The following is a 288,358-nucleotide window of genomic DNA, read 5'->3' as shown; positions in this document are numbered from 1 at the left end:
AACACTAGCAATTAAGCTGTTACTAGTTTTTATCTTAAAAATATTAATCAAAAAGTTCTTATTCAGATAATTTGAAAAATATTTTATACTCTTTCTTGGAGATTAAGACTGTTTATTAACATTGGGAGAGTCTCTTCAGTCTGAAATCATTTCTCAAAAAATTAATTAGACCTGAAAATATTATTAAAACCTGTTTTCCACAGAATACCTAATTACTCATGTATCACAGTCTTGAGAGATGGCCTGGGAAGTGTCACAATTAATAATGCTTTAAAAAATATTATTGTACCTTTAAGTCCAGTACCTTTCATGATACTCACAGGTATATGATAGTGATCAAGAAATACTTTTGAGTGACTAAATGAGTGCTTGACATTTTACATATGTATATGATATATATATAATTATTTAATCTCTATATTTTATTATTTTAGAATTTACTAAGCACACCAAACCACAGATCACACACACAGAATGAAACACTGAGGTAACTATTTTCATAATTCAAGCATCTCATGAAATATCCATGAATAACAATTTTAGCATACACTTTCTCTTAGTTTGCGTTATTTTGAAATTTTTCCTAATTTACTTTGAATATATGGACTCTGTTTAGGCATATATTTTGCTGTTATATTTATTGTACTTTTAATTTGTTATTGAAAATACTGTTTGAGTGCTAGCTTTCATAAATATTGTAATTGGCACTACACAGACTGATTGCCTTATCAGTGAATTTTTATATGTTTTAGTATGTATGTATGCTGCAATTTGCATTCTGGTTGCAGCAAAGGAGAAAAGGCAAAAGACGTAGTTTTACACAACATTTAACAAGACTATGTTTCATTACAGAAGCAGAGGAACTGACCTCTGGTGTTAGGTTCTCTGAGGAATACTAAAAGTAAGAGAAATGCATTAATATTAAAGCCATTTATACAATTTTCAGACAGTTACAAAAGGTCTAAATACCTTGTTCTTTCTTTGCTGAAGGAGCGGAATGGTAGATTTGTGACCTTCGTTATTTACAACAAAAAGATTCCTTATTCTAAAACCTACTGAATTTACCAAAAAGTCATGAACTTGTACTAACCGAATCCAAGACATTTGGAAGTAAATTAATAAGCCATAATTTGATAATGGAATATTTTATTTAGAAGAAATAGTCTCATGTAGAAGAAAATTTTAGAAATAGAGTTAAATAGAAGTGGATGCCGTTCAATAAAATTTTTTTCTTTTTCTACTTTATATTCAGTACATATCTTAGAACTTATGATCTGTATTGATGTGACAAGTTATATATTAGAAGTATGTTTAAGCAGTAGAATAAATCAATTTGAGGTAGGAAATATACTCAAGATTTAAAGTCTACTTTTCTCTAACAACAGAAATATGTTTAAACCACTTCATAAACACATTTTGGTCATTCTCAACTTGCACTGAAATATTTTAGGAGGGCACTAGGGCAATTCAGTTGATTTCAGATGTAACATGTTGACTTTTACATCACCAAGGCACATATTCACAGAATGATGTAATCATCTGGAAGTATTCCTTTAATAAAGAATTTAGGCTGTGGCAGGACATACTAATGTTTTATACTCAGGCATGATTGATTCATCTACTGATTATGCTTCCCCTAAAATTCAGTGTATGTATGTGTCTGTACATTTTGCATATGTTCTACATTACTTTTCAAGAATGTTTGCATTATTTCTGAAACTTCTGTAATGTCCACATTTTTCCATGTAGTATTTACACCATAGATAGAACAAATGTATATTTAATTTTGTATACAAATGTAAATTCAAAGGAACTAATTTTGAATAGAAAACTAATTTTGAGTGACAAATGAATTTAGAGATTATACACTTAAAAGATATGTGATGAAACTTTAATAACTTTCTGAAGTATTAACCTTAAAAACATTTTTAAAAGATATTGAGTTAAAATTTTATTGATTACTTCCCATGGATATTTGAACATGCTAAAGGATAATCAAAAAAAAATACCAACTCATTATTTCAAAAAGATAAAATCAAACTTCTGAGAGAAACAAAAAAGAAAATATCTAATTTTAATAGAATGTACAGCTAATTTAGTAATCGCAGTCTTCATAATTTATAAACCAAAAGAAATATTTTATTCCTAGCTTTAGAACATACTCTAAGGAACTTGTTATTTAACCAACTAAGGAGGTAAAAGAAAAAATAAAAGTTTATCATATTCAGTAAAATTTAGAAGGATTTTGAGAAACAGGTCAATTTGTTTCAAGACAGTTCACAAATATCCAAAATAAAGGTATCTAGAAAAATGAATATGGTTTATGAAAATTAAAAAAGAAAGGTTAAGGTGGGTGATGGTTCCAGTAGAAAACAAAACAAAAGAAAACAAATGGTATGTAGTGTGATTGAGGAGCAAAAGTAGTAGCTTGGCTACAGCAGCATGCACCTGGGTGAAGAAAATGCAATAGAAATATTTCCACAAACCATAATTCTACAAAAAATCTAGGTTAATCAAGTTAACTCACAGGGAAACTTTTCTGGTGCTTTTGAGCCAATGATTCACCAGTCCTCTCCACTGAAGTGATCTACCTGGACCATTCTATTAGAGATACACAATGGTCCAAAATTCTCTTCCCTACCCTAAATGTACCCTGTCCCCATCAAGACAACATAATCTGCTTATCTCTCATTCCCCTATTCTGGAATTATCTTTATCTCCTAACACACACTAGTAGCTCAATGTGTTAAGCCTGATGGCATTGTTAAACTTAACTGTAGTTAAAAATAATAATTATAATAATATTCTAGAAATACAGTACCTTAAACCAAAATAGAAAGACAAATATTATGGAAATTGTTGGCAAATTGAGAAAAAAATTGTTGGCAAATTGAGAATTAGTAGGAATAAAAGGATCTTTTAAAATTTTTTTCTAGGTTCCAAACCCACCCTCAAATACTCAGCTTAATGAGATTTTTTTGTGATTTTTAATAGTACTATAATCTGCAGTGATCAACCATTAAGACAGTAGCCTTTTGATCAGAACACTCTTCTGAATGTTAAAGTGGATATTCTTTTAAAGCTTTTAAAATAATTTTATTAGATTAATTTGGACTTATAGTTTATTAGATTCATGAACTCTATATACCTTCAGTGTTTCTCAGTGCTTAATAATATTTACTCTATTTGTTAATCCTGACTTCTTAGAGTTTATAAAATGTGTTAGAATTTTTTTTTATTAATTGGACAGGATAATGAAATTGTAACTCAAAGAACATCAAATTCTCAGAATTGTGAAAAATGTCAGTGTATATTGAAGTTGATAATGTGTTAATAGAGACGTGTTGTTAAGTTTTTAAAACTCTCTCACTGTTAGTGTTTACTCCTGAATTTGGGTGAATTATTTTCTCTCTGCTAACACTGTAACACCTTGTCCAAGTCTCGAAAAGTCTTATATTCCTGGGGTGTAGGGAAAATATGAGACTATATTCACCACATTTTGGCAGCATATTCAGGAAAAACTAAAAGTATAATTACTTTCAAAGATATTTATTTTGTTTTATAAAAAGAAATCAAAATGATCCTTCATTTAGGATATCCACTGAGGACAGAGCAAAGTGTTCTTAGTTTATTATAATTATTCTACGGAAAATTTAGTTTTCCCTTAAGAAATCCATGAGAAGAGGCACTTTGCTCAAAATGGCTGAATCATACTTCTTAGGACGCTGTCCCAAGAAGCAGATGCTTTCCATCTTCATCTGCAGCTGAAGTGTTATCATTAATACCTTTACCAACCACACGCTGTAAATTACAAGCATGCTCCATTTAGTTCCTTTTTTGAATAGGTATTTCAGTTTTAAGAAAGTGATTCTACATGATTGTTAACTTTACTTCAGCTCCCTGGGACCATTCTCCTTTGCACACGTGTGACTATTTTCCCTGAAACTAAGTGAAGTGTAGCTGTGAATATCAGTAAATAAATGGGATATTGTTAATGTAGGTAGATGAATAGATATGTAAATGGTTTGCTAAAATATTTTTAAAGTGTTATTTAGGAAGAACATTATTCACCATCCAAAGTCATTTTCTCCCTTAGGTTATTTGACCACCCCTGGGATTAGTATTGGAGTAGTCTTAGAGCTCGGTTTTTATTATAATCTTGAAGCTTAAGTCTCACTGAGTACAAAGTGTATTTGTTCAATAAAAGCATAAGACTATTACAATCAGTTAACAAAACTCTCCAGCATGCATATGGTTACTAAAGTAGTAGGAAGACATTATTCACCTGCATAGGTTCATTTGATCAAATGTTTCTAAGGCCTTCTTAATAAAATGTGTGTATATTCATATCAGTTCCTCTAGATACTGCCTAAGGCAAAGAACTGCAAACTTAATTTATTCTCCTTAAAAAGAAGAAGAAAGTTATAACTATAATCAGGCTATGAACTAATTGAAGCTCCCAGATGACAATGTAGCACAAGATTTTGTATTTCTACTTTATGAAGAAGTCTTTATTATCAAATAGAGAAAGCACAAATAAAATAAACTACAATTTAAATTCATATGCATATAATTATAATTTTTGGACAAAAAGGATATTTTTTGCATTTAAATTTTATTTTCCTGAAATTTGCCTTTGTTTTGGAGTAAAGGGAAAGATAAACTGAACAATATAATTAAAATGATAAACTTTTCAAGTACTCAGAACAGTTGAAGAAGGATTATGTAATACAGAGTCTTAAAGGGAATGGTTGTAACAAACAAATAAAAATGACCTATAATTACCCTATGAAATTATATTAGTAAAGTTATGGGGAAGAATAAATTAATATTTTACTTTAAAAATCTATATGCTTAAATATCATTAGATGATCTCTTAGAAAACAAAACACGGGGGTCAAATCTTCATGGACAAACACAATTTTTTATCAGTATTATCCAGTGTCTCCTTATACTGCTACTTAATTTGTATAGGTGGGTAGAATTTTATGATAATACTATTTTAAACTTCTGAAACTCTGGCTTACCTACGCAATTGGGGAAAAAGTTTCTTGAAATTAGTCTTGGTAAAGATTTTTCGATTTGATACCAAGATTGTAAGCAACGAAAGTATAAATAAACAAATGGGACTATATCAAATTAAAAAGTTTCTGCACAGCAAAAAACCCCATACAATTCCCCTTATACACTAATATTTCTCCTTCTGTAGCTGTATGAAAAGCAAATCTTTGAAACAGTAGATAAATTGTTATAAAACACCAGAGAGAGAGAGAAGAAAAAAAATACTATATCTTTTAACTAAGAAAAGCCAATACTCAGGTAAATGACTATATCAGGATTTCAGCTGCATGTTAGTCCATAGAGTTGTCCAGATCCTAAATTAATTCATAAAATAAAATATTGATTAATTGTTGGTCATTCCTCATAAGCATAGCTGTTGATATGTGTCAGGTTATTTGCTTTTTTAAATTTTATTAAAATTATGTAAAATTACTTTTTTTCCAGGAAAGAAGAGAAAGATTAAATTATCCATTCTGTTTTTTGTTTTTTAAACACTTTTGGGTCTTCCCCTTGGAAACTATAGAAATATTCCCTTAGAATAAAATAGTATATTTGTATTTCAAAAAAAAAAAAAAAAGCAACCTATGGAACCAGGGAAACTATCTTTCTCATAAGGGATTAAAATTCAAAATATATAATGAACTCATAACACTCAATAGCAAAAAAACAAAACAAGACAAAAAATATTTTAAAACATCCAATTTAAAGGTGGGCAAAGGACTTGAATAAGTATTTTTTTCCCAAAGAAGACGTAACAAATGATGAACAATTACAATAAAAGATGCTTGATATCACTAACCGTCAGGGAAATGCAAATCAAAACAACTATGAGATATCACCTTATATCTGTTAGAATGGCCAATATTAAAAAGACAAGAAACAACAAATTATGGTGAATCTGTGAAAGAAACAAGGGAATCCTTCTGCACTGCTGATAGGAATGTAAATTGGTGTAGCCACTATGGAAAATATTTCAGCCATGAAAAAGAAAGGAATTCGGTCTTTTGCAACATCATGCACAGATCCTGAAGGTATTATGCTCAGTGAAAAAAGTTAAGAGAAAGCTATGTAGTGTGTATCTTCACTTATATGCATAAGCTAAAATAGCTGAACTCAGAATGGTGTCTGTCAGGGGCTGGATGTGGGGAAAATGGGGAGATGTTTGTCAAATGGCACAATCTTCCAGCCATAAGAAAAATGACTATAATAACAGAGCTGTATTATATACATGAAAGTTGTCAGGATAGTAAATCTTTAATGTTATTACTACATACTCAAAAAAAGATGATTAAGTGAGGAAATGGAGGTGTTAACTAATCTTATTGTAGTAATCATTTCACAGTATATACATTGCACACCTTAATACCTATGCTAATGCCAGTATTATCTCAAAGCTGGAGAAAAAAAAGAAATGCAAAACAAAACCAAAAACCCCGGGAGAACCACCATTGGGTTATTTCTTGGTTCTTGAGGTCCCTAGCCAATCTGCCTTCTCTCCACCTTTCAGAGTCTTCTTATGTTTGTTTTACACATTAAATTGAAACTGTCATTATTTGTAAATGACATTATACTATACACAGAAAATCCTAAAGATGCCACCAAAAAACTAGTAGAGTTTATCAATAAATTTGTGAAAGTTGCAGGATATCAAATTAATATATGGAAATCTATTGCATTTCTATACACTAATGAAAAACTATCAGAAAGAGAAATTAAGGAAGCAGTCACATTTACAAGCACATCAAAATGAATAAAATACCTAGGAATAGACCTACCTTAAGAGTTAAAAGACCTGTACTTGGAAAACTATAAGACATTAATGAAAGTAATTGAAGACAATACAGATGAGATGATATACCATGTTTACAGATTGGAAGAATTTAATATTGTGACCTACAGGTGACCTACAGATTCAATGCAATCCCCATCAAAATATCAATGGTATTTTTCACAGAACTAGAACAAATAATTTTAAAATTTGTGTGGAAACACAAAAGACCCTGAAATAGCCAAAAAAAAATCTTGAGAAAGAAGAACAGAGCTGGAAGTATATCATGCCCCTGACTTGAGACTACAAAACCAAAGTAATCAAATGGCATGGTACTGACACAAAAGCAGATACACAGAACAAAGGAACAAAACAGAGAGCTCAGAAAGAAACCCATGCTTTTATGGTCAATTAATCTATGACAAAGGTGGCCAGAATATACAATGGAAAAAACACAGTCACTTCAATAAGTGGTTCTGGGAAAACTAGACAGCTACTTGTAAAATTTCAAATTCTTGAAGCATCAAGTGATCCTAAAGTTTATCATATGTGACTGACCTCGTCACTTCATCACCATCCACAAGGAAGAGAAGAGATAGTGCAGGAGAAAAGTAGCCTATAACGCTTACACATTTATCCAGTAGCTTTAGAATTCAATTCAGTTTACCAAATTTGTCTAGCTCCCCGATTTACCAGACTCCTTGTTAAGCATGGTCAACTACAGTGTGAAAAAAAAAGTCATAGTGTTTACTCTAAAATGATTAACATTTAGTAAGTGATACATTTTTAAAAATAAGAGGTAGATTTAAGCAAGTCCTAAAATTAGGAGTGGAGAAGGCATAAAACCAATAGTTATAAATTCCTTGCTCTATGTCAAATGGCATTTTACATAAGTTAAGGATAAATTAAAAGAGAGCTCTTAGCTGATAATGTGAGAGTGGTGGGTCAGGAAAGGACAATATAGAGGAGATATTTGAAAAGGCAGATACATGAGTATGAACAGATTAAACAGATGTATGTAAATAATAAAATCTATGGCATGCTCAAAAGAGTAAATTATTTACCTTTAGCAAAATGTTCTTATAAAGAAGTGCCAGATAAAGCTAGACAGGTAGATACAAACCATACCAAGAAAGGTGAGTATCAGGGAGGACCTTAAATTAACACTATTTGGGCTCTACCACAGGTTTTTGAGGATTGAGATTTGGAAAATACACTGTGGCACTCTGCAGAATAGAGTGGGGCAGGGAAGGAAAGGAGTTGGAGACGTTTCATAAAGCGTTTATAGCCACAATCTAGGGAAGTTTTTAGCAGGACTAAGACTAAAGAAAGGGAAACAACAGAGAAGAGGAATTCCTGTTGATTTTTTTTTTTCTCAAAGTGTACATATGTTTTTGTCCTTAACATAGTAAAATGATAGCTGATTTTTTTTTTTTTTTTGATGTGAGCGGGACAATGAAAATGGATATCTTGGCAACTGACCTTTCTACATTAAATGCACATGTTGCATGGTCTTTGGCAATCCTCCAAATATCATCATGTCAGGAAGAAATAAATTATATGCCAAAAATGAGTCTCAGGTTGTGCTATAGAAATTATCACATGGCCTTTCCCCTCACTGTATAAGACTTGTTTTCCCAATGGGATAATTTAAGAGCAACCCTGTACAAGAGCAATTTATTGAAAAAAGAGTGATTGCCTCATGATCCGTGATACCATGCTCCACCTGGGCCTGGCTAGTTCTTTAATGCACAGCTGCCTGAGCATCTGCCACAACGTCGCTAGTGCTTACTGTCCCCTGTGTTTCTTGACTATCTTCAGAAAGGAACTCAGCATAAAATCAAAGGTCTTTCTAACATTCCCAATTTAGATAAACTGAAAATTTGATAGTTTAATTCCAAAACTCCTTTGGCCTGTTTTATCCCAGAATTTTTATTACAAGAACCATCCTACTACTTGGACCGATGATGTTGATGCAAATACTTGATGGATTAGTAATATTTTAAGGACTTACTAGCATTTTATTATTTTTGGTTCCTAATAATCATATTAAGATTTTATCATAGCCCCAAGAACTTCTCTTTCTGAATGCTTAAATGACTATTTTTCTTTGTTTTGCCTCCAGATATTCAAATTGTCATAGTACTTTCTGGTGATTATGGTTCACTTTGGTTTTTTGCCTCTCCTAGTCTTATGGCTTGATATTTTTCTCCATGTGACTTTAGCTTTCCAGCCTGTGCAACTAAATGACCATTATTGTACTTTTGATGAATTCAGTTAATTGTTTAGAGGAAATAAAACTGATTAATTAATTCACAATTAGGCTTTATCATCCTTAAACCTAAGAAGAACACTAGTTGAGTCAGACTCAGTTTTGATAATGTTTTAAAGCAAAGTAAGGCATTCCAAAATGGTGGTGGGGCCATATACCAGTAAATACGTGATTATAAACACATTCTAGATTACTGACAAATCACTAAGCCTATCAATCTGAGACAACATAAAAACCAGTGTTGTACATGAGTGGTCCTCAAGCTAACTCAGTGTCTCTCAACCTTTTCTGTTTTTTTCATTTCATTCTGTAAGGGAGAATTTTAAATTTTAACCTAGTAAACCCCCTAAGAAATGTTAGTACCACAGATATATTGTACATCTGATATGTGTTGTATGAATGTCTGTACTTATACATAAACGAGTCATATCACTTTTACTCCTAAAATTAATTTTTCTCCCTATGGCGGTATTTCCTAGAATCCGAATTCATGCTTTAATTTAACCTCACAATATGATATGATGTGAAGTCATATCTCCAAATCAAGAGATAAGACAGTCAGAGAGCTCTGTTAAAGCTTGTATATGTGGGCTGTGGGAAGTGCAACAGTTACTCAGGTGAGAGAGGCAGATGGTACTGTGAGAACTATCAGGCCATGACACTGACCTTATCAATTCTAGGAAGACAATTTAAAAATCAACAAAATTAATGCCAGTATAAATCTTATTGGACTATAGAACACATAAGTAATTTTCTATCAGAACATCTCTGTAGCTTTTTTTAAAAAAAACTTTTAATTAAGGAAAATCCTGAGGCATCTCTGGGCATACTAATCAAATTATTTATTTCAGCAAGCAGAAAATAATAGTCTATGAAATTAAGGGCACAATCTGTAAACATGAAAATATATGATTTATTACTTTGGACTTTATTGTGCAGGGGATAAGTGGAGATCAGATCCTAGCAAAGTATAATTTCAGTGTCTTGAATAAAGACTGGGAAATGCTGACTGAGACAGAGCCTGGAAAGCCAACTTGGCCAGAATCCACTAATATTCGTTTGTTTTGCCTTTACATTTACCAGCAGGGATTGATTTGGGAAATCCTTATATACTTAGCCAGAGTCTGCCAATATCTAAAGAGATACTCTCTCAAACCTAGAGTTTCACTAAGGATTGAGGAAGGCAATGCCACTCTGAGGAGAAAAAAAAAAAAAGCGATACTGAGTTAAAAGAACATTGTGCAAGAAAACGCAGAAGAATCATGCTTTTCAGTTAAGAGGAGATTCTCAATTTTTAAAGTATATTTTAATCATTTTCTCTCTCTTAATTTAGTTTGATAATGACAATATGTTCTTATTAATGAAAAGTCATTGAATAGCTAAACATTAGTTGTTTCTTATTAAGAAATTTAAGATGTTAGCTCAGAAGTTGCTCAGATGTTGCCATCTGGGAATTAAAGTGTTTCAGTGTATAATTAGAAAGTGTATTACTTCATCAAAAAGAAAGCAAAAACCTATATGCCAGTCTTTATTTAATCAGAAGGGAAGTGGGCCAAATAGTATTATTCTGCATTTTTCTCACTATAAGAAAGAAACATTGTGAGCATTAAATATGTAATAAATAAACATATTAATTTCCATTTACTTTGAGTGTCTGAATGATAATCTAATGAAAGAACATAACTAGTTTATCAGAACATTTTGAGATTTTTTTAATTGCATGGGTAATCATTGATATATCTCATATTTTTCTGATAATTACTTGCAGTATATTCTTTAATTTAATGTATATTTCTTCTTATGTCTTATAAAAGTTTGAAATATAAAGTCTGAAACACTCAAATAATGAGTTACTACAGAAACCTAAATATTAACATAAAAGGATAGGATTACATGTAATTGAATAATACAAATTTAGCTTTATGCTTTTTAGAAAAAATGGAAAAAGCAGTATCTAAAATTAAAAGATATAACAATTAGACACTGAATAACATATAATACTTTCTTTTAAAGCTATAATTAACTTCAATTTTTTTAGAATTTAAAATAATAACACCTAGTAAGTAACATTTTCAGAATTGATTATCAAGATTTTCTTTAATCTAATAATGTCATTAGTCAACAAGATTTAAAAGAATGAATAAATATGTGACTATTTTGTGATAGAAATTCTTGTATTTCTTATATATTCATATATGTATATGCATATATTCTAATTAAAGGGTAGACAATTGCTGGTGTAATAAATTTTACTTGCATCCAGAGAGAGAAATTAAATTAATATTAGTGGCAGTGTAATCTAAGAGTCTCTTACCAATCTCTAAACTTCATATGAACTATCATAAACTTGGTAAGTTCAGGTGGTGAGACTGAGCAATATATATATGTAAATGGATCAAAAGATAGATATACAGATATCTATAGATAGATGTACTGATCTATCAATTCAATAGATAGATAGATAGATGATAGGTTGATAGATAAGGATTAACAGGGAAAGCAGAAGTAATTAGCCAAGAAGGTAGAAAATCAATTTTCTAGAAATGTCTGTTGTTATTCATTGAAGAGCTTTAAATATGTTTTCCTCTCTGGGGATGGTGATCTATTCAACCTCAACCCACTATATATCTTTGGCCTATAACTCCATCATTCATTCCAGAATCTTCCCTTGCTTTTCCTCCCGCAGAACTTCAATCTAATTTACTTCTTTTTGTAAAGAAAGAACTGCTCATGCATTTATATCAAGACATTTATTAAATGAAGTTTCTGACTGTGGTATTAGACTAAGTCAATGACTTGTCCTAAGAACAAAGAGGTCTCCATTGATAAAGAGAAGGCTTTTGTTATGTGCTTAATAGTCTGAGAGTCAGAGGTAACAGAAGGTGAACGGAAGCATAAATCCTTAGTTTGCTTTAGTGAGGATGAAGAACATTAAGGTTTTCAGAAAAATACTTTTTGCAGAATTACCAGCTATATAAATGTCAGGTGTACTGGATCTATATTAGGTTTGTGTGTTTGTTTATGTTTTAACTACATACGATTGCTTAAATTCAATAGTCAAGCATACAAAATACGATTCTGAATTAAAGGAAATTAATTGTTTAATGCCATTTAACATGTGATGTAGGCATGCAATTTGCTATGTAGAGACTTAAAACTGAAATTTAAAATAGTAATATATACAAAATATGATGAAAGCTATATGATACAAGATAAAATAGATGACTTGGGGGTAACAAATATTTTACAAAATTAAATGCATAATATCAAAATTATCAAATTTGAATGAAACTCCAAGGTAAGAATTTCATTAAAGATTATCTGATCTCTAGGTTTAATATTCCATTTTCCTCCTTTCTGTTGTTCCATTTATACCCTAGCATTTAGTACGATTGTACATGAAATGTGCACAGTAATTTTTAGACCGTCTGTTATTGGTATCTGTTTTGTTTCTTTTTATTTTTTTTAAATTATAATAACTGCCATGAATTCTGAAATGGAGTATTCTTCTGGCCTTCTGGTTAAGATCATTCATACATCTGCTCCCAGGAAATTTGAAGTGAATATGGCATAGAATGAGCTCTGTGATCTACTATGGCTCATTTATTTCTAACTGTTATGACTAGAAGTGTGTCTAAAGTCTTGGTGACATAAAAACGTTCTAAAGATAGTCCTTGATTTGAATGTGCAATATTAATAACACTCCTCTTTCCACATGACCTACCAGGAAAAATTAAACCTCTTCCTTTTTTCTTTTCACAGTCTTAAATCATTGATACTTGTGGTGTTTTGCCTCTTCCCACATCTTCCATCAATTATAAATGCTAGCAAAAATGCACCTTTTATGTTTTTAAGGCTGGGCACATTCTTTGAAATAAGTCATTTCTCTTGGGGATTTGGTAGGTCCCCGTGGCATTTTCCTTTTGCCTTAGCAAAAAGAGGATAGGTTCTAAAGGCGAAGGATTTGGATGTTAACACTTTGTTCCTTACTAAGGACCTGTATAAATAGAGAAATACAGTAACTAAATTATGATAATTCTGATAAATAGATTCATCAGTTTTTGATAAGTAAGGCATATATTTTTGCAAGTGATTTAATTAGGTATAGTGTTAAATTCCTTGATTTGGAAATGAATAACATGTGACAAGACAGTTTGCCTTTTCAGAGTCCCAAACCACTATCACAATTGAAATGCTGTCATATACTAAAAATAAATTGTAGTTTAATGGTGGAAGTGCGGGTGCACAGAATATGGACTCTTCTCTGTTTTTCTTTTGTTTGTTTTGTTTTCATCTGTCAGACATGCTCTGTGCACTGCAGAACTGGAATTTGGTGATGACTGTAGACTAATCCAGGATGTTAATATACACTCCCATTGTTTAGCAGTAAAGTGCAGTTTCACAGCAAAGTGGATGACATACTAAATAACGTAGTTTCAGTTTTGAAACATACATGCCACTTCTATGCTGGAAGCAATAATGTCAACAGTTGAGGTTCCTGAAGGTGTTTTTCTTCCAGACCTTCAACTGCTCCAACTTATTTAGTTGTCTCTATAATAATCAAACCACTCTCTACCTCCAAAGATGTTCATATTTTTAAATATCAATTTTGCATTACTCAACTTAGAAAAAAGTTGAGCATAAAATAACTACATAGGCAAAGAGTTACCAGTCCTATAAAAATGCTTCAAATGGATTAAAAACAATTTGTGCATAACACAACTTATTCATTAGACACACACTTTCAACTGTGAGTTCCTCTTTAAAAAAAATATATATCCTGGTACTAGGTGAGGGTTTTGAGACAAAGTGAGGGTCTTGAGACTAATGAAACTCTTTGGATTCTGATTTCATCATCTGTAATATCATATTCAGCACCTATGTTTCATGGCTTTGGTGGATATTAATTGAAATTTAAAAGTGAATGCCTACCTTAAAAACAAAGCACTCTATCATATGTCATTTTGAGTCTCACATCTGCTCTCATGTTATCCCTGTATTTTATCAATTTTATTGGGTATATGATTTACATACAACTAAACGCACATGATAAGTGTGTAAGGTTCAAATTTTGACAAATTAACTCCAACCTATATCAAGACATGGAACATTTTCTTCACCCTCCAAAATTCTCTGTTTCCCTTTGCAGCCAACTTTTTCTTCACTCCAGGAAAGTACTGATCTGATTTCTATCACCTACATTAATTTTTGCTGCTTCTACAACTCTGGATACATGGTGTGACAGTATGTGCATTTTGTTTCCTGTGCAGGAGTTTCTTTTCATCACCATAAACTTTTCGATAGTCTTCCATGTTGTCTGATCAGTAGTCTGTTGGTTTTCATTGCTAAATAATATTTCCATCGTTTATTTATTTTCTTTCTTTATTGATGAATCATGTTGAATATTATTTCCATATGTGTTTTTGGTCATTTCTGTGTATCTCTTTTGTCAGATATCTGTTCTAGTTTTTGACTATTTTTCTTGGATTGTCTTTCCTCTTATTATTGAATTACTAGAATTCTTTATATATTCTGGATACAAGTTATTTGATAGATATTTTTATGCAAACACTTTCTCCCAGCTCCTTGCCCTTTTGTTTTTTTCAATTATATTTTGAAGAGTAAAACTCTTAGTATTCATGAAGTCCAATTTTACCACAATATTCCACAATATTAGCTCTTAAAGATATATGGGGTTTTTTTTGTGTGTGTGTTTGTGTGTATGTGTACTGTATGAGAAGTAATTTATTTCTTGTGAAGATAAACTATGTATTTTTTAAAAAATTAGAACCTCAGGTTTAGTGTTTATATTTAGGAACATACGTTGGTATGTGCCTTGAATTATGGACAAGTTGTATTATTTTAAAAGATTTTCTTAATGGCTTACTGAAGAGAAAATTATTTCTCTCATGAATTACTTTTGTAGAAAATTAAATAATATTTTTGTGTGTGCATATGTGTATTTTTTCTATTTCTGTACTCTATACTTTTCCATTGATTTATGTCATTTTCTTAAACCAATACTACGCTTTTTTAATGAATTATTGTTTTGGAATCAGGTTGTTTAAGTCCTTCAAGTTTACTCTTCCGCCTCTTCCTCTCTTCCCCTTTGACTCATCCTCCCTCCCACCCTAGTGTCTCTAGATCTTTTGCATTACAATATAAATTTTAGAAACATCTCATCAGTTGGGATTTTGGAAATGGATTCTGGCGACTCCGTAGATAAATTTGAGGGACATCTTAAACATATTTTCCTATATTAACATGGCATATGTCCACTTTTATTTAAATATTTATTTTTTCCCCTAGCTTATTTTGTAATTTTCTGTGTAGAAGTCTTACAAATTTTTTCTTAAATGTAATTTCATATATTTCTTGATATTGATGCTATACTAAATGGTATTTTTAAAATATTTGCCATATTTTGGTTATTATTTTTATTGACAGTATAATGTCTTGCCCTTATTAATTCTAGTAGATTTTATGGGTAGATTCTACATTATTTATTGGCAAAAAAATTCTGCAAATAGAGACTTTTTTCATTGCCCCTTCTAACTTTTATGCCTTTTTTTTTTATTACATATTACATTGTCTAGGAATCTAGTATAATAGTGATAAAAAATGGTGATGTTGATCATCCTTGAATTATGGCTGTTTTCAAAAACAAAGCAATTAGTCTTTGGCCATTAACTATGATGTTAGCTGTAGGAGTTTATTAGATGCTCTTCACAGGGTTGAGAAAGATTAACTCTGTGTTTGTTGAACGTTTTTATGATAAATGTGTGGCATATTTATTCAAATATCTTTTTACTTTTTCTCTTGAGATAATTGTGTGCTTTCTGTTCTTTTTTTCCTGTTAATGTGGTGAATTTTATTGATTTTTGATTGTTGAAGGAAACTTTCATTTGGGGATAAATTTTTCTGGTAATAATAGATTATTCTTTTTATATAGTACTGACTTCAATTTACTAATATTTTGTTAAATATATTTGCATATATACTCTAGGAGGATAAATGATTTTTCCTTAAGTATCTTTGTTAGTTTATTGTATCAATGTTACACTGGCCTCATAAGGTAAATTGAGTAATGTTCCCTTTACTGAAATAGTTTATCTAAATTAGTATAATTACTTTCTTAGAAATTTTACAGAATTCATTAATGTAAACATCTGGGCCTGATATTTGTCATATGTATTTTGATTATAAATTCGAACATAATTTACTATTAATTGAATAGTAAATAGCTCTTCATATTTTTCTGATCTGGGTAAGTTTTGGTAGATTATTTCAAAGTACTGTCTGTCAGATTCATTGGCATGAATTTTTTTAATGCTTCATTTTAACATTTAATTTCTGATTGATTTGAAGTCATATACAATCTTTGTTCTTAGTATTTATAATATTTTTTCATTTGTAGATAATCTTATTTGGGCTTAACAATTTTATTAATTTGTCCTAAAAAATTGACTCTGTCTTTCCTAATTTTCCATGTTTAGTGTATCTTTTAAATTTCTTTACGTTTGATATTTATTATTTTTCCTATTTCCTTAAAAATAAATATTATTTTTGATCTTCTCAGGGTAGTATGTCTTTTTCTCTGTATGCTTTCAATTTTGCTCTGTATATTAGCATTCCAGCAATTTGACAGTGATGGCCTTAGGTCTTGATTTTCCCCTCTGAATTAGTGTTTTTAAACTTCTTAGATCTATAAGTCACTGTTTTTCAACGAATTTGGGAAATTTTCCCTCACAGGGTCTTCAAAAAATGTTTCTCTCATTCTCAATATTTTCTCCTTCTGAATATTTGACCATTTCTTGTTTTTTTCAGAGATGCCTCATGTTTTGTGCATTTCATTTAGTTTTTTCTTTCTGTTCCTTATACTAAATATTTTCTGTTGATTTCTCATCAAGTTTACTGACTCCTGCTATTTTCAATTCTATATTAAATCTAACCAGATAATTTTTCATTTTAGTTATTGTAGCTTTGAATTCTAGAATTTCCATTTGGTTTATTTTCTTATAGTTTTTTTTTCTCTACTTAAATTTCCAAAATGTTCACTTGTGATCATGTTATTCTTTATTTGAACACAAAGACCTTTAGTTCTTTGAATATAATATAGCTACCTTAAAATATTTTGGCTAGAGCCAATACGTGAACTGTTTTGGAGTTTATTTTTTTTTCTATTGTCAATGTTCTACTTCTTGACGAGGAATCCTATTTTCCTATTTCTTTGCTCATTTGGTAATTTTTGCTACTAATTATTGTTCATGATTTGTTATGGAGATTGGGGTCTGGTAGTTTCTTCTGAAAAATGCATATTCTTCTTCTAGTAAGTAGTTTAATTACTGGCTGATCAGCTTGAATTTTTGTAGGCTTTGTTTTACATTTTTTATAGATGGTCCAAGATGTTACACAAGCCCCCCAGCCTCCAAACTCTATCATCTCCTATATGTTCTGTTGTTTATTTTAAGATTTGATAGGATAAGTCTAGAGAAAGACTTACTAGAGTGTGATCCTTGATTTTAATGTGAGACATTCCTAGTGTCTCAGCTGGATTCTAAGGGTGTTAATGACCCGTTAGCTTTGTATATACACTACGGATGGACTGGAGTTCCACTGTTTCCCACACTACTTGATTTCTAGTACTTCTATACAGTTTTCACATCTATAGTAGCCACTCTCTGATAAGCCGTTTGTAATCTCCCTTGCATATGCATAGTCCAGTCCGCAAGGCAAACGTCAAAACAGAGATATGGGGACCCCCTCCATATACCTCTTTCTTCTCTGGAGCCCTGACTCACGAGTTCCAACTGATTTAGCTGCACTTAACTCAGATCCCTGCCATCTCCACTTCAAAACAGAGCCATCCTTTGATTGGATGTTTACCATCTATTGCACAAACAGGAAATTACACCCAGACCTACAGCCAAGACCATCTGGAGCTCATTAACTGAGTCATTTATGCACATTTATGCATATATTATGCACACATGAACACATACACATACATTAAAAGACAGTAAAGTACCTCACGCATGTATTTAATGAAAGCAATATTCTCTTTAGCAGCAGAATTCTAGGCCAGGGGATCCCTTGAGATTTGTTATATTCCCCAGAATAATGATACCTAAAACATTATTTTTTTTTATAATATTTACTGTTTTCTATGTGTTATAAATATTGACACATAATTTTCAAGCAATCTTATGGTGTAAATGTATTTGACCCACAATAACATTGATGGAATGGATATTCAAAGTTTAAGAAATTTGCCCAAAATCACAGCCAAAAAGCAATTGCATGATACCAAAATCAAGTTCCTTTCATTACTGATGCCTTTCTACCCCTTTATCTAGATATAAAATTCCAGTATGGTAGGTGTAGAGTCACTAAATATTTCCTAACACAAAATAAATAGTTTACTATAAGATAGAATTATGAACATAATTTTTTTTTGATTATAATATGATCTTTCTCTTCACATCAGAAAGTAATAGAAAATGCAATCTCCTCTACCTGGAATGGAGCAATTAAAAGCATCCCAAACTACCTTTCTCTTTGAAGCTAAAAAAAATCAGCTGATTTTACTCTTTGACAGTCAAACATGGTCTTTTTGTGGAGGAAAATCCCTGTTTCCAAAAACACGAGGATTCCTGAAAGCAATTTCTAAAGATTTCTGAATGAACATGATATTTATTTTTTCTCCTATAGTATCATTAACTCTGGTTTATTTTAGCAACACTAGAACTTAGACAGGCAACACTAGAACTTAGACAGGCATTTTCATACACATCTCTCATTAGAATTCCTTCCTCAGGTATGTAATTGCATGGGATAGCAGATTGAGGAAATATGATTTTGATATTAAAAACCAATCCCAAATTTGTATAAACATGCAGTAAAATATTTGGCATAGGAATGGTAAACATTAATCTTCTAAAATATTATGGCTTTATTTTTATTTTGACTCAGCTGTCTAAAGTTGGGTACAAAATAGGCTATAATGTTTTTAAATTGATTAACATGTAAAACTAACACAAGAAACTTATTGATTATTTGAGCATTATTAGAATATTCATTAAAATGTAAGAAGACTGTTTAAAAAGTCATAAGATAATTAGATAAATTTGAACACTCACTGGATATAGGTTGATTGAAAATTTGGCTCAATTTAAGTAATTTGGATAAGGAGTGGATGGAGATAAAGATGAAACATGAGGTAATTGCTGATCTGGGTTATAGACTCATTGCTGTTTATTATAGTATTCTTTTTTGTGTATTTGTTATTTTCAGTAATAAAAAGTTATCAAATTGTTACATGATAGCTTTTATTTCTCTCTACAGCCCCTTTTGCTAAAACCCAGGAGATAAAGTCTTATTAAGAAATTAATATGGAGGTTTAAGTAAGATACAGATAAGAGTGGGTAGGATAAATAGTATTGTGAGGATAATTGTAGCTAAGCACAGATATATCAGGTATATTCTAATAAGTAAGACCAAACAGAGGAAAATAGAACAAAAAAATAACAATTTAAAGAAACTGGATGAAAGGAGAGAAATGAATTCAAATAGGCATAAACCAACATGTTAATGGTCTGGAGTAGAACACAGAACATTTTTCTAAATTCCTGTGGAGACCATTTGGTTGCATCTCAAAATCATGAAATCCAGACTGATGGGATCGTATTCTCACTAAGGCAGGTTGCAGGTGGCAGAGCAGGTAGAATTAGTTTGTTCTTCATAAGCTTATATTTGGACAGAGTAGGGGGTAAAAATAAAGCTTCCTGTTGGAGTGGGCTTTTATCCATTTTATGACAATCTCTATTAAAGTGCATCTCTTTCTCTCAGTTACTCTGTGTACCATCACTCCCTGTATCCTTGGCATTTGTTTTCCAAATATCCTCTCCCCATTGAATATTTATATTTTGACTTTTTCTTGTTTTTGTACCTTTTACCAAAAATGACTTTGATTATCTTTACTTAATCGCTTTCTCTTAAAATGCTTATTTTTAACCACATGGGATGGCTAGATATTATTTGTCAGTGATAATTTTTACATCTCATTCCATTTGCTATATTCATATTTTTATACTATATAACTTTTTCCTTTAGAAAGGCAAATGTACTTGGTAATGCTTTTCTTTTTGTGAACCGCTGCCAAGTCCCATGGGTTCAAGGTTGAATTATTCAGGGGACTAAAGAACAATGTGGAAAATCATTCCTCATTGTGTCAGACAAATAGTGCTTTTATCAGTCAATTTTGCAAAACATGATTAGAATTAAACAAAATTTGTAGTTTTAGAATTAATTTTCCTTACTGAATTACACAATGTAAACACTTGCTGATACTGTGCATATACTTTTTTTTTCTGTAGGTTTTGTGAAAAACAAAGTTAGCAATAAGTATGGTCTTTTATTATTTGAGTGGACTTTCATTTTCATATTAGTATATTCTGACACATAGTTTTAGCATGTACTTATAAGCTCTTGGTATTTTAAACTGTATTTAAATATTAAAGCATCAGATTTATATCAAACTGTTCATGTTCATTCATTTTTCTTAACTGAGTATGTTGAACTTTAGTTTCCCTGAAACCTAACTGTTGGATCAGAGAGAATGAACATGTTCAACAACTAAGGAAAACCATGTTAGAATTGGTACTGAACTTAAAAAACTTTGCAAGTTCAAGTGTATTTAATAGAGTCAACTATTTCTCCCTTTGTTGACTTAAAATTTATGTCAAGCCTAACAGACAAAAATCTGTTGAAACTAGGAAAGAATGAGCTCAAAATTTGACTCAAGAATTTTTTTTGCTTGTCTGTGTACTCTTAATTTTGTAATTTATGAAATAACTTTGAGCAAGACCTTCGGGGATAGCCTATAATTAAGAACTCAGTCATTGAGGAAAATTCAGGGTCTGTATCTTATTTTCCACTTATCAGTGTTTGACTTTGGATTATTTTCCTAACCTCTTTTAATTTCAATGATTGCATCTGCAATATACAAATAATTATAGTGCATAACATGAGATGCAAGTTTTTGATGAAAATATACATGAAAATCCATCAAAACTGTATCTGATAGAATGTGAGCAAATGGTACTTGCAGGTAATTATTATCATATCATGTATATTGATACTCTAAAAACTTTATGGTATTCATTAAAATTCTATGTTTAGTTTTTTTGATACTACAGCTATACTTTTACAGACAGAATTTTCCATAAGCTATCACCTAAATGATTGTGTAGCTCCTATGGAACATTCACACACACACACACACACACACACACACACGCACATGCACACACACACACCATGGCAGTTCTACTAGCAAAAATTTTAGAGAATTATAAAATAAAATTTTTTTTCAAAGCTATTTAACTCTATTTTGGTATTCTCACTTGTGAAGGTCTCCTCTGCTTCCAGAGTGGAAAATTCTTGGACAGATGACAACACAGGAAAAATAATCCTTTCCACTGCACTTAAAATATAATTCTCTGAGAGGTATAAAAACATAAAAATAAAAAACCAAAAATTTTAGAACAGTATGGAAGGTTTCAATACCTACTGATGGTAAAAATAATATATTCTTATTAATCAACAAGAGAAATAAACATTGACTTTAGGGATGAAATACTCACAGTATACCTTTTCTCAAATTCTGAGAATAACTTCTCATTAGAATCTTTAGGTGAAGAAAACCTCAAAAGTTCTCTGAAATAATTTAAATTTCAACATTAAATTTGAAACTTTTAATAACCATATTACCTTTCATTACTTTTTCTTTTTTTTCCAATTTTTACCCTTCTAATATAGATATGGAAATATCTCTGTGGATCATTGAGTAGTATTATTTGCTGTTGGTGAATGTAGAATAAAATAAACAATCAGTCTATCAATTTTTTGGTGAAGAACCAATGGAAAAAATTAAAAGTAGGAAAATATTTTCTTGGATGGGTCTAAGACCAGGGATCTTGACATTTAGTAGACAGTGGTATATTTTATTTTGTTGTTAAAAAAGTTATAAAATAAAATGAAACTGTGTTTATAAAGCCCCTCAGAAAGATATCCTATGATTTATATACTTACCTCTTGTTAGATAAGGCAAAGGGATTCAAGTCACAAGGGAAAAAAAACTTGAAAATTTTAATCAGTTATTGTAATTTATTGTTCAGTCTTCTATTTACAGGTGTACAACTGTGAACAAGTAAATTTAGGTAGCTAAAGGATAATTATTTATGATTTGTGTTATTTGATTAGAATATTTCTGATATGAAAACTAATGGGAGCAAAAAACTCCCAATGGAGATGTTTCTCTTTTTGGTAGTGGAAAAAGGAACTAGAGACAAGATAGTCAAATATGAATGTGTCTGCTTTCGGTGAATGAAAGGGAAGGAGAGAGAAAGACAGAGAGCATTCATTAAGAAAACATTTGCTATGTGTCTACATGACATGGTAGTCTAACAGAGCAGTGATAATGGTCAGAGGTATTCAAATAATGTAAGAATTGAAAAAAATTGAAACATAAATTGGAAAACCAATACTATACATGTGCATTTGTGAGTTTTATGTAAATAGTTCATGCTTATAAGTACTCTTTGTACAATAACAGATAAAGAACATCCTGAGATGACTGCTTCAACCGATGGTAAGTAAACAAACAGCCCTTTAGGAAGTTTTTATTGAGACAAAAGTGAGGTTTTCTCTAATTACCTACTTCACAAGCATATTGGTCAGAAATGTTCATACACTAGAAATCTACAGATAATTTTAATTAATTTTCTTTGAAATAGAAAATTGTCATCATATAGTATACCTATGTAACTGAACTCTAGTACTTTTCTTATGCTTCAAAACTTTATTAAAACATGTAAAAAGGAAATACGGAATTAAGATGTAATTATCTTTCTTTTTGCAGTATCCTGTTGAGAATCAGATGAAAAATCATCTTACATACTCATTTCTCTATCAGTACAAAATATCATCTATTACAAACATTAACAATTCATTCATTAGTCATAACAGCAGTGTTCTCATTTGAAGTGATCAATTACTAATGGTTTTAAAATTCAGAAGCTCTGGGCTTCCTGTAATTATTAAGAAAATGATTGCATCCTGATGAAACAATAAACTTAGTATGCCATCCCAAGGAATAATGTTTCTACAGTAACTTGCTATTTAAATACTAATAACATGATAACAGGAAATATTTAAATATTGTCATATAAGTATTCCTAAGCATTTCTGCATAAACATTTACTGACATATACCTTAAATAAGCCTTAACTTAAGAATTCTGTATCAATAAAAACATCAAGATTTCAAAGCAAACACATACATTTGGGTAAGATAGGCATTTTAATTGCCTTAGAAAGAAATGAAAAATAGAATTTGCACATTTTTATTTCACTTTTTGGGAATTTTTTAATTAAAGCATATTATATTTGGAAAAATCTTTATTTTTCATTTTTTCTTATATTCAACATGTAGAAAATAGCATAGTAATCTTATTTAGGACAGGCTATACTTTGCTTCTCTTTGTCCTTATGAGAGTATCAAAGATAACGTTATACAAACATGCTTAAGTGATCCTTGTACAATTGAACACATTTTCATTCAGTGAACATTTTTTGGGAGGAGACAATACATAGAACACTGAAGAAATAGAAATGAAAGACATAGCCCAGTCTCTCCAGAACTGCCAGCTAGTCAACATTTGGAGTTCAGAGATTTACTTTGATGCCACATAATTTTAAACCATGAAACTTTGAGGATCATTTCATTTCTAAGCCCAGGGTTACTTTTTCAATATTCTGTCTCAGTTGTCTGCTTCCCCCCCCCCCCCATTATAAATTCTTAGCCAATTTATTTGAAATCTTGGTTTCAGCTACCGTCTGTTTTAAGATGCCTCTCCACTCTTCCAATTTTACTTTCTCTAAAATTAGGTAATAAACATGGATGAAGTAAGCACAGTGCCTGAGGCATAATTTGTTAGTTCCCTTTTCCTATTCCCTCTACCAAAAGAGTTTCTCTCTGAAACATCAGCATTGTCTAATTCTTTAACACTAAACATTTTATATTTTATCCACTTAAGATATTTGACTTAAGATGGTTCCCTAATAATATTGCTGCTTACTCGGAGGAAAAATAATTCTACATAGAGAGATTAATGCATCCTTGGGAAAAACTGGTTAGTTATTCAAGATTTGGTGTTGCTTTAAGATGGCATATTTAGAAACTTCTGGGCACATCTCAATGTATCATTATCAAATTTCAAACTAGGTATTATCTTCAATGAATGTTTGTCAAACTTGTGTTAAACAATGTTGTTTTCTAGTGATATGATAACAAAGTTTTGGATTATAGAAAATAATTCAAGTAACTTTGCTTTAAAGTTAGTTACATGAGGGTTTTACAACTTAAATTTGAAGCATAAATAATGTATCAGGCAAAGAAAGTGGACAATAGAGAAATATTCTTGATTTGTTCTTTGCAGATGACATATTAATGCAACCTCACAAGAATGTGTGGGTTGGAGATCATCAAGGCATCATAGATGGAAAAGAACCAAGTGTCATTAAAAGTTAATAGTTTCTCCAAGATCACACAGCTAGTGAATATCATACTTTGAATGAAAAATCAGGTCTGCCTGATTCTATGTAAGAAACCAGTGCTAAGAGAACAGAGATAAAAGGTCTAAACATTCTGTCTGCTTGTGTTTTGGGTTTTATTATGGGAACTTTTTCACCAGTGCCATGATAAGCACCTGAATATCCTGATCCTTATTCATGGGGATGGTATAAGGAAAAAGGAGAGAGATCAAACAAGTAGGTATGCTGTTATAATAACAAATCCTCCTGTTCCAAAGACATAATTTGTGTGTATACCTTATCAAAGCAAATGAAACTACTAACTCTGAGACTTTTCATGGAGACCTTTTCTTTCCACCTGGCCAACTCGTTCTCGGAATTTACCTTTGTTCTCAAGTTTTATTTGAGAAATTTATTCAGGAAAGTGTTTAGATCAGATGAGGATGCTGCTTTTCTTTCAGAATTATGATGGTTATAATGTCAAACGCATCCTAAACTTAAAAAAATAAAAGTCAAATGGAATATTTTCTAATTGCATTTTTTAGTTAGGGAAATTTTTAAGGGTATTACAACATTCTCATTGTAAGAGATTTTGTCTAAATGACAGTGGATTTTTATTAATCTTATTTTACATGAAATTTGTTTCCAACCGTTTCCCAAAACTGTAATTTGCTTTTCTGTATATGAGACACTCAGTTACTTGATGCATGATCTTATTGAAGCTAAGACTGAATGTTTAATACACATGAGTCAGTTGACATTATAGAGAATATATCCTTGGCTAGATGGAGCACTTCTAATTCTGCTTAATGATTAACTTTAAGAAGGACTAGATTAAAACAGTAGTTGAAGGTCCATCTTCTTTGGGAACGATAACTCAAAACACAGGTTGACTTGATAGTGAAGGAGTAGCAAAATATTCACAAAGAGTTGCTTACTTTAATGTTACGCAAAGTGGGATTTTCAGTAATTGACTTTCTCACAATGAATCCAGAGCAAGAGTGAAAAGAATGTTTAAAAATGTTCAATGAATTAGGAATCTAATTCTATAAACCCGGAAAAGTAAAGCATAATCTTGTTTTTTACCTGTCAGTTTTAATATCAGAGGATGCTTCAGCTGGACCCTTCTTTCCTTCTAAAGTTTCAGAATATTTTTAAGAGAAAGCTTTTGTGATAATCAAAGTATAAGGTAGCCTTTTGCACATAAATAAGATTTCCAATGTGACACATTTTCCTAAACAGATGGGCACTATTCCAAGTGCATCCATACATTCTTGCAAACTTGCACTTTTAAATCAGATGTTCTTTTGTATATTAAAGTAGTTTCAGTAGGAAGTATTATTTCCACAGCTGCACTTTGTGATATAATGTAGCTTGTTGAAAGGTATATGGGAAAACTACTCGCTTTTCTAAACCTTACTTTTGACTTTAGATTGTGATTAATAATTCCTACCACAAGTAATTATTTTCAGATTTAAGTAGATAGTATGTGTGAAATTATCTAAACTGATACTCAGAATGCAGTGGGCACATAATAAATATTATCTGATTATTTATTTATAATACTAAACCATTAGAAAATTATATTATTTGAAAAATAACACTTTATGTATTTTGTCAGAATATAGTAAACAAAAGCCCATTAGTAAAGTGATGTTGGAATCATATGTTATCACAAATATCACAAAATAGTTTTATATTCAATAATAAACCAAATGAGTGAATGAATATATCCGTAGTATTTACTCTATTTTACAGTATCTTAATGCTGAACAATCTATTTTCGAGTAATCTGTTTTTTAGTGTCTAAGAAGTTGCCTAACACATTTGATAGCTATTCTTCAGATTATTTATCAGGAAAGAAAGATTATCATCTTATTCTACTTTGCATTTGCTTCATTAAATTTAGTGAAACTCCAATTTAGTAATCATTTTTTGATGAACTGAGAAAGTTAGAATCCTCTCTTCCTACTCTTAAAGGGAAAAGATTAGAACCTGGGAAATTAAAACTCAAGAAACACAATATATATTTAAAACTTGTAAGAATCAATAGAAGTATCATTTGCACACAACATAAATTATGTTTTCCAAGACAAGTAAAATATTCAATAGGAAAAAATTTTGATTAAATGCTTATATGGAAAGTTTAGAAATAAGACTACCTCTACAAAGATCACTACATAGCTGTTTACAAATAACAAAATAATTATCTGTCATGTCCCCTTCTTTTAGCCCAGGGTTAACTATATTGGGAATATCTAATAAATCATAATGTATTATTTACTATGATATCATATATTATATTTTAATATGACATGTCAGTCATTATTTATTTATAGGAATGCTTCCCACAGCTTTTGTAAGAATCCAAAGGAAGCCTAATTTCTTTTTAAACAATTAAACTGACCAAATAGGTAAAGGGACACCTCTGCAATGAACAAATATAACTTACGTGAGTGTCCGACTAATAAACCCACAACTTGAGTATTTTTGTAAATTATGTTTCAGTTGTAATTAATTATATTATATTCATCATAACTTTCTAAAATTATAGTACTTAAAACATTTGAAGTTATTAATGCAAATTTTCTGAATCCCATTCTAAAAGTTAAGTTTTTTGAAGAGAGACACATTTGTTTTTTCTTTATATTGCCTGTACCTGCTCAGTGTCCTACACTTAATAAATGTTGAGTGAATGAGTGGACTGAATAAATAAGTTAAAACTTGCTCACAATTTTATGTATTGCTACTTTGGAATACCATAACAATTATTTTTAAAACAAAAAAGAAAACCTCCAAAGTATTTTTTAGTTCATTCTATTGATTTAGCGTGGAATTTTCAGTATTGCAAGGTTGATACCCTGACTACAGATAACTATTCTATGAACTCCCTGCAAATCCACTTTTTTTTTTTTTGCGCAAGATTATTCTAGAGTAATTATCAACACAGGAAAACTTTTAAATCAGTTCAGAAGCATTTCATTTGAGCTTTCTTTATATATTTCCAATCTGAAAAGCTTTAATAGATTTTTTTTTATTTCTTAGAGCAGCAAATATCAAATATTTAGCATAGAGTACACAATTAATCCCCTAATGATGACAAGTAGGATAGGACGTCTGTATAATGGAAACACTTATAGATTATAAGAGTGGAAATCTGCCTCTATGGAATAATTTTAGCACATAAATACTTTGGTCACATTCACTAGCATAGAAATTGAATTAAATTAAGAGTTGACATTTCACAGGATTGCAAAAATCACACACGTAGATAAAAAAAAAATAGCTTCAAAATTACCTGATGGGGAAAAATACAAATAATTCCATTGAGAGAAAGAGCTGAGAATTTTCATAAGCTCATATAAAGAAGCAATGAGCAGTGGTTGTTCCAAGTAAGGTGTATCTTCTTATGTCTGTGGACACTTGAAAACCATATATATTCTGCTGTTTCTTTATGCAGTGTTCTATAAAAGTCAATTAGAACCTGTTGATAGATGGTACTGTTCAGTTCTCTAACCTTGAATCTGTGGGTTTCTATCTTTTGCCAATTTGGGAATTTTTAGCCTTTATTTCAAGTATCTTTTTTCAGCCTTGACCATTTTCTTTTCTCCTGGGATTCAGATGATATAAATATCACAACATTTTTATAATATCCTATTCCTGAGGCTCTATGCAATTTAATTTTTTTCAGTTTATTTTCAAAGAAGTAACTTCTCTTGTTCTGTCTTCAAAGTTCATTGATTCTTCTGTCCTTTCCATTTTAATGTTAATGTACTGAAAAAGTGACCACTCGTTTTTATCTTGATATATATTTAAGTAACAAATATTCAAATTCTTAAGTACAAGGGGCTAAACCTGTAGTGGCTTATGTTGGTGGTAGCTTCCCTGCAGTCACTGAGGAAAGCTGGGAAGGAAGCTGACTTGTCTCATAAAATATCTTCTTCTGTTATTCTTCTCCCTTCCCTTGCCTTGCTCACTTGCCATAGGAAATATCCTCATTCCTTTAATCATGGTAAAAGTATTATGTTATCTACGCTCGAGTGGAAAACTAGTATTTCCACAGTGTGATGTTTTAGATCTTATCTTAATTCATTAAGAATATAATGGCACTGAGTTTAGGCCTCACTTGGCATAGGTTAACTAAGAAAAGCAGGTACATAAAGATGTCATTAATTATATTTACCAAATAAATATGGTTATTATAAATACAAACACACACACTCACACACACATTTCAAGAATAATTAAAGATAATTTTTTCCACACATAACAATTTGTTTTAGAACTAGAACAAAGATAAAATGTTACATTTAAATCTGGTGATCACCTATGTTAATTACCATAAATTTGACAAATTAATATAACCTGTTAGTAGATCAAATATGGAAATATACATATATTCACTAAGATTGCTTTTCTTTCTAAATTTTATTATAGTTATAATCTAAAATAGTTTATGCATTTTCCACAGAAGTCCAACTTTAAATGATACAAACATTTGAGGAAGTAGACTTCATGAATTTTTTTCTTTGATTTACCTGGAATAGATGATCAAAAGTACTTCAATTCAAACTTTCCAAATATCTCTTCTAATGTCTGACATTTCAATTCAATTTACACTGTATTTAAAATCTAAAATTTGTAAAGGGTGCAAATATTAGATCTGTTCAATCTCTGTGTCTAAGCCCTTATCACAGGTATTTTACAACAAATCTTATGAAAGAATAAAGCAGACAACAGGTGGGAAGCAATGTATAGTTGCTACCTGTGAACAGCAGAGGTGTTTCTCTAACATTTGTATGTTGACTTACCATTAATAGTTTGGGATGCTTTGTATTTCACAAAAATTCTGAAGGTGTTTTTTAATCAGATGTTGGATTTCAGAAATTAAAAATATTATTTCAAGTTGATCATTTTAAAATATGCTATATAATTGAACTCAGATGCCAATGAATATATTTTGGAGGGAAAAGATCTTTTCACTTTTTTCTACACAATGAGAGGAGAATCCTCCTAAGCTTTATGGTCAGTTCCCTTCAGTCATCAGATTATGACATTGATGGATTGTATTAAATTGCCAGTCTGCAGATATATAGACTATAGCAAACTGAATCTGAACTTACTGTAAAAGACAAACTCCTTACCTTTGCAATGTTGCCACCTCACACTGTCCTACAAACCATCATCAGCCAGTGTTAGAAATGATTAAGTTGTTTTGATTCTTCTCTCTCTCTTTTTAAAATCAACTTTCAAAAGTCATGGATTTCAGAAATAATCTCCTGAGAAATTATATACAAATAATTGAAACTCACCATGTATGAAAATTTAATGACAAAACTTAAACATTTATGTCCAGTTGCTAGACCTCAAATAGTTGAAGACTAATAATACTGTAATGGGCTATAATATGGCTTCTACAATTTGAGGTGTGTAATTCTATTTTTAAAATATTTAATGAAAGTAAAATTGTTCTGCTAATAATTAAACCTAAAGTATCAAAGTGAAGCAAGAGCTTTTAAGATTGTTGTATAAATTGTTTAGATAAAAAACACTTAAGTAAGCACTCTTACCACTTGCCTCATTGCCACTCTAACTCAAAACATTTTCTGTTTAATTATCCAGGAAAAAATCACATTAATGTAGAAAATAATTTTAATTCTGTTTGTTCCTTTTATAAACATTTTCCCAAATTTTGAAATTAAACAATTTACTGAGTCTTCTCCATTTATAAAAGATATTTATGATGTCACAAAACATGCCAAAATATAATTATTTAGCAAGATATAAAAATAAGCTCTGTAATGATGTTAAGAATGCAAATCAAATCATTAAAAAGTCCACAAATGATAAATGCTGCAGAGGATGTGGAGAAAAGGGAACCCAGCTACACTGTTCATAGGAATGTAATTTGGTGTAGCAACTATGAAAAACATATATAAAGAGTCCTTAAAAAAACTAAAAATAGTTTCCATATAATCCAGCAATCCCACTCCTGGACATACATCCCAAGAAAACTCTTAATTCAAAAGATACATGCACCCCAACATTCATAGCAGCACTATCTACAATAGCCAAGACATGGAAGCAAACTAAATCCAACAGATGATTGGATAAAGAATTTGTGAGATACACACACACACACACACACACACACACACACACACACTGGTATATTACTCAGCCTTTAAAAAGAATGAAATAATTCCATTTGCAGCAACATGGATAGACCTAGAGATTATCAGAAGTGAAATAAGTCAGACAGAGAAAGACAAATATTATATGATATCACTTATATGTGGAATCTACAAAAATGGTACAAATGAACTTATTTACAAGAAGAAATAGAATCACAGACATAGAAAATAAAGTTACCAAAGGGGAAGTGGAGGAAGAATAAATTAGGCGTTTGGCATTAGCAGATACAAATTACTATATATAAAATGGATAAACAAGGTCCTACTGCATAGCACAAGGGACTATATTCAACATCTTGTAGTAACCCATAATGAAAAAGAATATGAAAAAGAATGTATGTATGTGTAACTAAATCACTATGCTGTATGCCAAAAGCTAACACAACATTGTAAATCAACTACACTTAAATAAAAGCGTTTAAAATTTTTAAAAATGCAAATTAAGTTTAGAAAGCTAATTCCAAAGGGTCAAAATTACATAAATCATGAGAGATTATGAGACTGGATTTCTATAAGTATAAATCTATAACAGCTATAAATTACCCTAATTACACACCCTGTTTTTTTTTTTCGATAAATACATTCAACAAATTTATTCTTCTAAATATTGCTTTAATAGAAATAACCTACTTTTCTTTTTAAAAAGTGTTTGTGCATATCAGTTACAACCATCTTTGCTAATATTGTAATAATCAGTTTTGAAGTTTATTTATTTATTTATTTAAACATTTTTATTGATTTATAATCATTTTACAATGTTGTGTCAAATTCCAGTGTAGAGCACAATTTTTCAGTTATACATGAACATATATATAAATTCATTGTCACATTTTTTTCTCTGTGAGCTACCATAAGATCTTGTATATATTTCCCTGTATATACTGTGTACAGTATAATCTTGTTCATCTATTCTACAATTTTTCGAAGTTTATTTTTTATGCCAGCAGACAACTGCCAAGAGCAACATCATATGTGAAAACTATAATAAGCATAAAATGTATTCACTTTCTATCAACTATACCAGTTCAGCTTACAGAAATTTTATTCTTTCAACAAAGACCGCTTTTCCTTTTGTTTTATAACTTATTTAATTTTGTCCAAGATGGTTTTTACAATTCTCCTTTATAGGACCAATGACCTTCTAATATATTTAATAAGAAAACAATATTTTGCTTCCCTACTCTCATTCACCGCACTTTCAGGAACCTCACTTCCTTAGTATGGTTGAGTTCTGATTTTAGTATTTCACAGTGGGCTTTTGAAAACTAATTATATGTAGACAGTTTTATTTTATTTCTTGTATTATTTTTGCAAAATGCTTAACCAAGTAACCCTTGCTCGTTTTCTGTTGTTCCAAGTCATTATGTCAGACGCTTTTTAAAAGTTAACATTACCTGAGAATATTAAACATTTTATACTTTTTTGATAGTCCATCTAATAATGCCTTAAATTTCATGTATTGTATAATATGTTCCATCCTTTAGAAAGATATTGAAAATATGTGTCAAAACTGATTATATCTAAACAAATACAAGCCCTCCTAAATAGGCCCAACTGTGGCAGAGAAAATGAGATTTTCAGTGCACAATGATGGCTAGTGAGACAGCCATTTCCATGAGACAAATGTCCTATTTACCTACTTTTGTAACAGATTTATTGAGATATAATTTACATACCATAATAGTCACTCAATGTGCTCAACAAAATGTCCTTTGCTGTAATCCTAGAGTTGTGCAACATTACTGTATCAATTTTAGAATATTTTCCTCACCCCCCAAATAAATCACATATTCTTTCACTGTCACATCCAATTCACCATTCCCCTCAGTGCTAGGTGACTCCCAATCTACTTTTTATCTGTATTGATTTGTCTATTCTGGACATTTCATATAAATATAATTATATTATATATAGTCACTTCGCTTAGCATAATGTTTTCAAGGTCCATCCATGTTGTAGCATGTATCAGTACTGCAATTTATTTTATGACTGACTATTGCTCCACTTACTGACATACCACATTTTGTTTATTCATCAGTGGATGGACATTTGATTATATCTAACTCTTGGCTATTATGAACAATATTGCTATGAATTTTCATGTATGATTTTGTGTTGACATACATTCATTTATCCAGGTTACATACTTAGGAGTGGAATTACTGATTTAAACAGGAACATTTTCAACACTTTAAGTTTCTGCCAGACTGTTTTCCAAAGTGCCTGAACCATTTTACAGTCTTACCTGCAGTATATGATGGTTCTGATATTTCCACATTCTTGTCCATACTTATTATAATCTACACTTTTTATAATAGCTGTCCTAGTGGGTATGAAATGATATTTCATTGTGGTTTTGTTTGCATTTCCTTGATGACTAATGATGCCGAGCATCTTATCATATGCTTAATGTCACTTGCATATCTCTTTGTAGAGATGCCAGTTCGGTTCCTTTGCCCATTTCTTGATTAGGTTATTTGCCTTTTTATTATTGAGTTGTAAGTATTCATTATATATACTAGCTGCCAGTCCATTATAAGCTATATGATTTGAAAATATTTTCTCCTATTTCATGTGTTTTTTTAATACATAAATGTAATAATATCTTTTCAGTCACAAATATTTTTGATTGTGATGAGGTAATTTTTTTGATTGCTTCTGCTTTTGATGTAAGACCACACTGCTAAATCTAAAGTCACCCTTGTGTTTCTTGTAGCACTTTTATAATTTTAGTTCTAATAACTGTCCTCAAATCTGTTTTAGTTATTTTTATATATTTTGTGAGATAGGCATCCATCTTCATTCTTTTGTGTGTGGCTATCCGGCTGTCCTAGCACCATTTGTTAAAGTAATTTCCTCCGACAATTATATTGGCACTCTTCTTACAATTCAATTGACCTTATTCAAGTGTTTTTTTTCCTGGATCCTTAATTCTGTTCCATTGACCTGTATGTTTATCCTTATCCTAGTGCCACATGCTTTGATTACTGTTGATTTGTGGTAACTTTTGGAATCAGAATGTGTGTCATATAACTTTCTTTTTCTTGAAGGTTGTTTTCATTTTTCTGGGTCCCTTGAGTAAGTTCATAGGATTTTTAGGATCAGCTTGTCAATTTCTATAAAGGAACCATCTGGGAAAATGATAGAGTTTGCATTGAATTTGTAGATAAATTTAGGAGTTACTGTCATGTTGGTAAGTTTAGTATTATATCTTCCAATTTATAAACATGTTATAGATTTCCTTTAAGTAGGTCTCCTTTAATTTACATCAATAATGTCTCACAGTTTTACATCAATAATGTCTTACAGTTTTCAAAGTATAAATTTTATACTTCTTTCCTTAAATTTAATTCTTATTCTTTTTGATACTATTGGAATTATTTTCTTAATTTCATTTTTTGTATATCTTTATGAAAGTGATTAATTTTTGTATATTGCTCTTGGATGTGCTTAATATGTGCTTAATGGTGTCACATACATTTCTCTGAGCTTTGCTTTTTTTTCATTTTTTCCTCTCTAATCTTCAGATTGTATAATCTCTATTGTATTGATCTTTCTTCAATTTTGCTAATTTTTATTTTTATTGATCCCCTCTGGTGTACTTTTTATTTCAGTTATTATAATTCTTAACTCTAGATTTTTATTTGCTTCCTTTTTAAACAGTTTCTGTCTCTTCCTTTATTTTCTCTGTTTGATGAGATACTGTCTTCATAGCTTCATTCACTTCTTTAACCATGGTTTCCTTTATTCTTTGGAAATATTATTAATGGCTGCTAAGTATTACTTAATCTCTGTGTGTTAAATCTGACATCTGGTTGATCTCCTTGCTTCTTGCTACTGCCTGTTTTCTCCCCTCTCTATGGGTCATATTTTCTTGATTCTTTGCATAATATTTTTTTGAAAACTGAACATTTCATTTAATATATTGTAACAATTCTTGATACCACCCATACTGTAGTTTTTGTTGGTTTCTTTATTTGTTTAGTGACTGGCTGGAGTATTTTAATGAAGTCCATTTTCCCTGTAGTGCAGAGACCCTGACATTGTCCTTCAGGGTGCAGCCTTGGCATTTGCACAGGCAGGTGTGGGAGCCCATGATTGGGTTAACAAATTGCAACAGACCCCAGCTGCTTCTGGGCTGGTGGTCTGCTTTAACATATCTATAAGAATGTATATTATTCCCCTCTCCCCATGACTTCCTTAAAGGTAAACTGTAGGCCCCCAAAGAAATGAGTCTTGGGCTGGAATGATAAACAAGTTGTAAAAAGCTGCAGACTCAGAGGTGAAAAGGCTGGTTAGCCAATGACTGGTAAGACCCCTAAAGGGGGGCCACCTGAGTCCAAGAAAAATGTTAAATCAGCTACTTCTCAAGGGTTTTGCCCTGATAAGCTGTAAGGCTCACTGATGTCAATACAAATATGACTTGCTAAAACCTAGAGGGCCTTCTGACCTTGAGCCAGACTCTACAATCTAAATCCCACCCTGTCTTTCCCTAAATTCCTGCATTCCATCTCACAATGGTCAATGATTTCTCCTTTGACTGTAGACAATAAATGTGGGAGCAATTGAGAGGTTCGGGGAGTTGGCTCCTGACTCCCTCTCGCTCTCTTGACTTTTTCCACAGAGTCTTGAGTAATTCATTCCGTTTCAGTGGGACTTCTGCTGGCCAGAACCCACGACTGGTGACGAACACACAGGCAGGTGGTATGGCAGTGGCTTACTAGTGTTCTCTTTGTCTCTTTTTTTCTGACCATATACAACTCTACTGTAAAGCTCTACTAATTGTTTGCTTATTACTGTATTGTTTTCAGCAATGACCCAGAGGATAAATTGTCCCACAGACTGATTCAATTAAATTTGAGCTTCTTTGCAGTGTTAGTTTAGGAATTCAGTGTTTGAAGTTTATTTTGGCCCTACGAGAACTCTTCTTGGTTGTCTGTTTCGGGTTCTTTCTGGTAAAATATATTGGCCTCTTCTTTAACTGATGTATATCTCTAATAAAGCTGCGGTCTTCTTGTAACTGCTTTGTTATTTTTGAGAGCACCCTTAGAATTGAAGTTCACCATACTCTCTTTCAATGAAAGTTCCTTCAGGAAGGGCTTTGAATCTTTATATTTTATAACTTGTCTCTACCCTGAAAAAAAAAATCCTTCAGCCATGTTTCCAGAGGTGGGGTTGGGGATAGTGGCACATTTCTCCCCAAATGACTTTTCTGTCTTAGAAACTGAGTACTAGGCTGGTGGAGGGAGCCTCTGATCTTCTTGGCTTGTGTCCCCTAATCTGGAAATTCCACCCTATGAATAAGCCAGGGAGAAGGCAATTAGGACCCCAGTATTTTCAATATCTTGTGATAGTAGTACATCCTCTGCACCCTCAACTTAGCTGCGACTCCAAGAATTACCCGCTGAACAAGATACTGGGACAGAGAATGGAGAGGTAGGGGTGACAGGATGCAAATTGCCCATATCCAGCCTCTCCCGGGAATATATCATATTCTATGACTAGGAGTTTCGGGCATAAGGAACTCTGTGTTCTTGGCTGCACAAACCTGGAGTTAATTTGTCTTATACTGATCTGGGAGGGAGGAAGGGGATCATGATTCAAATGTCTCAGATTATCACTGTTCTTACCAAGTTTGAATACATGTTTCTTCACTTGCTGTATGCCCTTAAAAACATTTCCAGAGATTTTAAATTGTTTTATTTTTCCACTTTCAGCAGTTTCTGTGAAGACTAGTTCCACAAAGCTCCTTGAATAGTGTTTTTCACCTGTACCTACTTCTACATCAGTGATGATGATAATAATTATATAATAATAATTATTAAATAATAATTGTGGCATTATATTATTAATAGCTGTAACACTAATAATTATTATTATATGAAGAATGAACATCACAACATATTTTTTAAAAAAGAAAAGATATTTTCCCAAGATAATTAAGCATTTGATAAAACATATTTAATGGCTGAGAGTAAGTTGTGCGTTTTCAGTAAGCTGGAAGGATCTCTGATATTGTACTATTCCACCTTCCATACATATATGTGTGTATTTGGGTTTCTCTCCCCCAGAATTTGGAGTTTCTTGAGGATATGACTGCTCATTAATCTTTGTGTTGTCTGACACATATCACATAGCCCACATACAGGCTTTTAATATACTAGTTGATTATTTGGTAAATGACAACTCCCTTGCTAGATATTTGGAAATATACCTACACTTTGTTTTGTGTAACCACAGACTATTGTTCTTTGACAGAGTGCAAAATAATTTGGATAGGAAGTCAAGAGTCTTCGTTGGTTCATTGTTAGTTGGAGGTACAGTAAACCTACTACTTACTTTAAAATCCCTTCATCTGCTTTTCTTGAATCAAGGTTTATGTAACTATCCTGATAGTCTGATAATAATTGGAGCTAAACTGAAAATAGCAATAATTTTTTAACCTTTTTACAAGTTCCAAAGGAACCTGTCTCTTGGATCAAGTTTCTTGGAATTACCATTTAATAACTTAAATAAAATAGCAATAATGTAATTGAAAAACTGGTAACCTAGTGGATCTAATGAAAAATTGTTCTAGACTGTAGAGTTAAGTTTATCCAAGAGAGGATTTTAGTAGAACACAGGAATCACCAATCCAATGCCGTGCATAGAAGGAGTTTAACAAATGCTTATTTGTATGAGTATACTTCATGCAGGTTATAAATACTTTTAAAAAGGATCATTCTTCCTTTCTTTTTGTGAAAATCTGGGAATAGTTGGTAGTTTGATGTTCTCAAAACATGTTAATTGTCTCCAAAAATCTGTAAGATAGTAAAGTATTAGTAAGGTAAAAATCTCTAATTTTAGTATAAAAATGAGGATAAGTCCCAGGTGGGAGATTTTAATTAAAGCAGTCTTCTGTCAAGATAACTAATAGTTTTTGCTCTTTTATATACACAAGTATAAGTCTAAATTTTTAAGGGTGCTGTTTAAATTATTATACAGCATGTTAATGCTTGAAGTTATTTATTCAATAATTTTTGTCATTATTTAGAATGATTTCTCTTGCTCAGTTACATATATTTTGAGTAAAAAATAGCAAAAACTTTCTATATCCTCTAGACATAAACTATATCCTTTATCACATTATTGTATTTATAACATTATTGTACTAAATGAGTGATAAAATATGAAACTTATTTACAAATTGCATTTACTTTAAACTTACATATAAGTACAAGTATTTCTTTTGCTCTGTATATTTGTGTGTGTGTATTCAGAGTTGCCTCCTTATAAGAATCACTGTGAAACTGTAAAGCAAACAAACAGGTTAAAGAGCATATACACCTAAATGCCAGCTATAAAACATATACTTACAAAGTCATGCATTAGTTTTCCAACTTACTGAGCTATTATCCCTACCCCTAAATTATCACAGAATTAAATACGTTTATATTAGAATAATTTTTCTTCTTTAAATTAAGCATGAATATTTAAAAAATACATGTACTATCCAGGAGACATATGCACACCTGATGTGCTTTTTAGAGAACTTCAGTTAAATAAGTTAAGGGTCATGCATCTTAAAAAAATTTTTTTTCTACTTATATTTTTAAAGTGGAACTATAGAATTATAGCTTAACTTTTCCTAATGTGCTTGAATGAAAGGATAGACTAAATAGTGCTCTATTCTTTGGATATTGCTTTTTTTAATGAAATAAACATAAAAAATATGAGATTTTTTTTCTCCCCCTTACTTTATTTAAACTTTTTTATAACATTTTTTATTGATTTATAATCATTTTACAATGTTGTGTCAAATTCCAGTGTAGAGCACAATTTTTCAGTTATACATGAACATATATATATATATCCATTGTCACATTTTTTTCTCTGTGAGCTACCGTAAGATCTTGTATATATTTCCCTGTGCTATACACTATAATCTTGTTTTTCTGTTCTACAATTTTGAAATCCTAGTCCATCCCTTCCCACCCTCTGCCCCCTTGGCAACCATAGGTTTGTATTCTATGTCTATTTTGTATTTATGCTTTGTTTCTGTTTTGTTTTGTTTTAGATTCCACTTATGAGCAATCTAATATGGTATTTTTCTTTCTCCTTCTGACTTACTTCGCTTAGAATGACATTCTCCAGGGACATCCATGTTGCTGCAAATGGCATTATGTTGTCGGTTTTTATGGCTGAGTAGTATTCCATTGTATAAATATACCACTTCTTCTTTATCCAGTCATCTGTTGATGGACATTTAGGCTGTCTCCATGTCTTGGCTATTGTAAATAGTGCTGCTATGAACATTGGGGTGCAGGTGTCATCCTGAAGTAGGGTTCCTTCTGGATATAAGCCCAGGAACAGGATTCCTGGGTTATACGGTAAGTCTATTCCTAGTCTTTTGAGGACTCTGCATACTGTTTTCCACAGTGGCTGCACCAAATTACATTCCCATCAGCAGTGTAGGAGGGTTCCCCTTTCTCCACAGCCTCTCCAGCATTTGTCGTTTGTGGATTTTTGAATGATGGCCATTCTGACTGGTATGAGGTGATACCTCACTGTAGTTTTGATTTGCATTTCTCTGATAATTAGTGATATTGAGTATTTTTTCATGTGCCTATTGATCATTTGTATGTCTTCCTTGGAGAATTGCTTGTTTAGGTCTTTTGCCCATTTTTGGATTGGATTGTTTGGTTGTTTCGTATTAATTCGTATGAGGTGCTTATATATTCTGGAGATCAAGCCTTTGTCGAAAAAAATACGAGATTTTAATGTAGGCCACAGATAAGCAAGTAAGCATGATCCACTTCTGGAGAAGGATTTCATACTGAAATTCTGAAAATACATGTCTTCTTTCCTAACTAGGTTGAACATACGTGATACATATTCAGGATACCCAATGAAATCTCAGTTTACATCTATTGTTCCAACATAATATTAAATCTCTCCATTTTGTTATTTAAAAAGTCCTAATTTGGATGTTAATTTACATAGTTACTTAACCATACATTTACTGGAAATTTTGACATTCTTTCATTAGGTATTCTTTTAGGTTAGATATAAAAAGGTCTCTACTTCAAAATCTTCCCCTGGGAGGATCAAAATGTTAACCTCAATTAACTAATACTAATTATTATTCACTATTTTTTTAATATTTTATCCAGTTTACTTACCATTAAGATATGCTGGTTTTAAAACTGTATATTTGTGCCATAACATTTAAATAATCTTAATAAAGTAAAATTTAAATACAATAAAATTAATGTATGGGGGAATTTGATATTATGATTTTCTACAGTAATATAATCTCCAAGGCAACCAACATGTGGAACAATTTCATCATCTACGTTTCTATCATGCCACTTTGTCAACCCAGCCTCTGATTTCCAGCCCCAGCCAAACACTGGTCTGTTTCTTATAACTAGAGTTCTTCCTTTTCTAGCATTTCTTATAAATATTTGATTTCTTTCATTTAGCATGCATTTGAGACTCATCCATGTTGTTGTGTGTCTGACTACTGTATTCATTTTTACTGTTGAATAATATTTTGTAATTTGTACTGAACCACTGTTCCTACCAACAGTAGGTAGGAGACGCATCTTGCTTCACAACCTCAACAGCACTTGGTATTGCCAGGCATTTAACTTTAGTCATATTTGTGGACGTGTAATGGTGTTAACTTGCATTTTGCTGATGTCAAGTACAGTTGAGTCTCTTTTCATCTGCTGATTTATGACTTATTTTCATTTATGAAGTCTGTGTTCAAGTACATTGCCAATTTGTGTTGAATTTTCTGCCATCTTATTAATGGACTGTAAAAGTTCTTTATATATTTCGAATGCAAACTTTTGATATTTTTATATTTTGGAAATGACTTTTCCTGGTTTTAAGTATCCCTTTTCAGTTTCTTAAATGTCTTTTGAAGAGGAAATATTTATGTCTTTTATAAAATTACTTTCATAGATATTTTCATAGATCATTTTTTTGTGTGTCCATTAAAACAAAACTAGCCTAATGTCACTAAAATTTTTACCCATTATCTTCTTAAAATTAATGAATTTATTTCTTTTGTTTAGGTCTATAATAAAATTGAAGTTAATTTTTATACATAATGTGGATTTAAAAAATTGTGGTACATTTATTTCCATAGAAATGCCTCGTTTATATAGTACTGGTTTTTTGAAAATTAGATCTCATTCCCATTGAATTACTGTGGAACTTTTGTGAAATTAAATTGCTAGTATGAATATGCTACTATCTGTGGACTCTGTTCTGCTCTGATGATTCATGTCTATTTTCACATCATAATGTAGTCACAAAACCAGGTAGCATAAGTTCTCCAGATTTGTTCTTCTTCAACATTTTTTCTTATCTTTTGTCTTCTCACACACATTTTAAAATCAGTTGGCCAAATTCTTTATACAGCTTGCTAGGATTGTGATTAAGACTGCATACATTTGAAAATTCATTTATGAAAAATTGTGACCTTAAAAATATGGAATCTTGAACATGAAACATCTCTTCATTCAGTTAGGCTTTATTTAATTTCCTTTAATATTATAGTACATGTGCAAGTCAGTGATATTAGTAAATCATTATAGAGCTGTGCAGTTGCCATCACACTCAGTTACAGAACATTTTTCTCATCTGAGATACTTCTTTTGTGTCTGTTTGCAGCTATTTCTTAGTCTCACCTTCCATTTCCAGGCAACCACTCATCTGCTTTCCATCTCTATAGATTTGCATTTCTGGACATTTAATGTGAAAAGCATCATAAAATATATATTCTTTATGTCTGACTTTCTTCACTTAGCATAATGTTTTTGAGATTCACCTATGTTATATCATAAAACATACATTTTAGCTTTTAAATTTTAATAATATTCCACTTTTCCCTATTTTTGTATGTTCATTCAACAATGGAGATATATTTAGATTGTTTCAGTTTGGGGCTATTATGAATAATGCTGCTATGCACTTTCACAAACATATGTGGTTTCATTTCTCTTGGAAAGAGTCCTAAGACTGCAAATACTGAATCGTATAACAAGTTTAAGTTTAACTTTAAAGAAATGACCAAATGCCAAATTGGCTGCACTGTTCACATTCCCACTGGCAGTATCTGATTCCAGTTTCTCCACTTCCTTACCAATACACTTTATTGTCAGTATTTTGTCTATATTAAGTGCCTATTCTTGTATATGTGTGGTGCACTTTATTGTGACTTTTATTTATGTTTCTCTAATAACTAACGGAATTTAATATCTTTTCATGTCTGCATCTTGTTTGGTGAAATATCTATTCAGTTTTTTTTCTTATTATATATTTGGGTTATTATTGAGTTATAAGTGTTGTTTGTAAACTCAGGAGAAGTCCTTTAAAAATACATTCTTTTCAAGCATTTTCTCTCAATCTGTAGCTTACTTTTTTCATTTTTATTAATGGCATCATTTGAAGCACACGTTTTAAAGTTTTCATAAAATCCAAATTTTATATTTTTACTCTTCATAAAATTTATTTTTGATGTATCTAAAAACTTTTTGCACAAACAGCTCCTGAATATTTGCTCCTGAAATTTTATAGTTTTAGCTTTTACAGTAGTTTATGTGATTCATTTTGAGCAAACTTTTGTGTATAGTGAGAAAAGTGTCTTTAAGTTAATTGTTATGGATGTGAAAATCATTCAACAATTATTTGTTGAAAATAGTATTCTTACCCTATTTTGTCTTGGCATCTTCATAAAAAATCTACATTTGAAGACTCTGAATGCTCTTCCATTTAATATATATATATCTACTTTGTTGCAACACCCATTATCTTATTATAGCTATATAGTTTGTTCTGATTTGGGGTAGTGCAAGTCCTTTAAGTCTTTTTAAAAACCATTTTACTATTCTATCTTTGTGTTTCCATATAAATTTTAGAATTTTTCTTTATTTATACAAAAAAAAGTCTTTGAGATAAAATTTTGACCCAATTGGGAGAGATTCGTTGTCTTGATGATACTGACTTTTTAATCCATGAACCTGAAATATCTCTATTTATTTATGTCTTTAGTTTATCTTAGCAAAGTTTTCTAATTTCTGTTATATAGTAATTGCATTTCTACTGTAAATTTATCTTTAAGAATTGTGTACTTTTTGATGCTACTGCAAATTAAATTGCTTTTAAACTTCTATTTTTAAATTGTTCATTGTGAGTATATTTAAGTATAATTGATTTTTATACAATCAGTTAGCATCCTGAAAGCTTACTATATTAAGTGATTTTTTAAAAAATCCTATTTATATTTATAGATATCAGTTTTATTGTAATTTACTCGGAGTATTTTACCATACAATAATATTATCTGAAAATAAATACAGCTTTAACTCTTTTTTTCTAATAGGTGTACTTTTTATTTCTTTCTATTACCATGTCAAATTTGTGGGCTCATATTATTCCTTTATTATCCTTTTAGTTTCCATTAGATCTGTAGTGATGTCCCTGCTTTGATTTCTGATCTTATTGTGGCATTTTTTATAATTTATAATTAACCTGACTAGAGGCTTTTTGATTTTCTTCATCTTTTCAAAGACTCAGCTTTTGGTTTCATTGATTTGCTCTATTAATTTTCTTTACTTCGATTTCTTTGATTTCTGCACTAATTCTAATTTATTTTATTCTGCTTACTTGGGATTTAATTTGCACTTTTTTCCTAGTTTTTCTAAAGTAGAACTTAGATTATTGATTTTAGATCTCTCTTTCTAATATATGCATTCATTGCTATCAGTTTTCCTCTAAGCACTATTTTACTTTATCCCACAAATGTTGATAAGTTGTGTTTATATTTTTATTTCCAAAAATCTTTTAATTTCTCTTGAGACTTTTAGAGTCATTCCACTGTGGTCTGAAACTAGACACTGTATAATTTTTATTCTTTTAAATTTGTTTAAATGTGTTTTATGGCCCAGAATGCAGTCTAAGTGAATTTTCTATGTGAGTTTGAGAAGAAATATGTATTCTTCTGTTTTTTAATGAAGTAGTCTACAGATGGCAACTGTATGTGGTTGATTGATTGTATTTTGAGTTCAACTATGTCCTTATTGATTCTGGCCTGTCTGATCTGTCCATTTCTGACACAGATTTGCTGATACTGTCAACTTTGATAGTGGATTCGTCTATTTCTTTTTGCAGTTCTATTGGTTTTTCCCTTAAAATTTTTGATGCTCTACTGATAGGGACATATCCTTCAAGGATTGCTTTGTCTTCTTAGACAAAAACAAGAAAATTGGACAATAAGTGGACTGAATATATTTTTAAAACCTTATATTTCCCCTTTGGTGGTAGTAACTGAAGTTTCACTTGAAGAGAATTAACTTAGCCAAGACTATGTAGGGTAAGTAAAGTAAGACAATTCCCAAATTGTGGTCCTTAGACTAGACTGAGAAATATTTATTGATATTCTATGTAAAAAAAAGTTTTTGCAGACAACTATGGTCAGGATGCACAAATATGTAACCCTTGTCATTCAATGCCTTCTTCCTTAAATCATAACATACTAACATAGTAAAAGTTGCAAGAAGTCCTGCAGTAATAAAGAATATGTAACTGTTAATTATATCTCAGAGAAGCTGGAAAAAGGAAGAATATACAACTCTATTCAATTGTTTGCCAAAGCAGAACATATATATAGGTACTTTTTTAGCAGGCTTCTTACATATCAAGAAATTCAGAGGTGCAGTTCAATCTATGAATATACTAATGAACATAAAAAATTTAATCAGCTAACCTACATGCAGACAATTATTCAATTCACCTGCTAGTAAGTTTTTAAAATCTATATTTATTAATATTATCTTGAATGTTCACATAAATTGGCTAGAGCTGTGTAGATCCTTATTCTTTATTTATAGCAAACAATGACTACTGGTTTCCTGTTCTCCAGTCCGTATATGTGAGGTGATGCAATAGGAGGCAAATGTTATGCTTCACACATGGAGTCTGTATTGTCAGTTAGGAACCCTGAATAAAATGATCTGGGCACTTATTTACATGCTGTATCACTCCTATCCAGAAACAGTCTCCTTGGAAATATAATGGAAAAGATACTGGCTCCTTACTCTAGCTCCATGTAATATAAATAAATCTCTCCATTGCAAAGATAAATAAGTTCATTGTCTCCAGATTTACAACCCTGAATGTCTTCAAGGTCCCAGGTTTCAGCCTACCTTGAAATGTAAATCCACAACTCAGGAGATGAATCTCTCTGGAGCTCTATCTAATTAGTCATAAATTACCTTTCAAGACATGGTTTTTGCCCAGGCCTCAAGTTTCAGTAAAACTTGTTCAGAATGTCCTACCAGTGCAGAAACAGAAACTATCTTCCCTACTTTGTCACACCCACAGTGCAGTAGTTAAAGCAACTCAGATTAAAATAAGAATAATGTTTTCTTTCAATATAAGTACACCTAAACAGTAATTTAGTCAATGTTAGTAACTCAGTATAATTTGTAGTGTTATTATCTTAGTCTTTACAAATATGAGAGCATCATGGTAACAATGATTATGTATACCTAATATCAAAATATATTGTTATGAAAAATATTTGAACTTATAACTGATCCTCCCTGGCAACAAAATGTTTTGGTGTCAATACTGATCTTTAGCAAATGTATCTGACTGTGAGAATCCTACTTTTAGAGATAGAGTAAGGAAATCCTTAACCTTAAAAGTAGGCTAGTGGATCTTTATCAAAATTAAACTTCACGAAAAAAACTAGTTAAAAACAGAATATACCCCTTCATATGCAATATTCTATGGCATATGTTCATTTGATTATAAAAGAAATCAAGTTCTATCTAACTATTTAAACAAATATATGTAGTAATATGTATATCCATTTATGTGATATGACATGAATCTTGAGGTTATTTTCTATATATACATAGCTGTAAATGACAGATGGATATCAGAAGTTGATCTCAAGTTTAAAAGCACTATCAAATCCCCCATTTTATTACAACAATAAAGTCTGTGTTTATATACTAAGACAGGCATATCACTTACTTTTCCATACAGTTTATTGATACATGCTCATGAAAATAGCTAATATACAATATTCAAAATTTTATTAGGCTTCAATATCCCAGAATCAGAAGATCACTATCTGAAAATAAAAATCAACATTTATTCTTAAAAAGTGTAGTCATTAAATTAGTTTCAACTTTTACTCTGTGTATACTGCAATTAATATTTCTAAAAAAGTAAAGACACTTTCTTGGTGAATTTTATTTTTATTCATTCATTCATGATTTTTTTAATGTGTACTAGTAAACATCCAATAAAAGTGTAATGATACAATGAGTAATGTAATACACACCGAAGTACTCACCTCACAGCCAGCACCGTGAGTGCTCTTTCCTGATTCCATCCCCAGGGGTACCACTATCTTACACTGGGTGTTTATCACTCTTATGTGTTTCTCTAAAATTTTACTACAGATATATGTATTGCAAAGCAATATATATATTTGCCTTTTATAACTTTAAATATATGGAAGTAAACTGTATTTTTGGTAACTTGCATTTTTGCTAATCCATTCGATGTAGGGATACGCCACAATTTATTTTTTCTGTTATTGGAAATTTATATTGTCTCTATTTTTTAAAAAATAACCATGTTGCTATAAAATATTCTTTTTCATGCCTCTTTATATATGTTGTTTCTGCTGAATCTCACTCTGGGACCTAGTTGCCTTATATATTTGGTTATCTTTAAATGTTTTCTCTCCATCCTTTTCAAAAATGTATCTATGTGAATTTGAAATCTGGGATAATGGTCCCTCATCCAAGGGAAGAGAGGGTTTGAATATGCTTCTCTTAAGTTCGTGGAAACAGTGCCAGGGCTGGAATACTTTAAAGTAAATTGTTCACTTGGTGTTATTTGGATCTCTTAGGTGTGATAAATCGGGGTTGAAATTAGCGCAGTAACACATCATTCTCCTTGCTCCACACAAACTCAACTTTTGTAACAGCATACTGGAGTGAGGGGGCATTTTTACCTCCACATCTCTCTACTCTGAAATCTTTTTCTCCCTTGAAGGTACAATTATCATGAAAAGGACCCTTTAGTAGTCTTTCTAGTTTATACATATCCACAACTTTGTTTTTGTTGTACTTGTTACAAAAAACTGTTAAAACCTAAATTCAAATTGTCAGAATAGGAAGCTGCCTTCAGGGAAAAAAAGAAGGCTTTAGATCTCTGCTAATCACTCTGAATTCTTTTGAATCTAAATTTCCATACTATTTATTTATTTGATCACTTTTTCATTCTTTTAAATGTATTTTAAAAAGGTTTTTTCTGACTTTCCAGCAATATGATTGCTCCAAATTACATAGAGTAGTACAGACAGCATATCCAATGTGATCATATTTATCATCTCTTTTAATACTTTCTACTTATGGTACTTTTTATCTTCTTTAAAATTTAACAGTATCTAATGTAAGTCAGTATATTTATGCTCTTACCGAATATTATGGCCTTAGATATGCTGATTCCAGTCACTGCCTTCCAACTTACATCTTATTTTGTGCACTATACTGTATGTGTGATCTTCCAAATTAGATACAATTATACATAATCAACGTTTATTTAGGTTTAACCCGATACTTCTCATTTTCCCAGTTTATTATTCCTTCTTACGTCTGAAATCTTCATTTTGGGTTTATTGTCCCTTTTCCTGAAGCACATCATTTAGCAGTTCCCTCGATGAGGGTGAATTTGTAGTAAAATCTTCCAGCTTTTGAAAAATTCTATTTCATTTCATTTGTGAAAGATATTTTAATTACATATAAGGTATTTGGCATAATTATATCCTCAAGACAATCCTAAAATATCATTTTATTGTCTTCTGACATCCAATATTGACATTAAGAATCAGCTGTTGGTTAAATTGTAAGTTGACATATGTAAGCTTACTTTCTCTCAGCCTACTCTTTGTTGTTTTTCAGTTCTAATACTTGTCTAACTGTGGATTTCTTATAGTAGTCTCCTTGAGATTTGTTTTGATTTCTGTATCTGATAGTCCTGTCTTTTTTTCAAATCTGAAACCCACTCAGTTTTTATCTCTTCGAAAATAGTTTTTCCTCTATTTGTCTATTGCCTACTTCTGAATCACTTATTAGAAAGGTATGCTTCCTTTTCTTTCTTTCTCCATTGTACTTATCCTCCATCTGTCATTTTCTGTGTATCCTTGTCACCCGAAGACATTACACTGAAGATGTAGTATATGGATGCTTTTAAAAATATCTCCAAGTACCTTTCATTGGAGGCCAAATATTCTAATTTGACTTTTAAAAACATGCATAGCATGTCCATAGATGTACATGCTAAGTAGACACAGGCTCTAGAAATCACTCAGAAGTCGTATAAATTATCCTTCACATCTTCACTGTTTGTTTCTTTCTATACCATTTTATTCGGGTTTTATTGCCATCATTTATTTTATTAGCATCTTTTTCTTGATGAACAGGTATGGGTTTTTTCCCTAACATTGGATTCAACTGAAAATAAAGATCTTCTGACAGTTATTACAATGTCGTATTCACCAAGGTAGTGAATAGGTGACATCTTACTTCCTGAGCCCTCCTCTATTCTTTACCCAGACATTTGCATAAGAAAGGGAAGATTAGAGAAAATCTAGCACAAGGTTTTAAAATATGTTTATTAAATAAATGGATAAATAAATGGTTATAATAAACTAAATACATGAAGAACAAAACTTTTAATGAGTTGCAGAATATAGTGTTATCCAAATTTCAAGTTCCTGGCCCTCCCGCTAGAGGTAAATGTAGGTCCATTCTTAAATGTGCACTCATACATACACATCTTCATACACACAAATATACACACATATAGACAGAAAAAAATCCCATCTCAATAGCATCTTTGTTTACCACAATGTTTATGCTTAATAAGTATAAGTATAAATATAGTCAGTGTTCTAGCATGTGAAATGATTTTTACACCATAACTTTGAAGGATAAGTCATGTGTGTAAGATGGATGATGGAAAATCTCTAAAGAGTTACTGTCTCTGACTTGAAATATATTAAAACAAAAGAAAATAGTAAAAGCTAAAAGGTTTTCTTAAAAAAATATTTGGTATAATAATATTCCACTGCTAATTTCTGTTCAGTTAAAGGTAGAATTCTTCTATGGAATATTTACCATAAGTTTAATTAATCCTTGGCACAGAAATTAGAGCTGAACCATAGCTAATAACTGGCACTGCAAAGAAATTATGAGTCGTAGACAAAAGGCATAGTCCATGTATATTGATTTAAAGTCTACAAAGTTACTAATTCAGTCTATTAAAAAAATCACTACCACCTTTGTACACCAAAGTTCAAAAAATATTTTTGGTGGGAATACTGTGTAATATGAGAATTTCATTGTTTGCACAACAGGAAATTTAATCAGTGAGCTTATTTTACTGGGCTTGGTGTAACTTCTGAAGCTAGGAATAAAACCCAAAGTGTAATATTGGAAATGTATCATTTCATTATGTAAATCTCTGATAATGTGGAGCAATGATAGTGTTATCATTACTGTCAAATTAGATTTTAATAATATGGGCTTATTTTAGGAGTTATGGATTAAGTGATATTTAGGTTATATGTAAGATTGTATTAACAACTGAAACAATAAATGTATCATTGTAATTGATATTGATGAAAAATGACAGAATCAATTTTTTTCAAATATTGCTTATGAATTTTTGGTAATATTTTTATTATTCACTTCCCATCTTAGTTTAGTATAATGAATAAAATATGCCTTTATTGATCAACAAGCACATATGCAGTGTTTTGGATTTTAATTCTGCATCTAGACAATCATTTTGTGTCACTGTATTTTAGCTGTAGGTAGATAATACTGTTTTTAATGTGGACTAGAGTACAGTGTATTGTTAAGAAAATTATTGAGCCTGTGAAGTCTCACTTTTAACATACAGAATTTACACAGATTGCCTCTTCATCAGTGGGATATAAACGGTCCAACAAGAAATGCTCTCAGGCCAAGTATAATTTTCTTCTATTTCTGGCCTAAATATACCCATTCTTGATATCATCTTTTTCTATACAGCAAACATCTACCAAACTCCTTTTGGGCTTTCTCACAAGATTGAGATAGCTAGATCATTAATTTATTGGTCTTTGCTCTTTACTTCATTTTTGCATGGATTTTCTCAGCATATTATCATTAACCTTAATAGAATTCATTCTTTACATGGGGCCTGCTTAATCCAGTCTCAGCCAGCTGTCTGTTCCACTAGGAGTTGTGTTCTGGCCTCACCTCTTCATACGAATTAAACAGTACAGCTTTCTTATGTTGTGTATTGCCTCCAATGCCACGAATAAAGTTGTTTATTTAACATAGTTTATTTTTAACTATTAACTTCTTCAAGAAAATATATTTCCCTTCTGAACAGTATTACCAAAGACAAAACATATTTTTTCCAGATGGTGTATTTAATTTAGGTTTCTGGTCTTGGGCAATTCACTAATTCTCTTTGCCTTTAGTTTACTTACTATAAACTGAGGGGTTGGGTGAGAGTCCTTCAATAATGTCATTAATCAAATTTAGAAGTAGTGTGTAAGACTCTTCAATTGGGCAATTAAGGATCTGGAGTTAGAACATCTATGGTTAATATTTCCCTTTCAAAGTTTTCATTGATTAGGTATGGTTACAACCCTTAGACATTTAATTTTCAAATTTAGGTGTTTCCAAAATTTCCTTACCAACAAATTTAATTATTTTAATGTATTAAAGAGACAAATTAACAGAAGATCTTGGAATACTGGAAAAGCATACACATGTACATATACACACAAAGTGGCTTTACCAATGACTCAACTCTGAAAGAAGTATTCCAAATAGATTTTATATATTTAACATGCAACACTTTTAGTAATATCACAAACATTGCAGAAGCTATAAGATATATTACCTTCTGGCGTGTCTTTCTTAAAGGCAGATTATTATATAATAATGAGAAAACCTAATGATATGTTACTATCTGAAGTATCTCAGTAAGTATTAGATGGAATGGATCATTCTAATCCTGAACTTTTTGTCCTGGAATCTATGAATGTAGTAATATATTAAGAAAAATGCATTATATTAAAGAATATCATTATACAAATAGACTTATGCATAAAAATAGAATCATCAAGTAAATCTATAGACATACAAACAATAGAATCACTCAATAAATATAAAATTGTTTATCATACCACTATTTTAAATATTTTATCTAATTAATATGTAGGCTGATATATTAGCCAGAACCCTGGTCCAGTGGTTCCCTGCTAGACACTTCCTGTCTTTGTGATTTTGGATTATTTAACCTATTTTAGTTTTCAAAATTCCTAATTGCCTAATGGAAGTAATAACTGCATCAATCCCCTGGCTTGATGTAAATATTAAATAATTGAAAGTATGTAAAGTTTTCTGGCAATTAGTAAATGTTAAATATATTTTAGCTAGCCTCATACATATATTTTGTAAGCTTTCCTCTTTGAAATGTAGACTCATGTGGATGATGTTTAACATGACGTTTCATAATTGTAGCTATGAATAATAATTTAGAAATATTAAACTTCTGACAGAACTCTAATTTGAGAAGTATAATCAGCCACTTCTCATTCTATTTTATTCTTTTTTAAAAATATTAATACTCAGGATTATGTGCAAAATATACTTTTTATATGAGAATTGTTAGTAGTACTTATCACTATATACAGAAATTGAACGAGAAAGTAGTCAACATAGTTGTAATGCAAGTCCCTCAATGGATGTACAAGTTTCATATGTTGCATTCAAAGGAGATATGCTCTTCAAAATTTACCTGGTTTTATAAATTTGCAACACTCATTAGAGATAACAGAAAACATGAACTTGCTTAAAGATTGTACTTATAGCATTTGTAGAAATTTTTTTTCTTTCTTTCCCTTCCTCTTTCCTCTTCCCATCCTTCCAAGGTAATGAAAACTTTTCTCTAAACCTTAATATCTTACTGCGATGCTTCTTCTGTGGTCAATAAATGCAGCTCTAATATATGATTTTTATACATACAAATAATTAATATAAATATGAACCTCAGTTATTTAATCTATCTTTACTTAGACTGTTTCCCTTTGTTGTTGTTATGGTAGTGGTTGTTTTTAAGAACTAAGTGTTTGTAAGAACAAATGTTTATAGCAACTGTTGTAAGGAAGTATTTTCTTAACTGTCATGTAAAGGTTGCAAACATATTTCTTACCTTGCTCTTTGTCTATTTATGTCATATAGAAATGCTGTAGTTTTTATTAACATGACTGTATGAATCTATTTTTTATTTCTGATTTATTTTACCATGACTTAAGTTTATTCTACATACCCATTGTGTATCACAGTGTTTATCAAATATACAAAGTATTGAGATTAGACATTGAGACATAAGGTAGAAATGTGATTAAGACCATAAAATTCCTCATGAACAGAAGTATAGAAAACATATGTACATACAGTTTAATTAAAATTGACACTAGGAATCATTCTACAGGAAGACTCATATTTCTTTACATGCATCCCATTCTGTTAGCATATATGAGTTGTTTGAAGCCTAGCCAAATTTTTCTTTGCCTGTGTGCAGAGCAAGAATGGGCGTGGATGACGGTATCAAGAGAGTTAAGTGTTATTCTATAAACAATTTACACAATATAAATATTGTAATTACTGATTTTGCTTGTTACTGCCTATGTTTAATATTATATTTACATTTTTGTGTATGCATTTATCTGTGTCAGTGTATCAGAGAGGAAGTCTGTGTCAGACCACTTATAAAGAAAAAAATATAAAACACAATTACTTGTATACTATTAAATTTAGAATTAGCAAATTATTGCTGTTAGTGTCTTGAAAGTCACAGTTTAAATACTCAGTATTGAAAGCCAAAAACATAGATTTATATTACACAAATAGAATACAAATCATATTATACAGAAAATAAGTTTGTTTGCAATTATAAAAATCAGTGTATGTGAGTTATATATTACAAAAATTGAACACCTATAATTTTTAGAAAATACCTGCTTTCTGTATTAAGTTCTACAAATGAAGTAGATATGAATATATTTAAAATAAAACAGAATCATTATACAAATAAGTCAAAACAAGTTGCTTTGAAAGGATCATTGTTTCTTTAAAAATGCAGCTTGGAAAAGCAATTACATTTTCTAGACTTAAAATACTTTTACTTGGCCCACCAAACTTGTGCTTTATGACTACATTTAAGCTGCCATAAAATTCATCCCCCTTAAGTATATACAAGTTACTTTTTTGTCCTGTTTTTAAGTAATTTTATATTTTTATGATTAAATGTAATGTTTCAATGTAAAACAAAAAACTAAAAATGCATAAAATACAAAATGTACAGCATCATGGATTACATAAACTTATTACCACAACCCACTCAAGTTAAGAGATACACACAAATACTGGTAAATCAGAGGTTCACCCTTTACCTTTTCTTAATGAATAGCATTTCTTTTTTTCAAAGGTCATAACTACTTTTACTGTTACATAGATGACAATCATTTTCTTTTCCTTATCTTAACTAGCTACTTGGTGCCAAAGATATGTAGATCTTTTAATATTGTCAATCCACAGCTGTTTGAACCAGTGCATACAAAAACCTTGGATATGGAACCTGTGGATGAAAAGAAACAACTATATATCTAACTCTAAATGACATTTTTATATAGAAAATACCAAAGATTTCACTCACATACACAAACTATGAGAGTTAATAAGTTTAACAAAATTAAAGAGTACAAGATCAACACATAAAAGTCAGGTGTACACCAGCAATAAGCAATCAAAAAGGAAGTTTAAGAAAACCAATTAAATTTAGAATAGCATCCAAAAGAATAAAATGCACAATAAAGATAACTAAGGAAGTGAAAGATTTGTACATTGATACCTATATAACAATGTTGAAATAAATTAAAGAATACCTAAATAAATAGAATGACATCCCATATTTATGAACTAGAAGACTTAATGTTAATATGGTAATACTCTCCAAAACAGATTCAATGCAATCCCTATGAAAATCCCAGTGGCTTTCTTATAGAAATAGAAAGTACCCTGAATTGCAAAATAAACTTGAAAAAGAGAAAGAAAGTTGAAGGAATCATTTTCAAATTTCAAAACTTACTACAGAGCTATAGTAATCAAAACAGTGTGGTTCTAGTATTAAGATGGACATATAGATCAATGGAATAGAATCAGTGTCCAGAAATAAATCTGTACATCTATGGCCGACTGATTTTTGACAAGGTTGTCAAGAGCATTTAAGGAGGAAAGAATAATCTCTTCAACAGGTGGTTCTGGGACAAAGTGTATATCCATATGCAGAAGAATAAAATTTGACCCCTACTTAAAACTTTATATAAAAAGTAACTCTAAATGGATTAATGACTTAAATATAAAAGCTAAAGCTATAAATATCTTAGAAAACATAGGGATAAATCATGACTTTGAATTTGGTAACATATTTTTAAATATGATAACATGTTACTCGTGTAGCAGGGATAAGAACAGAAAAACAGAAAGAATAGAAAAGTTGGATTTCATAATTATTAATTTTTTCTATATTAAAGAGCATTATCAAAAGATTGCAAATGCACCCTACAGCATGGGAGAAAATATTTGCAGATGATATATTTGATAAGGCTCTAGTATATATATATATGTGTGTGTTTGTGTGTGTATATGTGTATATATATGTAAATTATAATTCAACAACAAAAATACAAAACAAATTGAAAATGGTCATAAGACATTGCTCTTTAGACATTGCTCTAAAAATGCACAAATTATCAACAAGCACATGAAATTATTCTCAACATAATTATTTGCTAGGGATGTGAAAATCAAAGCCATTTTAAAGATATAACTTCACAGTCAGTGATAAGCAAACAAACAAAAAACAAATATGGAGAATAGCAAGTATCAGCAAGGATGTGGGTAAATAATAACCATCATACATTGCTAGCAGAAATGTAAAATGGTTCAGCCACTGAGGAAAACAGTTCAGCAGTTCCTTAGAAAGTAAAAAAAAAAAAAACTATAGGGATAACATATGACCCAGTAATCCTACTCACACAGGTACTCCAACAAATGCTTATACCTAAATGTTCATAGCAGTACTATACACAGTAGCCAAAAGGTGGAAACAACCCAAATTTCCATCAATGGATGAATGGGTAAACAAATTATGTGATATATATATTATTCAGTTATAAAGAGAAGAATATCCTTGTTATATTTAACAAATTCACACATGGTAATAACTTGTTTATTGTATTTACCTATAAAATGTACTAAGAATTATACTGGTTATGAAATCAGGGCACCTGAGTATCATGGGCCCTCACATTCTCCTCTTGCTTTCAATTTCCTTATTGTGTACCTTCAGTTTCTTCTCTAGTATTAAGTTCCAGTTTTCATGCCCTCCCACCTTGCCTTTGCTCTATCTTAAGATTCTCTCTCCTACTGACTCCACCTTCTAACTTTCAACTCCCATGTCCCCACTGAAGTGTCCCCTCTACTCCCAAGTCTGATCCGTCTTTCTCAGACCATCTTAGTCAACATTTTCTACCCATACACACCCCCATTTTGGGGACAGATAGCCAAGTCTCTATGTCATAATACTTCTTTCTTTTTTGAATCAGAAAACACTTCCCTTCAAGCACCAGTAACGTGGGATGGAGAAAAGCAAAAACTTCACAGACATTTTCAAAACTTCAATTAACCCTTGAACAACATGGTTTTGAACTGTGCAGGGATTTTTTCCAATAAATATAGTAGTGCTACATGATCTAAGGTTGGTTGAATTTGTGGATGTGGAACTATGATATAGAAGGCCCACTATGGAACTGGAGTATCCCTGGATTTTGGTAGCTTTCAGGGGTCTTGGAACCAATTCCCCACAGTATCTGCAGGATGACTGTGTAAAGAAATCCCATCCAATGCAAACTGTTAAATTGCCACAGACCCTATATAGGCTAAACACAATGTTTGTAAAGGAAATTAATCATTTCCAAAATTAATCATTCAGAAAACTAGTGTTCAGCCAAACTTTTCAGCTTGCTTTTGAAAATATCAAATTTCTTGGAAGTTAAGATAATCTTATGAAACACATAGAAGACAGATTGTGTTTGGCAAGCAGCATGAAAGCTGTTGATCATGGCCACTGAAAAGAATGAGATTTAAATTTTTGCAGACACAAACACACAAAGATCCATGAGTAGTTAAAGTTAAGTAATGAAAGTAAGGTTAATGAATTAAAGGAAAAATTGAAAACTAAATCCCAGAGATGGCTCGTTTAAAAACAATAATAAACAACTATAAAATAAATTTAGCTGATCTGTTCAACAAAGTTAAAAATAAGTAAATGACAAACTATGCATGAGAATAAGGACAAAACAATAAGTACAAAGTAAGTAAAATAATGTATGTGGTTGATTTTTCTCAACTTCTTGGAAATTATTTTAAAGTCTTTGATGAAAATATTTTAACAAAGGTTAAATCATCAAACAGATACCCAGAAATAAAACAATTTTAAAGTGAAGTTATACAAAAGGAAACAAAAGTATTGAGTTACTTTTCCGCATTAAAGCACTAGCTATTTTCACAGATGTATTCGATGATACAGTTGTGTGAGTAGTAATCCCAATGATATTTAAACTCTTTCAGATGATTTAAAAGGACAGATTATACCTAAATTTGAAATAATCGGCATAATAGTTATAAGAAGTCTTTACAAAAATAACACAGAGAAAACTACAGGCCAGATCATTTTAGAACTGGTGCAAAATATTGTCTATAAAATTATCTCTAGCTATAAAGACTTAAAATATTTAAATCTGATCAAGTGAAGTTTATGCCAAGAATGGAAAATTATCCAAAATTGGAAAATATTTTAGTATAATTAAAGTAATAAGTCAGTGGGGGAAAATGTGATTGTTCACATAGACTTAACAAATTATGGAATCCAATTCCTTAATTTTTTTTTATAAAAATAAAGCAGAAACTGAAAGGTACTTTATTTACTTAAGGGAAAAATATAGAAAAGGTGGAAACTTGTCATATATGTATCCTCTAAACAAAATATACTGTTTTTTTTCTTTTTTCCAACTCTTCAGTCTTAAGTATAATTATAAGGTTTAAGACAGTATTACTGATATTTAAAAATGTACAATTTGTAATTAGTAAGTCTATTATTTCTGTCTCCATTTTCTGTCAGTGTTTCCCTATTTGTATTGACTGATGTCATATTAAATGTAGGAATTCATTTAAATGCCAATGGCACTGACTGAAGAATCCATCTTCATACATGCTCTGGAGAACACAGAGGCAGAATGTTCCAAATAAGTGCATTGTGAATATAACTCATTTTTATTATATTATTTTAAACTGTTTATTAAGATATGAAGTATGAATAAATGACCCTTTTCTAGTTCATTGATCATATAAACCAATATAAATCATTAGTTTCACTCATTTGGTACATATTTATCTAGCATCTGCAGAGCAGTTTTGTCCTTATTGGAGCTTTTATTCTAGTAAGAAGGCATGGAAAGTTAATTGTTATTTTTAGATGAGATGATCTGGGAAGGTGTTGGAGGAGGTAACAGAGAGGACTTGACTATGGGTTAACCCAAGAGTTGGACCCAAGCAACTGAAGGCTCCTCACCCTCTCCCCTAACTTTGGAATGTACATTCTGCCCAACATTTCCACACTAGGAGCTGTTTCAAGGAGATGGCCCTAAGAAAGTAAGATGGTGTTGAGGCCACCTAGACAGTATACATGACTGAGCCCAGTTAAAGCCTCTGTATAAACTCTTAAGATTCTGGTGGGTAGGTGCAGAGATCTACTCATCTTTTGGTCACCAAAGACAAACCTTTTACATGTGCATTTCCTTTGAAAGAATATGAGTTAAATCTTGTTCCAGACTATATGTACAGTTTCTACTTCATTCCTTTAGTTAGTTTTACAATTATCCATTGCACAAGTGAAACATACTCTATTTTAACTATTTCATATTGATAATATTTTGGAATTTCCCCAATTTTTATTAAAATATTTGGCAATAAATAATTTCATATTTGAACCTATATTTATATCTGTAACATCAACTGTGTACATGAATCTACAATGATATCTATATCATTGTTATCAATATTGATATATCTTATACTATTTCTGTAGAACAGTTTTCTATAAGGAAGAATGCCAGCTAAGTAGCCAAATTTATTTTAAGCCACTACGTTATTTTTGGTGGTCGGGGAGGATTGGTAATTAGGTTTATTTGTTTATTTTTTATTTATTTATTTATTTTAACCCTTAGCACTCTTTTTATTTCATGAATTTATTTAACATATATTATGGTTTTTTTTAACATTTTTTATTGATTTATAATCATTTTACAATGTTGTGTCAAATTCCAGTGTTCAGCACAATTTTTCAGTTATTCATGGACATATACACACTCATTGTCACATTTTTTTCTCTGTGAGTTATCATAACATTTTGTGTATATTTCCCTGTGCTATACAGTGTAGTCTATTCTACAATTTTGAAATCCCAGTCTATCCCTTCCCACCCTCCACCCCCCTGGTAACCACAAGTCTGTATTCTCTGTCTGTGAGTCTATTTCTGTCCTTTATTTATGCTTTGTTTTTGTTTGTTTGTTTGCTTTTAGATTCCACATATGAGCGATCTCATATGGTATTTTTCTTTCTCTTTCTGGCTTACTTCACTTAGAATGACATTCTCCAGGAGCATCCATGTTGCTGCAAATGGCATTATGTTGTCGGTTTTTATGGCTGAGTAGTATTCCATTGTATAAATATACCACCTCTTCTTTATCCAGTCACCTGTTGATGGACATTTAGGCTGTTTCCATGTTTTGGCTATTGTAAATAGTGCTGCTATGAACATTGGGGTGCAGGTGTCATCCTGAAGTAGATTTCCTTCTGGATACAAGCCCAGGAGTGGGATTCCTGGGTCATATGGTAAGTCTATTCCTAGTCTTTTGAGGAATCTCCACACTGTTTTCCATAGTGGCTGCACCAAACTGCATTCCCACCAGCAGTGTAGGAGGGTTCCCCTTTCTCCACAGCCTCTCCAGCATTTGTCATTTGTGGATTTTTGAATGACGGCCATTCTGACTGGTGTGAGGTGATACCTCATTGTAGTTTTGATTTGCATTTCTCTGATAATTAGTGATATTGAGCATTTTTTCATGTGCTTTTTGATCATTTGTATGTCTTCCTTGCAGAATTGCTTGTTTAGGTCTTCTGCCCATTTTTGGATTGGGTTGTTTATTTTTTTCTTATTGAGTCGTATGAGCTGCTTATATATTCTGGAGATCAAGCCTTTGTCGGTTTCACTTGCAAAAATTTTCTCCCATTCCGTAGGTTTTCTTCTTGTTTTATTTCTGGTTTCCTTTGCTGTGCAGAAGCTTGTAAGTTTCATTAGGTCCCATTTGTTTATTCTTGCTTTTATTTCTTCTAGGAGAAAATTTTTGACATGTATGTCAGATAATGTTTTGCCTATGTTTTCCTCTAGGAGGTTTATTGTATCTTGTCTTATGTTTAAGTCTTTGATCCATTTTGAGTTGATTTTTGTATATGGTGTAAGGGAGTGTTCTAGCTTCATTGTTTTACATGCTTCTGTCCAGTTTTCCCAACACCATTTGCTGAAGAGACCATATATTATGTTATATATGTCTCTTTTTTAAACATTTTTTATTGATTTTTAATCATTTTACAATGTTGTATCAAATTCCAGTGTTCAGCACAATTTTCAGTCATTCATGGACATATACACACTCATCACATTTTTTTATTTGTGAGTTATCATAACATTTTGTGTATATTTCCCTGTGATATACAGTGTAATCTTGTTTATCTATTCTACAATTTTGAAATCCCAGTCTATTTGTTTATTTTTTAATGGTGGTACTGGGATTAAACCCAGGACCTTGTGCATGCTGAACACATGCTCTAACACTGCACTATACCCTCCCCAAATTATTTTAATATGTAAGTATTATTCATAAGTTACTTATTAAAATATTACAGGTAATCATACTAACACCAAAGCACTTGAGATTTCACCACTCTTCATAGATTCATAATTAATACATGCTTTAGTATTATTTTATTTTTGAAAGTCTTATAAGTGAGAAATAATGTTTTTTAAATTTCTATTTGATTATTCATAATTCTGTGCATATTAGAACATTTTATATTTTGAAATTGTTCATATTATTTACTCATTTACATTTTAGACTATTTTTACAGTTATTATTAGAAAATAAAATATTAACCTTTGATTATATCTGTTATAAACATTTCCTTTCAGTTTCCTTTAAGAATTTTGTTTGCTTATGTTGTCATTTCATTGTAGAACCTTAAATTTTTAAATTAAGTTCACTCTAGAAGTTGGGAAACACAATAGACATAAAAAAATCACTAAAATTATATTTAAGGAGGCAATGATAACACAACATGCTACTGTTACACACAGACACAAATGATATATTTAAAGAATAAGAAAACCTTAATGAACACTTAGAATTAATATTCATTCTATCTTAATGTATTCTCTCATGCAACATACCAGGGTGTGAATTTTAATCTTGAAACTTACTAGGCATCAGAACTTTGGTAAATTATTTTGCATCTCAACTTTTGTTTCTACATTTTCAACAAGGTGGTAGCCCCAATCTCAAGAGAAAAGAAGACAGTAAATAACCAAAAACGTTAGCAGTGTTTATTCTGTAAAGGTAAACATAGAGAATTCAAACACTCTGTGTAAGATTCATGACCAGATTAAAAAAAAATACAATGGAATGAAAAAAATCCTGTTAACAAAATTAACATACATACATACATACAGAAAATGAACTGTCCATAAGAAGTAGTCAATATAAAAAGTCTACCCTCCATAGGGAGGTAAAACATAAATACATAAGTAAATATACTATGCTCCTTTTTAGGAATACCAGGTATTACTAAGAAACCTATATTTAACAAATTGAATGCAATTTAAACCAAAATATTAGTAAAAATCAAAATACTTAACAATTTGAGAAATATATAAATTTCTTGAAGAGAATAACTAAAAGAGTAGAACTTCAAAATAAAGTTTTGAAGTTGGAGAAACTGAAAAGATACATGGCTTGGCTATATTTGTTTTATATGTAACAAACATTTAAAAGTAAAAGAGGAGAAAATAATTGTTATTCAGCTGTCCCAAGAAAGTCTTAGGAAATAGAGAAATTCAACAATATTAAAAGACAGTAGAATCAAAATAAATTGAAATGAATATTTTTAAAAAGAAAAATCAACAGAAGAAGTAACATAATAACAGATCAAATACGCTAGAGAAAAGATAAGCATGAGCAAGAATCTTCAAGAGTAAGAAGGGTAAAATTAAGTTTAAAAGTGAGAAAACATATTTCTGTATGAATTTTAAATAATATGCTTCTAATCCATGTCCTATCATTGAATCATTATAATGTGTATAAATAGTTCTTGTTCTTTTGCCAATCCCCATAGTCTGGCTGGTCAACTTTCTATTCTTTTGAATTATTTGGGAACATTCATCACATTAGTTCCATTTATCTCCATTTAATTTCACTGTATGCAAATCTGTATTCACATTGATAAAATGAGCAATAATCAGAGGAGAAAAGCAATTGAGGAAAACAAAGGTATTCAGTGTGGAAATACACATAATATTTCAGAAAAAGTATATTATTCACAAGCCTAATAAGTTAGAATTATGATGAATGAAAATATCAAAATTTTACAATCATTGAAAAATGTCACACTTATAAATTCACTTAGTTTTTGAAGATATATATTGTTATACTCAAAATACCTGATTGTTTTGGACTATCTTTTCTAAGACATTTTTGCACAAGCAAATAGTTACCTAAATAAATATTTTTCACAAGTACAACTAATCTCTTCATAAGTGATGTTTCATTCCATTTGTAGCAGTTTGGAGAAATTATTTTTCTCCTTATTCCCAAAACATAACACAGTTTCTGGTACCAGGTAGGCACTAAATAAATACTTGTTAAGTTAATCAATATTTTGATCAAAATTAGATAATTGATTCCTATAGAGGCTTACAGAGTGCCAAGGAATGAGCAGATTACACTACCTCACTCAATATTTCTTCCCATATATGAATATCTAAACTAAGGTTAGTCAAATTTCTTCTCCATTTAGATAGTCTCATAAAAAATTGAAGCCAACTGTACCAATATTGGTGAGTATTGTTGGTTTTCTTAGATAGTGAGGCAACGTGATTCACATATTCCTCATGTGTTTCAAACTTTCCAATCAGTACTAGGTAGTAAAAGAAAATTTTATTAGAATATTTATTTATTTATTAATGTTTACTGAAGTATACTCAGTTTACAATGTTGTGCCAATTTCAGGTGTACAGCATAACTGTTCAGTCATACATATACATACATGTATTCATTTTCATATTCTTTTTCATCATAGGTTACTACAAGATATTGAATATAAACTCATTGGCTGAGATGAGAACTGATCTAAAGGCTGCAAAGCAGACTAGATAATGTAGAGGAATGAATTAGTGACCTAGAAGACAGGGCAACAGAAAGCGACAGGGCAACAGAAAGCACTCAATCAGAACAGCTGTGGGATAAACAAAAACAAATGGAAATAGCATAAGGGACCTATGGGAAAATATAAAGCATGCCAATCTTCACATAATAGGGGTCCAAGAAGGGGAAGAAAGATCAAAGGGGATTGAAAAGGTATTGGAAGAAATCATGACTGAAAACTTCCCAAACTTAAAGAAGGAATCAGATACCCAAGTTCAGGAAGCTCAGAGGATCCCAAACAGGAAGAAACCAAACAGACCCACACCAAGACATATCATAATCAAGATGGCCAGAGTCAAGGATAAAGAAATGATCCTAAAGGCAGCAAGAGAAAAGCAAAGAGTTAGTTACAAGGGAACCACCATAAGGCTCTCAGCTGATTTCTCTACACAAACACTAGAGGCCAGAAGGGAGTCGCAAGATATATTCAAAGTCTTGAATGAAAAAAAGATGCAGCCTAGGATACTTTATCCAGCAAGGCTATCCTTTAGGATAGAAGGAGAGATAAAGAATTTCACAGACAAGAAAAAGCTGCAGGAGTTTAGCAACACTAAACCCATGCTGAAAGAAATATTGACAGATCTACCCTAAATAGAAAAGCAGCAGGATGCTACAGAAATGAGAAACTCACAACAGGAAAGGTGATAACTCATGAATTACAAATAAAATAAACACGAAATTATAAAAGAAGACATACAAATCACTGAGAGTGGGAGATGGAGGCAGGAAAATATAGAATTTTTTTTTCTTTTTTAAATTTTTTGTTCTCGGTAGGATGGGTTTGAGATCATGTTACTATCAGTTTAATAAAAACAGTTATAGTTATGGGCTAATAGACTTACAAAAAAGGGTAACCACAAGCCAAAAACTTACAAGGGAGTCACAAAAACTAAATAAAATCCATGATAATACAAAGGAAAATTACCAAACCACAAAAGGAAGAAGAAAGGAAGAAAGAGGAAATACCAAATCAACTGCAAAAATAAGTTCAAAATGGCAATAAACACACATCTGTCATTAATTACTGTAAATGTTAATAGACTAAATGCTCCAGTCGAAAGACATAGAGTGGCAGACAGGATAAGAAAGCAAGAACCTTCAATATGCTGCATACAAGAGACCCACTTTAGGGAAAAGGACACATATAGATTGAGAGTGAAAGGATGGAAAAGGATATTCCATGCAAATGGAAAAGCCAAAAAAGCAGCTGTTGCAGTACTGATTTCAGACAGAATAGACGTTAAAACAAAGGCCATAAAGAAAGATAAAGAAGGACATTTTAATGATTAGAGGAGTAATACTGATGAGGATATTACACTTGTTAATATATATGCACCCAATATAGGAGCACCTAAATACATGAAACAATTACTAACAGAGATAAAGGGGGATATTGATGGGAATGCAGTCATAGTTGGAGATTTTAACACCGCATTAACATCACTAGACAGATCTTCCAGATGGAAAATAAATAAGGCAAAAGAGAAATTAAATAATACAATAGAAAAATTAGATTTGGTGAATATTTTCAGAGCTTTACACCCCCCATAAATAGGATATACATTCTTTTCAAGTGCACGTGGAACATTTTCTAGGATTGATCATGTACTTGGACACAAAAGAAACCTCAGCAATTTTAAGAAGACAGAAATTATCTCAAGCATCTTTACTGACCACAATGCCATGAAACTAGAAATCAACAACAGAGAAGCAAAGGAGAAAAAAAGGAAAGCATGGAGATTGAACAACATGCTATTAAAAAACCAATGGGTCAATGAGGAAATCAAAGCTGAAATTAAAAAATACCTTGAGACAAATGAAAATGAAAGCACAACCACACAAAATTTATGGGACACAGCAAAGGCAGTGCTAAGAGGGAAGGTTATAGTGATACAGGCCTTCCTCAAAAAAGAACAATCCCAAATAAACAATTTAACCCACCAACTAAAAGAACTAGAAAAAAAAGAACCAAAAAAACCCCCAAAAGGCAGCAGAAGGAAGGAAATTATAAAGATTAGGGAGGAAATAAATAAAATAGAGATTTAAAAAAAAAATAGAAAAATCAATCAAACCAAAAGCTGGTTTTTTGAAAAAGTAAATAAAATCGACAAACCTCTGGCCAAATTCACAAATCAAAAAGAGAGAGCACAAATTAGCAAAATAAGAAAGGAAAATGAAGAAATTACAACAAATAAAATAGAAATATAGAATATCGTATGAGAATATTATGAAAAACTATATGGAACCAAACTGGATAACCTAGAGGAGGTGGACAAGTTTCTGGAAACATACTGTCCACCAAGACTGAATCAAGAAGAAACTGACCACTTTAACAAACCTATCACTAGAAATGAAACAGAAATAGGGATTAAAAGCCTCCCTACAAATAAAAGTCCAGGACTGGATGGCTTCACCGTGGAATTCTACCAAACATACAAAGAAGAACTCATAGCAGTCCTTCTCAGACTCTTCCAGAAGATTGAAAAGGAGGGAATACTCCCAAGCTCATTCTATGAAGCCACCATCACCCTGATACCAAAACCAGACAAAGACACTAGCAAAAAAGAGAATTATAGGCCAATATCACTGATGAACACAGATGCCAAAATCCTCACCAAAATATTAGCAAATAGAATCCAACAACACATAAAGAAGATTATACATCATGACCAAGTGGGGTTTATCCCAGGGACACAAGGGTGGTTCAACATATGCAAATCAATCAGTGTAATACATCACAACAACAAGAGAAAGGACAAAAACCACATGATCATCTCAATAGATGCAGAAAAAGCATTTGATAAAATTCACCCATTTATGATTAAAACTCTCACCAAAGTGGGTATAGAGGGAACATATCTCAACATAATAAAAGCTATATATGACAAACCTACAGCCAGGATAGTACTCAATGGTGAAAAACTCAAAAGCTTCCCACTAAAATCTGGGACAAGACAAGGATGCCCACTATCACCACTCCTATTCAACATAGTCTTGGAAGTCCTAGCCACAGCAATCAGGCAAGAGAGAGAAATAAAAGGGATCCAAATTGGAAAAGAAGTAAAAGTGTCACTATATGCTGACGACATGTTACTATATATAGAAAACCCTAAAAGGTCCACACAAAAACTACTAGAGCTGATCGAAGAGTTCAGCAAGGTAGCAGGTTACAAGATAAACGTTCAAAAATCAGTTGCATTTCTTTACACTAACAATGAATCAACAGAAAAAGAAAGGAAAGAAACAATCCCCTTTAAAATAGCACCCAAAGTAAAAAAATACCTAGGAATAAATCTAACCAAGGAGGTGAAAGAATTATACACAGAAAACTATAAACCATTGATGAAGGAAATTAAAGAAGACTTTAAAAAATGGGAAGATAGCCCATGCTCTTGGATTGGAAGAATCAATATTGTTAAACTGGTCACACTGCCCAAGGCAATCTACAGATTTAATGCAATCCCTATCAAATTACCCAGGACATATTCCACAGAACTGGAACAAATCATAATAAAATTTATATGGAACCATCAAAGACCTAGAATTGCCAAAGCATCACTGAAGAGAAAGAAAGAGGCTGGAGTAATAACCCTCCCAGACTTCAGACAATACTATAGCGCTACAGTCATCAAGACAGCTTGTTATTGGTACAAAAACAGACATATAAATCAATAGTACTGAATAGAGAGCCCAGAAATGAACCCACAAACTTTTGGTCAACTAATCTTCGACAAAGGAGGCAAAAATATACAATGGAACAAAGACAGTCTCTTCAGCAAATGGTGTTGGGAAAACTGGACAGCAGCTTGTAAAGCAATGAAGCTAGAACACTCCCTTACACCATACACAAAAGTAAACTCAAAATGGATCAAAGACTTAAACATAAGACAAGATACAATAAACCTTCTAGAAGAAAATATAGGCAAAACATTATCTGACATTCATCTCAAAAATGTTCTCCTAGAACAGTCTACTCAAGCAATAGAAATAAAAGCAAGAATAAACAAATGGGACCTAATAAAACTTACAAGCTTCTGCACAGCAAAGGAAACCATAAGTAAAACAAAAATATAACCTACGGAATGGGAGAAAATTTTTGCAGATGAAACCGACAAAGGCTTGATCTCCAGAATATATAAGTAGCTCATACGACTTAATAAGAAAGAAAGAAACAACCCAATCCAAAAATGGGTTAAAGACCTAAACAAGCAATTCTCCAAGGGAGACATACAAATGATCAATAGGCACATGAAAAAATGCTCAATATCACTAATTGTCAGAGAAATGCAAATCAAAACTACAATGAGGTATCACCTCACACCAGTCAGAATGGCCATCATTCAAAAATCCACAAATGACAAATGCTGGAGAGGCTGTGGAGAAAGGGGAACCCTCCTACACTGCTGGTGAGAATGCAGTTTGGTGCAGCCATTGTGGAAAACAGTGTGGAGATTCCTCAAAAGACTAGGAATAGACTTACCATATGACCTAGGAATCCTGCTCCTGGGCATATATCCAGAAGGAACCCTACTTCAAAATGACACCTGCACCCCTCACAGCAGCGCTATTTACAATAGCCAAGGCATGGAAACAGCCTAAATGTCCATCAACAGATGACTGGGTAAAGAAGTGGTATATTTATACAATGGAATGCTACTCAGCCATAAAAACTGACAACAAAACGCCATTTGCAGTAACATGGATGTCCCTGGATAATGTCATTCCAAGTGAAGTAAGCCAGAAAGAGAAAGAAAAATGCCGTATGAGATTGCTCATATGTGGAATCTAAAAAAAAAACAAAAAACAAAAACAAGCAAACAAAGCATAAATACAAAACAGAACTAGACTCATAGACATAGAATACAAACTTGTAGTTGCCAAGGGGGCGGAGGGTGGGAAAGGATAGACTAGGATTTCAAAATTGTAGAATAGATAAACAAGATTATACTGTATAGCACAGGGAAATATACACAAGATCTTATGATAGCTCACAGAGAAAAAATGTGACAGTGAATATATATATGTATATGTTCATCTATAACTGAAAAATTGTGCTCTACACTGGAATTTGACACAACATTGTAAAATGATTATAAATCAATAAAAAATGTTAAAAAAAAAAGATATTGAATATAGTTCCCTGTGCTATACAGTGTAAACTTGTTTACCTATTTTGTATGTAGTAGTTAGTATCTGCAAATCTTGAATTCCTAATTTATCCCTTCTCACCCTGTTCCTCTACTGGTAACCATAAGTTTGTTTTCTATGTCTGTAAGTCTTTCTGTTTGTAAATGAGTTCACCTATCTTTTTTTTTTTTAGATTCCACTTACAAGTGATATGGTATAGAACTTTCTGTATAGCCTTAACAACAAAAAAGACTTACTTGCCATTATATTATTGTAGAGTAGAGAAGTTGGAATACAAAATATAAATAAATTTATTTTTCTTTATTATTGTCAGTAAGAGGCAAAGATTAAAACTGTAATTTATCCAAGGAGTCAAAAAAGTTTGAACTCTTTCAAATTGTTTTCATTTTTCCATAGATCGAGTAATAACTTTGCTACATTGATGGAAAAAAGCTTAACTTAAACAGCAGCAACTGTAATGTATTTCTTATTTGAAGTTCTATTTGCAGTACTCAACAGAACTTCACATTTGGCTGAAAAAGCACATGCCATCATTCAACTAGAGTGCTGTACAACTTCTGGCAGGCAAAAAAAAGGCATTATTACTATCATCATCATCACCATTGTGGAAAAGGGCACTTAGCCTCCCTCTAGGAATTCTAAAATGGTTACAGTCCAGCTTGTATGAATTGTGTTACACATTAGAAAAAAAAGAGTAAATGAAAGGGTGAAAAGTAGCTCTTATGTTTTATTATCTGGAATTTGGACTATAAAGAGACCTGAATTATTGGTGTAAAATTATGGGAAAATAAAACGTCACAATGTGCAGTTACTTACACTCGATTTACTTATGTGTCAAGTCATAAATCTGTTCTTTAGGTAGATTCCTCACTATTGAAATAAGTGTTTAATTTTAATGTTTATGTTTTTTGCTTGTGCTGGTGCTTTAGTACAATCTCACAATACTCAAAGATATTTTTGACGTGGTCAAATCATATCATTTTATATATGTGGCAAATTTCACTACTTGTCAATATATTCAGGCTGAAATTTTCAAAACCCAGCATTTAAAAGACATACATAAGCTGTATATTTGAGCCCCCTTGTTGACACTTAGCTAATACCCATTTTCTTGCCTAAGTGCCTACCAAAGTGAAATAATTGTGCATTGAGGTGCCAACTACGGTGTCTGAGTTGAAAAAATGGCGTCGATTTTGGAGAATGTTAAATATTTTATATAGTTGTCTTCTGCATTTGTCAAACTGCAGCAGTCGTTACAGAGAATGGAGAATGGAGAGAAGACCTTGATCTAGGCATTTATTTGGTTATGCCAGAACCTTAGCTAGAATGCAGTATCTAGTGTGATGTGTGTTATATGGACCTCTGGTGTATGTGTTTTTAAATAGCCTATCTCCTTAGAACCCAGTTAGTTTTCACATAGTTTCTAGACTGTTAATGCTTTTCTCCGGCAGCATTATTCCAGAAATGTTTGAAGCATTTTCAAGCAATGCACTGAATAGAGTGCTTAACGACTGACTAGATATTTATGGCAGGTAGAGAAGAACAATGCAAACTGAAATGTTTTACTTCCACTGCAAAGAATACTTGCTCTAGGTGAATGGTGTACAAATTCAGCAAAGAAGTATTTCTACCTGATACTCTAAAAAGCTCCACAGGGACATTTTAAAGAGAGGAAAACAAGTGAAAATATCTTTTGCTCCAGGGAAGGATTTAGTTGCCTGAAAACTACCAAGGTAGTGCTTAAAATATACATAATTTTTTTCTTTTAACTGAATAAAATGAGTATTTTTTTTATTGAGCAAAGCATTTATGACACCCTTCTGATAGAAATTAGTCAAGTCTGAGACCAACTATTTGAAACTTATATGGAAGAATTTGAGAAGAAAAGTAGAGGCCAAGAAAAAAAACCCACCTTGGTTCAGTTAGAAAAAAGATAAGTGGAAAAATGTTAGCAGACAAAAGAGAAGGGATAGGGTGAGATATGAGATAATTCTGTGTCTGTGTGTCTGTGGGTCTGTCTATGCATATTTGTTAGAAGGGAAGTACAACTACTAACATTTGCTAAGCTGCCCTTGTGGATTTCTTTTTTAATAACAATCCTGCTTTCAGTGTGAGATAAACATCTTATTCTAGATATATTCTTTAATATTTAAAGAGTTTCTCACAGGAAGTAAAATATTGCTATACCTCGACTAATGTCCAATTTGTTCATTATTAAACAATTAACATTGATCTCATTAATCACATACTATTTAATATAATAAAAAATTATGAATTGGACAAATTAGATTTCCCCCAATCTTAAAAATGTTGATTTACTTAATCAAAAAATACTTCTGAATATTTGATGACAATTTCAATTTTATTAAATTACAATTTTCATGTTTTGAACACCTTAAACAGCAACATAAAACAACACAATGATTATAATTACAATCAATATTTTTACATGAGATCTATTATAAAGATACAAATGCTCAGGATTTAAAGTTTCTTCAAGAAATTTTATTTTTTTTCTATTTATGTTGTATTTCAAACACAATTTTATTACATTTTCTAACTTTTTTTTTCCCCTGCTCTTTTACGAGAGTTATCATTAACATTATGTAAATGATGAAATTGGAAAGACAGCCGAAAATCTGTGGCCAGGACTAGAGAATTTGATAAACAAACTGTTACCAGTTCTAATCAAGTAATTTTTGCCAAGGAAAGGACTTGTTACCAACTCTTTTGACGAGGCTCCCAACAAGGATCCTTCTGCCAAGTGTCCCTCATGCCAACAGAAGGACACCAAGTTCGGTTTGGAAGCAAAAGAGTTTTTTTCCTCTAACACAGAAGGGAGAGGCGTCAGCTCGGCCTCGAGCGTCCGTGCTCTCCCCGACAGGCCAAGGGCGGGGCTGCTTTACAGGGTTCTCCACCGGGGCGCGGAGGGCGGGGCGGAGTCCTCGTGGTGCCGCGCAGCCTCGCTGCGCAGGCGCGCTGCTCACGGCGCCTCAGGCTGCGGCGCCAGGTGCAGCTTGTCTGCGCACCTCACGCCGCCGCCATCTTGAGTGGCGGTGCGCTGAGCGCTTTTGCAGCGGGCTCTGCAGTTTGGCGTTTCAGCTCAGCCGTTCTACGTGGGACCGCCAGTCTAACTCGTTAGGTGCAAGGCCTCTGCACACAGGCCCTACAGACAAGTGGAGCTAAACCACGGACAAAAGAGGGGCGGAGACCTTATGGCCTTGATTCCATCTTATTTTTCTGGGGAACCTCGGTGGGGTTTGCCGGTGATGGACTCCTTGTTAAGGTTAGACATTGCCTGGCTTGTGGAGCTGTTCAAATTGTTCACCTTACACACTGGGACTGTGACTGCTGGATTGTATGGTAAGTCTGTGTTTAACTTTACAAGAAACTGCAAAGTGTCTTCTAAAGTGACGGTATCTAACATTCCCGCTAGTGGCTGGTGAGAGCTGTTGCTCTGCATCCTCACTGATACTGTTGTTTGTTGGGAGTTTAGACCTTCTGTTAGGTTAGGTGTGTAGTGGTATCACATTAATGTTTTAATTTGCATTTAAGAATTTTTCTTGGGAAGGCAGCCAGATTTCTTATTTACTCTTCTTTCATTCTTAATTTGGCTTCATTTCTAGCTACTTCTAGGAGAGTTTGTGAACTGCCTAACTCACAGTTTTGTTAGAACAAGAAGGTTCACGTAATGAATTAATTATATTCACTGGAAGAATTCCTCACTGCAAATATATTATTTGATTGGTTCGTGATTTATATGCTTATAATTCTTCTCTCCTTACTAGGTATAAATTCTGTGAAGACAGAGACATTAGTTGTCAATCACAGAGATGTTAAATAAAAGAAGTTGAATTTGAACTCCAGCAGTCTGACTCCAGGGCCTGTGTCCTTAACTGGTAAGTTACATTGCCTCATAATTTTTGTTTACAATATAATTTTATTTTAATAAAATTGTCTTCAGTGTTCATTGTAGAAAGGACAGCATGGAGAGCTTTTGCATGTATTTGTTCATGTAATACTTGCAATAGAATTAAGTAAGTATATTATCCCATTGTACAGATGAGGGGAATGTTTGTTTCAATTAAGTTAATGGGTAATTAGTATCAGAATTGAAACCCAAGGCTGCCCGACTCAAAAGTCCTTCATTCTCTCCTTCCTTTCTCTTTTTCCTTCTTCCTTTCTTTCCTCCCATCCGCGTTCCTTTCCTCTTACCTTTCTTCTTTCCTTACTGCTTACTCTCCTTTATTTCCTCCCCCTCCTCCTTCTTTGCTTCCTTCTTTCCTTAGTTTTGAAACATTTATTGTGATTTACTGAGCTCTAATAACTACGTATTCAAGACACTCTGGGTAAAATAATGAACAAAAGCAGTATAGTTTATGTTCTATTGAAATGCATATTCTAGTGAGGGATGAAAAAAATGTAAGTAAACAAATGAGATATTACACAATTTGGTAAATACTATGAAAGAATCTAAATTAATGACTAAAATAGAGAATGACAGAGCCATGGGATCTCACTTGTGTAAAAAGAGGCTTCTCTGAGGAAATGATGTTTTAGCTGAAATGTAAAGACTGGGAAGGATCTGACTCTGAAAACGTTGTAGCTAAACAGCATTTCAGACACAAAAGCAGCTTGTGAAAACACCGTGATTTGAGAAACAGTTTCTTTGAGTTTACCGAAGACTATCATGTATGGAAGTTAGTTAGCAACAGTGAATGGGTACAAAATAAAGTTAGAATTAATTTAAATCTTGAAATTTTATTAGTAAGTAACTGTTTTCAATCATCCCCACTGCCACTTCTGGCCAAGTACAGTTTGCTCAGAACTTCTCACTATTACTTAAATGTATCTTTCAAAAGAAGGTTCGCTGTCTTTGCAAATGCTATCCCTCTGCCTATGTTTCTCTTATATTTCTTCCTCTTGGAAAAACACTGAAGGCCCTTTTTTCTCTTTTAAAGATTTTCCCTATGTTTCTCCAAACAAATTTAATTGTTTTCTCTTCTAAATAGCCTTATACTTTTATTGTGGAATTTACCACATTTTAATTCAAATAATCCATTTATAGCTGTGTGTCTCTCCACTAAGCTATCAGATCTTCTGAAGCAATGATCTCTTCTTATTCATTGTGTACTCCATTAAAAAATATCAGATTTATTGTGTTTTAATTTACATAGAGTAAATGTCAGACTTTTTAGTTTATAGTTTTATGATTTTTGACAAAAAATGCAATGACAACATTGCAACCATAATCATAACATAGGATTATTTTCATAAACCAAAAAGTCCCCTTAAGCCCTTTGCATTGAAACCCCTCTGTTATTCCATTCCCTTGCAGTTAGTGATTTGTTCTCTTCTCTGTAGTTTTGCTTGCTCCAAATGTCATATACATAGGATTATACAGCATAAATGTCCTGATTCTGCTTCTTTTACATACCATAATGCTTTCAAATTGCAACTATTTGGTTGTGTGTGTCAGTAGCACATCTGTTTATGTTGCTGAGTAGTATTCTATAATATGGATGAACTAGGGTCTGTTTACATATTTACAAGTTGCAAGACATACAGGTTTTTTCAGGTCTGGAGGTCTTAAATAAAGCTGCTATAAATATTCATGTACTATTGTTTTAGTGGACATATCTTTTCATTCATCTGTGACAAATATGTAAGATATCTGAGACTCCTGGGTCATGTATTTAGGGCATATTTAAATTTATAAGAAACTGCCAAATGGTTTTCCTAAGTACCTACACTGTTTTTCAATATTAATGTATGAGAGTTTATGTTTTCCTCAATTGGTATTGTCAAATTGCCTTTATTTTTTCCCTTCCAGTCATTCTATTAGGTGTGTCATGGTAGCTCATTCTGGTATCTATGTATGAAAATCATCATTTAAAAATACTATTACTAAATTTTGAGTTTTTATACATACAGAATGTAAGTACTTTATCTGACAAACATTTTGAAAATACTTTTTATTTGTGCCTTTTCCGTTAATTTTTTATAGTTACTTTCGAAATTTAGAAGTTTCTATTTCGAAGTCCAGTTTGTGAATGTTTTAATTTTGCCTAACCCAAAGTCACAATGAATCTCGCCAGTGTTTTCTTATAGACTGCAAATATTTGAGGTTTTATATTTTGGTCTATGATTGACTTTTAGTTTAGGTTTTTTTTTGAGGAGGGGGTGGGTAGCAGAATGTATACATTTGAGGTTCATTTGATTGTATATGATATCCAGTTATTCCATTATCATTACCTGACTAAAATGAGTTGTTTGGCACATTTGTATCAGATCAGTTGAACATATACGTAAGAGTCTATAGGTCCACAATGTATAATTCAAGTCTATTCATTCATATTGTATTGATAATGCTAGCTTTATTTAGGTCTTGAATTAAGATGGTATTGAGTCTTCTACCTTTGTTTTTTCTACTCTATTTACTTTTCCACATAATATAATAAGTTTTTGAATTCCATTTAAAAAGAACTTGCTGGGAATGTAATTTGCTTATGATGAATCTATGAACTCTAATCCCCATAACAAATCCCTATTTAATATCACTCTGATGGGACTTTAATTTATAAAAATAGTAACAGTAAAGTGGCCGTAGCCATGCTGTGCCCGAGTTGAGGGTATAGTAGGTCTTCTCTAAATCATATTACTGGACATGCAGGAGTAATGATCTCTTTAAGAGAAATTTAAATACTAATGTTAGAGGAAAAGGGCATACATGCTGAGCAGAAAAAAAAATCAATTGATAAATTCCTCATTACAGATAAAGAAAATTTTATATTAGTTTTTCAAAAGTAGAGATTTTTAATTCCCTTTGTATACATTACTTTTAATTTAGAATAATTAAAAACCTATGAATGCATTAGTGGGTAAGTATAGTTTGGAGAGGAGAGAATTATATTAGTCAACATCACAATATTATAAACTTAAGATATTTTTATTTTAAAAAATCAGCTTTTTTCTTGTTTTAAAGGCAACCTGCAATGTTTTTCATGCAGTCTAACATCATTACTGGTGATTTGTTTCTTAAGTTAATAAAAATGCACTCTCTGGGTAGGTTCAGATTCATGTCATGTATAAATAAATGCTTTTAGCTCTTTCCTTTCATGTCATCATATTTATGTACCTTCATCAGTCTGTGGCACTTTGTGCTTATTTAGTTTTCTTAAGTGGCCTTTAATTAACAAATGGCTTGACATCTCTTCTGTAAAAGTGAGATTTAAGCTATATTTTTAATGAATTTATGCTCAAAAATGGCACTTCACAGGGGAATATTATAAACCTGTTATTATTTGATACAATGATTGATGAGTCTCTAAATAGACTTTTGAAAATTACCAGTGCATATTTTCATGATCAGAAAGGATAATAATAGGACACTCTGAGAAGCAGAATAATTAGAATAAAAGAACATAATGATGCAATGTGATGTTAGAAGGAGATCATGTGTTGCTCAAAAATAGAATTAAAATGTTTTGTCTAAACAAATCAGTATCAGTTGCGTTTATGAGGAAGAGATTCATATAGTGTGTAATTGTTATCTAGACTATTCTCTGCTTGTTTGAAGAAAAAGAAATTGGCACTTTATAGACAAGGGCATTTATGAAGAGAACTTCTTTTTGCCCTGTACAAATCTGTTGTAGTAGCTGGACCTGTCTTTTATCACCCCCAGAAAACAGGCTTCAGAAACAAATTAGTTCAATCTCCTGGTCCTTGGAACAAAATATTTCTCTGAAATTTCAAGAATTGTAGCTATTACAACAGTAGGTTCCTGGAATTTGGGGAGCAAAACATCTGGATGGTGGGGTGACTTTTAAATTACCCTGCAAATACAAAATTTCCTGTTGTAAATATATTTAATTTTGTTTCTCTATGCCTTGATTTTTTTATATTCTTATCTTTAAAATGGTTTTATTAATCCTGATAGTTTTGCAAATTTAGTTGTAGGGCTAGAAAAAAGTTACCAAAGAAATTAATTAATATATTTTATTAAATAAACTAGATGATTTACCATCATAAAGGCAGAGCTCAAATTACAAATAAACAAAAAAAAGAAGAGAATAATGAGGGAATTTAGGAACAAAAAATATATAAGATATATAGAAAAAAATGATATAAATGGTAATTTCCATATTAGTAACTGCTTTAAATACAAATGGGATATCAAAGGGCAAAATTGACTGAAATGGGTAAAAATAATCTTGATCGAGTTAAAAGCTCCCTAAAGAGACTTGCTTTAGATGTAAAGACACAAATAGAAAGAAACTGAATGAATGGAAAAAGATATTCCATGTGAATAGTAACTAAAAGTGACCTGGGATGGATATACTAGTATTAGTCAAAATAGACTCTAAGTTGAAATAGTTACCAAAAACTAGAGGATTATTATATATTTCTAGAAGAGCAAATCCATAAAGATAAACAATTCTAGACATGTACTCACTCAACAAAAGACCACCAAAATATGTGAAGCAGAATGTGACAGGATTAAAAGGAAAAATGGACAGTTCTAAAATAATAATTGGAGACTACAATATCTCAATTTCAATAATGGACTGAACAAGCTAACTGAAAATCAATAAGGAAATAGAAGACATGAGCAATACTACCAAGTAACTTAGTCCTACCAGGCAAATACATAATACTCTAACAACAGGATACATATATTTCTTAATTATACATAAAATATTCTCTAGGATAGGTCATATGTTATCACACACACACACACACACACAAATGAAATGAAACTAAAAATCTATCACAGCAAAAACATAGGAAAAATTCACAAATATGTAAATGATAAGCAATATACTTGTAAATAACCAATGTATCAAGGCAGGAATCAAAAGAGAAATTAGAAAATATTATGAAATAATGAAAATAAAACATATGCTAAATCTTATGGGACATAGCAAAAGAAGAGCTTAGTGAGAAATTTGTAACTATAAATACCAACATTAAAAGAAAATAAATGTCTCAAATCACCGACCTAATTTTACACCTTAAGGATCTAGAAAAAGGGTGAAAGTAAAACCAAAGCCTATAGAAAAAAGGAAATAATAAAGTTAAAGTGGAGATAATTAAAATAGAGACTAGAACAATAGAGCCAATCAGCAAATGTTGGTTCTCTGAAAGGGTCAAGAATATATTTTTGGCTAGATTGACCAAAGAGAGAGAGTGAAGACTTAAATCCCTAAAATTGAAAATGAATGTATAAATTTACTACCAATTTTCAGAAGTGAAAATGATTATAAGAGAATATTAGGAACAGCTGTTCACCAACAACTTAGATATCTTAGAGGAAACAGAAAAATATAGGAAGACTCAAACTACCAGAAGTGACTCAAGAAGAAGTAGAAAATGTGAACAGTCCTATAAGCAATTGAATCAGTATTCAAAATTCCCAGCAGAGATAATTCCAAATTTCAGGAGTATGTGGTTTCATTAATAAGTTTTTTCAAACATTTAAGGAGAATTTATACCAGTATTTCTCATTTTCAATAAATAGAAGAAGTCAGCATTACTCTGATACCAAAGCCAGACAAAGATCACCAAAACAAAAGTTACAGACCAATATCCTTTATGAATATAGAAACAAAATTCCTCAGGATAATACTAGAAAAGTGAATCTAGCAGCATATTAGAAGGATTGTACAACATGACCAAATGGAATTTATCCGAGGAATATAAGAGTGATTCAACATAAGAAACACTTAAAAAATAAAAAATTACCTACCCCCACCAAAAAATTAAAAAAAATTTAAAAAGAATAAAATACTTAGGAACAAGTTTAACCAAGAAACAGCAAAATTTGTACACTGAATGTACAATATGTTTCTGAAAGATATTTAAGAAAAATATAATAAATGAAAAGGTATCCCATATTCAAGTTTTGGAGAACTTACATTTTAAGAGTGCAGTTTTACCCAAATTGATCTACAATTTAATACAATCCATATCAAAATCTCAACTTTTTTTTCAGAAATAAAAAAAGCTGACCCTCAAATTCACAAAATTTAAAAGGACTTCAAATAGCCAAAAGCTCTTGAAAAAAAGAACAAAGTTGGAAGATTCACAAACCTGATTCCTAAAGTTATTATAAAGCTACATTAATCAAAACGATGTGGCACTGATATAAGGAGAGACATACAGAACAATGGAGTAGAATCAAGAATACAGAAATAAATTCCTATGTCTACAGGCAATTCATTTTTGACAGAGATAACACTATTCAATGGGAAAAGAGTAGACTCTAATAAATAGTATTGGAAAAACTGGACATCCACTTGCTAAAGAATGAAGAGGGACCCTGTCTCAGATCATCTACAAAATTAACTAAAAAAGAATCAATGATCTAAATATAAAAGATAAATCTCAAAGACTTAGAGTAAAACATAGGGATAAGTCTATGTAACCTTGGATTCACCAGCATTATTAGATATAACACCAAGAACAAAAACACAAAAGAGAAAATAGCTAAATTAGACTTCATCAAAATTAAAAATATTCATCAGTGGACACTATCAAGAGAGATAGAAGACAACCCACAGAAAGAGAGAAAATATTTACAGATAATATAATTGATCAGATTCTAGTATCCAGAATATATGAAGAACCCTTACAATTCAACAACAGCAAAAAAACGACAGCAATAAATGGGTAAAGAGCTTGTAAAGACCTTTCTTCAAAAAAGGCAAACAAATGGCCAACAAATATATGAGAAGATACTAAATATCATTAGTCATTAGGATAATGCATATCAAAGCCACAATGAAATATTACTTCATACCTACTAGAATAGCTATAGCTTAAAACAAAACAAAAAAAGTAAGATGTGTTTGTGAACATGTGGAATGATTGGAACTCTCATACATTGTTAATAAGAATGTAAAATGTTGCAGCCACTCTAGAAAGTTTAATTTCTCAATAAATGAAACATAGAATTACATTTAACCTGGAAATTTTCCTTTTAGTGTATACTTCAAAGAATTGAAAACTTTTGATTCTACATTTTACAAGAATATACATAGCTACACTATTCACAGTAGCCAAAGGGTAGAAACAACATAAATATTAATCAACTGACAAATGGATAAACAAAATGTACTATAAGAAGTATATAATAGAGTATTACTCAGTTACCTGCTACAACATGATGAATCCTGAAATCATTATGCTAAGTAAAAGAAACTAAACATTAAAGATCACATGTTGTATATTCTGTTTGTATGAAATTTGCATAAAAGTTAAATTCATAAAGACAGAGAGCATATTAGTAGTTGCCAGGGGGTAGGGATAGGGAGGACTGGAGAGTGACTAATTAATGGTTGTGGGTTTTCTATTTGGTGTGATGAAAATGTTTTGAAACTAAGAACTATAGTAATTTTGCATTACCCTTCCTAATAAAAACAAATCTGACAGGGTTTCTCACTTGTAATAATCCTCTTTTCTCAAAACTTACATTAAACTGCATGTTCTTTATCATACAAACCATATTATTTTTAACAGATTTTTTTTAATTTATCTTCTAGCACCTTGTGAACTTACTTGTTTTTTAAAATTTTAATTTAGCTGGAGATTTAGTAACACCATTTTTTTCATTCATTTTATTAGTTAATTGATTTCAACTATTCTAACTACACATTCCTTACTTTGTTAACCTTTGGCACATGTAATTTATTTTCTTAAATATAATCTGTGAATTCTCATCATAATTCCTTAATACTGAATTATATTTAAATATGGTTATTGGGATAAACTATACATTTTAAATATTACATATTCTGATTCATCAGTTTTAAAACTCTGAATTGTAAATCAGTGAAAATTAATATTGTTCCAAAGGCACACAGAGTGGTAAATGATAAAAAAGAGACATTTTGTTTTATGAAGTCCTTAAGTATATTACTCACATGGATAAAGACATAAACGATTTAAGAAAATTGTCACAGATGGAAAGCAGAATATTCTTTAATATTAACATGCAGTGCTTTTTACATTTCTCTGAGAACATACTCACTTACCATATCAATTAATGTATTTGCTGCCTTTGAAATATATTTAGATATATGATACTATCAATCTGGGAGAGCACTCAGTGAACAGCTGAATCTACCTTCTCACATTACTACGTCATAAGGGTGGAAAACGCTATAGTGTAATTTGTTTGAAGCACTTATTATGATGATGATGTAGTCAAGAAATAACAGTTGATTACCAAGATAGAGGCTGATCTTAAGCTAGTAAACAATGGTGTGTCTCTCTTTCCTGAGGAACTGTGTGATTTATGTAGCTAGGAAAACATGTTATTTTTCATTACCACGACAGCCTCATGATCTGTATTCTATTCACTTATGGAGAATAGAAAAATCTTCCTATATTTTCCTATATAACATTTTCTTTATTGTCTATTATTTAAAATAAAAGTTTAAGCTAGTAAGAGAGTACAGGGGTTGATTTTTTCCCACCCAAGCTATTTGAAAAGATAATATATAAATGTATATTGTTTCTTCTACTCCTACATAGAGTAAGTACTTGGCCATTTAAATTACCATTTTAAGATTGCTGTCCTAATGAATAATTGTTCAACCAACTGTCCTTCAAAACATGTGCTCATACAAGATTTATACCTGATATATTTTCAAATATATATATTTGAAAAACATGACTCCTTTAGTTGTTGGAAACCTAACCCAAATTAACTTATGTTAAAAAATAGCCATCAACATTTTAAATGATTTATTTTCAATATACCATGGAAGAATAAAGGTTGATACTATTGTTTTCAAGCAAAAGTGGATCCAGGGCTTCAGAGTGATTATGAGAACCACCATTGTTGTTCCCTCTTCCAGCTCTTCTTTTGTTTTATTAGCCTCATTCTTTAACAGTACACAAATAACCTGTGAGTTAAAAAAACCAAAAAACCAAAAACAACTACCTGATCAGTGAACAAAAACCAGGTTCATGCTCTTTCAATAGCATTATCCCAGAGTCCAGAAGTTTCTTCTCATTGATTTTAGCACAAAATTATTTTGGAAGGAGTTGTTTCACATCTTTTGTTTAGTTCACCCTACAGTACTGCATTTTGAAGGTAGGAGGAAGCTGATGGGCTGAGGACTGTTACGTGAAGGAGGGGTAAGGGTAAAATTTTTTTGAAAGGTAATTTTTACTCTACATAAAAATTAATATTATAACAATACGCACACAAACACACTTAGATGAAGAGTCCTATTTTCTATTTTTTATCTCATACAAGATAAGCTAGTGTACGTATAGCCAAAAATCCCTAAGAGAATTGAGAAAAGGAAATACGTATGTGGACCATAATTTGATATGCACTGAACTTGCATATCCGTTCTCCGTGCAAAAATGTACATCAGTTAGTGAGGTTTAAGAATCATTTTTTAAATAATTATTTATTACAGTAGTACCACAGAAACCAATGAGCATATCAGTGCATAAAAACACCCTTTATTTCATTCGTTAAAATCATAGAACTTTGAAACTAGGGAAGAATTTTCAGATCATTTAGCCCAAACTACTTCAGATAAAGAGGAGAGCATTGATTCTTAGTCAGGTTAAATGATTGTCCAAAATCACACAAGTGATTCCAAACAGTCACAGAACTAACACCCTCTTAGATTCTTTATTTAGAAAGCTGCCGTCAAGACTTGGAAGTGTAAAAATTATAATTTTCCCTAACAAGGAAATAATGCTGGTTTAAGGAACCAGGGACAGTACTTCAATGTACACGTTTCAGGCATGAATAAATGTAGGTTGTTCTCTGTTAGCTATTGTCTCTCTCTTCATGCAAGTTCCTTTGTGTTCCAATCTTTGCCCCAGAACTCTGCCAAAGGAGTAGCCAATCATTAACAAGTAAGAAAAAAATCCTCCTACTGGTCAAAAGGCAGGATGAGGAAATCAGGTAAATATTGCAGGCATCAAACCCAAGTACAGATTAAAAACCGAGTAACATTGATGTGGTTCAGAGATGTGCAGAATGATATGTCTGTTCTTCAAATAAAAGTTTTATCCAGCATCATGCTTTTCAACAATCTCCCAATTGACTAGCAAAATGGTATAAACTATTTGTTTCCTTTGTTTCTCATTCTAACCCTAATCATGTAAACATTTTAAAATTCTGAAGAAAAATGAAAGATAGTCACATAGGTTAAGTAAAAACAAACAATAAAGTACAATTCTAATGATTTTCCTCATATATTCTAGAGAAATTTTAAAAAATAATTGTCCTGTTTTAAAAGTAGTGCATTCACCTCTTCCTATACTCTAAATACTGTCACTTTTGTCTTTACCATAATGTAACCACTAATCAGGCACATACATGTAGGATGAATAACACATTAAAGAGAAAAATATCAATTTAATGTGGATATCATACTGATGAATTGAAAGTAATATTAACATTACTAAAATAACAGCATTGATTACATGCTTGCTGAAACAGGTTTTATATTAAAAGCGCTCACAGGGATTATTTCATTTAATTGTCATAATGTCTTTTACAAATAACATAGTCATTAACAGGCAGAAGCAAGATTTGAACGGGATTGTTTAATTCAAGACCCTAAATTATTTAGCCATTACACTATAATTTACATTAAAAAAATGGGTTCTATAGGGAAAAATCATTGAATTTCTTAAGAAACAAATTAATAGAAAAACATGTAAAAATTAAAATAAATATATAACCAAGTACAGCATTCATAGTGTATTCTACTCTAAGTGCATGGATGCAAATATATTTGATTACACTATGCATCAAAATTATAGCAGTCAACTTTAGAGTCAAAAGAACATGGTAAATAAATAAGAAAGGGTACATATTAAATTAGGTCTAGTGATTTATCTGGACAAAATTTAAGATTACCAGAGACAATATTGTTGATAAAATTCATAACATAAAATATATTACTGTTTGTAATCTTATTGTGGTGAAAATTGATATGTAATATAAAGAGAATTTGGAATTTGGGATTAAGAAATTGTGTAATAATTTCCTGCAAAACCTAAAGATAATGAGTCCCCTGGATATGGTTTCAGAAAACAGTCATTCAAAATTAATTGAAAAGTCAAAGATTTAATAGGAATAAATTACAGCTTATAAATTCCTTTTATATTAAATTGATATCACATTAAAATCAGAGCAAGATATTTGGCCAGATTTCATGTAAAGTTACAAGCCTTTTAATATATTATATTATACCTGCTACTTTAAAATTATATAGGATAAAACTTCAATCTCAGATATATATATTGCTTAAACTTGATTCAAAGAGGATATTTAATTATTTTATTTTATTTTTACTTAGAGAGCCTAAAGGATATATTTATATACAAACTATGGTAATGTTTTATTTTGATAAAGCGTTATTTGTTCCCCATACCCTGTCTTATTTCTATCAGTCACACACCAAAGGCCACTACTATCATTAAGTTTTCTCTTTATTTTCAACTTATTTAAGATGTTTTATTACAAATATGTCATTTTTAGTTGCTTATCTTTTTAATTTACACATGTATAACATACTTTTTATAGAACTCCATGCCAGAGCATTCACTGTATTTTTCTCATTACAATGCAACAGTATATGTAAAAACACTCTGGTCAGATCTTATTTAGGTATAACATAGTCTTTACTATTCGAACTAGAGAGATAATTATGTTTGTTTTTGTATCTCATTGTATATGGTTATGACTAACTTCCAGTGCCATCAGGAAAGAGTTGATATTTTAAGGTAAGAGCCATTTGGAACTTTGCATCCTTGCTTGATAAAATGTTCCTGGAAAATATCCAAACTTCATCTTTCCTCTCAGAATACACCTTATGTGATTTTTAAGATCAAAATGCCTAGTACTAATTTGTCTAACAAAAAGAAAGATGTATAGATTTAAAATTACTATTATTGAAATGCAGCTTAGACTGTATCCTGTATATATGAATACAGTGTAAAAAAATAATAGATTTATGAAAGGACATTTGAATGCATAATAAAGAATAATTATCTCTGTGCTTTTGTTACTAAAAATGGAGCTCCACATACATGCTAGAAAATGTCCCCAAGAAGCATGTAAAATACAATTAGCATGCCAAATTGCAGACATATTGAGATATCTACAATTAAGAATTCCACATTTTCTGATTGAGGCAATGAAGTAGTATATGATTACCACCATTAAGAGTATATAGGACTAGAAAAAAAAAAGTGTAAAGAAAACTAGAAGCTTTTTGAATTAAAAGATTAGCAGGACAATTTTGGTGAAGTTAAAAGAATAAAACATTCATTTAAATATACCAAAACATCAAAATGTCTTAAGAGAAATAACCTAGAGAAATTTCTCAGGCTCAACAGAAGAAATTGGAAACAATAATAAAATTATGAGATCCAAAGTTCAAACTACTTTCCACTTACTCATTTCAACATTCTGACTTACGAGAAATTTAATAACCAGGAACAGTAAGTCATTCCAGTCTGTCAGAATGATCTCTATTAGTTGCATACATTGAAACCCAAGAAGTGATGAAAGTGTCTAAAATACATGTGAAGCACTTTAAATGAAGATAAATAAATAAATAAGTATTAGAAATACTGGTGCTAGAGATATAATTACATGAAAATTTTGGTTTGTGTGCTTTTAAAGAAACCTTTAATTAATTTGAGTGACCAGCCTAATCAGTTTTTTTATTTCTCAGTAAAGTGCTTCTAAAGTTTGAAAGCAGAGAAATAGTAAGCAAAGGACTTCAGAATTTGTTTTAGGGGGAATAGGTCATATATACTATTGATTCTAAAATTAACTTATTTTTTAGTATTTGGCTGTCTTATTCCAGTTTATGTTCTCTTTAATGTAATTTTATGTTTTCAATTATCTCATTCTTGGGACAGATTTCTATGTTTCTTTACAATTCCTTCTCATTCTTGTGATTGCAAAGACTAAATCGTATCTACGTTCTCATGTGACTCTTTTTAAGCTTAGAAACTGGAGGTGAGTTTTGATTTCTTTCCCCACACAATCTCCAAAATCCAGACTGTTACAAAATCTCAGTCCATCCATCCAATGTCCCTGAAACCAACATCCTTCCTTTGATTTCCACTCTCCTAGATTAGGTCTTCATTAACACTTGCCTAAAGGTCTGGAAGGCTGCCCAAATAGTCTCCCAGGTTTCAGTTTCCTCCATTATATGCAGGAAAGGTGATCCATCTTCTCTGAATCAGCTCTGTTTATATTACACCCTGCTAACCAAGCTCCATATTTTCCTTTATATGGTTATTAGTATGTATTTATCATCCTCTGCAATTTAACCAAAACCTACTTTACCAAATGTATTCCATTCCATATCTTGAAAACCCAGTCTATATTTCAGACACTCAGCATTCCTGCAACTAACTTTGTACTTTTCTATATCCATGCCCAAGTTGTTTTCCCCACAAAGAATTTTCCTTAATTTGGAGGGTTGTATATCCTCTCTCTCTCTCAAGATTAAATACTATCTCAATCATGATGTCTTTTAAAATCCTATGTCAGAATTAATCTCCCTTACCTTACAGCTATCACTTATTTGTACCATGTACTTCAGGTATTTATGTTTGTTTCTTTCATTCTGTCATGAATTAGTTGAAGACATAAGCCTGCTCATTCTTCTCTGAAATCCTACTTCCTTCTGACTTGGTAAAGTACAACATGTATTAAGCAAATGTCCTTTGTGTGAATTCATAAGTTAACATTAGTTAGTTGGTACTTAAATTACCAACTTAGGATGGAATATAAATAAATTTCTATTAACTTTCATCAAAGATTAATTTTCATAGAGCAATCCAACTCAAGCTCAAATATTAATGATACTAACCTACACAGCCAATATTTTTAAATAGTCTCTGCCTTTCCTTTAAAAAAAAAAGACATTAGCTTTAAAAAATAAAGTTATTAAAATGGAAAATGTATATTGATAAAAAGCCTTGCTTTTTTGTAATTCTACCATTAATTAACCAGTTTTTACTTCTAAAAGGATTATGTAGACATGTCTTTATATTCCTGTGCACATGCACATTTAAAAGATAATTTAGCCTATATTGCTAATAATTTCCTTATGATACATTATAGCTATTTAGTAGCTACTTTGTAATGTTGAGTTATCAACATTTACGGAACCAAGACTCTATTTGGACATTAAAGTGATTTGCAATTTTATTATTATTAGTTTTAAAAATTTAATTTTTTTTGTTTATGTTTTGGGGAGAGGTAATTAAGTTTTATTTATTTTCTTATTTATTTTAATGGAGGTACTGGGGATTGAATCCAGGACCTTGTACATGCTAAACATGTGCTCTACCACTGAGCTACAGCCTCCTCCACTGATTTGCAATTTTAAAAGCCTTATTACAAATAAGGTAGCCATGGAAAACTGTGCAAACTGAGATACTTTTGAAAATAAAAATGATGTATATTAATAATTTACTTATAAACAATATTGTAATAAATAACCATGTGAATGTATTTGTGAGGTAAACCACATCTGTTTTTATTGTGCCTTTCTAAAGTTTGAATTGCTGTGTCAGAATATAAACATTTTTTAAGTCTTTAAACTGCATGTCTTTCAAAAGGCATGTCAGCATGATATGTTCTGCCACCAAGAATAAAAGTAAATATTCCCTGTACTCTCAAAAGCTGGGGGTAGTTTTCTACAATGTTATGAGTTTAACAAAAGGGATCATGTCACAATGTAAATTTGATTTTCATTTCTTTGAATACTAGTGAGGTAGAACATCCTTTCACATACTGTCTTGGACACTTATATTTCCTCTTCTGTACATTTTTAAAAGCCTATCAAATTCATGTTTTTTATGTTTGATTTCTTTTGTTTTACGGATGAGTTCTGGCTACATGAATGCTTGAAGACAATTGAGAACTACAATAGATTTCACAAACTAAGGTTATTTGAGATTTGTCTTCAACGTTGTCTGAGGTTGGAAATTTAAAAAAAATCAAAGTAATACTTAAAATACAATATTTAATAACTTCCTGATGATATAATGATAGGATAATTAAGGATTTTGAGATAAATATAGTATAATAGGGAAATTTATTTTTAATTTATTGTTATAATCATATAGTTTAAATAAAAATAATAAGTATATTAGCAAAAGATCTTCTGTACATATGCATGATCAGATTGATTCATTCGGTATTTTGTATGTCAGAATACATACTGATAGAATTTTCAGTCTAGTTAGAGTGGCTGCATTTGTAAAGAACATTGGTTGATTTACCCTGTAATTTGTTCTTTATTATATTTTTTGTAAAAACGTGAGTCAGGAAGTCATCTGCTTTCTGATAAACAAGAATAGAAAAGAAATGTCAATTTTGTGAATATGAATAAGTACCAAGCTGTTCCCTAAAGGACAATTGAATTATTATTAAAAATTGTTTGTTGACAGAATGAAATGAATAGATTGTACTCTGACCAAAGAATCATTTTAATCTAAGAAATTGAGCTCAGTTATTGATAGGAATATCTGTGAGGATACAATCAAACTGAGAAACTAATTAATTATAATTTCTCATTATATCAGTGACTAAACTCTGAAGTTTATTCTGTCTCATGTATGATATGAAAGTCAAAGGTGAATCATTTAATTATAATTAGATTTTTGAATGTTTACATTTTTAAATATTTGACCTAAATATTATTTGGAGACTAACAGTTTATCTCAAACTAATCTTTTTCTCTATAATTAGAATAACATTGAGATTCTATGGTCAGATCAAGTTAGTTACACCAGTTTTTTTTTTTTTAAATGCAGCTGAATTACTGTGAAAATTATTGTGATAACTACTAATCACCTGGGGACAGATATATCGATACATATCAAGTTAACCATATAATTATTCTAGATAAATATGTAATGGAGAGGAGCTGTTTGAATATATTTTTAAGTTAAACCATCCTGATTATGTAGATTTGTACCTGAGCCTTTGCAAAAAATGCAAAAAAAAGGGCAAATTTAAACATTTCTCAAATTGTTTGTGGTTGATGAGCATGTTCCATAATATTCTGAGAATAATGGAAAAACTATTGTCCTGTGATGTAACTTTTGTTCAACATTGCTTTTGCTATAAAGTGCCTTGCTGTCATGGACAGTAAAACCAAACTTGATATCCAGGACTGTAGCTTTATCAGAGATAATCAATCAGTCAATTTAAATACGATTCTCTGAATTCAATTAGGCATAGTTGACAAAATTATGTTAAAATATACACATCACTTCTAAGGACATATTACAGTGAGGCTGTTCTTAGTCCTCCTATTTCAAAATATTATCACATGTATGTGCTGTAAATTCAGTAATTTAAAGATAAAACTGCTGTTTGTTTTAATTATTCTACATAAAGTATTTAGAAAACATCAAATTTTTTTCTTTCTGTGGATGTCTACTTCATTTTTCTAATGTAATCTGTAAATCTACATAGATACTTTTTCTCTTATTCTCAGGATATATTTTAGAATACGTAATCTTAATTATCTTTCTAACATTTTTAGTTATAAGAACAATCAGATGTCTTATGGATCATCTGTTGGTTACTCAGCTGTTTCAGTATCATGTATGATAAAAATTTTAGATGGAATCTTAAGTTTCTTGTAATACAACAAAGGGTAAACACACACATTAGAAAGTTTGATTCAGAAACATTTTGGATAAGTTGATAGATAATATGTTTTGAAGTAAAGATGATATAAACATAAAGACAAAATATTGTTTCGTGTTTAAAATACTGAGATGTGTGCATGTCGTATCTTCTGATCAAAAGATGATCAACATCCTCAATGGCATATGAGTTTCAAATTTCAAATAAGAAGCCACACTAGCCAGAATAATAGTTATTTTAAATAATAGTTATTTTAATTAAATTTCAGAATGTTATGTTTTACCCATGGTTTTGTTCTCTAATAAATTGGATATATTCACTCATCTGTTATTCACCACATTGTTTTGACCAACTAATATAGGCCAGGCTCTTTTTTAACTACGGGGGACAGATCAGTGTACAAAATAGAAGGATCATACCTGTTCTTATGGCATTTTATTACAGAGTGATAATGTTGCAGTAATAAAAATATGCAGAGGTATAATGTCAGAGTAAGAAAAAAAAAACAAAAACAAAAGCCCTCAATTATATTAAAAGCCACAAAAGAATAGCGACAAGCTAGTTCTCAGTTAGAGGCTCTCTGCTGATAAAGGACCATTAATAATAACAAGAATGGGAAGGAATTTCGAGCAGGTCATTTGCCTCACTGGTTTCAGATACTTTTCTTACCCTTTCTTGATTCCACTGTGTATAACAAGGAGACTGATCTCTGCAGATTCCAACTGGGACCAGCAAAAAGAAAACATTGGTGGGGGACTGGGAGGTGGAAGAAGAGAAAATGAAGTGTATTCTCTTTGTCTCTGGTATCTCCAGCAGTTGCTCTGTTCTCTGTGGCTCTTGCTGCCAATGAGTACCCATTCCTATAGAGTTCCACCTCTCTCTCTAAGCAACGCCTCATATGGCTGTGGTTTCTTAGTCCTCAAAAGGTCCAGGGTTCTTGGGTAGGTTCCATGTCTTTCTCTCATTGTTCCTTTAGCCCTATGATCAGTTGCTTTGTCTCCTTGCCAGCTTTGCAGAGATCTGACCACTCTGTCTTGTGACACCTCACCAATTTCTTATATTAATGCTCTTACTTTAAAATCCTAGACTATTTTTTTTGTTTTGGGGGGAATAAATCTAAATTTATATTGGTTAAAATATGGATACCTCTGAAAACCTGAAGAATAAAATTGATTCTTATTACTTAAATGGTGATTAAGGAGGAATGTCCTGCAGGCTAAACTCCTCCCCATTCTCTGGGGATTGAGTTTACATGCAGGCAGTTTCTCCTCTGCTTCTTCATGGTATCTTAACCTGGGCAGGTGGGTTGATGTCCAGAGGCCTTGGTTTATCATCACGTATTATTCAGTGGTGGACTGAAAAAAATGCACAATGTGAGAGTGACGACGTGGAGATGGGGTTTATTTGACATTTCTGGTTTGTGAAGTGTGTGACTGTGCCATGCAGAATTCCAGTTTTATGTGGATAGGAAACAGAGTTAAATGTTAAAGATTTACAGGTGTTTTATTAGAAATTTTAAAGGGGACCAGTGTTTTCTCCTTTGAAACTGACAGTCTTAGACCTATTTCTACAACAAATGCAAAGCCCAGAACTTACAGAAGAAAAAACACAAATCTGGTAATTTGAAGAGAATACCAGTGGGAGCCATCCAGTAACTCAGAACATTAAACAAAATTGTGACATATGTTTAGAAAATGTGCCATTTAAAAATAAGTTATATTTACCAGAAAAAAAAATATAAAAATCATTCTTCATTTTGCCCAGTGTTAGAATTTTAATGTTTTGCTTTATTTTGTTTTAAAAATGTAAGAAAGAATTGCTAATTTCTTTTGAAATGCCTTTGATTATAGTAAAGGTTACTGGACTTGCCTCCATAGAATGCTACTCGCATCACAATAACCCTGTGTAAATAGGTTAGTGAAATTTTCATTAAATGAGACCTTGTGCTAGAAATCCAAAGAACCTCTTTCAGACAGAGACACTATTTTATATAACTGTAAAAGTATAATGAAAAACTTAAAGTGAAACATGAAGATATATTATAAATGGAAATATAATTCAATTATAATTCTGTAGGTTTTCTATGGTACAAATTCTGTCTGGTCCCTCTTATTTATTGACTATTCATACTATTGGCATCTAGTATATTTTTCAGTTTTTGACAAAAAGCATAAATGGAAAGATGAATGAGGTACTAGGTAAGTGAGTCCAAAATAAACTGTATTTTATGTGGCTCATGCTCTATGTTTATCACATTTAAAGCTAGGAGTAGGACAGGCAATCAGCATGAGTATTTTTTTAAATTTTAATTTCCCAGTGGATTTTTTTTTTTTGCTTTTTAGAACTAAACTGCTTTCTTATTTTAGCAGTAGTATAGATTCTAATCATATATTTTCAATAATTAACTACAAATTGAAATATTAAATCAATGAGAATATTGAAATATGGAACTAAACATTGTATTCACCAAAGTGTGACAGGAAATAAAGGGAGTTAATCAGGATGAAGGATCACGGTTTTCAGTCAAGTAGGAAATAGGTAATTGTTTTCTCAGTAAAGGTATAGTACTCAAAATTCACTGACCCATGTATGAGTGATGGAAATTCAAATGAAAGGTACTTTGGCAACATCTAGGGATATTACATAGTTACATTTTTTTTTAGTGGTCTGCCTTCTAAAAATCAATTCCAGAGACAGGTTCTTAAAACATGGTAAGCTATTAATTGTAGTGCTGTTAATAATAACCAAAATACAAAGTGACCCAGAATTTTCACAGTAAGGGGCTAGTCAACAAAAGATGATACATTTTTAAGAATGGGTGCTATAAAAAGAAATGAGAGATATCTTTTACATATTACTTTGTTTTTGGTTTTCATCGGGGAGTAATTTTGCCCACTCCTATGACATGTCTGAAACCATTTTTGATCGTTAGAACTTAGGGTTCCTGCTGACATCTAGTTGGTAGAGGCCAAGAATGCTATTAATCATCCAACAATGCATAGGGCAGTCCCTAAAAACAAGGAATTATCCAGCTCCTAATCTCAGTAGTGCCGAGGTTGAAAACTCTTTCTCCATGGTATCCACACCAGGATAAAACTTTTAAGTGAGAAATACTATGGTGGAGAATAACGTGAATAGTATGTTATCACACACAAAAATGCACGCTTTTAAAACTTAAAAAAATTGAGGACAATTTATAAGTTAAAAAAAAATGAAAACTTGGAAGGAAGGAATAGGATGGAGAACAAGGATAAAGATATAATCCTTTGAATAGTACTTTATTTCATTTTTGCATAAAAAGATCAATTACCGAAAAATTGAAATAAAAAATTCAAGATTAAATGATTGTATGAAATGTTAGATTTTGCTTATAAGAAATAATCTAGAAAGAGTATGTCTGATAGATTGGAAGAAAATAGAGAAACTACTGGATACCTTAATCAATGAGATTTTATTATTTTGTCTTATTGTTGTTTTTATAAAGTTTGAATCCACATGAAGGAGTTACAGACACAGAGCTTGATGCCATTAAGTGCAACGAAGAATTTGATAGAACTAAGGTTCAGAGAACAAAGGAGGGACTAGAATTAAGAAAGAAAGTAACCTTAGAAAGGGAAGAGGAGGAAGTAGGCTTACCCCTCATGTTAGATTGGAGACAAAGGATAAAGACAGAAAGGCACTTGGAGGTGAAGAGGCTGTCAGATGAACCTGATGTTTTAGGTAATATATTGAGGGTGAGGAAATGAGGATTAGATTGTGAATTTGAGAAATGTGAAGTTTGTGTGGATCCAGGGATATTTAGTGAATTAGAAAAAAATTTCAGTTTCTAAATATTTTTGACATAAATGATAAGGAAATCTGAATAGTATCACTTTTTCTGGCAGCCGATGTAGAGCATCTACTTAAATAAACTGTATAGAAGAGAGAGAGAGATGTAAGAAGACATTAAATTGCCTTTTCCCCGCTATGCCAATTGTTTTTAATATCAGCCTCTCCCTACTCCTTTCTATTTGTTTAGCAAACATTTTATCCAATATATATTTATATGAAACAGAAACTCAAGAGCATATGAGTGTATCAAATATATATTTATATATAGTACAATTATATAGCAATCCTGAAATATTCTATCTATTTCTAGGTGACAAAAATGAGCATGTATTATAGCATTTATATAAGTATTTCTCATAAATAACAAAATCACAAAAGTCCATAGTAACTCCTCCCTTTTTTTGAGTTCTCTTTATCGGTTAAGGTGCAGATTAATAGGAATAACTGAGTATTTGAAAAATTTCCCAGAAAGTTATTTACCAAAGTAAGATGTTCAGTTCAAGCTTAAATAAATTATTTTTGATTGTTGTCTTTGTTCATCACATTCTGATGACAATGCTTGCAAAAAAATCCACTGACTTAAAAGTTGTAATTTTGTCACTAGATCACTAGATGGTATACAGTTTAAGGAAATCTGAATTAGGAAATGTGTGCAACAATGACTTTATTATCCAATATTAATACTAACTTTATTCATTAAATTATATTATTTCCCCTCAAATAAATATTATTCAATTACTCCCCCAATAAAATATTACTACAGAATATTTTTAACAAAGATTATAAAATCTTCCTATTGTTATATAGTCAAATAATGTTTTTTTCAGATTTTTAATTAAATATTAAAACATCATTTTGGTTTATAATTTGTTGTATATTATCAGATATACTTTGGTATATAATTAATAAAAATGCTATCTGCTAGGATACCTCTAAAAGCATGAATTTTAGATTCGCTAGTTCTTCAAATACTACAAGATATAATTAATATTTAAAACTGATGTCCAATTTGATATTATACTTTTAATCATAAGCATTCTCCAGGCTAAATCATTTCAGATTATCATAAGAAGAGTCCTGACCTTTCCTCACTTACTAACTGAACTATGTTGATTAATGTTTTAAGCCTACAAAAACATTAAGAAAACTGGACAATCAAGAATATCTGGGGATATCAAAAAGGAAAAAGTTATATAATTGAATAGTTGTGAAATTTATTAAATATATTACAGACTATAAACATGAAATGGATTAGTTCAGCTAAGCGTTAAAGCAATTTTCACAATCTCTTTATAGAGTTAGAACATTTCTCTTCTTATTCAAGACCCATTGTGCATATGTGAGCTGTTTATATGGATACTTTTTCATGGTAAAATTGTAGAAAATGTCTTTGATATGCAGAAAAAATTATTTGAGGCTTAATTATCTAGGAGAATGGAAATTGAAATGATAATACTAATTTGAAAGTAAATAATTTAAGAAGAATACCTGGGGTTAGTATTAATCCTCAAATTGATTTTTAAAAATTTGTTCTCATTCATCAACATAAACTTGTGTGGACTTCTGATTTCAGCCAAGATGGAGTGGTCACAGTCTTTCCATTTCCACTCTCTTCCAACTAACAAAATGAAATAAAAGTCCTGAGTATAACACAACAAATGTGTTAAAACTACATAGAACTAAATACACACACATATGTTTCATACTGATGAAATCTGAATAGGTAGATGGATTGTATCAATGTCAGTTTCTTGCTTGTGGTATTTTACTGTACTTACTCAAGATGTTACATTGGGAGATACTGGGTAAAGGATATATGTTATTTCTCTTGCAATCTCATTTCCTACAAGAGCATGTGAATCCACAATTTTTGCTAAAACAAACAAACCAAAGATGTGTGCTGGATTATACATTTTATTTTATTGGTTTAAAATTATATATTTTCTTTATTTATTATTTTACTTTTTTAACATTTTTAATTGAGTTATAGTCAGTTTTTAATATAGTCAATTTCCAGTGTAGAGCACAATTTTTCAGTTATACATGAACATACATATATCCATTGTCATATTCTTTTTTGCTGTGAGCTACCACAAGATCTTGTATATATTTCCCTGGGCTATAAAGTACAATCTTGTTTATCTATTCTACATATGCCTGTTTGTATCTACAAATTTCGAACTCCCAATCTGTCCCTTCCCACCCCCTGCACCCTTGGCAACCACAAGTTTGTATTCTATGTCTGTGAGTCTGTTTCTGTTTTGTATTTATGTTCTTTTTTTTTTTTTTAGATTCCACATATGAGCAATCTCATATGGTATTTTTCTTTCTCTTTCTGACTTACTTCACTTAGAATGACATTCTCCAGGGACATCCATGTTGCTGCAAATGACGTTATGTTGTCATTTTTATGGCTGAATAGTATTCCTTTGTATAAATATACCACATCTTCTTTATCCAGTCATCTGTCGATGGACATTTAGGCGGTTTTCATGTCTTGGCTATTGTAAGTAGTGCCGCTATGAATATTGGGGTGCAAGTGTCTTTTTGAAGTAGGGTTCCCTCTGGATATATGCCCAGGAGCAGGATTCCTGGGTCATATGATAAGTCTGTTCCTAGCATTTTCAAAACTACAGTGAAGTATCACCTCACACCAGCCAGAATGGCCATAAGTCAAAAGTCCACAAATGACAAATGCTGGAGAGGCTGTGGAGAAAAGGGAACCCTCCTACACTGCTGGTGGGAATGCAGGTTGGTGCAGCCACTGTGGAAAACAGTATGGAGAGTCCTCAAAAGACTATATGTTTTCTTCTTTAGCTTTAAACATGGTATCTAGCATTTTCCAACTTTTAAATAACTTTCTACTATTCTACTTACCTCTTTTGTAAAATTAGGTAATAGTAATATATTTAGAGTAGTATCTTGCAAAAAAATAAAACTGTTAGTAATTATTGTGTATCTGTATGCCAAGCATTATAGCTTGGTGTTGGTTTTACAGAACTTTAATATTTTATATTTTGTATTACCACCATTCAGAGTAATGCCTAATGTATAATAGATATTCAGTATGTTGGCATAGAAAACAAAGGTATGAGTGAAAAACATGCTATTTCTTTTTTTTCTTTTTTGGGGTCCTCTAGTGTAAATCCTTAGAGCCTTTGATTTAACTACCTTTTGGGTTCTGACTTTCTGCTAAATTACAATATATATTTTTGTTGTGTTGTTGAGTATTATTTACTGCACTTATTTTTAGACCCACACTTAGAATTGTAGCATTTTATACACACTTGTATATACCTGTACAGCTGTATCTTTAATATCAACTTATGAATTAAATCCTGCTGTGTTTTTTTCTTAATATGTAATACTTGATAGTCATAAGATTAAACAGTGACTTCTGAATTCTTTGTTGTTAAAGTGCATCTAAATTTACATATCAACTCATTTGAGCATCTAATGAATGTCAGGTGATTTAAAAAAATGTGTTTAGTTGTCCCAACATTTCTTTAAGATAAATATTGCTATTCCCTGGCAATTGAGAAATATGATGTAGAGAGCAGTAAAGTAATTGTGGTGCAATTTCCATATTAAAGAGAGACAGAAGCTGGATTAAAGCACTGATGTGCTAGTAAATGTTGAACAACCAGCTGTCTGGAATGGGAGTGGAGAATTGCTAGGAAAGATCCCTGAGTTTATAACTGACTTCCCTGCTACAGATACTCTCATCATGGACAATTCCAAGGTACCTTGCTGAACACAGAGATGGGAAGAAATGTGAATAATTAGATCTCACAAATTGATACAAGCTAGCTCTAGCACACCAATGAATCAGACCTGCTTCTTTAACTTTACACGTTGCACACAATTTTACCATGCCTAATTCAGCATCCTTAATTTTACTTACCTAATCCTAATAAGTCCAGTCTTGCCCAATTCATGATGCTAAAAATGTACATTAAAGGAGAAAAATAATGATTTTACTCTACTGGCAAGAATTTCTTCTTCTTATTTAGGGATGAAATGAATGAATGAAACTGCCTGCAATATTTATACCATGTCATATTCATTTGAATGATTCACTGTTAAATGAAATGAAACTGGATATCTATCTATCTATCCATGTGGCTGCACATACATACATGTATTTACTCCTGTGACTGTATAGTAGGGGAAATCTCTATAAATACGTTTCTGTGGAAGCAGAATACATACTTGGGAATTATGCCAAAGATACCTTTAACATCTTCACTTGAAAACAGTGGCAGTGCACTTAAAATTACCTCATTAGTTTATTTTTCACACTTTTCTTCAGTAATGTTTTCCAGTACTAGATAAACCTTTGATAAGAACTATGAATATGTTAATAAAATATTTAGTAAATCAGTAATAATGCTTTTATACGATTAGTTATTGCCACCATTGACAGTAATTTTCTGTTAATTTCATATTTAATTCAGCTTATGATTATTTTTGTAGTTGATTTTTTGCCCTGAGAAAAATGCTTCCAAACATCTTGCTAACATTTTAGCTGAAATTTTGAGGAAAATAAGTTAATGCAACTGTTTCTAGCTCTATCCAAACATCTTGCTCTCTACAAATGTGTGATTTAATTGTTCTGTCACTGAGGACTTTTTGTTTCTTGTATAAAAACAGTGAGAAGTTTGGGAAATTATTTTTGTTTTAAATTCTTTAGTACTGGAAAAATAAAAGCTGTTAGCCAATTGTTCTCAGTTGTTTAATCCCAAAGTTTTCCAGGTGATTCTTGGAGTCCAGATATTCCTGTGGTTCCTTGGAGGGTGGAGAGACTCACCACATGATGAATTCTTGCTTTATTAATTTTTAAATACATGTGAGTCCACTTGGATATAAATTTGGGTTGCTGACATATAAGTAGTTTAGAGAGTCAAGTGAAACTTTTCAATTTCATACTCCTTTTTATTTCATACTTAATTTCCAACATGAAGCTGATTAAATATATTTTCTTTATAAAGAAAACAGACCACTCTAGGGTTCCAAGCAAGCATCAGTGAAAACAAAGGCATCAATGTTTTCCATTAGTCAATCTTAGTGTAGTAACTTAAATTCTACCTCTTTGTAAATAGTTCTATAAAAGTTTGTTACCTATTAAGTTGTCTTCTTTTAAAATGATTGCTAAGGGCTATATATAAAAGACATAAAACCAATGGAATATTTATTTTTATTGAACATAATCTCAGCTAAATAATTAGCCAGTTGTTTCTAGGTTTTATTCCAGACTCTTCAAACAAAGTTGGATACTTCTTTTATGACATTTAAAAAATTACAAATAGTTATAAGTATTTGTGTATAAGATTGCAGTTTTGCTTGAGGAGGCATTAATAATTTTTTTTCAACTAAGGAAGCTTTTTTGGAGTAGGGTCATGTTCCATGCCCATAACTCAACTGTAGTTTGCTGTCAACATTGTATGAAAAGAAAGAGAAAGAAAGATGAAGTAAAAAGTAAATGTGGCAAAGTTGTGAATCTGGGTGAAGAATTCTTGGGGCTCCATCATACTATATTTGTAACTTTCCCACTTTTAATTTTTTTCAAACTACAATTCCCTTCAAAATGGAATAGAGAAATGGTATTACAGTATGCTCATGCTGTTTGTTTGGCCCTAGCTCTAGCCTTTGTGATGTGTTGATAGTTTGTTAAGGTTAGACATGAGGGCCATGGGCAAAACTAGAGATATGCGGACATAGCTGATCCAGCAATTCATTGAGACAGTTCAGAGGACGAGTTTCTGGATCAGGACATATAAGTAATTTATGTTTAAAATGTGAGATAAATTGGGGAATTAATAATGAATTGACAAGAGATGATGAATCCAGGCAAATCTTGTTGTTAAGTAGACCAGAAGGAACTAGGCTCTTCTCAGAGCAAGGAGGAACTACTGGAAGGAAACCAGGAGCTCAGGAGCTCTGAATTTCAGTCATTGCACTATCCCTGTGCCTAGTTGCAATTTTGTTACTTAAGGATATCTTTTTAGAATGCGAGGGCTATTAACTTCTCTAAACATCAGTTTCCAACTTTAGTTAAATAAGAATAGCAATACCTAGTTAAATGAATTCTCGGAGGATTAAATGAAACAATTAATATATGCCCAGGACCTACCAGAGTCTGTGTGCTCCTAAAATAGTATGTCACATTGAGATACTGTCTACAATTCTCAGCATTGCACATTGGAAAACCCCAGTGGGTCTTATTTTTCTAAATGCAGTAAGTGTAAGACACTTTCATAAGGATGTTTTATATTTTAGCATCTAAACTATTATTTTATGTTGTCTAAATTTGTGTTTCTTGTTTCTGTTTTTGGAATAGTTCAGAAGCAAAATCATGGAGTTTAGAAATAAGTCAAATGTTTATGGACGATTTAGGGGAAATCATTATGTCTCTAACCTTTAAATGTCTATTTTTCAATATGAAATGACAGACGAATGATCTATCAGCATATGCTCAAGGACTTTCATTTTTATAATATCACATTTTAAAAATACTTTGCATATTCATATTCAGATATTAATATATCTTGAATATATTAACTTTTCTCCTAAGCTTATAGTACTAAATGGTTTCCAAATCAGAAAATAAAAAGTAACCACTAATAATAATCTATATTCTACAAAGGAGACAGTAGGACTTATTTTTAATCAATATTTTATTATATCATTAATTCATGTTTTCCTTCTAGATTATATTATATTAAAAATAGTATGTTTACAAAATTTTTCTGCTTTCTTCTGTCTGATTATTAAGATTAGAGTCACCACTGTTTGAGTCTCCAGTTTGAGATGCTCCTCTAAACATTTCTCTACATCGGGATAACTAGGAATAGAAGACAGTAGAAGAAATAAAAATGCAGTAACAATACATTTTATGGTTTTATAATTGTACTTATTTTCTCATAAATTTGTTATGAATATAATTATTTAAAACAAGTCAACTTAAATCTGACTCTTCAGGTCCCAATGTGAGTTTAATATTCACATGAAAAATACTGATGATTGACTCTCCCCAGGTGAGGGCATTTACGCATTCTGACTTTATTATATGATAACTATACCCATTTTTTTTTCCTTTTTTTCATCAGAGAGGAATGATTTTGCAGAAATAGATTTAGTTCTATGGTAATTCAGATTTCTAGTAGTTTATAACTACCATCTGCTTCGATGGCCGTATTTCATGCACTGAAAAATATGTATACCAAATAGACTTGGTTTAGTTTACTATCTCTAATGTCAGAAAGGAACACCTATCTGAATAGAAGGGGTATTTGCCCAGTATGTTGTAGGGTTGAACAGCTATACAAAGTGAGGCAAACAAAACTCATGTTTCAATTAATCATGCAATTTTATCAAATATGTGCCTAACTTACTGGACTAATTGAAATAAACTGATAATGTAAGAAATGTTACTATTTCCTTTAACTTTATTTAAAATGTGTAAGTTACACTTAGTGTTGGTTCAGAAGATTAAACTATGATGGTAGTCTCCATTGGGTAATGATATGAAAAGAAACTGTATAGCAGAATTTGTTTATGATCATTTTACTTGACTTTTATCTATACATTAAAATACTAAAGTGATCTTACTCTGAAACTATTAATATTTTGTGAACACTAAAATAATTATAAAATAACTATGATTCCTGAAGACCTAATAAAAAGTTTTGTTGTTTACTACAAATCTAGAATAGACTTCAAATAAGAAAATAGGAAGAAAAAATATAAAATAATGTTATAGGAAATTATACTTTATAACAAGAATTCCTTCAGAATATACTATAAAACTTTCAAGGCATTTGAAGTGTATGACTAACTTAAATATTCTGAGGAATATCATTATTGAAGAGTTTTAATTTATTTTTTAAATGGCTTCATCTTGTAAGTAATACAGTGTGTAAATACTGTGGTTTTTAAAACAAAAGGTATCTTGAAATATTAACAGATATATATCAAATGGAAATTAACATTAATTAAAATAAATGACATTTTTTCAGGAGTCAAAATTGAATGAGACAGAGTGTAGAAATCCAATTTGGAAAATTAGATTGTAAAAGATCTTAAATGGTAAAACCATGCAGTTCATCTTTTACCTTATTCTTAGAGTATTCATTTCTTTCTTTGTCAGGTATATTGCATGCATTTTTGGAGGTATATTTTAGTTTTATAGTGAATTTATGATTTTCAAGTTATTTTTGTGATGTCATTTATTTTTATGATCTCATAATCCCATTTTCAAGTTTCATAGCAAATTCTTAACTTACTTCTTGTAGCTTAATTTTTTGTTGTTTTATCACATGTTAGACTATAAAGTTATACTAGTGTCTTATGAACTATCTATAAATTATTTTTAATATCACAAGAGAACACAAAACTACATTCCTTATTGGGCACATGAAATTTTCTTTGCTCCTGTTTTCCTATGTCAGAGGAAAAAACAACAACATATATTGACTGTTCCTTTTCCCATAAGTTATACTTTTAATTGGTTCTCATGTTTTATCTGTTCCACATAACCGTTAACAGTATCCTCTTTGTTATTCTTCTACAGATAGGCCTAACCAATTTCCAGCTATCCCATTACAGTGGCTCAGAGAGTGACTCATCTCCCTTCAGCATTATCCCACTGCTATCAATTTTCCTGTGATCACAATAAACAGTATTACATGTAAATCTGGCAATATTATACCTTAGAACTTTCAGGAGCTTCCCAATGACTACGTGCATATTGTGGACAATTCTCAACTCTTTGATTCCTGATATGTTTATAATTTCCATCTAACTTTTCATTTCTTTGCCCTGCCCTGCCAAATTCTGGTAAATAAGTGTAGTGTTCCCTCTAACCTCAACTGCTTTGCACAAATTACTTTGTTTATCCAAAATGTTTCCTTAAATTCTCCTATTGAACAACTGATTAACTGTTCTTTGTTTCCTCACTGCTAATTTACCACCCTGGGTTTGAGGCTTCATATGTGCACTCACATGATTGCCCTGTCTATACTCCTTCCATGTGTTTGGATATTATTCAGTAGAATCTGTACTTTTTGAAATCACAGACAGCTTTCTTTGTCTTGGTATGTCCAATTCCATAGATACTCCATAAATATATTTAAGGAATGAATGGATGAACATTGAATAATGACAGAAATAACCTTATTAGTGGTCTTTATGCTGTATATGTATCCATAAACACAAAATGTATTTAAATTATATATATAACTTTTTCTCAGCTTTGCCATTTTTACCTCAGTTATTATATTACTGCAGATGGAGACTGGTCAGTGATTATGTTCTCCTGGTAAGACATTAACACATTTTATAGAGACTGTTTAAAAACATATCTTGACCTAGTTTATTGATTTTTCATCTATAAATTAGAAGGAAATATTCAGTTATATAATTGCAGCCTAGAAGATATTTATATATGGATCATAGGCTGATAAGATGCCATATAGACTGCCTGATTCCTCCCAAATAAAGGCATAATAGTTTACCAAATAAGTAGCATTGAGTTTACAGTTGATTTTAAAAGTAATCTTCCCAAGATCATGTCAGTTCTATTTACAGAATATTTCTAGATTGGAGGATTGCATACATTATCTATGTGTTAGTTTGCTCAGGCTTAAACAATTAACTATTTTTTCTTTTTACAAAAATAAAATATTTTGAGCAATTTCTCTCAACTTTAACTTGGTTAAATAGTTCTTAAATAATTGGCTTCAAATAATTTTTCAAGTTTGAAAACTTCTATTTCAAGTCAGTGGGAATATTCAAATTTGAAAATAAGAACTGTTAACAAGCAACATGAATCCATATAAACTTCATAATCTATGATATTAGGTTAAAAATGTGATACACCATGTTGATTATAAAACTAAATTGTAAATATGTGAATGTGAATAATATACATATTTGATGGATTAAATACATAAAGTAGAATGATGAACACCAGTGGCTTAATTCTTAATTCATGTATGTAGCAGGCAGTATGCAGTTCTATCCAGTATGTATGTGTATGCAAGTATATGTGTATTTAAAATCCCCTTCTTCTGTCTATGATTTCATTCTGCTTTCAGTGAGACACAGAGAGGTGAATATGGAAAAAAAAAACCCAAAAAGCAAAATCAAAAAATTTTATGTCTGCACATTAATCCAAGGAGAAAGCTCTGAGGAATATTAAGGAATTAAAGAGAATAAATGTGGGAGAGTAGGAGAGAGTAATTAGAAAATGAAAGAACAGGGAAAATTAAGCTGAGCAGCTGTTGTAGGAAAGGTGTTTTGTTGGAGTACTAAGTAATGAGCATTTTTAGGATCTCTTGTGTATTTTAGGTACAGTGTCCCCTTCACCAGCTCCTTAAGAGACCATGTGAAAAGATATACTGTTTTTCCCCAATATTTAATAACATTATTAAGTTTATTGCTTCATCAATGCATTCTTTTTTTTTTTTTTTTATTGAAGTACAGTCAGTTACAAGGTGTCAATTTCTGGTGTGCAGCACAATGTCCCAATGTCCCAGTCATGCATATACATACATATATTCATTTTCATATTCTTTTTCATTAAAGGTTATTACAAGATATTGACTATATTTCCCTGTGCTATACAGAAGAAATTATTTTTTAATCTTTTTATATACAGTGGCTAACATTTGCAAATCTCAAACTCCCAAATTTCTCCTTCCCACCCTCTTTCTGCTGATAACCATAAGATTGTTTACTATGTCTGCTAGCCTGTTTCTGTTTTGTAGATGAATTCATTACTGTCCTTTGTTTTTCTTTTAGATTCCACATATGAGTGATACCATTTCTTTTTCTGGCTTATTTACTTAGAATGACGATCTCTAGGTCCATCCATGTTGTTGTAAATGGCATTATTTTATTCTTTTTTTGGCTGAGTAGTATTCCCTTGTATAAACATACCACAACTTCTTTATCTAGTCATCTGTTGAAGGACATTTAGGTTGTTTCCATGTATTGGCTATTGTATATATAGTAATAGTACAGCTATGAACATTGGGGTGCATATATCTTTCTCAGTTAGAGTTCCCGCCAGATACATGGCCAGGAATGGGATTGCTGGATCATATGATGAGTCTATTTTTAGTTTTTTGAGGAATCTCCGTACTGTTTTCCATAACTTCTGCATCAAACTACATTCCAACCAGCAGTATAGGAGGATTCCCTTTTCTTCACACTCTCTCCTGCATTTATTGTTTTTGGACTTTTGAATGATGGCCCTTCTGACTGGTGTGAAGTGATACCTCACTGTAGTTTTGATTTGCATTTCTCTGATAATTAGCGATATTGAGCATTTTTTCATGTGCCTATTGGCCATTTGTAAGAACATGCTGTTTTTAAAGGGTTGAGGTGATCTACTTTATTATTTGCATGTGAATCAATATAGTCTTCTTATTTTCAATTATTTAAATAAATCAAAGACTTTGGAACCACTCTGCCTCCAAGTCACATTTAACCACCCCTTGAAACTCATACATGCCATTGTTTTTCTGCTAAGAAAAATCAGGTTCCCTAGTTTGGTTAAAGATCGTTTTTAGAAGTGCCTTTCAGACACATTAGTTACACATCAAAGACAAAGATACTTCACTTTTTGAATAAAGTTTTATGAAGCCATTCAAGTCCCAAAATACTTAATACATGAATGGCTGTAAGAATCAGGTTAGGAACAAATGTATTAGGTACTCTAATTGCCTGAAAAATTAGGTAACTGGCTTGATTTAATTATGTATAAGTCATTATACATTGCCATTTTTCTCTAAAAGATTAGTACCTAAAAGAGATATCTGAGTGTTCAAGCGTGTAAACAGCCAAGAAGACATCACCTAGAATAATTTCATGATTAGTAAACGCAAAGGAGCCGTCTTCTCATGTGATGTAGTGAACTACACATCTAGAGAGGGCTGAGCTGCATAATCAGAAATTGGAGACTAGTAATAGAGGTTGGAAAGGTTTTCCACCTTGAAGTGGAAATAAGAAGAGATACCCACTTTTGGAGATAGATTTTGTTAGGAATAGATTCAAGGAGCAAGATGAACAGAACTTTAAATAAACCTGAAATCACAAGAAAAGAGAGGATATAGAAAACCATCAATAAGTTAGAAAATGTCCTATGTGATAGTAATTAATTATACATGATAGATTTGACCTATGAAAGAATATTAATGGCTATCTTATTTACATTAATATTGCTTAATATGATTAATATGAAAACAATGATATTTAATACTGATTTTAATCTTAAAACAAATATTGAAATTTCCAAATAATATAATATTAGTTACTTCTTTAGCTCCTGGGGCTTTAGAATCAACACATTGAAACATTTAATAACTCCAGTGTTTGTATTCTATCATACCTGTGAGAGACTGACAACTTCCTGTAACCCTCTGCACACTTTGAAATGTCAGATCACTATGCCTGGCCATTCATCTTTTTTATCTTCTTTTTTTCTGCTAAATGCCAGCATTTCTCTTGAAACTTGCTAGGGGAGAAGTAAATAGTTGGTATCTTTAAGATTCTTTCAGAATCACCCCCAAATTACTAGTTACTCCAAGAGACACTTGCTGTTAGTACCTGATGTAACCACATCACAAGCCACACACACACCCGTCATCCTCCCCTGCTCCGTTACCACTTTATATCTACCTCAGAGTTGAGGTTATTTATTGCAGGGGATGTGGAACATTTGAAGTCACTAAACCTCCTTCAATTCCTTCCTGGTGTTTTGAGTTTTACAGTTAAAATGTAGAAACCAGAAAAGTCTTTTTTCCAGACTACCTACATCTAAGAAGTGCAAGTTTAGCCAATCAGACACATTTATGTGAAATTTTGTTTCAGGAAGGAACAAGGTGAGAAGAAAGCTGCATGAAGGGGCATCAGTCCCTGTGCCAGAACAGAAATGCATATTTATTCTGGTGTAGCACTGGAAGGGTTCTGATGTCCTCTGCCAAGCTGTATCATTAGTGCAGCCCATGAGGGGTGCTTGGGTACCCTTCCAGAGAGCTTTAGGGCCTCTATGGCCTTGAGGAAGGATACTTAATATTCTTTAATAAATTTATTTTCTGTGTCTATTCTAATTTTTAAAATAAGAAATGTGATAGAAAATTTAGAAATGCTCATCAGTTGTTTCCACTCTGAATGTGTCTTTGCTAATTGATTCCAATTTTCCAGTAAGAATATTCACTCTGAAGACAAAAATTTATTAAATGAGAAGTTATGCAATGGCCCTTGACCAAACATTATCTGAAAAATGACCTGAATTACTGCAGAAAATTATGGAGATTTATATTAACTTTCAAAATCAGGATATTAGATAAGATACCTGTTAAATTTTATATTGTTAATTCCTCTGTAGGGGTAAACCTATGAAAATAAAGGTTGGTAACAGAAAATGCTTCTGACACAAACATGAGTTCCAAAGTTCTTGGTATATTAAAAGCTATAAAAACCTGTTGAGAACAATATGCCAGTAACTCTAACTGCCTGAAAAATTAGGTAACTGACTTGCCTTAATTCTGTGCAGTCATTGTTCATTGGGATTTTTCTATACATTTTCTCATAAAATGAGAGTTGTCTAAAATATTTTTGAAAATATAGAATATTCCTACATTTTAAAATTTAAGAATAATTGAATTATAAATGGAGCTACAATAGATACATGTCAGTTTAACATTAAACTAATGTCTAGTTAATTAGATAAAGTTTATTAAAAATATTCATTGGAAACTGACTAATACCAATGATATCTAGTAAGTATAATAAACATTTGCCATACTATGTGTCTTTTGCACACATCATTGGAGTAATTCAATGTGAAAAGGAAATTTAATTCAGTATATGAATAGCCATATAAAACAAAATATAATATGTTCTAGTGACTCATCTTATTTTAGATACTAACTTTCTAATCATTAGTTCTCATTAATTTCTTATCCTCATTTATTCTTCCTTTCAGGATCTTGTTTTCATAAGCCATTTTTTGTAAGTGTTTGGATATTCTATGAGACTTTTAGTTTAGAGATTTTTCTGTCATTTTTAGTTATTATTATAACATATCTGGTAGTATTTTCTGGATGACATAAAAAAAGTTTATCAATATTTACCAGCAGTAATTCATGTAATGCATGTAGTATCCTTATGTTCATGATAGCATCTTTAATTTACATATTATTTAATACATGTAAAAATGCATTGATATGTGTATTCAAACTCAAAAATACTTAAGTAATTTGCGTGGAAACATGTCACTAGATGTTAACAACACGTATAAAAAACATGCTGCTATCTGCTTTCATTAAAAACAAAATATATTAGCAATTATAGTCTTAACATAAAATGTAATATATAATAATCAGTCCCGCAATAGATGAAATATTGCAAATAGAAAGAGTAAGGGATTAATAATGTGATTATTTTTGCAGTGAGTTTATTTCTTTATGATTGTACAGCTTTATTTTTATGTTTTAACTTAAATATATTTCATATGCATAATTTATATATCTTAATCCATTTCTTCAAAATTATGTACTTCACAGTATATAATTACTATGGGTCAACAACTTCTTCTGAGGAATTATTGTATGCTTGAAGGGGAAATTTCTGATCAACTGAAGAACACACAATTCCTATCTTCAGTAGTGTAAAATAATTTGATAGTACCTATCACTCAAAGTGAAGTAAGAAGCAAGTCTTCTAAAACAGTGAATGAGGTCAAATTAATCTAGTGAAGACAATTCATATGTACTTAAAATTTAGTGTTTTAAAATGATTAAATAAAATATTTAACCACACAATATTCTCCCTTTTGTTTCCCCTGCAAATGTATACATATAAATAAAAGACCAGAAAATCTAAATTTTAGTGAGGCTATGTTGTAGCTTTAGAGATTATTTTAACAAATGACATTTGCTTATCTGCTTTAGTCAACAAACATATAGTGGAAATTTATCTGGGGTTTGTTTGATTTCAACCCTTCCACAAGGAATGTGTTTTTTTGACAGTTGCTGTAGACTTGAGAGCAGTTTTCATTGCACTGAGCCTACTATTAACCCATTCAGATGAGCAAAAGGAAAACAGCAGCACCAGTTAAACCATTAATTTAGTGGTGGGAAAACAAAGAGTAATGACAGTTGGAAGCTCAGAGTGCTTCCAATTTCAGATTGCAGATTTATTTCAGATTGTTATAAAAATTAGCTCATCTTTAGAACCTAAGTATATTGTATTTTAATGTCTGTCTTTGATTTGTTTAGTGAGCTCTATATCTTTCCTGCTTTTGTCCTTTGCATTTCCTTTGTTCTTATCTCTACATCATTTTTCTTTCCATTCTACTATTGCTTTTAATCTTATTACTAAATTTTATTTTTCTCTCTCTCATTGCATGACCATTGTATAGAACTAAGGTTTTCTTGAATAACTATATTATATATGTTTATACATATATATACAAATTCATATATATGTATATTGATGTATTTTACTTAAATATAGAAGGGTATAGGTTCTTATAGGTATCTTTTATTAAGCAACGTGAAAAATTAACCAATTTATCTCCTTTACGGGCTTGTGATTTTCAGTTTCAATATCCTTTTGTTTTAGTAAGGTTTAGAGCCTCTAAAAATATATTAATTCCTAACATAGTTATTTTTACAATGCTTCCTTTTTGGTGAGAAAGAGAAATGAGATAGTCTACCATGGCTTTTTCTAAAGTAATTGTTACTGCCTCACAAGATTTAGGTAGAGAAAGTATAATAGAGTGTAAAAAGTACTAGATTGGTACTAGATTAATTCTAGAGCTTCAGGTTACCTCACTTACTAGATATGTGATGTAAACAATAACCTTTATCCTCCTCATTGATAAAATAGGGGAAACATTCCTTCATTGCCTAAATTTCAGGGTGTTTTAATAGTTCAGTAAAGATAATAAATAGAAAACATACTCTCTAAATTGCACATTCCTTCACAAAAAGAATATGAATGTAAAAATGTGTTGTTACTGTAAAAAAAATTTACTTTCTTATCATTTAAACTCAAAATATTCCTTTTAAAATTCCTAGTAAATAGGGGTGAACACATAAGTAGGATTTAATTCTGATGTCTGTTGGCAAAAATGGATACTATCATACCTATTATAGATTCTCTCTATATTACATAAGACAATACAGAGCTATATTTATCAAAATTTCCTTGCATGCAAGATTTTGGGGTAAAATTCCAATGAAAATAATCTGTACAAGTTTTGAAAGGCAAATAAGGAAAATTGCCATTAATTTTTAGAGGCATATGCAGGGTAGATGTAGCAGACGTAAAATTAACAGTAGCTTTCTGATGACCTCCTCAGAGTCAGTCATTTCACTGGAGCCAGCTAAGGCAGTTTCTGGATGCTTCTCAAAGTTGCTTTAGAATTGTAGCAATAAATTAACCTTGCCAGTAATTACACACATCAACATCATATACCCTCTGGTATGATACACTGAGAAGACTATGATGTTTCTTGTGGCATAACCTCACTATAGTCATGAGTAAATATCAGGCAAACATAAATTTAAGGACATTCTGCCAATGCTCTGTAAAATTTGCAGTGTCTCTAAAACAAAACAAAACAAACAAAAATGGAAGGAATATAAAGAATAGGGAACACTGAGGAGACATGACAATGTTAGTTTGATGTGAAATCATGCGTTGGACTCTGGACCAGAAAACAGACAAGCAAAAACATTAGTAAGGAAACAGATAGAATTTGAATAAAATCTGTAGTTTATTTAATAGTATTATGTGCGCTAATTTCCTTGTTTTAATAATTATACAGTGGTTATATAAGATGTTAACATTTGTGGAAGCTGGGTGAAAGAACCTTGTACAATTTTCAATATTTTTGCAACTCTTCTGTAAGTCTAAACTTATTTCAAAACAAAAAAAAAAATTTAAATGCAGCAACTTTCTGTCTTTTGAGAAGTTTCTGCTTCAGTGTTTCAAACTGGGATTTTCAGTGTTAAATTTCCTAACTTTTGATCCTACAGCTCTACCAAGTCTTGGATCTTAATACATATGTGAAACCTTTGTTACTTTTAATACTTAGAGAGGCTTCTGTGTTCCTGTATAACCAATGGATGATACAATTTGGGAATCAAAAATAGTGTCAAGGAAATAAAATTATAATTGATTAAACATGGGAATATTAAACGTAGTATTCTAGAATTGCTTCTCTGATTCAAGAATTTGAAGTTATATTATTATTTTTAAGGATTCAAAGGGAACACAATACATATTCTTTGGTTAGAACCCTAGAATAGAGAAACTGACATGATATTAAAATAGGTGAAAAGTGGCATATAATCACAGTTCTCCAATGTAGTCAATGTAATCAGTCATCTAATCATGAATCTCTAATGCCTCGTAGCTTGTGTTTGCTGCTGCTATAATTTAAAAACTATAATTAAGTATTAATATTAATTTAAAAACATGATTACTATGTAACATAGTGCATAACTGTTTCTGAAAAAGCTTTATTTAAAGTGACACATTAAAGTATTGCTCCTCTAGAGATTATTGGCAAAGAAACTCATTTAAAATCTCATTAACTATGTAAATACAATTGTGGAAAGGCCTTCATAATTCTCTTATTTACTGAAAAGTGAAGATCAATTTATGTAGCCAATGAGTGCTGGATCAGTAGCATGCTACTCACTTCAACCCAGTAAAATTACATGTTATATGAAATGCATCCACTAGCAAACACTGTTCACTGAAAACAAACACACACAAGTTTTTAGAAGGTTATTATGCATATGTCTTCCTAATCCTGTGTTCTGTGACTTCATATGAAACACACCACAGAAGTTAGCAAACATCACAAATTAAGGATTTTAAATTTTTAAAATTATTTTGGGAAACCAGTCATTAAAACATTTATCAACACAGGATTCACTGAGGGCTATTTTCAGAGACTTGCCCTCATAAAATTATGTTTTATTTTACAGGACTAAAATAAAAAAGAACTTATGAAATTGCCAAGTTTATATGATTAAATATTAACACAGTATTAAAACATAATTATTTGGTAATTTAATACATTTGCTGATTTTTTTATATTTGCTGAAGTTCATATAGGGATGAGTTTGGCATTTGAAAATATTATGTAATGTATAACTAGTAGTTTAGTCTCTTAACTAATGAAATTAGTTGGTAGCTGCTCGTATATAATATGACAAACTTTCGCACTTTCCCTAAAATCAGATTTTCTTTGTTTCCAAGCTGTTCAAATCAAGTATTCATATTGGATACAAATTTCAAATTGGATGAATATAATAAGCAACAGTTATATGAGAGAAAAAATTTCTAATAGAATTTTCCAGTAAAAGAAGTGTATAACTGTTTCTCTTTGTTTTTCTGTATGTCATTTAGACTAAATTCCTGATTATACTCAAATTAATTGAATACAGATAATAGGGATGTATTCCTATTGACAGTTTTCTTATTAATCCAGGAATTTTTGCACTCTTCCCTGGTTGAAAACTAAAAAATAGTTTCCAAATATGAGTAGTTTCTGAAGAAACTGTAATTAAATAATTACATGCAGATAATATATTATTTTCATAAATAATATATAGATATATATATTAGTGAGATAGAAAGAAGACATTTAGCTTGACCTTACCAGTGGGATCTGTTTCAAGACCCTTGTGTATATCTGTTGTATATTTGATCTGAGCAAAGGTTAACCTTATTTGTTTTCACTGAGCAAAGTTATTAGCATTTGTCCTGATTTTAATATTTTCCAGTCCATTTAACTCAGTAGAGAGTTTCTAAGCATAATACAGTGAATAAAAATCTGAATAGAACAAAAAATCAAAATATTATTTAAGGTGAATTTAATTTCATTTAAGTTTCATTCTTGCAATATATGTGTAAACTAAATAACACAGGACAAATTAGAAAAAGAAATATAGATAAATATCACTGTGACCTAACCTTTTAGAATATGGAAAAAGTGGGGAGAAGGTAGAGAATACCATGTGACAAAATGCCATAGTAACATAAATAGAAGACAAACAAATTTGTTGAATGCCCACACTTTTGTTTGGCCCTTATAGATTTTGGCTTAATTAAGTATTGTAACAACCTTAGTAATTCATTATCATTATATGTATTTTAAAGCACAGGTACACAAGTCATTCAAAGTCAGTTAATATATCAGTATCACATAGTTTGTAGGGGAATGTGTTGAAATTGGCCCCAGATTTTTCTGGTTTAGTAGGCATCAGATATTTCAAAACACCATTTCTTTCCAGTATAATATACATATTCATTGGCAATGTGATGAAAAGGGAAAATACTGTTTTTAATCTCAAGAAGCTAATTTTCTAGTCTTAATTTTCAAACATAAATAGCTGTGGTAATTATTAGCATATTTAATATATTTATACCTCAAATTTAATACATGTAAAGAGAAAGCACTAAATGATTGTATACATTACTTTTACACATAAATCTCCATGATTATTTCTATTATCTCATTTGTTCTTTATAAAAATGACAGGAATTGTTATCCTCATTGACGAAATACTTGTTTTAGGTATTTAAAGCATATATTACATATTTATGATCACTTTTGTCCAATGGAAAGTGGTGAAGCTTAAGTATATAAAACACAAGTTATGTAATATCAAAAATATTTATCTTTAGAAATAGAGACTGAATTTCTAAGGGAAATTTTTGGATTTTTTTTCTTATTTAAGGAGACTGCTTATAGTCATGGCAGTAATTGTCATAAGACTGGGCTAATTTCTTATTAGATATAAGGTTGACAATCAAATCTTTACAGACCTAGAAAATGGATGCTTCAAGAAATGTCTTCATGTAAAATAGCATTTATTAGAAAAACATGCATATACACAAATGACAATTTAGGAATAATTTTATACACACACACACGATGAAAATCACATAAGGCACTCAGACCTCAATTTTCATGGCAATTAAATGGACTTGATGTCAACTGATTCCATTTAAACTCTAAATTTAGCAATTTTTGGCAATTTGCATGAATAATGTGGGTCTTTGGAGTATATTTGTTGATTCACACATTATCTTTTTCCTTTTGAGTCTATTTGAAGTTAAAGTTCAATTCTGTAACTTTTTCTTCTTGATGAGACATGTAGTCACTTAAGACCAACTTTACCCTCTCTTTCACTCACATATAAAAGTATTGGGAAAATCCAGACACAAATACTTTTTTTACTTAAGGGTCAGGCTCTTATTCTCTAGTTTAGATGACTGAACAAAAGTAGACATTAACAATTTTAAAACATTTTTGTGTATTTGATTTTTTGAAATAAATATCCAGGAAACATCACAATTGTAGGTGAAATATAAAAATCATTCCTACAAAGTGCAAGAAAGACACAAGGGTCTCTGCGAAAACAGTGGTATTCTGTGTTGTCCTAGAGATTCTAGACCATGGCAGACATGAACAGTTGGTTTACTTCAGAAGTGAAAAGGTCAACTTCTGATATGGACAATGTGAATGATTGGATGATGTGTTTGTAGTAAGATTTCAAAAATGAAACACTTTAATATAAAGGTGAAAATACGAAAAAATTAAGGAAACATTAATAAAACAAACATGAAATTGTAAGATGGATCCAAATTTGTATCTGGCTTCTAAAGTTGGCATCTGGCCTAATGTTTGCTGATTTTCTAAAATTGAGCCTTGACTTGATATATTTACTATCTGGCTCTTGAAAGATATGAGATATATTCATCACCCAAAAAAAGTTTTTCATGATCATTCTAGTTAGTTTGTCCCTGATAAGGAACTACTGTTCTTACTCCTATCACTAAAGATTAGTGTTATCCTTTTTTAAGTTTCTTTTTTAAATTTTATCCTTATGTAATTCTATAGTATATATCTTTCTATAGTATATGTATCTTTTCTATAGGATATATCTTTGTGGCTGACTTCTTCCCTGTATTTTATATAAGTGAGATTCTTCCTTGTTGTTCTGCAGTTGTTCATTGTTCATTTACATTGTAACATAGAATTCTACTATGTAAACAAAACTCTGTTTATTCTCTTTGATGGGTTTTTGGATAATTTTAGTGATTATATACTACATATAACCTCAAATGTCATCTGCAAACAGAGACACTTGTTTCTTTGTGATTTGGATGCCTTTTATTTCAGTTCTTTCCAGTTGCTCTGCTTAGGAGTGTCAGGGCTGTGTTGAACAAAAATGATGGGAATGTACATCCTTATCTTATTCCTGATCTCAAAAGAAAAGCTTTCAGCTTTTCAACCCTTGAGTTTGATGTTAAGTATGCCTTGTTGTATATGCCCTATATATACACTTTATTGTGTTAAGGTACATTTCTTCTATACACATGTGGTTGAGTTTTAACATGTAAGGGTGTTAAATTTTATCTAATACTTTTTCTGCATCTGTTACAGATAATCGTGATTTTTAATCATTTTATTAATTTGGTGTATCAATTTTATTGATTTGCATGTATTGAACTATCCTTGCATCCCAGGGATAAATCTCACTTGATTATGAGGAATGATTCAATATGCTATTGAATGCAGTTTGCTAGTTACTTGTCAAGGATTTTTATATTTATGTTTATGAGGGAAATTTGTCTGTGATCTTCTTTTCTTCCAATGTCCTTCTCTAGCTTTTGTATCAAGATAATGTTGGCTTAATAAAAATGAGCTTGGAAGTATTACTACCTCTTCAGTTTTTGGAAGAATTTGAGGAGGATTCATATTAATTCTTTAAATATTTGGTTGAATTTACCAGAGAGGGCATCTAGTCCTGGACTTTTCTTTTTGGGAGAAGAGTTTGATTAATGATTCAATCATCTTATTCATTATTGATCTGTTCAGGTTTTCTATTTATTCATGATTCAGTCTTGGTAGGTTGTATATATCTAGGAATTTACCCATTTCTACTAGATTATCTAAGTTTGAGTTATATGCTCGTTCATGATAGTTTCCCATAATACTTAGTATTTCTATGGCATAGATTTTAATGTCTTCTGTTTCTTTCTCATTTTACATATTTGAATCTTTTCTCTTTTTTCTTGGTAAGTCTTAGCTAATGGGTTGTCAGTTTTATCTGTTAAAAATAGCTTTTAGTTTCATTGATCTTTTCTATTATCTTTTTAGTCTCTATTTCATTTTTTTTTCTGCTCCAATCTTTATTTCCTTTCTTCTGCTAACTGTGAGCTTTGTTTGTTCTTCTTTTCCTAGTCTCTTTAGGTATAAAATTAGATTGTTTATTTCAGATTTTTCTTTTTTTCTTAATATGGATGTTTATCACTATAAACCTCCCTTTTGAACAGCTTTTGCTGCATCTCATGATTTTGGTATGTGTTTTCATTTCTATTGTCTTAAGATATTTATTTATTTTTTTATTTCCTCTTTGAAGAAGTGTTGGTTGTTCAGGAGCAGGTCGTTTTAATCTTCACCTTTTTGTGAATTTTCCAGTTTTCTTCTAATTGACTTCTAGTTTCATACCATTGCCTTTTTAAAAGATGACTGATACTATTTCAGTCTTCTTAAGTGTACTTAGACTTGTTTTGTGACCTAACATATGATTTATCCTGAGATTGTTCCATATTTACTTGAGAGGAATGTATATTCTACTGCTATTGGATACAGTGTTCTATATATGTCTTTTAGACTCATATGGTATAAGTTGTAGCTTATGTCCATTATTTCCTTATTGAATTTTTGTCTGGATAATATATTCATTGTTGAAAGTGAGGTATTAAAAATCCTTGCTTTTACTGCATTTCTGTTCCTCCCTTCCTATCTGTTACTTGCACTAAATAAGCACACCTTTATTACTAAATCTAAATGGCACAGTTGCTCGCTGTCTTAGGCTAAGGATAGGCGTCATGGTCACCTGAGCAAGGCACAGTATTACTCTGGGAAGTTTGTGCACAGAGTGATTAACATTATGTTTAGAATTGATTATGAAAATTAGAGTAAGAGGACCTTAGTTATCTCAGAAGTTAATTTATCTTGACATCTATGATGCAAAGGCAGACATCTTCTTTGAATCTTCATTTAGACTTTTAGTTCAACAATAAAGTTTTTATAATTACTAGGAATTCTTCCCATAGTCTTGCATTCTTGTCAAAAGTTTTTATTTCACATGCTTTTTCAAGATTTGTTTGTTTGTTTATCTTTCTTGTCTTTCTTAGTTTCCTGACTAGAGATGAGATACAAAATAAACTATTATTAGCTTGATAGCATTTTAAACCAAGAACCAGTCACTATTTAAAATAAATCATTCTTTGTTATGATTTTAAGATATACAGGAGGAAAACTGGTAGATCTTATGTTTATTATAAGATAATACAACTTTAAAAATTACTATTGATTAAGCTCCACTGGATTTCTCAAAATTATCTTTAAATTTTATTTGTGGCAGTAAGGAATAACTTGAAAAAATTTGAGAGAGCCTACTTAATTATGATTCGACTTAATTTTAGGTTATACCTTACAATGGAAAATAGTTTCATAAGATTCCAAATATTTTATATAATTTAGTTAATGTGAATGGGGCATGATTGCTGCAAAATAGGTAGACATAATACTTAAGAATCTATAAATGTGGAAATTATAGTTAATAGTTGTTCAAAGTCCATAGGTTAATGAATGATTAAAGAAGGGTTTAGATATAGTTTCTCCACCAAGGCACTATTGACAAGTTGTGTGGGACAGTTCGTCTTTGACAAGAACTGAGTTAATGCCGCAGTATGTTCAGTATTCATGGTTCTAAATTTCAGAAGTAACTTCCCCTGTCTTCAATATTCTATTAACTGCACGTGGAAGATATGCTGCTTCTTGTCTCAAGGACAGTTGTATCCATGGCGAAGGATTTGTTTTGGTGCTGTAAAAGAGTAGCTGGACCTCCAATAAGAAGCAGTAAAGTTTCTTCTTTTATCTGTTAAATATGTGGACATTTTAAAATGTGTTTCATTCTTTACATTGTATCTTCTGTACGGAATCATGCAATGAGAATTTTTTTCGGCATTATTATCAGGAAGTTATTCTCCATTAGAGTAATTTTAGAATCTCTGAGATTTTAAGAATTGTGTACGTTTTCAGCTATTCCTTTCACTAGAGTTATAAGACTTAAATTTACCTATTCTTCACAAGTACATTGTTTTAAAAATGCATTTTGATTAACTTCATCAAACTTATCTCATTTTTTAGGGTCTTGCTCTCACATGTTACCTCTTTGCATGTATTACTTTCTTATACTGCACTTTAGCTTGCTCTATTTTCTGATTGCATCTCAGCAACATTATTTTATTTAAAGGTAGGGATATAAATGCAGATGTTCTGTGTATATTTATAAAGAAAATAAGTTACATAACAAATAAAATGTATTTTACACATATTTTTCTGTTTATATTTGGCAAGAAAATGGGGTGCAGGAATAACTGTAAAACATTTTTACTATTTCAGTAAACTGCAGTACCTTGAAATAGAGGGGTTACTATTTTTCAGTGTTACTTTATTGCTGTCTTTCATTCTAAGATAAATGAAAACTATTCTGTACATTAACTCTCATTTATTAAAATATATTTCATCACACAGTACATTTAAGCACTACTTATTCTGATTCTAACATATAGTCATATAGTCATGTATAAAATAAAACAACATCAATTAGATTTAATCTTTTGAATTATGGATGTATGGATTTATTAATGAAGTGTTTTCAGCAAGTGTTGTGTTGAAATGTTTGTGTTTGTGTTTAAATAAACACATTTAATAAAATTCTAGCAGAATTTAGAAGATCTTTTATACTTAAGAAAAGTGCATTTATTTTGAAAATGCATTATTTATTTTTAAAATTTGGTTATTCTCTTGGCAGTACAAGCGATGTTGTTTTTCTGTAAATTGTAACTGACCCTTCTATATCATGGAAAATTATGGCTATGCAATATTGAAGCCCAAGAAATATTGCTGCAGAAATATTGCCAAAAGTTAAAATGTGGTTATATAAAACACAAAAATTATTTATTTGGAGTATTTAAATAAGCAGCCCTGTTTTATATTATTCACACACATCTAGACAGTAAAGCCAACCCATTAATAAATAATGATAAATTCTTCAGTGCATTTAATTTCACTTTCTTGAACATGTATGGCTTAAAAATATTATTCTAATAACTCTGTGCTAGCATATATCTACTTTTCTTTCTGGGCAACTTATAAGATTAAAAGTACCCTGTATCATTATACCTCAAGTGAAATTTTGATTGTTATCTCCTTTACCTGCCTTAATTGTAAGCTAATTGCCTTCAGATAGCCCTATAGACTAATTTTGTAAATATTTGTATTACATGGTTTTGTAGACTATGCCAGGTTTTATTAGAGAGGTAGAAAGTTTTATATCTATAAATAGCATCAGTTTTGTAAATCTAAGAGAAAAAAATAATAATCCATATGTTTTTTATTTTCCAATATTACTCCATAGAGTTAGTATTATATACCACCATTCCTAACATGGTTTTCAAACTCTGTGTTCATGTTTCTGTTTCCTTCTCTACTGACTGTGCTAAAACAGTAATAAACGTTTTCCATCTTCATTTTCTTTTCTCATCTGCCTCCCAAATCTATCCTAAAAGTATATTATTTCTATTTTCCAAGGACTCATCTTACTTCATTATTGTTTACTGTTTCTAACTTCCATTTACCCTTGTAATGTGATTTTTGCTCTCCATGCCCATGCCAGTCACCACAGAATATAAATCCCAAATATCATAACCATCTTATAATTCTCCCTGACAATACTTTGATTCCACTGGTTCTAGCCTTCCTTTTTTTATTTGTTTCAGTATTTTTTCCTATTACTTTTTCAGATCATTCATTAGCAAATATTATTTGTTATTGTTGTGATTCTTAAAGTATCTATGAGTCTAATCCAATTTCAAAACCCTTTAACCATTCTTATAATTATATTTGATATAATGCTTTATGGTTTCAACAGGTCAAAGATCAAAAAGTTGTACATCAAGCTAAAACACAGTTCTTCATTTTGACAAAAATTTGTTGTTTGACCTGACTTTAGTCAGTCTACTGAATCTCCTCCTAGGCCCACCTGTGCATTTTCTTGTGAAGTCCAGTGTTAGCAAGAAACCTGCTAGTTCAGTTTAACCAGAGCCCCCCAACCTTGAATACCTGATCACCCTCAACATCTGATCGTCATCCTCCATCATCCCCCAGGTGATATCTGATTACCCTGGTGTGCCTTCAGTAAGAATCCTGTTAGGTTAGCCAGAATCACCCTTATACCTGATATTTCCTCTTAATAATTTTCCATCCACTGACTATAACCCCTCCTTGGCTATAAATTCCCACAGGCGCATGTTGTTTTGAGAGTTGAAACCAATCTCCCCCACTGTAAATTCCCGTTGTAGTAGTCCCTTTACCTAGTACTATGGTCCTGAATAAAGTGTACTTTATCATTTACTACAGCTGTCATTGAATATTTTTCTATAACAATTTGGAATTCAGGATCTATGTGAAAAATATATAGTATTTACTTTTGTACACAGAACTTTGTGAAATTTATATAATTAAAAAAAATTTTTACTGTCACAATCCATGATTTCCCCTTTTGAAGATGGTTTTGTTCTTTCCTATAGCATTGTGATTTAATGCTCTGAAAAATGTCATATTATTATAATATAAATTATATTATTATGTTGTAAATGAAGATGCTTGTGTAATAGCTTCTTTCTAGGTCTACTATCTGGCATTCAACATTTGCAACTTAAGTGTAGTTATTTACTGTAGATGCTCCAGAAAGGGGTTTAGGACTAGGAGGTGATATAAAGGAAAACCAAAACCACTTTATCTTTAAAAAAATATTATTAACTATCAATTGAATCAAGAGTAAGTTAAGAATTATATTTGCTTCTTTATGAAAAGTTCTACTTCGGTAACAGTAAATACATTATTCTTAGCTGGGTCGTGGTACAGTAAATATTAACTGATGTTCAGAGTAAACTGAAAATTATATTCCCTAGGAATCGTGCTTGATAATCACTCTTCCTTTTTGCAAAAAGAAATGATAGGTTTTTGTCTATAATTAGAAGTAATGAATATTTGAAAATAATCATTCAATTCAGAAGCCTGGGTTTTCTAACTTGGAATGTGCAAGTCTAGTTTGCTGTTGTTTTTCTAAGGTTATTGACACTGTACATTGTAACATTATCTAATATGTGTTCAGTTTTTATCACTATTAGAATTATTTGACTTTGTAAGTTTTACTGAAAGTGGCATTTAGTACTTTTAAGAAATATATTTACATTTGGTTTGTTTTCCCCTCTGATTAACTTATTGATTATTCTCTAAAAATTTCTTCAAACCAAGTACATGCTCTAGAAAGTTATCAGGTCATGCTCTTTCTCTTTGCGTACCTCCTTAAAAACATTTTTGCTATAGATAGAAATAGAAGTCAATACAAAGTAAACATTAAAATCCGTAAAAAGGGGAAAAACAGGGAAACTGCCACCCTAAAGCTGACGGATAGCTGAGTTATAAGTAGTTTTAAGAATCAGAAATAGCACTCTAATTTCATGTTATTTATCATCCGGACACTTATTTGGCACACTGTCAAAATAAATAGATTTGGATTTTCTAAATACTTAATTATTACTCTGTATAAAAACAGATTATTAAAAATCTGTGCAACCTTTTCTTTCTTTCTTTTTTTAATTGGCTCATGCCTCTTTTCTATTCTTCAATTAGGTAGATAAAATAACTCATAATTTATTAGCCAAGTTTTCCCCAAGGCAGTCGATATCTCAATTAAGAGCAAATAAATAAATAAAAATCCCTTAACTTGTGAGTTTACTACACTTCGTGGGTATCCTTTCGCACTTTAATCTCTCTCCTGGATAATAATATTTTAGTATTTTCAAGTCTACCATGGTTTTTTAACCTTTTATTAATCCTCCTTCAAATACAATATGAAAATAGATTTTACACTGCCAGGGCACACAGATTAACTGTTCTTATTTGTTTCTTTTATAATCATTTAAAAAGGCTCCATGAAAAATGATTTTCAAAATCAAAATATTTCCATAGGCAGCTGTCCCATTGCAGGCTTCTGGGCAGAGGCAAAGTTTTTATTTCCTTCAAGATACCTAGAGAATTATTAGGATAAATGCTGTAATAATCAGAGCAAAAATGTCCTCTGCTGTAATAAGCCACAAGAAAATCACAGTGTATTAAATATTAACATAAGAACAATTTAGTTCTTGTTCATGCCAAATCCAATTTAGGTATTTCTTGTAGGCAGGATTTCTACAAGAAGTGATTCAGAGATACTGGCACCTCCTATTCTCGTTCCAGTTACTTACTGGTGGTCAGTAAAGTTTCCACAAAAAGAGAGAAAAAAATTTGCACATGGGAGATTTTTATGGACAGTTCAGGAAGTATATTACCTAACTTTTAATTGTTCCACTGACTAGAACTGTAAGAATGACTAGGAAACGTAGTCTTAAACTTACGCTTCACTGAGACAGAGAGTGATCTGGTGAAGATATAGAATTGTATCTACTGCAGTTATTCAAATTGTAAATAACATGTATATGACTATGTAACCAATTCAATATGGCATAATTTGAATATAATGTAAAAAAGGTTATTTTAAGCAATAATAGTATCTTCTTTGCTATTCCTCATTCTTAGAAGCAAGACTTTATATTTCCTATTGAATCATCAGTTGTTGGTATTCCAATTTTGAATTAAACATAACAAAAATATGTAAAGTAGAATTTTTTGATGTCACTCTTAAAAGACAAATTGAAGTACATATGTGTGTGTGTATTCTGAAGAACTATATGATAGGTTTATTTATTTGCTTAAAAGAAGAGCACCACTTAGAAATAATTAGCTCTAAACAAGGATGATTTATTTAAATAATAATTATTATTAAAATAATTACTTAAATCAATAATTTGCATTCATAATTTTATTAATTTTTCTTCTCATGAATTTTATTTATTTTTATACAATGTCCTTGCTCTCCACTGTACCACAGTTACTTTTTCTAATAAATCATAATCATATTAAAGACAGTGTCTTTGGTTTACAGAAAATGCTTACTTACATCTTTTGTCCTTAAACATTTGGTAAATGGATTTGTAAGTAAAAACTGTTCCTGCAGACATGTACTTAATAATATTGATCCTGTATTCATGATATTCATGTGTAGGATTTTGATAGAAAAAAGAAAATCCAGCTATTTCAGCTTCTGAAAGGAAATTAATATAGAAAACTGGGTATTTGAAATCTTTGACAGACAAAACCTAATAAAAGTACTAGCATAGAGTCTAAGCATACTTAATTATGGAGTATATATGGATAAAAAATTTTTTTATTATACATGGCAAAATCCTACTACCAAATTTAGTAATCAGAATCTATATAAAACAGAGATGCAAAGACTACAAAAACTAAAGTAAGCTCAGACATTTTGCTGATATTTTTATATCCACCAGCTTCAGAATTCCAAGTTTTGTCAAAGATATATGCTGTTCCAAAAGCTTAAAGTCTCTCTTTTTCTATACGGCAGTGACTTCTGTTTTTTTCACAATTCAGTTGAGAGTCATCTTTCTATCACCAAGAAAATCTATACTGTATTAGTAAAAAGTAAAACACTAGCAAGTTAAATCAGCCCAACATTGGGCACTACCAATTAAGTTGCAAATTTCAAGTTGTATCTATTATCTCCCTAATTATGGCACCCAGTGTAATGATTTGAATTAAGTTGTGAATGTCACCAAATCTAGCATCCCAAGGTCAATTGTAGAATTCTGCTCTGTGGAAGGGGGAAAAAGAAATAAAAAATCAGTATTACCTTCATTATAACACAGGTTTAAAAAGCTAATCTCCTGGAGCCTAAGTTGAATGAATTCTTTTAGAGTAGATTACAAATACGATAAAGAACTTTTATGTGGTCTTATGTTCTTAATATAAGGAAAGTATGACATAGAAGACTTCTAGCAAGAATATCTTAACAGATAAAAGATATTGAGGCACAAATCACTACTTTATTAAAAATAAGAGTTAGTATATTCTTCTAAATTCTCTTAGATATATCATTGTAGGTTACACTTAATTAGAAAAATGGTGTAAGTATTTTTATAGCCTCAAGTGATTCAGAAGTATTATTAAACTGTCTAAATTCAGACACATTTATTTTCTGTAGTGTTTTGGAATGATTTAATTATGAATAATTATTTTGAGATGCATCCATATTATTGCATATATTAGTAGTTCATTTTTTATTGCTGTACCAAAATTTGTATATCAGTTTACCTGTTGATAAACATTTTGGGTTCTTTCAAGTTTTGGGCTATCACAGATTAAGTTGTGCTGGATATGCATGTAGGATATTTAGTGTGGGCATTTGTTTTCCTTCCTCTGTGAATGAATGGAATGACTGGATCATATATTTAAATTGTGAAGAAAATACCTGATCGTTTTCCAAAGTGTTTGTATTATGTGATATTTCTGCTGACAGTGTATGAGAGTTCAACATCCTGGCCAACACTTGTTGTGGCCAGTTTTTTAAATTTTAGACATTCTCATAAATGCGTTTCACAATGTGGTTTTAAGGTGTAAATCTGTAATTATCAATAATGGTGACATCTCTTTATGAGCTTAATTGCCTTGCATACGTCTGTTTTAGTGAAGTATCTGTTTTGAGTTCCACCTATCTTTACAATGTTTTTCTAATTGTTGAGTTCTGAGAGAAGAATTCAGTCTTTTACCATTAAATATGATACCAGTGGGAGTTTCTTTTTTTTAATAGGCTTTATTTTTAGAACAGTTTTAGATTCACAAAAAAAATGGAGCAGAAGTTACAGAAATTTCCCATGTATACTCTGACTCCACATGTGGATAGCCTCCCCCCGTTATCAGGATCCCACACCTGGCTGGTATATTTCTTAAACTTGATGAACCTACTCTGACACATCATTATTACTCAGAGCTTGTGGTTTACATCAGGGTTCATTCTTGGTCTTGTATAGTCTATCTAGACAAATTTATGACATGTATCTACCATGAGTGTATGATATAGAGTAGTTTCACTGCCCTGATAATCTTCTGTTGTCTTCTTATTTATCCCTGACTCATTACTAACCCCTGGAAACCACTTTTTTTTTTTTTTAATGTTTCTATAGTTTTGCTCCTTTCAGAATGTCATATAGTTGAGTCATACAGTATGTAGCCTTTTCAGATTGACTTTTTTCACTCAACAAAATGCATTTAAGGTTCTTTTAGGTCTTTTCATAGCTTGATATTGCATTTATTTTTAGTGCTGAATAATATTCCATTATCTGGATATAATACAGTTTATCCATTTACCTACTGAAGGACTTCTTTATTGCTTCCAAGTTTTAGCAGTTATTAATAAAGCAGGTTTTTGTGTGGGCATAATTTTTCAACTTCTTTGAGTAAATACCAACAAACACAGTTGCTGAAATATAAGGTAAGAATATATTTAGTCTTATAAGAAACTATCAAATTCTTTCAAATTAGCTGTATCATTTTGCATTCCCATCAGTAATAAAGGAGAGCTCCTGTTGCTCCACATCCTCACCAACATTTGGTGGTGTGTTCCAGACTTGTGACATTCTAATAGCCATGTAGTAATGTCTCCTTGTTATTTTAATTTGTATTTCCCTGGTGACATATAGTGTGGAGCATCTTTTAGCCATCTTAAATAAGATACCTTATTTACCATATGTATATGTTTGATGAAGTGTCTGCTGAGGTCTTTTTGGTCCATTTTTTAACTGGATTGTTTGCTTTTATATTGTTGAATTTTAAGAGTTCTTTGCATATTTTCAATGATAGTCCTTTATCAGATATGTCTTTTGGGAATATTTTCTCCCAGTCTGTGGCTTGTTTCTCATACTTTTAAACATCATCTTTCCAGAACAGAAATTCTTAATTTTAAGTCCAATTTACTTATTTCATGAATAGTGCCTTTGGTGTTGTATCTAAAATGTCACTGCCAAACCCAGTGTCATCTAGATTTTCTCCTATATTACCTTCTGGGAGTTTTATATTTTGTGTTTTATGTTTAGGTCTTTGATTCATTTTGAGTTAATTTTTGTGAAAAGTATAGGGTCTGTGTCTATATTCATTTTTTGCATGTGGAAGTCAAGTTGTTGCAATACTATTTGTTGAAAGAGGAAAATTTTTTCATAGACTCTGCATTAACTTGGAGAAATTTACTTCTATCCTAAGTTTGCTAACAGTATTTACCAGAAATGGAATTTCAATTTTGTAGAAAACCTTAAAAAAACTGAAATATTAAGGTTTTTCGCATCTAGTCTGTTAATATTGTGAATTACATTGACTTATTTTAAATAAACTATTGTAGAATTTTTAAAAATATAGAAAAGTTGCAAAGACAGTATAGAGAGCTCTGGCACACCAGTCACTAGTTTTCCCTAACTTTAATGTCTTATAAAACCATGGTATATTTGTGAAAACTAAGAATTTTACTTTGGTATAAAACAATTGCCTACACTACACACTTTATTCAGATTTCTCTTATTTTTTCACTTTTTGATAATAATGTAGGTATCACGAAGAATTTAGCATTAACTGATTTTTTTGTGTTATACCAAGATTGTATTCCTGAAACTAACTCCATTGTCTATGTTATACTATCAATGTAATATGTTGTTAGATTCTGTTTACCAAAAATTTGTTAAGAAATTTTACATTTATGTACACAAGAGATATCATTGGTTAGTATTTTTCCCTTGAAATTTCTTTTTTGGATTTCTATAGAACTGATAGAACTCATTGGGAACTATTCTGTCCTCTTATTTTCTAAAATATTTTGAGCGTAATTCATATTTTTTTCTTAAAGCTGTAATGTAATTTCCCAGTAAATATGTCTAGGTATTGGTAATGTGTCCTTTCTCTTTTTTATCAAACACTATGTTTAGAGGTTAATCAATTTTACTTACTTTGGAAAAAGCAGCTCTGATTTCATTGATTTATTCTGTTTTACTATCTTGTAAGGTTTTCCACTGTGATCCTCACTTTCTTTCTTCTGCTTATTTTGGGTTTATTTAGCTCGTCTTTTTTGTTCTTACAGTAGAAGCTGAGTTTATTGATTTCAGACATTTTATTTTTCTTTTCAAAAAAAAATTTAATGGTATAATTTCCAAGTCTAACTTTTAGTGATATCCTACAAATTCTGGTATGCTGTGTTTGTTCTTTTATTTACATTCAATTCAAAATAATTTCTGATTTCCCTTTTTCTTTCTTACATGATCTATGAGTTATTTAGAAGTGTGCTATTTGTTTCCAATATTTTAACTTTGTTGGTATCTTTCTGTCTTTTTTAATTAACTTACACAGTAGTCAGAAAACATACTATGTATTACTTGAATGAGCCCTATTATAGCTTACTGCTTTTTAGTCTCTCATCTACCAGTTGTTGAAAGTGGATGTTAAAAGCTCTGCTCGTAATTTTGCTGTTGTATATTCCTTTTATAGTTATGTCAATTTTGTTTTATGTATCTTATTTATTTTTAAATTTTTTAATTGAAATGCAGTCAATTACAATGTGTCAATCTCTGTTGTAAAGCACAATGTCCCAGTCATGCATATACATACATATATTCGTTTTCATATTTTTTCAATTAAAGGTTATTACAAGATATTGAACATATTTCCCTGTGCTTGCTTCATGTATTTTAAAGTGCTCTGTTTACATACAAAACTTTTACGATTATAATGTCCCCTTGATGAATTAAGCACCTCAAAGTTATGAAATGACCCTCCACTCTGCCTGGTATTATTACAGCTTCAGCATCTTTATTTAATTGGTGTATGCATATTTACATCCTTTTTACTTATGTCCTGTTTATGCTATAATTTAAAAAATAAGTTTCTTTGGGGTAGCATCATTTGAATCTTGACTTTTAGTACAGTCTGATAAGCTCTGCCTTTTAATTGCCTTGTTTAGACCATCATTTACATTTTGTATGATTATTGATGTAGTTGTGTTTAAATCTACCATCTTGCAAAATGCTTTTTTACTGATACTATCTCTTCTTTTTCACTTTTTCCTTTTTATTGGGGGGCTTTTTTTGATTACTTGAGTACCTTTATGATTCCATTTCATCACCAATTAGCTATTAAAGTATAATATGTAATTATATTTGACAACTTTGGTACATAGTACACATGTTTAACTTATCACTGCCTATCCTCAAGTGATAATATAGTGCTTCATATAAAGTACAAGAAACTTATTATTATTCTTCCCATAAATCTTTATGCTCTTGTCATACTTATATTTTCACATGTATAATAAACCTGATAAATAATATTATTTGTTTAAAAGTATATTATGTTTTAACAATATTTAAATAATAAGAGAAGTCACATTTTTTTATGTCGGAATGATTCCTGGTCCTCTTTTTTTTTGTTTGATCTATATTTCCAGCTAGTACCATTTTATTTTTGCCTGAAGGACTTTAACATTTCTTAAGAAGTTATTCTGGTTATATTAAATTAGTATTTGTTTTATAGAAAACTTTATTTCCTTCATTTTGAAACATATTTCTAATGAAGGTTTGCTGTTATCCTTATCTTTGACCCCCCTATTTTAAAAAATCTGGCTCTTTTTAAGTTTTTCTTCTTTTCACTAATTTTGATCAGTTTGATTATGAAATCCTGTGGCATGATTTTCTTCGTAATTCTTTTGTGTAATGTTCATTAGGCTTTTTGGAACTGTAGATTTGTAATATTTATTCAAATTTGGAAACACTTTTTTCTCTAATATTTTTGTTCCTTCTTCTCTCCCCTCTCCATTAAGAAGTAATAATGTGTATATAGTAGACCATTTAATGTTTTCACATATCTCTCAGGTGTACTTTTCTTACAATGTTACTGTTTGTCCCTCTGTACTTCACTTGAACATTTTCTATCCTTTGTCTTCACGTTAACTTTTTTTATTCTGCAATATCTTATCTACCATTAATATCATACAGGATATTTTTTCATCTCAGAAATTGTAATTTTTTTTTCTAGCAGTTTGCTTTGTCTCTTTTTAAAAATATATTCTGTCTCTAATATTTTACATATAGAATACCAATTAAAGAACTATGTTACTGTTCTTTTCTGCTAATTCTGAATATTGGCACTATTTGAGTCTGTTTCAATTGATAGAAAATTCTCCTAATTTTAAGTTGTGTTTTTACGCTTCTTTGGATACCTGACACTATTGGATTGAATGCCATAAATTGAGAGTTTACCTTGTTGGGTTCTAGATATTTTGGTATAGCTACAACTATTCTTAAGCTTTTCTTCTTTATGAAGCTACACTTGACCCTTGAACAACATAGGGGTAGGGGCACTGACCCCTGCTTGGTCAAAAATCCACATGTAACTTTATAGTCAGCCTTCTGTATGCAAGGTTCCACATCCTTAGATTCAACCAGTTATAAATTGTGTAGTACTATATTTATTTATATTTATTGAAAAAAATCCATGTATAAGTGGACTTGCACAATTCAAACCTGTGTTGTTCAGGGGTCAACTGTACCTTTGATCCCTTTAGAACTCACCTATGTGACTTGCTTGTTATGCCCAGAACACAGCCAAGTCTAAGGGTAGTTGTGATTATGCTCCACAAATGAGGTGAGATTTTACTGAGGCAATCTATCAAATCCCTCATGAATTAGGAGTTTTTCCAGTCTGGGTATTGGTAACAAACACTAACTTTTTTACTGGAGGTCTTCCCTTGTTTTGAGTAATTTCCTCACATAATACTCTCTGATTAGTACTTAGCTGAAGTACTTTGTGAAGCTCTCCCCTCTGTTATTTCACTCTGTGAACTCTCGCTGCCTTGTACTACCAGACACTCAGCTCCATCTCCCTAGCAAAGGTGGATTCTCTGTCTTGGCCTTCCCCTACCTGCAACATGGGCTGGAATCTGCATCAAGACAATGAGCTGGTGAAATTGCAGGGCTTCCTTTTACTTATTTTCCCATCTTACAATGATTAATAATCCTTTGTTGCCAATGTAAAGTGTCTCAGGATTACTGTGTCACATTTCTGGGTTGTGGCTATTATCCTAGGTAGAAGGATAAATCTAGTACCTGATACTCTGTTTTGTCTGTAAACAGAGGTGACTTTCTAAACAGTTTTTAAATTTAAATTAGATTCTTTAGTTGTGCTTTCAGAGAGTAACTGGATATAGTCTACTTCTCCTCAGAAGCTTATAATGTCTTCATAGATACTAATTATTATTTTAATATTGTATTTTAATTTGAATTTATTTTTCTCTCAGTAATTGGTATAGAGCTGATCTCTTACGTTATCAGTGTAGCTGATGAGAAATACACTGTTGATCTGATTTTTATTCCTTTATAGGCAACTGTTTTATCTGTGATCCCTTTTGAACATTTTCATCAAATTTGATGTGCAGAAATTTCACTGCAATATTTATTTTCTTTGTTTTATTTTCCTCTTTTCTCATTTTTATTTTTAATTTGTTTAATTTTTGTTTTTGAGTTTTAATCCTGTATTTCTAATTCTCAGTGGATCCTTAAGATTTGAGAACTTTCTTACATTATTTGTTCAGATATTTCTCTCATCTATTTGTCTGTTTTCTCCCTTTGTATTTACTATTAGATATCGAAATATTTAGCTTTATATTCCATGAATTTGTATTTCATTTTCTACTTGCTATGTTTGATATCTCTCTGGAATATTTTAGAAGAATTTCTTGGCTAAGGATTTCAGTTTGCTCTATTGCAATTTAGGCCTTGGTCTTGCTTTGTTATCTCTTCTTGTTACAATTCTAAATGCTGTCTCACTCAACAGAGCAGACATATTTAACAATCTTCTAAAATTATCTATTAATTGTTTCAGTGAAACTATAAGTTCTGCTATTTGTAGAGTCTCTTATCTGTCTTCACACCCTGTTGATTCTTGAGTTTGCACTGACATTTAGTAGCAGAATTCTCAAACATTTGGTGATTCTGCTAAAGGTTCTGAATGTACTGTTGGGTTGGCTATTGTGATCTAGTATCTTGTTGTGGGATTTGGGAGACACTACACTTCTGAGAGTTGCCAGTTTTTCCTACTCCTGTGGTAATTTTCTAACCATTAAATCCACGTACACTGCCTTACTACAATAGTGATAAATTACTATTACTGCTTGTGATCAGAAGTTTAGGTGATAGCATGTGATTTTTTCACACGGCCCAAATATACCAAATGTTACCTAACAAAGCTTAAATCTATAATCTTATCTCTGAATATTCCATATTAAACCTACCATCTGATAAATCATTTTATGCTAGTGCTTTGGAGGAAGTTTTCTTCACTACTGTTTTTTCATCAGTCAAATAGAGCTGTCATTTATCCTACAGAAAATTTCTCAAGAGTATTTGGTTTGTTGATGATAAGTAAGTGATAGTGAGACTATATGCCCTTTGATTTCAAATGAGCTGGGCTAGATTTCTGCTATCTTGATATACTGTCCTAAGCATGATTCAATATTTAGTGTATCATTGTTAAAGATTATTAAGAAAATGCCTAATTCAGTAATATAATATTTTAAAAGTAATTTTATGTATGTTAGTTAAGGAACAAATACAAAATTCAGCGTACAATAAAATTATTGTGCCAAAACAAAGAAACAAACCAATAAAGAAAAAAATGAGGTATAAAATTAATAAAGCAAAACAATGTATTTATAGTTACTTTTAATATTTTTATTAGACACCAGATATATGTCTCATGATTAGCATTTTCTTATTTACAGGATAAAGTACAAAATATTACTTAGAAAGATTTCTGATTCTTTATGATGTTAATTTTTAACTATATTATAGCTTCAGTACCTGATGAATCTGTGAATGTGGGTGTAAAAAATATAATCAGATTTGTTAAGAGACAGAACCTAAAGATTCCAACCACTAAAAAGGAAGGATCATTCCATAAGTGACAGAGGTGCTAATTATAGCTACAGAGGCAATCATGTCACCATATATAAATGTATCAAATGAACATATTGCACACCTTAAATTTACAGAATATGGAAAATATTTTAACAAAGCCAAAACCAACAAAAAAAGAAACAAAAAAAGGATACCAATACTGGCACTTGTCAGTAGCAAATTAAAGCCCTTGGCCAAATTCAGTCTGCAGTCTGTTTCTGTAAAGCTCTACTGGAACACAGCCATACCCATTCATTTACATATTGTCTGTGGCTGCTTTCACAGTATAACAGTGGAGTGGAGTAACTGCAACAGATAACATGGTCCACAAAGCCCCAAACTCTTCCTATATTACAGGAAAGCTTTGCCCATTTCTGGCCCTGGCTACACAGCTACATCACCCCATTTGTTGGTGTTAATGAAGGGCAACAGTAGAGGCCCAAGGGCAGTTGTCATTACTGCCACCTAAGAAAATGTATAAGCAATAAAAGTTTTTGAGAATTAGCTATATAAAGAGCCAGCCCTTCTTTTATCTATTTAATACAAATTATTATATAAAATGTTGGAAAGGGCTTTGATTTTAAAAATTCAAGTCAATATCAGGGCAACAGGTAAAATTTCCTTTAATTCCACTGTATTTCTACTTCTCTAAAAATTAGCATTGCTTTTGGATTAATGGTAAAAAAAAAAGTATAGCTTTACTATACTTACATATAAATATTTAATAACATTGGCCACTTCTATGTTTTTTATTACATCTTAGTATTTAAAGTTCACTGGCATAGTTAAAAAATATTGCAAAGCATGTACAAAGAAGGTAGTAGCAATAATAATTTTCCATATGTGTGGCAGGATTTCACAAAATTGCCCCCACTGCCAAGTTCCCTAGTTGCAAGTTAGTGAGAGAAAATGATCATAAATGTTCAAGGATTTGAACTCCTAACCATCAGCTAATTTATGGTGTATCACTAAAAAATAGTGAATATTTCTTGTCAGAAAAATGCATAAAATTTTCAGTGTCAATAAAGATGACAAAATATTCTGATTTTATTCCTCAGGGTCATCTCCTCATTTCTATTTTTGACAGTAGATTTAATAAAGTATCAAAGCAAACTGTCACCTTCCAGGATAGGAAGCATAGTCTGTGTACTTGGAGAAGTTAGCATTTTGGAATAGTATAAGTCATAAATATTGACCTTCATGACTACAAAAATGCAGGTTAAATTTACTGAAGGGACCAAATGCACTTAAGTAACAAAATAAGCTTAATGAAAGCAGCTGAATATAAAAAGCTTTTACTGGGGACAACATTTTAATTAAGAATAGAAAAAAATAATGAAATGCGGATATGTAACTATAAAACTGGAAAATGTTGTTTTATTTTATTAAATAATTGTCATGTTCCTAACATGTATGTGGAAATATACATATTCACAAGATCATGTGACACAAATCCTAACTACATCTAATTTTTGGAGTCTGAAGTAACATATGCTACATGCCATATAAGACATATATATATACAAAATATAAAATGGTAGTTTGTTTCTGGACTGATCAATCAGAAAAGTGTGTTGTACTTAAGCACATAGATTAAATACATTTAATGCACATGGAACTATTTACTCATTCACTTTAGAATATTTATTGAGAGCTTATAATGTGCCAGGAACCATTTAAAATAAATAAAACTGTAAATAAAACAGACATAATCCCTGATATTATTGATATTCCATTTAGTCCTATTAAGTGCATTGGCATTGCAGATGAAATGGAATTCTCAAGTAACACATTTGGATAACAAATTTAAGGTAAAATTTTGTCTATAAAAATTAATTGCAACCTATTTTACATTTTTAGAAAACTTTGGCTTTAAAATTATGTTTTAAAAATATTTTATAATATAATATATAATATGAAACATGTTATGTGTGTTAAGTGTATAATTAAGTCTAATGTATAATTTATGTAACAATATATAAAAGTAATATATAAATATAGTTTTATAGATATTGTCACTATTTTCATAAGTTTCAGAAGAAAATTATAGATTTCATGGATATATGTGCTTTTAGCTGTGTCAGTTACATAGCTTTTAGCTATGGTCAGTTACAAAATCTGGAACAATGAATGGAGTAAGATAATATAGTAATGAATGAAAAGCATGTCTACATTAATTTTATCATCTATTCACATTTATTTTACTTATACCAGTGTCTTATTGGCTACTTAGAATTATTTATTTAACTCCATTAAACTATAATATGCTGTATTTCACAAAAATAATTACAGGGATATTTCTGAATATTTTCATAAAAATATTTTTTGAAAAATTTTAGTACCCTTAAGAATTATCCTAAATCTTCTCGCCTGTGCTCTAGAAATAGAACAACAAAGTCTGCACGTCTGTTTACAACATGGTTTACTATTTTAAGCCCACTGTCAAAACCTACTGCTCTAAAAAAAAAGATTCCTTTCAAAATATTACTGCTCACTGACAGTGCATCTTAGTCACCCAAGAGCTCTGATGGAGATGTACAATGAGATTAATGTTCTTTTTATGCATGCTATCACTACATCCATTCTCCAGCCCATAGATCAAGGAGTAATTTTAACTTCCAACGTATTCTTCAACAAATAAATTTCATAAAGGTGTAATTAGCTGCCATAGATAGTGATTCCTCAGATCTGGGTAAAGTCAATTGAAAATGTTCTGGAAACGAGTCACCATTCTGGATCCCTTTAAGGACATTTTTGATTCATGAGAAGAGATCAGAATATCCACATTACAAAAATTTGGAAGAAATTGATTCCAGCTCTCACGGATGACTCAGAATTCAGTGGCAGAAGTAACTGCAGATCTAGTGGAAAATAGCAAGAAAAGTAGAATTAGAAGTGGAGCATTTTCTTGAGATGGAATCTACTTCTGATGAAGATCCTGTGAAGATTGTTAAAATGACAGCAAAGGATTTAGAATATTATATAAACATAGATGATAAGCCAGCAGTAGGATTTGAGAGGATTGACTCCAATTTTGAAAGAAATTTTACTGAGAGTAAAATACTATCAAACAGCATTGCATGCTACAGAGAAATCATAGGTGAAAAGAATAGTCAATCAGTGCGGCCAATTTCATTGTGTCTTATTTTAAGAAATTGACACAACAGCTCCAAACTTCAGTAGCCACCATCCTGATCAATCAGCAGCCATTAGCACCAAGAGAAGACTTTCCACCAGCAAAAAGATTAACACCCTGAAGGTTCAGATGATGGTGTGCATTTTTTAGCAATAAAGTATTTTTAATAAAGGCTTGTACATTGATTTTTAAGCATAACACTATTCACACTTAGTAGACTACAGTGTAGTATAAACATAACTTTTATATGCACTGGGAAACCAAAAAACTAGCCTTATTTGAATATTTAATTCACTGTTGTGGTCTGGAATTGAACTTGCCATATCTTTGATTTATGCCTTTATATTTTTGTAATGGTCTGTAGTGTACCAGGTATTGAACTGAGCCCGAGGATAACAAGGGGTGCAGAAAATATCTATACTTTAGAGGATTATGATTTGATAGTAAAATAATTCATACATTTCAGACTGTTTTTAAGGTACAGCTAGTTAAATTACAACTTGATCTGGCCCTAATTATATTTTACTTACTTTATTAAGGCATAATTAATTTGTACACAAAAATCACAGATTGTGGGCATACAGCCTAATAATTTTTAGTAAACATGACTTTGTAACCATAAATACATTCCAGTTCTAGAACTTTAAAATCACTCCTAAAAATATCCCTTGTGTTCATTTGCCATTAATACTCATTACCATCCCTTGACCTAGACAACCACCAATCTCTAAAGGAATTCCTATAAATGAATCATAAAATATGTAGCCTTTTAGGTCTGCCTTCTTTCATTTAGGATAATGTTTTTTGAGATTTGTATATGTTTCCTACTGTATTAAATTTTTGGAAGACCCTCACCAACTTCTACTTGGTGTCTCTGGAAATGGTTTCTTCTAACCTCCATGTTCTGGTATTGGCCCATCTGACAAGTGGCCAAAGGAAATTAATGAAGAGAATATTTAGCAAGACACCAGAATGACTCTGTGATCCACCTGCTGAGGTTACTGCAAGATACTGAATACAGTTCCCTGTGACACCTTGATCTTACCTGAAGGAAACTGGTGTTGGATTTCTGACCAACAGAGCTCTCAGGTGATGAATTTGTGTTGTTTTAAGCCACTAAGTTCCTAGTGACTTGTTATATCAATAAATAGAAGATGAATTTAAAAAAAGAAGTCTATGGAAATAGAATGCATTAATATTGTATTTATAACTGTCATTATTTTAGTGTTTTGTTTTAATTTGATTTGCAACTCGAGCAACAAAGTACAATTCTTGCTGCATCTAACCATTTCACAACCTTTTACTCTTCTGTAATATTAATAATTCCTCTACAACTTTCAACTTTCTCTGATAGTCCTCATCATTTCAAAAATGATCTAAAATATCCCACCCAAAAGACACAAGAAAATGATGAAATTGAGAGCCATTGGCAATTTATTAAGCCCAATCCTTTGATTTCTGGCTTCCTGAAGAACTAACTTGAAGGTAGACAGGGTAACTAGTATAGTATGTAGATTGGTCAGATGAAAACATACAGTCATTTTCTTAATTACAAGCCACCTCTTTGCTTGTGATCATTTTCTTTCCTTTTGTTTTTTGGTTCAAATCTGTTATTTATTAACTCTTCCATAAAGCATGTGAATCAGTTCTAACTGTTCGAGTTTTAATCACTAATGTATGAAAAGTTTTTGGTTATAGTATCTTATTTTCAAATAATATATAAACTTTTTAAATGATTGTTTCAAAGGACACCTTCAGAATATAAAATTCTCAGTCGAGGAAAATTATAACATTATTCTATGAATCAATTCAGTTTATCTCAAAAATGTATATACTGATTCCTACTCTATAGAAACCACTGATGTATGTTAGGGGAGAATATTCTTTTCTAAAACTAGACATAAGTTTCAGTTCTGTTTCTATCAAACTGAAGTTACTTTCCCATTTATACAAAAAATTCCACAGTCATATATTGTGTCCTTTTTGGTATTTTCTCAGTGTTCTACTTAGTTAATCATTCTTTACCATGCAATTCTAACATACATCAGTTGCATATTCTAAATTTAACAAAATTATCTTGAGGACGAACTTCTCCTAATATTGTATTCTTTTTCTTAAATGTTTAAAATATACATGACTCCATAGAAAAAGTATTATATTGTCTTGTGGTATTTATAACATGGTATTATTTTGCAATAACAGCATAAATGATAGGAGAGGAATAAAATAGAAAAGGTTGAAATTGTAATCCATATATATGTATGCATCTCTATATATTATGTGTATATATGTGTATTTATGTGTGTATAAATATATACAGAGAGAGAGACAGAGACAGAGACAGAGCGATGAGATAAAGAAAAAGACAGAGAAGAGGCAGAGAGGAAAAAAAGAGAGTTGTAAGTTAAATTACAAATAGGTTAATTCAAATGGACTACCCAAAAAAAAGCATTCAGTTAATAAGAGGAAGAAAAACAGAAAACAAATGGTCAACTAAGAGAAATAAATCCAGCCAAATCAATGAAATTGAATTCAATATTAATGACCTGTAAATATTTCAGAATTATATCTGCCAGATGCCAAGTTGAGATAATCATATTGTGACTTTCAGCAAAAACACTATTCAGTGTAAAAAAGTGGCTAGTTTAGGCCGCTCAATTCTGCAAGTATTTTTTTTTCTTGAAACCATTTCTGACATTTCTATATGCTTTGAGTACACCTGTCATTTGTCACAGAAAATACTAAGATACATGGTCAAATGACAAAATTAATTTATACTGTTTAGACAAGGATATTTTAAATTGGAACTAGCTTTCTTATTTTTAACTGTGTATGTCTGTCAGTGAAAGGTATGGCGACTACTAGAGCAGTTTGGAGTAAATACCTAGGTGCATGTTAAGGTACTAGCAGCTTCACCCACCATTGATGTTGCATCATTTCAAATGTCAACAAGTGAAGAAAGTCAGATAATATAATAATTACTTTGAAAGTAGTTATATCTTGCAGGTCCCCTGAAAGAGTCTCAGAAGCTCTTTATAGTCCATAATTGACATTTGAGGACATATGTATAACAGGATTAAAAATAAGCAAGTAATTAATTATGTATTCTAAGTTATTATACATTCAGGAAAATACAATATTCACATGTGTTTACTGTGTATCTGGTGATATTTTGGAAGGATGAGTTAAAAGCCAGTATCCCTAACTGTGAGAGTAATATATAGCATTTCACACTTGCAAATGTAGAGGAACAAAGCCAGTTTTTAGTCAAAGCAGTTATCATTAAAATTGAAAGGCTGTTTTGTCCAATGAAATGTTGCTCTTCACTTACTGAAATCTACATTTATTTTTACTCAGCGCCATGCAGGTTAGAGTTGAAATACACCCTTGCAGTGCACCTAAAACATAATGAAAAATGTGGCATTGTAAGAAAAAATGAATAGTGATAACCACTCCTAACATCTTGATTCCATAATTTATTTATTGGTGGCAGCACAGCCACCATAACCTGCTGACTGTTTCCATAGAGTCAGGAGGTGATGTCAGGGGAAATATGTTGTTCTGCACATATAACAACGATGCCACTGATCCATTGGATTAGATATGTCAGTGTTAGTGATGGATTTACACTCATTCCCCATTGAGATGCATTTTTTCCACTTACCTTTTCTCTACTCTTTGACCACTGAAACTCATTTTTTAAGAAAATGTGGAGATAGAGAGGATGGTATATGGAAAATGATTAAAGATATTTGATTATAAGATTGGACTTCTTACTGTTTATTAAGTTAGTTTCATTGATTACAGACCATATAAGGAGAATTTAAGTAAACCTAACATACCCTGTGACAAACCCCTTTATATTGTGTGTTCATTTACTTAACAATGTATCTTACCATTTGTATATATGTAGATAACAGATATTCTTCTGTAAATGCTTTACAAGTCATTTATTCTTCTGCTCTGTCTGCTGCTGTATCACCTGGTTCTTAAACTAGTATGCCATATATTCACTAATGTGATGAAAAATAAGGAATACAAGGCAGCATGACTTGACAGAAGAATTAGGAGGATTTTTTGGTAGGGTGTGACGAAAGAGGTAAATATCAGCTGCTGTTATTTCAAGGAGATGAATTTGTATTGTTAGTAAAAAATGTCATCTAGTGTCCAAAGATACTAACTAAGAATTCAGTGACTTTATTATAAAGAAGCAATAAGTTGTAGGAATTTTGATTCAAATCCTATGTCATATTCTTTTGATGATTCCCAGTAATGGCCAATGTTTTCATTCTTTTGATAATAACTTACAATTACAAATATCTCAAACTCACTCAGATTCTCACCTAACAATCAAGGTTATGGTTTCTGGTGAAATTTGTGGTATGATTCAAAACAATGGGATTGTTTTTCAGAAGTCAGTGCCAAAATATTTGTTTCATTCTATACCAATGCTTTTCAGCATTTATGGAGCCCCCCCACCTGCACTGACTCTTTCTTACGGGAACACTAATTTAGATATATGAAATATTAAAATTATTGGGAAGTTTATTCCCATATTTATATGCATATTATTGGAAGTCAAAAGGCACACAATTCTTTGCATAGTTGACTGCATTATTATTAATGGCTATAAAGCAGCTGAGTTCTTTGCCTGAGTGTTATCTAATATAATCAATATTTAAGCCATTTCTTTGACTCTTTAACGTATAATCTTTTCTTCATGCTTAGAAAACACTTGTTATATGCCTTCAACATAAAGGTATCTCTCTTCAGAAAGAATCCCCTGGCCCCCTGATTTGGCTGAAGAGACAAATATATTCAGTTATAACATACTCTAATTCTCCTTCATAGTCATATGACATATGACAACTTATTGCAGTTGATTCTTTGAATACCTTGTAACCCTATAGTGCCTGGTATGGTGCACCGTCTTGATCCTCCACTGATAACCCAGCAGCTGAGGTTTTGAGTATTGATGACCTAGGCTTGATTTCTGTGTTGAAGGTAGCTGCCTCACACGTGTTTTCATCTGGTCAATAAGGCAATATAAAATGTGTTCCCCTTGCCTCTATGGAGGACATTTCTAAAAGGCCATTTTAGCTTCGCCACTCTTTGTAGGACTGACTGAAGCCACTTTAACAACTGCAGCACAGTTTGGCCTCTCTCCCTGACCGCTTCTGCTTCAAAGGAGAGTGCTTCTCATGAAACCTTCTCCATGCAGATCTCAGAGTATGTTTTCTAAGAACACAAACCTAAGGCATTTCTTCCTTCAGGGTCCTAGGAAGCTAACACTGGTACATAATTGTGCAGTTAAATCACCCATCATCAGCTGGCAATGAAGGCTGCCTCACTGGTAGTATAGTGAATATATATGGTTCCTGAAATTCTCTAGCAATGTCATTGTTAAATTTCATGCGTATCAGGTGGTAAACCAAAACAGGATACCAGTGGAGGTTAATTCTCTGAAGGATGCAACATATCAGGTCTTTGAAAGGTATGGGGGAAAGTATTAATTATAAGAAGGGTGGTGTTTGATAGTTATGGTGACAATAAATGCATTGGAGAATAAAAATGAATAACTGAGGGTGATCAATCACCATTTTAGGTGAAGTGTAACAGCCAGAGGACCTCTTTAGCAGTATATAAAAATTTCACACCTCAAGTATAGAATACTAAGAGCTGTTAATTGAGCCTGACACTTAATTGCGAAGAAGCAGAGTTGTAAGAAAATGTTGATATTTTGTTAATTTAAGTCTGCTATGCCAATGTCAGAGGACTGTTTGTGTAGAATTTTAAACTTGCAATATGGGATGGGGATCTCTGAATTAAAGCACTTGAGAATCTTGAGTCACAGATCCTCCTGCGCATTCTGGGCCTATAAAAATGACCCAGTCCTTTCAGTTGAAGGCTAATGTTTGCTGAAGAAACATAACCACCTCTGCCTTGTCAAATAATACAAATATTTATTAGAGTTTGCCCCCATCTCTCTTCCTAGCTATAAAACCAGTAGTTCAATTCACACCATTACCTAACAGATAAAAAGCATGATACCCCACTGGAGCTGCAGGAACCTGACACAACCATTAGAATAATATTAAGTTCCCTGGATTAAGAGTGGAATTTAACATAAAGTTAAAAAAGGAGCTGGTTATCATTATGGAAGCACTCTCTGGATATGAGATTTAAAACTTTGTCAGGGATCTAAAGGTGGAAGTAGAATCAAGAGAGAGATCTGTTTACATACAGCTGTTTTGATTTTTGAAAGCCTAGAAATATTAAAGGCCTATACTAATTGAAGTAGAAATTCCAGAACTTCCATGGAAGCCAGTGATAAATTACAACAAAAAGCTCAGCAAAATAGCAGGATATCTCAGAAGGCTAAAAACATACAAACCAACTATATTCTGTGTGATGGCATAGAAATCTGTTTACCAGAGTGAGAAGAAATTTGCTTTTGAAAGGATATGAGTACCTCTGAGAAACTCAATGGTGCCTTCTGTTTGTAGGCCAAAGCAAAGAGAGGCTGTTTAAGAACTGGGTCCCCTAAGGGTAAAAGTGAATATAGGATCCTTATATAATAACTTCCATATAGTGGTCTTTAACCAGAAACAAGGCAGACAAAATTATTTTAATAAGTGGCAATGACAGAATGGCAGCCAGCGGATTTGTCTTGTACAGAGCTATCAAGATGGCTCTTGGGCATGGTGTCCCTAGGGAAAAGACAGAGTAGCAACAAAGGAATTTCTCAATCTACACAATGAAAATAAATCAAAGATGACTTGATTTATAAAATTAAACAGAGCACAGAGAACAGTGGCAGCAGTAAAAAAAGTCACAATACCTTGCCTACTTTCTAATCCGGAGTCTATTCTCAGTTCCAGAACCCATCATCAGATGGAAACTTTGAGTCCCTAGGAAGGAGGACTTGTATCACTGTGGAAAATGCATGTAATAACTCTTCCCCACCTCCTTCCTTGAAAGACTTATGTCTTTTAACATGAGTACTATAGTGGGGACAAGAAAAAAAGTGATATTTTGTGGAGTATTGAATAATGGGTCTAATTTAGCTTTAATATCCAGAGACATAGTGCATTGCCATGGCCTTCTGTTACAATGGGTCATACAGGGGGTACATAATAAGTTGAGTGTTGGACCAGGTCTACCAGATGATGTTCCCAAGAGTCAGAGTAGAGAGTCCTCATAATAAAAGGGGATTAGGATCTGCTGTGTCTGCAAACCAAATCAGTGGTAATGCGCCTGGTCTAAAATACTTGAGTGAATCCATACATTGTTTTCTTGGCTTGTCATATAATAGCTACATTAATGGGGAAACTGAAGAATAAATCTCTGAAATTGCCCCACTTAGGCCAAAACACTAAATCAAAAATTATACCAGGACTTCTGCCTCAAACTATGAAGGGCTTATTGTTAGGGAGGTTGTCTTCTCTTTGTAAATGGAAAACTAGAAAAAATGTACATGAAACAACAGTTTTCAGACATTGAACTAGAGTCAACACAAGACTCTGTCCCCTAGAGAAGAGAAACCTATAATGTGAGTCCTAAATGTTACCTCGAATACTGCCTGAAGATCATTTTAAAGTTGCAGTGAAGGGAGAGAAAACCCAAACAGGACCCAACGACCTAAGTTGGGTAGATAGAGGGAGGCCAAAGCAGTTAGGATCTGTGGAGCAGAATGCCAGTGGTTGGAGACCTGTAGAGAGAATACTTGGCGATCTGAAGAGGAATATCCTAATCCTAGCTTCCTTTTCTGTGCATTGATCTGCTCTTGTGTATGGCAATACTTCTTGAGGCTGGAAAAGGCCCACTAGAAAGTAATAGGCTGAACAATTCGCTAAGCTCACATAAAACTAAAATTATTCATGTTCCTAAGAGTCAGAGAGTCCTCATAGTAAAAGGGAAATTAGGTAGAATCCTCAGAAGATTTATGCCTTCATTGAGGAGCACTAAAGTAGTCTATTCTGTGTCCTAACAAAGCTTAAAAATAAAATTGTAGAGGAGCAAACTGATCTGTAAGTGAACTGCATACCAAAACAAAGCCCAACATGCTCTAAAATGTTACAAATTCCAGTAATCACAATAAAAAATTCACAGTTTCAGGCACTTAGTAAAAAATGAAAGTCCATCTTGATACTAGCAGTATGTCTGATGAGCTGTTTCTCATCAGTTGAGAGTTTTTATTTAAAATATTTCAACATAGTACAGAATTTGTTTAGCTAGCTTGATCAGTAGAGCACATATATAAGTAATAGCAGAAGTTACTAACTTGCTCACACTAATTTGATTAAATTAAAATGGTCAAACTATATGCAGCAAGAGATGAATATATAGTAATTTTTCTATCAATAGCTGTTCAGTTATAGTAGCATCTGGCAAATTTTGGTGACAGCCTTGAGGCTACCATCGGACAGGATGGTGAGAAAAAGCCTCTGGTGAGGTGGTGTTTTAGATGTGAGCAATTCTCAACAAGTCATTACATAAGTATTTATTAAATCCTTCCTGTGTGTTACTGTTTTAGGCTACAGAGATACTGCCCTAAAAAACAAGGGAGGTGAGGCCCCTGACTACACGGAGCTTGAAAGGCAGAGACAGAGCCAGAGGAAAACAAGTAAGTTAATTTTAAACATGAAGTGCTATAAACAAACAAAATAACAAATTCGGAAAAAAAAAATAAAAGAGCAAATAGTATGGGTGAGGGGAAGTCACTGTTTTTAAGTGGCCAGGATTCCTTTTAAAGATTTGATACTTAATCTGAGACCTGAATTTGCTGATCTGTGAACAAAATGCTCAAGAAAAGGGATGACCAGAAGAGAAGGTTCAGAACCATGTGGAAGAGACAGAAGGACTAACTCTTCAAATAACCAACTGTATAAATCTGAGTAAATTCATTAATTTCCCTCACCAAGGCTTTCTTACTCACAGTGAGTTTGGGTAGATGTTCACAGACTATTATCCCAGTGCCAACAATTTTCTTTATGTTTCTTAATTCTTTTGCATTTGTTATAACTTTGTTAAATGAACATTTGTTAAGAGGAGCACAGGGTGCTGGATGGTGAATGGCTGTCCATCAACAGACCACAAAAAAAAAAATGAAATAGAGAAGTTTGTTACTCACAGGTCCTGGAGGAAGTAGAAATCATACCTCAAGGGAGCACATGGGGAGGTTAATACAGAGCGCAGTGATAGTATCTGGGGCATGTCCCTCTATTAGGGTCTGTGAGCGGGGTGCTTTGGGGTTCCTGGGCTAAGGCCAGATCAGTCAATTCAAACTGAATGAGTGGGATTTTGGTAAGCTCCATGGGGGTCTCATCTAAGGAGTGCCACAGTGAGAAGGCTCTAGGAGGCATGAGAGACTGTTGATCACAAGGGCTGTTAGAGAAATCACATCAGAAACTTCTATTTGCTTGTACTCTGTGGGCTTTTATCTAGGTATGCATTTTCATGAAGGCGCTAGTGTCAGTTTGAGGTTCCTGCAGACCACCTGGTCAAACAAAATGACTGCTCAGGCAGCAAGACCATGGGGTAGATTAGCTAAACTCTCAACAACATACATTTAATGGAACTAGTTTTGCACTTCTATTCTGTACTTGTAAGCAGATAATCATTAAAGTAAATCTGAGTGCTCCATTTGGAGGGTAAAATAACGAAACAAATTCAGCTTCTACTTAAGGGGTTGAATCTCCTTTTTTTCCTTACTCCTCATCTTATTTATAAGACTATTATATTGGCACATTAGCAAATTTATATGCTATAAGTTCATATATTTTATGGTAAATTTTACTAATTTTTAAACAAATTTTATTTGGATACTTTGATATATTACTTATGGATAAAAATACATAATTATAATATTATAAGTTTTTATTCTCATTTTCAATATTATTCTACCTTACAATACTTACAACCACCCTGTTACTCCACTCTGGTTATATAGTACATATTTTAAAAAAATAAGGGTTATAAAATTGTAGTTTTCTGATAGTCAATTTGAAGGTGTTATTACATTTTAATATTATAACATATTTTGGGAAAAAGTACTCTAAATTTTGCATTGAAATGTCATTTAAAACTGGAAATTAATAAATCAAATTTATCTCCAGAGACATGGTAAACAGACTTTTCATGAAGAACAACACTGATGGAATGTATTACACCTCTATCTTTGGCTTTATCTCTACTTCTATGTATATGTATATTCCTGAACCATGTTTACTTGCACATTATAAACTCATACATGTCTTTACTAAGCTAAGTATATTTGCTACTTTTTGTTAAGTAATAAGAGCTGAAAGCTGTGACTTACTTGAATCAAAAGGGTTGTGATCATTGTAAACCTAAGAAGTAGAATTATAAATAGAAACATTCGAAGATGATAATTCCCTTAACAGAAATCTACCTCAGAACTATTGTGTGACAAATATATTTTAAGGTACTGGAGTAATATTCCGAGAATTGCAGGCTGCGTCCACACGCACAAACAATCTCGAGTACAGTCCATGAGTTTAACAACTAATCAGATGTTTCTGTGTTTAAGCAGAAAGGTACATGCCAAAATCATGGTCATGGACAACTTCCTCAAATACAAAGACAAGTATTTAAATTCTACATTGATATTTAACTACTGTACAATAAGATTCCTGGCTGAGACAGATTCTAATCTACCTAGTCTAATTCAGACTAAGCAAGGTCCGAGACATGACATTCCATGACTCTCAAATACTAAAACAAAACTCATGAAGTGCTTATAACAATCATGAAAGTAGTTAACAGGAATCGGAGAAGATGCCGATGTAGCAAAGGTGGCAAAAAGTAATTATTCAGCCTGCCCTGTTAGAATCAGATAATCAAATTAAATAGGCAATTTCGCATGTTATTTCAGTCAGTGAAATTGAATTCTCACAATAGCTCTGTGAAGTACTGAACTGGATAGAATTCTTTTGTGTTAAGGAACAGAAATCTACGCTGGCTACTGTAATTTTTTAAGTGGAAATTAGCTTAACAGATAGTTATAACTTTAAAAAAAAAAGATAGAGGGAAGAGGGTAAGGAAAAAATAAATAACCATTTCTAATGAAGAACAGGAATTTTCAGAGTTCTAGAATTTTCAGTCAGGAACACATGGATTGTATATTGGGGGCATTGACTTTAACCTTACCTCAACTTGACTTTGTACTCAGGATTTAATTTATGGGGAGTTAAAGATTGATGGCCTTATTTGGATCACCTGCCTACCCCATAGCGGGTATTAGTTAGAGGGGAGTAGTTTCTATGAACAGAATCTTTCCCAGAACCAGATAGAATGAAGTGTGAAAATACACTTTAGGAAATATAAGGGAATTTTACCAAAAGAAGAGGAAAGAGATGCCAAATAGAAAAAGAAGAAAATGTTCACAATATGGATAAGTCTTACTGGTTTCAGAAAGATGAGGTACATTCATTTTGGCTGAGGCAAAAGAATTTGTAAATAGGAAATTTCTAAACTTCACTCTTCTTTCCTTTTCAGGACACTTAAATGGGAAAGATGAGCACATAGGTCTCAGTATACACTTTACTGAACAATGAACTTTGGATAGATGTTTGAAACTTGGCAAATTAAATATGCATGCCCATATGATCAGAAAGGTGAATATTTATAGATACATACAACTTAGGAAAAGATAACTATTTTATAGGTCATGTTTTATAATTAAATGGATTGTGCTTCTGATTCTTCTGTATTCTTCTTGAGATAACCAATTTTAAAATGAAAGTCTCTACTATAATTTTAGTCTCATTGGTCAGTCAAAAATTTTTAAAAGAAGCTGAAAAATTAAAATTTATTTTCTCAAAGCTTGAGTTTTAAACACAAGACATCAATTTAAAATCATGGCCTGAAACAGATGTTCAACATATGCCACAGATATAGAGATCATTTTCATCATTATCAATTAAGTGTTCACTGGCTGAATATAATAGGTATTGTAAGGAAAATGTCAGAAGCTGTAAATCTTAAAGTACATCAAAGAGACAAGGTAAAAATTTATGTTGTAATGTGGAGTAACACATTTTCTTGCTGAAATTTCTATAAAAAATTAAAAGTTTTATTAGCATAGCTTTATATCAAGATAATTAAAATGTATTCTCAATTGCTCCAGAATGTTTCACCATTTTAGTGTGGAGAAACACCTTCATATATTCCCAACCCAAACATGTATATATGTGTATTAAATGTACTTTAATTGGGAAACCTTTTGTTTCATAGAAATATTTTTTAATAACCTTTCTCATTTACAAAAATACATTTAAAAATTGAAATGACAAAGATATCATTGGTAAAGTAAAATTCATGGAATTATATAAGCATGTTTAAATACTTCATAAAAATATAGGATAGTACAGACCTAGAAAGACCATTCTGTTATCAGTAAACAAAATCGACTTTGTTATTATAATGGGAAATACATTAGATAACTTTTACATGAAATATGTATCAGTCAGGTGTTATGCTTTATGCTTTGTATTCATTTTTAAAATAAGACAACATAATGACTGTGAAATTTAAGAAATTTCTCATAGACAAAATCCAAAATCTATAAAGAAGCCATAGCAATATTTCTGACAGCTCTTTGGCTTCTGGAACATTTTTCGAAGTCCATCTCTCAGGTAGTACTATAAAGAAAACCATTTGAGAACTCTTCCAATGTAAAGTGGTAAGTGGTAGCAGAGTACACAGATCAGTATAATGTAGGGGTTCCGCTAATACATTTCAGGAGAGATTAATCTGAGATGAATTATTTAATGTAAGTAGGAATTGAGCAAATAAAGTCCAATAAAATATATACACATCAGGAAAAGGAAATCACATGTGTGAAGGTCTAGAGGTAGCAAACCCATTAGCTAGAAGGTCTGTACAGATGGTGATGCTAATGAAAGGAAATGGAATTACATGTTTCTGTGTGGGAGGATAGATCTGAGGAAAAGCTGAAGTTTAGATATATTAGAGGTACCTGTGAGATATCCACATAGAAAAGTCCAATGGAAAATTGAATATAATTGTCTGGAGCCCAGTGAGAAGTCTTTAATGGTTTTGTGACCATTAAAAGGAAAAAAAAAAAAGCATTTGAAAATCTACATAGTGTACTAAGAACTGGAGTATCTATATTAAAACAAACCATTCTCTGACCCCATAGATCTTACAGTCTATTAGGTAATAAAAATGATTTAGAGGAAATACCTGAGTAAGTATATAATTTGCAAAGAGCAACAACTAAAGAATTAGCCCTTAAGAATATTTAAGGCATTATCAGAGTAACATGCATACATAAATAAGAGTTTAAAATATGGCCAATACGGCAACACAAAAATCCAAAGAATAAATTAACACAGCAAATTAGAAAAGTGAGAGTTTTAAGAAAACAGAATGATCAGTTCTGAAACTTCAGAAAGTTTATGACTTAATTTTCCATTTTCTTGAGCTGAAGGAGGGTCACTGATGATCTTATAAAGAGTTATTTCAGAATGAATGTGATTACTTGAGAAGTAAATAATATGTGGGGATTAGACATTATAAGTGGCAATATAAATATAGGTAAGTGGAGAGAGAAATATATTATTCAATTATTATATTTATTTTTATTTTAAGATGGATGCCAAGGAAATAAAGAGAAAAAACAAAGTAGAAATGAACCCCATTTCCACTAAGATAACCACAAATAAGAATGTAGGAGTATTTAAATGGAAATCATTGGCGAGAGACAAAGAACTAAAAGGAATGTCTTGTCAGAAGGCTTCAGTTTTCACAGTGAAGTTCTGAAAGTGATTGGTATGATGAAGGTACATCACATTATAAATTAGAGTTTAGGGTTGTTAGTGGAGAAAATGGGAAAGAAAATGACTAGAGTCCTCTGGAAAGATTGCCTGATATACAAAATGACATAACGATTTAACTGTTTGAAGACCAGGAATTAGTGTTACGTATGTGGTATCTAGCCTTTGTCATTGTTTTGTTGCTGTCATCCTTCAGGTTAATTATTTTAACCTACTTTCCTCTGTTTGAATGGTTTGTCCTAGAGTTAGTGTTTGATAGGGCTTATCTAGAATTAAAAAAAAAAAAAAAAGAGTAGGAGTTTGAAGAGTAATAGCTTAAAGTTTACATCATTGAATTTTAGGTGCATTGAGATGCATGTTGAAAAATAAGCTGATTGCTTGTATTATATCTTAAGGTTCTAATGTTTGAAAAATAAGAAAGTGAGAAAGAAGGATAAACAGGAAATTGTAACCAGAAAACAGAGCATACAACATTAAATTTCAGCATGTGTGCGGTTCCAGGTTATGACAGGTTATGACAAAATCTGGTGTGTAATACTGGATGAGAGTTAGGAAAAAGGCATAAAAGTGAATTCTTCTTCCTCTGTAAATGTATATATTAGTTCATGAAATCATGAAAGTGATTCAAAAATAAGATAATCCAGAAAGTTAAAAATAGTGGCTAGCATGTGGTGTATATGCAATAAATATTAATGTGTTAGATATCTGTAATTATTTTAAGATCTCTATTACCATCTGTTTAGTAATTGTTAGTCTTAGTGAAGGTCTACTCTCTCAAAGGTAACTCCAAGTGAAATGCAGCAATGTTAGAGGTAACTTATAATACAGGACTTTTCACTCAGTCTTCTGGAAAGCAGAAAATGATAGAAGAGAAATATGCCTCTATAAAACTTCTTCCCAGAAGAAGATACTGGCAAGGTTGTACCTGAGTCAGCAGAAAAGCTACTATTCTTCTGGGAAGTCACAGAGGAAATCATATGGTCAAAAGAAAGAATAAATGCATAGCATATAGCCTGTGATTCATGCTAAAAGCAAATTACTGTATCTTTCAAATATTTATTTAGCATCTTGTGCAGATCAATATCCAAGTGGTCAGGTAGGTGCTCATATATACTAGATAGATAGATAGATAGATAGATAGATAGATAGATAGACAGACAGACAGACAGACAGACAGATAGATAAAAGTTGGTAGAAATGACTCATTGATGGAGTAAATGAAAAAAAAAATGTAAGAACACTTGAATAAAAACCAAAGAGCTTTATTCTCCTGACTTTAAGTTAGTAGAATATAGCCTTCCTTTGTTCTGTGATGGAAAAATAGTACTTTGTTTTATACCTTGAAATATCAGTGACTTTTTGTTGTTGCTATACAAGGTAATAAGGTTAATAGTAATTAACGTAACAAATGAAATTCTACTAAACATATTTAGTTTTACATCCTGGCATATGTACTATGTATAGTCTTATAATATACATATAAAAACACACACTTTTACTCTCTTCCATGATTTTTAAACTTACTACTTATTGTTTATTTCTTAATTTTAAGCAAAGGGGATGACAGTTCTCATTATCCTAAATATAAATGGTGAATTCATATATGAAGCAAAGATGGTGAATGTAAGCATAACGAGTACAGCAAAGCTATATCCCTCATTTTAGGTTGTAGCTTGTTATCATAAAATCTTAGTTATCACTAGTAAATAGAATCAATGGACTATGAAGTTATTTTTCTTTGTGAAGTGTGTGGCGCCTTTCTACAAAAGGCTTTTGGGGTGTCATGCTTTCACTACTTAACATTTTGTATACCGTATTGTCTGGTTAGCCAGAAAGTGTACTGACTGTCAGTGTAACCTAATGTAACAGATTTTTTAATGAAAAATCATCATGAGATATACTGACAATCAATAATATTTGGGAAAAACAGTTTGTACCATATGATCATTTCTTTGACACAGATACATCTCAATAAATAAACACAACCACTAGTAAAATTAATTCATGCTGATTCTTGAAATGCAAACACAGACATGGATACATACAGGATATTTATTTAAGTAAAATGGATTAATAATTGGTTTAAATATCTTTGCCTCTACATATTCAGTTTCTCTAAAAAATCCTTTCCTGTTTGATTGACTACATCACCTGTTTTTCTTTTAAGTGTGATCTATGTATTGTAGTTCAGTGAAGAATTAAATATTCACATAATGTGGAAACAAACAAATTCACCATCCTACATTTTGGCCCCTATTCCATGACCTACTTTTAAACAGCTTTATTAAATTATGTACACCATAAGTTGTGCCCATTTAACATGTTCAATTCAGTAATTTTTAATATATTCATAAAGTTGTGCTACCTCTCTTACAATCTAAATCTAGACTTAATCACCCCAGAAGAAACCATAACTCTCCACATACCTCTCTGTCAGCCAGCCCTATAGAACCACTAATCTACTTTCTACCTCTATACATTTGCCTATTCTGTACACTTCTTTTTTTTAACATTTTTATTGATTTATAATCATTTTACAATGTTGTGTCAAATTCCAGTGTTCAGCACAATTTTTCAGTCATTCATGTTCTGTACACTTCTGTACAGGGAATCTTACAATATGTAATATTTTGTGATTGCCTTCTTTCACTTTGTATAATATTTTCAGAGTTCATCCATGCTGAGCATATGTTAATGCTTCATTTTATTTATTGCCAAATAATATTCAATTATGTAGCTATACCATATTTATTTATCCACTTAAAAGTTGATATATATTTAGATATTTCCACTTTCTGACTAGTATGAGTGATGCTGCTATAGGCAAGTTTTTGAAGGGGCATATTTTTAAATTTCTCGAGTGTTACATAGGAGTGAAAGTATTAGGTCATATGCTACCTCTGTGTTTAACATTTTGAAGAACTACCAGATTATTTCTGAAAGTGGCTTAACTATTTTTCATTTGCACCAGCACTGTATGAAGGTTCCAGTTTCTTCACACTGTTGCCAACATTTTAGTTGTTGGCTTTTTGATGTTACATGTTTGTAAGTGTGAAGTAGTAGCTGGTTGTGATTTGAATTTGCAATTTCCTAATGATTATTGGTGTTGCACATCTTCTCATATGCTTGTTGGCTATTTGTATATCTTCCTTGGAGAAAAGTCTGTAGAGATCCTTTGCTCATTTCTGAATCAGATTAGTGTCTTTTTTATTATTGAGTTTAAGAGATCTTTATGTATTCTATATACAACTCCCTTATCAGATATATAATTTGCAAATATATTCTCCCTTTCTGTGATTGTCTTTTCACCTTGCAGCATTGTTTACTGCACATTTTTAATTTTTATAAATTCAGTTCATCTAATGTTTCTTTTTACCATTTATGCTTTCAGTGTCATTATCTAAAAAGAGGATCCAACCAAGTTCAAAAAAATATTTCCTCTGCTTTCTTCTAAGAGCCTTCTAGTTGTATCTTTTACACTTAGATCTATGATCCATTTAAAATAAATTTTTATGTATAATGTGAGTTGATGCCTAAATTCATTTCATTGTATTTAGGTATGCAGTTGTCTCAGTTCCATTTATTCCATTGAATTGGCCCATGTGAAAAATCAACTGACCATAAATATGAGGTCTTACATTCTGGATTACTAAATACTATTCCATTGATTGATACCGATATCCTTATGCCAGTATCACACCATCTATTAAACTTACTTTATAGAAAGTCTTAAAATCAGAAATTTTGAGTCCTCCAATTTTGTTCTTCTCTTTCAATGTTTTCCATATTGTTTTGGCTATTCTGTTTCCCTTTGTGTGTATGTGAATTTTAGAATGAGCTTATCAGTTTCTATAAGACATCAAGTGTGACTCTGATAGAAAAGGGTGCATTGCATTGAATCTGAAATCAATCTGAGGATTATGGCCATTTAACAACTCTTGTGACTCACAAACATGGGATATATTTCCTTTAGTGTAGGTCTTTTTAAATGTATTTCAATAATATTTTGACGTTTTCAGGTATAAATCTTACACAATTTTTGTCAAATTTATTATAAGAATTCTGATAATTCTTATAATTATCAAAAATCAGGGCACCAGTGTATATGAATGAAGCCATCTGGGCCTGGGCATTTCTTTGTGGGGAGGTTTTAATTACTAATTCAATCTCTATTGTGATGTATGCACACTGTGATAGTTGCTCAGAATTTGTTTTGGATGACTTTCACGTTTTTGAGTACTGATCAGGTATTTTATAAAATGTCCTTCAATTTTAGTTTGTCTGATGTTTTTCCCAGGGTTAGACAGGGTTATGGTGTTTTCAAAGAAAGGAAACAGGAATAAAGTTCCATTCTCATCACATCAAACCAAGGGTACATGCCATCAACATGGTATCACTGTTGATGCTAACCTTCATCACCTGGCTAAGGTAGTGTTTGTCAGGTTTCTCTACCTCATTCTTATTGGAATACTATACTATTTGGAAAGAAGTCAGTCTACATAGCTCAAATGTAAAGAATGAGGGGTTATGCTTCACTCTCTTACAAGAGCAACATCTGTATAAATGATTTGGAATTCTCTATAAAAGGATTGTCTATTCTCCCTCACTTATATATTCATTAATTTGTTATATCTGAGTGGACTCATAGATATTTATTTTATAATTTGGGTTGTAATTACATTGTGTATTATTTATTTTGTTACTCAAACCTTTCCAGTTTTTATAATTAGGAGCTCTTTCAGTTGACAACTGTACCCTGCTACATATTTCAATTCTTGTTATTATTATTGTTAATATGTTTTAAATTCTTACACTGTAGGATACTAAGATATTCCAGGCTCATTCTGTGTAATCCCTGTCCAAGTCCTAATATCAGCCATTTCTCTGAGAAGTTTTGGTTCCTTTTCTTGGAGAACAATATTTGAAATTAAAATGGATCACTGAATGTGCTCCTTGCTCCTGAGAGGTCATTGCTTCTAGGCACTGTCATCTGGCAGAAAAAGAAAATACATGTCTGCATACTATCTTATGAATATACACAAATCTATAAATATATTTATGTATCTCCATGTATGTAGTTCTATATTAAACTAAATATGAATTCATACTGATGACCCAACTCTAACCCATTACCACATGAATCATTCTAGGCATCTCCTTGATTGTCTGTAAACTCCCACTCCAGCGGTGTATAACCTGGCTGCCACCATCCAACATCCATTTACTCAATTGCTTTGTTCTGGTATACAATGGTTTCAGAATTGTTTATTTGTACCCTTTGGAGGGGGCACTTTACCAAGTATAGTACAGAATTTGTGTAAAATTCCCTTTGCCTTTAGTTTTACAATCTCTACTCATTTCTAAAGTCAGCATCTTTTCCCCCCAGCTTCTTCTATGAGAAAATTTAATGAATTTGTAATACAGGTGAAGTCTTTTGTAAAAGTCTGAATTCCACTTAGGATCCCCTGACCAACTAATTTTAAAATTTGCATATATTAAGGTACACTTGTGCTGTAAAATTTTATTGATTTTAAAAGATTGTATCATCTATCTACTATTACAGTATCATACAGAATACTTTTATTAAGCACATGTCCTAAAAAATTCTATATGCTTCACTTACTCAGAATGCCTCCCTCCTAAAACCCATGGAAACCACTAACCTGTTTCACATCTCTATAGTTTTGCTTTTTCTAGAATGCCATAAAAATGAATCTTAAAGCCTTACAGATTGGCTTCTTTCACTTAACAGTATGCATTTAAGATTCATCTAGATTTTTGCCTTGGTGGAGAGCCCATTCCTTTTTATCACTCTAGTATTTAATCATAAGCATGCACAACCATTTATGAACTGGAGGACATCTTAGTTATTTGCCCTTTGGGTAATTATAAATAAACCTCCTATTCATGTGCAGGTTTCTTGTGTGGACACACATTTTCAAATTAGTTGGGTATAAACCCAGGAGCATGATTGCTGGATGTATGGTAAGTCAATGTTTAGGTGTGTAAGAAACCCCAAAACTGCCTTCCATTACTGCTTAGGACCCTTTTTTCACTCCTACCAGCAATGAATGAGATTTCTTGTTGCATCATATACTTGCTAACAATTGATAATGTCAATTTTTTTAATGTAAGTCATTAGAATTGATGTGTAGTGGGTTCTATTATGGTTTTAATTGCAATTTCTGAATTACAGATGATGTTGAGCATCTATTGTGTATTTTATTTTATGCTTTGTACATTAACCTTTATTTCTGTGATATTGTAATAGTTGGTTAATTACAGAAAGTAATTTTTGTAGATTTGTTAAGAGTTTTCTAAGTAAATACTCATATAATTTGCTAATTAAGAGTTTTGTTCCTTCTTTTTCCAATCTATATACCTTTTATTTGTTCTTCTTGACTTACTTCTCTAGCCAGGACTTCCAGCAGGATATTGAATAGCATTGGTGATACATAAAATCATGTTATCCTATCCTAGGGGAAAGGTTCAGTCTCTGAACGTTTAAATAAAAAGGATGCCAGCTGTCATATTTTACTATAGCTCCTTTATTGGTTAAGGGTCTTGCTTTCAACTTCTAAATTGAGATTTTTTATCAGTGGGCTTAAAGTTTGTTGTTTTCTGTATCTGTTGATATGACTATGTTTATTCATGTGTTTCTTATTCAGCCTTTTAATAATAATTACATTGATTCATTAATGTTGAGTCACTCTTAATTTCTTGTAATAAACACCATTTAGTCATTATGTATTACCCTTTTTATATATTGCTGAATTCCATTTGCTAATGTTTTGTTGATTTTGTGTCTATGTTAATGAAAGATATTCATCCTACAGTTCTCTCTTCTATAATGTGTTTATCTTACATGATTTTTTAATCTGACATCCTTTAATTGGCCTCATAAAATGAGTTTAGTTTTTGCTGGAAGAAATTGGGAAGAACTGATACAATTTTATTCTTAAAAATTTGGTAAAATTCACCAGTAAAGTCATCTAGGTCTAGCACTTTCTCTTTAGTGTGTATTTAGGTTTGCTGAGGCTACAAGTAACAAGACTTTACATTCCTTTAGTTCTTTGTTTTTATGTTGGCTTTGGGGATTGTCTGTGTGTTGTTAATTAGAGAGAGGTTGTGTTCCTCTCCCTTGCCAGGGCCACAAGGGCTATTTCTTAGATTCTTACTTTGAGAACTTGGTGGGCCTTTTTTATCTCTTCTTTTAATGTAATTTAAATTTACATGATAAAAACTCATGAAATTAGAAGATCTGTTTCAAATTTTACATAATTCATGGAATATTAGTCATATTTTGAAATAATTCCTAAGTATTACTAAGACTGCATTATAAGGCAGAACTTTTTGTTTTTTGTCTGTTCAGCAATTTTTCTGTGCTAAGATCAAAAAGGTTTTTTTCTTTATTGGTTGTGCAATCTAGAAAAATAGTTTGATATTTAATGGGATCTGCTATATCTAAATTTCCAAATTAAATGAAAATATAAAGTATATGCCCTTCCTTGAATTTGTGTTAGGTTCCTAAATTCAAATATAACAAGCAGTTATTGCTTAAGTACTAAAAGGCCAGAGACAGAAGATAATAATTTAAAAGGATGTTTACAGAATCTTTTAATCAATACCAAAACATAGGTATCCTTTCTCTCACCTGTTTTATGATTCATTTAGTCATAAGTGAAGCTGTATGAAGAAATTAATGATGTAAGTGAGAAGGTATAGTAAGTAGCCCTGTATTTACTCAAAAAATAGTATTTTATAGTTATTTTGTAGTTATTCAGATCTCGAATCTTTTCAGCAGTTTTTACGACACATGTTATGGGCTGAACTGTGTCCTCCAAGCACTTATATATTGAAATCCTAATCCCAAGTACTTCAGAATATGACTGTATTTGGAGATAGGGCTTTAATGAAACAATGAAGTTAAAATGAGGCTGTAATCTAATATGATGAGTATCATTATAAGAAGAAATTAGGTTACAGGCATATAATGAGGGAAAACTATAGGAAGAGACAGAGGATGACCATAAAGAAGCCAAAGAAAGAGACCTCAGAGGAAACCAAATCTGCCAACACCTCGATCGAGGACTTTGAGCACCAGAATTGTGAGAAAATTACCTGACTTAAACCACCCACTCTGTGATGCTTTGTTATGGCAGCCCTAACAATTAAGTCCCTAATGAGAGAGTGCAAAAGACATGACTAGAAACACTACAATAGAAAAATGCAAAAGGCCAAAACACAATTGAAAACATGTTTAAATTCATCAGTAATCAGTGCAGTACAAATTAAAGCAAGGATAAGGTAGCACTTTAGCACTATTAGACTGACAAAAATTTAGAAGCTGAATAATGTCAAGTGTTCCTAAGATTATGGAGAAATAAAAATCTTCCTTTGAAAGTAGTGGGAGTATAAACTGCCACAGGCATTCAGGAAAGTAATCTGGCACCATTTAGTTAAATGAATGCCGGCATTCCCTATGGCCCAGCAACTCTACTGGTTTATATATCTCAAAGATACAATCTTGCATAGATGCAAAAATTATGTTTAACAATGCTTACCTAGGTATATTTTATCCTGTCCTTCTTCATTTATTTTTAAGAGGTGTTGGGTGAGGTAGGATGATATGTTCTTTCCAAAAGTAGTGAGAATTAGCTGTAAATGTTATTAAGTTTATATTTTAAATTTTGTGAATATGGAATTACATATAGAATATATTAGGAACCTGGATACATAACAAAAACATAAATGCTGATTGAAAATAAGAAACATAATTAGACATATGGTGCAATACCATTACATAATTTAAATATATATTTATGTATCTGTGCACACTAGACAAAAGTGATTTTTAAAAAATGAGATAAATGTGATTTCAACACAGTAGACAGGTTGCTTGTAAATGTAAGGGGAAGGAGATTGGCTCTTCTAAAAAGATAAAGAAAACAAAGCATTTTAAAAATAAATGAATATAAAAATATACAAAAAAGACTCACTTTATATTGTATATATCATTCATATATATTTAAAGATAAGGAGAAAATAGATTTAGAGTTTGTGTCATTTATTTTTATGTCTGGCACACTATAAAAACTCAATATTTAATACATTTATGAGTAAATTAATGAATAGATAGATGAATGATGATTATAACAACAGTACTTTATATAACATGTAATATGTGCTATGTGATGCTGTTAGTCCATATATCAGATTTATTGATCATCACAATGTCCTGATGCAGTAGGTACTATTAATAACCCTGCTTTACAGATGAGGGAACTGAGACAAAGAGAGAATATATAATTTGGCCAAAGGCATACAGCCAAAAAACAGAGTATGTTAGAGACATATCTTAAAGTGTGCACACTCACTTCCATGACAAGTTGCTCAGGAAAGTAGGGGATATAAAATTAGAAACGAAAAAGAGGTTATAGATACCAGTATAAAAATAATTATAATTAAGGTACAATACTATTTCAACTGAACATTAAAGTAGTATGTGTATAGAAAGATACGGAGAAAACCTTGGGAAATATGAATTACCAAATAAAAATTAAATAACGAATATCCATGGATCATCTAAGTTAATTTTTTTTTCCTTTCCATCAAATGGGAAAATTTGGAAAGTGTTCCCTTTGGATAAAATGACACAAACATGTGGAATAATATAATAAAATAAATAGTAATATAGATTGATTTCTATTAATATAATACGATAGCTTTATTTACTTGTTTATATTAATTTGAATAAGAATTTTTTACTCTGGGTTTTAGTTATTGTTAGACTTAAAAATTCTAGAATATTTTCTGTGGTATTGGATTAGTTTATTAGGCTTGCCATAATGAGTACCAAAAACTGGTGTTTTGAAAAATAAATTCTCTCAGAGTTCTAGAGGTTTGGAGTCTGAAGTCAAGGTGTTGGTAGAATTGGTTCCTTCTGAAGAACTGTGAAGGAAAGATATGTTCTAGGTCTATCTTCTCAGCTCTGTAGTTGGCCATTTTTTTCACATATCTTCCTTTTATGTGTACCCCTCTGTTTCCAAATTTCCCCCTTTTTTATAAAGACACCAGTCATATTGGATTAGAGCCCACCTTAATGATCCTATTTTAACTTTATTACCTTTGCAAAGACCCTATTTCCAAAAAAGGTCACATACTGAAATACTACATTTCGGACTCCAACATACCTTTTGAGGGGGGACACAGTTCAACCCAAATACCTATAATTTTAATTACTTTCTTTGATGGGGTTGTGAAATTCTATATACTGAAAATCAGAGGACGTATGCTTGGGATATTTATCTTTGAAATAATTTTAATGTTTTGTACCTAATGAATAATGGCATCTACTTGGCTATACTTTGTCCTGTTTTTCTGTCATTTATTTTTTTAAGAGGGATGATTGAGGTAAGGGGATATATGTTTTCCAATAGTGACTGAGAATTAGCTATAATGTTATTAATTTACACTTTAAATTTTGTAAATACGGAATTACATATAGAATATGTTAGAATCAGAATGGGTTGTTTCACAGTTCCAGAATTAAAGATTATTTCTATGCAAAATTTCTTCAGTTTTGCTTTGAATTGACTTTGTACTCTGGTTGTTAAAGGGCCTGACATTGATAGAAAGCATTCACAGATTTATATGGAAAGCATTAAACTCAGAGGGTAAATATGCTTTCAGTCATTATTATTAGAATCATTTTATATTTGTTTTGTTTTATTTGGTGTGTTATGCTCTAATCAGTATTATTTTTAAAGATTTGATAAGATATATTTAAATACCCAAGGTCTGTTACTGAAAAGAGAGACATGATAGAAAGTAACCCAGAGAAACTCAATATTAGGAAAAAATTATTTTTTCACTAGTTTTACCTAAAATATTTGGCTATAAAAACAATGATTAGAACAAAACAGCTGGTTTGGTTTTGTTTGATTCTGATTTTACACATGGGAATTGAAAGAAATAAAATTCTAGGGGCTTCTCTGTGCCAGGAGTTTAGATATTTACAATATTTCTCTTTAATAGGGCCCAGACTCCCTGAACAGAAGGCAATTCCTATTCCTGGGATAGGGAAGAACACAGAAACTAGAAATGCAGATACTATTAACTCGATCTTAAGAGCTTTTAAATATGACTTGTTGAAGAATTCTAAAAGCCAAGTCTAAAGACCAAAAACAAAAGTAATTTGTAATTCAAGAAAAATGAACAGTTATACTCAAATCAGAATATTAGAACACTAGCATTCAGGCTAAGTCAAAAACATATGTTGGTTCATGTAAAAGAAATAAGGTAAAAAATTTGGACACAGTCAAAGCCAGTATATTTTTTAACTTCTTAGTTTGAATGACATGTTTGGGAACTCTCTATCCATACATATTTAACTGTATTGTTAATTAGGTCTTAATATCCGGTAATATTTGATAGTATTGGCACCAAATCCCAGGCCATGCTGTGTAAAGGTTTGTGCCTTATGTAAGATTGCAAAACATTCCCAAGATCCCTAGGATCTCATGCTCACCTATTACTTTAATTTCCTACTTGAATGAATTAATTTGTTTTGAATCATTGCACTTCTTTCTACATATTGTGTTTTCTTCACTTGGCCAGCCTGAATTTGTAAACTGTTTCTTAGTTTACTCATTAATACATTTCTTCTTAGATACACACATATTCATACTCAGTTAAGAAAATACACTGACATACAATGTATGTGTAGGGGGAGAGGAAAGGCAATGCAAGATAATTAACATTAAAATAGGCACAACTTTTCTTTAAATCCTTTAGATCCTTTTACCAGACCGTCCTCTTATATTCATTCTTATTTTTCCCACATCGAAAGTTCCTGTAAATTTCCTTTGAATAACATTATTTCTACCTCTAGTGTTATCAATCTTTTGATTTCCCGTACCATCTTGTTCCTAGCTATCAGCCTACAAAGATGGTCCATATAATTTAGTATGGAAAAATTTTTGCGTCTAATAGGATTTCTGTGCCAAAATACTAAAACGTAATATGCCCCTCCCAGAACACAGGGACATGACAATGTGATTTCTAAACTGCAACCCAGCTACAACATTTAAAATCCCATAAAGCATAAATTAGGTAGCTTTTTGAAGACAATGGAGTAGGAAGTTCCAAAAGTCAGTCCTTCCCGCAAAACATCTATTGAGTTGATAAGAACTGTCGAAATCAATTCTGAGCCCCTATTGAAATCTAGATATTAGGCAAACTTTTGCAGCATCTGGGAGATATTTGATAAAGAGGCTGGTACATTTTGGTGAATTTTGTTGTTTTGCATAACAGTTACTATCCCTATTCTCAAGTCCAGCAACAGTCAGTGATAGGACAGTGGTCTGTGTTCTTGGTGTGACTTGCAGGTAACAGTATAGGCAATAAGATATTTGATCTCCAAAAACTGGATTTGTTGTTTTGATATATTTTACATAACTGGTAGTTCACTGAGGAGTTGGCAAAGAGGTAAGCCCATTGTTTTAAACCCCTGAATCTCAAGTGAGTTCTCAGGCAGAATCTGTTGAAATAATTTGAAGAGAAAGAACATCTTTATTATTTTATTTTCTTGTTGGATCCAAGCATTCAAGGAAATCTCTGTGAGGTCCCTAACTGACTGTAGAAATAGAGATTTCAGTGATTACACCTAACAAAAGATAAAGCCTTTGCAAAAATAATCTTTCTAACTCATTAAACAGACAACTGAAGTCCCAAATGAGTAACAAAATTTTTCCTGGGAAGAGGTGAGAATCTGATTTCCAGAGTTACCATATTATGATATTCAGTATATCCAGTTCTCAATTAAAATTACAAAGTATACAAAGAAACAGGAAAATATGGTCCATTCAAAGGGGGAAAAAAAAAGGAATCAACAGAAGTGTCCTTGAAAAGGGCCCGATGACAGATGTATTAGACAAAGACTTTAAAATTACTGTTTTAAAGATGTTCAAAAAACTAAGAGGATATATGGAGAAAGTAAAAATTAAAAAAAAGTGTGAAAATAAAAGTGTGAATAAAGAGTTAGATAACAGAGAGAGGAAACAAAAAAAGAAATGTTGAGCTGAAAAGTACAATAACAAATTTAATAAAATCACTGTAAGAATTCAAAGGCAGATTTGAACAGGCAGAAGAAATAATCAGTGAACTTGAAGATAGGACAATGGGAATTATTAAGTTTGAGCAATAGAAAGAAACAAGATTGAAGAATGTAAACAGAGCTTAAAGCAAATGGAACATCATCAAGGGGATAAAAATATATATTATGGGAGTCCCAGAAGGAGAAAAATCAGAGAATATTTGAAGAAACTGACTGACAACTTCCTAAATTTGACAAAATGCATCAGTATAAACATCCAAAAAACTTAATGTACTCCAAATAATACATACTCAAAAAAAGATTTATACTGAGACATACTATAATCAAACTTTTGAAAGTCAAAGACAAAGAGAAAATCATGAAAACAGCAATAGGGAAGTGGCATGTCATATACAATGGTTTTTCAGTGCGATTACTAGCACATCTCTCATCAGAAACTTTGGGAGGCCAGAAGGCAGTAAGCTTATATATTTAAACTACTAAAAGAAAAAAACCAACCAACCAAACAAACAAACCTGTCTTACAACTAAAAAAACCTATATTCCACAAAACCTGCCACCAAAAGTGAGGGAGAATTTAAGATATTCCCAGGTAAACAAAACTGAAGAAGTTCAGTGCCCTGCAGGAAATGCTGAAAATAGTCTTGCAGGATGAAATGAAAGGTCATTTGACTGTAATTTAAAGCTATATGAAGAAATAAAGAAAACAGTAGAGGTAAATACATGAGCAGTTACAAAAGCTAGTGTTATTATAGCAATGGTTTGTAACTCCACTTTTTATTTCCTACAAAATTTAAGAGAAAAGCATGTTATTTTAAAAAAGTAAGTATGAGTCCAAAATCCAGTATTATTGTAACTTTGGCTTGTAACTTCATATTTTAATTTCAGTGTAATTTAAGAAGTAAATTTATTGAAAGAATTATTACTGTATTTTTTGAGGAATGCAGTATAGATAAAGATGTAAATTTATGATATCAAAATGGGAAAAAAGTGTGAATTGAGCTGTACAAGAGCAGGTTTCTTTGTGTTATTGAAGTTAAGCAGGTATAAATTCAAATTAGAATGTTATAATTTTAGGATATTAAATGTAATCTCCATGGAAACCACAAGGAAAAAGTGATACAATACACACAAAGGGCAATAAAAAAGAAATTTAAACATATCACTGTTTTTAAAAAATCAACTAAATTAAGACAGTAATGCAGACATAAAGGACAAAGAAGCTATGTCATATAGAAAATGAATAGAAAAATGAAAGAAAGAAGTCCTTTCTTACTAGTAATTATGTTGATTATAAATAGATTAAAATTCAAATCAAAAAGATCAGCAGAATGAATTTAAAAAGCATGATCCAAATTCTACATTACTACAAGATACTTAATTCCATAGAAACAGATTAAAAGTGAAAGAATGGGAAAGGGTATTCTAAAAAATAATAACAAAAGAGCAGAAGTGGCTATAGGAATATCAGACAAAATAGAGTTTAGAGATTTTATGAGTTAAAGAAAGAGATTATATAAAAATAATAAAAGATTCAATCCAATACATCAAGAAAATATAAAAATTATAAATATTTACACATCTAATAGCATACTATCAAAATATTTGAAGCAAGAAATGACAGAATTGAAGAGAGAAATAGACAGTTCTACAGTAACAGTTGGAGGCTTCAGTATCCACTGTCATTAATGGACAGAACAACCAGATAGAAAATAAGTAAGGAAATAGAGGACTTGTACAATGCAATAAACCAACTATTTGTGTGATAGCACATCTAATACAGACTACTGTATCCAACAACAATAAAATAGACATTTTCTCAAATGTATATGAGACATTTTGCAGAATAGACCATATGTTAGGCCATAGGTTAAGTCTTAGTAGGTTTAAAAAGATAAATCTTATTAAAAATATCTTCTCTGACCACAAGATGAAATTAGAAATAATCAATGAAAAACATAAATCTGGAAAACTCCAAAAGTTGTGGAAATTAAAAGGTACACCCTTAAATAATCAGTGGATGAAATAAGTAATCACAGGCAAATTAGAAAATACTTACAGATGAATGAAAATGAAAACACAACAAAACTTATGGAATGTACCAAAAGTAGTACTAAGAGGAAAAGTTATAGCTATAAACTTTAAATTAAAAAAAAACAAGGAAAATCTCATATGAATAACCTAACTTTACAAGTTAAGAAACTAGAAACAGAACAAACTAAACCCAAAACTAACAGAAAGAAGAAAATAAAGATAGAGCAGAGATAAATAAAATAGAGAATATAAAAATAATAGAGAAAATCAATGAAAGCTGAAGTTTTTTTTCTTTGAAAAGATCAACAGAATTGACAAACTTTTAGCTAGGTGGACTAAAATAAAAGAGAGAAGACTCAAAATACTAAAATCTGAAATAAGAGTAGGGGCATTACTATCACTTCAGTAGAAAAAAAAAATTACTAAGAGAGACTGCTAAAACAATTACATGCCAACAAATTGAGTAACCTAGATAAATGGGCAAAATTCCAGAAACATTCCAGAACTAAGTCATGATAAAAATTTTAAAAATCCAAATAGGCCTATAAAAACCAAGGAAGTTAAATCAATAATCAAAAAAGCTGCCAGCAAACAAAAGGTATAGAACTGATCGCTTCACTGGTGAATTCTATCACACACTTACAGAAGAATGTCAGTTCTTCTCAAATTTTTCAAAAAAAGAGAAGGAAACACTTCTTAAATCATTATTTGAGGTTAACATTACCTTGATACCAAAGCCAGAAAGAGACACTCTAAGAAAACAAAACTACAGACCATTATCCCTTATGAACATAGATGCAGGAATCTTCAGCAAAATACTTGGGAACTAAATTCAGCAGTATATAAAGAATTATACAACATGACCAAGTGGTTTTATTTCAGTAATGTATGGATGGTTCTATATATGACCATTTATCAATGTAATATGCCACCTGGACAGATCAAAGGAGGAAAAATCTTTCAGTTGATTCACAAAAAAAGGATTTGACTAAATTCAACTTTTATAATAAAAAAAAAAAAACAATAGACTGAATAGAAGGAAAATACCTTCATGTAATAAAAATCTATATATGAAAATCCATAGCAAAAATCATACTCAGTGGTGAAAGATTGAACGCTTCATCTCTAAGATCAGGAGAAAGACATTGATATCTACTTTAACCACTTCTGTTCAACACTGTACTGGAAGTGTTCTTCTAGTCAGAGAAATTAGGCAAGAAAAAGAAATAAATGGCATCCAAGTTGAAAGGAAGAAGTAAAATTATCTCTGTTCACATGTGATATGATCTTATGTAGAAAACCTTAATGTTTTCATACACAGAAAACTTTTAGAACTAATAAATAAATTCAGCAAACCAACAAGATACAAAGTCAATATACAAAAAAAAGTTGCATTTTTATGCAGTAACAGTGAACAATCTAAACAGGAAATTATTAAAACAATTTGATTTATAATAACATTAAAATTATAAAATACTTAGCAATTACCTAAGGAAGTAAACATAAAATACATGTCCAATGAAAACTATAAAACATTTCTGGAAACAATTAAAGACATAAATTAATGAAATATATCTCATGTTTATGGGATGGAAAACTTTATACTGTTAAGATGTCAAAACTGCCCAAAGTGATACACAGATTTCAATGTAATCCTTATCAAAATCCCAATAACAAGTTTATAGCAATAGAAAAGCCCATCGTAAAATTCATATGGAATCTCAAGGGAACCCAAATAAAACAACCTTGAACAAGAAAAACAAAGCTGAAAGACTCACAGTTCCTGATTTTAAAACTTAGTACAACAATACAGTAATCAAAATAGTATGGCTTGACATAAAGACAGACATATACACCAGTGAAATAGAATAGAGAGGTTAGAAATAAACACTAGCATGTAAGGATAAATGGTTTTTAGCAAGAAGGATGAGAGCATTTAATAGGGAAAGTACAATCTTTTCAACAAATGGTGCTGGGAAAACTGGACACATGCAAAAGAATGAAGTTGGACCATTATCAAACACCATACACAACAATGAACTCAAAATAGATCAAAAGCCTATGTGTATGAGCTAAAAGTATAACTCTTAGAAGAAAACATAGAGCTAAAACTTCATAATCTTGGATTTGCCAATCCAACAAAAGACATTATCAATAGAGTAAAAAAAGAAACACACTGAATGGCAGAAAAATATTTATAAATCATGTATACGATAAGAGATTAACATCCAGATTAAATAGAGAATTCCTAAAACTCAACAACAAAACCAAACAACCTGAATAAAAATGAGCAAAGAGCTTGAATTATTATTTCTCCAAAAATATACAAATGGCCAATAAGTATATGAAAAGTCATTCAACATCACTAATTTTTTTGAAAAATGTAAATGAAAGGTACAATGAGTTATCACCTCACATGCATTTAGAATGGCTACTCTAAAAATAAATACATGACAAATGGTGAGACTATAGAGAAATTGGAAGCCTGGTTCACTGTTGGTAGGAATGTAAGGTGGCACAGGCACTGTGGAAAGTAATATGGCCACTCTTAAAAAACTTAAGAAAAGAATTACCATGTTAACTAACAATTCTACTTCTGTGTGTATACCTAAAAGAAATGAAAGCATAGTCTCAAATAGATATTTGTATAACCATGCTCATAGTGGCATTACTCATAATGGCTAAAATGTGGAAGCAACCTAAGTATATATTGATAAGTGAATGGAAAAGCAAAATGTGGTATATACATACAATAAAATACTATTTTGCTTTGAAAAGCAAGATAATTCTGAATACTACACCAAAGATAAATCTTGATGATAATATGTTTAGCAAAATAAGATAATCTTACACACACACAAAAAACCAAATACTGTACAATTCCACTTATATTGAGGTACTAAGAGTAGTCAAAATCATAGAGACAGAAAGCAGAATGGTGGTTGATGGGGGTGGGAGAGAGAGGAGTATGGGGAGTTACTATTTAATAGGTACAGAGTTGCAGTTTTACAAGAGGAAAAGAGTTCTTAGAGATAGATGGTAGTAGTGAAAACAATTCCATTTACAATAAACATCATCCAGGGGGAAAAAAAAAAAAAGGCCTAGGAATAAATTTAACCAAGGAGGTGAAAGACATGTTCACTGAAAAGTACATAATGTTATTAAAAGAAACTAAAGAAGACTCTAGTGAAGTGCAAAGATACCCTATGCTAATTGATAAGAAGACTTCATACTGTTAAGATGACAGTAGCCCCCAGAGTGATTTACAAATTTAATGCAATCGCTGTTAACATTCCAATGGCCTTTTTTGCAGAGTTGGAAAGTTGATTCTTAGATTCATGTGGAATTACTAAGGGCCTCAAGAGCCAAAACAATATTGAAAAATAAAAAAAAGTTGAACTGTTCACATCTCCTGATTTCAAAACTTAATCCAAACAGTGTGGTTAATCCAAACAGTGTGGTACTGGCATGAAGATAGACATATAGACCAATGGCATAAAATTGAGAATGCAGAAATAACCCCAAATATCTATGGCAAATTGATTTTAACGTTAGTCCAAGACCATTTAATGGGAGAGGGGTGGGGAATGGTCTCTTTAATAAATGGTGCTGGGACAACTAGATAACCACGTTGTATTAATCACCTTCTCTTCACTCCACTCAGGATGGAAGGATCCCCACTCTAGGGTTTTGGATATGACTGAACATATCTGAATTGACAGTGGGAAGATGAGATTGATAGCATTTCATTAGTCACTTATAGCTAGAGCCATTCTGTGGGGGAAGGACACCACATGCCTTGCAGGACATGCTGGAGTTACATTTAGGAATAGAGTGAACAACCAGGCAAGGCAGACTTTGTAGTATCAAGAGGGTGGGGTTATCCCTGATGCCTTCAGCAGAATATGATGGTTTGGTTAAAAAAATTTGTGGGCTAGCAAGGAACTGAAAACTCACTGCTCAGGGGTAAATAGGAGCTTCACCTGGTCTGTTTGATAAGGAGGATTGTTTGGAAAGTGAAGCTTATCTATTAGAACAGAGCAGGGAGTGGAACTTGCATTTAGGCCATTCAAAGCCCTGCTTATTTTATCAGATATCAAGTCAGTACATAATATTATGCCATAATAATTGGCCTTTTTCCACACACACGCAATGGAATGAAGTTGGACCTTTAACTCTAACTCACTACATATTACAGAAATTAACTCAAAATGGATCAAAGCTCTAAACATAAAAGCTAATGTTATAAACCAATAGAAGAAAACATAACAGGAAATCTTCATGACTTCAAATTCGTAAGAGATTTTAAGATTAGATAGCAAAAGCATTAGTAACATAAGAAAAAAAGAAATGTCTGTACTTCTATATCCGTTGCAGCATTATTCACAATAGCCAAGATGTAAAGGCAGCCTAAATATCCATCCACAGATGAATGGATAGAGAGAACAAGGTATATGCATATAGTGTAATGTTATTTATCCTTGCAAAGAAAGAGATCCTGCCATATACAGCAACATGGATAAACCTGGGGGACATTGTGCTAAGTGAAGTGAGCCAGTTACAGAAGGACAGATGCTACACAATTTCACTTGAATGAGGTATCTACACTAGTCGAACTCATGGAAGCAGAGAGTAGAGGGATGGTTTCCAGGAGCTGGGGGGTGGGGATGGGAACAGGGAGTTGCTGTTTTTTAACATGTATAGAGTTTGAGTTATGAAAGATGAGTAAGTTGTTACCACAAAATATTTTTAAAAAATAAATCTGATTTCATAAAAATAAAAAAAAAACACATTTGTGCATCAAACAGTGGTATTAAACAAGTGAAAAGTCAACCCACCCAAGGGGAAAAATATTTGCAAATCTTATATCTACTAAGGGTTAATATCCAGAGCGTAAGAACTCTTACAGCTCAGCAACAAAAAAACAGAAAAACCTCATTTAAAAATGAACAAAATATTTGAATAGAAATTTTATCAAAGATAGCTTACAAATGCCCAATAAGCACCTCAAATAATGTTCAACATCATTGATAATAAAGGAAATGCATTTCAAACCAGAGTGAGATAGCACTTCACACCCACTAGAGTGACTCTCCTGAAAAGAATGGAAATAACAAGTGTTGGTGTGGATCTGGAGAAATAAAAACATTTATTATTGCTGATGGAAATGTAAAAAGATATATAGCCTCTGTAGAAAACATTTTGGCAGTTCTTGAAGGGGTTAAAATTAGAATTACCATATAATCTGACAATTCTATTCCTAAACACATACCAAAAGAAATGAAAACACAAATCCACCTAGAAACTTGTACAGGAATATTTATAGCAGCATTATTCACAATAATCAAGAGGTTGAAGCAACCCAAATGTCTATCATTAAGTGACTGTATAAACAGAGTTTGATGTATACATACAATGGAATATTATTCAACTACAAAACAGAATGAAGTACTGATAAATGTTACCACTTGGATGAACCTTTAAAACATGCTAAGTGAAATAAGCCAGATACAAAAGGTCACATGTGCAATTCCTTCCAAACAAAATATCCACAATAGGCAAATCCATAGAGTCAGGAAACATATTAGTGGTTGTCAGGGTGCAGGAGAAAGGACGAACGTGGAATGATTGTTTAACAGGTATGGAGTTGATTATTTAACAGGTATGGGTTATTCTGGAGTGATGAAAAAATGTTGAGAGGGAGATGATGGTTACACACCATTACAAATGAACTAAATGCTACCGAATTATATACTTTAAAATGGTTAATTGTATGTTATGTGCATTTCACTTTCATTAAACACACATGCACAAATATGAATTAGGCTCTCAATCCTTCGTCTGGAAGTTATAGCCATTTTCATCTCCTGGGAAAAAACAGTATTGTAGAAAAAATATGTATACTTTTCTGAAATTATGAATTGAAGCTATAGTTAATCTGATTTTTGTTTCGGGATTTATTAAAAAAAACTATATGTTCAACAGTAATGTGCCTGTGAAAATAACCCTTGTATTTACTGAAAATTTTCAACTTAAAGTTTACTGTATTGCTGATGGAAATTAAGATAAATATGAGAAACAATGTAATTTAAAATTCCTGAGATTATTTAGTAAGGTATTTTCTAACTTCCACATCCAGTTTCTCAATGTATGCATGCCTTCCTTGGGTACAGAGAGTAAAATATTTTTTGTGTATATCTTCCACCTTTTCTGTTACCAACAATTCAGGTACACATAGCCTCAAAAACACCTTGCCATATTCTCTGACTTACACACACCTATTTGAGGATTAACAAAAGTGATGTATTTAATACTATTTTCTGAAATACTATCTTATATACTTTCTCAGTCATCTTCTGAGGATTAGTATGGCACTTCGGGGAGTTACTTGGTCTATGCAAAATGAGCTTGAAGCTATTGCTCTGTCTTTGTCTTGTTAGCCTGTAGGGAGCTAAAGAATGAACACCAGGTGCATCCTGTACTACTTCCCTTTATTTGGAACAATATGACAAACTTGAAATGTCCTAAATATTTTATGGCAGATACTGACAGAAATCAATGATTTTTCTTTTCCTGAAGAGAAGAAAAATAATATAAGAAAGAATTTACAATGACTAGCTGAGATGCATTGAGGAAGAGAATGTTAACCGTGATCTTGATTTTTTCTGTAAGATTTCCCACACTTAAATACCCTTCCCTTAAGGTTGTTTTAGGAAAGTCTAGTATTTGTGACATAACACATGTCAGGGCAAGGTCACACATAACGGGATACTTGAAGAAGTACCAATGGACAGGGGAATATAAATACAGATTTTAATATCAACAGGTTCAGGTTGCTGACAGGTTGGACATATTTGCTAAGACATCTGATCCCACAGGAAAAGTGCATTTCAGAAACTGATAGCTGATCTGACTGTTACAGTATACTGGGAAAAGGAAAAGAAAAGCATGTTAAGGCTGAATGAACTTGCAGTTTTCTGATTAAATTTTGTGATTCTGACAGATTTTAATTATTCAAAAATATATTATAAACTGAGAATCAGAGCAGTTTTCTATGGAACTTTATTTTATTTGTGAAGCTGCTGACATGGAAATAAGAGTATACAAATGTATTAGTTGACATTTTTGTCCTATGAAAGAATAATTCTATGCAGATCTTTAAAATATTTGTGTATATATGTATATACATATATATACATATATAATAAAATTCAGATATTTCCATAATTATGTCCAATGATACTGTCAGTGTCAACATACAAGGAAAAGACATTGACATAATATATTAATATATGTTTTCCTGAATGTAGTGAAACTTAAATCAGGTAATATCATGTCTCCTAGTAGATTTTTTCAGTACGTGCCTGAGGATATTTCTAATGGCAAGAAAGACTTTATCCAGAAGCAGCAGAAATGAGAGCTGTCTGTCACTGGGTATATTAGTACTAATACAAGGTTTCAAGTGAGGGCACTGATTAACTTACAAGAGGAAGGAAGTTACTTTTAGAACATGTGACAGGATGTTTAAAAATTTCTTTGAGTCTTTATGTTCAAGAGCTAAATGTTTTTCTCTCCTTTCTCCAGAACTTGCAAAAACCCAAAAATAAAAGCATGTTATAATAATGAATCAATATATTTTTATAAATTCAAATAACAAAGCATTAAACATTTATATTTAAGTGTTATAGTTTGTCCCACTCACTTTATAACTAGGTATAGATATATATGAGTGTATAATATGTATATACACACATTTTTATAATATACATGTTAAATTTAAAATATATGGTAAATTTTACTTAGAATGAATACAAAGTCTTTTGAAACTAAAATATAACTCATATCAAGATTTGAGATCAAAATGCTTTGTTAAGATATTGTTTAAAACTTAAATAATGTTTCAGTGGTTAAGAGTAAAAGAGAAAATGTTGGGCATTGTTGATATGTGGTATAGTGCATAGAAAAGTATATTATAAAATCAGTCATTTTAGCAGTCTCCATGAATCAAAGAAACTGATGCCTGATCAGTACTGTTATGCTTCTTACAGTCAGAAAATTAGAATAAAACTTAAAGCCTGGTTTTAACTTTACTGATTTTGGTTATATGTCTTATATAAACAAGGTCAACATTTTTAGTTAACTCACTGAAATTTCTTGAGGGCAATTGTTACCTTATACGCAGAAATATTCCCCATTTCAGAGGTCTGCCTGTCCACAAATGCCCTCAACCACACTTCAAGTGTTTTGCCCTCCATACTTGAACCTAGATATAGAATAGGAAACTGTGTAACATGGAAATGGGGTACATAGATAGTTAATATAGACAGTTGTGTCCTAATTCTCCCCCAGATTGGCACAAATAGTTCTGGGAAAAAATTGGAAAAGGACTTAAACCAATTTGAATATTTGCACACTATTCTCAAAAATTATTTTGAGAACTGCCAAATCAGAGCCACAATAAACCTTTACCTCTGTAGCCATCAACTATTCCAATAGTTTCTCATATTATTTTGAAAAATATGTTAGATATAATTACAGAGACGAGACCATTTTCAATTTCAAAATAATGAGGGCAAAACAAAACTATTTTCTTTCTTAAACTGTGGTCAGATTTGTAATGATACCTTTGAACTGTATATATAAAGCATTTATTCTAAACATACTACAAAAGACTTTTCAACTAGTTTTTAAAAATTAACATATATTTTTATGTTTCTTTCTTCTTCACTTTGTCCATTGTTCCTTCTTATTTATGTTGGTGTTATTTTCCTATCTACTTTGTTTTTTTGTCTCTCCGAAAAATATTTTACATGGCAAGGGAGAGGAATTTAACTAACTTTATTTTGTAAAATATAAAGATCAGTACATATAATTTTTATATATGTAAAAAAATTATATATATATAATTTCACATAAAATTTATAAATAAGTTTAGAGAAAACCTACTTATAAAACCAGGAGTTGGGTTTTATATCTTAGATAATAAAAATAAATGTCCATAGAAGACTTAACTCATGTATTTCCCCATTTTTTACTCAACCCTCTCTCTGCTTTCTAAATACTAACCAGAAATAACAACAAATCAATAAAACAAAATAGCCTTATTGTTGATGCTGACATCAGAAAATGTTTCTTAGCACTTTCTCCCCATGTGTCCCAGTATACTAATCTATTTATCTAGTCATTTTAAAAAAAATTTTTGAACTTTTAGTAATGTGCCTGTCTGCATTTATTGTTTCATTCCCTTGTAACTATGGAGAAGAGAGATGGGAAAGATGAATTCCAAGACTGAATCTACCATAGTTAATTACAGGCATACCTTAGAGATATTGTGGGTTCAGTTCATCTAACATTAGAGTTAACGTAAGTATGTATAGTTTATTTTACCTTTATTTTTATATATAATGTGTCCTTTTTTTATTTTAAAGGCAAAATAAGTTCATTCCTCTGTTTTGTATAAATTGAAGAACTCCAAAAATTGCATAAAAATAAGCCAGGGATGATCTAAAATGTAGTAAATTTGTTCTTTGGAAATACATGAAAAATTACTTATACTTTCTGAAAAACAGTTTCTTCCTAGAAGTTTAATATTTATTGTTAATTAAAAGTAAAGATTAATTTACAAGAGTTATAATTTTAGACAAAGAACATTTTTGTGGTTTTTGTTCAATATTATTTCCTCAAGATCACTTTCATTCCTTCTCGATTGACTTAAAGCAGCCTTCAGTGATAACAGATCATCTGCGTGTCTAGGCTGTGTTTTCACTCATCTAGTGACTGTGCCTCTAGTTTATTAAGGAAAAGAATGCACAAAACATCTTGGCCCTATAGACACGTATACTCATTTTTATGTTGGTAATTATTAAAATTTATACATTAATCTTTTGTTACAAAAGTGGCTTTGGGATACATTGTATATAAATTATGAAGTTAAAATAAATATAACATAGAGTTATAAAAATACCCATATACAAAAATTAAAAGAAAATTATTTCATTTAAATAATTAAATAGATCTATAGATGCTAGCAGTATAGGGACAAATTTATGTATTACTAGGCTCATTGCTTAATGGTAGATTCTTACTAAATGCTATTATGTAAGAGCTGTAGAAATTTACAAGGCACAGAAAAGTTGCCACAGATGTGCATGTGGAGTTGAAACATTTATTTTTATTTTGAGTAATAATTTCATCTCAAAAATATACTTTCCTCCTGACCCACTGTCTATCTGAACAGTTCAGTGCTTTTTAATTAAAAAAATGTATAACTTCTGAAAATATAGCTGAACTAGTCCCCTGCAATCTAAAAGATACCTCATTGGTTTAAAGAAGCACTATGTGCTACTTAGAACAAGGAATATTCTTTTAATAAAGCTGGAAAAAAATTACTAAAGCCCCCCCCCCGCAAAAAAAATACTTGAATCATCACTGAGTGGACAGAGAGAAAAAGAGGATAAGAATGGATTCTTCACAAATGAGCACCAGTTCAAACTATTTCATATGTTAGACATGCAAGTATAATTTCATTTGAACAAAAATTTCATGGCTGAATAATAATTTTTTAAAAACACTCCTAAATATGTCAGGTGGTTTCTATGATAAATCACAATGGAAAGTCTAAGGGGATATATCAGTAGTTATTAACATCATTTGTCAAGATAATCAGTTTTTGAAATATGTATATTTTTTAACCATTCTGAAATATAGGTCAGGCAATTATAACAAAACTAATTAGAAATTTAGTTAATATTTTGAAATAACATATGATGAATATTTAGGTAAGCAAATTCATATGGAAATGAAAATTCCTTATTTTCCTATAGTGAATTTTCAGATGTCTATCCAGTTTCCAAAGCTAAAGGGAAGAAGCCATCACTTTAATCTATTTAATAGATGTAGATTTTGAATGCAATAACTTCAGTCTTTGTGTTCTTAATGATACATCATCCATCATTATTTTACACAAAGAAAAAAGTTGATATCAATGATTTTTTCTCTAAACAATGATATTTTATGGCCGTCACCATCTTTTCATTTACTACTGTCTGAAGTAATCTTGCTCTTGTTATTTATTTGTAGTCTTTCTCACTTTAAAACTGTAAAAGGTTTAAAATCCTTTCTTATCTTTCTCATTTCTATATCTTCATCACCTAGAAGAGTATCTAGTACATAATTAAGAAATGAATAAATTTTGTTGAATGAATTAATCATTATCATCCATTTGGTTTATTGCTTAATTTCTCTACACCATAGCTTTATAGTCTGCAAAAATGAGATTGATGAAGAAGAGAATTAGTTGTTCAGATTTTAGCAAAGTCTAAACTGAAAATAATTCAGTAGTGCTTGATACCCAAATAAGACCTGGAGAATGTGAGAAAATATAATTGAGAGTGATTAAAAACTAGTATTAAATACCAAATGTTTAATATTTCAATACATAAAAAGTTTGGAAGCAAATGTTATATATTACTCTTAATAAAGAATGCTATTTTTATGGTGACAGTCTGTCTATGAATGTTAATTTAGCCATGGACAAATTGCAGGCAGGTTGAGGGTGGCTGTAAATAGTCAATAAGTATATCTTTTTCACTATGAGCATGCTAAAATTGATAATATGAATATAAAAATGGCAAATACCTATAAAATATAAATTAGAGAAAGAAATTAGATTTTAGTTAAGATCTTAACCACATTAGTGTTCTGCTTTAAGAAACTGTGTTTTTTAACCTAATGTGCCAGCCCTTTGCTAACTGCTATGAATAAACATATGAATAAGTTTGTAGTAGACAAAATTATAAGCTAGGAGAAAATAAGAACATTTTTTACTATTTGTTACAAATCACTTTGAATTTAGGATTTTCAGCAAAATCACCATTTCATTTTTTGTAAGTAACTATGTTACACATAGTTTCATGATGCTGTGACTAGGCTGAAATTATTTAATTATTTACCCATAGAATATAAACTTATTTAATATGGTCTACCCTATAGCATATATACTATAAACAAAAAGAGCCTTACTTTTGAACATTAAATAAAACGTATTCAGAATGCATTAAATTCTCAACAAAAATACTAGCACTAAATTTCAGAGCACATTAAAAGGGTCATGCATGAAGTTCAAGTGTGATTTATTCCAGCCTTGCAAGATGATTGAACATTCACAAAACAATAAATGTGATAATCACATTTACAGAATGAAGAAGAAAATTCTTATGATCATCTCTGTTGAAGCAGAAAATGCATTTGATAAAATTCAGTAGTCTTTCATGATTAAAAAAAAACAAAAACAAACTCTTAACACATTGAGTAGAGAAGGAATGTACCTTAACATAATAAAGGCTATATATGACAAGCCCACAGCTAACATTGTACTATAGGTGACAAGCTGAGGGCTTTTCTTTTAAGATCAAAAACAAGACAAGGATGCCCATTTTAGCCACTTTTACTGAACACCGTGTTGGAAGTCCTAAGCAGAGCAATTTGGCAAGACAAAGAGGAAGCAGTAAAACTGTCTCTATTTGCAGACATGAATTTATGTATAGAAAATCCTAAAGACTTCTCCAGAAAACTCTTACAACTAATAAATGAATTTACTAAAGTGGCAAGACAAAAAAATAAACACACACAAAAAAAGTTGTATTTCATACACTAACACATACACTGATTAAAAAAAAAGAAAACAAACTTACTTAAAATAACATCAAATAGAATAAAAAAACTTAAGAATAATTTAACCAAGGAGGTGAAATATCTGTACACTGAAAACTGTAAGATATTAATGAAATAATTTGAAAAGGACACAAATAAATGGAATACTATGTTCACGGAATGGAATAATTAATATTATCAAAATTCCAATGACATTTTTCAGTCAGCTAATATTTTACTAAAGTGCCAAGAATACACAATGGGAAAAGAATAGTCTCTTTAATAAACAGTGTTGGAAAACTTCAATAGTCACATACGAAAGAATGAAAATGGACCCCTATGTTGCATCACTCACAAAAATTAACTCAAAATGGATTAAATATTTAAATATTGAAACTGTAAAACTCCTACAAGAAAACATAAGGTAAAATCTCCTTGACATTGGTTTTAGCATTTTTTTTTTTTTTTTTTGGATATAACACTCAGAGCACAGCAACAAAAGCCAAGCAAGCAAATGTGACTGCATCAAACTAAATACTTCTTAACAGCAACTAAACCCTGAACAAACTGAAAAGGCAACCTTTGGAATGGGAGAAGATATTTGCAAAACATATGTTCTATAAGAAGTCAGTATCTAAAATATGTAAGAAAATCATACAACCTAAGACCAAAAACAAACAAACAAACAAACAAAAAAACCCCACAAAAAAAATCACAGAGGTCCTGAGGAGACATTTTCCCAAAGAAGGCATACAGATGTCCAGCAGGTACTTAAAAAGAAGTTCAACATCACTAATCATTTGTGGAATGCAAATCAAAATAACAATGAGGTATCACCTCACACCTGTTTGAATGGCTATCATACAAATTATAAGAAATAATATATATTGACAAAAATGTGGAGAAAAGGGAACCTTGTACATTGTTGGTGGGAATCTAAATTGATAGAGCCAATATGGAAAACAGTATGGAAGTTCCTCAATAATTAAAAATAGAACTATGATATGATCTAGCAATCCTACATCTGGATATATAACTGAAGGAAATATAGTAAGTATCTCAGAGATATCTGTACTCCTATGTTTACTGCAGCATTCACAGTAGGCAAGACGTGGAATAATGTTAAGTTTTCATCAATAGATGGGCAAATAAAGAAAATGCAGCAAATATATGTATACATATATATATATATCTCATAAACTAACAGATTATTAGTCAGCAATATAAAAAAGAAGGAACTATTACTATTGGTAACATGGATGAACCTGAAAGAGGTTGTGCTACGTGAAATAAACAAAGATAAATACCATATGGTGTCACTTATGTGGAATCTGAAAAAAAAAAGTCAGTTTAATAAAAACAGAGAATATAAAGGTGGTGCCGGGGCCACTTTCTTTTGTTTCTTCATCAATTAACAGTAAATCTGATCAGTTTATATGATAGTCTAAAAAAATTGTTATTCCCAATCCCACTGAGATTACTGCGCAGTTTATATACTTACAGACTTTGCTACTTCCGCTTTGGTTAATTGTCAGTTTTATAGTCTTGGGTAACTTACCTAATTTATCTGTACATCAGTTTTCTCCTCTGTAAATTGGAGATGATAATAGTATCTACCTCATAGGGTGTTATTACTATTAAATGAACAGCCTTAGTGTCCAGATTATGGTCTCTTAATAACTCCTCCCATTAAAAGGCTGATTTCAGATCTGAGACAGGACATATGAAAGATGAAGCAGAGAAGTTATCAAAATCTGGCAGTATTATGTAAATTGATACAGGAGCCAAGTGAAAGAAAAGATGGAAAAGGTAGGAAAAGATGTTCTAAGATGGAAAAAGGGGTGTTAAAAATGACAGTGGATTAAATAAACTAAAATACATTAAAAATCAGCGACCTTATTAAAACTTCATTGGTTACTTTTGGATTGCTAGAATATTTGACAATTATTCTACAAATTGAAAAACAAAGACTTTGCCATGCTTTTCCTTTTATGTATTATATTTCGGGGAATCCAAATAATGAACAAATCAGAGCTAATATAGGTAGGAAATGACTGAATTAGATTATTACCCTTTTAAACCTCTTATGAAGTAGTGGATCTAGGCAAAGATCATTAATAGAAGTAAAAAATATTAGGTAAATTCTGATGGATAACTTTATGAATCATGCTGATACTGGGATCCCCTGATGAATCTTGACAAAAGGCGAAGCAATCTGATAATACGTGATGAAAAAAGAAATGTGCAGTCACATTTGTGAGGTAATCATGACCAGAAGGAAAGCAGTCTAATAAAACATCTAACACTAACGACCAGTTTAAGGACATAAGGTGGATATAGGAATGTATTAAATGAATTTAACCCTGAAAGTAAGAATAATTATAAGACCAGTGTAGTTTGGATTGTCCAGAAACTGGTCCTTGGACAATGATTGTAATGCAGGGACCATGAATGGGGTGTGGTTGATTGGGGCAGGGAAGGGAGTACAACCATAAAGCCTGCATTGTGAACTAGCTACCGCTGGAGGGAACCAAAGCCAAATCCCATCACACTGGAAACTGCTAAGAAAAGGTGTACACAATACCATTCAGAGGTGTTCCATCCAAGGGCCTAGGGAGCTGGTGTGTTTCTGCACCAACAGCCCTCGTTTTGTGGTTATAATTTTATCTCAAGGATGTTAATTCTAGTTTTCCGTCCAAAATTAGGGTGATTTTCTGAAACTTAAGGGAGGTCCCCCCAGGCCAAGAAATCAGATACCAGCTACATTAGAATGTAAAGAGTACTGATTTCACTAATTTCTACCAGAAGTGACTCAATGTATTCAACAAATACATGGCATGGGTGGAGGAAATGGTAATATTTTAAAAGAAACTTCATAGATTAATGAGAACTACTATACATATATGATCTTGATTTGTAGTTATGGTTTTATAGGTATATCTGTGTATATATGTCATATCTCATATAATTGTACAGTTTAAATATGTGTTGCTTATTTTATGTCAGTTATACCTCAGACAAATGGTTTTAAACAACAATGGAGAAAGAAAACAACTTAAGAAATCATACCAAATTATAAAAAAAGAGATTTATTTAAATCTTGATTAGAACAAAGCAACTTTTTTGAAAAGCCCACACATTTGTATGATAATTTAAAAATATACAGACAATGGACTGAATTTAGATGATATTAGGAATTACAGTTAATTTTGATGAGTGCAGTGTTGGTTCTGTAATTATGTTAAAGCATCATCTGTTATGATGTCTGGGATTTATTTTTAAATACATTTTTGAAGAGAAAAAAGTTTGGGTGGGCATCAGAGAAAACAAGAACAGGTAATGATGGTTTACTTTGCTATTTCCTCAACTTTTGCTATTCCCTCTAATTTTGTTTGAAATATCCCACAATAAAACATTAAAGATAGCAGTCTTAAAACTAAACAACCAAAAAAAAAAAAAAAAACCACTTTGTGGTTTTTGCAACTAAATGAGTAAGAAATCTGTTTTATTACTATCACCTTCAACACAGCACAGCTTTTGATTTTATAAATATTTGGGTTTTAAAAATTCTACGAAGTACCATGATTTACATCAAGGTGATACTTTGCCATACAAACTGAATTTTCAGCAGTCTATATAAAAATAAAATACAATGCTTATTTTACTACTACTTTGTTCTGCATAGAACATAGAATTTGTTTTGCTGTGCACCTTCATTATAAAACATCTTCTCTATTTATTCACATAATTCTTGATTACAGTAATTTGAAGATCATATTCACTGAGTCCAGTTTCTGGTTTAATAGAACCTGTAATAAGGCAGAATTTTGAAAATGCGAGTAGAATAGCACATATTTTTAGTATTTTCTAAAGCTAAGGAGAAAAATGGGATGAGGAAAAAGATAACTTGGAAAATTCAGTTAATTTAATATGTAGTCAGTTCAATATAGTGTGTTGAAAATCCAATCAAACATTGGCATTTTCTGTAACAAATGTACTTTTAACACAGCCTAATAAGTAGAGAGGAAGACAGTCTGCTAAAAGAATAATTTCATTTTTTACTCAAGATAACTGCTACATCATAATGATGAAAGATTTCTTGTATGTATAAGACAAAGCTGAGCTGTAATGAGGTTATTCGTTTTTTTCCTAGACCAGCAAATAAGTGAACTGTACGTAATGGTTCCAATTTAGAGTTCTTTTTTGTGCTGAAAATAAGGACTTCGCAAAACTCTGGTATATCTTTGAATGCCTCTGCGTGCTCTTCAGGCATTAGAAATGAATTTGTACAGGGTTGAGGGGGGAAGAGAGACAAGTTCTATTTATATTCTATAATATAGTAGCATTCTCCTGAAACCCTGAGGCTAAACTTTCTAAGGAAAATAAATAATGTCTACAATGAATAAACTAGAAAAGAAGCTAATCACAAAAAAGCCCTAATTGACACTAAAGCAAATAAGGCAACTCTCTTAAAGAAAGTCTTTTGTTGAAAATTTAGATATAGTAATGAGACAGACTGAAGGAACAGTAAAAACACATTTGACAGTCAAAAGAAATTTTGAATGAGTTACCAGCTAGTTATTCCAAGGGATGAAATTATAATTTGTGCCCATTCTATCCTGTTTGGCCATTTAAGATCTTTAGCCATATATTTCCAATACCTTAAATCCATTTTTGTTGTCTTTAATGTAGGTGATATTTATACTCTCTTAATCAATTGTCTAATACAGCCTTATCGATACAAAAAACCCATGTTGCAAAAGAGATTTGAAAGTGAGAATGCTTTCAACACTGTATTATGAGAGACCATTTTTAGAGATATTAAAATAGTGTTAACTATTCATATTCTTGCTAGAATTTTCCTGTGTTCTAATAAAAAATGATTTGAGATAAAGTAATGTAAGGAAATACTATGGGACATTTTCCATAAGTGACATAGTGCTTGCTTTCTATTATTAACAGAATTTCTTGCAAACTGAAACCAAGTACTCTTCTCCAGACATTTCAAACATCTGATAGGAGGCGGTGGTGGTTATTGACTTGATCACCTGGGGAAACAAATATTTATGGAATGATGTCCGTATTTCTTAGAAACATTGATATGTCGAATAGGAAAACTTAGCACTACATTTAACTGAAATGTTTAATGATAAAATGTCAAAGTAATTGTTGCCACTTTCAACCTATGTATTTTCCTAAAAATCCAAGAGACCAAATGATATTAAACTCAACTTCATACCTCTTAATTAATTTATCTGCATGCTAGTCAATGGAAATTGGAAAAAAGTTATATTAAACAAAATATGTTTCATCATAAACTGTCAATGATAGAAATGCCTCTTGCTTTTCTCACTATATGTGTGCTTATTTTATAATCACAGTTTCTTTTATTTCTGTGAGTAAATATATTCTTTTAAGGTTTCTTATATGTGTCTTTATCCATTGCAAATATGATTTCTATATTTTTATGAACAATATAGTCATCTTCTTAATAGAAATATCATCTGCATAAGATAAAATGTGTTTACTAAAAATCTTAGAAATTACTATAATTCAGGTATTATACTAGGAATAAAAAGATTTAATATAGTTAGTTATGTAAACATTACAATGTAATATAGCCTATGAAAATATGCATTAACAGAAACATAAAAATGAAGAAATCCTGCTAAAGACAGAGATTTAAATATGACATGGGGGAGGAGAAGAAATAATATTGCAGAATTTCAGAAAGGAGCAACATATACAGTGCTGCATTTGGCAGTATGAACAAGATAAGTCTGGTGTGAGACTTGCCTGGTTCATAGAGAATTCACAGTGATTTCTAGGGGAGTTGTAAAGTATAAAGTGAACATGATAATCCTTCTCAGTAGAGGGAGCTGTAGGGGGAAGAGGCTTGATCTCAGCAAGATATGTGAGAATATCTGGTAGAGCCCCAACCATGGGTCCAGAACATGGTCCCTTTGTGACTTTGCAGCTTCAGTCTGACGATAACCATTCTTCAGCCCTCTCCACATGGAAATCAGGATCCCATGGGCTGTGAGATCTGAAGGTCTCCTGCCCACCAATTTCCTGGAATCCATTGCACTCCCAGGCCAACAGTTGCTGATCCCCTCGTTCAGCAACCGCACCCTGGGGTGTGGCCTGCTGCTTTGCCAGCTAACTTGGATCAGCTCCTCTCCTGCGAAATCAGTGTATTTCGCTGTTACCCCATAAACTGGCCCACACTTTATCCTGGGAGATCTGACCTCCTTCCAAGTTTATCCAAATTTATTCACAAAGTAAGGAAATGTGCATTTTTCTTAAAGACAGTTTATGAATGACTTCCTGCCTTCATAAGCAAGGCAAGTCATGAAAAATGCATCAGAATTTTTAAAATAATTATTTACTTGATGTTATGGATGATTTTAATATAGTATAGAGTGGATGTGTGTTTTCAGGGAAATAGCATCCTAGTTAAAATTTTAAGATGGGTTCCTGAAATAGAACTTTATGTCTAAATTAATGAAGTTCTTTGAATATCCACTTGATATCAAGAGTTTGTGACTTTAAAATTTCTTTTTATTTACTGATACCTTTGACATAATCCTATATTTAAAATTTAGCTGCGTGCAATCATACCTGACAAGAAAAAAAGAGGAAAACTACATATAGGAAAAATCATTAAAAATAAGTACACATTGTTGAGACTTTGTCAAAAGGAATCTAAGTTAGCATTTCATTTTTTTCTCTTATTTCATAAATAAATGTGACAAATTGAAAACAGGGTTCTAAGATTTGGTCTGTAATGCACACAGTACATTTAAAAACTAGTGTAGAAGCTTTGAGATCAGGTGCATTATTCAGATTACATCAGAAGTACTAAAAATTCAAGCCCAAAATGCATTAATTCAGAAAAAATCTGATTTATAGATGCCTGAGCTGGGGAATTCCTAAACAATATTACAAGGTCATACATTATATTTGAGTTCTCCACGGTTTTGATCTATTTGAAATTAATTTAACTAATGATACGCCTTAGTAATCTAATGTGTTAGAAAACAGGGATAAATATGATTCCTATATAAGGCAATAACTTGGCATGCCTTCATTTTGAAAATTTGGATCTGGGCAGAGGAGAGGATTTTAGTTTTGGGTGTGTCCTTATATATTTATTCATTTTATTGAGTAGTAGTTTTATTAGTAGTAGTCTTTATTAGTAGTACTCTTTTAAATTTTCACATGAGGGAAATTAATGTTACCAGGCTTGTGAGAAAAATAACAGTTTGCCAATTTTGTGACACCAAAGATAACTAGCACTGTGGATCTACTTTACTGTAGTGATACTTTAGTGATCATTTTAGATTAAAGTCATGAGCTCTCTTTTCTAGTTAGTTCCTTTATTCTGGCTCAGCCTAGAAGAGCTAGTGTCCAAGCTCTGATTTGGACCAAATAACAACACAGTTTACTGGACACTCCAAAATTCTAACTCCTCACCACTTTGTATACATTAAACTATTGGTCCACTGATGATATAATAGCCTTATTATTTGGTGGGAAATATAATAGTGAAGAAACTATTACAAGGTCTCAAAAGTGTCTGCCTCACTTGTCCCACTTGTCTGAAGTACAGGTGAACAGGAAAGCCTGTTCGTACTGCTCCTGGAAATTTTACACTTCCTAATGGACCATTTGAAATCTGGCAAATGGATTTTATACAACTTCCTTCATCTAATGGATATAAATAGTTCTAGACATGGTCTGTATGTTTTCATACTGGACTGAAATCTTCCCTTGTAGATAGGCTGCTGCCTCTTCTGTGGCCAAAGTCCTTTTGGAAATACTACTCCTACCTGGAGAACTCCCTTTGAACTTCACTTTGATTGAGGAACCCATTGTATTGGCCACACATTTTGACATATCTGTGCCGTTTGGCTAATTTTACAACACTTTGTGTACTTACCACCCTTAATTCTTTGGTTTAGTCATATGCACTAATGGCATTACTAAGACCTAAATGGCAAAATTTATAGACACCCTCCAAATACCTTGGCTAAAAACATTGCTGTTGGTCCTTCTAAATCTGAGATCCATCCATTTTGAAATTCATAAACTCTTACCCTTGAGATAGTCATGGGACTCCCAATGCACTTGGCTCCTTCTGCTTTTGATCTGCAATGGACAAAAGGAGGGATATTTCAGTATTTCAAGGGCCTAGCTGCTTCTATTAAACATAACATGTTTTGGTAGAGAAATATTTTACAGTCTTCTGTAAGGAGATGAAGAACTTATTAAGCATCACACTTTGCAACCTGGAAATTTTGTCTTTTGGAAAAGACACCTCCAGAAGAACTCTCTTCAACCTTGATGGAGAGGCCCTTATTAGGTACTACTAGTCATCCTTTATGCCACCAAACCCCAAAGAATAGACTGTTGGATTCATGTGACACATCTAAAGAAAGTACCAAACACTTTCTGAACCTGCACATTGTCTGGTCACCTGAAAGTAAAGATTTTCCAGAATTGAAGTAGACAGTATCTGATGAGACAGCTTTCCCAAGATATCCAGACTAGGGCTGTTGGAAGTTTGTCACCAAACCTTTGATGATGACATAATGCTTCAGATGATCTCCAGTGTCAATGATCTTACAAATATTTGAGCTTTAGATTGAAAGTACCTGAGAGTTCTCTCTCCTACCCCTTCTTTTTTCTCAAATGTGACCTTCATAGGTCACACTTAATAGGTGTACTTTCCCTCTGATGAGAGACACTACAGCCAGGAAAGGTCTTTACTGGTTTTGAGGGACATAGAGCTGCTGAAACTAGAAAACATGACTCTTGATCAGCAGTGCTTTCAGAAGAAGATCTTGATCAAAATACGGAAATGTAAAAGATTTAAAAACAAAACAAAACAATTAAATAGAGTTGGGAGACCAGAAGGGGGTGCTCTCAGACCTTTTGATGATAGCAGAGTTCAACAGAAAGAAGAAAGACTACTATTCTTTCCTGTCAAGGACTCAGCCAATGAAAAACCAAGAACTCTTTGTTTGCAATGGCTTTCCCACTTCCTTTTCTCCTCTATAAAAGTGTTCTCCTTCTCTTGCTGTGTGAGAGCTTACACTGGGCTTGCCATGGTTGCAAACTCTCAAATTACAATTCTCTGCTGATCCCAAGTAAACCCATCTTTGTTGGAGAAATATCTATTTGTTTCAGTTCAACAAGGAGTACCACAGCAAGCATTGCTGCCATGGACAATTTCAGCCATTGCTACTTGGGACCCCTCACATTCTTCACTAAAGTTGAACCCAAATGACAGAGCTGCTTCGAGTCCCCACTGCTGTGTTTCTTCCCCAGGGCTGAAGCTGTTTCTGTAATTAGACGTGACCCCAGTTATTGCTGTACTCAGCCCTCTAATACCAGGATACCATAGTGTCTTACCATCTGGGAGACTATAGCTGCTACACCCTGTGCCCTGCTCTGCTATTGCCAGGGTCACACTGCTGCTGCTCTGGACCCCACCCTCTGGGTCTTAAGTTGGGAGTTTGACCCACTATCACTGGGGCCAAATTGCTGCTGTCTCTGACTGCCTCCTGGGTCCTAAGAAGTCATGGCTTTGACCTGCCATCACTGGGCTCTGCAGCTGCAGCTCTATGCCCTACCACTGGGGTTCTAAGTCATTAGCTTGACCTTCTTTCACCAGGCCAAGCTCTTGCTTTTCTCTGACTGCTCCCTTGGGCCAAAGTCAGGATTTTCACACACCATCTCTAGTGTGCAAATTTTTCTTCAGTACTAGTGAGTTCTATGCATTGTCCCAACTGCAAAATCTTCTCTTAACACATGCAGTTTGTGACTTTATATTGATTATGCAGACATTGCAACACACAGAGAAACAAAATATTATTTAACCTACTAATCTTGGCTTACTAGTAAACTATACATTTTCTGACATGACAACATAGATATGAGAAATGAAAAAGTAGGTAAAAATTTAATTTAAAGAGTTTATTGCATCATTGACCCTTCTATTTTTATCCTCCCTATACAAATTTCCTTTGCCATATCACTTTGATATGCTCACTGCTTGACTTTGGGCTTGTTCAAGTAATTTAATTTGACCAATTATATGTTTGTAGAACTGATGCAGGCTTGAAATGTACTTATATGATTTTCTTTTTTCTCAAGTACTTCTAACAACACTATGAGAATATGCCCAGACTTGTCTACTGGAGTATATCAGAGACATGTGAAGTATAACTGAGTTGCTGTAGTCATCCAGGTGTGGGCAGCCTAGATAAGCAAATAAACTAGTTGGTTCCTTAGACAAATAAATGAGCTTAGCCAAGAATGACAAACCATCAACTGACCAAAGATGATGAGAGAACTGAAACTGGGTATTGCCTATTTTATTATACTTTTTCTAGAGTTATTTAACTTCTTAGAATATGTCTTTATGGAACATTACTAGTAATGAGTTAATTTTTAAAACTGAGATTTTGGTTGTGTTTTTTGTTTTATTAAAATTTTATCAAAAGCAATCACCATTTGAGCTTTCTTCATTTCTATTTAAAATTAACACTTCCATATAAAATAAAAGTGCAGTGTGCACTTGATGATAGCAGCAGCTGCTTACTGATGAGTTTTGAATCATGAGATATTTTGAAGGCTATAAACCCCACTGGGAACTTTGTCAGTGTCAATACCTGTTAATAATTGCTGACAAATTATCAACACTCCAGAAGCAAGTTTTCTGTTGATGATTTGTGAAAAACAAACATATGGTAACTTTGACATCATCTTAATTTTCTTGCAAGAGATATTTCATTTTGATGTTAAAAAAAAGAAAAGCAAAGTCAATATCAATGAAGTTTATGTGATGTTGGTAGACAGTATGAAGAGTTTCAGTGTGTTTTTGTTGTAGTTTCAGTATGATTTCTTGAGATGGAGAAAGTGCATCTGGAAAAGCACTGGATACACACAAGTATGAAAATGCAGTAAAGAAATTCCATTAGCAAAACAGGCTTTTAGGAACTTAATGGTATTTTCAAGTAGCTATTTTCAATTACAGCATTCTCATCTTTGATTTTCTTTTCAAGTGAAGGGAACATAAGCCATACATTGAAGAATAAATCTAGTCTCAATATATATCAAAAGATTGGAATCAAAGAGCATATTTTTTATCACAATATAAATAAATAAAAATAAGTAAAAAATAAGATATACAGAATTTTTCTAAGTTAGGAAATTAAACAACATAATTGTAAATACCCTATGGATTAAAGAATAAAATATAAGAAAAATTAGAAAATATTATGAATTCAGTGATAATCAAACCATAGCCTACCAAAATCTGTAAGATGCAGCTAAAGTGCTTTTTTGAGTGAAATTAATAGCTTATATTATAAAAAAATGAAATAACTAAAATCAGTTACTTAAGCTCCCAACTTGGGCACCAAATAAACCCAAAATAAGTAGCAGAAAAGAAATAAAAACAGGAATGTTGAAGTATAAAATAAACAATAGAGAAAGATTATAAAGTCAAAAGTTGGTTGTTTAAGATGATTAATACAATTGATGATTCTTTAGCAAAACTGACCATAAAAGGTAGAGGAAAAAAGTAAATTACTAATACTAGCTATAAAAAATCAATACAGATCATAAAAAGAATAAAGAGCATTAATGAGATAGTAGGAATGACTAATAATTCAACAAAATAAAATAGAAAATTTTCTTAAAAAATATTTGTTAAAGCTGATACTAAAAGAAACAAAAATAATAATCTAAATAGCCTTATGTTTATTATATATGGAATTAGTATTTTAAAAATATCCTTACCCCAAAGAAAATGCCAGGCCCACATGGATTATCATTGGTGACGTCCATGAAGTACTTCAGGAAAATAATACTAAAGTCACACAAATCTTTTAAAACATAGAAGATATATACTTCTTAGCCTGTTTTGTGGTGTCTACATTACCTTAATTCTAAAATCTAAGGCATTTAAAAGCAAAAAAAAAAATTTTTTTTAAATTATAGACCTATATCTCTCTTGAATTTGGATACAGATAGCTTAACAAAGTATCATCAAATTCAGCCCAGCAATATATAAAAAGAATAATACTTTATGGCCTCTCAGGTGTGGATTACCTAGGAATTAAAGATTGTTTTAAAAATTAAAGTCAATCATGGTAGTTTACCACATTAACAGAATAAAACCAAAAACCATATGACTATCTCATTAGTTGTAGGAAAGGAGTATTAAAAAAAAAAAATCCTGATTGGGAAAAAAATCTGCCAATTAATAATACAAGGGAGCTTTTGTAACATGGTATTGGGCATTTATGATAAACAAAAACATTATCAGTCCTCCCCACTTCTATGCACGATTGTACTACAGGTCCTAGCCTCTGCAATAGGGAAACAATAAGGTAAAAATACAGATAGGAAAGATCTAAAACTCCAAAACTCCATATTTAAAACACATATTATGTATAAGAAAACCCTATGGAAGTGAAAAGAAAAAAAGAAACTCAGATTTAAAAAATGAATTTAACAAGTTTGTAATAAAAATGTTATTATATAAAAAAAATTGTATTTGTAGCAGTAAATCAATAAAATGAAATTAAAAATTAAACTATTTACAACAACGAGAAACAATATAAATTACCAAATATTAAATATAATGACAAATATTTAAGACCTTTCACAAAACTAAAAAACACTGCTGAGGGAAATTAATTAAAGAAGTAAAGTAATTGGAGATAAATACCATGATCATTGAAACTGCAAGACTCAGTATTATTAACATGTCTTTTCTCTGCAGTATGTTTTTTTGGAAGAAATTGATATGTTAATTCTAAAATATATAGAAATGCAACGGATATAGATGAGCCAAAAGAACCTGAAGAAGAAAAATAACTTTGCAGACTTTCACTACCTAACTTTGAGACTGAAGTGTGATGATAATAATCAGTATTGGTGTAAGGATGGGAAGTTAAATTAAGGGAACAAAAGAGAGAGTCCAAAAAGTGATGTGTACTTTTGAGAACCATAGAATGTTTTAAGCATGCTTTATCACTTTTATGTCAATCCTTATATCATAAAAATCAATTAAGGTGAATCATCAGCATAAACATAAATACCATCCCCATAAAACCCCTAGAGGAACAAAGAGAACCTTCATGCCTTACATTAAGATAAATTTATTGGAAGGAATACAAGAAAACAATAATTATTAAAGGTAAAATGATAATGGTTCCATGAAGAATAAACATTTCTTGTCAAAAGAGAAAATCAGTGGAGAGGGAAAAACATTTTAAGAGCATATATCAGACAATTGACCAATATACAAACTATGTAAAGTACTTCTACACATCAACAGTGAAAATGTAAACAAGCCAACTAAAATTAACAAGAGACTTGAAAAAATATTTTTAAAAGGAAAATACACACACACACCTGTTTTATACATAGCATATTTATGTGTGTGATATATATATATATATATCACACACATAAATATATATATATATAGCAAATAAGCATGTGAAAACGCACAACAACATGAGTCCACTTACAGTAACCCTTTTCAAAAAGAGCAAAAAAAATAAACACTAAAACCTGCTCTTCTTTCTCACCTGAAATACCTGGCACTGTCGTCATTATCCAACTACAGCCTGGGGTCAAAGGAACCCACTGATGTTCCAGTAATGTGGTGGGGACTGTTGAGGCACAAAACAGGGTGGATATGGATGGAATTTGGATATGAAGAGGAAAAGGAAGGGCAACTAGCACAACTCCCTGCTGACATCTTTTTTCCAAAAAGAAAAATGAAACAAATATATTGGGGGCAACAGAAGAAAGGAGAGCAGGGAGATAGATAATAACTGCCACCACACATAATGTTCTGTCATTTTTTAAATTTCTGAAGCTGAATATTTCTTCCACATCTGTTCTCTCTCCTCTCTACTCTTTCCTTTCTCCTCAATATCCCTGTCAAGGATTTTTAAAAGTTTGAGATTCTTACCCAACTTTCAATCTAACAGGTTATCCTTTCACAGTTTCATGGATGATGGCCAAAGACATTAAGACTACTGGATCAAAAACAAAGGAGAGTTTATTACTTACAGTAATAGCAATAGGCAGAAAATCTGCAATTGTGCTTGTTCCCTAAACCCCAGTTCTCATAGGGTGTCAAAGACACAGTATAATGTGTTACAAGTCGGGAACCTAGATGTTAGGAAACTCTGATCTTTTACAGCAGGCTGTAAGCATAACATGACCTTTGGCCCAAGGGAGATACTATCTTTATTAAACTGGACAGTAAGTAAATTTGCCCTTTGCTTCAGAGATAAATATCATCTGCATCTTCCAAGGCTTCTTGATTTACAAACAGCATTGAAAAAGTCATCAGAACAAAGGCAGTCAGTACCTCAACTTGCAAGATGGGCAGAAACTTGAAAGACCCACGGAGAATATTCTCTCTTTCTCAGATATTACAGATTTTTCTAGAACTCCATTGTGGTTGGTTGCAACCACAAACAAAAAAATTTTAAATCTACTGGGATTGGGGAAAAAAAGCACAATACTTGTGAGGTCTTTATGCCTACATGAAAGTACAAACATTCCTTAGGTTTTCTAATCAAGACTCATTCATGGATAGTTGGCAAATACTTTGGTATCATAAACAAAGGACTTTAGCTGACAAGTTTGAAATCCAGTCCTAATGCACATTATTTTTCTGCATATTTTAAAGTTTTGTGGTGAGATATAGGGAACAATCTAAGTACTCTCTCCATCCATTCTTTCCTTTATAATAATGACACAGGCAGGGTTATTATGTCACATCCCAGGGATATTAACAGGTTACAGCAGATGTGGCTCAACATTTTTACCTATTTAAAATGTTGATAATGGTCATTGTTGTATTCATAAAATTAACTACTAAAAATGCAAAATTTGTCATATTCTTTCAAGGTGACCACTCATTATGTTCCTTTGAGGCTCCAAGGAAATCTGGATATAAACCTGAGCTGTGACTAGCACGGAGTTCTTTGACATCTGTGCCAGCTGTTCCTCCATTTGAACTACATTTAGCTCCTAAACTGATAAAAAAAAAAAAAAATCTTTAGATAAAATGGTGATTTGACACTTGATTATTTTATAAAATAAAATACATTTCTGTTTCTATATATTGAGGCAGCAAGTACTATTAATTGGCTCTGATAACTAGCAGTGTATTTGGAAGAATAGAAGTAAAATCTTGTAAAGTATTTCTCAGGTTATTGCCTATTATTTCATGTTGGGCAGGCAATTTAATAAATTCAGGTGGGTTATTCCTCAGCATACTATAGTTTATCATGCTTTCGAGTGGTTGAGTTTTCAGAATGCCTGCCAATATTTGGCTTTTTCTATGATTCCCTCGCAGGTGTTGCAGTGCAGCTTAAACCTTTAGTATAGAGAGAAAGAAAATAAATTTTGTGTAAGAGTCTAATTGCATAATGTATCAGGCAAATTTTTTTTAATTTGTTTATTTCATTTCTAACATTTCAAGGTCAATGATTAGAATCCTTATGTTGTTAAATAGTATCAAAGTATTTCTGACTTAAGAAATATATTTTGTCTATGTACTCTTAGTAAGAGCATCTATGATAATTTGGGAAAGATAATATCCTGATTATTTGTACAATTAATTGGGAAGAAAAGGTATAGAAATACACAAGATTATGTGCTTAGAATGTGTGACTCTAGCCTAGACATTGAAGGATGTTCATCCTATAGCTGCGTATCTGAAAATAGAAAGCTTTTCAGTGCTATGAGGCAAAGGGCATACAATGGTTTGAAGAAGGATAGATAATGTCAAACTCAGGCCAATCTTCTCTAAATGTTATCTTTCAAATAAATGTCATAGCAGCTCCATTGACATGGAAGGTAGATACTGCATAACAGGAAAAACAGTACTATCCACACAGTATTACGTTTGATGTAGTGAAAATGAAAAAAAAATTAAGAGGTGAGAAAATATAGAAATAGCCTGAAAAATTCTCAAATGTGAAGATAATATTATTGAAGAATATATTATTGAATTGTGCATGAGTTCTAAAGCTATGGGAGCTTGAGATTTAAAATCAAGAAAGGAAGATACTCTTATTTCTTTATTATAGCCTTTACCTTGTATAACTTTTAATTCAACTGCAGATTCCACTCAGTATCAGCAGTATCATACTGCACAGTAAGAAAATGCCTCATCGATTTTTGTAACTGTATTTAGCCAAGTAACATATAACATGCACATTTTCTTTCCAGTCTATTGCACCTCCCTCTTTTCCCCGTGTCATTATTTGTGGAGATGTTCCTCCATATCACTTAGCCACAAAGGTTCCACGGTGGTCCTGGACTGTGTAGAATCTTCAAGGCACTAGAATTGCCCTGAGTTTCATTTGTACGTACATCTAATTCCTCCCTTTTTCCCCAGCCACCTGTGTTGGACACTTTTACATGGGCACCAAAAGAGTAGAAATGTTGTCCTAATGAACATGTCCTAATGAAAACAGTAGTTCCCATTGTGCTCTCATGTCTACACCTCAGCCTCTCTCTTACTCTTACTCTCACTCTTTCATTCTCTTTTTCTAAGTCACCAATTGTTTGGGGATTGAGAAGGAGTCCAGGGCATGGAAGCTTACCCCAGACAGTCTTCTCAGTCTTTTCCAGTCCTATACCACTTCCCCCACCCCCAATATCTTATTCCTGTTTTTCGTTTTCCAGTTTATTGAAGCTTCCTTTAATAAATTGCTTTTCCCAGGATCGTATTTACTTTTGCTATGTATTGTGGAAATCTTCATTTTTGGAAGGCTGTGATGAATCTAATAATCTATCATTGTGTCCTCAAGTTTATCACTGTGTAGACTGTTTGGAACTGAAAGAGATACACTATGTCCCTGTTCACAAACAGCTTATAATGCAGATTGGGAAAGAAATGGGAAACAGAAATAACTAATACATTATATAGAAATCAAAACTGTTCATTATAAACAATAATTTCAATATATTGCAAATATTTTCATGAGATAGAAATTTTAAATCATTTTATAAACTATTAGAAATAAAAATATAAATGTTGAAAATATCAAAGATGGTTTTGCAAAAGGAAATAGCATTTTATCTAGTGTGTATATATAATGTAATTTCTATTTAGAGAGAAGGAAATTAAGCATAAATGAATCTGGAAATATGTCACTATTGTGGAATGAATGCAGTAAGAATCCCTAGGATTGGTTTAAAAAAAAGCCCTAATTTCTAGTTAATCAGTCTAATCTAAGAAATAAAAAGACCCAACATAGTCTCCCCTCTTCAGGAGGTCACGAACAGTAAGTAGTATTTGCTAAGCCTTGTGAGGCAAAAATTACCATGGTTGCATTTGAGAAACTTTGTATGAAATAAGAATTTTAATATGACATGATAAAACCCCAAAGAAATGGTAACTTATAAAACTGGATCAGTTTAATTATGATAAAAAGCAAATTTGGTACAGTCCTGGACCTCCATCTTAGAGATCTGAATTTACAGTATTTTAATTGCAAATCACACATGGTAGGAATGGTTCTTATGAGCGGAGGTAAATTGTCACAGCTTTAATATTATATTTTAAATTTTCTATTAATTTTTTATATATGGCTTAATACAATTAGTGTTTTGGGATAAAGAGAGATTTATTTTTTAAAGTTAATTTTTTAAGCAGCTTAAAAATTAATTTTAAAATGTGTCCTCTTATCTAAATGATTTACTCTCTTTGAAATATATCTCAAATGGTGAAATTGCTCTTTATATGAAAGTAAAATGATGAAAACAAGTTCTACATAGAGTATAATTCTTATTTATACATTTTAAAAATATGCTTTCAGTAGTCCTGTGATTAGAACTCAATAATTTATAAGGATTATATAATCATAAATATAAATATATGTGCATATTATAGCTTTATTCTTTTGGAGGAGCATTAAAAAAGCATTATTACTTTTAAATTTTATGTGATTGGTATTAGCACAAAGGTAAATTAGTGATTTTATTTTGATAAAATGCTCAAATAAAATAATTAGGTATACACTGAAGTATTTTATAAATGCTAATTGCATGCTATGTATCAAATTGACTCTATAGGACTAGAAATACTTCAACTTAACAAAATAAATTAAACAGTATATTGCATTCAAAAATTTTGATCTAAATGCTAACTTTCCAATTTGAATTGGCTCTTTATCAACCTCTAAGTAATAGCATTTCTCTCTAAGATCTCAGAATTCATTTGGATTCTTTTTTTAAATTTTAATATAATGTGATATGTAGAGATCATGCATTTAAAGTATATACATAGAAAAGATTATATAAGCATATTTTGTTATATTTTGAAATAATGTTTGATCATTCAAATACAACTTTTTTTTAGTTATCTGAATGCTTGTACATAGCTCAATTTATTCTAAAAATTAATTTGTTATGATGGAACATTGGGAGTTGCAATAAAATTTACTTTCTGTGATAGGGCTGAAACATGGTCCTCCCAAAGATATCCACATCAAATCCCTGGAACCTTATTTGGAAAAAAGGTTTTTGTAAATATGATTAAATTAAGGAACTTGAGATGCAGTGATAATGCTGGTTTATCTGAAAGGGCCCTAAATCCAATCACAAGTGTCCTTGTAGAAGAGGGAGATTTGAGACAGAGTGATGAAAGATAGTGACTAGGAGGAGAAAATGTAACCACAAAGGCAGAGATGAGAGTGTTGTAACCATAAACCAAGGAAGCCAGCAACCACCAGAAAACAGACATAGAATGGATACTCCCCTGCAGTAGCAGCAAGGAGCACAGACCTGCTGACACCTTGATCTGAGAACTCTGGCCTCCAGTACGTGTAGGACAGTAAAATTCTCTTCTTTTAAGCCACTAAATTTGTGGCAATGTGTTACGGAGATCCTATGAAGCCAGTTCACTCTCTAAAGTGCCAAAATGAATTATCTTTCAAGTTATCTTATAACCCATTTTTCTTTTTTCTTCTTTTTAAATAATGATAATTATAGTCCTTAAAGGGGGAAAAATCCGCATCAGAAGATGATATACCACCAAAATGGGTGACTTAAGAGTAGTAAGAGAAAGCTCTATTTCCCAGTAAATGTTCAAGCTTTTATTCTTTACAGCAAGATTTCTCAACCTTGGCACTAGTAACATTTTCAGCTAGGTAGGATAATTCTTTGTTGTAGGAATTGTTATTTGTCTTGTGCACTGTAAGATGTTTAGCAGCGTCCCTAACCTCTACTAGATGCCGGTAGCAACCACAAGTTTGATAGCCAAAAATGTACTTATGTGTTGTCAAATATCCTTTGGTATGCAAAAAGGCCCCCAGCTGAAAACTGCTGTTAAAGGATCATCTCCAAATACATCTACCATTTGGGACAAAATTCTTAGTGACTTTATCTGGTAAAGATTTTATTATCCAAAAAGGGCACAACAGCATCATCCAATTGATTATGGTTTTATTTCAATGTGGCTTTAACATTCTTACCCTTGAGAAGTAGGGTCTATGTTACATCTTCTTGTATATGAGTAGACTTGTGACTATGGAAGTGACACTGGGTGACTTCCAAAGCTCTGTTATAGAAGTCAGTACATCTTCCTCCAAGTTCCCCTAAAATGCCACCATGCCCTGAGGAAGCTCAGGAAACCGGTAGAGATACTCAATTGGAGAGGAACCAAGGCCCCCTGTCTACAGTCCCAGCAGACCTCCCTCCAGACCTATTTGCCAGTCATATGATTAAGTCATCACAAAAATAGATCTTCCACTCCTGGTCATAGACAGCAGATGAGGCCGTCTGGAGCAGGCACACACCTCTGCTGTACCTTACCCAAATTGCAGATTTGTGAACAAAGTAACTAATTTTTATTATTTTAAGTTGCTAACGTTTGGGGTGGATTTTTATGCAGTAACCAGATCATTATACCAGTACACTAAAATACCCAATAAAAGGAGAGGGGCAATGGAGATACATTCCTAAAACCTTCAATTTGACTTCCTTCCTACCTTCCTTCCTCCTTTCCTTCCTTTCTTCCTTCCTTCCTTCTATTTCCCTCCATCCTTTCTTCTTTTCTTCCTTTCTAAATAGCTTTACATGATTTACCCATACATTGTCAAATACTGAATACATTAATTTGTATATTTAACAATTTATTGACTAATTTGACAATATAGATGATATGTTTGTTTTTTAGTAACTACAATGAAGCTGTTCAGTCAATCTGGACTATTCTGTGCCCCATATCCTAACCTTCTCCTCTGACCATTCAAAACTCAGAACAAGAAAAGAACTCACTGAAATCATCAAGTATAGCAGATTACTCCTTTTTTTGTACTTCTGAGACCAAATATTATACTACACACTGCATGTTTGCTTTTCTTGTACATATGCAGCAACTTGAGAGCAGAGCTACCTTACATTCTGTCTTTCCATTCTAATTCCTGTACAGTGACAGGTCTTTAATAAATATTGAACAAATGAGCCTGTGAGTTGCCATGTTGTACATTTGAGAACTAGTCATAAAAATTATGTGCTAGTATGAATTGGGATGCTTAAAGTAATTACTTAATGTAAGTCAATATCATGTAATTGGAAAAGTTATGATTACCAAGGAGTTTGGAAAATAAGATGAATACATGACTAAATAGGCAAATGTGAGTATGAGACTGCATACAGTTAACTCAGTAAGAAGGTTTGCATTTCAAGATTATTACTTATGTGATAAATAATGAGAGTAATTATAAAATTACAGCTAAGTTTTAAATTAAATGTTATATAATAAACCACATATTACCAATTAAAGATACTACTGTTCAAAATGTCATAAAAACTGAGACATGGGTAAGAATTTAGAGAATTCTAGAAATAGATAAAGCCAAAGGATAAATATGAAAAAAAAAATGAATTAAGAAATCTAAAGAAAGATTTTTGAAGAAATGTCTATTTTAAAAAGAAATGATATATTTCTAAGCATTGATTTCTCACCAGTGGTATATAGCTTGTCTGAAAATGTAAGAATAACTTTTTTCCTGGGAAATGTATGAAAAGATACAAAAATACAGTCTTTTACTGATTAGTAAAAATGTACATTTATGTTTATCTCAGAACTTGTCCCTGGAATCTCATATTATTGAAGAATCTAGTATCTATTATTTTTCATTCTTGCTTGGTTGCTTCTTATTTAATTTTTATTTGAAAATGGAATACTTAAAATTTTAGAAATGCCATCTTGAAGTGAAACTGTTAATAGAAACAACTAGTTAAAAAGCAACAAAAATATTAATTAAGCAGTCATTTGTTTTGCCTCTAGAAAAATAACTGATATTTTAAAAATAGTAAATTAGATTGTTATATAAAATAATAAAGTATGATGTTATATTAAGGTGACTTAAATGGCCTCATACAATATATAATTTTCAGATTAAGGCAAAAGTATAAGTTGTAACTATTACCTCATTAAATTTAACTTCCTTATAAATATTTAATTGTACATTTTAAATATCAGTTTTTAATAATACATAAATATTATTTTTATAAGTTATGAATTACAGAATTGAACAATGCTAAATTATTTCCCCTTTATCATAATGCTCATTAACCAAATTTAAATTATAAAATTAGCTGAATAATTTTAAGTATGTATCTTTAAAAGGCACTTTCTCAAATCTTTCCCCTTCAAAATTAGCATTTCTTACATGCTTGTGCTATTACTTTTATTTTTGCTTGATAAACTATATCCTATTCAAAAGACCCCATGCTGTATAGTACTGAATATGCTTCTTGTTGGTTTTCAAAGGATCACAGATGGGAAGCCATTCAGAAGTAAGTTGAAAATAATACTACTACTCAATATTTGGCAGTACTTTTCAGGTTCACAATAGTGTGTAATTTCAATTAATTATGATAATAATCATGAACATGCTGTTTTCTCTTTCTAGATAGACAGAGCATCTCAGATTCTAAATTGAGAAGTAATTTAAATGAATAACATAAAATGCAACTGTTAACACTTCTTCCTTAAAGCATTTCGGGTACCTTTACCTTTAATAGGAAAGGAACCACACACCTGATTTCTTTCATAATAAAGAAATCAAATATCACAATTTTTGATATCAACATAAATATATTATTGTAATAGTACTGATTTTCTCCAGTTAATAATAACATACAATAAAGAAAAATATGGTGTTCTTATTTTTATGTTCTTTTAGTCCCTTTAGAATTCAGATAGTATCTTACTCACCACACCGCAATTTGACATAGAGTTAAAAAAAACAGAAATCTTTCTTGATTTATGAAGGAGCCAGAAAATAACTAATTGCTGTTAGTATTATTTCCCAAATATATTGCATTCATATTTGTTTGAATATTTTATATTATGATAAATATTTTGCTTCAGCAAAAGTAACACTAAGTGTTCATATTTCTTTTTAAAATGTTTTCCCCCATCTTTCTATTTAATGCTGTGTTGAATGGGATGTCTATGCATTGGAGGCTCTTCAAATGAGATACTGAAATTATGATTGGATATTAACAATACCAATCTATTCTGTGCCAGAAATTGACTAAAAGAAACAGAATTCCTCCCTGATTTGAGATAGATTGCCTGCTGTAGGAAAAACAAACCATACAACCCTCCGTAAAGGCAGACAGGAATCCATATCTGCAAAGTCATATGAAAAATGGAACATAAATCTCACAAGGTTGGAATATTGTATATTATTTTGCATGGAGAATAATGAGTAAACACTGACCTCTTCAGTGTCTCCAAGTCTCTTGGTGCCTTGAAATTTTGCCTCATTGGTTATTAAAAAAATAATGAAGAGTCAGCTTTGAAAGAAAATTCGTCCTTGACATTCAAAAACACCTAAAATGTTTGCTCAGGAAGGAAGTCCCAGGGCCACATAGAACCCACACAATAGGAAGGGCTGAAAAATGAAATGAAGAGCTGACCCAGCTTTCTTCAGCTTATAGATTCCATAATCTTCTGCTGATTGTTTAGATAGTAAATAGTCTGTTATGCTTCTCTGAACATGTCCTTTCAGCTGTGTCATAATGAGTAAGTGGCCTATATACTGGCCACTTTAACTGCCAGTATATAGGAGCCTTAGAATAAAAGGGTGTTTAAACCCTAGGTATTTCCTTCCATGTTATCAGGGTGCAGGGGTACGAGTCAGTAGATCTTAAGTAGGAGAAACTTTGCCACTGAACATCAGCACTTTTTCCCCATGCATTGCTATTATACATCCTAATCTTGGTATAAATGTTAAAACAGGAGTACTTGCAAAAGAACTAATGTATTTCAGACAAGAGCACATGGGAGACAGTTCTTTAATTTAGCCCTCAAATTGTATTTTCCTTGGCTCTGAAGGTTTTCTATCTCAATATATGTATATGAATTTATATGAAAAAAATATGTAAACTAACTTAATTTTCAGTTTTATGCCTTTTTTATTATTTATTTTGTTTCTATAAGTAATTATATTCTCTGTTATCTTTCTTATGTCTCATTGGAGGAAAAGAAATACCTTAATTTAAATTGAACTCATCAAGAAGAGAAACTATAGAGTCCAATAAAAGGTGTATTTTTCTATATATACACTTGTGTGTATAGGGGAAAAGGTGTGTGTGTGTCTGTACAGGGATGATTCAAAAAAGGGTGTGTGTGTGTGTGTGTGTGTGTGTGTGTGTGTGTGTGTGTACAGGGATGATTCATGAGCTTCTGATCTGCAACCAGAAGGAGATTATCAGGTGACTCATTTAGAATAGGATAGAATTTCCTGAAAGTTGTTTTCCAGAATACTAGTTCTACTGGGAATCAATATATTTTGCTGGTAAAACAGATTTCTTGATCAAAGAACAATAGGAAAGATTGTTTTTTTTTTTAATATGCAAGTTTCTTTATTGCAAGATGTATCAAAGATGTCTGTTGAATTATGACTCTGAAGGGGATGTTACAGGACATATCTAAAATAAAAAACATTTCTTAAGCTTTTTTGACTATGGAGTATGTTTTCACAGATCATCTCCTAGGGCCAGTCTACTGAGGAATGCACTTTGAAAAATGAGGAAATGGAGGGTCAGAGAGGTTAATTATCTTACAATTCATAATACCTGAGTTTCTAATTCACAATTCTGAGTTGCCTCATATGGTCCATGAGCCAGATCAGTGTGACTTAGCCAAAATCTGGGAACATCAGGAAGTGTTTGCAAAACATCTTGTATCAGATAAAAGGAATTTAGATTTGTGTCATTGAAATTAAAAAATAAATAAAGAAAGAATATCTTAAGAAGAATGGTGCCTGTGTTTCCGGTGATGATAGAACAATAGAAGGTATTAGCAAATAGTAATTAGATAGAGATTATGGTTCCTATAGATGTAAAAATGTAAGGTCAAAATGGTAAGAGTGTGTGTAAGATAGACATAATTTCTTAAAAAATATTGTGAGGTCACTTTAAGGTCTATTAATTTATTTTATTTAGCCTACAGTGGAAAATTATAAACAAGTGGTATTTTATATATTATTTTCCAACTTTAAATGCATAGTCATCAATATCTTTTTGTAGTTTTTTTATACAATGTGACTTAGACGTTCAGTATATTCTTCATAGTTAATAAAATGCAAATACTGGAAAGGAACAGATTTTAGTGTTCCAGTAGCAGAGCAATAAAAAACATCAGAGTCTTAATGCATATTCTCATTTTATATTTTAAAGACATTAATCTCTATTATGAGTTTTTAAATGGCCAATCATTTTTATGCATAGTGTCACAATATTTTTCATCCAGGAAGTATATATATATAACTTTCCTTGACTATTTAAATACCTTTTGAGCAGTTCATAAAAATACTTCAAGAAAAATTATTATTTTATTGCAATATGTATTAGGCTGTCATTCATTGTTCCAGAAAAGGAGTTATATTCTCTCTTACTCTATATATAAAGTACATAGACATTCATCTTAGCTTTTAAGTCAGTTAGAATAAATGGAAGATCCCCAAATTTACTGATCTCTACAAAATCAGACAGGCATTAACTAAAAGTTGTTTATAAAGAACTAAAACAATATTGATGAAGAAAATCATATTTACTAACCTGATATATGAACCATGTTAGTACAGGCTAATTTTTTTTCTTTTCAAGTCTGTATTTTCTTCTACAAACAAAAAGTCTAATATTATAATAGCAATACTTCAAAATTGCACTTAAGTTTTACCCCTGGTGGATGAGCAGGAATATGTGATAAGTCCAGCACTACAGTGGAAGGAGGATGACAGTCACATCTCCAGGACTCTGATTCTCACTGCTCTGTCTAAGCCTGGACTTAATCAGAACATAGTAGAATAGAATACTCCTCTCCCCTACCCCACTACATGCTAACAAAACTCAAGTAGAACTATCCATGAAAAACACCAGGAAGGACTGCAACAGATAGATAATCTGTGGTGAGCAGCTATAGAGTAGGAGGAATTAGAGACAAGCCAGGAGCAGAAATTGAGAAAAACTCTTTGGTAAACTACCCCACACTCTTAAAACAGGATAGTAATATAAGAATTTTAATGTTCCGGTTCACTTCAGATGAGCAAGTTTCAAATCCAGTCCAATTCCTGACTCTTAATACAAAAAGTACCAGCCTAGCGTAAAGATGGCAGAAACCTTAGTTTCTACTCTCCAAAACAGCAAAAAAAAAAGTATATGCCACACAAGACATATTTTGTGTCTTCAAGGCTGAAGATGCAAAACAGACTCAGATATAAAACAGACATTGGTTATTATCACACAGTGAATTTTAATAAAGGTGATTAAAATGTTAAAGGTTCTAATGGAAAAGTTAGACAACGTGCAAGATCACATAGGTAATTTAAGCAGAAAGGTTAAAAATGTAATTAAGAATCAAGTAAAAAACTAGAAATTAAAGAAGAGAGAGGTCAAAGTGATGAATGTCTTTAATGGGCCTGTCATTAGACTTGACACAGTTGAGCAAAGAATTAGTGAACTTGAAAGGTGAAAATAAATTACCCATACTGAAATACAGAGAAAAAAAAAGAGAATCAAGAATTGTGTGAGTCAATATCAAACACTTTAAGAAATATGTAATTGAAATGTAAGAAGGTGAAGAAAGAATGAGAGTAAAGAAATATTTGAAATTATGAATGAAAAATCTTCCAATATTATGAATGGACACCCAAAAGTTAATTGAAAGAAGCACAGAAGACAATGAATTGGGTAAAGATCAAAAAAGACTATGCATAGGTATATCATATACAAATGCTGAAAACCAAAGGCACAGATAAAGTCTGGAGGAGAGCCAGATTAAACAAACACATTGCCTATAATGGAAGAAGAGTAAGAATTGTAGCAAACTTCTCATAAGTAATCTTGCAAGGAAGAAGATTAAGGAGAGAATTCTTTAAAGTCCTAGTAGCAAAACAATAAATTGTAAATTCACAAAATTACACCCATGTAATTATTACGCAAAATGAAGGAGAAATAAAGAATTTCTCAAAGAAACTAAAATAGGGAAGACTTTGCTAGCAAATCGACTCTAAAAGAAATATTAATGTGCTTATTGGCCATCTGTATGTCTTAATTGGAAAAATGCTTGTTTAGGTCTTCTGCCCATTTTTTGATTGGGTTTTGTTGTTGTTGTTATTGAGTTGTATGAGCTGTTTGTATATTCTGTAAGTTAAGCCCTTGCAAGTAGCAAACATTTGCAAATATTTTCTCCCAGTCCATAGGTTGTCTTTTCATTGTTTATGGTTTCCTTTGCTGTGTAAAAAAACCTTTAAAGTTTAATTATGTCCCATTTGTTTATTTTTGCTTTTATTTCTTTTGCCTTGGTAGACTGACCTAGGAAAATACTGCTATGATTTACGTCAGAGAATATTTTGCCTGTGTTCTTTTCTAAGAGATTTATGATGTACTGTCTTACGTTTAAATCTTTAAGCCATCTTTTTTATTTTTGTGTATGGTGTGAGGGAGTGTTCTAATTTCATTGATTTACATGTAGCTGTACAGCTTTCCCAGCACCACTTGTCAAAGAGACTTTTCTCCATTGTATATTCTTACCTCCTTTCTTGAAGATAATTGACCATAATTGTGTGGATTTATTTCTGGGCTCTCCCTATATGTATAACTGAATCACTATGCCATACACCAGAAACTAACACAGCATTGTAAGTCATCTATACTTCAATTAAAAGAGAAATATTTAAAGGAAGATCTTGAGTTAGATGGAATAAGATATAAGGCAGAAACTTGGATCAACCAAAAAAAAAAAAAAAAAAGGGAAAAGGGATAAACATTGGCTATAAAATAAAGAAAAGTAAAATAAAATTCTTATATTTCCTTCTTTGTAAATTGCTCTGAAAAAAAATAAATATAGTACAGTTTATTTTGTCTTTAGTGCGCTTTTTAGAGCTAAAAACAAATGATCATATATTAACACCATTTAAAAAATGAATTAGGTTTTACTAGATAATTAGAGAAAATTACAAGAAGTACTTTTGAAAAAATTGGGCAAGATGCAGAAACATGTAGTTCCTTATATCTAAGAATTTCTAATAACCAGTTTGTAAATAAGTAAATAAAATAATAGCTACAATTTATTTGCTCTATATGGTTGCAAGATATTGCATCTTTGACCTCTGAGAGTTAAACAGAAAAAATAATGGTAAAAATGTTTACAATTGTTTTGGTAGATCGGATACCATTACACTGATTTTAAAAACACTTCAAGAAGAATTTGTGTCATTTTGCATAAATGCCTATAAGTGATCATATCATACATATATATTTTAGAGTGGTTTTTACCCTCTTATTTTCTTGCTTCTACCCATTCTCCTTTTCATCTTCTATCCATATTACTCTTTTTGTCACTAATTAACCATGCTTTCAACTTAATTTACAATTTCCCATAATTTTTCTATACCTATATTATCATAGATAGAGATATAAGCACACAGGTACAATAATAGTTTTGTGCTAATTGCACCAGATCCTGTTTTGTGTTTTAAAAATAATACCTCACTTAGTATTTAGGATAACTCTAGTATTTAGGTAGTTATTATCGTATCTATTTTACAGGTGGGAAATCTGAGATACAGAGAGGTGAAACAGCTTATCCACAGCACACAGCTGGTAAATTGCAGATTTGGAATTCATATTTAGTCATCTATATGTGGAATGCATGGTCTTAACTGCCATGCTATCCTGTCTTTCACTGCCTCCTAACCAGAGGAAATGAAGTATTCAATCTTCTGCCATGATATATTTTCAGATATATCATTCAATATCAAATGATATCACTCTTATATGATAATATGGAAGAGATAACTAGGGAAATCCTTTAATTAAATTGTACATTATGTTAGGTTAATTAAATGCATCTTAAGAAGGAACGGAGGTATTGTTTTGGTATAAGAAGGGGAATCACTTATGAGCTAAATAAAATATTAAGTTTTCATTAAATTGTCTTATTTAATTGTCTTACTGACTTGATTAATTTTGTCTCTGGTAAATTACACTCTAAATTGTGTTATTTTTAGAAGCTCTTAAGTAAGACATTCTAATGAATGAAGTTTGGCAACCAGCCAGAATAAATAAGCACATGTATCTCCATATATTTAAACTGTGTTGATGGGTTTCTGAGATATAAATGTAAATCTACATTTTGAGTAAATAACATAGAGTGACAACTCTTAATCCCAAAATTGTATACACATATATATCATGGTTTGTGGAACGGGGTCAGGACAAATTATGGAAATGTTGAGAGAACTGAATGGTTTTAAATTAGTTTTTCTTTTCAGCAATTATGTCACAGACTCTGGGATTTAAAGTGATCATTAACAATATTCTAATGCACCTAGATTTTATATTTGAAAATTATTGTGATTTTATTTGGAAGTCTCAAGTTCAGGGAAGCTAATTTATATCTTTGTAATCACACTTAAAAATTATAATTTAAATCCAGTCACATATTTATGAGATTTTTTCTTAAAAATAACTTCCAAAATTAAGACTATTCCAAACAATAAACTGAAGATTTTAAATAAGTACAAAGTTGTATTAAAATGCAAAATTTTATCAATGTAAACTAGCAGAATTAATTTATTTCTTAAACTTTGGCTTGATTTTTAGTTCTACAAGCATTCTTTTTGTCTTAGTCAATAGCATTTTAGATTTAAGAAATTGAAATCAACCCAAGCTACCCTAAAAGGAGAAACCAAGTGAGATGCACGTGCGCGCGCGCGCACACACACACACGCACATGCGGGCAAAGTGAAGGAGGAAGTAAAGATACGTTGCCACCTCACAGGGAGCAAAGACAAATGGGTGGGAAATGCAGTAGGTCCACCTCAGATACTGCAGGGTAGAAGGCCACTGGGACCCAGCATAAGATACCTCAGAAATACTTCATGAAGTGTCTCAACTCATCTACATCATTCTGTAAGCAAACCAGACTTCTCTTCTCCATAATCTCATCAGAATATGTCTTTTCCAATAAAATTCACCATTGCATTTTCTCTTAGTTTTGATACTGAGATTGACTACATTTTCAGTCAGCAAACCAGATTCTTAATGGAGAAAATATGCTTAGTCGATTCAGTTATCCACTCATATTTCAGCTCTTACAGAGAATGCCTCACTCATTTGGTAAAAGTATAACTACAGAGCCCCCTCCTCACCAAGAGTGGTGGCAAAAAACACACATGGGTTCTTTCTTAACTGTTAAACATATTTAAAACAGTTTTTTCACCATTTTACAGTATACAGTGTGATATATATATATATATAGGAGAAAACTAAATCAAGAATGAATTTTAATCAGTTTTTAGAATAAGTAGAGGAAGAACAATTATTTCATAGAGGGTAATTTGAAATTTTCAGTGGAAGATCTTTGGAGAAGTTGGAAAAAATTGAAATTTGAATACTACTTATATATAAACAATACTCCTTATATACAAAATTCATGGTAAGTCATTCGTGTCTAACTCACTTCAGTATACATACATTTGATAAACAAATTTCATTAATTTTATTCTGCAGGAATTTATAGGCTCCTATTTGTCATTCGAATATGAAATAATTGAAGTTAAGGTGAACTTAAAGGTATTTAAAAATGATTATCACTAATTGGTCCATATCATTTGTGTTATGCCCTTAGCAAGGAATCAAATAAAATTCATGTAAGTAAATACATGCAGTGTTTCAATAAGTAAAATATAAGAATGTTTTCTGGTTCATATTTTTTCCAAGGTAACTTAATTTCTGTTTAATTTATTTCATGTATTTCAGCATGGAATTGAAAATATTTAAATCTGGAAAACTAAATTACATGAATTCATTAATATGAAAAATTTTCTCACTGAATGGAAATTATGAATTTGCATATCCTTGTTCATACCTTACAGGGCTTTAATTAATATTTTAATTGACTATCTCAAAAAAGTTTGTTTTCTGGTTGTATATTACTTCTTCTGCTATTTAATAAGAAATATTTCAAATGTGCACTTTTCCAAAACTGTAAAATGCTACTGCATTTTACTTTAAAGGAGGAAAATATATTCAAAACATAATTGATAAATGGAATTGAAATCTTGCTGAAAGAGAATTGTCTTACAGATATAGGCACATATACACTATTTCAACTCAAATTATCTTCAATAATGTCTTTTAATTGCCATTGCAATATAATATACATACAAGCATACACACATATACAGTCTTCCAATTTCAGACATGTAAACTGTATTTCAAAAAATAGGTAATATTTTTCTGTGGTTAATTTTGTTTTGTTTTGTTTTATTGCAAATTGCTTACAAGCAAATAGAACTTTGGATAGCCATGCTGCTAAAGTAAATCTCTTGATTAAGGATTTACCAGTTTGAGTCATGTGATTTATTTCAGATATATCCCATTAATTTATTTTTTCATATCCTTAATTTTACAAAAATCCAGTGTGAATGTAAGAGTCTTAATCCATTATTAAGACAAATCTATTTTGTTTTATTTGTTACTTAAACAAATTATACATTATTCCAATTTAAAAATAGTAACAACTGCTATGATACTAGTACTACTAGATCTAAGCCTTTCATTTATACCTCCATCAATAATAGTTCAGTACTATTGTAAATTGTTGCCAGTTCATCTAATCTCTTTAACCCTCTTAAAGTATAGTGTACATTCATTTACATATAACACAGTTGTCATAGTTCTCTAATTTGGCTCTGTAATATAATCATTGCTGAGCTTTAAGAAATGCTAGTGCCTGGCTCATACCCCCAGAATTTTTCTTTAATTGATCTTGCATGTTGCCTGACAGAGTTTAATCAATATTCCTTAGGGTAATCTGATACGCACCATGTATGAGAATCACTTCAGTACAGGGATTGCCGCTGAGTAAAATGCTTACATTTAAAATATGAACTCTTAGAACAAACTTTTTAATACTATTACTCTAGTTTTCCAACTAATTATATTTTTCACTTATGAAGCAGACATTTTAATTTACATACCATAAAATTCATTCTTTTAAACTGTACAATTTCGTGGGTTTTAGCATATTCACATTTGGGCAACCATGGCCCCTATCTAATTTCAGAATATTTTCATCACCTCCAAAAGAAGCCCTGTACCTATTAGCAGGCACTCTGCATTTTCCCACCCTCTAGTAAATACAAATTCACTTTCTGTTTCAGTGGATTTGCCTATTCTGGATATTTCATATAAATTAGATCACACAGTATGTAGCCTTTGGTCATTAGATTGTTTCATTTAGGATAATGTTTTCAAGACTAATCTACTCTTAGAATGTATCTATGTTTTGCTAATTTTTATTTCAAATATTTTATTATATATACATATTACATTTTATTTATCCATTAATTGATTGATGGACATTTTGGTTATTTCTACTTATACTATTATGAATAATGTTACCACACATATTGGTATACAGGTTTTTATGTGGATATATGTTTTTATTTATCTTGGGTATATAAATAGGATTATAATTGCTGAGTCATATGGTAATTCCATGTCCAATTTTTTTTTGAGGAAGAGCCAAGCTGTTTCCCACAGCTACTAAACCATTTTGTATTTTCAACAAAAATTAATAAAGAATCCATTATCTTCACTTCATCTGGAACACTTGCTATGATCTTCTTTTTAATTTTAGCCATTCTAGTAGTATCTCATTATAGTTTTGCATAGCATTTCCTTAACCATTAATGATATTGAGCATCTTTTCATGTGTGTATTGGTTATTTCTATGTCTGCTTTGGAGAAATGTATATTCAACTCTTTTGCCCTTTTTAAAAATTGGGTTATTTCTCTTTTTATTTTTGAATTGTAAGATTTCTTTATATAATCTTGATTAAATCCTTATCAGATGTAGGATTTGGAAATATTTACATTCCATAATTATTATTTTCTTTCTGATGACATTTCAATCATAAGTATTTTTTATTTTGATGAAGTCTTATTTATCTGCATATTTTTTGTCATTTGTGCTTTTTGTGTTACATCTAAGGAAGCAATGCCCAATTTAAGTAATAAAGATTTATTTCCATCTTTTCTAGTTTTAGTTTTCTCCCCCATCTTTATTGAGATGTAATTGACATATCACACTGTGATACGTAAGTATAAGTTGTACAACATACTGATTTGATGTATGTGTATGTTGATAAATGACTACCTCCAATAAGGTTAGTGAACACATACATCATCTCAACAGTTACAGTGTTTTATTTTTCCCTCCTGTGGTGAGAACTTTTAAAATCTACTCTCACCAATTTTTAGATATATATTAACATAGTATTCTTAACTATAGTCCCCATGGTATACATTACATTACCTTAATTTATTAATCTTATAGCTGGAAATTTGTACCCTTTGACCACCTTCACCAATTTATCCCATCCCCCATCCCATGGCCCTGGCAACCACTAACCTGTTACCTTGCTTTTTTGAGTCAGGTTTTTTATATGCCACAAATAGTTGGTATCATACAGTATTTGTCTTTCTCAGTCTGACTTATTTCACTTACCAGAATGTCCTCAAGGTTCATTCATTCATGCTGGTGCAAATAGGAGGATTTTTCTTTTTCTCATGGCTGAATAATAATCATATGTATATATACATTTATTTATCTATTCATCCATCCATTGATTCTTAGGTTGTTTCTATGTCTTAGTAATCATATGTATATATACATTTATTTATCTATCCATCCATCCATTGACTCTTAGGTTGTTTCTATGTAAATAATGCTACAATGAACATAGAAATGTAGGTATCTCTTTGGAATAGTGTTTTCATTTCCTTTGAATATGTACCCAGAAGTGAAATTTCTAGATCATATGGTAGTCCTATTTTTAATATTTTGAGAAATCTTGTACTGTTTTCCAAATTGGTTATCTCAGTGTACATCCCCACCAATAGTGTATAAGTGTACAAGGATTCTTTTTCTCCTAATCCTCACCAGCATTTATTTCTTGTCCTTTTGATGTTAAACATCGTAACAAGTGTGAGGCGATATCTCACTGTGGTTTTGATTTTCATTTCCCTAGTGATTAGTGGTTAAGCACTTTTTCATGTACTTGTTGGCACTCTGCATATCTTCCTTGGGAAAATGTCCATTCAGGTCCTTTGCCCATTTATAATTGGATTTTTTTTGCTGTTGAGTTCTCTGAGTTCTTTTATGTATTTTAGATATTAATCATTTATCAGATATGTTGATTCTCACTCCATAGGTTGCCTTTTTCTTTTGTTCGTTTGCTGTGCACAGGCTTTTCAGCTTGATGTGGTCCTACTTGTTTATTTTTGCTTTTGTTGCCTATGCTTTAAATACCATATCCATAAAATCATCGCTAAAACCAGTGTCAAAGAGCTTTTCCCCTATGTTATCTCCTAATACTTTTATGGTATCAGGTCTTACATCTAAGTCTTTAATCTATTTTGAGCCAGTTTTCATTTGTGGTGTAGGCTGCGGTTCAGATTCATTGTTTTGCATGTGAATATAGAGTTTTTCCACAACATTTATTGAAAAGAGTACTTTATCAATTGAATATTTTTGGCTACCTTATAAAGTATTAGTTGGGCATTAATGCATGGCTTTAGTTCTAGGCTATTGATTCTGTTCTGTTGGTTTATGTGTCTGATTTTATGTCAGTACCATAGGGTTTTGATTACTGTAGATTTGGAATATAGTTTGAAATCAGTAAGTGTAATGCCTCCAGCCTTGTTTTTCTTTCTGAGGAATGCATTGGCTATTCAGTGTCTTTTGTTCTTTCCTATGAATTGTAGGATTGTTTTTTTCTATTTCTGTAAAAGATACCATTGGAGTCTTGATAAGGATTGCATTGAATCTATAGATTACTTTGGGTAGTATGGGCATTTTAACAATATCCCTCCAATTCAAGAATATGGAATATTTTTCCATTTATTTCTATCTTTACATTTTTATCAGAAATGACATATTTTACCAATAAGTTTATTTGTAACAGGTATTTTATTCTTTTTGATTTGATTGTACATGGAGTTGTTTTACTAATTTCTCTTTCAGATATTTCATTATTAGTGTAGAGATATGCAACTGAATTTTATGTATTAATTTTGTATGCTACAAATTTACTAGTTCAAATTGCTCTTGCTGTTATTAGGATTTTCTAAATATAAAATTGTCATTTGCAAATAGTGACAGTTTTACTTGTTTCTTTCCAATTTGGATGCCATTTAAAAATTTTATTTAGCCTAATTATTAGCCTAATTGCTCTGACTAGGACTTTCATTACTATGCCTTATACCTTTCTTAGAGGAAAAGTTTTCAACTTCTCAGCATTGAGTATAATGGTGGATCTGGGCTTGTCATATATGACCTTTATTTTGAACTATGTTCTTTCTATGCCCAATTAATTGAAGATTTTTATCATGAATGGATGTTTAATTTTGTCATATTTTTCTTCATCTTTTGAGATGATCATGTGGTTTTTATATTTATTTCTATTAGTGTGATATATTACGTTCATTGATTTGTGTATGTTGAATCATCCTTGCCTCCCAAAGGTAAGTCTCCCTTGATCATGGCATATGATCCTTTTAATATGCTGTTGAATTCAATTTTCTAGTAATTCATTGAGAATATTTAAATCTATATCATCAGGGATACAGGCCTGAAGTTTTCTTTTTTTGTAGTACCCTTGTCTGTCTTTGGTATCAGTGTAATTCTGGCCTCATAAAATGAGTTTGAAATTATTCCTTCCTATTCAATTTTCTGGAAGAATTTGAGAAGGATTGGTATTAATTTTTATTTAAATGTTTGGTAGAATTCACCAATGAAACTATCTGCTCCTGGACTTCTATTTTTTGGGAGATTTTTTGATTATTGATTCAATCTTCTTATTTATTATTGGTCAATTCAGACTTTCTATCTTTTCAAGATTTAGTCTTGGTAGGTTGTATGTTTCTGGGAGCTTATCTATTCTAGACTATCCAATTTGTTGGTGTATAATTGATCATAGTTGTTTCTGCCATATAATCTTGATTTCTTATGTACTTCTATGTTTATGGCAGTTCAATGCAATTTTCCAGTTTTTCTTTTCTCGTGTATGTCCTTTGATGAAGTTCTACTCTTACTTCTCTATGTCCATTTAGCCCATTTAAAACACTTCCTTTAATTATCTAATTTTATTTCACTCTTGTGACTACCATTGGTTTTTGCTCCTTAAAATATTCCAGTGTCACTTTTCCTTGAATATCTACCAAAAACTTGATAATAACTAAATATTCCAGTGTAGTTACTGCATCCCTGTTTGGTCTTGTTTTGATTTTTTGTTTTAATGTATGTGGAAGCAGAATTTGGCCTAATCTTAAAGTATCTCTGCTCAAATTTACTGATTGCAGTTGTAGTTGGTACCTATCATCATCATTTTTTTCTTCTAGTTTTATTGAAATATAATTGACATATATATAGCACTATATAAGTTTAACATGTACACCATAATAAATTGACTTACATCATGAAATCATTACTGCAGTATATTTGGTGAACATCTGTTACCTCATACAGAAGTAAAATTGAAGAAATATATTTTTCCTTGTGATGATAACTCTTATGACCATCATTTTTTAATATACCTCCCTTTATAAGGTGAAAATTAGTTCTCCTCCCTTTGAATGTAGACTAGACTGAATCACTTCCAAATAATAGAGTATCAAAGAGAGAAAATGACAACTTTCAAGTGGAGGAACCTGGCATATACTTAGCCAAGTAATCAAGTTAGCATCACTAGTGATAAGTCATGTCAATAATATATACTGTAGTATTTTTTTCCAAAATTCTATGACTTCAGTGTGATCATGAAAAAAACAAAACCAAAAACAGACAAACCCCAAATTGGGGGACATTCTACAGAACACCTGACCAAAATACTTGACCTTCAAAACTATCAAGGACATAAAAAGCAAATAAAGACTGAGAAAATGTCACAGATTGGAGGAGACTAAAGAAACATAATAAACTGCAGTGTGATATCTTGGCTTGAATCCTGAAACAGAATAAAGATAAAAACTTGTGAAATATGAAAAAGTCTGTAGTTAGCTATAGCAAACCAATATTAATTTTGATGAATATAAAATGTTTATGATACTACCATTATAGAAAGCTAAGGGACCACTCTACACTATCTTTGTAACACCTTGGTAAATCTAAAATGGTATACAGTAAAAACCAAAAGATGAGTAATACCATATCCAAAAGTGGGTATTCAGAATTACAAAGATTAAAATTTTACTCAAAGAGTTTAATTTATATGTATATACTATATAAAATAATAAATCCCAAGGCTTTGTTGAAAAAACAATAAATAAATATATATGCATATTTATATATGTGTCTCTTTATGTGCAAATATTCACTCAATATTTTACATTACTATTACATTTTAAATATATATATACATTTTTAAATCAGGAATTTTTTGGCTAGCCAATGTTTTATGCATTTCTGTTTAAATTTACTATTGATTTGTTATTTTCTACATTAAACCCTGGTGTGATTTTGACTGGGATTGCACTGAATCTGTATTTCAGTTTGGGGAGAATTATCTTAAAAATATAGAAATTTTGATACATTTATTTATACCTTCATTTCTCTCGGCGATGTTTTATAGTTTTCAAGTTTGAGTCTTTTTCGTATTTTCTTAAATTTCTCTGTATTTGATTTTGATGGTATTATAAAAGACACCTTTAAAGTCTCTTTCTAATTATTTATTGCTAATACATAGAAATGTAATTGATATTTTATATTTAACTTGTGTCCTGTGACCTGTTCACTGATTACTAAACTTTCTAATTAATTCTAGTAGGGTTTTTTTTTTTTTGTAGTTTTCTTAGACATTTCTACATACACATTTCTGCCTCCTGGCATGTCTAGAAACTTTTATTTGAAACCAAAAACTCTTACTTGATACCAATATTATGTTTTTAAATGTTTAAGTATTATATTTTCCATTATATAAGGAACTTTGAAACTTTTAAGGGAATTGAATCATTTACAGGTCTTTTTGATTCCTTTGAGACCTCTTTTTAAACTTCATTAACACAGGGCTAAAATAGATGTTTACTCCAGGAAATACTGAAGTATACTTTCTTGAGGTTTTTTGATAGAATATGCCATTTGATGCCCAAGAACTCTCCATCCTGGCTGGTCAGATCTTGAAAGTCTCTCCAACCTGTATGAGCTCTGGGAATGATTCCGCTTACAGCTTTCCTGTGTGTGTATGTGTGTGTATTTTCACCTTATGCATGTGCAGTCCAATATGAAGCAAAGATTCTCTGCATATCTTTGAAGCTCTCTGTGTATCTCCTTTCTGGAACTCTGCCCTATAACTTCCAGCTGCCTCAGCCTCCTCCAAATGCCAATTATCTCTTGTGAGATTACCAGGATCTTTTTGAGTACTTGCTCCTTGTCCCTGAATTTCTGAAATTGCTTTCAGGCATAAAACCAGGGCATTGGAAAACTTGCTTCCTTTGTTTCTGTCTCTCAGTGATCACAATCTGTTGCTTTCTCTTGTCTAAAATCTGCTCGCAGTTGCTTCATGTAGCTTTGTAATTGTGTATAAGAGCTCAAGTCACGAATGTCCTATTCTAGCATGGCCAGCAAGTGAAATCCAAAAATATAGCTTACATGAAAAAAATATATCAGTAAGCTAAAACAATGTATGCAAGTTGTGTAATTTAATTAATTTGGTCAAACTAATAAATATGGTTTATTATTTCAAAATCAGACTAAGAACACTTTAAATTAGGGTGTCTGAAATTTGAAATAATTAACCATGTTCTGCATTGATAGACAGATAGATAGGTAGGTAGGTAGATAGGTAGATAGTCTGACCGACCTAGATATTCTTGTAGTGGGAAGAGGATTTGACATTTTCTCAATTTATCCAAATATTGCATACAAAAAAGTTGTACATCCTGATGATAGCAATCAATAAATTTTGATAATGTATGGCAATCATAAAAATCCAAAACAAATGACTAATAATTATTTGTATTGCATTTTGAGAACTTCAAAACTCACATTTCTATGTGATAGTAAAATAAACCATGATAAAGGAAGCCTTATTTTTGGCAAAAAAAAAAAAAAATAGCCTGTGTTTTTGGTGACATGTATTCAACAAATTTATTCTGCTGTTTTTGTCTTTTTCTCAGTATCTTTCTGTAACTATCCTATTTGTACTGTCATAGTCAATTAATGCTTAAGCTTCATATTTTAAACCAAGAACGTGTATTATTTGGCAAGTTGAAGCAAGAATGTATAGAGCAGAAAAAAGTATTTATATACAATCAGAAAATGAAATATTTATTTATATTGATGGATAAATGTGAATGAAAGGGAACAATATAGGAAAAGTTATCTTTGTCTATTCAAAGTAAAATTGGAAAATTCATCAGCTGCAAAATTTGTCCCTTCTTTCTACAGACTTTACAACTTTTTATCCACTAGAAACATCTATTTTCAGTAATCTCCTTTGTTACAGTGCCAGGTAATACTATTTATTGCACTCTAATAGCAGTCAAACCAGCATACAGGAACAAAACAATGTATATTTCAGCAGTTAGATATGGTGACAAAGTATAATATTGGAGATTTTATCTGACACTGAGGATTTAAATACACATTATGCTCTGGTGCTATATTGATAGGACTATATGGAAATTAAGAAATGAAGTTTGTGACAGGTATGAGAAAAAATTGTAAGTACAATAGAAAACATATTAATGGTTTTAACAATCTGGAAGCTTATTCACGGTATATTCTTTTTCACTTTTCTGACACACATGCCACATCCTAATTCATTTTTTCTCATTCTATTTTGACCTAACCAAGAGAATCTTCTGAGTGTTTTTAGGGAAGTTTGATGTCACATATGAAGAAGTATGTGCCTGCATGTGTTTGCATGTACATACATTAATACAATATGCAAATGGATAAAAATATTAAAAGGAAAAGTAAACAAATGGCATTCCTCATTCTGAAGATTGTTTTATGAATGCATTCTGGATATTTCCAAATATATTAGACTTTGTCCTCAAAAATAATGTCCAACTCTATCCATATTTTTATTGCACAAGAAGAACAATAGTGTTCTTCTAAAATATGCAAATGTGGGTTGTTATTGACTAATTGTGCCCTCTCAAAATTTGTATGTTGAAGCCCCACCTCTTAATATAATCTGTATTTGGAGATAGGGCCTCTGGGAAGGTAATTAAGGTAAAATGAGGTCATGAAGGTAGGATCCTAATTCTATAATGTTCTTATAATTCTAATTCTATAATTCTGTGATGTCCTTATAAGAAGAGGAAGAGACACTTGAGAGCTCATTCCCAAGTGCTCTCGCTCGCTGTCACTCTCTCAGCATTCACACACACACACACAAATACACACACAGAGGAGAAACCATGTTTGGACATAGTGAGAAAGCAGTGGTCTACAAGCCAGAAGAGGAGTTTCACATGCTGACACCCTGATTTTGATCTTCTACACTTCAGAACTATGAGAAAATAAATTCCTGTTGTTTAAGCCACGCAGTCCGATACTTTGTCATGGCTGCCTGACCAGACTAATACATAAATCAATGTGATCTTTATGTTCACAGCATTGGTAAATAAGTGATCAAGATTCTTAAACTTATTGTCAGTTGATTCCAATCAATGCAAAAAGAAGTCTAGGGTATTTTAAATAGGTCATTGGACATTTAATTATAATGCTTAAGCACTGTCTTGTTCATTTCTATAGCTTGGGTTCTGAAATTTATCTTTTTATAAAAATTACATCTGGAACCAGACTTTGCCATTAATGATGATAACTTTTTTCAGGAAAGAATTGGTCACAGTAATCGATAGGTGATTGTAGAATTTCTATAATAACTCCAGCAGCTTTTCTTCCAGAAACAAGATTGGCCATGTTTTGTGAGATATTAGGCAACTTATTATGATAGCTCCTGAAAAATGTCTGTATTATTTAAGAGCATCATTTTAAATATAAATGAATTATATTACTATGGATGGTGGGGGATTGTTAGTTAACTAATGACATTCTGTGATAGCCATATTAAAATCAGAAATATTAAAACAAATGAAGGGCTTATTTTAAAACATCATATTCAATAATACACTTCACCCCAAGTTTAGAAAATGTTGGTAATAAAAAAAAATTAGAAAACATATGAAACAGTTTGTATAAAACACTTCTCCCAAAGAAATTCTGAAAGTCGCATTAGGATTAATCCAGAGTAAAACTTGCAAGTCCTGCTGACCACTCATCTGCGTTCGCGGTCCCATGACACTCTTTGAAACAGCAGAGGTATTAACCTTGCAGTTCTGGCCTTACTCCAAATCTATTAATTAAATCCTCCTTACCTTGTATTCCCCACATATTTCCAATTAGGAAAATTATTCTTCATTTCTCTTTGATACTGCTATTGGGAAATGTTCTGGCACAAATCTCCTGTATCTGTTCTCCCCTGGAATTTAACTTCAACACAGCTTGAAATTTGGGATGAGTGACATCTTTATATATTAAGTAATTCTGTCTTCTAATAAACTGTGGCAACAGGCACCACTGGACACTTCATAGAACATGCTGTTCAAAGAAAACATGACATAGTCCTCATATGTGTGTATATATATATGTATATATGCATATATATATAAAACTTTCTTAATCATAAAACATAAAAGAAGAAAAGTAAAATAGCAACCTCTATGAGATTTCATTGTATTGGGAGCAATTTCCTGGCAAGAAAGCAGAAGTTACTCTAATCAAAACAGGGATAGGAATTTCCAAACTTTTTATTTTTTTTACTTTTAAACCTCTACAGCTGGCTATGAGGGGGCAGGAAGAACAGATGGGATGAATTATATATTTAAACAGCCTTTGACATCACATCAAACACCTTGGCTTTTGCTCTGTAAGTGGAATTTAACTATTTTTACACTTATTGCAGTCATAACATTCTTTGCATTTTATTGAAATGTTGTAGACTAGACAAGTAATAAAATATATATTAAATATATTAAGTTGTATATCATAATGACAAAGTATATCAAAGAGAATACTAAACATCTTATTTTAAATTAATGAATACCCAAACAATTCAGTTTTTATTCTCTGAAAAAAATGTGTTACCTCTTGCACTAGTTGAAAATTATCATTATTAATCTCCTAACATTAAGAATATTTCCAAGTCAGTGTTTATTTCAGGAATTTATTTACTGGTTGAAAAGTGAGCATAGTATAGAGGCTGCTGCCAGCAATAATCTTGGGTTTCTGACAGACCTAAGTAATTTGCAAGTGGAGTTATACAATGTAAAGACAGAATTTAAGATGGATTAATTAATTCATTTATTAGTCCAACAAATATTATTTGAATACCTACCGTAGATATGGATCTAGGCATATGATAAAATCTTTAATCTTATAAGGTGCTTACATTTTACTGGATTAAGAAAGACAGACTCCAATTTTTTTGCTTATTCTTTATACACAGTTTTAAAATTCATTTTTAGACATGTGTCAACCATTTGTGTGATAATTGGTTTCTGTCATTTAATTGTCTGATATTAAGTAATATAATTAGTGTAAAGAGAAATGATAAATATCAATAAATGGATTATTAAAATTTATTTATAAACATGTTAGGTAGATTTTTAAAAAATTTAAAGCCCATTTTGTGAAAATGAACTATTTTGTGTTACACTTAAAATTCACTCCTTGGAAGACTTGATAAAACAGCTTTAATCTCTTGATTTGTTTATATTTAAGGTTTATATTAGCTAATTATAAGTAAATCTAAGTCCCAAAACTTTTTAACAAGTAAGGATTAATTGTGTTCTATAAAATTTCCAGAAAGCTTTCCTATTAAAGAAGAGATAGAAAGATACCAACTATTAGAAGTATTATCTAAATCAACTAACATCATTTGTTTTAAAGTCATGAAAAAGTAGCACTGCATATTAATTAATTTAAAAATATACATACACGTGTCAGTTCATTTATGTGTGTGCAGTACCTGACAAGTGGTCTCTGTTATACAATTATAGGCTGTAGTTTATGTGTCATGCCTTCTAGCCCTGAAAATACATTAAGTTGCAGAGAAAAGACATCTAAGTAAGTGAATAGGATATACTGTCTGATCTGTGATCAATTATTAGAAGAGATTCCAGATATTGAAGTGCTTGGAGTGTTTGAGTGTTGGAATGATGTAGCATGTATCTATTCTGTAGCATCTACTGTTAAATACAGGAACAGTTGTGTTGTACAGAACTGGAGACATTAAAAGAGATTTATGTCTATGGAATAGCCAGATACAGAAGTTAATATTCTGAATCTTCTATTATTTGAGCAAGTTATTCTAAAAGAAAATTTGAGAGTAAGATGAGAATAGGTACTATAAACTTAGTATAATATCAGGTTATTAGAAATTGGCATAATGGCCTTATAAGCAGCACCATCTTAAATTTTGCTTATAAAGGGAAACATGAAAATCCAAACACAATGAGTAAAGATAAATATATCTTACACATGGGGTGGGCTAAGGGACTCAAATGGGAAAAGCAACAGTAGGTTTTCATAAGGTCATTTGGTAAGTGATAGAATATTTATCCACTTGAGGAATGTACTGCTAGATGTGAGACTCACTCTGTAATCTCTAAAGTACCTTAAATACATGTATATATAATGGCATTGAAAATGCAGTATTTTATTTACAGAATTTATTGAAGACAATGCTATTTTTATATTCAAAGTTTGGATGAAATCTTGTTCTCAATTTTAAGTCTTTCTGCAATAGCTTACTTCCAAATGTATTTTTAATTTTTAAAGATAAAACTCATAGTATTTGCATTTAAGAAAATTGGTAACTTTATGTTTTTGTTTGTAATACAAGTTAATTGATCCAGTTACTTTCAGGAATGAAGATACCCAAGTACAAAGTGGAAAAGTTTGTTTATAAACCTTAGACCTTCTGCATAAAACTATTTTTCCTTTTGTGAGTGACATGCCTGTAACTCTTACTACCAAAAAGCTAATATTTAGTGTCATTTAGAATTGAGAGCTGATGGAAGGCATTTCTGAAGTGACATAAAACCATGGCAGTATTTCCCACACTACTTGTTATATCCACATTTAAAAAGACTATTTGAGACTATCTGAAAATAGTTTAAAGATTAGAAAAATCAGATTTGGAGTAAGTTCTGATGTTGAATTTATATATGTCTGAAATAAAGGAGGTCATATCATAAGAATCAAATTTATAAATAAAAATTTAAATGGTACATACATGTTGAACATTCACATGAGTAATTCAGATTTGAATGCTCCAGTAAAGGTAAAATTTATATAGACTTTGTATTTATTATATTATTTTCCCTCAATATTAAGTATAAATCCTTCATATGCATTTAAAAAGGAAAAATCAACCCAAAGTTTATTTTTAAATTACACTTGAAATCAGAATAGAGAAATGCTCAGGAATTTTTTTGGTAAAAGATAGAACTAAATCCCATTATCTCTCCAAAGTTCAATTTCTTTAACTCAGGCTCTTTTCACCATTTTATCTCCAGTAGTCATACAGCATCTGAAACATACAGCATACTTTCAAAAATGAGTAAGGCAATGTTCTTGAAATGAAGGAACTCACAGTCTACTGGGAGAAACCTATATAAACAAATAAGTTTAATAAAGTATAGTAAAGCTGAGTAAAGATGTAAACAGAATACAGGGGTAGGACAAAAGATGTAGCCATATATTCCTTGATTCTTAAACTATCTTAGAGCATAGATCAAAGTGGTGGTTTTGTCTTCTGTGATTCTATGGAGTTATTTTTATGTGCATTTCAAGAAATAGCTAATTGACTGTATGATAAATATAACATTCAGATTATACATTTGGCTTCAGGGATAACAGACAGGAAAGAGTGGTTGCTCTATGTTTTGGAATAGGAAAAAAGCAAAAAAAATCCATTCTTACTACAGTCACTACCTTTTAAATCAAGTAATATTATTGTCCTGAATTTCACAAATATTCTGTAGTGGTTAGAGTTCATGGTGGGGGTCTTTGGTAATCTCTCCTTCACCTATGGGGGAATTTAGAAGTTTTGTGTGTTTTTCTGATACTTAGATGGATAAATATGTAAAGGCTCTCCGGTATAGAAGTAAACTAAACAGGCCAGCTGCAGTCTCACCTTGACCTCTCCTGTACTCCAAAACCCCCAACAGCTTTCACAAATAGTAATACAGTTGCAAATTATGGTGAACTCACCTATTTTCAGCAAGACATTTTAGAATAACAGAAGAAACATCCCCTGAACTGAAGAAACCCTTTCAAAGTTATTGATGGTTTGTTCTTTTCAGTTCAATTCAATCCTCTATTAGTCCTGGCAAGTATTAGCTCTCTCTCAAAGGTATCTAACTTTTAAAACATTTGAAATCAGTCTGCCTTTGAGAAGGAATCTATAAGATATAGACAGATAGAGATAGATAAAGATCAAGATAGAGACTTTAGTGATTCCAAGAACTTAAGAGAAGCCTGACATTTTCAGGTAGTAATTACAGCAACAACTTTGTTATTTTCTAAAAGCAGGATATTGGTGATTGTATACAGTTTACTTTCTGCAGTAAGTAAGTAAATAAATAAATAAAACATTTAAAAATTGTTTTAAAATGTGATTATGTGCATAAACACATTTACAATATTTATATGTAAAAGTTTAAACATAATATGTATTTATTTATGGAATATATTTTCATTTTAGAAATTTATTATTCAAATAGTAGAAGCCATTTCAGTATGGTTTTTCTGAATAGTGAATTACCCAGTTCTTTTAAATATCCTTTGAAATATCCACATGGATATATATTTGGAAAATGTTTTATAGATACTTTTTTGGGATAAATTATTTAGATAATTCTGTGTTGTTTAATTTGTAACAGGGAGCACAATATTATTTTGTAATTTGAGCAAGGATTCTAAATGTTTTTATTATACATAATATTTGAATATTTCAAAAGAATGCAGTTGGCTCTTTGTGTTAGTGGGTTCTGCATCCACAGATTCAACCAACCTCCTACAGAATTCACAGTTGACTGAATCCAGAGATGTGTAACGTGCCAATATGGAGGGCCAGCTGTAGTATACCACTTTTTATCTGAGACTTGGGTATCTTGTGGATTTTGGTATCCATAGGTGTCTTGGAACCAGTTCCTTTAAGATGCTGGCTACAAAGGGACAACTGTATATCAATTTCTAATTTATAGTTTAGAATTATATAATCATATATAAATATATATATTCAGTACAATAAAAATATTGAGCCCCACTAGGCATTGTCAGTAACTTGCATCTCCCTATGTACTCTTCCTTTATTCTACCCTTTTCTACCTAGGCAGTAAGCACTGTCCAGAGTGTTTTATTTATTAAGCATTAAATATATACATTTTTGTTTTCTTGATTATTAATAAGGCTAAATCATATTTTGAAAGAATATTAGTCATATATATTTCTTCCACTGTAATTATATTTCTGAATTTTGCCCAAGTTAATTTTTGTCTTTCTTAATGACTTGTAGGAGTTCTTTTATATTTTATACTAAGTCTTTGTCAACCCCATTGTGACTTTTATCTCCAATTTGCAAATCATGTTTACATTTTGATTTTTAGTATCTTTGGTTCTAACATCTTCTGTTTAAATAAAGCTATTGATTTTAATGTTTTAAAATTTATACATGTTTTTTGCAAGTTCAGTGTCAGAAAACTTCCTCATGTCTCCCATGTTTTCTTCTAAAACTTTTGAAGTTTTACTTTTTCAAATAAAAGTTCTTACTTCACCTGGAATTTATATATGTATGTGGGCCATAATAGGGAATAGGTAAGTTATTGTCCAAACGTCATTTGACGGATACTACTCTTTACTTTCTCTGCTGATTTGCTTTAGTCAAACAATCCAGTAAAATCATATCTTCATTTTATGTTTTTATTACATCTAGTTGATTAATTTTTCCATCTCAGTTTCAGTACCACATTTATATATTCATCATAACTTCACTTTGTTTTTTGGAAGAATTTTTGCTATTTTGAAAATTGGTCTCTCATATGCAATGTTTGCCCAAGTTTCAAGAAAAACCCTTTTGGATCTTTATTAAATTTGCATTGAATCTTTTGTTCAATTTGAAAAGAACTGATCTATTTACAATGCTAAAATATTTTTTCCCAAGAAAATGGGTTAAGCTTCTCATTTTTAAGGCTTTATAAATATCTTTAATGTTTAATCTTTTACTAGTTATGGTACTATTTACTAGTTATATTTACTTTTGTATTTATTTCTATCTCATAATATCTGTAGTTGTTTTTAAATGGTACATCTTAAAATGCACTTTTATAACTAGTCACATTGATAAATTCTCTTTATTCAAATAATGAGCATATATATCTTTTGAATTTTTCTTTAGAATGATTTCTTCATTTCTCCCTCTATGATCCTTTGTTTTGCTTTCTTTCCCTTGTTATCTTTCTTTGGCTAGGACTTGAATACAATGTATTCAAGTACAATGTAGAATAGAACCTGTGGTAATGTTACCTTAATCATATTCATTGTTTTAAATGAATTATTTTCATGGATTCTCAATTAAGAATGATGCTTTCTGCTAGTTTTTAGAAGCTGCTATTTATCACATTTGATAAAGGTTTACTTTATTATTATGAAATGTGTTAAATTTTATCAAATAATTTCTGTGTATCTATGAAATGATCATATATTTTCTCCTAGACTGTTAACATGGTAAATGCATTTATACATTTCTAATACGATAGCATTCTTAAATTTCTTTCATCATCTCAATTTAATCATGATATATTCAATATTTTAAAATATTTAAAATTTATTTTGAAAATATTGCTGGATTCGAATTATTACTATCTTTAGTGATCATGAAGTTTGTATTTATTATTATGACTGAGGTAGAGTTGCAGTTTTCCTTTAACAAAACTGGACAGTTATGCTAAAGTTCTATTCGTTTATTCTGAGGATAAAAATCACTTTATTAGGTTAGTTTGATGATGTCCATCCTATTTATCAGTTGTCTAGAAGAGTTCATATAACAATAGAACTGTTCATTGAGATTTTGGTAGAATGTGCCTTTCTATTAATATCTAATATTTTATTTATTAGAATTTCTTAACTGTTGCTTCAATTTCTTTAATTTCTTTCTTCTTGAGTCATTTTTTTTCATTTTATTGCTGTAGACTTTTAAACATTTAATGTATGCTTTCACACATATTGCTATAAAATTTTCTATGAAGTTCTTTTATATTTTTGTCATTTTTATTTCTGTAAATGGTTTCATCTGTATTTATTTTTGTCTTTTTTCATTTGCCTTACTGAATCTTGTTGGAAATTTATCATTTTGTCAACATTTTTCAAATAAACAACTATTAACTCTGTTTATTCTTTCTATTCCATCTTTCTTCTCTATTCCATTGATTTCTGTGCTTATTAGTGCCAATTATCTATCTATTGCTTCAGCTCCAAATCCACTCTTCATTGCCCTGCTTGTGATACTGGGCAAATCTCTCTTTCCAGCTTGCTCAATGTTAAGCCTTGTAAGCAGAGAGCACAGGAGGGACACTTAAGGTAGTGGGGACTCTTGCAAGTTCTGTGCTTTTCTTTCTTATGGCTCCTGCAGGTAGCTTTCCAGCAAGTTCAAAAGCACCCCTTCACCTTCAGCTTCCTGACGAGTTTCATTGATACCCTGTGGGCAGCCTCATCACATAGCACCCTGACCACCAACATAGGTTCACAGCTTGTGGATCAGTTCTGGCCGGCAGAAACCCATTAAAAATTCCCTGCCATCCAGAAGTGGCTCCAACTACTACATCCTCCCCAACCAAGTCTGAATTCTTTTTTAAGATTGTTCCTTCTTTGAGTTTGCTCTCACAGCCCTTATGTATTGTCATAGTTCTCTTTTTACTCCTCGAGTATAATGAATTCCTTGTAAATAGTTAATTACTCTTTATAGTATAACTTACAATACTCTGTGGTTTCTGTCTCCTATGATTATCTTTATTAACTATTTACTACCTTGAGGGGGTTGTAATTGTTATTTTTTAACTTCTAAATTTGAATAATTAATTTACTGATTTTCAGCTTTTTTTTTGTCTTTTGTAGTCATTTAAAGTTCAAACAGTTCCTCTAAGTACCATGTTTACTACTTCCAAAATATTTTTGCAACAAATGTGTCTGTGTGCTATGTGTGTGTATTTGATATAAACAGATAGATGATTTCAGCTACTGATAAGCCATGATAAAATTAAAATTATGTAATACAGTAGGCAGTTGTAGGAAGTGGTGGCTTACCTTAGACCGAGTATTCAAGGATGGCATCTCTCATGAGGTGACATTTGAACTGGTGTTCTGCACTTGATTAGTTTCCTGTTGCTCCTCGTTCCTCCCTCCTTGGATATAGCCTTTTGGTGATTTTCCTTATGATTCAGCTGCCATACTCTGGCCCTACCTGGAGAAAAGAAGGGGTTGTTTGCTATGCATCAACCAGGTGGACAGATATGACAAGTAAAAATAAGTAAAATGATAAGTAAATCAGTATATATCACCTATCTCTGGGACTCTGGAATTATACCATTTTTTAAAACCTTCAGTCCATGTCTGTCCAAATTTTAGGTTCTGATTTTTTTTTTAAGCACAATCTCCTTTAATTGCCACCTTTCATGGAGTAACCATAGTTTTTCATTTAAGCAGGGGTAGATTTATATATATATATATAAAATATAGTCATACATATAATGTATTATATATATATATCCCTTCTGTATTTTTAGGGCTTTAAAATGGAAGGGGGAGATAGCCGTATGTGCCCAGTGTGCCCTCTTTATGTTATTTGTTCTTTGTTTAAATCTGCATTTTAATCCTTCAAAATAACGTTATTTTAGTATATTTTCTGGTCAAAAGAAGACCTCTATAAAGGACATATGCAATAATAAAGAAATATGATTTTACTTTCCATTACATTATCAGCTTTATTCAGAATTTTTGTGTCTTTAATAATCATAATAGACTTTTCACTGAACTCGTATTTCTTTTCTTTTACGATATCACAGAACCAACAATTGTCTTTCTTGAATTTAGTGCGTTGTTTCTTCCACCCAAGTGGAATTATATTGACCTTCACTTTGTTAGTCATAACTTTTTTCCTCTATTTATAATGGACACTTTGAATTCTAATCATCTTATCCAAGGTGAAGCCTAGACTCCCTATTGTGGCATGATCTACAAACAGAATTTTTATACTTTCCAGTCCATCATTCTGGACAGTGATGAAAGCATAAAATCTTGAATTTAACATTAATCCTATAGGACATCAGTTGTTACATCCCCTGCCTCCAGACTGACCCCTGTTTATTGCTTTCTGATTATAATTTAGTCAGTTGCCTGCTGACATAATAGCTATATAATCTAAACTATATTTTCAAAGTACATTGATAAGGACATTAAGCTCAATATACTATGCACTAAGGACTCAGAAACCTCACTAATGCTACATTAATGTTAGTACATCACAGTGGTATTTATGACTATTCCAAATCCCTTGGAGTTATACTTGGCAGTAACTCAAGGTATAATAATAAGGAAGTCACCAACCATCTGTCAGTACAGCTGGGTGAGGGTAACAAGTTCATATCAATGAGAAAACAAATTTAAAGCATTGGGTGATCATTGGTGACATTTCAAGAAGGACTTTGGTTATAACGTACCATGTTTAAAAATCTGAACACTTGCTCTACAGTAACTCAAAATACCCATTTTTCTCTGTTGCCAGTTGATGAACTTAGTGATTAATCCCAGAATATTACTCTTGCAGCCAGATGTTTTGCTGTGCTTACTTTTCCAAAGATAAAAAAGCAATCTTAATATTTAATAAGCATCCTAGTTGTCTCACAAGAATTGATAAGTAAAGAATTTCCTTATGTGTGTACCTAGAGTAATAATTGGAAAAACAGTGTAAAATTACCTCCCTGGGTATCAATTTCCTTATTAAATGAGTTGATACTAATTTAAACAATAAGCAGAGAGTCTAGGAATAAGCTGTAAATTTTTCCAGATGTTTACCAGTACATCTTCCATACCTCTGTACCACTCAAGAAATGCAACCCTTTTTTAAATATGCTAAAATTATCATAATTCCTAATTGTACCAGAATGTGTTGTAGGAAACAAAATATTACCAGAAAAAGACATAATGAAAAGAATTTGTTTTTTACAAATCATCAGAACTACAGGAATTGAAGCTATCACTGAATATTAATATCAAGAACAAAATCATGGCTGCAAGTTAAAGATCTGGACTATGCTTCTGCTCTCTCTACTGTATCGTAAATGTCTCTCGCATAGCTGTTACTGCCAACCAGAGCTTGAATACTTGCTTCCTTAGAAGTGCTCATGTACCATATCTTAGGTGCATAGTTTCATGAAAGAAACAAACACACACAAAAAATGCTGCTTCTTGTTTACAAAAGTAGCTAACATTCTGAGTTGCCAGTGAGTATGTGACATTTTGTGACAAGTTTGAGTTGATAAATATTCATGAAATATAATGTAACATAAACTTATTAGAGGTGATAATATTCTGAGCTTATTTTAAAATAGTTGTGATGAAGCATGTATTTTAAGTATATGTTGGGGAAGAAGATAAAATCTATTAAATTTATTTTGGTATTTTATTTGTTTTCTACATATTTTTATAGAGAGTGCTTATGAGAGGAGCACATATTCATTTCTGTGAGAGGGCATTTTGTTTAAATCTTCTAATTTTAATTGTAACTTTTTATCTTAAACTGCCGTCAAATTAAAATTAATTAAAAACATCTTTCATACTAATAAAATGTCTTGATATAAACTGAGAATGTTTTGAAAGTAGCATCTTTCCAAACACAGGAGACTGAAAGTTAAGGGACAGATTAACTTATTAAAAGAAGCTAGAACAGAAGATAGTGGTAAGACTGAGAGTGAAATACGATTTCAGCACCTTTTATTGTTCGTGTAGTTGTGTAACTCTGTGAACCAAGAGCAAAGTGCAGCTCAGGCAGTGAGAGTCACTGCATTTACAGAGAGGGACAAGTCATCAGGACAGAGGGGATAGGACAGTCTGCATATCGAAAGGTAGGCCTGTCAGTCAGAACCCATGTGAGTTTCTGCTTTTAAGTTTCCTAACTGGTTGGAAGGATCTGGAGGTGTGAGAAATGAGTCAGCAGTCCAGTTGCTGAGGGTTAAATAGGATGAAGTTTTTGTTTGGTTGTTTAAACTGACCTTTTAAGGGTAAAATTTTTTGGAATAATTGAAAGCTTTAGAAAATATCATATATAAACGTACCCTGAAATTGTTAATATTGATTCTTTCCAGGTGTCATTATGGTTTTCTGACCTTGAAAGTATATGTGCTTGCACTAGGTCTTCTATTTAGGAGGGTATATGCCTGTGGGCATTGCTGTTTGAAAATAAGTGGACTTTGTGATGTTGAAAGTTTTCATAAATAATTGATCTCCATAGATAAATACACTGACTCTCCCTCCCCCAACCAACTTCACATACACACTTCTACAGCTCTTCCCCTATATTTTATATACATTTAATCTTATCTGCTAGCCCAGAATCATTAATGGCACTGAGTCCACAAGGCTGGGCTAGCTTCTGGAATGGTCGTTTGTTCCACGACTCAAAACTCATTGGAGAGTAATGCTGAAAAAAATCTTAGAGATAATCTAGTTGAGTTCCTTCATTTTAAAGATGGAGAAACTGAGATTTGCTTATATTACTTGTCTTAACGTTTTCATAGTATATATTTTGATGTGGGTTACTTTTTGTGGCCACTTATCAATATTCTTTAAATGAGTTTTATTTGTATGAAATGTAAACAGTGAACAGGGACTTGGTGACATATTACTTATATGACTTACTGCTCATGGATCACATTTTCCTGATTCTTTGTATGCCTTGTAATCTTCTCTTTTCTGTTTGATGTTCTGAGTGACACATTGGAGGGCATCTGGATCACGTTTTCTTCCTTTAAAGGATATTGAGTTTTATAATGGGAGGAATTTAAAATAATTGAGGCTCATCTTGATTTTCTCAGACTTGGCTTAGTGCTTTGTCAGGGTTGCTTTATTTCTGTTACCTCCTTAGTGCTATGGAATGGCTCTTACTCTGGCGCTTAGTCTTCTCATCCAGATGTCTGACCTTTCTGGACTCTCAACTAGAAGCACCGAAGGGCTCACCAGGATTTCTTCTCCGGCTTGGGAGAACTTCAGCATATCCTAGTACAACAAAATTTCTGTACTTTTGATAATCTCTCTAACCCCTACGTCAGGTAATCTCTGCTAGGCCTATGGGGCCTTGCTCTCGGCATGCACAGCTGAGGCACCACCAAGGACGAAGAAGAACTCTCAAGAAAACTTCCAGAGACGCCTCCCAATAATGTTACCTCTTATATGGCCTGCCACGCATATTCTAACTCCTTCAGCAAGATTACGCACTGTCTCTGCTGCCTCAGCTCATCAAGATCACATCTCACTGCCTGAGTTCAAACTTCCTAAGCTATGGTGTGGAGAATGCTCCCAGGCATATAGCCAGGGTGAAAGAGGTGCTCAGCTCATTGGTTTCCTTTTGTTCAGCTATCACTGCGCCAATCTGTTGTCCAGTGACTTCATATCAATTATTTTTCCCTCATGAATGGAAGTCCATAAAAGTTATATGAGAGTTTGTTTACAAGTGAATTTAATAAAGGTAGCAATATGCACAACATCTGTGCAGTGAAAAGATTCCTTTCTAAAGATAATTGTTTCAAATATTCTTTTATTTCAGAATACAAAAGATAAACTGAAACCATTTTTACCATTGTATTTTTTATTCTTCCTTTATCTTTATGAGAAGAAAAAAGGCTTGAACAACTTCATGATTTATGCTACATTCCCATTCTCTACCACATTGACCTATAGTTTTACCATTATATTGAAATATTCTTAGAAAATCCAAACGCATGACCCTTGTGTGAATAAGTTAGATATGAAATCACTTGTTCTATGATAAAAATTAAGAGTATATTTTTTTCTATGAGTGCCATTTAATGTTATTTTAATATTTTGAGGTATTAGTAAGATTATAAGTATGTCATATACTTTCAAACATTTTATTTAGATGAGGATGAAAATATATTAAAAAGCTTACAATAAGTTGTTAAAAATTTCCCCTTGGTTCTTGTCTCTAACTGTTCATACAATATTTCTAGCAAAATATCCACAGCCCACAAACCCTAGTAAGAATGTCTCAAAATTTCTAAAGATGTCTCATTAGTTCTCAGGAACAAATCTATTTCCACAGTATCCCTGCTATACCACCAAGTGTCACAACTACTCTATGTGGCTCCATCTGTCTTGGTTGTCCCAGACTGTTACATTCATCACTGCTTTACCTATATGTTAGATACCAGTGCTGTTCAACCTGGTTCAAATTCAGGAAATAATACAAGTTCTACTCAGAATCACTTCTCCCTCAGATAACTATAATATGCCTCATCAATCATACTCAACACTTCTCGATTTCTTTCCAACAGTATGGGCTCTCACTCAAGAAAATCATCAGTATCTTTCCTTCCGGCATGTACACAACTAGAATTCTCTTAGTTCCTCCTTCATGTTTACTGAAAGATTATGTCAAAACTTCATTCTTATGTACCAACTGGGTTCATTCCCAGTACAAATAGAGTATACAAATAGACTTCTAAGACCAATGAAATCATTTTGTTGAACCATTTCATATTTGTTGAACTTTGTAGAGGAGTGAGTGGAAAGTAAGGCTCAAACTGAGTTCCTGCTACACTAATAATAAACTTCTTTTTAAATTACTATTTATAAAATGAATCCAATTTGTTTGTATTTATTGGAACTAATAAAAGAAATTAGCAAAGCAATATATCATGATGTCAAGGAGTACAGTCTTTGACTTGAGATAAACCAAAATTAAATGTTTGGCTTATTCATTCTGCTGTATATCTTTTGGCAAATTATTTTCTAAATATGTAATGTTGTGATGTAATAAGAAATATATATATTTAGCCTTTATGTCTGGCTCCTGGCCAGAGTTCCTAAAACCTTTGTAATATTTTAAGCAATAAAGGTGCTAGGAATATCTTTGGTCTTTGATGCCAGTTCCTGACTTAAAGCTCCTAAATACCTTGGAATTTCCTGAGTGACAGGAGCATATTGTGTTCAAAGAGGTGACTCTTGGTGATCTCCTGTATAGTATCAGGATGGGGACTGGTCAACAGAAAGAGCAAACTAACTTTTAGCCCCAGTATTCATCCTTCCTAGGGAGGGGAGAGGAGCTGGAGATAGAGTTAATAATCAATCATGCCGATGTGGTGAAGCTTCCATAAAAAAACTATGAGGTTCGTAGAGCTTCCAGACTGGTGAACACATCCACATGCTAGGAGAGTCGTGTACTCTAACTCCCTGGGGACAGAGCTCCTGTGCTTGGAACCCTTCCAGTGCTCGCTCTATGTATCTCTTTATCTGGCTATTTATTTGTATTCTTTACTGTATCCTTTATTATGTAATAAACTTATAAACGTAAGTGCTTCCCCAAGTTCTATGAGCCATTCTAGCAAGTTATTAAACCTGAAGAGGAGGTTGTGAGAACCCACTTTATAGCTGGTCAATCAGAAGTGTAGGTGACAACCTAGAACTTGCTATTGACATCTGAAGTGGGGACAGTCTTGTAGGACTGAGCCTTTAAGATGTGGGATAATTCCAGGTAGATAGTGTCAGAACTGAATTAAATTACAGGACACCCAGCTGATGTAAGAGAATTGAACACTGTGGGGAAAAAATACCCTCATATAAACATATGAAAGTGGAAATTAAAAAAAGTTATTTTCCTTACAAAGTCCTAATTCCTCATCTGTAAAATAATGGCTTGTAGAGTCAATGTAGGCAACATACAAAATAATATCTTAAAGTATTTCATGCATATCTAGACCAGAGGACTAACTCAATGAATATTAGATATGGAAGTTGGTGGTAATAGTGAAGTTAGCATAGTAGAAATGACAACAGTAATAGTAATAATAGCAGTAATAGGTGTATTTTTCTAGATATCAGAAATACACAAAGAATGTCTATAATTCAATACCAAACATTAAAGTGTTAGAGGTGTTCCTCTATACATGATATATGCATTCTGTAAACTCTTACCTTAACTAGAATGGAATATGAGAAAATACAGATCTAGGCAGTCCATTCAAAGAAAATACAGTTTTGTAACTAAATTTCTATCAAAAACACAGTTAAAATGTTTTAAGTTGGCAATAGTTATTTAAAAATACTAAAGATAGGATTGCATCTTTAAATTATAAAAAGATGAAGGTAGCTTGATAGAAGAGAGTGTTAGGAAGGATTGAGGCTACTAATAGAAATAAAAGCAAGATTTGCAGCACTGTGGGAAGAACACGTGAAGTGTGGTGCTGTGCACAGTGTTCCAGGTAGTACTTTGCTGCTTCCCGTTCTGCTACTATTCTTGGCATTAATGGCTAATATTTGGTGGCATACAATACTAAATGTTAGAGAACGCCGGTAACTAGTAAAAATCAAGTAATGTATTGATTTCATTTCTCTATTTACCAGCCACTAATGAACTAAAGATGCATTGTCACAACAAATTATATTTGGTGCTTTAAAAATCAGATAAGGCAATAAATGTACTGCTTTATACTGAGTCCAGAACAGTGAAGTGTTCTGCTTAGAAATCTACTAATAACATAAGTTGTTTTGTATTTTTCTTGCTACATGCAGAAAAGGTTTTGCTAAGTATAAAACTTAGCACCTTTATTACACAGGAAACTTAAGAAATATTGACCAGTCTCTGGTACATAATTTACATGCTTTTGAAAATAAATAAAAATTAACCCATACATAATTAATTTTGACTTGAACATATATCACAAAAATTTGGATTTAATGGATAAAGAATTAGTAATGGTGTTAAAAATTCTTATTGATCTGGAATAATGTATTTTTCCTAATCTTAAGATATCACTAATGATGGATTGTTGCCCATAATATAATAGTATGAAGTTTTCTTGTTTTATTACAGAATGTTTAGTAAGGCATAGTTCTTTTTTCATAAAATGTCATATAAGGAAAAACAATTTATAAGAGAATTATGAAGTGCTTGGTCAGGTAATTTAACTATTATTTGGCAGAAAGCATTTATGTTCTGAAACTCGTAAAACACTTCCTCAGAGACCCAAGTTTCTAAGAAACAGAATATGAAAATTAATCTTTTATCTCATAATTATATTTATTCATTAATTACATAATATAAAATTGAGACTTAGTAGTGATCATATCTATCATTTAAATTATTTTTTTAATTAGAAGAACAATAAAATAGAAATGGATATCTTTATTGATGTTCTTTCTACTTCAATAGAGTATTTGAAAGGGCTGAACATTCAGAGATAAACCAGAGGACATGCTGACGAAATAAAGGGGAAACATAAAATTGCTACATCAGTACACTACTTCTCTCTGAGTTCCTTTATAGCCAATACAGAATAAAAAAGAGAGAGAAACTTAATGGCCTCTGTATCTCTCATTAAGTAATAAAATTGGTAACACATCTTTGTAAGATATTAAAATTTTCCTGTCATACTAGTTGGAACTCTTGGTCACAAGCATAAAATAGTCACTTATTTGATGATTTAAGGTAAAATAAGTATGTATAATAAAGTACAGTGGGAACTAAGACAATCAAAGGACAGGCAAGGATTTGAGCCTCTGGAACACAGGCATAAAATGGCAAGCTCTTGGAAATAACTACAGAAAGTTTTCCTTTTGCCTTCTCCTGCTTCATTTGTTCTCTTTTCTCAAGACAAAAGAGAGATGAGGGGAAATGGTAGGGGTAGTAATATAATCTTGTAATAGTAAAACAATTTAAACTTCTATAAAATATACCCTGAAATAGATAATGGCTCAGATATAGTAGAAGTTTATTTCTTATTCTTGTAAAATAAAAAACAAAACAAAACAAAAACAAGCAAACAAAAATATCAGTAAGATGTTCCTCAAAAACGCATGGTATACTTATCCCGTAGGTTGGTTATCGTCGAAATGTGTTTTCTAAAAACATCATACTCATCTGCAACTTAAATGTCAGATGACAGAATAGGGACATGGGTAGTATCTACGAGGGAGTTCTGTAAGTGGCACAAATAGCTTCCATTCTTTTCCATTGCCTGGAACTCAGTCACACGTTTCCCAGAGGTGTTCCCAGAATGAAGTGGAACATGTTTTGTAATTATCTGACAAGTCCCTGCCACAATACCTAATAGTCAAAAATGTCTAAAATTAAAGGAAAATTAATTGAGGTTTAGTTGAATCATTTAAAAATACAGCTGTAACCAAGGGAAACTTAATAAGATAAATTAAAAATTCAAAGTGAGGAGTTGTAAAGGAGGGTAGTAAAACTGAGCTAAAGCCTCTTAATTCATTGTATGGGACAAAAAATAATCACCCTACCCTCTTAAGAAAGAAGCAGATTTGATATACTTACTAGGAGAAAATAAAAACAAAAAATGTCAAAAGAAGTTTCCGCTGGGAATTGGGGCCAAATGTGATAAAGCGTGTACTGGGTGACCAAATTTGGAAGATTTTTTTCATTATAAATCTCTCTGTATTATTTTATTTTGTATTATGTGTATGATATAAATGAAAATGACATTTTAAGAGAGTACGTTAGTCTCCCATTGCTCCATAAGTAATAATCACAAACTCGGTGGCTTAAAACAACACAAACTTATTATTTTATATTTCTGTCTAACAGAAATCCAGTGCAGAGCTCAACAGACTAAAATCAGAGTGTTGGCTAGCTATATTTCTTTCTATAGGAGGATTCATTTTCTTCTTTGTCTGGGCTGTTGGCAGCATTCACTTCCTTGTGGTCCTGTCCTTGCCAGTTGCCAACCGAAGACTGTATTCAGCTTTAAGAGGCCACCCTCATTCCTTGGCTCCTGTTTCCCTTCCTGTTTATAAAGGGCCAGCAACGGCAGGTTGAGTTCATTTTTATTCCTTTCTCTTCTTTCTGACCCACCCTTCTGGTTACCTCTTCCACTTTTAGGGCGTTCTGTCATTAGATTGTGCCCACCTGGGTAATCCAGGGTATTTTAAAGTTCATAATCTTAATCACATCTGCAAGTACCATTTGCCCATAATATTCACAGGTTCCAGGAATTAGGGTGTGAATATCTTTAGGAGAGCATTATTCTGCCTACCATAAAAAGATAAATCTTACTGTTCTTTTGGAGTTAACTCATGGAAGACAGAAATTTACTTTTAAAAAAGTAAATTCAAGACTGCAGTCAAAAATAAGAGAAACGTGTTCTGATTTGAAAGAAAATATAATTTGTCAAGATACAAAACATATGAAATTAAACACATTAAATGCTTAAGACATATGAAAGAAACCAGCAGATTAGAATAAGAGAATTAACAATCACAAAAAAGGCTATGAAAAATTTTAAAACATCATAAAACTAAAGTCACAAAAACCAATGGAAAAGTGCATATTAAAGAATATGAAACTTTAAAAACCATAAACTTGAATGTAACATCTTGAATCAGTGCTAATATACAGAAAGTTAAACATTTTAAAAGTAAAATAAATATGCTCTAACAAAATAAAAAAACAAATAAAAATGAAATTTTATAAATTAAGCAATCCTTAAAGATGAGGAAATCATCAAAACCATAATTAAAAACACATAAGTTTCTCAATGATCACTTTGGAAAACAACAATAGAAACCTTTATCCTCTTACACTCTTCAAAGCTGCTCAAAGCAGACAAATGACTTTTCTTGATGCATTTCCCTGCTAATTATAAAAGGAGACTTAAACTCAAGTGATTACTCAAACTTGATCATAGTCTTACAAAATGGAAAGCTACCTTGAATTTAAATCATCTGTGTACCTATAGAACCAGGAAACATTATTTCAGTTGATGAAAATTTGCCAGCAATTAATCTGGTTTTGGAAAATTAATAAATTATTTCAGCAATAAAAGTTGTTCCTTTATTGTGGATAGATTTATAAACAATGGAGGCAACACTGTGGTAAGATTGTATTATCAACTTTAATGATTCTACTTAACCTCTCTGTCAGTATAGCATATAGTTTATCCAAAAGTCATCAAGCTATTTGAAAATCTTTTAAAAAGTGAGGAAATTTAAAATCTGTGAGGTTTTCTTACCTTTTTTTCAATTTTATCAATTTTATAATACATTAATAAAAGTTTTAGATGATTTTAATATTAATACAGCAATAGTTACATTCTTATTTGAGTATTTAGTATCTAAGGGAGCTTTTGTGTGTTTTAATCAGTAATCAGTTATTTAAGACTATGAACATAATAACCAATTTTCCCTTGTAACTCTAAGTACATACTATAAATCTAGTAAATTTTCCTATAATCCTGTATGTTTTTAAAATTAATAGTACTCAATTCCTTTTGTTCCTTGCCTGATTCTCAATTAACTTAAGTTTGGAAGATTAAATTCCATAGAACAATTAATGTCACTTGCAAACTTAATTAAATTATGTTTAAATGCTTTAAATTGTAAATTATAAGTTTGAAATAGCCAAGTCTGTAAGGCATTTCAAAGGTCTTAAAGAATAGACTGAGTATACTCAGATTTAAAACAAAAATAATACTTGCTTGTATAACTGAATGCCCTATTTAATATTTTAATTTCAAACAAACCATTGAATCATTTCTGCTTTATCTGTTATGTTTTACTATTCTGTATTTGCAGATAATTTTATCAGTCATGATTCTGAGAGGGAAAAAAACCCTCAAAATCTAGGATATTTAAAATGTAGATATTTTAATTAAGAGATTACCTACTGAGATGGGAGATGGGCCAAATGGACAGAAAATGGAAGTTGTAGTATCCAGAGATTTGTACAACTAGAAGCCCATGTTACTCCTATGGCTGAAGGGACAGGCAAGGAAATAGTGGTAACAGCCCTTTGAGAGGTGGGAAGTGTGAAAAATGGGCTTCACTGTGGGAGTGTTTACTTATGGAGAGTACATCTAGGCACATCTTCATTTCCTCATGTCCCTAGGCATGCAAAATGCAGCTCCTCAAGGAGCCTGCTTCTTGTTAGTGTAGAACAGCATTCAAGATTGAAGCCTGTGCACCAGAATTTATTTGATTGATCCCCATGGTTACTGATAGATACAAAATAACAGACTGTTAGATCCTTTTAATGAGATAACTGGAACAAAATAGTCTTAGTAAAGTGTTCTCATTAATATTTCCCTTTCATTCTGTTTATATATATATGCAAAGTACAAGTTTATAATATAATATTATTGAACTTGAAAAATCATAAATCATAAATTTAAAATATAATTGAGTACCTAAATTTTTAACTTTTCAATTGGGGCTCAAATTATACTCCCTAGCCTTTTATAATCCCATGTGTTGCATTGATTATCATTCCATTTTTATTTTCAGAAGACATTTTACTTTACTGTCTTGAGGGCCCTTGGTTTCATTGAAAACTCCTCATGGAATCTGGACTCTTTCATAATTTTCTTTGTAAATTCTCATAGTTTTGGGAAGTAGATTTTGGGATTGTCAGCCTCAAACCTCTTGACCCTGACCTCAGAGCAGCCTCAAGGATTCTTTAGCTGCGATTCCTTTGCTCCTTTAGGAGCGGATGGATCTGATTGTTGAACTACCTACCACTCTTACTGGCTTACATGGTTGGCCCCAGAAAGATACATATACCTCCTAAGTACAGAACCTGTGGCTGTGAACTTATTTGGAAACATCTTTGCAGGCGTAATTAAATTAAGAACATCTAGATGAGATCATTCTGAATTGTCTGGTGGGCCCTAAGTCCAAAAACAAAGATCCTTGAAAGAGACACGACAATGATTTCATTGAAATGGAAGTTAAGACTGACACAGACACATTGGGATCCTTATGCATTGAATCAACAGACAGTAGAAGAGGCAATGCAGAAGACCAGATAAAAACAAAGGCGCAAGAAAAACTAGAAGATGCAAGAAAAGATTCTAGGAGAGTGGCCCTATAGAAACCTTGATTTCAGACTTCTGGCTGCCAAAATTGTAAGAAAATAAATGTATCTTGTGTTAAGTCACCCAATTCATGGCAATTTATTGTGGCAGCCCTGGGAAACTTGATATGCATTCTGTTTAAATTCTGTATTTAGTAACTAATCCTATCTTCCTAAGATCATCAACATGATTAAACTTTGTAAACTCGAATCTTCTATGATTCAGATTTGCTTATTAAATGAAAGAGTTTTTTTTTTTCTAGTCGTCATGATCATTCTCAGTAGATCCAAACTTTCTCTTGATTAAACACACAGAAGTTTCACCCTTAGTTGAAATACCCTATGGTTGTCTACTTACATGGTGTTCATTTTATACAGAATGTTCATTCTTTTAGTTCCATGTCTGAGTACTGATGTCCTACATATTCTTCAAAATCTTAAAAACCATCTTTTATGACTTAGATCAGCCAAAACAAGGATATACACGCACACAATTTACTGAGAAAATTTTCTCAAGCCAGATCAGTAAGAAAGTGGAAGAAGCAAGTTAGAGAAGGGGAAGAAACTGAAAGAATGTGATTCCATTCCAAATCCTACCAAGACAGGCTTCAGATGGAGGCATAGTGGTGTGCAAGTTACCATTAGCGTTGTCTTGTGGGGGCAGTAAGAGGGGCTCACCTACTCCCAAATGTGTCAGTTTAACTCTGGCTTTCTACATCAGCAGGCAAAGAGCCTCCAATAGCTCTTCAAAAGGTCCAGGGAATCCTGAGAAGAAAGGTTGTACTGCAGCCAGTGGAAGGGACTGCATAGCAAAGCAGGGCATCCGAATCACCCACTGCACAGTCTTCAGACAGATTCTAGCTCTCTCCAACTCCTGCCCTGAACTTCACCCTACAGAGTGTCAGTAATACATATTGCTTTGAAGGGTATAAAAAGCTTCTAAAACTCAGTATCTCCTCTTTTCACTTCAAAGAGAATTGGTTTAAAAGCTGAGGAAGTCTGGGTCCTAATTAGATGTAAAATTTCTAAGTTCATTTGTAAAATATTTTCTTTTCTCTCAGTTGTGCATCATATACACCTCTCCAACTGAGCTTCTCTTCCTCCATTGACGTATACCTGTTTCTTGGTCATTCTAAATTAATCTCCATGTATAAAGGAGTTTGTTGTTCTCTCCAATTTACCTTTACATACTTGTAAGGAACTAGGAGTGCCCTATAGGATTTCAAAAATTTATTTAATTAAAGGAAAATATTACTCCTTCTCCAAAGTAGCCTTATATGATTTCTAGTTTTGCTTCTAAAAATATTTTACTTTTAGCTATAACAAGAATAGCTCACAAATATATCATACCACTCTCATCCTATCTGCTAGCTTAAATTAATGAATTATTTGAGAACTAGTATTTTCAGATGCTTCTGGATTCTAAGTAGAGGAGGTTACAATATAAAAAAAATTGTTAGTAGGATGTAGTTGATCCAGCAACAATGAACTCGTGAAAAATAATACTGTAAGGCAAAAAGATCAGACTCTGTATAGCACATTTTACTGGCATTGTATTCAACGCTCTACTTAGTTCATAAGCACACATTTTTACATTTACTTAATAAATTTTAACTGGCTTTTGTACCATTGCTGATTTTTTCTTAAATTATATTACTGTAATTGACCTTTCATCCATTGTTACATAATATCTGTTAACAGCCCTGCACTATGGGGGAAGAATTAGTAAGTGCATTTATGTGCACACAAATCCTAGACTTACTAGCTCTATGCCCTTGAAAAAGTTACTTAACATCTCTGTGCCTTAGTTTCTTGACTTGTAAAATGGGGATAGTAAAAACATCTGCCCCATAAGATTGTATTATAATTAAGTCTATTTTTATAAATAAAGCGCTTAGGACAGTCTGGTACATACCACTTAACAAGTTGACTAATTTTATTTGTATATCAAATATGTATAATATATTACATATGATTTTATATATATATATATATATATATATATATATAGTAACAGAGGAAAAGACTTTGGGTCATTTTCATTATCCACATTAAAAGACATTAATTAACCATGTTAATGAATATACTACTTTATGTTTATATTATTAAATGGCTTTATGTGTACTAAATTTGTGCATATAATTTTAGTATTGCTATCTTAATTTTCTTTGTTAATTCAAATTTTATTTTGAGATAATTGTAGAGTTACAACCAGGATATTGACATTGATACAGCCAGGATACTATTTCCATTACCACTGGGGTCTTTCATGTGTCCCTTTTATATCTACCCGATCTTCCCACTCTCCTTCTGCCCTCCCTTAAAGCCTGGCAGCCACTAATCTTTCTCCGTTTATATAATTTTGTCATTTAAAAATGCTATGTAAATAGAATCACAGTATGTAACATTGGAAATTGGCTTTTTTCCCCACTCATTATCTTTCTCTGGAGGTTCATCCAGGGTTTTGCATTTATCAAAAATCTGCTCCTATTTACAGCTGAGTAGAATTTTACGGTACAGATATTCCACAATTTGTTTAACCATTCACTCAAGGACATCTGGATTGGTTCCAGTCTTGGTCTATTACCAGAACATTTGTATACACATTTAGGTGTGTCTCCATCTTCATGACTCTGGTTTAAATAACTAAAAATACTGTTGCTGGGTATAGTAAGTGCATGATTTGTTTTTCAATGATCTGCCAAAGTGTTTTCCAGAAAGGCCGTTAACACTTTAAATTCCCACAAAAATGCATTCCAGTTTCTCCACATCAGCAGCATTTAGTGCTGTCCCTCTTTCTTCTTTTTGCTGTTCTGATAGTTGCATAGTGATTGTTCACTGTGGTTTTAATTAACAATTCTCTAATGGCTAACAATGTTGAACATTCATTCTGAATAATACTCCTTTGTCAGATATCTGGTTTGCAAATATTTTTTCCCGCTCTGTAGATTGCCGTTACAGTCTCTTAACAAATCTTTCACAGAACACAAGTTTTTAAGTTGATGAAGTCTAATTTATCAATTTTTCCTTTTATGTATTGTGCTTTTGGTGCAAGTGTAAAACAATATTTTTCTAAGTGTTCAGCATAGAAGCCCTGAAGGTGTTTTGTTAGATTTGAACCTAAGTATTTCATTTATCTTTAACAATTAAAATAGTATAACATTTTAATGTTGCTCTCTATGTGCCCATTGCAGTTACAGAAATACAGAAATACAGTTGATTTTTCATGACTGTGTTGTCTACTCTGACCTTCCTGAACTCTAAGAATTTGGTGCTTGTAGACTTCTTGGGGTTTTCTCCCTAGACAGTCATATTATCTGCAAATAGGCATATTTTGATTCTTGCTTTAAAATCACTATGCTTTTTATTTTCCTTTTTGCCTGTTGCACACTAGAATTTTCAGCACTGTGTTGAACAAGAGTGGTGAGATCTTGATCTTAGGGGGAGAGCGTTCAGTCTTTCACCATTAAGTATTATGTGAGCTGTAGATTTTTTATAGATTCCTTTATCAAGTTGAGGAAGTTCTCTTCTTTTCTATTTTATTGAGAGATTTTATCATGAATACATGTTCGATTTTGTTAAATGCTTTTCTAACATTGATTAATATAATCATGTGACTTCTCTTATTTTTCTGTTAATGTGTTAGCTTACATTGTTTGATTTTCAGATATTAAACTATCCTTTTATGCCTGGAACAAACGCAATTAGTTATACTTTATAAATCTTTGTATAAATTGCTGTATTCTATTTCCTAATACTTTGTTAAGAAGTTTTTGCCTCTACATTTATAAGGACTATTGATCTATCTTTTTTTTTCATGTTTTTGAGATCTAGTTTTCATATCAGAGTAACACTAGTTTTATGAACTAAAATGTAAATATTCCTGATATTTTAGAAGATACTGTATAGAATTGGCATTAATTCTCTTTTAAACAATTCTCTATTCAGTCTTTTGTGGCCTTTGTATTTTCATTTGAGGAACTTTTAAATACAAATTAAATTTGCTTAATAGTTGTAAGACTGTTTAAACTATATTGGGTGAGTTTTGTTAGTTTGTGCTTCTGAGAACTTGATCCATTTCAACTAAGTAGTCAAATACATGTTGTTTGTGGGCTTTCTTTAAAATCCTTTTGATAACTGCAAGATCTATAGGATTGGTAGTTTGTGTATTTTGTCTCCTGTCTCTCAATCTTGCAGAGGTTTGTCAATTTAATTTTTTTAAAAAGCTCTTATTTTATTGATTTTTCTCCATTTTTTACTGTTTTCAATTTCATTGATTAATACTGTTATTTTGATTATTTATTTTTTCTGCTTGTTTTGTGTTTATGTTACTCTTCCTTTCCTATACTCTGCAGGTGGAAACTTTGATAATTTACTTGAGTAATTTTCTATTTTAGGGCTATAAATTTCCCACTCAGAACTGTTTACTGTGTCCCACAAATTTCTGTATATATTCATTTTTATTCAGTTCAATTTTTTTTTTATTTCCTTGAAACTTTCTCAGTGACCCATTGGCTACTTAGAAGTGTGTTATTTACAAGTGTTAGGAAACTTTACTGTTATATTTCTATTATTAATTTCTAGTTTGATTCCACACTTTTATGATTTCAGTTCTTAAAATTAATTGGTATTTGTTTTAGCTCAGAATATGGTCTATCTTGATGTATGTTCTGTGCGTTTGAAAAGGACACATGTTCTGCTGTTTTAAGATGGAAGGTTATTTAAATATTGATTGTGTTGTTGAGTTCTCTTATATATTTGCTGAATTTATGGCTAGTTGTTTGATCAGTTGTTGAGAGAGCATCATTGTCTCCAAGTTAATCGTGGATTTGTCTCTTTCTTTTTTCAGATCTTTCAGTATTTACCTCACATAGTTTGCAGTTCTGTTTCTTGATGCAGTGATTTCCTGGAGGACTGACTCAATATGCAGTCTCCCCTTTTCTGATAATTTTCTTTGCTCTGAAGTCTACTTTAGCTTAAATTAATATGCCACACCTGCTTTCTTTATTTGCCTCTTATAGGCTTTTTCCATCCTTTTACTTTCAACTGGACTGTATCATGTATATTTGAAGTGAGCTTCTTGTAGAAAGTGTAGAGTTGGATAATATTTTAAATCACCCAGTCCATCTGTCTTTTAACTGCTGCAGTCAGACAATTTACATTTAACTTAATTGTTATTGTGTTAGGGCTAAGTAGTATTTTTATCTTATGTTTTCTTTCTATTTTTCATTTCTTTTTTTTTTTTTGCTTTTCTGTGGGTTATTTGAAAGTTTTTAGAGTTCCATTTTTTATCTGTCTGTAGTATTTGTGAGTGTATCTCTATGTATAGATTTTTAGAAGTTGATCTAATTATATATCTTTCTATCTACCTATCTCTATAGTTGTATATATAGACACCTACCCATTTCTGTTCTTCCAAGACTCCAATGAAATGTTACCTACCTTCCAATTCACTAGTGTTTTTCTTCTGTTCCCTCAATTCTACTATTGAGCCTACCCATTTATTTTTCCCCTATTATTTTATTCTTCAGTTTTAAAATCTGCACTTGATTCTTTTTTATATATTTTATATCTTCATGAGAATTTCTTTTTTTAATTTTTAAGCATGTTTATTATTTCTCATTGAAAAATTTTTACAATGAATGGTTTCAAATCTTTGCCAAATATTTTAATACATCATCTCAGTGTTGATATCTCTTTATTGTCTATTTTCATTCAATTTGAGATCTACCTGAGTCTTGATATGATGAGTAACTTGATTGAAATCTAGACATTTTAAATATTATAAGAATCTGGATTTTACTTAAACCTTTTGTGTTTGCTGGCTTTCTTTACCATGGCTGCAGCAAGGGAAGAACAGTCATCACCTTCTTACTGCCAAGTTGGATTAGGAATCCAGATTCCCCAGTTGGCCTTAGTTGACATAAAAAGTTGAGAGGTGGACTTGTTGTTACTGCTGTCTTGTGGGGAGAGTTCAGACCTGCAACTTCCTAGCAGGCCTTCAGTAAAATGTCTGTGGTTGTGAGGGATAAAAGTGACCTATTCCTGCTCCCCACTTGGTTTCTGCCGCATAAAGGAAAGTGGCCTTTTTATTGGTGGTGAAGGTTATGACTCACCACTACTAAGCATTTGATAAGATGAAATAAAAGTACTTTTCCCTACTCCTTCCACTAAGTACAAATGAAAACCTGGGAAATTATATATAAAACAAACCTAAGAAAGCTATGAAAGGTGACAGACTGGAATTACAAGGAGATTAGATCTCTGGATTTTCTTTTGCCTTATATATGCCAGACTTGGAATTTTAAAAAACGGCAACCTGAAACACAAACAAGTACAGACAAAATTACCCTGACAAAAGCCTGTTCTCTCTAGCCAAAGTACCAGGAAAGAAGTAGCCTAGCAATTCAGAAAACTTTTAGATGATTCCACTCTACCCCAGAAAAAACACCACACTGTTACCCCAAAAGGGGAAGGGAAAACCTCAGTTCTTTTTTTGCCCAAAAGAGAAGAATAATTCAGATGGGAGACAAAATTGTTGTGTAGTCTAAGATTTTAAGGGTTTTATTAGCAGAGTGAAAGTACACCTCCAAGAATGGGAGGTGGGCTGATCCAAGGGAAGACAGCAGCAGCCTTTGTCCCTTCTCTTATACTCTCGCTTAAAGGTGGTCTCTAGATTGACAGCACTTGACCCCAGAATGCTTAGTCATGCTTGTCCCCTTTTGCACATGTCCTTACCCAAGATGCACACAGAAAAACCCATGGAGGGGGGTACTAAACCACAGTGCTAATTATATTACAGTGAGCATTGAGTCATATCTGGTTAGGTTCTTGTGGCTACTGTGCAGTTGGAGCCATCAGATTCTTACCAGTCTCTTGCTGACACTGATTTAGAGGAAGTAAAGCCCCTTTATGCTGAAGGTGTGCATTACCACCATCTTCCAGACCATCCTTCCTCTCCACCTTATCTGCCTGGTGCCCCCACTTATCCAACTATGTAACCATGCACAAAAATCAGCCACCTCCATCTATGGCAGTAAATGCCAATAGGAGAGCCTAGCCTTCCATTCTCAACTCCAACTCCCTAATCCTCAGCTCCAACCTCTTCCATTGTGTAAGTGAGATCACCTCCATACAGGAGCGAAGGGAGATCCCTTCCCATCCATACAGGAAAATAATTTTTTTTTTAAATATAAAAAACATCTTAATAGTATGTGTACTTGGGGAATTTAAAACATGACTATAATTCCCAGTTTCCTGGGAAATAGATTATAAAGAAAAAATAATGGACAGCTCTCTGAGAAGAGAAAAATGGCATCTCTTCAGGAAAAAAAATCTATTTCTCTCTGCCTAAATAAGCATTTTATTATGTGTTTTGTGAAGTATTATAAGAGTACCATCACTTTGGAAAAAGAAGTCTGGGCATTATGTGAATGAATATAGGAGAATCAAATATATTCAGCAAAGGTAATATTTTGATTGAAGATACCTGGCCTTTACCTGTTATTTCTGACTGACTTTATATTTCTAATAAACAAGAGAAAAAGGTTGAGAAAGCCAGATTCTGAAATAGTCTGTACATTTCTCTATGATCTCATACTCATTATATGCAGATGTGTCAACTATCTGTCATTCTCCTAAAATCTGCACACATTTAAATCATGAAAGCTTTAGTTTTACTAGTGTGAATTAAAAGATATCCATTTGAATGCTTCTCATGTCTGTAGAACACACTGTTAGCAAGAAAAGGAGGTATTTTAAAATTAAATGATATATTCATGGGCCAGCATAATGATTTCTTCCAAATGTAATAAAATCTCCTTGGGATGTCTATAAAAATATACTAAAATTACTTGAACTATGGACATAACACATATTCATATATTCTTACTTACAGAAAGAAGTTTAATCATTCCATGCAAAACATGTGACAGTTTTATTTGTAGCATGAGAATTCTACTTTTTAAACCAAAAATTTTATATAAATTAATTGAATTTTTCCTATTTTTTCAATATTGCTGACAATTATTCAATTTGTTCATAATGTATAAAATGGAAATTAAATAGATTTGAGATCGACTTCTTTAATATTTACATTATTTTTCCAGTTTATATAATTTGTCAGTTTGAAAAGTCATGGTCTTTTCAAGTAATCATTTCCCAGCATCTAACAGGCAAGTGGTGCATAAAATGTGTTAAATATAATAATTTTTTAAAAGGGCGCAATTTCCCACTTTTGAACTTTAAGAAATTGGGACATGAAAAAGATAATTCAGATAATACTTCAGGGAATCCAGATTAATTTCAGCTGGAGTGATTTTTTTTTTTTTTTTTAAGATATAGAACTAGCTTAAAGATCTTAAACAAAGACTATTATCTTCCTGACATTTTACTACATGTTCAAATGTTATCATGGATTTTCCAAGCAACATATTATTGTTTTGTTTTTAATACATGTTTTGAAAGGAGTTTTAGAGGAATGAATTCATATGCAAGCAAAACTATATTTTTTCCAGAGGAAAAATATCATTTTGATATGAATCAACCACAGTGGAAACCTAAAAGCCTCTATGAATGGGCAGATTATGAGCAATAAATCTCCAGTATACAAAGATAATATTGAGAAAATAAATAAATGTAATTTGGATGCCACTGATCCATTGGCCAACAACAGAACAGACTGGACATTGATTTACTAATATATTTAAGGTACCTGTGCATTGAGCAAGTATGTTGCTGTTGTCATAAACACAAGAAAAGATAATGGCAGTAAAATTTTTTAAGGATCACACTTTATAGAAAGGCCAAGAAACATTTAAATCCATTAGTCATTGAGGTGATACAGATCGGTAAAAAAGTACATTAGTTCAAGAAAGTTATGCATATTTTCACAACTCATGATTCCCATGATAACCTACTAAAGTAAGCTAATGAAAACTTACCAAAATTAGCTATAAATGACAAACACAAACAGAGACACACAGATATGCACAGACATACATACAACAAATACTTAAGATTTTTAACTCATTTTTCACCCAATAAATGCCTTTTTGTAATTTGAAATTCATAAAAAGATAGAATAAAAAAATAGAATTCTGTATATGCAATGAATCTCTTTAAATGGTTTCCAGCCAGAGATACCAGCGCTTGACTACTAATGTTTGTGTGTGTGTGTATGTGTGAGTGTGTAATAATTCACATATAGCTGAAGTGATTCTTTCTTTGGAAAATGTTTTGAAAATAACCAAAAGTTGAATTTTTAAGTCACATATACACAGTAAGTTATACACTATTTTTTATTGTCAGTTACTTTTTTATTCATGTATTTTTATTTAATAAATAAATACTAACAGTATTATAATGTGCCCAGTCTGTTCAGATACTCTACAAATGTTAGTTCACTTCATCTTCACAACAACCCTATGAAGTATCATAATTATTCCTGTTTTAAAGATGAAGAAATTGAGGTACAGAGGAGTTTAGTAACTTATCCAAGATCACACAGCTAATATGTGAGCCAAGATTTAACCTAGGCATTCTGTCTTCAGGGCCCATGATTCATAAAAATTCTATACTGCCTGAATATGAGAAATACCATGGCTTTTTATGTTTAACATTAATAATATGACTATGTATATAAATAACTTTATTTAATACGACTAATTACAAATACAGTAAACCCGTTACTTGTGGTTGGCTAAGGCGGCTGTCCTAAAGAAAACTGTCTTTTTGTTGTTGTTGTGTGATTATTTTGACTATTGTCAATCTTTCCCAATGAACCGCAAGCATGGTAAGACAAAGACTATATTTATTTGTACATAGGATTGTATGCTTAGTATGTAGTGCGGTGTATGTTGGTTGTGTGAATGAACAAGATAATCATACAATAAATAAAGAATAACTGTATATGAGGACTGCCACACATAATATGTTTGAGACTGGATTAATTCTTCTGTGTTTTTTTTTTTTAACATTTTTTATTGATTTATAATCATTTTACAATGTTGTGTCAAATTCCAGTGTAGAGCACAATTTTTCAGTTATACGTGAACATAAATATGTTCATTGTCACATTCCTTTCTCTGTGAGCTACCATAAGATCTTGTATATATTTCCCTGTGCTATACAGTATAATCTTGTTTATCTATTCAACAATTTTGAAATCCAAGTCTTTCTCTTCCCACCCCCCACCCCCTTGGCAACCAGAAGTCTGTATTCTATGTTTATGAGTCTACATCTGTTCTGTATTTATGCTTTGTTTGTTTGTTTGTTTGTTTGTTTGTTTTTTAGATTCCACATATGAGCAATCTCATATGGTATTTTTCTTTCTCTTTCTGGCTTACTTCACTTAGAATGACATTCTCCAGGAGCATCCATGTTGCTGCAAATGGCGTTATGTTGTTGGTTTTTATGGCTGAGTAGTATTCCATTGCATAAATATACCACATCTTCTTCATCCAGTCATATGTTGATGGACATTTAGGCTGTTTCCATGTCTTGGCTATTGTAAATAATGCTGCTATGAACATTGGGGTGCAGGTGTCATCCTGAAGTAGGGTTCCTTCTGGATATAAGCCCAGGAGCATCTTCTGTGTTTTCATATAGCAATTCTTAGGATAAAAACAGTTCTAAAATGTTCTAGCAAAAGTATTACATTAAATGAAAAACTAGTTTCCTGAAGGTGGCAACAAGTTTGGAATGAGTGATTCAGTCGTCTTTATTAAGGATTCTATGCCCACATGTGCAACATTTTGTTAGAAGACGAGAGGAAGAAAATAAGTGCGTTTGCTTATGGAGGTGGAGTGGGCAGTATCTAAAGAAAGAACATCATGAACAAAAACCTGTTCACTTTAGATGTAATTAACCTTTTTGTGCCGTCTGCATTATTAATGTGATGGGATTATTATGCTGTCCTAATGTATCTGATTTTCTATTCGTATTTTCTTCACTAAATAAATAAAAGTGGTTGAGTAAGATGACATTTGCTTTAACTGTTCATTATGGATTTTTTTCCTAAAGCTACGGTAGTCTGTTAAATACAAACTATTAAATGGATGGTATTTCAGGAGAGGTTTTGAACCTAGTTATACCAAATGTCATCATTTTATTTATTAAGAGGATTTGCAAAATTGCTCAGCAAAAAGGATGAATACCTGGACTCTTAGATATTTAAATTATTCCATTAATTTAAAATAATTTTATAAGGCAAGTTGGATTGACATGACAGTACAACTAATTTATGTTTATAATGAATCTGAGTTAGTTAGTGATAATTTGGAATCCTATGTGATAAATTCTCATGTACTATTTTAAGAATTACCTTGTTGAAATAGATGATTATAGCAAGTAATATCAGTTAAATTAGAATGAAGGTATTGCTATACATTTTCAATTGAGTGTGATACATCTAAAGTTAAACATTTAACAAAACAGTTTCTTAAAATAAAGAATGTTGAAACATGTTTCAGCCACTTTTAAAAAATGTATTCTGTATTAAATGTTCATTTATTGTTCTATTTTGGAAAATAATTTGGTTTGACTTTCCTAATAGTCTATCAATGATTTATATAAGAACTGATGTGCACATATGTTCTTATATAGAAAATTATAGGTACAGTATTTCTTGAGTTACAAAATAATTCTCTGTCATCTCTTCAATTTAAAAATTACCCTTTATTTATATATTATCTTCTCTGGTTTCAGACTTAATCACACTGTAAATCCAAATGTTTTTTGAATTAGAATTTTAAACACAATTTTTACAGTATAGGTGTATACTGAAAATATATTGACTCTAGAACTTATAGAGTAGATGACATATGAAAAAGCAATGTCACAGTAAAGTAGAAAATTATATTTCTGAGGTATATAATTGGTATATTACCAAGAATTAAAAGAGTTGACTGTAAACAAAAAATACGAGCATTCATCCTTTATCCTTAAAGAAGTCGTATAAATATTGTAAAGATTTGACTTTAAGTCTATCGAGTTAATTTCTAACTAGCACTTTTAGTCTGTTTTTACCCACCCAAGACAGCAGACTTAGATCATAAAATCAGTCTGAAATTAAGTCAAATCAAATAAAATGCAATATGTGCTCTTCTGAAGACACAAACATACATTTTATGGTGATAGTAATGAGACTGGACTTTTTTAAAATGAAAAAATTTACTCTTTTTTTATGAAAATTTTCTACACATTGCTATTTACACACATATAGTAAACATTATTTATCTAGGTTTTGAGTCTTACATGTTTTAAGGAAATATTTATTTGAATAATCTTTATATTACTAGAGGTTGTGTTCCTTGGGGAAAAACAAAAACAAAAACATGAACTCAGCTAAAGTATCCAAGTACTTTTAAGTCAATGTTTGTATTGTAGACGTATTCAGCTCTCTAGCCAATTCTTGCTTTTAATTTGGCTCCTTTAAGCTTTCAAAAAAGGAAGGTGTTAATTGTGTTTGAAAAGTAGTACTTACATCCTATTCATGTATCTTTTATCAAGACTGGCCTATACATGCCATTGACCAATGTAAATGAGATGTTTCTTGCACTTAAGCAACATTTCACGGACATTCTGTTGTTGCTGTAATTTGGTCTCTCATCCTTATACAGAACTTACCTTTTGTTTACAATTATAGACCATACTTTCTGCTTTCTGTAAACACAAGACAGAACAACCCTTTCTCTACTTATTCTGTGTGATCTTGGAAGTTATTAATTTAAAACATAAGTTATCTATAGATTACTCTCTATAATGTTTTTTGTAAGTCAGAAAAATACTTACCTCTCCACAAAATTTGGAAAAGAATTAATGAAAGAGAAAAATCATAGCTTGAGTTTATTTTAGATGATGTGCAAATAGGAAAACCATGAAAAATGAATATCAACTGTACTTCAGTGCTGTTCATTTGTTGTTATTGTAACTATTTTTGTTTAAAGCAGTCATAAAAGTGAAATGCAAATATTGACTCACTTTTTTATTCTAATCAACAAAATAATTACATCCCTTTGTAACTGAAATATTAGGTTCCTATCAGTATATTGCATTTAAGAATATCTGAATTCAACTTATTATAGGTTTTAAGGATATAAGTCATGTCAAATCCATCAATAATATGTGTCAATAATCACAAATCATTAAATAGTGTATATGTTCACACTCTTATTTTCAGCCTAGTCTTTGAGAATGTCTAAATGATGGCTTTATCTTTTATAAAATTGTGTATTTGTGATGTGCTTTCTACAATTTGAAAAGTGTTGATTGATATTGATATTTTTATTTTGCTTGAATTTCAAAATTAGTTTTTGTTTTGTTTAAAACAAAACAAAACATAACAGTACAGCTGTCTGATAACTATAAGCCTATAAGGAAGACGTCAGGGTGAGCATGGAAGCACAAGAGCATAATCTGTTAACTTATCATCCTTAAGGGACATCAGCTAATTGAAGTGTTTTAGTTGTAAAATTCCTGGAGATTACTATATATACGGGTAGGAGAATGAAATGAAGTCTAGCTCTAATTACAGCTCTCTCGTGACACTGCAGCAGAATGTCATATGGCTCCTAAAAATTATTTCAGGACTCCTAGATACATTTGGTTTTACATGATGATGAAACTTTGACTCATTCAATTGTGATGAATCTCACATGCATAAAAACAATTACATACCTAGACTAAGATTTAAAACAAACTATGTTGAATACTCACCTTAACTATGGTGGTAGTAAATGGAAAGATGATCTCAAATAATAAAGTAAAAATTAATTATTTTTAGCCTTTATAATTATTTGCTTATAAAGTTAATACCACTGTCATTTCTCTTCCATGATTGTGGGAACCAATTACAAATTTTTATATATATTTGCATATTCAATGCTGTTAATTCTGATGTCTTAGTATGTGACTTACACATACTTGATAAATAATATGCTGCAAACTGTGGCAAACAGAAAAGAAATAAAGGTATAATTCCTTGTGAAAATCGTATTTTTATTGGGGGAAAGTTACATCTTTGAGTGGGCATATGTACTAATATGTACATCTATTTATGCTGAAATGCATAATAGATTAGTCCAAAAGTGTTCTGTATACTACTTACAACATGTTCTGAAAAATAAGGTTGTATGTTAGATTTTAAAAACAGGATGATCTGATGCAGACTTGTTAAAAAAGGGGATCTTAGAATGCAAATCCCTTAAATTTTCCTAAGAAAAATAATGCAGATTTTAAATAATATATTAAAAATTAAGCAAAATGTTAAAGTGAATATGTTACTTAACAAAATATTAAAACTTTATCATTATCAATTAAATCTCAATTTCCAAAAGTACTAATGAACTTCTTATGATACCTAGTATGTACTTCAAAAGAACTTGTGTGCTCATTATTTGGTCATGATCACGATCGTGATCAAGCTTACTAAAGTTATTACTCTATAGTACCTTAATACCATGCAAAAATAAGAACCAGAATAATACTTACCAACACATTGACACATTGCCAGAGTGGCCAGTTTACACCCAGGGAGTAATTTATAAATTGTGAACATCTGGATGGTTACACATTACGCTCTCTCAGGTGGATGCTCTCGTGCCTGGTATAACTCAGAAACACTTTTAAAGACATGACACCTGCTCCATAACAGTTTGCAAAACTAAGGACAAACACATGCCGATTGACATAATCAATGTTATAATGAAGCATAAATAAATTAGAAAGTCTGGGAATCTCAAATTAGGAAATAAATGCATCATAGAATAGCAGTTACATTGTTACAACCATTTTAGTTTTACATATATGCATATATATTATATACATACATATATAAATGTATTCGTATGTATGCATCTGAACATGCTTTACTGCAGTCTTTTTTGAAAAAAATGATTATACTCTTCATTACAAGCTAAGAAAATTGAATAAAGGAGGAGTTGAGAAATCTACACAACAGCACTTTCTGGCCTCTGGAGATACGTTTTTCTTCAGGTTTCATGTCTATTTGACAAAATGATGAACCTCCAGCCTGTGATGTGATGAGATTATCCAAATTTCCTACCTAATGGCCAAAATGTCCTGTAAGCCTCATAGGCGCCTCAAAACAGCTATCAAAACACCCACAGTGGGATATTCTCCAAATTTCCTCTTCTGATATATGCATTTATCCAGTAGTGTATCTATTTACATATTACAAACATCTTTTCCATTTAGAAAGTCATTCTCTTCATTTCTTTTCCTCTCTTCACATCCAGTTGATCCCAAGCAATAATTTCTATCCCTGTTACTTACAAGAAATAAAAAAATTACCTTTGTTTCTTACTAAAGTCTTTGTTATCTGACTCTTGGAAAACTATCCAGACTCATCACTGTGCCATTTCCCATTCCTGCGTGATAGGCTTCTTGTGGTCCCCTTATTTGCCATTTCTCTTTATCATTTCTACCAAACTCGTGCTTTGCCTTTAGAACATTATTTAAATACTTTTTGTCTGCAAAGCCATCCTTGATACCTCTAAGTTAAATTTATCATACATTCTCTAGGCTCTCTTAGCACTTAGTGTATTACTTAATATGGACATATTATTCTAAATATTAATTATTTTCCTGCACATTTATCTTCTTTATTATCTTGTGTGTTCCTGGAAATGGGTTGTATGTCTTTTTTATTTTTAAGATACCAAAATCTTTGCATTTTGTAGGTTTTTATTAAATATTTGATTGAATTAGGGACATTTTGAATCAAAAGTAGAGGACTCAATCTTCAAGTAGAAATGGACAAACTGAATAGGATAGTTCAGTCAGTTTGTTGCAAGCCACTGACCAACTATTAAGCCTATTTCAGATCATTTATGATTTTATTATGGCAGCAGAGTACTTCATGATGCCAATTTTCCATATTGGTCTGGCAGGCTGCACTGTGATTGTAGATATACCAGAGAGACCCTCAAACTGCCATTATTGAGCACCACAAAAGATTACCTTTTCTCAGATTAAGTTAGGTATGACTCTGCTGGAATTCTTCTCTGTGACTCAAGAGTCTAGGCCTCCTCCATTTTGATGCAATCAGCTAATATTTGACTTCCCAGATCTCAGTGACAAGATTGTTACCCTATTTTATACATAGAAAAAGACTGAGAGATACTAGAGACTGCCTTTGACCATTCATAAGTAAGTGAGAGCCCAGGTAGTTTCACTTCAGTTCAGATGCTTAACCACTGTGTTACATATACAACCACACACTGCAATATTAGCATATTGGCAAGTGCTCAATAATTCTAATTTCTTGCCATTTTATTTACCAGAATGAAATATAATGTTTTGAATATAACTGTTTTTCTTATTAGTCTTTTTTTTTTCAGTACTTAGCATAAGAACTGGCAAATAGTAGGCAGTCAATGAAATTAATTTGTTTGAAAACATTGTCATGAGAAAGCTATGGGATACTAAATAAAAGGAACTATAATGTTTTTTCCATCTTTCTTATGCATAGATTTCCTGACCTATTAAAATATACATTAAAACTGTTAACTTTTTAGTGAGATACATTGAACATTGTATATTTCATTCCAAATAATTTAACATATTTTAAACATAGTTAATTCACTTCGTTTTAAACTCATACATTTTTGTAATTGGTAGTCTGAAATTTTAATTGGATAACTACTGAGGATTCAAGGAGCACTGTAATTAGAAAAACATTTTTAGAAGGCTGTAAATTAAATTCGCATGCACACTCACACATACACACACATAATGCTTAAGTGTAACTTAAGATAGCTTGATTCTGCCCCAAGTTAACGGTCTCAGAAATGCCAATCAGTTCAGCTACATTGCAGACCAGAAGTGTATGGGCATTATATTTAATACTGTAAAGTTTTATTCACATAAACCCTACCCAGTTCGTGTAGCATTTGAAGACAAGGAAATGTTTCTGATTAGATTTTTTGTTGTTCCTTTTGTCTCTCTATGCTTGCTTTTAATATGTGAACAGATTAAAAATTAAAAGCTTGGGCTTTAAAGTTATGTTTTAGACTCTATATTTTTTTTCATCTGGAAACGTAAGGAAACAAATTTATGATATGGTTGTTGTGTGTATTAATGAAATATCATGTAAACCATAGAACATATTCCTTATATATATTTATTAGTAAGTAAAAAAAGTAGTTATTATTCCTAACACTAGTTATTGTTCAGGTAATACAATTTTTATTTAATCTTTTGCTTATGAACACAATCCAGTCTATCTTTGCTTTTAAAAGAAACTATAAAACAAAGATGATACTTTATTTTTCCTGAATTATCACCAATTCTGTTTTTCACAACACCATCTACAACTATTTTTCTTTTCCTTTTGACTTGTGACTGAATTGGAAGGTAGAAAGTAGAGGAGACATGAAATTAAAATTAGAAAATGGACTAAGAAAGATTGCTGTATCTTCACTGCTGCAAGACTTAGTATTTGCTTGTTTCTTTTTCTTCTTGTAGAAATTATTAAATGATTCTTACATGATATCACGTTTTCTTTAAGATTATTATATTCCTGTAAATATATTAGCAATGTATATTATTAGGTATTTTAATAGCTTGTATAAAATTATGCATTCAAATAACATAGATTTTATTTAATTGATAGTATTTTGAAGTTTACTGAGCTTATTTTCAGTTCCTCCATTTAGGTCATTATTATATATGTGTAAATATTTTCATGTGTGATACACACAGTAAATCAGAATTTATTTTTCAGACAACAAATTTTGGGAAAATAATTAAAATTAGAAATAGTAGTGAGAAGATGCAAATTTTAATTTTGAAATGATGATATATAATGTAATTAATCTTATTTTCAAATTATTGATGTGTTAATTGAAGCTATTTGTTTGTCTTCCATTCTGTAACCAACAAAATGACAATATCTTCATGCCATGAGGCTACATGAACAAGAAAGACTTACAATTCTTATGAGACACTGTCAAGAATTTAACATACACAGTCAAAACAGAAAGAAGAAAAGGCATTGAAATAAAAATTTACATTGGATTCTATTTTAATGTTTTCCCATTTTTAAATATGAAATTTCAAGGCTATACAGTAACATAATTTTTTTTTTTATAATTTACTTAAGTGGTGACTAACTATAGGTTGCCAGGTGTGAAGTTTCCTGTGTGGAAAAATATGGAGACAGAGGTAAAAGACTTTTATCATAGAGGAGGGAAATTTACAGAATTACAGTCAAAGTGCTATTACTCAATTCAGTGTTGAAATTGATCAACTGTTATTGCAAGCAGTAAGAGAATATAACCTATACTTCTAAAATCATTCTTAAATTCTGATTTCATATGAATATGTAAGAAAATAATAAACAACTGTGTAAACTGTTCAGCAATAAGGAACTTGACTTGCTCTATGTGAGGTTTTTCTGCAGGTGTAGATTGGTGAGTTATATATAAAGGCTATATTTAGAATTTTTTTCAACTTTAATATTTTTATTGAAGTATAGTCAGTTTACAATGTTGTGTCAGTTTCTGGTGTACAGCACAATACTTCAGTCATATAGGAATAGACATATATTTGTTTTCATTTTATTTTTCACCAGAGTTACTACAAGATATTGAGTATAGTTCCTTGTGCTATCAGTATAAACTTGTTTACTATTTTATGTGTAGTAGTTAGTATCTGCAAATTTCGAACTCCCAATTTATACCTTCTCATCCTCTTTCCTCCCTGGTAACCATAAGTTTGTTTTCTACGTCTGTGAGTCTGTTTCTGTTTTGTAAATAAGTTTGTCTTTTTCTTTTTCTTTTTTATTTTTTTTTAAGATTCCACATATAAGTGATACCATATGGTATTTTTCTTTCTCTTTCTGGCTTACTTCACTTAGAATGACAGTATATATTTAGAATTATTAATTGAACTTTAGAAGTTTTATCTCCTTTTCAATATGATTATTATATAAACTTTCTGGGCCTAATTGAAAAATAAATTACTTTAGGTTGAAATTTGACATCTAGGAACCTGGCTCCTGGATTGGAAGAACATTAAAATTTCACAAGTGCAAAAGGAAAAGAAACTGTTTCAATTTGGTATTTCATCATGGACATATTTTTGGTTTTGTTTTATTTTATAATCCACTAAAAATTTGACTTTTTTGCTGAATTTGGCAATAATATTTTGGAGATCAAGTCTTCCTTGCCAAAAAGAAGTAGAATGGATATCTTCGTCTGGTTTTAGAATCAAAGTAAAGGAGTCATATCTTTGACCTTATCCTATGGAAGACTATTTAATCTTGTATTACATCTGTTTGAGAGATGTAATAATAACGATGACACCAAGGGGATCCATTCAACCATAAAAAAAAACCCAATGAACACAGCAACAAGACAGATAATAAAGACAGTTTCATGTGTAAAGAAGAATTTATTGGTCTTTTAGGTTTAGATCTGGGCCAGAAACAAAAACACAAGACTAGCTAGGGGCAGCAAGTGTGATTTAATATATTCCTGGCAGAACAGACATAAGAGAATACTCAGATGCAATTATAGGGATGTCATTTCTTATGAATTACACTTTGCAGTATCCATTTGTAAAGCACTGCTGAGAATTTCTTTTCCTCATAAAAATAATGTCTCTGGCATTGTCATAAAGAACAAGTAAATACTGAGTAAAGATTAGGAATCATAAAAAATTAACCTTTGATGGGAAGAAATTTTTTGAAATTTCAAATTTTTTCAAGTTATTTATGTTTTTATTTAGAGAAGAATAAAGGGATGATTATGAAAAAAATTATTTTTCTCCTAAAAAATTAATAGCAGTCCTTCCATCAAAGCTTGGGCAATTTATTCAATATCATATTTGAAATATTTAAAAAGGTAATATGATAAACTAATTAGCTAATTAAATATCTAATTAATTAAGTAGACTCAAATCTGAGTCTATACATGCAGAACAAAGGGAGGAATGTAGGTAAATTAAATTTGTATTTTTTGGTTAAAAATTAAGTACATTCACTAGACTAACCAGATTATTGAGTCTACTCTATTTCTATCTTGAACCATTCATCTCTATTTTTTTTTAAGGAGGAAACCTAGTCAAGCAGTTAGGGATATGATAGTGATCAAAAACATATTCAAATTTTCAGAAAGAATAAAAATATAGAGAATTTCAGGACAATATGCAAATTTCTGAAGGGATTTCTTGGAAGCAAAAAATATAAATGAATAGTAAATAGTAAAAATACCGTGTTTATAACATGTTTTTTTTAGTCAGATTGTACAAAGTTAAGCAACAATTATATAATGTGTGGGAAACTAACCTCTTTCACATACTTTGTTAGATAGAACAAAGATAGAAATATCTTAATAAATTTCTCAGCAGAATATATATAATCCCAACTAATTAGGTAATAATTAAATTTAGTTTCTAAAAATGATAATGAAACTTTCTAAAACGCAGCTAATTCTCAAAAGTTTCCTGCATACTTAACACTAGAGGATTTATTATAAATGATATTTATTATGAATTATATTAATAAATGCCTCAGTTTAGGCTACCATAGCAAAGTATCATAGATTAGATGACTTAAACAACAGAAATTTGTTTGTCCCAGTTCTGAAAACTGTATGTCTGAAATCAGGGTGCCAGCATGGAAGATTGATTTTTTTTTTAATTGAGGTATAATCAGTTTACAATGTTGTGTCAATTTCTGGTGTACAGCACAATTCTTCAGTCATACATGAATATACATATATTCATTTTCATATTCTTTTTCACTGTGAGCTACTAAAAGATACTGAATATATTTCCCTGTGCTATACAGTATAAACTTGTTCATCTATTTTATAAATACCAATCAGTATCTGCAAATCTCAAACTCCCAGTTTATCCCTTCTCACCCCTGTCTCCCCTGGCAACCACAATTCTGGGCATGGAAGAGTTTTAGTGAGAGTTCTCTTGATTTGCACATGGCAGAGAGAGAGAGCAAACTCTCTGCTGTCTCTTATAAGGACACTAATCCCACATAAGGGCTTCACTGTAATGATCCCATATACTCCTACTTACCTCCCAAAGACTCCGTCTCCAAATGCCGTCACGTTGGGCACATAAGGGAGGGGAGAGCTTTAGCATATAAATGAGGGAAGCACATTCAGTCTACACTATAATTGCACCCCTTTGAGCAAATGGAAAATTGAAAAAAATGAGTCACTTACCTAATCTGTTCTTTGCCTGCTTGATAAGAAGGAGCACTGAAATAACCCTGTAGTTTATATATGAATTTCATTCTACCATTGATCTGTAATGGAGAGGTCAAGGAGAGGCAAGTGCAAGGATGAGTGGGGTTTTCTCAGAGGAAGAAATACCATTTGATTGGCTCCAACATAAAAATATGTATTTTTAAGTAGCAAGTTGGCTTCGTATTTGGCATCTGCTATTCATTATAGCAATATTTTCCCAGTATTAAAAATATCTTTTAATTGGTACAGAATAGTATACTCTTACTGGTATTGGTAACACTTTCTTTAATTAAAAATAATTTCATCAGCAAATCCTATGAGTACACACCTTACGACAGAATTAAACCATAATTGTGAAGTGATAATGCCAGTTTTGAGCAGAAAAAATAATAAATTTACATAATTAACATTTTATCAACAGTAATTCAGATTTTTATCTGTTCATTAGAAAGACATTTGCTTTAAACATTTACATAACAAATGCTTTAATTTTATACCAGTACTGTCCAACAGAAAAGTAATGGAACCACCTATGTAATTTTAAATTTTCTAAATACCATGTTTTAAAAAGGTAATGGATGTATTAGATAATATTGCTCTAGACATTTCATTTAAAGGATGTGTTTGTATACACACATATACATATGTACACATATATTCACATAGATTACAAGATTGAGTGAAAATATTCAAGTCTTAACTAAATAAAGCAGTTCTTCATTTTAATAATACACAATAGAAGTCACAAAATTGAATTTAGATGGAAAGTGTGGAAAACACAAGTTCTGACAAAAACGTAGAATTTAAAACTATCACTACAACATCCTAGGATGTTATGGTCATATACTGTTTTGTGTGACTACCCACCAGGCTGTACTAATAGATCCTAGAATTCATGCCGAATGCTGTTATCTCCATTGTAAGGAGTGAGAAAATCCAAGAACCTCCCTTAGCAGGTTTAGGGAATTGGGCCTTCAGAGAGATTTTTGTTGCATTACACTGAGCACACTGACATGAATGCCTCTAAAGGCTGAACATGCTCAAAATCCATTGGGCAATATACAATAGATGAGCAATAGGTTTCTTCTTTATATCACAGGGAACTATATTTAATATCTTGCAGTAACATATAATGAAAAAGAATATGAAAAGGAATATGTGTATGTATGTATGACTGAAACATTATGCTATACACCAGAAATTGACACATTTGTAAACTGACTGTATTTCAGTTAGAAAAAACAAATCTATTGGGCAGAGCAAAGCCTTAGGAAATTAGGTTAATTTGGGTAACTTAGTGGGATTTGTCAAAAGATTGGGCTAAGGGTGAGTAAATTGAGTAGGTTTACCCTATCTGTTTTGACCATGAAAGAAAGTTATATTGACCTAATTGCATACTTACTTTTCTAAGGTTGAAAGTACTTTATGGTAATAATGACTGTCATATTAAGTCACCACTTAATAGAAAAGAATGCAATGCTTTAGATAGTTTCATTTTGACTTTTTTTCCTTTATAATTAGCAAAAGCTATGTGTGTCTAATGATAACCGTTTTTTTAACTATTCACCATACTTGACATATTTCTTTCTTTTATGTCTGTTAATTCTGTGCAGTCAACATAGATATCTCTTGGACTGGCTTTCCAGCTCATGACTGACTGCTGACTTTTTGAGATTAGTCCCCAGTAAGGAGGCTATATGCTGTGTAATCCTACTGACTTGACAGTTGTTGATTAGCTCAGAGGTGTGTATCTTAGCCAAATGGACCGGATGTAAAAGTAAAAAAATACATATTCAATATTTTCCACTAGTAAAAACAAAAATGAAATGTCACTAGATTTGAACGTCATTTCTACAGGTTCTGAAGAGAAGGCCCATGAATTTCTATTGCTGAGTCCCCTCTGAGGGAATTGGTTTCATCATATCCTTAGCTATGATAATTCAGCTCTTTCTTCTAATATGCTTCATACTGCAGGAGCATACCAATAATTTGCTTCATTAATTTAACTAGCTAGAAGAAGTTTCTGTTATGTGCACTTATAATAAATTTATCTAACTCATAAATTAAGACCACTTGTATTATCCAGGTTTCCACTGTTCTGTCAGACCAGATGCTTCAGGATGGTGGGAAACATCAGGAGTATTAGAAATGGAACAAGAACTACAGGAAACAAATGAACTTAGACTTAGCTATTGGGTTTATGTGGGCAAAAGGCAGTGTGATTTCCCTCCCACTTTACAAGGTGGGAGTCTTTCTATCAGTAAGAGTATAGCAATTCACTTTGAACCATGCACATTGAGGGGTAGACTAAAAAGACAGCAGGTTTTGGAGGTAAATTGGAGTGTTATGGACTGACTTGTTTCCTCACAAAGTCATATGTTAGATTTTAATCCCCAGTGGGACTGTATTTGGAGATAGGTTTTTAGGAGGATTAGGTTAAATGAGATCATTAGATTGATGAGTTTATAAGAAGAGGTAGAGAGAGATTTTTCCCTCTCTCCATGTACAGATACCAGAGAAAAGTCAGGTAGACACACAGCAAGAAGGCAGTCATTTACAAGCCAGGAAGAGAGCTCTCACCAGAAACCGAACCATACTGGTACCTTGATCTCAGACTTGCAGCTCCGGAAACTGTGAGAAAATAAATTTCTTTTGTTTAAGCCAGCGAGTTTATGGCATTTTGTTATGACAGTCCAAGTAGACTAAGACATGAAGTAAGATCAGATATAAGGAAAGTCTGACTGAGCAGAGCTGTGTGAATGTAATTGTAATAGTAATGTAAATGAACAATAGAAGACAGATAAAGACTTTCCTTCATTACAGATGACCATTAAGGACTCAAAACTATGCTCCACTAAAGAAAGATAGATTTTATCATAGCATATTTTTGAGTTCCACTGATAATCAGATTTATTGTGTACTTCTTTTGTTCATTTCATGATAAAGTAAATGACTCTGAATATGTAAATTCCAAGAAGCATGCTAACCGTCACATTCCATATACTCCATTACAGACTTTTTTGGTCCTGGCTTATCTCAGGCTCCTAGCCAAAGGCTGAATAAAAGTGCTAATCCGGTTGTCTGTAAAAGATTATTTGGTTTGCTGCTTTCTAAAATTCTGTTTCACAGAATAATTTCTATAACCAGAAGATACTATATTGAGAGGCCCTAAATAAGCAAGGGTCACCTTGATTTAGGACTGAAAACAAGTACTCTGGGCTAACTCCAAAACAGATTAAATGTGACTAGAGAAATTTGAAATAAAGCAATACTCATTATGAATGAAAAAACCATTTGCTGAACTTTAACAGCAGAAAATAGTAAAGGGAATGAAAAAAACAAAAATGGTGATGTGTAGAGTCGGGGTAGGTTACGAACATCTATAGTGGACATTCTTTGGTAAGAACCAAAAATATGTTATTTTTAAAAACAGAGACACAATTTAATGTCCATATAACAGTGTAGCTAAGTCTATAATGTGTTGTCAAAATATTTAATTACTATATAACAATCCTTATTAAATAACATTTCCATTGCCTTATTCATAGAATACATATCAATTGTCCTTCTATTTCAACCCTTTTCTTACCTAACTTATATTTTCAAAGTGCATCTAGCTCACATTTAAAAAAAATTCTGACCTGGATGATATGCTAAAAGTTAGAAGCTGTTGATATCAATAAAGATAGAATATTGCTTAAGTCAATGTCCATTTTTATGATAATAGGAAATAAAATCTTGATGGAAATAATAGAATTAATGGGCCTATGAAGATTATTTACAAAGGAAATGTATCCACTAAGAGATGTTAAATATATAATTTTAAAGAGCACCTGAGAAATGGAAGTTTTGCAGATAAATGTAAGGAAAAGTAATCAGAACTCCAAGTTAGGTTCACAATAAATTATGAACCTAAAAGGGATGGGATTGTAATTAATAATTATTGCTTATGTACCCATAATTAACTTTTATACTAGATTAATCTTATTTCATAAAAAATGATTTCTACTATAGTAAGTCACTTCAACTCTGTAACAGAGATGTATGTGTCTTTTGGAATTTATTTATTTTATTCTCATATGAATATTGATTTTATTTTTAGTATTTGCAGCTTGTTATCGCTTAAAGTTACATAACTGAAAATACCACCATATCACTCAGAAACAAATGTCAGAATATGAAGTGCAGTTTTTTTGTGGTGTTTAATTGCAAAGCTAAGATAGATAACACCTGTCTGTATTATTATGAAATATTGGATCAAACTTCATTTAAAAATATAAACAAGGATTCCAAAATACCTTCAAGTATCTACAATTTAAAATGTCCATTACTACTGCACATTGCTTTCAATTATTTAAACCTGCTTTTAATTTTTGATTTTTCTTTAAGGTAAAGTAACAGTCAGTTTACCTTTTAGTATAAGTATCAGTATGTTAGTAATTAATTGTGTTGATGAATACAAATAAGAGAATACATTTGGAAAATACCTTTCAACCAGTAGAACCAAAAACAGTAACTTCAACATAGAGTCAAATATTTTTAAATATTTTTATAGGGTTTTATTGTTCTAAATAGTTATTTGAGGTTGGAAATAAAACTTGAATAAGTGTTCTCTGCATCCTTTCTTCCTAATACTTAAGAGTGGTGTTTGGTGGTGGATTCATTGTTCTTAGAGTTTGGTGGTGGGCCACTCATCTAGAGTTATTAAAACCTGAATCTACAGCTAACTTGCCTAAATCCATTTTCCTATTTTTAATTAGGGAAAATTTATGAACTACACTATCTGAGAAAGAAATACTGATAGTGGTAGAAGTACACTGAGTCTGAAAAAATGAATAATATTTAGTTGATAAATAAAGGAAAGCATAAGACAAGCAGATGCAGAAGGAAATGCAATGGACAGGAATGTCCATGGTTCATTCAGGACAGCAGTGAGCAAACAGCCTGGAGCAACATAAGGAGCATGTAAAATTGACCTGTAGAAGGTCTGGAAATACTAGACAAATAGCATTCACTTTTATCCTATGGGTACTGTCAAAGTATTAAAAATTGGGACATAGAGTCAAGTAAATAAAATATTTAAGTTATTTAAGTTTATTTTTTTTAATTACAACTGTTATCTTAGATTGCTATTCTCCAGTTTCTTCTGATAACATTTGCGTAGACTGGAACAGGGATTGTTACAGATAATTTGGAGAGGAGGAAATCTCTCTGGGAATGAGAGAATTGGAACCTTTTTTTTTTTTTTTAATAGAAATGGCATCATAGCCAAGTAAAGAGAGAATAACAGGAGATAGTTAAGAGAAATGCAAAATTCATTTTACAGATGGAAAAGAAATGAGGGAAATATTCAGAAGTTTTTGCTTTAGAAATTGTCAACATGATTTTTCTAGTATGGAACTTGGATTTTATTTAGATGTAGTATCTCAGTGGCCACTTTAGATTGAAATGCTTTGCCTAAAAATGCAACAAGATTTTTGTGGGAAGGTAGTGAAATGGCAGAGATCATACCATTGAAGACTTGAGTGAGGATTCTTTATGGTAAAAATAGTCAGAGACTAGAATCAAATGTTAGGTGAAGTCTGTCATTTAGCCATACACTATTTGTTATGTTGTTTTACATTGTAATATTTCTCTGTACTCTTAAAATACCTGGCACACCTTTTTGGAACAATACAGTCTTCAAGGAGGTGATCAACATTGTGAAATGGTATTTAAAGGGGATGGAAAGAGGGGCACAACAAAATATTCAGGATTAAAAATTCTATAAAAGCAAGAAATCCTAATTTGAGATGATTTGGACATATACAGATCATCACATATCCTTTGAGACCTTGGGATATGGGTGTGGGTTCAAAGAGCTTTAAATATGAACTGATTCCAGTACTTTAGAGGACACTATGAATATTCTGACACTTGATCTTGAGGTTAAAGTGCTGTCTTAGTCCTAGACAGCAGAAAATTGGTAATAAAAAATAAATGTGAATAATACAAAATGCTCACAGAAAAGTCAAGGATACATAGTCTAACAAAATTCTATAGGCTTTAAAATGAAGGAAAGTGATAGCTATCCTATAAGCCTGAAGTTTCAGTACAGTAAAGAAATGTGATCAAGGGGAACTGTATAGGATATCTAAAAACCCGAGATGGGAGGGCAAGATGGTAATAAGAGTAAGTAGGCATCTAATGCACAGTATAATGAATATAAATAATAATATTATAGTATAATTATATAGTGTAATAAATATTGCTGCATCACAACCAGATTATGAGGTATAAATGTATCAGAGTAGCAAACTGTACATCTTAAACTTATACACTGTTACATATCAAATATATTTAATTTAAAAAAATGAGTACTGAGTCAAATCTCTAGACCTACTTTCTAATGCAGACTGAACAAATCTCCCCCGCCTTCATAAGCTTATTAGATTTATATACTTATGTACTGAATCAGAAAGGTTTGGTTGATTTTAAAGACCAGGATAGGGAAGACTTCTAGAAGTGACTTTAGGATATCAATAATTTAGAGTTTGTGGCTATGTACTAAACAGAATAACTCAACATAGGGATTTTGGTACTGTTGTTTTGTTGTAGTGGTTTAAAACAGAAATTATTTGAATGTTAAATTTTCAAAACATATTCCTCAAAGAATTTAAGACATTTGTTTTCTATATGTTATTCCAGAAATTAGTTAAGGTTGCTCTTTTATGGTATATGTAACTCCTAAAACAATAAGGAATACTTTGATTTTTTTGTGAAAGTAGATTAAACCCTTAAACACATCAGCTTTTATAAGTTTTATATGCACTTTGTGTATATTACAGAGCTTTTATAATGAATTACATGAATATGTTATAGTCTAATATGAATTTTTCACAATTTAAATAAATAATTCAGATGATAGTGTATTTATAAAATCAGTAATTGATATTCAAATAAATTCCCACATTTTCAAACATCAGTGGAATTCTTATATTAGCCATGATTTGTTCCTCAAATTTCATGTGACTTTGTTGAAGATTTAATAATCTTGGACCTATATTTTATCATCAGTTTTAACAAAGTAAGTATTATGTAAATATAGAAATGTTACAGATTCTCAAATCTAACCACCTGCCAAAATCTGCTGATAATGCTCTTTAAAATTATAGATTACTGTAGCTAAACCTAAATTTAGGAATATGAATTTCTAAATACTGTGATCAGGAATCTATATTTTTATAAATACTGTCTAGTTGATTCTTCTGCTGTTTGCCAGATGAGTGGTGTTTGTGACCTGTGGTAAAAGTAAGGAATTTGAAGAAAAAGCAGCATATACATTTAGGCCACAAGTTATATTACTACTACCATATTTTTTTCACATTACACAATTATTGTGATTTTTGAAATATTTAAACACATATTAAGCCTATGGTCTTAGAACTTTAAAATATAACATTCTGGTAAATCGAGCATTTAAAATGAACTAGTCCTATGGTCATTCTCTAGCGAAAAAAAAGAAAAATTAAAAAAAAAAAATCATCAGCGTAGTTAACTGAACGTAATCATGGAAAAACTATACCCCAACACATTCACTCAGTATCCAGGTGAGAAACCTGAAGCCCAAAAAAATTTAACTTATATATTCAAGGTAGCACAGCTAAATGGATATCTTCACTACCATGGCAAAATGTAGTCTTAAAACCAGATGATATTTATATCAAGTAGTTAGAAGACATATTGAAATGATAAAGTTTTACTTAATAAATTGACTTTATTACTTATTCTATAAGCCAGTTTAAGATAACTTTGTTATTTAATTTGATACTGTTTGTTCTAGAGTTAATTTTTTACTAGTTCCATAAAAGTTTTTCTTCTGTGCCCCAATGATGTTTAGTATGCATATTTTAACCAGAATCATAGTTCTAATCACTTTTTAAAATTTAATTGTTCCCTACAGCGCCTCCTCACCTTCCACATTCCAACTCCCCTCTACACACGCACAGGAGCACATTTAATTATACCACCATTTAATTATAGTATCCTAAGATAAGCACTTTTCGTCAATGAATATTACCCCATGGTCTAGTCCATAATGTGGCAGGTTCTTAATAACTGTGGAATAACTTAAATGGATAAAATAAAGTTTATATTCATATTCAGAGTACCTTTGATTTTTCATCTATAACTTGACTAAAGTATTTCACATACCAAAAAGTACATATCTACTTTTATACAATAGCTCTCTTTGTTTTTAAGCAGGATTTGTGATATATTGTTATGTGTGGAATAAACAAGATGCAGGAGTATTCAGTGAACACGTTAACATGATGATTCAGCCAAAGAACTGGTTTAAAACTTAAATCTTGTCATTCCTACACAATCTTTTAAATTGTAAACAATGTAAGTGTGTAATAAATTACATTTACTACCTAGAACCTTTCAACTTCTAAATTTTTGTAGATCAGAACAAATTATGCATCAGAGTGAAAGCACATCAATTTTTCCTGCTGTCAACAGATGTTACTAGTGGGTCTTATACACTGTCTCTTCCAACATAAGAGTAAATGGGCTTTGTACCAGAGATTCCAAATCTATCCATGTGGGTCCTACTTTGAACAAACCAACTACACAATACTGTAGTTGTAGATAACTTGAGCAGTGGCAGGGTGGTGGTGGTGGTGGGGTGCAGGTGGAGCTGACTAAAACTGAAAAATTGAAAAGTCTGACTTATATGCAGTATTAATTTATTCATTCAAAAATATTTATTGAAGTTTCAGTTATATGCCAGGTGTGGTCTTAGTTACATCAACAGAGACAAAATGCTTTGCTATAATGGAACTCACATTTTGAATAGAGACTGCTTAACTATTTATCTTCCCCACAATCAGTTCCTACCAACATATCCCTTGTCCAGACCCATAAATTTTAAGTTCTTGTTGGTAAATGCTCTGTCTATATCTTACTACTCACTCAGATTGAATATTCATCAATTTTGAAACAAATATAGGAATTAGTCATAGAATGTAACATTTATTCCAAAGATGAATCTTTGAGGAAATTAGCATATTAAAATTTCATTGAATTCTAATTCTGCAAATAAAATAATTGATATTTCTTTTCAGTATGGCTATATTTTTAACCTTCCTCTAAAAACAAGCTAGTGCTTTCATTTTTGTCTGTAAGAATTGCCTTTAAGAAGATGAGTCTTGATAACAATTGGAGGAAGGCTTTGACAGAAGATAGTACATTTGCCTCTGAAATGTACTAAATACAGAATAAACTTAATGCAACAAAGCAATAATCCACAGATTTTTTTCCAAAAAAGTATTCAAAAACAATCCTTTTATTACTTTAAAACCAATATTTATAATAATGTGAGTGATGTATAATTTGGGCTGAATGATAATTTAATATATTAGTGTATATATAGTATATGCTGTATAGATTATTTTGATATGAAACAAATATATAAAATACTATAAATAGTGGGTAAAAATAACATTGAAAATATATAGGTATATACATGCCTTTATGAAAAATAAACTTTTACTCTCTATTTTATCCTATATCCAAACACAGAAAAACAATAATTACCATATAAAACTTGACTTTTTTTCTCTTACAAAGAAAAATGGATTATTTAACAACTGAAATTAATTATTTAAAAAATAAATGAAACAAGTTCTGAGGTCAGTTTGATATTTTCCATTGCTACATAAGCCTTACAAGTACAAAATAAATTTCCACTATCAAATATTCAATTAATTAATGTTGAATACTTTTTGCATTATTTTCCATTTTCATAAACATAAGTGATTTCATAAGCATAAACTGATTCATTTGTTTTAAAGCTTAATGAAAATCTTAAAGAATGTGACTGGAAAAAAATAAAATTACATTTATAAAATATTTGCACTATTTTTGTATACAATTATTTAAAAACTATATCTAGTCTTGCTTGCTACATTGCAGTAGACAAAGATCTATATTAATATTTTTCCCTTGACAATAGATTTTTATCAGTAAAGATATATCTGTGTAAGAGTATTCTAATATCTATGATGATATATATATTCTAATATATATGATGAGAGTCATCTTTGTTACAACTTTCTCTTGGTTTTCAGACTGTCAAGGGGCAATCTGCTGGAATAAACATTTTTATATCCACTTACAGGCTGCTAGGAGACACACTTAAACATAGTTGGAGATTAATAATCTAAGTTTTAAAAATGATTAAAGACTTGAACTGACCATCACTGAGCTGCAGAAATGGCACCTTTTCTGTACATGGGTGGGCGAAATATAGAGGGAAGATTCAGCTACTCATATGGTGGTAGGTTGTTGCACAGAATATGCCCACCATGAAGAGGAGCACTTTGTTCTCACTGAAGTAAACTTACTCTCAATATGGATTTGTCTTTCCTACTGTCAATACTTCTGCCACTCTATGAACTTAGAGAAGGCCTTGTTCCCTGCCCTGTCATTCTACATGGAATAGCTTCTGAACTAGGAACACATTTTCAGTAAGTGAAGTATAGATCATGATCATGGAAGTCACTGCTTGTATCAGTTATTTAATGCTATGTAACAAGTACCCCAAACTTATAGATTTAAAACAACACATGTTATTCTACACATTTTCTGGAGGTCAGAAATTGAGGAGCAGCTAGTGGTTATGTCTCAGGATGTCTCATGAGTGTCTCTCACAAGTGTCTCTCTTGAGGATGTGCTTCCAAGCTCACTCACATGGCTGTTGGCAGGAGGTTTCAGTTCTTTGCTATTTGAGACTCTTTTTTGGGGCTGCTCATAACAAGATTTCTCCTAGATCAAGTGGCATGCCAACAGGAAGCCACAGAATTTTATAACCTAGTCCCAGAAGTGACATACCATAATCCATGTAGTATTTTGTTGTTCACCCAGAAAAACTGATCTGGTACAACACAGGAAAGAGCTACATATGGTATAATACCAGGAGGCAAGTTTACTGGGAGCCATCTTGAAAACTGACTACATACTTGTCTTATTTTTTTTCCAAACCATCTTATAATAGCTGGCCTTTAGAATGGTGATACAGCCTTTAGAAGACTTAGTTATGGCCCCAGATGGGTAACAGTACATTGTAAGACAATAATAAGGACCCTCTGGAATGCAGTATATGTTCTATGTCAGTAACCAGCATATTGTGCTATTGCTTGTATTGACAAAATTCATGGATTGAGGGCTCAAGGAATGTCTTATCACATTGTAACTTCTTGTGATCCACTAGAGAAATGTTTGCTCCATGACTTACCCTGGTGTAAGTCCTAGGGTGTGAAGGCCTGAGACAAGAAACTGATGTCCAAGGGCAAAAGAAGATGAATGTCACAGCTGGAAAGGAGAGTGAAAATGTACTTTTTCTCAGTTTTTTATTCTATTCAGACACTCAAAGAAATAGATAATGCCCACCCACATTGGTAATGGCAGATCATCTTTATTCAGTTGACTGATTCAAATGCTAATCTTTTTCTGATACACCCTCACAGACACACCCAGAAATGTTTTACTGGCTATCTGGGCATCACTTAGATTACTCAGGTTGACACATAAAATTAACCATTCCGGTAAGTATAGAGTAGTGCCAAAGATGTCTTACAATGCCTTTAATTGTTGAAAAAAAAGTATAGTTACTAAATTGGGTCACTTTCACACTGACTTAAGATGTAAAAGAAGCAAAAAATATGAATAGAATTAAGACTACTAAAAGTGTCTTTCAAGATCTTTATCTCACTTAAATTATTCCATAAAATACTTCTAAATAATGAATGCAAATAACCTTAATTTCTATGAGCAATGCCATATAAAATGTATATTTTTTACATTAATTATTAAATTCAACCCATTAGAATTAACTTAGGTTCTATTAAGAGTTTAAGCCTTTTTCCCCTGGAATGCCAAGAACCTTTCTTCCTACAATGTACTTAGCAGTGTCAATATTTTAATATTTGAGAATTGCACAGTATATTAAATTGCTAAAGTATATGTTATTTAAAATTCAGGGACACAAATCATACAAATGTTCTTTATAAAAGGGAAAGATTTCCTTCCTTCTATAGAGAACAAAATGGAAAAAGATAGAAGATCTTAGAAACTATAAGTGTAGTAGTAGTAGTGTACTACAGCTAATAAAAATACTAACAAAAACATGTAATGGTTTTGATTTCTTGCTGTTTTCAGGTACTCTCTGTTTTCATGTTTATGTAACAAAACAACTGTAGATTGTAGACCTTATTATTCCTTCATGTATTGATAAGGAAATTAAACCTTAGAAAGATACGTGTTAAACCCATATCTTAATGAGTCCAGCATTCTAACTGAATTTCTACACCACCTTACTTTTAACTGTTTGTATAGAGCTTTATGGTTTGTAAGTCACTTACAATTAAGTTGCTTGATCATCACAATATATTCTTGAGCAATATGAGAATTATTATTATTTTCATTTTATAGATGAGACACTTTAGTCCCGAAGAAATAGTACCCACTCCCTTCCCCACAAAAATACATGCCTTGTAAGTGGTATAGCCACTAATCTAAAACTCTAATATGCTGACCATTCTGTTAGACTAATATATCTAAAATATACCTTAAAAAACATAGTAATCCACAATTTAGACTCTTACACTCCATATATTTGGGGGTTCCTATAAACATTTAAAATCAAATATTTATCATAACATTTTTTATAGAGTTTAGAATATGTAAAATTGAAGTGGGATATGAAAGAGGAAACCTAAAGCTAAGAAACCTGAAACTGTTACCTTCTCAGCATAACCTTCAATCAGCTCCTAATGCCTTGTTGGTAAATGCATTTACTTAGTTTTTTTGATCATCTCTGATGTTGCTATTTTTATACTGTCATATAAATGACAATCACATTCATCTTATATTTTAATATAATTTTGTTGATTTTAATCAGCTTTAAAATTTTTTTCATTTTGTAAATTTCTGCTCTTTATTACTTTTCTTTGTGATTTATTTAGATTGTTCTAACTTTCTGAGTTGTTGCTTAGGTGATTGATTACCAGGTTTTTTGATTTTCTGAAATATCTTTCTAGGCTATAAATTTTTCTCGAAGCACTGCCTAAGCAATATTCCTCTGGTTTTGATAATGTAGTATTTTCATTATCATTCAGTTGAAAATACTTTCTTCTTTGAACCATGATTTTAAAATGTATTTGTAAATAAATATAATAGGAATTTTCTTAGTATTTATTATTATTAATTTCTAATTTAATTTCAGTTATTTAAAATTTATTGAAAGTTGCTTTTTGGTCCAGCGTATTTGTCCACCCCCTCCCCCGGCTTTATTGAAACATAATTGACATTTAACATTGTGTACATCAGTTTTTGAAAATGTTTCATGTGTGCTTGACAAAATATATGCATCCTTTATACATTGGTGAAGTATTCTATCCGTATGAGTTAGAATGCTTGTTAATCTGTTTAAATCTATATCTTTACTAATTTTTAGCCTGCTTGTCCTGTTACTCAGAGAGAGGTGTAAAAAATCTCTCATCATGACTGTAAATTTTTTTAACATTTTTTATTGATTTATAATCATTTTACAATGTTGTGTAAAATTCCATTGTTCAGCACAGTTTTTCAGTCATTCATAGACATATACACACTCATTGTCACATTTATTCTCTGTGAGTTATTGTAACATTTTGTGTATATTTCCCTGTGTTATACAGCATAATCTTGTTTATCTATTCTACAATTTTGAAATCCCAGTCTATCCCTTCCCACCCTCCACCCCCCTGACAACCACAAGTCTGTATTCTCTGTCTATGAGTCTATTTCTGTCCTGTATTTACACTTTATTTTTGTTTGTTTGTTTGTTTTTGTTTTTGATTTTTAGATTCCACATATGAGCGATCTCATATGGTATTTTTCTTTCTCTTTCTGGCTTACTTCACTTAGAATGACATTCTCCAGGAGCATCCATGTTGCTGCAAATGGCATTATGTTGTCGGGCTTTATGGCTGAGTAGTATTCCATTGTATAAATATACCACATATTCTTTATCCAGTCATGACTGTAAATTTTATATTTCTCCTTTGAATTCTGCAAATGTTTGCCAACTTTTGAGCTATGTTACTAGGCAGATACTAACATAAAACTGTTGTATCTTCCCAATGTTTTCTCTTCCCTGAATTTTTTGTCTTAATGTAACACTCCTTTTATCTCTAGGAATGGTTTGTGCCTTCAAGTCCCTGTTCCATCTAAAACTAGTAGAACTATACCAGTTTTCTATTGGCTTCATGTAATTTCTTTCCATTCTTTTACTTTCAAACTTTGTGTCCTTATATTTGAGTCTCTTGTAAACAGCAATATAGTGGGGTTTTATACTTTTGTCCTGTATGCTATGATCTGAATGTTTGTGTTTCCCCCAAATTCACAGGTTGGAATCCTAATCTTAATTGACTTTATTGAAGTTGAATTTATATACAATAAAAGTAACTAGTTTTAAATGCAGAACTTGGTAAGTTTTGTAAAATGTATACGATCACGTAACCAGGAACATAGCCATTATATAGAATATTTTTACCCTAAATTATTCCCCCATTGAACCTTTGCAATCAAAATCCTCCCTTTGACCCCTCCTTGACTACCAGACTCTGAACACCACTGATGTTTTATGTTCCTCTAGTTTTGACTTTATTAGAATACCATGTAAATGAAATCAAAGTTTGCATACTTTATTGTGTTTGGTGTCTTTGACTTGGCATATGCTTTTGAGATTCACCTGTGTTGTAAGTACCCGTCCATTTCTTTTCATTGCTTTGTAATAGTCCACTATATACATTATATGGCTATACCAGGACAGTGTAAATCTATCCACCAAACAATGAACATACATGTGTTTTGTTGAATTTTTAGATTTAAGATAGAAAATCTGTAAGCATCAACCTATAATTTTTGTTTAATGAGCATAGATTTTCATTTCCTTCAGTAGATACCTAGGAGTGGATTTTCTAGGACATACGTTAAGTGACTATTTAACCTTATCATAAACTGGAAAACTCTTTTCCAAAAGGGATTTTACATTCCCACCAGAAATATATATGTGTATCTCCCAGTTATTCTCAATCCTTGCCAATATAATTCATTGTCAGTCTTTTAAATTTCAGTCTATCTAGGTGTGTAGTCATATTGTTGTGGTTTTAATTTGCATATTGTATGTGCTTAATAGACAACCATATATATTCTTTAGTGAAGTGTTTATTCAAATTCTTTGTCATTTTCCTTCTTTAACCTACTCATGTTCTCCTTTATATTCCTGAACATGTACAGCATATATTTATAATAGCTCTTTTAAAATTCTTGTCTAGTAGTTGCATCATTTCTGTCATTCCTGGATCTATTTCTAATGACTGATTTTTCTCATGGCTATGAGTCATATTTTCCTGATTGTTGCATGCCTGGTAATCTTGGTTTGGATAACATACACTGTGAACGTTATGTTTTTGAGTGCTGGATTTTTGTATTCCTTGAATAAAATTGAATTACGTTTCTTGCTTGCAGTTAAGTTACCTAGAATAAGTATAGGAATAGGAAGACATTTCCACCCTTGAAACCTTACGATTCTACCCAGTGACCTATGTGTTATAAGGTATTACCACTCTTGCTGGATACATGAAGATTCTCCAGCCCTATTTGAAATCCTAGAATTGTTCTTCCTATTCCTTTTGAAAGTCTTTCTCTAAACTGGTATGGCGTCCTTTCACACATGTACGAATCAGTCATGATAAGACTTATCTGCAGATTTCTGAGGACCTTTCTCCAGGCAACTTCCTTCTCTTTGGTACCCTGTGTCACAAACATTAGCTCTTTTGACCTTTCTTATTTTTTTTTTCCTTTTTCAATTTTATTAGGTAGAATTATTACAGTTTGACTGCACATATATATTATATTGACATGTAAATACATATATACAATATACTGCACTTTTTTTAGTTTGCATATGTATGTACTGATCATTGTTTCTAAGAACAGATTAGAGCTTTAGCTTTTTAAACTTACAAAGTTATCAAAGGAATAAAGCCAACCACAAAATAAGAATCAACAGAATGTGGTAATCCAGTCATAAAGGACAGTCAGATGTGCTTACACATATTCAAGAAATCAATCATCTAAGTTATAAATAGTAAGTAGTTCATTTGTGTCATTATTATTATTATTATTATTATTATTATTATTATTATTATTATTATTATTTTAGATTCCACATACAAGTGATATCATATGGCATTTTTCTTTCTCTTTCCAGCCCACTTTACTTAGAATGACGATCTTCAGGTCCATCCATGTTGCTGCAAATAGCATTATTTTATTCTTTTTTATGGCTAAGTAGTGTTCCATTGTATATATGTACCACATGTTCTTTATCCAGTTATCTGTTGATGGACATTTGGGTTGTTTCCATGTCTTGGCTATTGTATGCTGCTATGAACATTGGGGTGCATGTGTCTTTTTGAATTTTATTTTTCTCTGGGTATATGCCCAGGAGTTGGATTGCTGGATCACATGGTAAGTCTGTTTTTAGTTTTTTTAAAGAAACTCCATACTGTCCTCCATAGTGGCTGCACCAATCTATACTCCCACCAACAGTGTAGGAGGGTTCCCTTTTCTCCACACCCTCTCCAGCATATATCATTTGTAGACTTTTCAAGGCCATTCTGACTGGTGTGAGGTGATACCTCATTGTAGTTTTGATCTGCATTTCTCTGACAGTTAGCAATGCTGAGCATTTTTTCATGTGCCTATTGGTCATTTGTATGTCTTCACTGACCTTTCTTATTTTTTAACTAAGATTTCTTAACCCATAAATTTCTCCAAACTCTGTGTTGCCCTCCATGCACTGCACCTTAGAAGTGGCCTCCCAATCAGCTGTTGTGATTATAGGGCTCATCTCATTTGTTTTCTTGTTTTCAGAAACCATAGTTCTGAACTGCTTTTGTGTCTAGTACTAATAGCTGTTGTCTTATATGTTTTGTCTAGTTTTCTAGTTGTTCAAGACAGGAAAGAAATCTAGTTCTGTCACTAAATCTTGGCCAGAAGTTTAAGATTCCATAACTTGGCTTTAAGCAAGGTTGGAAAAAAGAAGAACCACCGTCTAGGAATTCTTCAAGAGGACTTCTGGAGTCATGTTCTAATAATGCTATTAACTGATTGATAAGTGACTTAAGTAAGAGAATTCCATAGTAAAATGTTTAGAAATATTTCCAGTATTTAAATACCCAATGATGGTATTTTTTTAGACTATGCAAGTCCTTACTAAATTATTTTAAAATTTGTTGTCACTTTCACAGATGTTAAGAGCTCGCTCAAATCTGATCAAATTTTTTAATGTATTATTCATTTATGAACCTTTTAAAAAATACAGCATTGTCATGATGAAAATTCTCTATATTAGTGAAGAAACTTTGAGTGGTATGTGGCTTTAGGCTAAAATTTATCCAGGGGTTTAATCATATCACCATGGCCTCAGCTATAACTCCTCTGATTTCTTTTGTTTCCTGTATTTTAACTTCATGCTCAGGCAAACTCTCCCATGAGCTGTTAAAATAATTGCTGAATGCTGCAGGTTATCAAGGCCCTAGAAAAACAGAACTTCACTTTCTTGATGGTTCTAGGGAAAATTCCAAAGCTTCCTTCCTTTGGGACATCAAATATCTAGTGACTCTATACAATGTAACAAGCTGCTCTTATTTTTCCGTCTGGATCATGGCCTTATGCATACAGCTAGGAGTTGGGTCAGCCCTGTTCAACTGTATGGAAGGAGTGAGAAAATGGTCAGTTCAATAAAGAAAAAAAATAGAATTCTGTTTGCATAAGTGGAATTGATGCTGGACAGACAAAAATGCATCAGATATTTACTAAACATACTGATAAGTATTATCCATTAATTTTCAGTAGATTTCATTCTGTGTAAAATATTAAATGTATCAATTTAAACTATACCCCATGCTAAATGAAAATAGCTCCTTCAACAATATGGATAATCTTCAGTGGTGTTCTATCATCTACTCAGAGGATAAAATACTAGCAATGCTGAATTTCATGAAAGGTTATTCACAATCTAGCCTTGGCTGCTTTTCTGTCCTTGTCCATTCTTACTTTCACAAGTCTATACTTCTTAAATATATTTTCACTTTATTCTGCAATCAAAATTTCTATTCATCTCTATAGTTTCTGAATCTTCTCACTAGCCTGGAACGTTATTTAAGATATAGACATCATCTTAATAAGAAGATTCTAGTAAACAGGTGAGTGATATGATAGGAATTCTTACATATCTATTTGTATTTGAATTTATTCAGTCTGTCTAGGCCTATAGCAGGTGTATAAGGCAAAATATGTTTTTATTTGATTTACTAAAATAATATAGGTGAGTTCAATAATAGGTTACTGTATCTAGTATATACTGAGATAATGGAAAGAAAAGGCAGGAAGGGAAAAATCAATCAGAAGAGCGTTTGAAGCAGCAGAAATAGTAGGTTTAAAGGCATGGAGGTGTATAAGAAATTAGTGATTCTGAAAATAAATACTTTAGAATGTTCAGTATTTGGAAACTTGAAGGAGGTGAAACTAAGGAACAAAAAGACCAGAACTTAAGAGGCATTTTATTGGTTGCAGAATTTAGGATTTTCTTTGTAGATATGAATGCCATTGAAATTTACTTATTCTATAAATGCTGTATTTTTTAAGAAACACTCAGTTACAAGGAACTATAAATACTATAATACTTCCCTAAATAGAATGAAATAACATTATAAATAAAAATGCAGCAAATTCTAGTTGTAGATAACCTTTCCAAAATACAGATCTTCATTAACACCTTACAAAGCAAGTCTCTACATGTGAAAATTGAGGGAATATATGCAGCATATAGCTATAAACACATTATATTTTTTATAATTATAGCTTGTTTTCATTTAGCCTAGTAATGAACTCAAATTAAATTCAAGCATTCTTGACCTTTGTGAATGATATGCAGCAATAATTCTACATGCGCCCTTTGAAAGGTCAAGTGTGTGTTGATTATGTTTTGGAAAACCAGTCAAATGTTTATGATTGAGGGATTAACTAAGAAAATGATGAAATATCTAAAAATTTAACCAATAATTTGCCTATATTTGAATTACTAGATAAACTTGAGCACTCATAATTTAAAAGCACATTGAGATCATGGAATTTAATAAACCCAAATAATCTAGTATCAGAGATTTTTAGTATAAAAGTGAGACTCAGATCATCCTTAAAAGGCTTGGGAAGATCACATGGAATTAAATATAATTATAAAGGTCTAAATTTAGACAAATATGAGAGTACCTGGCAAAGAATGTTTTACTCACATTGATGAATCAAAGAAATAGTATTCATTAGGAGACCAATTGTACTTCTCTACATTTCCTTTTGCTTTCTAATGTTTCAGAAACCAATTTTATGATTCAAAGATGGACACTAAATTACTGTTATTTGCACATAGCATTTTTTTACCTGTGTATAGCACTTAGTATAGTTCCCCACATATGCTAGAATGTCATTAAATCTTTATCTTGCTATATTGTTTTTTTAATTTTTGAAAATTTGTACTAGAATATCATCACAATAATATCTACATGTGTTTGAAAAATAGGAATATACATATCTAATTAACCTAAATGTTACTCATTTTACTAACTATACATGATGCACACTTAAATTATCTTCTCAGAATAATTTCCCAAATTCATCTACACTCCACCAACAACCCCTGATTCCCATGTCTTAGAAATTTAATCTAAACTAGGGTCCTCTTTTCAAAGATAAAAGTACAAGGCTGATAACAGTTAATCAAATGGCTTTGTGCGTACCACCCAATTTGGTCCTAACTTCTAGTTCTTGCCCTTTCTTTTACACCGTTACACTGTGATGTTGTACTATGTTTGGCACGTATTTTAGAAGAATAGAATATATTAAGCTTGATAACTAGGATTGAGGGTCTGAGTTTGGAGTGTGTCAGCCAAAGACAAAATTCATCTGTTTGAGTGCTGTATTGGGACATCTGTGAGACAAAATTGCTAAGTCATCATAGGATCCAAATCAAATGGCATTTATTCCATCATTCAATAATTTATTGAACAAATGCTTATTAAGTACCTACTATGTGTTAGATATTGTTCTAGGGACTGTGAATACTGCTATTAATAACATCCCTGCTTCACTGAGATAGGATAAGACAAACATTAAACACTTAATAATATAATAGTTGATTAGATGATAATAAGTGCTAAAGAAAAAATTAGAGCTGAAAAATGGGACAGGCAATACCAGAATGGTATTCATGTAATTTTAATTAAGAAGATCAGTAAACGCCTGTAAAGAGCTGATATTTGTATAAAGGCTTGAAATAGGTGATTAAGTAAGACATGTGGTTATCTGGGGGACGAGTATTCTAGAGGGATTATCAAGAGCATATGCCCTGAAGTAGGAATGATTTTGTAAAGAACAAGAAGGGTTACTTGGCTAAAGTTGACTAAGTAAGGGAAATGATGTAGGACATGGGGTCAGACATTCTATACCAGATTTTTGACTCTGATGTTCCTCCTAATGGAACAGGAATGCATTGGAGAGTTTTGTGCAGGGAGTTGATGTGGTCTGAGGTACATTTCAATAGTATTACTCTATGTGTTGTGCTGAAAGTAGATTTAAGGAGATAAAGGTCAAAAAAGAAAATAAGTTAAGAGGTAGTTATAATCCTTTCTGCCCCAACTGTGCAGTGCAAGTTGATAGGCCCACAGGTAACTAGAGAAATTGGTAAGATGTGTTTGGATTGTGGGTTCAGAGTTCTGTAAATATTCTTATCATATACTACTTTCTGTAACAAAAAGAATTTGCATATTTAAAAATAATAACACCTGAAAATATAAAATGTTAAATTGTTTACAGATTGCATTAATATAGGCAAATTTTAAAGATTTTCATTGTAAATGTAGGCTTATATCCATATTGTAAATTAATTGTGAAATAAAATGTCTTATATCATTGATTTATGGATCCATAGATACCATTAAATGAATATATGAATATGTTTTTAATAAACAACTTAGTAATTCAAATACACTTTTCTTAGTTACTCAGGATTAGTTTCTGTCTATTATTTTTGGTTTAGTATACAGAGTAAGCACTTCATTTAGAATGAAAATATAGGATTTTAGTATACATTTTATTCTAAGCATAAACCTATATGAAGAATATTAACTAAAAATGACTTTTTATAACATAAAAAATTTTGTTTAATAAAATGATATTCTGAGAAACTGAGTATCCAGAGAACACTGAACATAAACATATATTTTTCTGGCCTATTAATAACTCCAGAACACAATTTAGAAACTTTATCTGCTTTCAGTGAAGGGAGTGTTCCTATACTACTGTGACAGCTAGAACAAGACCAGGTCTCCAAATCAAAGCAATTTGCTTCTACTCCCCTATTTACCAGTAGTCTGAACTTTAATTCTCAATAACAGGGGGGAAAAAAAGAAATTTTCATCCAAGTTTGTATTTATAGTTTTCTAAAAAAATATTATTATATCAGTTAATTATTCTGTTTCTGAATATTGCTTTCCAGACTGAATCTTATTAACTGACATCTGGCTCAGGATGCTCTGGTATTTTAAATATGTCCAAAAATATTCAGAAGCAGCATGTAATAGCTTAAAATGTCAGCATAGTCCTTGCCATGGGGAATTTTAATTCATGTGGATTCTAGGGAGAATAAAAGAGATTACTTGAAGAATCAAGCCTATCAAATGCTGGCTTATGTTATCATAGAGCTAAGGTCATGGTTAACCAGGAGAAGACTCAGGATTAACCCCTTGGGCCTGTGGCCAATCAGAGTGACCAGAAGATCTCATGGTCTGATATGAGGATAATGGACTTAAACATATTTATGGGAGAGGCTTGGTAACTAATTGGATTATAATAATAAAAAGACAGGAATGCAGACTGACATAATACCATTACTACTTACATCTCTAAACATAAAAATTGGTATGCTATATAAGTAATGTATCCTCTCAAAAGGGACAATTTTATCATGGAAAGCCTTTATTCATTGCATAACATATAGTAAAGTATATGAATTCATATCTAAAGACATAGGCGATTTATTGGTAAAAGTTTGGTTATAGCATTTAAGTGTTGAAATAGTACCCTGTGGATTTAATTCATTTGGTCACTTTCCTCTGATTTCCATATATCTATTAATAATTGTGTTTCATTATATTCTATTACATAAGTATCTTATTTTCTTGCCTTAACCAGTCCTCTCTTTATCTTGCAAATCTATGTATCATTTAACTGAAAGGAAAAACAGAAATTCAAAAGATAATATGTATCTCCCTTGTTATAAAAGGTTGATTCTAGTTAGTATTAGAAGAATTTCAGAGAAATATGAAATCTCTGAAAGATTTCACAGAAAGTGAACATTTTCATTGTCAATTGCAGAATCATTTCAAATAGAATTAATAAAGAAACAGGTATTCTGCATCTGCTCATTTAACCCTAGTTAGTTTTAAGAGGAAATGATAGTTGTTTAAATGCTGTTAGGTCATTGAGTACACTGAAAACAGGGGTCAATGGAGAGCAAACAATTCATTTTTAGATCATGGTTCTAACACAAGGGAATGTTCCAAGAAGCATTTCATTTTCAAATGAATTCCTTCCACTTGGAGCCAAAGGTCAGGGAGATAGCATTAGTTAAAGAGGTTTCAGTTGCATCAAAGTTAAATAACAACCAAAAGTCACCCACAGCAGTGTCTTCTCTCTAATCCATACATAGATGTGTCCCCAAGGGCAGCAGGCCAAAGAAGAACACAGAGATTTGTTAAAGGTGCTAACAATAAGTGCTGTGATCAGCAAGCACCTTGGACTGAGCTGAGGATAAGAAGCTTTTTTGTTCTCCACACAAAGGAAAAAAAATTATATTTATGCACAACTGCCTGTTGAAGTAAATGTGTATGTTTGGAATTGATCAATCTGTTATAACACAGCATAGCCAATTATAGTAATGTTTAGAATCCAGACGTTCCACAGTAAACATGAGAAACTTTATATTATTTTAAAATATCTATAGTTATGATATAATAGTCAACCTAACGCATAGATCACCTTTCAGGTGAAATTTTTTAAAAAGTGAAAGCTTTTCAGCAAAAAGATTTTGCATCCTGTTGAAAACATCAATACTGCAAGCCTGGTTTAGAACTCTAAGAGAAATAAATATTGATTTCCCTCCTTCATCCCTTACCAATGGCAGGCAGCTGCCTTCATTGCTCTGAATATTTTATTGTTTTACAATTGACAGATTCTGTTAGCATTGGATTTTTATTGTTTCATTGTTCTCTTTTCTCAAAAAGGCATTTGTGTTACTTTTTTCGTATGATAGACAAGACAGAAAAATAAGGCTGAAATTAATGTAGTCCTCCTCATACACCATAGCTCCCTTGTCAAGTATTTATCTAATTTTGGCCTTACTCTCACTGAATTGCAAGGAATTATTGAAAACCAGGTTGTTTTCCTGTTACATGCTTTTTTAGCAAATCAGACTACAAAATTATGCTCATTTATGCAATGATTAATTGGAACCAAAGCTGCTCAAAATGTTTCATGTGAATGAGTTTAAACCTCTTATTCTTTACTTGATTACTGACAATTGGTATCTGGTGCTTTGTGTAGGCAGGTGTTGTCACTATATTTAATGTTAACTATATTTGGACAAATTAACCAATGCATTCCAATATGTGCATGGATATTGACTTGATCTACTAAATTTTGTTTTATTATACCCCTTGTGTGCAAATCTGACTGAATAATTCAGAATAAATGTTAAAACAATATTGATCGAATTCACCAGGTTTCATTTGCATGTCAGGTGGATGAGTTTAGGAATTCATCCAGTTGCCAAATGATCCAAGGAAATTATCTGAACACACACAGAAGAATCAATTTATAATTACAAAATAAGTTTTTTTAATCTCCAGATTAAACTATTCTAAAAAAAAGACATGAAAGCTATTCATGAAAAAATATATTTATTTTATTGTTTTTCTTAACCTTTCTCTCAAAACTACTTGAAGAATATTCAAAATAATACCCTTGGTAAAACTGTTTGCAGAGACTTTGTTTAGATATTTCAATAGTTAATATTTCTTAGATGGTTTCTAAGACTCTATACTGAATTCCATTCAAAAAAATAATGCAGTATCAAGATTTTATTATAATTTGCTTTAAAAATTCTTGAGAAAGCTATAAAATTTGGTTTGAAAACTTGATTGAGACTTTTTGCTAACATGTGCCAGTTTCAATTTTCAGAGTGTGCAATTAGTATACAAATTAACTAGTTTAAGAATCACATACGCAGATTATTCTGTACCTTTAAAGCCATCATAGAGTCTAAAACATACTTAGTGATAATTTTGGCGGAACACAACAATGATGACCATAGAGAATTGGACAGGGAAGGACAGGGAGGGTAGAAAAATCTTAATTTTGTGCATCAGTTAACCTGTGTAAAAAGGATGTGGGAGACAGATACAAATTATTATCCTACAATATTTTTTTCTTGGGTAAATACATATACATATATATGTAAACAGAAGCTTTTCACAGAAATTAAAATCTCAAAATAATTGCTGTGATAATCCAGACTGAGGACACTTGCTTATGAATTTTTTTATAATTATTATGCTATTTCAATAAAAGTCTTGCCAAATATGTACTTTAGAAAATCTCTAAAAGATGACTAATTTATTAAACATTATGTAACATTGAAAAGAATAATTTATTTATAAATATAAACTAGAGTTTTTGTTTTTTCTTATCATAAATATATTCCTGCTGTTAATTCATCTATAAGGCAATGTGATTGATGCTTCTAATTATTAATTAATTTTGACAGCAACATTTTCTCTTCATCACAATATTCATCAAATTATATTAATGATTGGATTTTCTAATCTATAGACTTTCAAATGCTCTTACAGTAAAATTTACTCTGTGATTCATATTTAAAGAATCAATCTATGCAAAAGAGCAAAAATATCAAACAAAATATTAAATATAAAATACCAGTTAAAAGAAAAGGGAGATATAGATGAAGCAATACATTTCTTTTAAAATTTAAGTTATCTAAAAACTGTATGATATACTAAAAACTCAGTCCTACTTATTTTAATTGGTATTCAGTTTTGTTCTTTTATTATTTAAGTGGACATATAAATGCAACATTTACCACCTATTCACCTGTATTAGATGGTTTGAAAGTAGTTAAAGCATTGCATTTTTATTCAACTTTAATATAAATAAATATTAATATCTTAACATTTATAGATTGAAGTTAATAAAGTGAGTTCCTATGGCATCGATAAATATATCTAATAAACCTGTAAAGTGTGCATCTGTTGCTTGGATTTACTTAGTTATTAAGATTTTTAAGGGGTCCAAGGGTTTAAAATGGTATTAAAATAGTAAACATTACTATATTTTAAATGTCATCTAATGACAGTATAAGGTAACTTAAAAAAAAAATCACACTTAAATGTGTCCAAGCTAAGTAGAATATAGTTTATTTTGTGTTTGCATTTTCCTTATGTTTATTGAATAATTAGATTTTTTGTTTGTTTATTCACTCTCTAAAGCATAGCCTTCAAAATGTCTATGTAAGCATGAGATCTGGATTATAATTGGTTAATTATTTTATTAAAACACTTAAACAAACAAATTAAAACACTAACTGAAAAACACAACAGAGTTTTCTGAAGTCATAGTTCAGAAATTAAATATACCTATGGAAAGATAACTATACTCCCCAAAACAGCATTTTTACTCTTTGAAACTATCACAACTCAAACTCAAATTAAATCTCAATCCAAGCAAGAAATTTCTAGGATATTTTGAAATATCTAACCATTTTTTTTTCAGAGGGTTATGTAAATATTAGCTAAGTTTTGCTTACCAGGCCATAGAAAGCACATATCATATTAACAGCATTTTAATCTTTGCCCATGTTTGACTTAGATTGTTGCTTTTTTAAATATTTGTCTATTTTTTTCTTTTATATTATTATAAATGAGCATACTGAAGACACTGGCAATGGTGTATCATATAATAGGCTAGTGAAACACAGTGAGTTATATAAAACTAAAAGCAAATAGATTTTACACCCTCTGGAGAAAATATGATCGTGAGTATTGCAAAATAGGAAAAGAATACTAATTAGACATGAAATGAGCTGTTAATAGAAAGCTTTGAAGACACTTGTGGAAAGAATTAATTTGTGAAAAGATTTTTTCCACTAAAGAGTTTGGTATTGAAAGATTACCCATTCAATATTACATCCTTATTTTAACCCCATGAAGAGTATAATATGGGAAGAATAGGGGGGTTAGTGAAAGCAATTTTAGCAGCATAATACTAGAATTATGCCTGTGGCTACTGGAATTGAGAGAAGTAGGACTATACAAGTACTGTCTCAACTATCAAATCATTTTCTTCATTTGTTCCAGTGTGGGAATAGGATAGGCATAGAATAGGCATTTCCACTCCAAAAGGGAATTTCTATTCCATAGGCCTGGGCCCATGGTGGCAGTGGCAACTTTGCCAATTTTGAGCTACCTACCAGGTCATTCTTACCTTTTTTGAAGAATAATTTATATTTTCAACTACATAATCTTTAATGGACAATCTATAGAATCCCAGAAATCTGACAGCCTTTCTTTATTTCATCCCATCCCTGATTTCCCTTCAAACCAAGTTGGCAGTGTTTCTGTTGCTATAAGATTCTCAAAAACCTTGTTGGCCTTCCATACAAATCAGAGAGGTCCAAACCATCAGACAAGAGGGCAGAGATCCTACCTGAATAATTTCATCTTTATTTCCAGCTTTGCTGAGATGGCTTATTGGGTCCATGAACCACACCCATAATCTCTTTCGCAAATGAGCCAAACCACAATCATGCTTTCATTGTACAGATGGGTTGTATGTTTTCCAAAATTTTAAGTTCTGCTTTTGTTTTGTTTTGTTTTGTTGCTTAGAAATTTCTTCTTCAACTTATTTCTTTCCTCTCACATTTTACTATAAGCAACAAGGAGAAACCAGGCCATTCCTTCAATACTTTCCTTAGAAATCTCTACTAAATATCCAGGTTCATCAATTATAAGTTTTACTTTCAACAAAACAGTGTAACAAAATTAGGTTAAGCTCTGTGCCATTTTATAACAAAGATCATCTCTTCTGCAGTGTATATATTTCTCTATCCAACTGAGACCTCACCAAAAAGAACACTTAACATTCATATCTCTACCAATATTCTGTCCACGACAATGTGTGCATTCTCTATAATGATAGACACTTTCTTTACAACTCTCCTGTTTTCTTTTTGAGCCTTCACCAGAATAACCTTCAATTTTTATATGTCTGTCAACAGTCTTTTCAAGGCCATTTAGGCTTTCTCTAACATCCACTTAAAAATTCCTCCAGCCTCTGGAGGAATAACTTTCCCAGACTTCAGGCAATACTATAGAGCTACAGTCATCAAGACAGCATGGTATTGGTACAAAAACAGACATCTAGACCAATGGAACAGAATAGAGAGCCCAGAAATGAACCCACAAACTTTTGGTCAACTAATCTTCGACAAAGGAGGCAAGAATATACAATGGAATAAAGACAGTCCCTTCAGCAAATGGTGTTGGGAAAACTGGACAGCAGCATGTAAAGCAATGAAGCTAGAACACTCCCTTACACCATACACAAAAGTCAACTCAAAATGGATCAAAGACTTAAACATAAGACAAGATACAATACACCTCCTAAAAGAAAATATAGGCAAAACATTATCTGACATACATCTCAAAAATGTTCTCCTGGAACAGTCTACTCAAGCAATAGAAATAAAAGCAAGAATAAACAAATGGGACCTAATGAAACTTACAAGCTTCTGCACAGCAAAGGAAACCATAAATAAAACAAAAAGACAACCTATGGAATGGGAGAAAATTTTTGCAAATGAAACTGACAAAGGCTTGATCTCCAGAATATATAAGCAGCTCATACGATTTAATAAGAAAAAACAAACAACCCAATCCAAAAATGGGCAGAAGACTTAAACAAGCAATTCTCCAAGGAAGGCATACAAATGATCAATAGGCACATGAAAAAAATGCTCAATATCACTAATTATCAGAGAAATGCAAATCAAAACTACAATGAGGTATCACCTCACACCAGTCAGAATGGCCATCATTGAAAAATCCACAAATGACAAATGCTGGAGAGGCTGTGGAGAAAAGGGAACCCTCGCACACTGCTGGTGGGAATGCAGTTTGGTGCAGCCACTGTGGAAAACAATATGGAGATTCCTCAAAAGACTAGGAATAGACTTACTGAATGACCCAGGAATCCCGCTCTTGGTCATATATCCAGAAGGAACCCTACTTCAGAATGACACCTGCACCCCAATGCTCATAGCAGCACTATTTACAATAGCCAAGAGTTAAAAAAAAAAAAAAGCCAAGACATGGAAACAGCCTAAATGTCCATCAACAGATGACTGGATAAAGAAGATGTGGTATATTTGTACAATGGAATACTATTCAGCCATAAAACCTGACAACATAACGCCATTTGCAGCAACATGGATGTTCCTGGAGAATGTCATTCTAAGTGAAGTAAGCCAGAAAGAGAAAGAAAAATACCATATGAGATCGCTCATATGTGGAATCTAAAAAACAAACAAACAAACAAAGCATAAATACAGAACAGAAATAGACTCATAGACATAGAATACAAACTTGTAGTTGCCAAGGGGGCGGGGGGTGGGAAGAGAAAGACTTGGATTTCAAAATTGTAGAATAGATAAACAAGATTATACTGTATACCACAGGGAAATATATACAAGATCTTATGGTAGCTCACAGAGTAAAAATGTGACAATGAATATATATATGTTCATGTGTATATATATATGTATACACATGTATATGTATATATGTATATATATGTATATATAATGTATACATATATATGTTCATGAAAAATTGTGCTCTACACTGGAATTTGACACAATGATTTAATGATTATAAGTCATTAAAGAATGTTAAAAAAAAAATTCCTCCAGCCTCTACTCATTAGCCATTTCCAAAGCTGCTCCACATTTTTAGGTGTTTGTTATGGTAACACTCAATTTCCTGGTACCAAAATCTTACTAGTTTGCAAAGATGGTTGTAACAAAGTACCACGGACTGGGTGGCTTTAACAGCAGAAATTAATTTTCTCAGGACTATGGCGCCTGGAAGTCTTAAGATCAGGCTGTTGGCAAGGCAGGGTTGGTATCTTGGTGTCTTGAGACTTCTCTCTTTGCATTTGACTTTCTTTTCCCTGTGCCTTCCATCTTCTTTTGTCTGTGCATGTCTGTGTCCAAATCCCCTCATCTTATAAAGATAATAGTCATATTGAGTAAAATATGTGTTAGAGTTCTTCAGAGAAACAGGAGTAATAAAATATACATGTGTATAATTGTGAATTAATACAATGTATAAATAAGTATAATAACTACTTCCCCAACAGGTAGCATTTTACTTGTCCTAAAAGTATGGAAGAAAAGAATGTGAAAAAGGATATTACTTTTGGAGTGCTTGCTATTTGCTAGCCATTGTCTTGGAAACTTTATACAAACAATCACATTTATTTCTTATAATTAATCTGAAAATTAAATAGATTTTTTTTTGTTCTTATTTTGAAGGTAAAGAAACTGAAGTTCAAGAGTGTATACTTTCCCAACACCAAACAGGATGATCAAATAGACATTTTTTTTTAGAAATTGTTGTTGTCATTGTTATTATTACAAGTAACTCACAACTTTGAAGAACTTTAGCAAAATGTGTAGGAAGGAAATAAGACAACTCATTGAATAGAAGGAAAGATGAGAAATTTCTCCATTGAAGATGAGAGCCTTAACATACATACAGAGACAGGTGGCCAGAATTAATTACTGTTCTTCTAAAGACTCTGCATTTGGGATAAAAAAACTCCAAATGTTTCCATTATTTCTGTCACTCAAGATTTAAATTCCTATGTGATACAGTTTAAGTAGTCTTGTCTTTTATCATATATTCAACCATTGGCTAAGGGATGGCAGAGTACTTTGAATAGCAGTCCCACCAAAATTGAATTGATGGAGAAGTCTGACAAACCAGAA

This window comes from Camelus ferus, chromosome 5, assembly GCF_009834535.1.
Source record: "Camelus ferus isolate YT-003-E chromosome 5, BCGSAC_Cfer_1.0, whole genome shotgun sequence".
NCBI lineage: Eukaryota > Metazoa > Chordata > Mammalia > Artiodactyla > Camelidae > Camelus > Camelus ferus.
This window is presented reverse-complemented; position numbering follows the sequence as displayed.